General features: G+C 57.2%; 4 protein-coding genes across 13 annotated transcripts; 2 read left to right on the top strand and 2 right to left on the bottom strand.

Annotated features, from left to right (window-relative positions):
* Positions 1-11,228: 11,228 nt before the first annotated feature.
* Positions 11,229-75,044, bottom strand: OPHN1 (oligophrenin 1). 3 transcript variants are annotated; one of them, XM_086756179.1, is made up of 24 exons: positions 74,771-75,044; positions 54,299-54,394; positions 50,373-50,434; positions 48,041-48,112; positions 39,664-39,765; positions 38,534-38,644; positions 37,702-37,806; positions 36,588-36,717; positions 35,139-35,239; positions 32,904-32,995; positions 32,703-32,781; positions 31,381-31,414; positions 29,558-29,620; positions 28,728-28,802; positions 26,614-26,698; positions 26,215-26,273; positions 24,608-24,713; positions 23,380-23,539; positions 19,844-19,991; positions 18,276-18,572; positions 15,668-15,833; positions 14,213-14,263; positions 13,358-13,408; positions 11,229-12,977 (listed from the first exon to the last, which is right to left on the bottom strand). In XM_086756179.1, the coding sequence occupies exons 1-23, from the start codon at positions 74,922-74,924 to the stop codon at positions 13,366-13,368; spliced, it is 2,391 nt and encodes a 796-aa protein (XP_086612305.1). In that variant the 5' UTR covers positions 74,925-75,044; the 3' UTR covers positions 11,229-12,977; positions 13,358-13,365. The 3 variants fall into 3 exon arrangements, with proteins under 3 accessions (XP_086612305.1, XP_086612304.1, XP_086612306.1); XM_086756178.1 differs by having other exon boundaries at positions 18,276-18,575; positions 74,771-75,043; XM_086756180.1 differs by lacking the exons at positions 50,373-50,434; positions 54,299-54,394; positions 74,771-75,044 and adding an exon at positions 48,937-49,068 and having other exon boundaries at positions 18,276-18,575.
* A 386-nt stretch (positions 75,045-75,430) lies between these two features.
* Positions 75,431-80,897, top strand: YIPF6 (Yip1 domain family member 6). Of its 2 annotated transcripts, none has more exons than XM_086756719.1 (7): positions 75,431-75,499; positions 76,305-76,426; positions 76,849-76,927; positions 77,324-77,366; positions 77,928-78,053; positions 78,158-78,315; positions 78,901-80,897. In XM_086756719.1, the coding sequence occupies exons 3-7, from the start codon at positions 76,849-76,851 to the stop codon at positions 79,017-79,019; spliced, it is 525 nt and encodes a 174-aa protein (XP_086612845.1). In that variant the 5' UTR covers positions 75,431-75,499; positions 76,305-76,426; the 3' UTR covers positions 79,020-80,897. The 2 variants fall into 2 exon arrangements, with proteins under 2 accessions (XP_086612845.1, XP_086612844.1); XM_086756718.1 differs by having other exon boundaries at positions 75,451-75,499; positions 76,298-76,426.
* Positions 80,898-90,298: 9,401 nt separating this feature from the next.
* Positions 90,299-139,525, top strand: STARD8 (StAR related lipid transfer domain containing 8). Of its 7 annotated transcripts, XM_086756709.1 has the most exons (15): positions 90,299-90,548; positions 95,156-95,189; positions 126,740-126,811; positions 129,015-129,096; positions 131,018-131,081; positions 131,485-132,845; positions 133,863-134,036; positions 134,476-134,635; positions 134,968-135,166; positions 135,312-135,522; positions 135,768-135,882; positions 136,238-136,453; positions 136,923-137,140; positions 137,304-137,480; positions 137,792-139,525. In XM_086756709.1, the coding sequence occupies exons 1-15, from the start codon at positions 90,504-90,506 to the stop codon at positions 137,907-137,909; spliced, it is 3,246 nt and encodes a 1,081-aa protein (XP_086612835.1). In that variant the 5' UTR covers positions 90,299-90,503; the 3' UTR covers positions 137,910-139,525. The 7 variants fall into 7 exon arrangements, with proteins under 7 accessions (XP_086612835.1, XP_086612840.1, XP_086612841.1 ...); XM_086756714.1 differs by lacking the exons at positions 90,299-90,548; positions 95,156-95,189 and adding an exon at positions 102,221-102,288; XM_086756710.1 differs by lacking the exons at positions 90,299-90,548; positions 95,156-95,189 and adding an exon at positions 117,780-117,864.
* Positions 139,526-139,611: 86 nt separating this feature from the next.
* On the bottom strand, positions 139,612-153,572 carry LOC104484497 (relaxin receptor 1-like). Its single transcript, XM_086756716.1, has 18 exons — positions 153,524-153,572; positions 149,591-149,737; positions 149,129-149,218; positions 148,934-149,039; positions 148,387-148,458; positions 147,994-148,065; positions 147,746-147,817; positions 146,743-146,814; positions 145,404-145,478; positions 145,126-145,197; positions 143,456-143,527; positions 143,219-143,290; positions 142,849-142,920; positions 142,687-142,758; positions 141,411-141,640; positions 140,597-141,007; positions 140,067-140,282; positions 139,612-139,806 (listed from the first exon to the last, which is right to left on the bottom strand). The coding sequence occupies exons 1-18, from the start codon at positions 153,570-153,572 to the stop codon at positions 139,619-139,621; spliced, it is 2,160 nt and encodes a 719-aa protein (XP_086612842.1). The 3' UTR covers positions 139,612-139,618.
* Positions 153,573-252,189: the final 98,617 nt, after the last annotated feature.

Below are 252,189 nucleotides of genomic sequence, written 5' to 3'. Positions count from 1 at the left end.
CTCACGCGCTGCCCCCCTCCCGTGGGCACCCGGAGCCCCTGCCCAGCCCCTCGCCAGTTCTGCTCCCACGGGGTGATGCAGACCCCAGGTTTCCAGCTACACTACTTATTTTCCATTTGTCCCAGCTCTTCTTTCTGATGCCAGCAGACGAGCGTCCCGGGAGCAAAGCAGCCGGGCTGGGATCTGCGGGCCACGGGACTCACTGCTAATCCTGCCCTTCGGGAGGTGGCTGTGGTAACGGGCTGGCGCTGCCGCGGCGCTTCAGGGGGTTGTAAAGGACACGCCGAATAGCCAGCCCACGCGTGCTGTCCTGTCCCGCGCACGCTGCCCGTCCCCAGCAGCTCCACGTGGCACGGCGGTGGAGCAGCACGGGCTGCAGCTCTGCGGTGAGGGCCGATAAAGGCCACTGGCCACTGGGGACACTCGGTCCACAGCCAGCAAACAGCAGCGGCTGGTGGGTCTGCAGCTGCAGGTGACTCCCAGCCGTCAGGAAGACCTGAGCAAAGCAGGCTTGGCTAGTCAGGCACAGGCATTGGCTCGACTCCGTTCCATGCCTTGAGGTCAGACAGAAGCGCAGGCCCACCCCACGCCTGTATTCGGGTTTATTTGTTTGGAGGGCTCTGCTTCCCTCTCACGTCGCTGCAGTATTTCAGTTCTCCCCACCTCACACAGCCGCGAGCTGTGCCGGGGGCACGTGCAGTCTCTTGCTGGGGCAGTGCCCCTCATAGGGGCCGTGACACAGTCTGGCCTTACCAGCAGATGTCTACAGGGGGTCCGCGTGCCGGCACCAGCAAACAGCAAGTCCGGGCCTTGCCGCATGCGGTTCGTTGGTGAGCAGTGGTTTTGCCGCTGCGGTGCCCGCCCGGAGCGCTGGTGCGGTCCTGTCCTCCGGCACCGAGACGCCACCAGCACGAAGGAGATGCCGGAGCCTGGAGAGGTGAACCTGGTCAGACAGGTGCATCACGTCGCGCTGTGTTCCCCTGCGTCACACCAGCTACCTGTCTTTGTCAGGTGTCTTTAAAAGCAAAGGGAGTGAGGTTTAGGCCAACTGTTTGCCACGTACATGTTGTGCAGAGAACAGCGCGGATGCTTCTGCTGCTTGGACCGTTCACGAGCTGCACATCGCCGCCAGCTGCTTAGGCAAACGCCCTCGTGGTACATCTGGGTTCTCACAGAGTCGCAGCAAGAACAAACAATTTTCCCAGTATTTTTCAGTCATGCTATGGGATTTTCATTAAGGAAAGGGTAGGGAAAAAACCTGAAACTATCGACGGGAGGATCTCTCTTTATGGTTATTTGTAAAGCATTTTTCCTCCCCTGCTAGATATGGCTCTGATCGTGCTCTTCCTCCTGAAATCCCTTCGTGTGGGTGGCAGCAGAATCCCTAGATACCTTCCCGAGCGCCAGCCGACAGGACGGTGTTCCCTGATGCTTTTCCTATTTTAGAGCGCTGCAAGCGTTTAAAATGTCGATATGATCTACTGCTGTTTGCTAACGAACCAGTGAAAACTTCCTGCTGGTGCATTCCTCTCCTCTTGAACATTTTCTGGCTATTGGCGGAACGCAGAGAATAACTGAGCGGGTAATGCCCTGCTCGCTGTCAGCAGCAGGGGTGTTTATGAGCGATGTGAATAGCTCCTTTGGAGAGCGTTGTGTCTTGTGCAAGCTCGTGTCAGTAAAGTTTTCATTAGTTAATGAGAGCGGAGATTTCCTGCTGGGAGGCTGGCACGCGATCTGCCCTGACAGGGATCGGCGTACGCTGGTTTGCTGGTGGGGCACAGCGCGAGCGCAGAGCGGTTGAGAAGGGGACGCTGCCTCTGTCATCGGCCAGATGTGAGCAACAGCTGCCGGCAGCCTCGCCAGTTGTTTGTGCTTTGAGGGGCGCAGGGGCTCGCGGGGGGTGCCTGTGGCCGGTGGGGCCGGTGCAGTGGGGCTGCCCCTGCCTACCCGCACCCCGGAGCCCCCGCGTGCGCCACCTCCTCTCTCTTCAGCGTCACAGCAAACTTCTGCAACATTTATACTCAAAAGCTGACGTTTTGTGCTATTACTAGAGGGGTGACGGGGGGCTGCTGGAGCCAGCATCACTAGCGCCTGTGTGTGTATTTCCTGGGGGTTTGACACTATTCCCTTGTTTATTTTCACGGGCTGCTGCAGGAACTGGGGAAAAAAGCGGCTTAAGAAATACCAAAGTCCAGATCCTGCCATATATCTTTGTACTTTGTGTTTTCTTCTGCATTTTCTTGTCTACTTTTGCTTTAATAAAGCAAAGAGAATTTCACCGTCTTCACGGTTGTGTAGAAGCTGTCTCTGAGGCTGCCCTCGGGCCAGCCCAGCCCCGGCGGAGGGGACCCTTGGCGTCGCTGGCTCGGGGAGCAGGGCGCGTCCGTGTCCCCCTTCGGCTTCACTGGCTCTGCGCTGGATTATCTCGGATGTGGGGCCTTTTGTGCTGGGTTAATCCGGGTCACGGCTCAGAGCATCAGCTCCCGCCGAAGGCAGCGGACAGAAGACACAGAGCACACGCGTTGGTGTTGCCCAAGAGCGGCGTTTTTGCATGGAAGGGTGCCATTTCCTGAGGTAAAGGGTGCGAGAAGAGGTTGCCTTTAGTTAGCGCAGATCCTCTGTAACGCCGGGGAAGGGAGCCAGATGTGTGCCTGGGCAGGCAGCGTTCCTGGGCCGGCAACCGCAGACCTTCGCCCTCCTTAGTCCAGGAGGCTCCAGCCAGCACCCCGAGAGCCAGCAAGGGAGCTTCGCCTGGCGAGAGCCAGGGCCAGCGTGGCGGAGAGACGGTGCGACTGTTTCTGGAGAGCCCGGCAGCATCGGCACGCTGTTCCCAGAGCAGTCAAAAAGCCCTTTGTGCTTGGCTCGGGGGAAAAGGGAGCGAAGCCAGAGCCACGAGCATCGCTCCAGCACCATGAATACCAAGGGAGTCAGCCCGGCGGAGGGAGGGCAGGGTGCTCGCCGCCTTTGCTGCCGTGTGCTGGTTTCACGCTTTGCTCTGGCCGGCGCAGTGCCCACGGGGTCGTGGCCGTGGTCCACAGGGATGCTGAGGCGGTGCCCGAGGTGTCGCCGGCCTCGCCGGAGGAGCAGCCCCCGGCCAGCACGTGCCGTCTCCGCAGCGCCCTGCTCCGCGGGCTGGTCTGCCGCCCCGGGAGTTCAGTGACACAGCGCAGGTTCCGCACGCACACAGAGATGCCTGGTTTGGTATCGTTGAGGATATCTACTCTGTGCGCTGAGTTTCTTTTCTGCTTGCGCACCGATTGTTCTGCAGGAGCTGAGTCAGTCTGTGCCAATACTGAGGGGGATTTTGCATTCAGTCAGGTTTTCTGGTTCAGTACTGCCCAGTTTCAAAGGTCCGTCTTCTCACGGCGTGAATGGAGCGTACGCTGGCACAGACTGGCGTCGGTCTCTGCTTCTCCAGCTTTCTCGTAGCCGATGCTGGTTAGACAGGGACGGCATGTGCACTGGGGGGACAGCGGAGTGCCCTTTGTTTCTGCCCTCTGACTGCACAACCTGTCCTTGCACTTGGTAGCTGTTTTCTGACTCTTTTAAAGTAGGCTTCTAGAGGCGCGGGTGTCCTTTCTTGTAGCATGGCGACCGGCCGAGTCGTGCTCCGTGCTGTCCCGGCCTGGCGCCCGCTGTCAGATGCCCCGGGATGGGCGGCTGCGCGAGGGGGCAGGGGACAGGAGGGGTGACCCCGCACTGCGCGGGACCCCCAGAGCGGCGGGGATGGAAACGGCCCGGCCGGGCAGCCCGGCTTCTGCGGGGCTCCAGCCCGCTCGTGGGGCTGGGGAGGGACTGCCAGGCAGCACGGAGGGACTTGGGCTCATTCCCTTTGGGAATGGCAGGGGAGCCTGCACGTGTGAGTCAAAAAGTAAATCTCTGCACCATGTGTAAAACCACAGCAAATTTGTCATCAGCTGCGCGCTGTGCTGGGTGTTCTGTGTTCCATGGCAAGTTAATGCTGGTTTTATTTGTTAACGTGTCTCCGTAATAAAAAGAGTTCTCTATATTGATATATTTTATTTTCTTTGTAATAAGCCAAAAAGCTCATTGCTGTGCCTTTTTGCCTCGGGGGGACTCCCAGCCCACAGCAACATTCATGGAGGGGACAAAGCACAATGTCTCTGCGATTGCTTGGGTCGCTGTAGCTGCGTCTTGACGCAAACGCCGCAGGATTCCCGAAAGACAAAGAGCACGGCGCCTGCGGAACGGGCAGAAGGGCTTTCGGGTGCAGCCCCGTGGTTATTTCCCTGGGCTGGTTCCGAGGTGAGGACCGAGCCGCCCGCTGCCTGCTGTGCCGTGGGGTGAGCCTGCGCCCTGCTCGCAGGGACATCGCTGCTGCCCTGAGCCCGCGTCCTCCGCAGGCTGTGCGGCCGGGTCAGCCCGCACCCCGGTCTGTGCGGCTGTGCTTGTAGTGCGGTTGTGGCACTGCTGTCTTTTTCGGTCACCAGTCAGAAATGGCGGTGTTTTCCCCAAATTAATGGCCTCTGAGGCCAAATTCTGCTTCTAGAGAGAGATGTTAGCTGGATCATTGCCACTGCTCTCTTTTTTTTTCAACGGGAACTGAATACACTGGGTGACGAAGCCAGAGACCTTCGCTGGTACAACGTCGTGGAGATGGGGAGCGGTGACAGCACTGCCGTGGCCGGAGGGGTGCGGCGGGGGATGCGCAGCAGCCGACGGCGGCTGAGCAGGCACCGCGCGGACGGAGGGACGGCTGCTCTTGTACCAAAACGCGAGCCTGTCGGGCGGCCGGGATAAAGACAAAGCCCCCCGCCCTGCGCTGAGGGAGCGAAATGCTCACTTTCTGACTGTTCTGTCCATGCTTGGTCCCACGCACACCCCCCCGGCTGGTGCCTGCCGCCGGGCGGCCCGTCACGGTGGTCAGCTCTTTTTGTAATCCTCCAATCTGTCGTCGTTCTGGGTACAATAAAGGCAGACCCTTGTTTGCTGAACTCTGCTCCACGCGTGTGTCTGGCTTTTGTTTCAGTTCTGGCATAAAACTGTGCTCCGGTGTGATGGACGTCGGCTCTCGGAGAGCCAGGAATGAGTGGGCCATTTGTCAGGGGCCGAGGCTGTACGTGGGGTTGTTCATGGGCTAATTTCACAGGCAGATTTTGCTATTAATCACGTCTGAACGGTTAATTCATTTACATATCAATAGACGAATCCTTTCATATATGCCTCTTTGGGTCTTTTAAATCGAATTTCATTTGATTAATGTATTTTTTCAAAGCAAGGAGCTAATGAAGGCCAGTGTCCTCCTTTTGTTGTTGTTTTCAGTATCTTTATGAGCAGTTGTAAATCCGTTCTGCTGGAACTTCGTAATAAAATTGACCTACGCTCTCCAAGTAATAAAAACCTCTGCTTATTGGCCTGCTTTTTTAATTCAAAGTGCAGATGTGAATACTGCACAGGGTCAAGAGTTTGTTCACTGTGAGACAAAGCAAAGAGCTTGGGAAAAAATAATAATAATACCTCATCAGTCAGTGCAGAGGCAGCCGGCAGTGTCCAGTGAGTGACTGCGCAGCGGTACAGGTACCGCGCCCCGCAAGCCGAAAGCGGAAAGCAGGGTGTGAGCCGTGGAAAAGCCTGGCCGTGGGGAGCGGTGTCACGTTCAGCGCAGCATCGGGGCCTGTCCCTCTGAGTCACAGTTACACATGATGTGTGATTTTCAACATGACCCTTAATCAACATCGAAAAACCCACCACTGCTCACGCGCTGTGATGCCCTTGAGTGCCTGGTAATAGCTCTTAGATCCAGTGTCCCGTTTCCCACCCCCACATCAAACTTCTGCTTGGTCACCGCATCCCCAGGACGCTGAGGAGCCGTGGTCCAACACGTCCCGGGGTGACAGACCCAGTCCTTTACTGTGCACCCCGGCTCACACCAGCCTCTGGCCTCTGAATGGGCTCCAGCCTCCTGGGGCTTGCGCAGCGTCGCCCCGAACGGGACCTGCCCCGGCCCTCGGTCCCAGCCCTCGCCCCAGCCCTCGGTCCCGGCGGAGATGGGGCCCCGTGGGCTCAGTGCAGCCCAGCTCCCAGCGGGACAGGAGAGCCGCTGGCCCCACGCGCGCTCCTTGGCAATGGCCTTGCTCTGGCGCGGACACCCACTCCCTGTCCACACTGAACGCTCCGGTGAGGACCCGCAGCACTTTGCGGCTGGGCGGGGAGGTCTGCGGGCTGCCCAGCTCCCCGCTGCCGGGCGCTTTTTCGGTGGGGCTGTGCAGCCTCCCGGCCTGGCTGGCAAACAGCGCTGGCCCAGGCAGGCTGCCGTGCCCTTTCCAGCCCTTTCTGCTGACAAAAGCAGCAGGACCTTTGGAGAAAGGCTCCGTCAGCCGAGCGTGTGGGGCTACTCGGGGGCACAGCAGCTCTCCCAGTAAATCTATCTATCATCTTCCTTTTTATTTTATTTTATTTTATTTTATTTTATTTTATTTATTTATTTATTGTGAAAACATCCGTCAAGCAGCCCTAAAATGGCTCCATCCTTTAAAGCAGTTTTCTTGCCTTTGTCCCTAGAACAGCCAGTAGGAAATTTTTAAACCAGAAAAATTGTTTGATTTCTAAAACAGTAATGAGTCGCTTTTTAAAAAACACATTTTCATGGTGGTTTGCTGCCCCAGGGGCCCTGGGAGCACCGCGCACGCTGACACAGCCGTTCCCCTGTGCCTTCCAGCTGTGCCAGGGTTTGGGCTGCACGCACCGCTGGGGCCGCTCCAGAGCGAGCGGCTGAGCGCGGTGCCCTGCGCGCTGGATTATTCCAGGAGCTGCGGCTGGATCGCAGCCAGCAGCACAGCCCAAACCCATTCCGGCTGCGGGACCCCCAGCGTGCCCCAGGGGACACCCACCTGCTGCCAAAGCCCCATGTCAGTGGGGGCTGCCCCGCTCCCCTGGCCATGGTCACAGCCTCCCGTGCCGGTGGCCCAGGCGGCTCCTCCGTCCTCCGCACCAAACCAGGCTCAGCTCCGGGCTGGACGAGCGCACGGGACCAGGCGAGCGATGCGGTGCTGTGCTGGCAGGCAGGCTGGTGCTGGCACACGCAGCCGGGCCACGCGTGCCTCTGCATGGCACAAGGGGTCAGAATCCGGCCACCGGGCTGCCCTGTGACTGAGGAGATCTTACGGCACTTATTTCTCCCAGTCGATGAACAGAAACAGGACCGGGAGCCACCAGTACGGTGGCTTTCCGCGGGTCGAGAGCTGCCTACAGGCTACCTAAACACAGCAGTTGCAGGCATTGCCCCCGGACCGCTGTTTGTACAAACCCCAGTGGCAAAGGGCTCCCAGCTGGGAGAAGCTGAATGGGATGATGGGTGAGGCCACAGGGCCTGGTGACGTGCAAATTAATCATTTTTTTTTTTAAGAAAGGCTTTTAAATTTAGTTTAGTTTCTCCACTTTGCCTAACACAAGTTTTTACATCTCCCTCCGGGACAGACTGAAACTCCAGGCTGCTCCTGGAGCCTGCAAAGCGCGTGTGGCTGCTGCTGTCCGTGGCATTCGGCCCCGGCGCAGGCGTGGGAGCATAGCAACGCCGCCATGAGCGGCCAGTGAGCCCTTTGGGGTGGGTTGGATTTTTTTACCATCCGCACACACACCAGCTTCACTCAGAAATCATCCTCGCTGTCAGGACAAGCGTGGAGGCTGGCAGCTCGCGCCGGCAGCACGCCTTGCTGACCCAGCAAAGCCATGGGGTTTGCCCACGCAGCCGTCTCTCCGATGAGAGCTAAAGCCGCCAGAAAGGCGGTGCATTGATACCGGGGTCGCCTGTTTCACGCTCCTGTTGCAGTTTGTGTCTCGGCACTCTTGGCACCTGACCTGCGCACACAGCGCTGGGAGCGGCTCTGCCCTTCGCACGGGCCGGGCTCCGGCAGCTCCCGCAGCCACAGACCTCAGCGGGGTCACGCCAACTCCTGCGGCCCTGACATGGGGAAGGTCAGCCAGCTCTGCGGTTTGCTCCTTACCCAAAATTGCTGCCGCCTCGCACGGCCACCGGCGAGCAGACGCCAAGGAGAGGGTGAGCAGGGCCCTGTGTCCGCGCCGGAGCACAGTGACGGAGGGGCACGGCGTGGCAGTGCTGGGACGAGCCCGCGGGCCGGGGCACGGAGGAGGGAGCAGGGTGTGCAGGATGCAGAGCAAAAGATGCCGGACCCACGAGGGGATGGAGGTCCTGCGGGCAATGCGCTGCGGGGGTGAAGGGCTCTGTTTCCCTGAGCCTCCATGGGAATGGCAACGCTTCACATAGGATTTCAAGAACCTTCAGAATTTCTGCCTTTTAGGAGCTCTCACAGACTCTGATAGAGAGCATGCAAGAGCTTCTTCACTAAACTTCTGAAAATATAAGGAAAAGAAAAAACATCACAGCTTTCACTGGTTCAAAGCATCTCCTGATTTTTTTAAGCCAATTGCAGGATTTATTTTGGTGGCTCGACTCTTGATTTATGGATGTATAGGCCAAGTAATACTGCTGATGGCTGCCAAGAAAACGTCTGGTGCAGAGAGCTGCTCCTAAATCAGAGCGTTCAGCTGGTTAATTGTGCAGCAAGTTGAGCCAGAGATAATTATGGAGCTGAAAACTGAGACTCTGATCTTGCAAGAAGTCCTGTGTGGGTGGATTCCTGCACCTTTATGGGGCTCTGCATAGCACAAAAATTAAAGATGTCAGGGCTCCACTAAGTACATTTCAGTTCTAAATTTATCATAAAGATGTGTCTGCTGAAGGGTGCCTTTAACCTCTCCGAATTCCTCCTCTGGGAACTCCTTGCTAAGGCGCGGGCTCAGGCTTTGAAACGGCTTGTTTTGATATCTTTTCTCCTACAAAAACCCACAAGGTTTTCTTATGCTGGAAAATATTTTTCTTGCTCAGATGAAACCAAAACGCGTTCCTTAAGTAAGCAAACCACACACCTGCGGGTTGGACACCAGGATGGTTGGGACAGTGCCGGGAGCTCCTTCCAGCCTGTAATAATTTCCTACGAGCGCTAATAGAAAAAGAAAACAGCCTCCTTCCCTGAAACCCTGTTGTTTTGAAGGCCTCCGTCCCTGGAAAAATGACAGCCCCAAAAGGAAACTTCAGAGAAACAAGGTGGCAGGAAAAAAGGGGGAAAAACCAAAACCCCTCAAGCTCTGCTTCAGCTGACGCTACCCGGGGACCGAGCCCCCGCGTCCGTCCCGGGCAGGTGCCAGGAGCTGGGGGGACGGGCCGCGTCCAGGTGCCACGCGTGGGCCTGCGCCCGCTGCCAGCCCCCGAGGGGCGGCCGTCGCTCTGCAACGCTGCCCTTTGCTTTTCCAGCTTTTACAGAGATCGGTTGTTGAGAGTTTGAAGTGTTTTAGGCTTACAGCAAGCCTGGAGCCCGAGCAGGTCCGGAGGGATCACGCAGGGAGATTTTCCGCCAGCCCCGCGGGACGCGCAGCGGCAGCTGTGGCTGCGACCGACCCTTGGCGCAGGCTGGTTCCGCAGCCGCAGTGAGACCAGGACAAGCAGCTCATCCGCCTGCTTTCTCCAGCCTGTCCCCACATCCTGCCCCGCTCCCAGCCCCGGCCCCGCTCCGGGCTGCAGCTGTGCCCTGCGACTGCAGTCCTGGAAAGCTGTCCCCACCTCGCTGTCACCGCTTCCCCCCAGTTACTGCTGACAAACCTTCACCCTGCCCTTCAGTACCCCGAGCGTGCCTCGGCAACAGGAGCCCCCAGTGCTCCTGGGATGAAAATCGGGAACTTTCTGATCACGGAAGAAATGAGGTTTGCAGCCTGGGCTCTTGCTCAGGGGGTAATCCAAACCCAGCCGCGGTTCAGAGGGGATTAGGTTAATTTATAAAAGCACACATGCACGGTCAGGCCATCGCCTGTGCCAGCGGCAGGCGGGACCCACGGGGCCATGGAGCACCTCCGGGCGATGGCCCGGCACCAGCCGAGCCACGTGCCTGCTCCCGCCACGCCGGAGGGTGCAGCTGACAGCCCCTGGCCCGGGCACCTGCCTGCACGCCAAGCTCTCCTAATTCCGGATTTGGTCTGAGCCTGGAGCGCCTGCGCTGTGATGAGCTGCACACAAGGCCGGAGGAGCTGGGGAGGAGTTCTGCCAGGCTGCCTGGCCCGCCGCGCGCTGCAGTAACGTGATCGGGCTGTGGGCTCTTGCCAGCTTACGTGATCAGCATTCATCTTTCCAGCCCAAGGGCCGGGGCAAACGCAGGCAGCCCTGCGCCGCGATGCTGGGTGGGGAAGGGGAAGGCAGGAGCGCGCTCGGGGGGATGTGCCCAGCCAGGCGCTGGCTCAGGACCGGACTGCGAGGCCCAGAGCCGCTCCGAGGCTGCAAACCTGGAGCTCATGCTGCAGAGCTCAGCACCCTTGACACGAGCAGCGGGACTGCATGGCAGGGATTGCTGCAGCGTGGGCACCTCGGGACACTGCTTACGGGGGAAAGAAGCACGCTTGGACAGCTCGCTTTTTTACTTCATGGAAACTTTATAAACATGTGAAGTAACCTACGCTTTTACGTGACAAAACGGCTCCGGAGGCTGATGTCCAGGGGCCCGGTTGCACCGCACAGGGCAAATCCCGCGGTCCTGGCTGCGTCGCGCCCGGGCGCTGGCAGCAGGGATCGCGCCCCACGGCCCTCCATCAGCACAACCGAACGCCCAGCGCTGGTCCCCGGCGTTCAGCTCTGCGCACGGAGAGGAGAAACTGGCACAGACACACAAGTGACAAATGACTTTAAAAGGACACAATGAAACACATTTCTAATGAGCTGCTTCCCTCCATTGTTTATGGTGTCAGCCTTAAATCCAAACTCCCTCGGATTCCCTTCTTCCCACAGACCCCAGCGCTGTCCCGCAGGGCCCGAGCCAGGCGGCAAGCGCGAGGCTGTGACCATACGCGCGCAGCGCGGGGGTTGCGGCAGCCACCGCTTCCAGGGGGACGGGCACTGTGGGTGCCAGTGCTGTGCAGCATCCACGTCTGCGGAAGCCTGGGCGCTTCCCAAAGCACTTCCCAAACTGACAGCCTCGAGGGGCCCGCAACGTAGAGCCTTGAGAGGGGAAGACATTTTGGGACACGTTGGCCTTCTGTGGAGGACCCACCAGCCTGACACCTCTGGGACAGCCACCCCAGGGTGACAAAGCTACCACAGCGCAGGCTCGGGCGCAGCGCCTGCCCACAGCACGGTGGGGCTGACGGGGCTCCCCTCAATCACAGCCGTTCCGCGCTGGTGGGACCGTGCCTGTCCCAGCTCCCCCCTGCTCTCTTGGACACCTGATCAGGAAAACACAATGCAGTTTCGGTGCTGCTCACGCCCCGGGCCGCGCGCGAGGCCGCAGCGGGAAGGGCTCAGCGTAGCTCTGAAAAGCCCTGAGACGTGGTGCGTGTCACAGAGGCTAGGCACGGCTACCACTGGTGGTTTGGGTTTTTTAAAGCCACTTTGACGTGCCACTGTTGACAGCAGGAGGACAGGCGCGAGCAGCCAGGCGCCGCCGCAGCCTGCGGGAGCGGAAGCACCATCGCCACGACACACGTGCGTCCAGCGAACGCCAGGATTACATTCAGCAACAGGCGCTGTATGTGCACACATGGCAAGCGCTGGGAGACAGCCCGGGAAGGGCCGCAGCCGCATCCCACCGGCAAACCTGCGCCAGGCAGGGCGCAAAGCACCCGGGAAGCAGCTAGCGGGGATGTTTGGCCGCTGATTTGGGAATGCTCCCAGCACCCAAGGAAAATCACTCAAAACAGTGAAGCTGCCTCTGGGCTGTGGGTGAGCGGAAGCAGGAAAGCCGCTCACTAGTTACAGGCAAATGCTGCCACCCAGGAACTGAGCCCTGGTGCCAGCTGGAGCCACCAGTGAGCCTCTGCTGTCACAGGGGTGCCAGGGGTGGCCCTGGCGAGGTGGAGCCCTGCCAGAGCAAAGGGCGTCATCTACACAGCTGCTGCGGAGGGAGAGACTGTGCTTCTCCGGCACTGGAAACAAACCTAACAAGCAAACAAGGAAGTGGGTGCCTCTTAGAAAAATGGTGGGCTTTGACCCACGTTCAGCGAGTTTCGGCTCCTTGTCGCCTCAGTGCTGGCCCACCAGGACAATCCAGGGACAGGGACTTCTTGGTGTGCCCATGGGAAGCAGATCTGCGGGGAGAGCGGCTCACGCGGGAGCGGGAGGAGGAGGAGGACGGCCTGCTGCCTCCTTCTCCCAGTCGCGCTCTCAGAGGCTGCTGACCAGACCAGCGCTTCCCAAAAAGCCAACCTGCAGGCAGGGAACGTGGTCCTGCTCCAGCAAAGCCCTCGGCACAGCCGCATCTCCCAGTGCGGTTTCCCAGGACGGTGCAGCTGATGCCCAAGAGATGAAGAGACGTCCCACAGAGCTAAGCACAATGGTCCCCCGGTTCCCGTCCTGCCTGCCCCAGCACAGGCAGTGTTTCCAGGAACACACGCTGCGCTCCTACACATGGAAAAATCCACTATAGCTTAGTGAGTGACGAAAGTAACACAAAGGAAGGAGCTTCTCGTGGCAAGGGGGCCAACCCAAACTCCAGTTGCTCTGCCCTTGCATCCAAGCACGAGGAGTCAGCCCCTGGCATTTCAGCTCCAGCGTCTGCCCAAGGTCCCCCTTGCCAAGGTGCATGTCCCAAAAAGCGGGCAGGTAAACAATCCACTCCTGTCCTCTGCCGTCCCTTCCACAGCAGTCGGAGCTCACCCAGCCCTGCAAACGGTCACCTGTGAGGGCACACGGGAGCACCCTTCACAGCCTGCGCGGAGAGGAGTGGCGGGAGGACGGGGAACAGTTCAGCACAAATGTGTGGGGAGGGTCTTCTCTCCATCTTTATCTCCCTCTCTTCTAATTTCTTGAGCCACTTATGACAGCAGGCTCTGAAGTTATCGTCCAGTAAGATAGCTGCTCTCCAGGGGTACTGGAACTGGAAAAGTCTCAGCTGTGACACATCTGTTTCACAAGCACAGAAAGTCTCCTGGCTCTAGCTGGGCCAAGGCGCTTGCAAAGTCTGGAAGAAGAAAACAAGCGTGCTGTATGCAGCCGTGGAAATTCACCAGCAATGGCAAAACCACAACCAGAGCAAACCCAGATCTCGGCACCGCCGTTTGCACAGCACTTGTGTTTACCCTGAGCACCGCAGCGAGGAGGCTCACAAACGGCAGAACAGGCTGATTTACCCCAGCGTGCCGTATTACCCCCCAACAAAGAGCACGCACCACCTCCAGCCGTCATCTTTCCCTCTGCAAAGGTCTCCCACGGGAAGGACGCTTCTGATCTCTCTTTTGAAGTTCCTGTTGCCTCCACTGGCCTCCCACCACTCCATACACGCTGAATTTGTGCTACATGTACTTTTGGTTCATTATTTGATTTGTTGTCTTAAAAACGTACCTTTAGCCTCAGCTCTCATCACTCGGGATCCTGCCTTGTGGCGATGAAGAACTGTACACACAAGGAAGAAGAACACAGAAAAAAACGTTAATGCAATCAGCAAGCTCAAGCTCAGATCCCCAAACCTAAGCAGAGAGCTGGGTAACGGTCGGGTCAGGGATGCACTTCTCAAGATAAAAACTGACCTTGCTGCCAACACCAGCAGACAAGATTTACCAGACTAAGATGCAAACCTGCTTGCATTTTTGGCAGAGGGTGGTGATCTTTACAAGCGGGAAGCTGAAGCTTATTTGAGCAGGTATTGTTACAACTGAAGTCTGCTGCCACAAAGCACAACGCTGGCAGTTCGGAGCCCTGCCACCCCAGCCTAGCCCCAAGGCTTCGGCGCCCAAGCCACCACCCACCACAGCTCTCTGGCTGGAGCTAGGCCTGCACACACACGGTCTGCAGGACCATTTGCTCTCCAGCCCCGCGCCTCTGCTCAGCTGCTGCGATCTAAGCAGCCCTCGTCCCTCCCGTGATCTTATCTCTGCTCTTGGCAAGGGCTGAGAAGCCAGCACAACGCGCTCTACGCTGGCTTAGATCCACACACGCGATAAAGGAACCCGTAGATATGTTTATTACTTAGTGGATTTACATTTAACTTATCAAGTCTGTATCTGGATTCACATTTTACACTTTGTGCTCTTGGTTTGGTTCCAGCATTTTGGCTGAGACCCATCTTCTGCTTACGAGTAAGAGGCAAGAAAGGTCAGGGCTGGGGCGTCCCGAGCTGACTGGCTCTGCCTCAGAGGGAGCTCCCTATGCAGCACGGCTGCTTTTATTTACATGCCAGCTTCTCGGTGCCAGGCTTACTTGCTCGTTCTTCGGGAAGCTGTCTCAAAGAACTTTGTCCTAGAGGCCACCCTGCAAAGAGAAGAAGGGAGGTCACTCCAGTTACCCAATGGGCAATTTGCTAATTAGATCTCATCTGCACCAGGAAAAAGAGCAGTAGATTAGCAGACACTGAAGACAATCACCTTGGAATGATGTCCACCCTCCGCCTTCACACTGCCCTGGCCAGGCAGCCGTTGATCGCTTCTGGCTGCACTGCTTATTTCCATCCTCGCTTAGTCCCACACGCTGGTTTATAAACCTGCGTCCATCACTTTTTATGTCCTCTCCTTCAGTTTTTATCTACCTCGTATTTAGCCTCCAACTGTCCTCACAGAAAGAAGAGTTCTGACAAGTGGTTTAGGAGAGCCAGGGCAAGGCCGGTTCCTGCCCCGCAGGTGCACAGCCGAACCTCACGGCACCTTTGCTGCACTAAGTACTGAACGCGCAGGACCTGGACCAGCTGCCCAGCGCAGCTTTACTGGGGGCTCCCCCACAGCAGGCACGTCCCCCAGGACTGCTGCCACAGATGGTCACTTGCGGGACACACGACACTCCAGTTCACGACGAGTGTTTCTGCACCGCGTGTCACTGCGGGTAGGGTGAGGCCTGGGGGGTGGCCCCCGCACAACTCAGGGCTGCAGGGTGGTGGCAGAGGGTGAGGGGCGTTAGCGCAGACTTGGGGTGCTCCCCTGCTAGGATGGCAGAGGAACCAAACGCAGCTCTTGGCTGGATGTGCAGCAGCGGCGAGCTCCGTGGCAGCACCCAGGGTACAGCCTCCCCACCAGCCTGTCCTGGCTGCTGGGCTGAGGTCCCCGAGTATTTAGTCACCCTTTTTTCTTTTTTTAATTCCCATTGAAGCCAGCAGGGTTTCTGTCTCTTTAAAATCTGGAAGAGATCTCATGATGAAGCTGAACCCCATCCAATTTCCTTAAGAGAGATCCAAGCTGGATCCAGTCGTTCCCCAGGAAGCGTCTCGTTTGAGAGGCCTGCTCAGAGCCAGGCAGGGAGGGGCTCTCCGGCTCCATTGACACGCGAAACTGCAGAGCAGGTGAGGGACAAGGCTCAGCCCCAGGGCTGTACTTGAGAAGGCTCAGAGCTTTGTTTTCCCCGTGAATGTTCGCCTTTGCTATGGCCACGCTCCCCTCCCCGGCCGTGCCCTCTGCGCAGCCTTTCCAGTGGGACGGTCAAACCTGGCCTTGCACCGGTGTCGGGGGACGTCCCCAGGCTCCAGCCATTGTACGCCAATGGCACTGGAAACCAACATGGTATTTCTCCTCCTCCTTTTCCAAAATTCCCAGTAGGTGACACCAGCTCCTGCTGCCCAGGCTGACGTGGTCCCCTCACGGGCTCCCCAAGCCCCCCCGTGCCAGCAGCTCCCTTGGGCTGATCTGGCCACCCCGGGTGCTGCGTGCCCACCGACGGCTGGTGACTTACACAGAGGAAGGCATTTCTTCTGCTGTCCCTGCTATCAGATCCGGCCTCTGGTCCAGCCTCAGAGGGACAGGGGTCCTGCACGGTGGGTCTGGAGGTCTCACGGGGGGCCGTGTTATCACAGGCTTGTCGCCATGGGATCGTGGCTTAGGGACACCATCGCACTCGCCTGCAAGGTTGAAGGTACAAACCCTGAGTACGAAGCTTTGGCAGAGGGACAGGTGTTTATGAGGAGGCATGAAACAAGTTAGTGGGCTTGGTTCTGTCTGTCTGTCTGCCCCAACGTCCTCTCTTTGACAGCAGCCAACAGCCAGAATCGAGACAGAGTCCCAGGAAAAGGCAGTTCCCACGCTGCCTGCCCCAGCACAGCCTTCCTGGCACCAGAAACAGGGGCTGGTGCCGGACCCTGTGATGACAAACCTGATATAGCTGCTGGTTGCAAGGATGATATTGCCTGGGAACAAGTTTTCTTAAACAAAACCTGCACAGTGTCACTCTTCTAGCATGACAGGAATAGCACAAACTGGTAATCCCTGCAGGCTGGGGCCGCTGCTTCTTGAGATGTTATCTCAGGCAGCAGCACCACCTGCCCTCTCCTCCGCTCGCAGGAGCTCCTGCCTCACCTGCTCTACTTCCCCAAGATCCAGTTGACCAAGTTGACCTTGAAAGTCTTCAAGGGTTAAGTGAACATGGAATAAGTGTCAGAGTTCACCTGACACCCCTGGTGACCCCACACCTTCCCTGCAGCACCCAGACCGCCAGTGCGTGTTTCCGCAGGACAGCAATCCTTGCGACCTGCTCGTCTGGCCATTGACATGGCTCAAAACCATCTTAAGGGCTGGGTTCCTGCCCTTCCCATGTAGACATTTCCAGTGCTAGAGAGTCCCACTTCTCATCAGAAATAGGTCAAAGATGTTTTTCTACTTGCTAAGAAAATTAACTGCTGCAACTACTTAACCAAGGCTTTGTCAACGCCTTAGCTACTGAACCTTATTATACCCTGGTGTGCCTGCTCGAATGCCAGGCCCCAACCAAGCCTCTTCCATACTTGCATTCGTAAATTCTGATTCTAACTTTTCTCCTTGACAAGCTGTATAACTTGAATTTCTCAGTAAAAGGCCTGTTTTCTAACCCTTCAGCCTATACTTCCTCTTGGTTTCTCCAGTGTTTCAAAACCACCCAAAAACCGCGCACGTTAACAGCTCCATACAGCGTTCCGGCGCTGATTTGCAATCATCACCGCAGATATAACACAGCTTTACTACTGCTTCAGTGCTCTCGTACATACACTCAGGGACTGACACAGGCAGTTTCATCACGCTGTGGCACCACGACATGCTGTCAGCACGCTGCGTGGGGTAACGCACACCCATAACGCTTGGAAGCACTGAACACAGCTGATGTGAGCCAGCTCTAAAAGCTATCTTACCCTCCAAAAGGAGATTTCCCCCTACCATTTACGTGACAAATTTAAATGAAGCCAGTAGCGTCAGTCAGATGGATGTGATGTTTGTGCTACCCAGCCAGGCCTTTCCTCCTCCTCCCCACCGCACACGGGAGTCACTTGTCAAGAACGCAGCCCGGTTTTATTTCCTGAACACAGGACTGTGAAGCTGTCAGGGTACGACAGCATCTGCAAAGCACTGGAAAGTGCATGGGAAAAGCCTGCAGAAAGCAACACATCCTGTATTATGACCATTGTCCAGAGTGTTTTAAAACTCAGCACCAAATCCCCGCTGTCAGGGGAACGGTACTGTCCCACCAATGGCTCCCTGGCACTGCCGGGGCAAACGCCTACGGACACGCAGAGACACACACCTACCTGCCCGCCCCCCTGCAACGGCAACGCCAGCTCAGACCTGGCCCAAACTAATTACTTCTGCCTGCAGTAAGTTTCTGTATAAAGCTGATTAGAATAGAGATAATAATAATTATTTACATTTAACACCAAGGGATGAACTGCTGAAATAAACATTCCCAGTAGAGTCGTGATAAGCCAGAATCCATGTCACGGCGGGCCTGGCAGATAAAACCATCAGGAGCTGAAATGTGAACGTGACTTTTGCCGTTTTCTTTGTCTCTGCTGAGGAGAGTGCTGACAATCCAGAGTGCTTACGGCTGGTTAGACTGGGCACAAATCGCTTTGAGTTTAATGGTCTCTATATCGCTACTCAAGTCTGAATTTTATGAGTCCGCTGAGCAAGGCTGAGCTCAGCACAAGCAGCGGCCCAGGCACTGCGCAGGACACCTGCTTCATCTGATGCTGGTGGCATCCCTGCAGCAGCTGTGCCCCCAGTAAGCAGTAGACCAAAGGCATCCACTGTCTGAAACAAATCAGGAGAACTCAGGAGGCCAAGGCTGGAGCAAAGCCCTGGGCTGTGGCCCTGCGCCTGCATCTCAAGCTATGCTGCTCTCCCAACCCCTCTTGCTGAGCAACATGAAGAGGACTCAAGGTCAGAAGCCCACCACACGCTCTGGCCATCCCAGCGCACGATGCGCAGCGGGGAGGGATGGCTCAGTCCCCTTGAGCTCTCCCGGGAGGACTGCACTCCTCCTGCCTCGCTTCGGCTGGGACCCTGGCGCAAGCCACAGCCCCGGGCCATACACTCACCCTCTTTGCCGTAGATCCCCGGCCGTGGAGCCGGTCTCCTGGCCTGGAGCGTGGAGGTCCTCAGGACAGGGCTGGTCACCACCCCGTTGGCAGCCTTGCCAGCTGGCTTCGCTCCTCCGTCCTGCAGCCTGGCCACCAGCTTCCCCACCTCCGCCTCGGCACGCGGGTCGGGCCGGCCCTCGGTGGGGGGACGCCCCGGCTCATCCGCCCCGGGCCGCGGCGCGGGCTGGCGGCTGCGGTGCAGTGGCTTGGGGGCCTCCGTGCCGACACTGCCGTTGGGGGTCTGGCTGTGCTGGTCTGCTGTGGAGCCAAGGGGACAGACAGCCATGGGGGTTAGGAGCAGGGTGGAGGTGCGGTGGTCTCTGCCCCACGGCAGTGCAGAGCTGTCCCCCAGAGCTGCCCAGCTCCTGCGGTACACGGGACGAGCATGCTTGTGGTGTGTGGTGGGGGATCGACAGACCCTCACCCTGAGCAAACACAGACAGCGAGTGGCTCACGCAAATGCCGAGGAATGAAGAAAACCCAAACAATGCTGAATATCACACGAGTTTCTCTTAAGTTTCCAATGCCCTTGCTCATGAGAAGCTGTGTACCAAGCTTTTATGTCCCTCTCAAAAATCATTCACCTCGTCCCTCTGGCTGTGCTAGAGACCCCCACACAGGACGCAGAGGCACTGCTATGAAACCGACGGCACCCGCAGCCACGGCGCAGTCAATGCTAATGCTTCTGCCGCTGGTTCGGGAAGACGTTTACATGTGAGGCCATCCTAACGCCGTGAGCGGCCTTGTGAATTCTAAAGAGCAGTCTGAATCAATCCTGTTTTGCCGGTGCCAAAAAGTACACTTGTAGTATTAAACCTAAAACATTACCAAAGCTCTGAAAACTCTAAGAGTGAAAAAGACTTTGCATCACTTTGTTGATAACGTCACCTAGGGCAGAGCTTGCAACGACAATCAGCGCAAATCGAGCCTACAGAGAAGTACGACTTTATATTGATGTGCCCTTCGACACAATAATAAGGGCCTTACAATGAAATGAGTTTAACAACAGAGTTGTACTTGCTCTAAAAAATACTATCACTGCGCCCTGGAAAAGTGCTTCATTGTTCTCGCTCTGATGTAAAACGGCCATGGCTGAGCCAGCCCTGCAGACCCTCTCGGGACTGGGACGAGGCTGCAGCCGCCCCCAGCCTGGGCACACGCGCTCCCCTCCCACCAACTCCGGCTCCTCACTCGCATTTCCATCACTTCGGGTTTTTGCCTCTGAGGCTCAAAAACCTTTCCACTGGGCTTCTCACATGCAAGAACCAGTCTTACTGTAGCTAACAGAGAATGCTGCAAGTAACAGAAAAAATCCCCCCAGAGCCTGAGTAGTGAGGTGATGCAACCGATGTGTGAGTATTTTTTTTGCTTTCCTTTCTCACCAAACCACAGACCTCACTGCCTGCTGTGCTCACGGCCTGGGAAGCGCAGTGCTGCTATTGTTACCTCCATCGCTCCTGGAAAAGCGTTAAAAGAAACAGGAGGGGTGAAAGGCAGGTTATGCATCAGCAACCAGCCGGACTGACCTCCACTTTCTTCCACAGAAGCACCGAAGAAGACGGGTCTTTCCCTCAAAGGACGTTTGGAGATGGTGATGGGTTTGTGCCGCCGGGCAGCCACCCTGGGAGGAGGCACCGGGGGGGCGGTGGTGTCTTCTGGGGGGCCGGAGTAGATCTGTAAAGGCAGACACGTTTAGATGACCCTCCCCATCCCACCAGGTTGAACGACATCCTCAGAGGCTCGCCTCGTTAGCCTGGTGTCATTAGAAGGCGCCTCGCAGCAGAGTAGAGTCAGGAGGCTGAGCTCCAGGAGCGCAGACCCAGCTCCCGCACGGCAAGCGGCTCCCGCTGCCTTTGCCGAGGGCTGCCCTGCTCCTCTCCGCTCTCCTGCACGCATAGAAGCCGTCTGCGGCCCAAGTTTCCTCTGCCTGACCCAGGAGGGCTGAAAAACGTGGGCTGCACCAAGCACCCTGACCAGCCTTGGCCCAGGAGAGCCCGGCAGGGCCCTTGCAGCAGCTCGCTCCAGCGTGGGAGCCCAGCTCCTCCAGCCTCTCTGCAGAGGGACAGCACAGCGCACGCCAGCCGCTCTGGAAGGTCAGCAGCACCCGGGAAATGCCGGGGCCGGAGGGCGCTGGAGCAGGGCTGATGCTGCAGCTACGGCTCTACAGACCGTTCCGCAGGGGGGTTTCCTACAGACAGGCTGCTCGCTCCACACCTCACGCACCCACTGCGGCAACCGCAGGGCTAAACTAATGCACGCAGCAAAATCATAAACACAGACAAAATGTGTAGAAGCAAATTACGGTGGAGCAGATGAAGGAAGCTTTGAAGCTGACAGTTTCTGAGCAATGCCCAGTTTCCCACACCAGCGAGGCAATACAGTCCCCAGAGAGCACCCGAACAAGCCACCGCGCTGTTCCAGATTTAACCCTAAAAAGCCTGGGCTTACAATGCAGTGTGTGGCACTATGAAATTATCTTGATGAAATACTGGCATAAAAATAATGCTGCTAAGCAGTTTTACCTCCTTTTCTCACTGGTCATATGGCACCTCTCTGCTTGGGTTTAATTTAGAGGTTCTTATTTATGTCAGTGCTTTTTTTTAAGGGCTGAAAAAGAACTAAGCTTCCAGGCAGTCTCTTGAAGATCTGAAACACCACATTAAGGACCAAACCCAACTGCTCCTGTGTTTTTTCCCATGGATATTAACTGAATTTGTATCAGGCTTTAAAGAATGAGTTGCTACAGATGGGGTGGGATGAGCTGCTGAGACCCAAGGCTGCGCTGCCTGTCCTGGGAGAACGTGAGGCTCGTCCCTTCCCAGCCGTTGACAGAAGACAGCTCAAGTCCAGAGGATGAGAGCTGGTGCCAGACCCGCCGACAAGCAGGGTCACCGCTGCCTTGGTGCTTTGTTATGGAAGAGCAATTCTATTGTGTCACCCAGAAGCATTTTACCATGAAGAAATGTAACATTCTGATTTGATTAAGTAAATCATTTTTGTAATTCAAGCCAAATGCATATTCTTTCTTCTCCCAGCCAAAGAGCAGTTCCAGGAAATCAACGTAGGGGATGAGAGAGAAAAGCATACCTCCACTTTAACCCTCCTGACCCCGAAGGCCAGGCAGCGTGCACCAGGGCGAGGGCGGGCACCGGCGGCCAGGCTCCCCACACCTCCCTTACCTGGGCAGCGCAGGGGCAAGGCTGGGCCCAGGCCAGTCTGCCCAGGCTGGCACTCAGTCGGCTTGGTACAAATACTGTGTGCTGGTACCTGGGCTTTGCTCCTGGCTTAGCCTGCCCTACTCCGCATGAAGAGGGGAGGAATAGGACAACCAGGGCAAAGACCCAGAGGAGCTCCAAACCCCGATCTACTCATTGCAGCTGCTTTTCTTTCACTGTTTGGTGACACGCCGTGGCTGCTGGTGCTTAACGCTAACAGAGACTCTGCCTTCGCAGAGGCACTACATTTTCTCCACTCCAGAATACAAAGTCCGGTGCGTTCCCCCCCGCTTGGATTCAGGCGAATGTGCTGTGACATTAACAGCCTGTGATTTAAAAGCAGCAGCTCACATATTATTAAAATACCAAAGGATTACCTGCAGCAGGGCAATACCTCACTCCCATATATTAACAAGTGTACAATACTATTTTTTAAAGAAAAAGAAGTGTTAAGTTCACCGTGGATGCTTACACAGGTACCACAGAATGCTGTTCTCACGAGATGCTTTTCATCATCTGAAACCCACACTAAAACCCTCTGCAAATCACTCTTTTTAAGATGTGGGTGCAGCCTCTGCTTTGCTTCTGCCTCCTAAATGAAAATCCAAGTTAAACAACTTCAACTTGAAGGTACAAAGATATTGACAGACCCTCACATTCAGAAGGTGTTTCCAGAATGATCAACTTATTTAATTTAACCATGGCACTGAAATACAAGCTGTGGAAACAGTAATTATCCACAGAGACTTAATGAATAGTTGCTTTGTCCTTAGAGTCTTCATACTGCACCAGATAAACCACATCCCCCTCTTCCTCCAGACTCATTTAGAGTGTTTGCTCATGTGTGAGCTGAAGACACCTTCAGCTCTGACACTGAACTTACAAGCTCAATCTAATAAATGTTACCAACTTAACCTTATCGCTGAAGAAATTAAAAGCAAGCAAAGAGATGTCTGGCTTAATTAAAGATTTAATTCCAGCCCTTAGAGGTGGCAGTGTAAATTGTGCGTTGACTCAGCCTGCACTGTGGGCTGTACAGAGGGGAGGACAGGCTCAGTTCTGCAGCAAGCTGTGCGAGGACCCCAACACACAAATGATTCGTTGTTTTGCTGCAGGAACTTACTAAAAGGGGTCACAGAGACCTACAAAGAAACTGGCTGGTGATTTTCAGGAGTTTCTTGTGTGGATACTCAAAAGTCTCTGAGCTCTTTCATCCTGTTTCTCTGGTTTCAACCCTCAGCACCACAACTGACTCCTGCACCACCCACCTGGTCCCTGTTTGGTTGCTCTGACCCCACATCCACTTTTGCGAGAACCTCGCTCTTTCAGCTTTGGCCTTCTCTTCCTTTCCTGACAGGGAGCTCCACTCTGCACATACACTGCCCTGTCTCTTCGCAGTGCTTCTCCATCCTCCTTGCAGCAAACACCACCCTTTAGAGGATGGCTTCAAACTCTCCCTTCCTCTAAGACACAAGAGATTGTTTGGACACTGTAATGTGAAGTGTTATTTCCCAGCAAAGGAAAGCATAAAGTCCTGCAAAGTCCAGGCATAGAATAGTTTGTTTTTTTTTTTTTTTCACTAAAGATTCTGCTTATTTAAAAAGAAAAGCAAAAATCCCTAGACTCAGGGTTTCCTTTGGAACTAGCTAAAGGCAACATATCTGCTACAGTCTTGTTTCCTTCTGAAGCATTTCAGAACAGCATACTATATGAAAAAATCCCAGCCCCTAAGGAGACTCCAGAAAAAGGAGCCAGAGCTGGACACTGTTGCCACAGCAACGGTTTGCACGAACATAATGGACCAGCCAGGAGCTGTGTGGAGGTGCTCCTGGGGCTGCCACCCGTACCTTCCCAAAGTGCTCGATGAGGATTTCAACTACTATGTTTTGGAACTTGATGTTCATCATTGCTGCCACGGTGTCCTCCTGTGCTCGCATGAGGGTAGGTCCAAATATCACCCCCATGTTAGACGGTGACATCAAGTTCTCTCGGCTGTGCTCACATATGCTGCGGAGAGGAGGGAAGGAACGAATAGGTTTGGGTTTGATTTGTTTCTTTACACACAGATCTTATTCCAAGTAAGGAAAAAGGATACAGGAAGAATCAGGTTTCTAAAAAACACACAAATTTGTTCATGAAAGGCTGGAAGCAGATGGCAGGCAGGGTCCCCCAGCCAGCCCTCCTCTCCCTGAAGAGGGGACACAGCACTGATGAGCAAGAACTCGCCTTCGAGCATCAGGGTGTGACAATCTCAGATCAGCCCTGCTTATTTCTGAAACAGCCAGTTTTGAAAACAGTTTCTCCAAAGGTCCAAAGCCATCCCGGTCATACAAAAGCCATTGCTTCTGCAAGCCCTGGTCTCTCCTGACCCACACACAGATTGCTCCCTTCCTTCTGAGCTTCAGCATGGCTCATCGCAAGCCTCTGTCCCTGCTGCGCCCCTGCTCCTCCCTGGGGTGGGAGGGCGGAGGTCCCACACGGAGCCTTCGCATTCGGTGTGACAAGGAGGCAGGAAAACACCCATTTCCCAGGGCAGTGCTGGTACCATTATCATCAAGTAACAGATTTTTTCAGTGGCTCACTGGCAGAACCACGTGGAAGCAGCGGTCCACAGTGCCACCAAGCATCCAACATGCCTGTACGAGAGCAGAGACTGACATGCCCACGGCTTCGTGCTGCTCTAAGGGCTCAAGATATTGAATCCATAGAGCGGGAGACAAAACCAGAGAGCGCTTTATGGTAAGCCCAAGGGCACAGGTCCTACTGCCATTCCTAAAGCCCAGACCTAGAGTGAGAGGTGACAATTCATAGCTCTGCTGTCAGAGGCTATTTTCATTTTAAAAATATTTCCTGCTTGGTGCTTGTCAGAGAGGAGATAAAAGTGGCAATTAGAAAGAGAAATATCACTTAATGCAGTGGCTAGCAAAGATAATCATACCATTCGTGCAGTCCAAATATAAATTCCTAGGGGGACTGTGGTGGATAAGATTTTGCAAACCTGCCACAAAAAAAAGGCTTGTTCTGCTGATTCCATTATTGCCCTTACTTTGGCTTCAGAGAAAAACATTTGCTTACTTGACGAGGTGTTGTATGAGGAGCTCTAACATCTCTCTGTTCTTGTCAGGCAGTTTATAGACCAGTGCGTGAATGGCTCCCAGTCTGTAATCCAGGTTCTCAGATTCTGGAAAGAAGCACACAAAGAAAAGTTTGTGCCCACCACTTTCAAAGTAAATACATAAGAGAAAGATAAAGCCAAAGAAAATCTGTGGGAGCTGTTCCTTCTGCAATGTAGGGCTGGCTGGCCAAGCCCGGTGATGGGAAGCAGAAGGAAAGCGGGACTATAGCAACAGGGTAATCACTGTGAGAAACAAAACGAAGTGGAAAAGGGAGAATGAAGCTTGAAAGGGAGCTCGGAGTCGCACTCTGCCTCTGAGCATGGCCGGGGAAACAGGCTGGGCAAGGCCGCGCGCTGCCCTTCGCACCCCTGCCCCGCGCACCAGCACACCTGGGAACACGCCGCCTCTCTGGGGGTACCTCACCAGCCCAGACAGCTGTAACACCGAACAGCGCGGGAAAACCTCCTGAGGGAAAAAATGGGAGTCCCTGACCCACAGAGGTCACCCTTAGAAGCATAAATAATCAAGAAACAATAAAAGACTCAGTGTGAAAAGAATAATGTGGGATCCTGGTGGCTGGGAAGCTTAATGGCGCAAGTTTCTGAGGGAGCGTAGGTAAGGGATTGTGGTACTGCACATACCCAGCCATCGTTGCCTTAACCAGTTCTGAAACTAATAAATCTTGGGCTTGAGCACAATCAGTAGGCAGTGGAAAATTTTCCTTTCCAAGAAAGAACAAGTGTTATTAATTCTCCAGAGGTCCAAACTGAGGAGAGGCGGGCGTTCTCCTGCCCTCCCATTGACTTGAACTAGGGTGTGAAGGATGCTTTAATCCAAAGTGTTTCTGAGTGTGCCATAAGCTTCCAAATGCCAGTACTCTCATGGCAATGGAGACGACCAAGTTGCTGTAGCCCTCTAGTCCCCCTCTCAGCATGCTGGGTCTCCACACACTCTGAGGATGCAGCCAGTTCAGAATTATTACAGCTTCTCTGAAATAGCCATCACAGCGGGACAGTCGAGGATGGGTTCAGCACAGGTGACGCCCTGCCAGCATACCCGTGTTACCTGGCTGATCTCCGTTAATACTGGCTGTGGCTCGGTCCCAAGAGCTGCAGCAAAAACATGTCTTTTGTGTACTGATAGACACTTTGGATGCAACATCCCAGGACAAATTTCACGACCTAAAGGTAGCACCTACCTATCTGTGGGGCAACAGCACACCCCATTCCCTCACGGGTTTTAAAATAAATATATTAATACTACTGAGAAACAATTCTTCTGGGACACTCGTGTTGATTTCAGGTTAGTTGACATCCTGTGGCTCTACAAACCCTCTGAGAGCATGAAACCCTGTTAGAGGAATGAGCACTGCAATAGCAAAGGGAACAAGGGAAGAAACACCACCACCCTCCTTGGACTGTTAAGCACTCAGAAGAGAGGTTCACTCCTCTTTCTACAGGGGAAAGTGGCTGGACACTCCGGTGCCAGGCTGGCAGAGCTTTGTCAAGTGATTTTGATGCACACTGGTTGGGGAAGCCAGGGCTAGGGACCATTGGCGGTACTTACTGGCAGCCAGAACCAACTCTTTGTGGAGCTTGTAGGTCATGACAGGTTCAGACAGGTTCCTACAAAAGACAGAAACAAAACTGAGCTCTGGTAGGGCAGCGCAGCCCACACGTGACTCAGTTTGAAGGACCGACGCACAAGGACATCTCGCCTTCCAGCATCACTGGCTCCCAGTGGCATCTTCTCACCAGCCAGTATAATTTAAACAGCACACAGGCATATTTCTCAAAAAAAAAAAAAAAAAAAAATCCATTCTTCTTCCCAAAGCCTTTGTCACTTCTTTGCTCTTTGCCCTTTCCAACAGCCAGATGTTAATATCTGGCAGTTCACTCCACTTTTCACCCGGATGAGCCCCCAGCTCCTTTGCCTACTGGGGGCAGCTGCGACCTGCAGCGCTACCTGAGATAAAACTTCAGTGAGCTGGTAATCGTCTTGATGTCCCAGTCGCCGCTCTGGAGATCCACGTCCCCTGGACATTTGGGATCTGGAAGAACAAAACGGCTTTAAAATAGGGTCCATTTTGAGGTTGTTAATGAACCACAGGCTCTCAGGGAGGGTATGCTCTTGCGACAAACGTGAAGAAAGCTGCTGATCTTCACAGCTGGGAAAAGCAGAGCAATACTACCAGTGTCAGTATTTTGGAAACGCTGAGGAGCAGTGCTAACTAGGGATAAAGGAAGAAGCAAAAGGTAACATTTAAGCAGTGGTGGAAAGTTAGTGAGGGCACATTCTCTACAGTTTGTTTTTAAGCAGCACAGCCAAGACTGGCAGAAACGACACATTTCAACAGATCCAAGACAAGCTTTCTGATATCCAAAGTAACCTAAGTATCCAGCTCTAATCGCTCTTTCGCAGCTACTCCCCTGAAGGCTGTTCTGGAAACATTCCCCCTCGCTGCACGGAGAGCAGGGAGCTCAGAGGAGGAGGCACAGCAGCGTGGAAGTACACTTTGCTCCTGCCTGCCCGCACTGAACAACCACATCATTTCTGTGGTTTGATGAAGTAAGGGACGTAGTTGGAGGATGGGGGGCAGCTGGACTGAAGAAATAAACTGCATGATTTATTTAAGGAAAGAAATATGACTAGAGACAAAACAAACAAAAAAATCTCCTCACTGAAGTTCCGGATTAAATCCTTCTGCAGCACTTATTTCTGCGTTGTTGGACTTTCCATTGTGAGTTCGTACACAGTGGGGTGCCAAGTGGTCAACCAGACCAACGCATATAAATATAACAAGAAGCCACTCACTGGTGGGGTTCAGAGGAGAAAACCACAGAGTTACTTACAGGGAGGGTGAGAATCAAGAAGCAATAAAGACTCAGGCGAAGTAATTAGTCACCAGGCAAGTGTAACTGGTTAGCTGCCTGAAGTCGTAGTTCATGGGAACTGGGTACAGCTATATGTCAGCACAAGCTAGTTGTTTTAACAGACAATAACAATAGCAATAGTAAACAATAGTAAAAGGCTTTGAACGGTACATTAACATCAGATGTCTGTGCAGGGAGCTGGTGCGAGCCCGAGGCACGCAGCTATCAAAGCAAGTGTACCGTCTGCCTGGTGCTCCAGCCCCTCGTGTGGGGATGGCGAGAACAGCTCAGCCTTTGGGCGTGTGGGAGACCGACCCTCGGACTCACCCACGGGGCTCGCAGCCTGCCCTGGCCCACCAGTGCCACAGGGCAGGGCACGACAGCCTCAGCCGGGTCCCAGCCTGGGAACACCGGGCTCCAAACAGAGCAACGCCGCTGAGCCACACAACCTGCTGCACGGAGTTTAACTGTTTCTCGTAGGAAGACTACCCACCAATTTGCAGGCTTAAATGAAACACAAGGCTCAGCGTGCAGAAGGGCTTACAGCAGAAATGCATACATTAGCTCACTGACATACACACTGCATACGGTGGGGTACCAAAGTCCTGGGTAAGACCTTAAACCAGGGTAATGGCCTCCCTGTGGAGGCCGCCCTGCCAGCGTAGCTCTCCATGATACCCCACCACGGAAAAGGGTCCCCTGAGCCTGTCTGTGGGGGCTGGTTTAGGCGGCCGTGCAGGACCCACGGGACACAGCATCAGCGGGGCGAGTTCCCTGGCAGCAGCGCTGCAGGAGGGGCTGCAGGCAGCGGGCGAGAGGGCAAGAGCCTGTCTCTCCTTGGCTGATGTCCCGCACCCCAGGCCTGCCGCAGGAACGTGTCCCCAGCACGTGACTTCGAAATGCCTGACTATTTTTAGCATGCGATGGGAGAAGGCTTGCCCCCGCTGCCTTGGGGTCACTGTCTCCCTTTGCCTCGCTGCTGCTGTCAAGTTAAAAAGCAGGTTACAGCACACACAGATGAGTGCCGTTTACGGGGAGAGGCGCTGCAGCGGGCCGCAGAGAAAAGCCCAGAAAAGAAGGGGAAGAGGCGCCGCAGAGAGGACGCGGGGACCGGACCCGCGCCGGGCGTTTCTCCCCGCGAAGCCCCGTCAGCCCGACGCGCAGGGAGCCAGCGGGCCGCAGCCGCGCGGCACGGCGAGCGCTCACCGAAGAAGGCGTTCAGCAGCCGCTGCACCTGGATGTTGCTGCCCACCGTGCGGTACAGGCCCTCCGTGCCGATGCCTGCGGGGACACCGCGCGCCGTCAGCAGCGCCCCCTGGCGGGGCGCCGCTCCCCGCCGCGCCACCCCCCCCCCCACGCGTGGGCCGCGCCACGGCCAGCAGCGCGGAACGGGCGCGGGAGCCTGTTCTAAGCAAACAAGCCCGCCTGAACACCGCGCTTCTGAGAGCGCTGCTGTCACGCCTGCTTGCTCCCGCTGTCACAGGCGGCCAGCGCAGGTAAGCAGAGTCTCTGACCATACCACGTTAGGAACCTGCCCACCTCTGAGGAAGGTCTCCTCACCCTCCTACTCCCCACTTCAGCAGCCGTGCCTGCACACATCTCCCAAAGGCTCTGGAAATTAAACCAGCCACCTTCCCTACGGCAGCCGGGGGACCCAGCTGCGATTTATCCGTGTCCCGCAGCCCATGCCGCCGGCGTGCGCTGGTAGGGGCTGGGCGTTTCACAAGGGACCGGAGGGTGAGCGATCATCCACCAGCCTGCTGCCATCCCGCTGCCTTTAAAATGGATCTGAATAACCCAGCACCCCAGCTAACCCCTGCCTGCCCCCCAGGACAGAGACTACCATGGCCGTTCTCCTTCCGCCTAACAGTTTTCTCAGAGCCAAAGATGAGAAACTGATGGATGACAACAGCACAGAGGTGAAAATTCCGTCCTTGCCTAACAACACTACGCCGCGCAGAACACAACTCAATTCAAGGCCACGGGAAGCCACGCCAGGACAGTGGCACCTCCTGACGCCAGGGCAGGCACCTTACCTTTTGTTTCCACTGCGTTGATGCACTTCCGTACGAACTTGAAGCCGACCTCGTTCAGCTCCACTGTTTCAAACAAGAGAAGCAGGGTTAGCTGCCGCAGCACCAGCACGCGCCTCCCCGCGGAAACCTCCCAGGAAAGCCCATACCCGACCCTGCTCAGCACACAACGCTGCAGAGCCCCAGCACGCAGCCGGGCTCACACGTGCATCTGCATCGTGCACATCCCTCCAGGAAAACACACGCATTCTTTAAATCCTGACAACGAATTATTAGTTCCATATGTTATTTTTCCTTGAACTTAGTTGGAGTTACAGCATTGCTCCCTACCTTCTTTCTATCTTCAACAATAAAGCGTAAATCAGAGCCTCAGCACATGCGAATTTCTGTCCGATCAGGAGTCAATTAAACATTTCCAGAGCACTGCAACATCTGCAGTTAAAGCTCTTCCACATCATCGGATCGTTTAATTTCTACTTATCTACTTGACTAGATTAAAAAGCAAAACCGATGCAGCTTGATATGCTGAGTAAAGCAGGACACAGGTTTTTGTTCCAGCCAATTAACCAGACTATCTTTGTGCCTGTCTTGCAGGCATCAGGAAGCAGGTGGAAAATCAGGATGTTTTTCTACACACATATTTCAACTTCTGTAATCACACTACTGCTTCTGCTATTTTTTCCAAGGTATCTGCAAAAACTGTCCAAGTTACAATGTGAAATATCTTTCTGTTCAGTGCAAACAAATATTGCATTGCTTCCAAATGACACGTTGTTGGTTTGGAGCTTTTTGGGTTTGGGTTCTTTGCGGGGAGCAGGAGTGTTTGGGTTTTTTGTTTATCTTTTTAACGTAAAACAACATTTTAGTGGAAAAAACAGCCACAAGACACATCTGGACTGACTCCAGTCACAGGACAGGTGGTGTTGGCGACTCCTGTGAAATCACTGGATTCTCAGCAAGTTGTTTAGAACGATTCTCTCCTCTGAGCAACAGCGGTTAAAAGCTCAGATGTATCTTGGCTCTAACGCAAGGATGAGCGTTAGAGGAGTAAGTAAACACAGCCTCAAGCACAGATCCTCTCGGCACTTCATACGGAGTGGTATGATATGACTTGAAGCGCTTCCAGCTCTGATCTATTAAAAACAGAGTGTATTTACTTTTGTGAAACACTGACTCTTTCCAAGTGTGTAACGCACACACAGTCAAACGACAGGTTTCGCGCTTATGCCTCCGATGATGCTACCTCTGTGCTCACTGAAGTCAGCTAATTAAAGTGCTGATAAAAGTCAGCTCCAAGATAGACAATGGAGGTTTTCATCCAGCTAACGAACCCCGGAGTTTTCCAGGGCAGCAGGCGCAGCCACTGCCGTGACGGGCTGTAGAGAGGGAAAGGCAAAGGGGTGGCAGCCTGCCCGGGAGTGCAGGGGGAGACACGGGACAAGGCGGTGGGACAGGAGCGAGGAACTAAACGCCACCTCTATTTTTCTATCATAATCTTTGCTAAGGGAAACGTCCTCTAAATATCCCACTGATCTTTTCTCCCCTCTTATTTTGGGATTTAGTGGTGGAAATTGAACTCCACATCCCACTAGTTCTTGCTAAATAAAAACTGCACATTGCAGTCAATAACTTTTACTGTTCACAACCCGTTCTTATCTGGCCTCAGTATCAGACACTGGTGAAAAGGAAAGAAGTTACACTGCTGCCACGGAGGCAACACGCAGCCCAGTCAGCAGAAATTGAGGATGAGTGTATCTGCAAGGAAGCACACTGCGCGACCTCCAGACAGCTTCGAAAGCTCAGGAACAGCAACAGAAATGACTCACTCTCTTCCTGTTTCGTGATGGGACTGTGGTAGATCTGAAAAAGGGGAGGAAAAGGAGGAGGAAGAAACAAAAACATAATGCAATGTGATTCAGTATTTATTTTCAAAAGAAAACGTGGCACCCCATAAATCACCCAAAGCCAATCACAAACAGAAATACCATTTTATAATTAAGCAAGATACCAGTATCACACAATAAATGAGTTTTTCTGACTTCCTACATTTCACTGGAGCTCCTATTTCTAGGAAAGAGGTCTCCCAGAAACTGAAGAGGAAACTTTGTTTGTCCTTCAGGTGCCCTGTAAAAGCAGCAGCTGGACAGTCTGCCCACAACATGGGGTTGTGGTTTTTTTTATTTGTTTGCCTGCTTTTAAAAAGTCCTGTGTCAAGACATTCCTTCATCCCATACAAAAACACATTTTGAATTTTTTTTACTAATAATAAATGGTGGGTGCCATTTTTGATAGAAAATCAAAAATCCTTTATAGATAACAACACATCACACAAACCGAGTGTGCTCCGGACATCCCTCACTGACCGACTGCCCAGCGGGAGCACACCGATCCTCTGCACCATCCATCTCCTCTCCTGGTTAAACGAGTAGAAGAAGCATGCTGTGGAGGGTGCCCCTGTCCCACCTCCCTGGTCCCTCGTCCCAGCTCCGCATGGGGGGCCACACAGCCCTGAGCCGGTCAGCAAGTGCACTCACTGCCGACCCCCTTCACCGAGCCCACTGAGGGAAGGGCAGCTCTCCAAAGGCAAGGGAGCTGCCAGAAACGGGTTTTCCTGCACTGCGCACCATGCTGTCTGTTTAGAGGAAATTTGGTAAAAAGCTGAGCTTTGCTCAGACTGAAGGAAGGAAACACCAGCAGGCACAGAAATGTGAGCAAACACTGGTGCAGGATGGCTGCTGCCACAGGCCTGACTTGCCAGACGCTACTCAGAGCGGGGACAGACAAAAAAAATCACCTCCCGCGGGCTGGGGAGCAAGTTGTGAGCAACAGAAATCTCACGTGTTCCAGACCCAGCAAGGCCACAGTCCTCAGGCAGGCTGACACAACTAGGGAGTGTACCAGAGCTTTAAAGGAGGAAAACCAAAACCCCCGCTGCAAGCTGTGCCGCCAGCAGAAGAGCACGAAACCCCATTTCGGCTGGGCTGTGGCAGAACCGACGCCTGAATTACAGGCAAGCAACAGCAGAGCAGCGAGAGCAGTAAAGGCAGCCCGCCTGTGGCTGCACGCCTGCTCTTCCCCAGCACCCGTCGGCAGAGGACACTGCTCGGCAGCGCATTCCCGGCCGCGCAGCAGCTCCTGCAGCACTCACCGGCTCCTTCCCATCCATGGCCTCCATCCACAGCCTTCGGTTGGCTTCCGAGAGGGCTTGCAGCGTGATGGTCCCAGATCTGTGCAGGGTTTACCAGGGCAGACAGGAAAATGAAACAAAAGTTGTTTTTAATAAACAGCGAAGAGCGATTTCATCCAGGTTGCCAGGATCTGGAGGCCATTTGGACACTAAGCACCTCACCTTTCATTGGTTTCAATGTCAAAACAAAACCTTTTGTCTATAGAGTCAGTCTTTCTCCTTACACAGGATTTCAGTGTCAGGTCTAGGGTGCCCTAGGAAAGAAAATGAAAGCCAAGGTTAGAGGAAAGATAGGAGATTTGGGGTTCCTCGGCACCCTTAGGCTGCAGCCTAGCACGGCCCTGCCCGTAGAGCCCCAGGCTCCCAGCGAATGCCCTGCTACTCCAGCGGCACTGGTACCAGGAGCACAGACAGTCCTGCCCACCATCACCAAAGCCAGAGACCAAAGGCTTTGTGAGCCAGGCTTCCTCTCCTCAGCCACAAAATGTTCTAGACCTCATGGCACTACCCTGCAAACACGCTAAATATCTCAGCAGTAAGCAGCATACCTCTGCAGAGCAGAACACCGCTAGAAACAAACCTCAGGAGGCCGTTGCTTGGTCTTTGAGGCCAGGACCAGGCTTGTCTGTTATCTGACACAGCTGGGTCCTCATTTTTATCAGGGTTGATCAGTGCTACCAATTAGCCACAGCATTCACGGTCCAAACAGCTTTACACAAAATACCTTGTAGGAAAAGAATGTTAACTGACCAAATCCAGAGTAGATGCGCTCTGAGGAAAGGCTGGCGCTGCAGGGCTGAGCTCTGCCCCTTGGCATCCGTGCCCCTTACCAAAGGGGCATTAACTGACGCTGCAGCAGAGTCCATTTGTGACACGACCGTGAGATCTCCGTGACTTTGCGGAAACTTTGAAGAGACGCCCAGGAGACTTTTTAACCAAATTAGAACCTAGGGCTGAGCCTGCAAACCTGGAACGCGTTCATCACCTTGACTGTCACTGCCGCTGTGCCCACAAAACCACTGATAGAAGTGGATCAAGCAGATCTGGGACAGCTCGGCAGCAAGGACAGCCTCCTCTACGATTACGTCCAGTTTACACGCCACGATGATAACCTCCTGGCTGTGTTTTGTGCGTGTGCTGCTTGTTCGGGGTTTTTAAGAGCACTGTGCATGTGCATGTGCACTGTGGCATTTGAAGCTGTGACCCAAAGCTGCAGGTTACCAGACTGCAAGAGTTTGGGAAGGGAACTAATGTACATTTTCACAGGCCCCTACCCTGCATTAACTGGCCTTACTAGACATGTTTACTGCATAGATGACAATAGATCTCTCTAGGTAATGTTTTGGACGCTTCTTTGCCAAGGTCTTTGCCAAGGGCTTCCAAAAAATACGTTTTATTTTATTGCTGCAGCATGCAGAGGGCTTCCAAAGAACAGATCATGAGATCACAAACTGGAGAGCAGCATGCCTGACTGGGAAGTCCCCAGGGGAGGTCACTCCATGGCAGAGGAGAGCGGGTGGACTCAGTTGGACGCACTTGCTGTACTCTGAGCCACGGTCTGTCATCCAGGCCTGCATCCTACCCCTCCTCTGTCACGCCGAGGAACTGCAGGGAACTCCTAGACACATCACTCACTGGTAAAATCCAAAGCGTTTTGTGCAAGCAGCAGTTCCCCGAATCGTTGCCTTATTGCACAGTTTAGCGTTGTAATAGCAGCCCTCTCCTCCTCTCCTAACACTGGCCCCACTCAGACGTAACCAGTTCTGAGAACAGAAATCAAAATCCCAACCAGTGACTGTACAGACATGCAAAGGCAGAGAAACACTGCTTTTGGAACCACTCATCTAATAACTCGAGTAATTCCAGTACTTGCAATCACTGCCAGAGGGCTATGTGCAAACCGGGCTGCAGGTTCACTGACCATTTGCGTGGATAAATATAAAAATCAGCTTGTCTAGAGAGGCAGAACTGTCACACTAAACCAAACTTGCAAGTCACCACTGCCCAACTAGCGCTCACGTTCCATGAACCCTTGTCTCCGCTGCCAAACCCTGCAGGGCTCCGGGTCACCTGGGAGAGGGAGAGGTGAAGCTTCTCTGCACAGAGGTGCTTCCCGCAGGTCGCACCAAACCGCCTGCCGGACACAAAGCCCACCCCTCTGCTCTGCGGCCAGGAGCCCTTCCACAGCGGCAGCTGCAGCGCTGGGACCAGCCCACTGTCAGCACATCTTGAGGACTTGTGCTGCCAGACAACTGCTTCCCAGAGCAGGGCTGGCCTCCGCTGCCCCGGCCGTGGCACTTGTACGTCTATTTGCTTAGGGATGACGTGGGCGGACTGAAGGTGGGACCTGATGGCTGCGTCAATGTTTGCAGCCATCCCTCCAAGAAACCAACTCACTTGCTTAGCTCCAGGCTTCTGGTCCATGGGTGTCATCCGTAGGGTTTTTGCCTCTTTTTCATACTGACAGTAGTATTTCACCCACGAGATGCCCAGCGCCCCTGCAGAAACACACGGGAAGCTGGAGTCAGACACCACGCCTTAGCTGGCCACAGCTGGCGCGGCACGGCCAGCATTTCCTGCACGCCTGCGCTTCTCTGGGGACGGCACCACCGGCCCTGTGGGGACACGGACACGTCCCTCGCCAGTGTCTCCACTGGCAAGAGCCAGGAGGAGCAAGAGGAGGAAAGGAGTGCGGGGCAGCAGCCACCTCCAGCGCCTTCCCAAAACACTGCTGGTGAAAGGGCGCTTGTGGGACTCTGGTCATGAGCCAAGCTGGTTTGGCCAAGTTCAGCCCAGACCTACACTGGCAGGATCCTACGTGCCGTGAATGCTTGTTTCACACAGACACCACTGTGTTTTTTCCTGTTGATGAAAACTTGGCAGGAAAGACAACAGCATCTTTAAAACACTCTGAAGTTCCTATTTATATCACACTAGACTTATTGTCACTTTTCTTTGTTGTCTTACCTGAACCCTTTATCTGAAATACTTCAATGATGTTTTTAATGTAATTTTTTTTAAGTTGCAGTGTCAGGAGGAACAACTCTCTCCATACTTGATTTACAGGGGAGACATAAATAGAGGCAGCAAACAGTCACTGGCATGCAGGAACATGCAACATTTGTTTGTGGTCTACAATTACTGTCTATGTGTTTTCTTTTAAAAGTAGGATGAACATACATACAAACACATGTATAAATACATTTGTATATGTAATAAAAAATTAACTGTTCACAAAGCTGCCTGTAGAGTCAGAGGGCACAGCTCTGCATGCAGGCTTTTGTCCCCTGAGCGTTTATGCTCGCATGGCCCTGTAAAGCTGCAGTGACTTAGCTGTAAAAGACTGAATTTGGTTTGATTTGTCTCTGCACAGAATCACAATAAGTTTTGCTCTCAGCAGCTCAACTCGTGTTGCTGGTTAACACCTCAGCTGTGCTCAGATGCCCTCAGAGACGCTGCAAGAGGGAAGCTGGGCAGGACACCAGATTTGCTCTGATAAAACGCAGCCAGAGTGCAATCTGCCAGAGCTCCAGTCTCTCCAGCACTACAACAGAGTAATAAATCTCATCTAATTTGAGCGCAGGGCAATTAGCTCCTTGCTTACACGGCTCATGTAACCCAGAGAAAGCCCTGTGCCATCACTGAGAAATCTGGCAGCTAAAGCTGCTGGTGATTGCCCTGGCACCCTGTGCACTGCACCCTCGTGCAGCAGAGCCCACAGCGATGCCGTGGCTAAAGCCGGCCTGGGCATGGGAGCCGAGCACGGCCCACGCAGCGGGGCTGTGAGCAGTGCAGCCCAGGCTCATGCGGTCTTTAACGCATTCAGGTGCACATAAAAGCCGTTACATTTCTCCTGAGTGTACAGATAGCCCTCAATGGTCGGCTGCCCAGGTAGCTTGCAGGTTAGGGGGGCTTCCTTCATCCTCTTCTTCAAGTCCTCCAGCTCCTCCCGCGTGCTGGAAAAATGATTCCTTGTCTGTTAAGAGAAAACAAGAAGGAGCACACTTGAATATGAGCAAAGAGCAAGCTTTGAGTATCCCTGGTCAAGTTCTGGCAGAAATGAATCGGCCCCAGTACACAAAACGCGGAAGCCACTGCACAAGTTCACATGAAAACTCCAGCTTAAGAACACTGGGCCCTTAAAAGATGATTGAAGAGACAAGGTTTAACACAGCGTGCGTGGAAATGGCACTGAGTCACGACTGGGAAGTCACATTTGTTCTTTCAATAAAAGAAACTTAGCACATTTTAAGGCTAGGTGGAGCAGAAGGAAGCACCTGAACTCCTCTTCACACCATTGTTGAGGTAACGGGTGTATTCTCCTACAAACACGGGCGTTGATTCCTAAAAAGATCATGCTACACCGCTTGGCACGACATCATTTTTCAAGTGTCACATGAACACAGGGTACAAAATGAAGGCATTTTTTTGGAAAACCTCTTAGAACAATTAATGAGCCAGGAGCAAATCCAGCCTGGCACAGATTAATGGCTGCTGTTCCACGGGAGTCAGGGCCAGCCATGAAAGACTGAGGATAAAAGAAAGAGGATACAGAGATCTTACCCCATGAGCACACTTAGCCAGTGGAGGAGCTTACCAAACCACGTAGTAAGCCGACACCATTAAGATCAAGATTGGAGGCCTTTTTAGAAGACGTGTACAATTTTGATCTCATGAAATGGAAGAAATTCTCGGGCTTGTTTATGCACAAGGTTAAATGATACGATGGCAACAGCCCCTTCTAGGCAGAGAAAACCCCTGTAATAGTGCCTGCAGACTCTCTTGTGCAGGAGAGGAGAAAATACTTGTGAACCGAGAAGGAAATAACTTTATCTGCGCCTCCCACAATGCAAACATGGACAGTCTGTTTTGCATGGAAAAGCCTTGCCACCAGAGGCGTCTAAATACAAATGAGAACAGAAGTCACATGCAAAAATACTTCAGCTGGGCAGGAACTCACATTCTGCAGGCTGAGCTGGAGCTGCTGTTTATAAGGGAGGAAATCCTGCGTGAGTTCAACTGTCAGGTTGTTGTAAGTGAAGAGGCTGTGGAGAAAAGCCAGCACCTGCAAAGGAGGGAAAGGATTAAAATTCTTTTCTATGCTTCTGATCAGAGGAAAGATAGACAGGAAACAGAGTTTCAGAAATTACATATACAAATACAGATCTGCTTTTTCACAACTATGGAGTGATGCAAGTTTTGGTACGACTTATCCACCACAATGTCCCCAAGGCCCAAGTCTACCACCCACACATCTGTCTTAATAAAACAGACCCGAAATGAAAGACCCTGCGGGGAGACCAAGAGTAGATGTGCAGATTGCTTGTCCATGAGACCTGCACGATCCCACGCTCAGTTGCGCCCAGGGCCAGGGCAGAGCCATCCACCGGGCAGGGCCCTGTGCGCAGCCATGAGCCAGCAGCACTGCAGCCCATGCCGTGACAGGTAAGCAGACCAGGTAACAACTCTCTCTGAAGACAGCTAATGCTTACCAAACACAAGGAGCCCAAGGTAATTCATAACAAGACCTCTAGTCATCTACAGCGGCCATCCTGATCCTCAGGATCAACTTACAGACATGAGAAACAAGTCTGTGGCTTCACGGTACTCCAGCAAACACCACAAAGGCTGTTAAGCTGTAGCAATCCAAGTGTGCAAGGTTAACTCCTGCTCCATCACAAGACTCCCCAGGACCGAATCCAACCTCGTAACTCGGCCCTTCTTGTGACTGTCAGCAAGTTAGTGTATCTGAGTATCAAACAACAAGGCATGAAAGAAAAGGAAGGTCCTACCGGTTCGACAATACTGAATTTCTTGCTTTCTTGTACTTCCTGGATCTGGTAAACATACTCGAGGGAGGACTCAAAGAAATTGTGTCTCTCTTTGTCAACCTGAAGGTCAGCCTGGAAGAAAGAGGAAGAGGTGAAAAAAGAAAATACATCACATCTGGCTTGACAGGATTTGCCTAGCCGTTGTCTGTCAGCCTACAAACAGTTCTGTTCTCACATCAGAAAAAGCCTGCCAAAGGTGTCTGGCCCAGGTTTTGAACACTTTGCACAGAACCAGAAGACTGGAACACTGGCCATTCTTCTCAGGTCTGCCCTTTTCTGGCTCCCTTTCACTTACGGATCCAGAACCTCACCTCACTCTGCAAGGACAAGGCCTTCCCGAAGCGTATTTGTTATTTTAGCATAAGCTTCTTCTTCCCCTGCAGCCCTGCACCGGTGAGGACAAGGCCACTGTCACGATCCTCTCACCTGACTCCAGCTGCCACCCGAACCCAGCAACGTCAGAGCTGCAGCACCAGGTGGGACAGCGTGGCGTGCCGTGTTATCACAGCTTACACAGATTTTGCCTGGCAAAGATGCTTGTAGGGTGGTCTGACAGATTTGATTTGACCCAGCTACTCTGACGAGGGCCTGGAACAGCTGGGGCGTTCTTTTCTTGTTGCAATACATTTGGCAGCAGCAGCAGCTCGAAGGGGCATCTCCCCTCCTCCGTCCACTGCTCACTGCTGCCGTGGGCCGCTACCACACCTACCCCCGCCAACACCAGGAGCTAGGCAGGAAACTCTGCCGCCAAAAGCAATAACAAGTTATTTTTCAGCCAGATCAGTTCCCCCAGCCACATGAAAGGGCAACCAATCCCCAGCTGTGCCAATATAACTGGTCACTGCCCCATACTATAAGGGAGAGAACAAGCGATGACAATGTACAAAGCCACCACCACCATTCAACACACTAAGGAGAACGACGATCTTGATCTCCCTGGTTTCATCCAGATAATCTAGGCTTTAGGAGATTTAATTGCTTATCAATTTCAACTGGTTACTGAAAGGGATGATTTTCTCCCCTTTTTTAAGATCTAGAGCAGCTGGTGGTGTTGCCCCAGGACCCAACTCTGAAGAAAACTCTATACACACCTCCTGTAACTGGGATTCCTTCTTTTTGGAAGACAAATGCAAGTGGCGATCCAGCATAGAATAAAACTTCTCACCATCCTTCTCAAACTTTTTCTTTCTCTCCTGTAGATGTAAGAGTTGAAGCAGAACCCGTTATTGGCATTTTCCAGATAAGAACATGCAACAATGTGAAGATCTTTTGTGCAATTCAGTATTTCCATGGAAAATTTTTTGGCGACCCAACCAGAACAGGAGGCCACTTTCCATTTGCTCTGCTTTCACAGTCCGTCGCCCACACTGGATTTAGTTCCGCTGCAAGACCGAGATCTGGCAATACTCTGTGGCATAGGCACTTGAAGGATTTTGTCATGTTAGCATTGTGGCAGAAGCCCCCCCGACAAGGTATTGTTCCCCCCCTCAATCTCTGCAATGTCAGGTAAGCTCGAGACATACCAGCAAAGCAAAAACCCATTCACCATTTGCTAACGTGCAGCTCACATAGTTCAGAAACAACCGGGCAAATACTTTAACATCAAAGACATATCTGGGATAAGAAAATAGTTGTTAGGAGTGTGGCTATTCTCCGTTTTGAAGCTTTTATCATGTGTTTCTGAAAAGTATCAGAACAACAGCAGAGGACTGGAAGGGCGATATGTGGGAGCAAAGTCATCATCTCTTTGTTAGCAGTGGTGGAAAGAGAGATCACAAACCTCACAGCAAAACTGACACAAGTTTTGTGTGGCGCCCACCCTGAGCACAGCCCAGGAGAACGCTGCCCCAAACGCAGCTGTTTTACAATGCATAACTGAAGACTTCACCTCTTGGAGGTCCCCTGCAGATGGCCTGGTTCCTACTGACCTGCTACACATCTCAGACGTGCCTGCCATGGGCATGCAAACATGAAGTGTGGGCTGGTCTGTTAAGAAAGCCTTTGTGAAGGAATCACTATAACAAAAAGTTATTTGCACTGAAAGGGTAGATGTCTAGAACAAGAGCAAAGAGAGACATTTGAGAACGAAACCCAGAGAGAAGCTGAGCTGAGGACCTGGCTGTTTGCTTGTACCTTACAATGAGGTGAAACCAGAGAGGACTGTGGCAATCAAGAAACAGCCATGCGCAGACGCCAGGTTGACAAATATCCACATCAGATAGTAAGTGAGCCATCAGTGATTGCTAAACTGCTAAAAGAAGGGAATTCTAGCCAGGCAGCAGCCTCAATGGCAGGTCCAAGTAGCTCAGGACTAGCATATATGCACTATGGGGTATGTACAGGATGGCCAAATCCTCTGCCTAGCTTTTGAAAGCTCAGGAAAGTGGAAAGAAGGGTTAGCAAATCCCAGCCTGCTGTGGAATTCCTGGTATCTTTCAACAGTTATCTGCTAACAGCTCTGAAATGCTGTTCTCTTGCCTCCATTCAGAAATTAAAGAATAAGCAAACAAGCACCAATGCCACCACGAAACAGAGCAGGTGGACTGTGCTAGAATGCTTGATAAGAGTTATTTTCCTCATGAATTCAGCAGTGACCGCAAAGTTTGAAGCTGCGTTTCCTAAACAAAGTCCTTTCTCTTTCTTCAGCTGGTTCTCCTGCCGTGAAGTTTGGCTTCCCCATTCCACTTGCACGGCCTATCCAGTCTGTCTGACGGGCGGCCCTGCACAGCTGGCTGCCTGGGAGCTGCCAGAGCTGGTACTCCGGCTCAGCACGGCTAGCCCCCCCCTAACCATTGGCTGTCTTCTCAGCCCCCTGCTCACAGCAGCTCCTGCCCTACTGCCTCTGGAAGAAGAAAGGTTATTTTCTGCTGGGCCCACACAGGGAGACACTCATAGGTGCTGGGGACTTGCTGGGCACCAGCTCCCCAGAGGCACCTCCGACAAAAGGCAGACAAGTCACTGCCAGCTGCCTTGCTATGAGAAGGATTTCTCACCCCACAAGAGTACTGCCTCTCTAGCCCTTGCACACTGCTCTTCTGAAAGCACAATTACTACAGAACAATGCAGTAACGCTTGCACAGGCACTGACTCGAATGTCCCTGCTTATATTTAACTGTCTGGAGCAGGGCAGGCCCAGGCCAAACCTTTTCACCCCAGTAATTACAGCTACTGCCCCACAGAGACCCTGTAATCACAGCATCCCTGAAAAGGAGCCAAAATATCTGTGGTATCATCCTCTGCAATGTCACGGATACGGGAACTCCGCGTTAGCACGTTCATGCCTCAGAATAAAAACAGGTCTGTACCAAATCCAGAGGAGCAGAGTCCTCAGAGAGTGAAACCCGATTTCAGCGGCACTGCAGCTGCAGAGCCGATGCCAGGAAGGACTGTCAAAACAAAACACCACCCTCGTGACTAACACCCTGATAAGTAATCCAAGCTCGGAGAAGCAAAAGCGTTTGTGAAGCAGCAATGACCACGTCTGCAAGGTCACACCTCTGCATTGTCTGTCTATGCCGTTAGACGCCACGTTCAACGCAGCCAGGATCCTAGGCTTGCCTGCGTTTCTGTAACGAGGCGTCACCAAATCCCAAGGCCACAGAACTGCGGTGAAACACAGCTACAGCGAGAGCACCGGCGGCCGACATGGCACTGTGGGCCTGCAGCTCACACCTCTTCTGCTGCCGGCTTCTTGCGTCTCAGAGAGGACAGCTACACTGGCAGCAGGGCCCAGAATCCCCCAGTGATGGAGAACTGGCTCCAGACTCAACCAAGAGCCCAGCTGCCCTGTGGAGGTGGCGTGCAGAGGAGGTCTCTCGGCACAGCGAAGGACAGTGCCAGCACTGCTCCTTAGGGGACCCGCGGGCGAGCAGCTGAAGGCGCAGCAGGAGAGGGGCTGAAGCATGCTCTGGATGTGACAGCCTGGGAGTCCACGGCTCCCAGTGAGATGAGCATCTCATCCCCAGGAGAGGCGACATTGCTGTGCGTGGTCGTGGTGCCTGTGCAGACAGCTGCAGGACCACGAGACCGTGGCCACAGGGAGATCATGAGCTGAGACTCAGGCAGCAGCTCTGCCAGCAGCTCGCACGGGCCGCGCTGTGTGGGAATATACATCCCATCCTGCAGCAGAGGGTTACCTGCAACGGAAGAGCTGTTTCTGCAGCAGGAGCTTGGAGGCCGGAGAGCATCTCCTGCAGGGAGTGCCTCCTCCTCCGTCAGCGCCCAGGGCACGCAGGGGCACACGGCCACGCCGGGGGTGCGGAGCACCGAGCTCTCCCTGGGCATCAGGAACATCGGCCGAGGTGGAGCACAGCTCGCTCCTGCAGGACAACTGCTGCTGCGTGGAAAGGCGCACAGTGCAGAGCAGCATTTTTGGCTACTAAAAGGGGGCTTGCCAATCATTTCCCACCCTGGCTAATTAACATCTAACTGAAAAGCAGAAGGATGAACTACAAATCCCTCCTGATTGTCATGCCAAGGCTTCTAACAGCTTGTTGGCTGCTGAACAGAGCAAGCCAAGACAAAAAAAAACTCAAAAAAACCACCCAGACTGAAGCACAGTCTGGAAACATGAGCACAAATTAGTTCCTCATGAATATTCAGCGAAGGACAGCATTACCTCCCCAGTAAGATTTGCCAGCTCCAAGAAACCACCCAACTGTCATTTATTTGCTCACCAAGAGAAACTGAGGTGACTTCACCCAAAAGCAGGTGGAGCTGTGCAGCGGGGAAGGAGGGTGCTCTCTGAAAGCTTCGCTCTCCAACCTTCAGCAAATGCTGCTTTAACCAGAAATGAGCAGGAGCCCCAGGAACAGCACAGGCTGCCCAGTCCAGCAGTGATCCACCAGCAACTTTGGCTAGCTGTGCGTGCGTGGGGTCCTCCCAGGACACCAGCTGCTGCTGGGAGCGGGGCAAGCCAGTGCCCCTTGGCAGCTGCTCAGCTCCAGCTTCAGCAAGGGATGGAGCAGCCAAGGACTGGGTGGAGAGAGGGACAGATGGACTTGCCAAAAGCCTCACTTAACCAGTAGTTGCTAATTAGGATCCTCTGCAGTCCCCGTCCTAGAAGAGGCAGAATGAGCTGCGTACGAGGCTCGTGTGGCTATTTCTCTTCTTAAACAAAACAGAACAGCACATTGCCTGCTGACGGACGGGAGACGGGCGCGCAGCCTGCGCCAGCTCAGGCGGAGGATCGGCACCCACCGGGATGTGCAGCCACGGACGGGGGATGGGAGCGCAGCCTGCGCCAGGAGCTCCTGGCCTCTCCCCATCCCTGCTGCCCGCTCAGAGCACACTGCCATATAAAAATCAGCAGAGCCTGGGAACCACCGCAGGACGAAAGCCTGTTAATATTGAAAGAACCCACTTCTGCATTCCCCACCCCGGTACACCCTGTTTTCACGAAGGCAAGAATAATCCTGCTAAAACTGCAGCAGAGCTACTGCGCTCACGACATGGGCCCCCAGTAATGAACACAAACAGTGCTGTGTCCACCACCACTCGATAATTAAGACAGCAGTGAATAAATTCAAACCCCAAACCGGTCTGGGGAAGTCACAAGCTGCGGCTGGAGAGGAGCTGAAGGTGTGAAGCAGGTTCTGCTTTGGCTTGCAGCCGCATCTGGCAAACAGCCGAGGGAAGAAACAGCAGAGAAACATGTCCATATGGAAATAAATACTTCATGCCTGAGTTTAACTAATTTTTATGATGCTTCAGCAATTAATATAAAAAAAAAATTCTAAAAAGTAAAACGCTGCTGAGGGATGCAGAAAGAACATTTCCACAAAACCACACTCTATTTAACCTGGTCTTTTTCCCTCACCACTGCATTCTCTCAAGTGCTCCCACAGTGATGAAAACAAGTAGAAATTACTGTCCTCCCTTTCTTTTAAAATTATTATTAATGAAGTATTAATAACAGAATTAACTAAGTGCTTTAAGAAACACGTTATTGCCTATAGAAGAACCTTCCGAAAAACACTGCATTCATTCAGCATCCCAGAGCTCCAGGAGCTCACAAGGCCTCCAAACAAGTTGTTCCCCTCTGACTTTTTTGTTTTGCTTTGTGTTTTCCTTTTTGTTTTGCTTTTTTTTTTTTTTTTAAAAGCTGCCTCCTTCCAAGCAGAATTGGAATAAAACCTTTTCTATTCAAATCCTCCCAAACTGCAGCCAGCAGCAAGGCTCTTAATTGAAAGTAGCCCAGCCCCAGAACAGAGCTCGCCCACAGCGTGCGAGCTGGAAGCCAAGGGCTTTGCTGGAGGCTGCCAGCCAGGAGGGAGGGACACGCACCCTCCGCGTGCCGGGCCCCACGGCCTCAGCGCCCCGAGCTCAGCCCCAGCGCTGCCACGCCGAGGGGGTCCGTCCTGCGAGAGGGCGAGGAGGGACTTCCTTGGGCTGCTGCAGCACATGCACATCGCTCTGCCGTGCAGCTCTGCAGATCAAGAACGCGTGCTCAGTAACACCATGCTCACCTGGGGTTCCAGGCCACAGCCAGCCCTTCCGCCCTGCTTGGCACTCCCACTGCAGTGAGCACATCTAACTACCCCTCCTTCCCCTGCTCATCACGAACTCCACCACCCCACAAGCCGCTCTGTTCATTTTCAAACCTCACAATCAGGCACGGCTTCACCAGGCACGCCCGGGTCTCAAACAGCTTCTGCCGAACAGAAATGGCATGTGGCACAGAATCCACTGACCTGATCACCTCTGTGGACCGAGCACGCAGTCTGGCCTCTGCAAACATGAGCTAACGTGAAATGAAAACACAGACCACCCCACGTGCTCGCTCCCTCAAGTGATGCCGGCGCCTCCCTGATGCCATCCATGCCCTTCCCAGTGCTCGCAGCAGGCTCGTTTAGATGCTCACCAAATCAGTGCTGTACCCCAGCCATGAACTCCCACTGGCTCTTCAGCTTTCGAGCAGGATAAAGGTCCACGGCCAGGGCTGAGAGATGGGGCAGCCCAGCAGATCCCAGATCCTCCACTTGTATTCTTGATGACTACACACCAACAAGCCACGGGAAAAGCGACGACCCCATGGGTCTGCAGCTGGCAGGGGAAGGTGGCCGGAGGGGGGCGGCTGCAGCGAGTCCCAGTGACACCCTGGGGGCTCCCCTGCGTGGGAGCACCCCATCTGACTGAGGAGACGCCATTCATCCCCAGGAAAACGGGTTAATGCACACTCAGATGTCTTAGTCAGACTGGCTGGCTGCTCTCCAGCCAGAGTCATCACAAAGACCCAATTCAAGGCTCTTCCTATCTGGCTCCAGCATCTTGCAAAGAGAACAGAAAACATCTCACAGAAGGCGACTCTGCCAAAATATGGGAAACGAAGCAGAGGGCACAAATTCTCTGTGTCATGTCTCTGGTCTGCTCCACAGCCTGGCCCCTGGTGTAAATCAGGAAGGATCTACTCGGGTGATGCCAGCCAGCGGAGGCAGGGCAGAAACGGAGAGACACCCCTCACTGACAGAGCACCATTGTGAGGGCTCCTCATTTGTATTTCACGCCTTCTGCTGAGGGACGCGAGTGACCCGGAGCTCTGCAGGCTGGCAAGTGAAGGAAGGCTTTGTGCCCGAGGCAATACCCAGAGGATGCGGCCCCGTGGGATCCAGGCCAGTGGATCAGCGTGGGCTCCCGCCAAGAAGGCATCAGAGGTGAGGGCAAGAGTCCGGAGCGGGCTGGGGCTCGCCCCGAAGCTCACACCCACTCAAGGCTGCAGGGCAGCATCCAAAAAAGTGTTACCTCCCTGCGCATCCTCTGTCAGCGTGGGGGCACCCCCAAACGCAGCGGGGTGCACAGCGCTCCCCTGCCAGCTCCTGTGTGCAAGCACCTCTGCTGAGCTGCGGCACAGCCCTCTCTCAGGAGGTGCCTCCAACACCTTTGCAGTTCATGTTCCTCCTAAGAACCAAAACCCAAAACCAAACCACAAAGATCTCTAAGCCACCTGCAACAATTACCTACCCTCCACCACCTCTCAGATGCTTCTGAACAGTGTCCTGCCACGGGCACTCCCCCACGCCTCCACTCAGAGTGCCCTGCCCCGTCAGCAGGGACCAAGGAAGGGCTGTAAGCTGCCAGGCGAATCCCTGCCAGTGCCTGGAGCCCCGGGTGTCGGGGCTACGGCACCAAGCGTGCCAAGATGGGTGCCTGCCAGCCGGGCACCGGCCGGCTCCGGAGCAGAAGGCAGCGTACGCGACCCGCGGGCAGGAGGCGGCACAGCTCTCAGAGCAGAGCATGCTCCAGGCTGTAGACAACGCGATCCTTACACACCTGAAGTGCCACCCGAGAAGAAAACACCCTGAAGGACACTTTAATGCTGTCATCTTAACATTTGCAGACCGTTGCCCTCTTGACTTAAGTGTTCCATAAACACAGAGGGGAAAACAAGCTTGACCTTGTCCCCGTGACTCCTGCCCCAGGACTCTTGCTTAACTACGCGCTGGCCCTGTTGTCAATGCAGATGGATCAATCAGGAGGAGTTTTCTCTCAGCCCTGGGCACATCCACGTGCTTGTAACGCAGAGGCCTGCCGCAGAACTCACCGCTGAGGAGGCCTGCCCCTGCGCCCGGCAGGGAAGCGCAGGCAGCTTCGCCAGCTCCAGAGCTGCGGCCACCGCCTTCGCCGTGCTCACACTGGAGCGGCTTCAGAGAGGCGTTCTGCACACACGGCTGTACGGGGGGATTCTGAAGGGCAGGACGGTGATCAAATATCTTTTCTCAAATCCTGTATTTATTAAACGTCAAAGACGCCAGATGGGCTGGGCTGAATCCAAGCCCCAAGTGTTCTCCAAAACATCTCCATTTCTGAGCTGGTTCAGAGCCAGTCCCACTTAAAGCTGCCGCCGAGTAATGTGGAACCTGGACTTCTTGATAGCAGACGAGGGAAAAATAATCATTTCTGCTCAACACGTGCAGGATTTGCCTTTTATAGTTCGTTTCTTTAAAAGTTTGGTCCACCTGAAAGACTCATTAGATGCTTTATTTAAATATTTCATAACAAAAGCCCTATGATTACAATCAAGTTCTGCCGGCCTCTGCTGCTCTCTCCCTCCCACTCTAACACACGCTTATCCGAGAAAAGTATTTTACTCTCAACAGCACTAAATGAACAAAGTGGGGAAGAGGGAAAGAAGCAAGGAGTATCTCCTTATCACCGGTTGAAACAAGCACTCCTTGCTCAGGACAGAAAGAGTGCTGGAATTTGGTCAGAAGAGAACCCAAAGAATTCAGGAAAAGGTTTTGGAGCCTCTTATGATTGAAAAATCAGACTAAAAGTCACAGCATGGACTCTTTTGTGCCAGCAGCTGAAACCCAGCGTTAGATGGGGAAGTTTCTGAAAGCATGAAGTTGAAATGGAGTACAATTTTCTACTTTTTAAAAACAAAAAAAAGCCAGGAGAAAAATCTGAATTCAAACATAGAAAACAAATCTGTTTAAATTTAAAATAAATAAACAATAAATCAAACCTTACCTTGGTGAATCCTATTTGCTCCTTCCGAAAGTTTTCCAAAGGTTTGATCAGCAAATCACTAGCATTTTGTACCTACAGCACAGGGAAAGAAACAGTTTAATTACATGACATAAATTCATTTTCTCCTAAATAGAGGCTGAACAGGGCTAGAAGCCAAGAACTCTTAGATTTTAACGTCTCTGACTTGCAAACTTATTCTCTGTCCATAAGCAGTCATTTAACCCACCCATATCCACGTTTCCCCACCCGTAAAAGACAAAAAACCCCAAACACGGCACATGAGGACACGGCACGGGGTTTCCCCCAGGCTGCCACCAGCTGCACTCGGGCAGGACGATCCCAGCACCGGCCGCCCATCCTGTCTGGACAGAACCACTGTCCCTCTCGGACATGGGAGGGCTGAGAGAACTGATGTGTGCTCGCTGCTGGGTGAGCCCTCGCTGGGAGCAGCCCCAGGAGGCAAGGCTGTTTGTTTGTCTCACCAAGAAGCACAAACCAGAACTGAATATATTCCCAAAGCACACTGGAGCTGCTACTCACTTGCCATCTCAGCTGGGTCCCTGCCTGCAGCGAGCTGCCCCGCCTGTTCTAACGGGAGGGCAGGGAGCAGAGAAGATGTGCTGCTGCAGCTGCTTCCCCTCCACCGCTGCTGGCTCCTCCGCTCCGCACAACCCGGCTGTGCTCCCTCCTGCCGCCCAGGCACACCGCTGCGCCAGCCCTGCTTCCCCCCGCAGCACCCACCCTTATCTTTAACGCAAAGCCACGACAGGTGAAATCCCAGAGGCAGGGACGTGTCGAGTCACCGCATCTCACAGTGAACACAGCAGATGCTCATGCATCTGACAGAAAGCGGCTGCCGCAGCCCTGAAATGAGCTGTTTTCCAAAGCGAAGCAACCTGCAAGAGCTCAGCAAGTCTGCGAGGGCCAGGAGCTGCTTCTCAGAGCAGGCATGACGAAGGCTCCAAGCTCATGTGAGCAGAAGGCAGGGCTGGGGCCGGCTCCCTTCTGTGGCTTTCTCATGGTCTGGCACTTCTCACCACAGACAGCACCAGGCTTGATGGCTCTCACAACATGGGTCTCAAAAAAATGATGGACTTTTCCTCTCCTGAGATCCAGGCAGAAAGGAATGACAGCAGGTTATCTGTCACAGTGAGAAAATAACAAGAACAGCTAGGGCAAAAGGGAACTCTGCCTCTTCCAGTCCTGTCAGATGTCCTAAAGATGCTTTCTCCACCCTGGCACTGGGACATGACCTGCCATCTCTTCCCATCTCCACTCCTACCGCAACAAGCTGTGTCTTGAGCTCCAGGGAAGGAAGAGGGGAAGAGAAGGGGATACGACATTACACTGCCACTGCGCTTCCAGATAATTTAAAGCTGATGAACATGGTGAGAGTGTGAAACCTTCTGAGCTACTGCAAAGGATTGGTCCTAAAGCGGAGTGCAAAAAAAAGATTTAGAAAAGTTGGACAGCATCCCTAAAAGGATCCATGATCCCTGAAATGATCCCTTCCACTCACTCACCCACTGCGAAAGCAGCCATTGTACCTGGGATGTAATTAATAAAGAAATATCTTACTTCTCTCCTCCGGCCTGACTGGTTTCCTCCCGTTCCCTGCCTGCCTGTGGACCCGCAGAGCGGACGGTGGCGTCCCGCCGGCGCAGCCACCCCTGCAGCGCTGGCGCAGCCAGCAGCCTGGCACGAACCCTCACTGCTGCACGAGGCAGGGGAGAGCAGAGCCAAGCAGCACATTCCTGGCATGCTGTTAAAGCTCTCTACTGAGCCTAACCTTCGTGTTTTTCCTGGAATTAGGAGCAAAAGGGGAAGCCAACATTCGCTCTGGAAAAGCTCTGGAGAGGCAGAGGGCCCAAGGCAGTGGGAGACCAAAAGGCAGCGCATCACCCCGCGGGAGCTGTGCCAGCAAGGGCGCACAGGGGAGCCCGTGCACTCGCACTCGGCGAAACCGAAGCTAATAATACATCTTGCTTCTTATTGTTTAATGCTTTGTTTCACCACAAAAGCAGCTTACCAGCTCAGACACACTCTGCAGAGCAAATCAGGGCTCCACGACTGCCTGGCGCGCAGGAGAGGTTTTGGACACTGCATGGGACCACCTCTCCCCGTCCCCACCAGCACCTCCCCTTTGCTGCTGAGGGTATGCAGCGATGGCACCGTGGACCAGATGTGGTAAAAAGCACAATGTTCCAGTGCTCCCAGCTTCCCTCTGATGGGAAGCTCCACATCACAGCATGCGGTGCCATTTGGCCACGATTTAGTATTTAATCGTTGTGATGAGGCAGTAATTACCAGAGCACTGCTCAGATCACCTTACCATCATGGACCTCTCCAGCTCCACCTCCTGAAGCAGCTCTGCGAACTCCTTAAAGGACTCGGCTGTAAAGAAAGAAGAGACTGGTCAGCAGAGCTGGGATGTGGCACCGGAGCATGGGACACACTGGAGCACTCGATCTGGCTGCACCCCCAGCGTCACTCTCTAAAGGCTTGCCAAAAACCAGAGAGGCAGTGGCCCCTTTAGCAGAAACGGAGTTAGGCAAGGCCATCGGTAAAGGCTGGCCACAACAGGTATTTATTTATGCACTGGAGAGGGCCTGCTGCTGGAGCCGTGTTAGAGATAACGCCCTGGGAAGGCAGCACTAATTTGCTTTCGTTGGGAACGGCACTGCAAAGCTGGTCAGGCAGGCGGCAGGGAAGGGCCAAACGAGGGGAAGGGGCAGCCGCAGCACCAGGGACTGCAGCGGGCTGGAGGCTGCGGGCAGGATGGGGCTGCTGGTCCTGCCTGGACGGCTGCTGGCAGTGCCGGAACGGAACCGGCACCTCTGCCAGAGCTGGGAAGAGCTGCGGGTGCTTTGTAGGACCAAGACAAGTCTGTAAAATGAAAACAGCCCAGAACGACAAAGATTACGTTCAGCCTCAAGAAGCACAAAGTCCGTGTACCTACGCAGGAAAGGCAGCAGGTGTAGAAATGGTCACAGACACTGACACCACTCCCTAAAATGTTAAAAATTAAACAAAAAGATCTCATTGATCAGCACTTTTCTTGGAGTCCAACTACAACAAAAAAAATAAGAAACCTTTCCTTTAACAAGCTGAAACAACAAGGTTTATTTAGCCTAAGGAAAAAAAGAGACTAGGCAGAAGCAGTCGGCTCTCCCCAGACCAACAGCGTTATCACCAAGAGGGAGCACGCGGCCCTTCTCTCTGCCCACTGAAGGAGAACATGGGAAGGGGCTGAATTTGTAGCATGAGGGAACAAATCAGGTGCACAGTGAGGCACGTACAGCAACAGCTCATCCCACAGGTAAGGGCAGAGGATGCATTTGTGCCCTATCTGCAAGCTGGGGGCCCTCTCCCCTCATCCACAGCTGGCACCTTAGGAAAAGTACCTGTCCTTCTGCTAAAAACCAGCCATAAAGCTGCTGCACAGCCGGTGAGTACAAGCTTCCAGCGTTAGAGGATTCACTCTGCAGTTGCTGAGACAGACACAAAAGGGAAAAACCACAGCCTCGTGACACAGTCCCTCAGCTGGCATCATCAAAACATAACCTTCTTGATGAGTCAGTAACTTCTGAGTTCCCTTCCAGAGCGAGGGCTTCAGAGCCCAGCAGACGCAATCTCCTAATAGCGCATTACACCCGACCACAGCGCCGACACGCTGACTTTCACTGTGGTTACTCAGGACGATGCGAAACCTGAAGTGCACAGAGGCACCGGGAGCCCAAGCCAGGAAAGGAATTATCACGGGCAGAAAGAGAATCCAGCCCTGAACTTAGAGGGAAAACGTCAGTGACTAAAATTTTCACTAGGTGTTTTTTTTCCTTGCTCTGCAGGAAGAGTCCATGCACACGTTTCCTGGCTGCAGCTGCAGAGCAACCCACTGAACGTGTCCTTGCAGCACGAACATGTGGCTCAGGCTGCACCCTGCACCAGACCAGTGGTGCCCAGGAGCACCAGGGCAGACCTACACTGCTGGCTGGGGCTGACGCTTGCAAACCCTTGCAGAGCAGAGCAGAGCAGAGAAGGGAGGCTGCCTGCCGAGCCACACCTGGGAACTGCCTCGGAGTGATTCGGCTGGCCGCGGCCCGGAGCACGCCTCTTGAAAACAGAGGATTTCAGGTTCCCATGCCTGGGAGGGAGGAACACGCCCTCCGATTTCATTGCTCTGGTCACCTCTGACAGAGCTGCTGCTTCACGTCCCGCACGGGTGGCCGGCGGAGGGACCGCAGCCGCTGCGTAATGCGCGTGCATCTGTAACTATTAACATCCCCGGAGGAAAGCGCTGCTCACAGACATCGACCCAGTGTCTGTGTCCCGACTCACACTGCAGTGTTCAAAGCCACCACCCGACGCGCAGGGCTGGCAGCCTGCTGTCTGCCTACACAAAAAGAAAGAGGCACGCATTAGTTATATTTACAGATCAAACACGTTCCCTGAAGTATGATAAGAAGTGCTGGTGGATGTTTTGCTCCATTCCCATATCCTGCACATCAAATGAGCTCCTACGCTCCCACGCTGATCTCTGGCACCCTTGCAGGAGATGGAAGCTGCTACAGAGATGTCAACGCCCTGCTGCTGTTTCAGGAGAAAGGGAGCCTTGCAAAGCAGCTCAGCCCCAGCAGGCGCTGCAGGGTTTGGTGTAGGAGGAGGAACACAGCAGTCTTTTTCATACCGGGAAACCAGGGACCTCTTCTCGAAAAAGCAAAACAAATATTCCCCAACAAAAACAGAAGTAGGGAAACATGCTCGTTTCACCACAGTGTGTTTTACATTTGCCGTGATCTCTCCTTGCTCTCCTCCACCCGCGATGCCCCATTCAAACTCTGCCATTTACAGCAGTCTTCCTCGCCCGCCAAGTGCCGTGGTCCTGCCGCGCTGGCTCGCCGCTCCAGCTCACCGCATCCCCACCACGCCGGCTCCCCTCCCGCGACCAGTGCTCAGAGGCAGCACAGGGCACGGGATGTCAGAGCTTTGTCCGTTTCAGCCGATCCCCTCCTTGGGCGGCTGTTTGCTTCAGATCTCTGCTCCCAGGAGAGAGCATTTATAAGGCAATGTTTTCTCCACCCCTACTACCCACACCCCTAGATGTGTTTGGAAACTCTGCACCTCTATTGCCATTAGATTCGGAGGCTGACTCATTTCTTCCAGTGGGTTTCACCTAGAGACTTTCCATGAAGGAAATCAGATTGCAAGCTGCAATCTGCTTTAAATTGCTTTAAATAAAAGAACCCAAAGAATGGGCTTTACTTCCTTCCCCTTTCGGCAGCGGCTGAGACCTGACACTCGCAATATCACACTTGCAGCCGCTCTGCAACAACAGCCTGACAAAGTGCTTTTTTTTTTTTTTTTTTTGTTCTTTTTTTATACGTTCAGCCCCCATGAGCAGGCTGGCTAATGCCCTGTGCCCCCCGCCATGGGCAGCCCCCTCCCCTCAGCCCAGGTAGGTGCCCCCGGGGTTTTGTCCCCTGGGCCAGGGTCAGACCCTTGCCTGCCGTCCCCGCCACCACCGCAGCACCCACACCCCTGCCCTGGCTATTCAACAGCACTAGCTAAGCCAAGAGCGGGATTCATTTGAAAAGCGCTGGGTTTAGGGCATTTGGGCCCTTTGGTTTAGCTTTCTGTGTGCAGCTGGCAGCTGCGGAACCTGCACCAGGGATGCAAAATGGCTTCAGGACGGCTAATCCGGAAATAGATGTGCGAGGAGCAGTACACCACTCATACCACAGGCTCCCCTGCTGCGAAGGCACAGACTGGCAATTATTTTCCATACAATGACACATCCAGCAATTCATTTTTCCCAGCACTTTGCAGCCTGGTCCCTTTTTCAGGGCAGCGTGGGGCAGCTTTGTTTTTGTAAGGCATTTTCAGAGGAGCAAAGGCAGCTTTAAGAGCAACGCCTGCCTGGATCGGACGATGTGGCCGAAGCTCAGCGCCACGCCTGCTCCCAGTCCACCTGGAGCACTGGGAAGCGGGACTTGCTGGGAGGCCAGCGTCATGCCACCATCCTCCCCAGCGCCTGGCAGCACGGAGCAGGGCTGGAGCCATAGAAAACCTCCACAAATTATCTGCTGAACTGGGGATGTGAAACTCTACCCATGAAAGTTCAACTTCGTAAAATAGCCTCTGGTATCTGAGGAACCTGGCTCCTGATGCTGTTTAAAAACCATCCATGCAGGCAAATTCCCAGAGAAGGAGAGACTTTCTCAGTTATTGAAAGTTCGCATTTAAAAGAAGAAAACTTACCAATATTAATCTCGTCGTCCGTTAGCGTGTCACCAATAAAGTCAAACTGAAACGACTGCAAAGTCTGGGAGAATTTCTGTACTGCCGATGAGTAACCTGGAAAAGGACAGAGCGATAAGGCTGTGTATTTTTGCAATTGGTATACAGAAGTGGCAAGTCTTTGAAATTCAGCCTGAATGAAGGAAAATTTGAGCAAGCTGGTTAGAAAAATCCACATTAATGCACATTAGGAAATGTAGCAACATTAATAACCATTAGAGGCTGCACAGAGAATTTGTTGATTTTTTTCTTTCTCAGTGTTGTTGAAAGTGTTCCTGCAATCCTAATGGATGCATGGAATCGTACAAACAGGAAGAGACACCGACGCACTTCCCCGGCAGGAAAGCACCCAGATTGAAATGCAGCATTCACCTCCGCCGCAGGAATGTTTTCGGAGCAGCAGCTACTCCCGGTGCCATGCGTGCATTGGCACAGCTCCTCGGAGCAGAGGCTTTCAGACAGGCTTGTCGCTGTTCAAAGAAATTTTTTCATTTTATGTGAGAAAAATCTGTAGAGTCAGAAAATAAACGTGGGGGAAAAGATAAGACTCAAAATAACTGCCCCTCTTCAGGGGGCCACAGGCACAAACAGGCCCTAAGAGAAGTACGACAGCGCTGCAGTGGAGCGCAGTGAGCTGAGGGCTGAAGCTGTGCTCGTCACAGCGGCTGCAGATGGCCCTGGGACCCGCTCCCGGCCCGCCGCTGAGGAAACGTTCAGTCTTGAAGCAAAGACACTTGCTGATGGTCGTTGGTAGCTCAGCCTAAATTATTTTTGGACTTTCCAGAGAAGTTTCTAGCCAAAAGGATCCTTTGTGTCTTTGCATCCTGTGCGGCTGCTTCACAGCTTCGTCAGTGGCTCTGTTGTTGTGAAGGCATCTGCGGACGCTGGCAGAGGAACTGCAGACGAGATGTGGCAGTGACACTGCAGCAGACCCCGGCGCCAAAAGCACCCACCTAGTGACAGCTGTGACAGCCACAGGTACCACTTCACCGCAGGAGAAACCCAGTCCTCCTCCCGCCGGCAGAGCACCAGAGGGAGATGCGATGGATCAGACAGCCTCACGTCAGCCACACCTTCCTGCACAGTGACAGGCTTTTTGGGCTCAGTCTTTCTCCAGCAGCAAAGCCGAGATACAAACAGGAGCAGGCTGAACTTGCCTGACCTTAGGGAATAGGGATAGACAACAAAACAAAGCACAGGAATAATTCAACACTTTGATTGACGTTGCTCTTTTCCCTAATTGTGGACTCCAGCTCTAGGCACGGTCCCAGGCTGGATTCCTCGGTGGGGTGCACTGGAGACGGAGCTCTCTGAAATTCAGGAAGCTGCAAGCGTGGAAGACGTGTCAGCACGGACAACCAGCTCGCACACCCCTGCCTTGCCAAAGAGGGGAAAGACTGCTGTAACAGACCAATGCTGTGTACGTGGGGGAATTTTTTAATTTGCCTATTTGTTTAAAAGAAATAAGACAAGCACAACCACTTTTGGCATCAGCTGTTAAAGTCTGGAGGGAAATAACGGCCAAAAACGAGGTGTGAATCAGTGAGGAATCGTGTCTGCGCAGTGCAGGCTACCCGCTGCATCTCCAGCCTAGGCAGATGGTGATCTGGGGGTGATTCTGTTTGTTCTTTGCCATTGCAGACTCAGTGGCAAACACGGGGTTTCCTGAAACACTGCTACAAAGGGGACAGAAAAACCGGACAACGCTGAACTGGATGTCGGAAAAGAAATCAAGCGTGGCACCCCGGCAGGTCCCCAGGCTGCTCTGCTTCCCCTGTCCTTGGGCCAGGAGCACCCCGGGGCCCTGCTCAAGGCCCCCGACAACCACGGTACGCGGGGACAGCCAGGTCCCCGGCCCAGGGAGGAGCACGCAGTGCAGACAGTCCCCACTCTCCTCTGAAAAGCCTCCTTCAGCACTTTCCTCCGAGGGGTCAAACCTTTGCTCCTGAATGGGCAGATTCAGGCCTGAATGTCGCTATTTAAGTGCAGCTGCCGAGGAGCTGAGAGCGCGTAAATGGGTGAACTCCAGCACAGAATTATGTCATTGACTTGACGGAAAACCTCAGCAAATAATTCACTCTCAGTCCCCGCAGCGTTCGCTTTAGGCTGGGGCCACAGGCTCTTATTCAGTTGTTGCTCAGGGGAATCTTTGTTTGTCCCCCCTGCCAACCCTCATCGTCTTCCCCGGACACTGCTGATGGCCCCTGCCCAGCCTCTCCTCGCACCTCAACCACATTTATGAGTGGGTGAACTTCAATTACCTCGTTTAAATGCCGACACTGACCCAGCGCCAGGTCCCTGAGCAGCCCCTCCAAAAGCCAGCGGCACCCGAGGCAGCTCCTCGCATCCCACCCTCCCTCTAGATCCATCGCCGCCCCTGCCCCAGCTGCTGTCTGTCCCTGTGTCTGGCATCCATCCTTCCCCCTCCACGTGCGTGAGTGACGAGGCACCAGCCAGCTCCAGCTGCGTGCTCCCGTGAGCCAGGAGCACGGCTGCACACGCAAACCCCACTCTCAGTGCCTGTTTTCCATGGCAGTTTTTCCCATCGCGTGTGTCAGCAGGCATTCAGCCTCAGCATCGGAGAAACGGCCCTTGGCGAGCTGCTCACCTTTTGGTTATTATAGAAACCGGGGGTAGGGCAAGCGCAGAGAAGGGTTTGAAAAAGCCAGACTCAATATATTTTAACCAGAAGAAATGGTATAGCTGATTTGAGTTACATTTTCCTTTAAAAATGTGGTCTGACCTGAAAGTTTATCTGCCAATTGCCCAGCTGAAGGCAACCCAGGCGGATGTGCTATAAACCACATCTCCATTAGCTTAACAGTGAAAAAAAAAAAATAGAGAATAAAAAAGTGCCCCTTAATTAGTCCCGTGCTGTTTACTTTTGCTTGGGACAAGGAATTTTTTTCATTTTAGTGAGCCTTCCTCTTCCTCACCTTCAGCAAAGTCAGGTGTAGAAGCTCCCGCTGCGAGCAGTGACGGCGGGCATTCACCCCCCTGTGCCACGCTGCTGCCCAGAGCCAGTGGCGGCTGACGGCTGACAGCCACCCCTGCTGTCCCACACCGAGGTGACAGCGGCCGAGGACATCCCTAGGGCGGCCCGGGCAGCCGCCTGGCGCCGTGCACGGACCCCGCCACAGGAAAACGACTGCGGAAGACGTAGGGTTAGGAAAGGAGAGGACAAGCCGGAGGAGAGCCAGTGCTGCGAGCGCCTGGCGTGGCTCCTGAGGAGCGTTTAATGGAAACCAGATCCACGGACCAACGTGACTTGTCCTCATCCACGTCCTTGGCTGAACACCGGCCGCTGACAAGCCCTACACACGCACGCAGGACGGAGAGCGCTGGGCGGTGCTACGGCATTGCGGGTGGTGTTAGAGTGCTGAGGTGTTCACTGGGAGTTGCACAGGGATGACGGGCAGCCGACCCCGCTGCAGCAGTGCCTGCTGGCACCAGCCACCCAGGGAACAGAAGATGCTACGCCCAGGAGGCTGTGTCCCCGCAAGGGCCAGCGGCCAGGACAGCACCAGGGCCCAAGGCAGAGCATCCCCACCCAGAGACACTCGGAGAGGAGTCACACCTTCTCTTGGTGGCACCCAAATTGTGGTGTGGTGACACCAGGGGATGTGGCAGGGCAGGGGGATCAGGGAGAAAGGGATGAGCCGCGGCCACAGGAAAGCAGCTTGACAGCAGGAAGGGGCCAGCACGGTCAGCAGCTGGGGCTGGGCAGGAAGAGATCAGCTGTGTGGAAAAATGGGGCTCCATCCCCACGCAGGCAGAGATAAGCCCATATTCTGCCTTGTTTTAACAGACACTCAGAAATCTTTTCTCTCTTGATACAAACACGCGGCTGCCAAACGTCCCCCACTCTGCAGACCCAAAGCCTGGCAGGAGGGAGAGGGTGCGGGCTGGAGAAGGGTGGCTGCGGGGTCTGCCCTGCTCACACCACACCAGGAACACGTGCGGGGAGCTAGACCATCGCTGAAGGACCAGGCCAGGGATATCACTGCAAACAGCACACAGTCTCACCACCGCCCGACGGCCCCGAAGGAGCCTGCCTGCTGCGGTACAGCTCAGCCCGTTTCTGTGGAAACGCACCAAAATGAATCCGATCAGGAATCCTCTAGGACTCTGCTCCTTACAGCGCTCGGTAAGCGATGCCAACCTCTACAATTTGCGGTCACAATAATTTACTCTTCCAGTGAAGATAAAGTCCCATCTCTCTGCACAGAACAGCGCCAGCCAAGCTGCGCCGGGCAGGAGGGAGGGAAGGAGGGCCAGCGACAGCTGCCCTCGCCCGGGACGCACACAAAGAGCCCTGGCTGTTCTGCTGTACATATACACACCCCACACCTCCAGAGCCTGCAGCTATCGAAGGATGTGCCCTGCAGCCTGCTCAGCAGAGACCGAGCGGGGACTCGTCTCAACCTTTCACAGCAACCATAGGTAACAAACACACACAAACAAAAAAACTTTGCTATCTTTGCAAAAGCCACAGGCCTCTGAAAAAGCACGGGTTACAACCAGGAGCCCCAAACCAGGTTGTGGTTCTACTTTTTCCCCACAATGCTTAGAATTTAAAACAGAATTAAACCGTGGCTGCAGGACAGGCTCTGCGGGGGGACACAGCCCCACGCACCACCTCACGCTGCCACGGGCACGAGCAGACACGGCTGCGAACAGGGCACGGAGGTACCGGTCGAGGGTCTGCGATGCTCGAGGTGTCACAGATGCACATCTTTAATCAGCTTCGCACTCCTCAGAGGAGCGCACCTCCGAGTTTCTGTCTGTGTGATTGCAAGTCCTCTGCTGCCGTGAGAGGAAGCCACGTCCCTGAGCACAGGGAAACAGAAGTGCTGGTGACAACCCGCTGGTGACAGCTGTGGGGACCACCAGGACAGGAGGGCTGCGCTTGGACCACCTCACTTAACACCACAGGGACACAGCGTGACATCGGGTGTAACAGACGCAGAGAGAAAGCAGCATGATTTTTAGAAATAAACGCTTTAGGAAACAACAAAAGCCCTCCTGCTGTGTAGGAGAGCAGGCAGAGAAGGTAGACATCACATCTACCAGGCTGCCGGTACCCTCACACGGGTTACTGGTACCCTCACACGGGTTACTGGTACCCAAACGCTCCCTCGCTGACCCAGCTCCGTTACGTTTGCCAGCTGTGCAGCAGCTGGTACGGGCAGCACCACCTCTGCTCCCCAGGAACAGCCAGGCAGGAACGCCGCTGCTCCCGGGGCATGGGCCCCGACGGGAGGCAGGGTCAGCAGGCCTTTGGCTCATCCTCAGTCACACGCTGCTCCCTGCGCACCACACTGCGGACAAAATAAAATAAAACCCATAGCAACCATGTGCCAGTGACATTTCTACAGCAAATGCAGTCCTAATTTGACTCCAACTGAGGGCAGATACAGTGAAGCATGCATAGCTGAACCGAGATGTGGCAACAGCATCCCTGCTCTGTCCCGGGAAGGGGACACGACGCTCCTGCCCACGCTGGAAGGTGAGAAGCAAGGTTAACGGGTCTCCCTGCCTGCACCAACGCACGGGCAGTCACGGGAAGAGCAGCCAGAGACTGCCAGGTGGGAACAAGCCACTCCTAGGCCCCCGCATCCGCGCAAGCGACAGACCGCAGCGCGGAGGTGCCCTGCACAGAGCAACCCGGCAACGGCTTCGACAGTCCACAAGGAAAACCCAAACCATCCTGAGCCATGGCAATGCCAACGAACAGATCACATGTAAGGAGGAGCTCCCTTCTTGTATTTTGGTTTCTGTTTCTCCAGCTTGGAAACAGAAATATCAAAACCAGCCACATTTTTTTTTTCTTTCAAATAAACAAACAAAAGACAATAAAAGTTCATTCTGTACTTAAATAAGAGCATTTTAAGCCAAGGACAAATTTTAAGGTTAGGATCTGAACTCTGGAAATCCATTTTTTTCAGGGAAATGTTGCCAGACCCTAATGCACAGCAGCTGAGGATGCACCTAAATTTCCTCCCAAAGCCTGGTCACTATGGAACGTTTTCTGCTTCCTTGTGGAGTACTGTGCAACGGGACAAGGCAGAACATGAGAAATACCATTTTTCCCTCCAGCATGCAAAAGAGAGGGCTGTGATCCCTGAAGGGAAAAGAATGTGCCCATTGTTACGAGCTCCCCCTGAAGAATTTCCCAGGGAGTTGTATGACGAAGGAGACAGGCTTCATCCACGCTGCCACCCTGGAGACGAGGTTCTGGACACGGCACCCGGCCCACCACTTCCAGGGGATTCTCGGTACTTGCAGCAAAGCTTGACAAGCCGACACACAAAAGGTTTGGCCAAGGGGCCAGATTCTGCTCCAGGCTGTTGCATTTACACGTTTAGTAACTGCATGAAGCCCCCAACATTGTCCCACCAAAATACCTCAACTCTGAATCAACGAAGCCGCCCCGGCTGAGCCAGATGTGCCACTAGGAACGTGAGTAATGAGCCCTGACTCACAGAACACTCCTAAATAGTCTACAGCTGCTCAAACACAAAACCATGTGGGTTTGTTCAGATGAAGGAAAAAAAATAATTTTCCGGTCAGCCTTCTAGGTAGTCACAAACCTACACAAGCATCTTGTGAGGAAAGCAGCACTCCTGGTACTCCACAAACGAGACACACTTACCGTGAGGCCGTTAAAAAATGGCCCTGCACAGCACAGACAGTGCTCTACGCTAACCCACGGCAAGTGTTCGTGAGAGGCCCTGAAGGCTTTCTGGATGGCGTGGGGATCCAGAAACACTGACACGTTTTACAGAGGCCGTTTTTCACACACTGACACGGGTTTTCCCCTTGCCAGAAGTAAATGGCTAGCATGAACTTTTAAAAATAACTTGCTATATTTAGCCGTACTTTACAAACCTCTTGCAAAGGAATTTACTGAATGTCTAATACTTCTGACATATATTTATCTTTTTTAATTAGCCCTTTATTGACAGTCGTTTATAAATTGCCACTCACTATCGCAGTCCATCCAGCACAGGCTCCAGGGAGAAGAGCAGGGCTGTGGCTCAAGCACAAACACATTTCTCAGTAACTCTCCTACCCTGTGGCTCTCTGCTCTGCAAGCCGGTTACCTGCCCTCTGTACCATGACCTAAACTTACACATCATCCTCCCACTTTTCCCCACCTAGTTTCTGTTTCCTGTCCTAATCCCAATTTTTTATTCTCATAAACTCTCCTCCTGGCCCAGGCAGCCCTGTGATAAGTGCACAAACTTGCTCAACAGGCTTATTTCCTTTTCTTACTGTTTAATGGAAGAGAAGAGACCAACACAGCAACCCTTCATGTCTATCGTATGTCCCTTACGCTTGTCTCCTCTCCCTTACTGACTGGTGGAAGCCTGCTGTACCATACGTCTCCCACTCCAGAAAAGCTGGCGAGCCTTACTGCGCCGGATCGAAGAGCACGGAAGGTAAATGCACAGAGAGGCTTTTCTGGCTGCCACCACGGGTCTCCTCATCAACAGCTCAGAAGTTACACAACATATCAGACAAAAAAACAACCTAAACAAGAAGCAAGCAAGCATGGTTGGGAAGGACAACGAAGTTTTGAGGTATTGGTCTGTTCTGGAGAAAACTGGGAGTGATGCAGGTTACAGCTTCTGGGGAGAATGATGCACACTTCCCCCACTCGTGACTGAGTGAACACTAATTATCTAGTGCAACTTTTCGTCCCTAGACCTTCACAGCAATGGACATCGTTGATTGGGAAGGCAAGCACACAAAGCCGCATTTTAAAGCAAAGACAGTGAGCAGACCATTTTCCCAGTGACACTCACTGGCTTGTACTGGTTTCCTAGAGAGCAGCACTTGAGGCCATATTTCAAATGCTTTTATAAAGGACGGTGTACAGATTCACTTTTTATTATTCTTGCTTCTGAAATACCAGGACAGCTATGATCTTAAGCTCCCGCAAAGTGCAGGATGCTCCAGCGCAGCCTCCTCTACGGCCAGGCAGGGACGGTGCACATGAATACCCGTGCTCTGCCCGCAAATAGCAGCACGACAAAAGCACCGCTGGCACCAGCACTTCCCTCAACGCTACTCGTGATGAGCAAGAGCTAAAACTACACTTGGCATACCTGAACTCCTCAGAGGATATTATTTCACCTCTGGCATTTTTCTGGCGTTTCAAACTGATCTCACAGCCCCCCAGCTGGAGGAGCTCCTTCAGCAAAGCTGGAAAAAGATAGAAGGCAGCCAGCCCAGAACACGTGGCTCACTGAAATGGAAGTTAAAAAAAGATTAGCAGCCTTAGAAACCAGCAAAAGTGTTGAAACGCACATTAAGAAATAAACCAACTATAATTTGGCTCCATCACATATGTCATGACACCCATCCAGTATGTCAGATGGGAAATGACCAAGTCTCTCCATGAATTGTAACCCAGGTTTACAGACAAGTCGCGCTAAGAGCAGCTCCCACCGCCCCGGCAGACCAGAGGGACTGGCACACATCCCTCCGCCAGCGCTGCTGCAGTCAGCCCCTCTCATGTTATTTCACTCCACACTCTCACACCAGCAACTCCTTTGGTCGCGATTCAGCTCCCGGCAAAGCCCAACCATTTAGGAAATTACCTGGTTTTGTATTTCAGTGGAGTTGAGGTGATGCAGAGGAACATACGCTTCGTGAAGACCACCTGACCACAGCACCCAAGGGTGCCAGGAGGTGACGCCTGTGAGCGCCGTGCTCGGCACAGCTCTGGGACAGGGGTGACGCAGACCTTGGTCGAGCCGTGCACCTTGTCGACACAAATGGGCATCACGCTGCACGTTTCCAGTACCAGATGCAGTTCAGTCACTCAGACGAGCACTGACAGAAGTACTTTTTGAGGAAACGCTCAAAGAGTCACAGACCAGGAAACGCCGTCACAGCCCTTCGGTTCACCACAGACCAAAACCCAACCGTGAGGGCTGGCTGCTGCTACACCCGCATGAATTTCAGACCACCTGGTGCCCAAATCCAGCCGTCACTACAGCTGTGAACGGCTCAGCACTGCCTTGGGATGTACTGAACTCGAGGGAATGAAGGAGAGCCTGCCGAGAGCAGCAGCACAAGGGGAACGCTGCCCGGCTCCCCGGGCACCAGCGCCGCAGAAGGTGGTGCTGGCGCTCCTGTGCTGGGGAGCTCACAGCTCCCAAACCCGTTACGGGAGGGCTCCGAGGGCAGTGCCACGTGGCTGCCTTCCTTGCAAGCTTCAAACGCAGAGGCTGCCGGACACCTGCCCCCCACATCAGAGCACGCCAAGGCTGCCCACGGGCGCAGGGATGGCGGTGCCAGGTGAGCTGTGACCACGGCAGCTGAGCATCACTGCGGGGAGCGGGGCTGTAATTCAAGCAGGCAGGCAGATGGAAGCAGGGTGAGGCTGGCAGGTGGCTCCGTCTGCTGCGCCTATTTATGTACCTATTTTTATCGCCATTCCATGCAGGCCAGTCACCTTTTCTAACAGCCTTCCCCAATCCTGGGGACAGGGCTTAGGGATGCTGAATACAGGACAGACTCTGAAAAATAAAAAAAAAAGAAACACAAAAAGCTAGAACTTTCTCCTCCCTTGGGAGCAGCGAGCTGTGGAGGAGAGGCGGAGCAGCCCATCTCCTGGGGCATCAGGAGAACCTCGGGCAAAGCAGCTGGTCAGCAACAACAGGGCAGAGCTGCACAAATCCTTGTGGTGCTTCAGGCCGCCCCAAGCTTCCCGGCTCCGAGAGAAGCCGAGCAAGCTTTTGGCACGGCTGCTTTGGCGTAAGCAGCAGGAGAGGGTGTGCTCCAAGAGCCGCGACTCCCTGCTGTACAAGCAGTACGAACACAGGGAAAACAAACACGAAAACAACAGACTCTTATCCGGGGCAGAGCATTAGCGGTCCCCACAGAGATATCTTATGATCTGCAGAGCCATCAGATGCATCCCATTTCAGCCTTCCAGCAGCCACCCTTCCCAGGCAGGGCAAGGCGAGTGAAAACCAAGTGCTTTTGCAGGCGGCTTCAGCCAGCGAGCGGAGCCAGCGGCTCGCTCCCCCGGCACGCGATGATTTCAGAGTTTCCTTCGATAAGCGCGCAGAGAGGGCCAGGCAGGAGGCCAGATGAGTCACACGCGGGGCAAGGGGAAGACTCGCAGGCAGCTTACGAGCAACCTGAAGCGGTTCAGCGCGGGAGGAACGCACATCTGCTCCAGGGCCAGGAGCTGCTGCCAGCACGGACACGGCCCATCCTGCACCAGCTGGCACCACCTGGGAGTCCCCAGGCACCTTCATCTGACCAGCACCGGGACAGCCCGGACCCACTCGCCCTGCGGAGCACCGTTAGGTGGGCTTTGCCGAGAGCTGCCCCACCTCTGGGCACCTCTGCAAGCCTCACATCCCACGGGGATCCAGGGGTCCAGCTCTGTACCTCCGCCCTGCAGGTCCTCAGTTCATCATTTGACGGCACAGGAACAGGTCATGTCCCTTGTTCTTCATTTTCACAGCTATGAGGTTTAGTGAGATTAATAAAATTACTCGTTTTAAAAATATCTAGCCTCAGCACTTCATAACCAGCCTTGGCTGGACGAACGGGATTAAAAAAAAAAAAACAAGTGCAACCCGAATTCCGGGCTTTACTTATCTTTATAAACTTTATCTCAGGCTACCCAGCTGCTCTTATCATCATCTGAACAACTTGTGACTGCACATTCACCTGCATGGAGAATTCAGTGACAAAATAGGACACCAGGCAAAAAGGCAGCTTTTGAACCTGCCCCAGAAAGAAAAAGCCAGCATGACCCGGGGATCGCTGCTCCCAAAGGAGGAACTCAGCCGACAGCAGCAAGGAGTCTGCAAGGCAAAACAAAAGCCAGTGCGGAAAAGCACACCATCATCAAAATAAAAAGGAGAAGTTTTCAAAGGCTTTTTTCTTCATACGTATCAGAAACTCAAATAGAAGGTTTACAAAGTTTGAAACATTTGCTTAATGCTTAGTAAGAAAAATAATTGCTGCCTGTTGAATTTCACCAGCAGTTTCAAAGCAGCTTTCATTCTGGTGCATTCAACATCTGTAAAATAACACTGCTTGTTCACAGGAAAGAACTTTGTCCTTTTTTTTTTTTTTTTTTTTTTCTACAAATCTCAGTTCTTCACACTGCACAAAAACTCTGCACTTCTGGAAGCCGGTGCTGAGGGGCAGTGCTCCCGGCAGCACAGCTCTTCGGCCGCAGCCTGGCATCCACGGCACGCTCGCCCCTTTCCCTCTTGGGGAATGGGCCATCTTGGCACTCCAGCTCCTCCCTGCAGACTGGATCCACAGCCAGGCAGCTGCAGATCCGTGCTAGAGCCGTGTTCTCTGGGCAGGCACAAGGCAGCAGCGTGGCCAGGACGGTGCTGCAGGAAGGTTTCCAGCTGCGAAGTGAGCGGGGCTGCCGTTGCCACCCCACGATGCCGGGCTGGCGCACAGCAGGACAGAAGCCATCTGTGAAAAGCTTGTGGGTGAACGCAGGATGCCACATTTGTAGTCACCAGTGCGCTACCAACAGAATTAATAAACAAAATATTCCAAAAATTTCTCAAGAAAAAAGCTGAATCTTCGCACAGTGACTCAAGAGGATACTCTCTGGTCAGCAGCAGTGCTGCTGCGAGCCCGTGGGCTGTCAGACACACTACAAAACAGGGATAACACCCACATCCGCCCAGGGAGGGAGCCAGGAAAGGCAACAGAGAATGGGCGAGAAGCTCTCTGCATGTCTCACGTGTGGCAGAAGAAAAAACATACTTAAACACATGAAAACGACTGAACCCCTTGCCCTTTGTGCCAACACATGCAGGCGAGTTCCCGGGAAGCATATCAGGGTGGTCAGGCTGAACAAGCCATCACAAAATACTGCACACTGGTTTGTTTTAAGCTGGAGCAGCACTGGTCCACATCGTGTTCACATCCACACCCTGTGGCAGGGAGGGGGCCAGGCAGGAGCGCCAAGTGACCCCAGCCGATATTCCTGCCCTGGGCTTCCCATCAGCAAACCAAGCCGTGGGCACCCTTCGTGCGGGCGACAAGGACGAGGTCGGAGCAGCTGTAATCTGCAGAAGCCAGCAGTTCCCGGGGAGGAGGCTGGGACCCCCACCAAACCAGCTCGGTGTGCAGACCCGGCTCCGAGGGCCAGCAGAGCCAGGGAGCGGAGCGAGGCCACCTCGGGACTCCCCACACCCACATAGCCTGGCACGGCGCAGCTCCCATGCGAGCCACCGCCCCGCAGCCACACTGCCCTGCCACCAAGCCTGGCGCCTCAGCCACACAGCAAAGCAAACTCGATGGCACCAACACGCAGGGCGAGCAAATTGCTCTGGCTTGGAGCAAAATCCAACACACACACACACCAACGAGCCCCGAAACAAGGGGTAAGATACTGCGCACACTCCTCGGCTTTCCCGCACACCTCTGAAGATACGGCCTTGGTGGCTGGGGGGAAGGATGCCTTACGGAACGGTTATATTGGTTTTTGTTTGTGCGGGTTCTTTAGGGTTTTTTTTTTTTACTATTGTTCTTTACTTTCTCGTTAGAGCACATCTGTTTTAGATTTGCACCAACTTGGAGTCCTAGATTCTGTGCACAGTGCCTACAGCCCCAGAAAACGAGCTGCTTCACTGTCTGTCGGCTGCAGAGCCTCCCCCTTCCTACCTGTCCTGAGGACGACATGCAAGCACAGACACTCGCCAGGAGAGCGGTGCCAGTGGCGCGTGAGCTGAAGTCCCCTGTGCTGACATGCAGACACAAAAACCTTTTTTGCACGTTGAGCATCGCTTCGGAGCTGCTGCACACAACGGGGAATTTGAACTCCCACTCCACTCAAAGGCAGAGACACAGACCCATAGAGGAAAAAAGGTGATGTGACCTTCTTCAGTGGAAGGCATCGCGTTTGGTGGATACCGCTGTGCACATCCTATCAGGTCGATAACGCCAGAACACTTCCAGTATCACTTCTGTAAGCGGTATTGCGTGTTACCAGCACCGCAGGATGCGGTGGTCTCTCCCACATACAGATACACACGCACATGCACACAGCTTTTCTCCTCAAGGTCTCTGTGGGAACAGCTTCCTCTGCCATAGATGGTGCAAACCGCGTGGCTGCAGCACAACGGCACACAGGAGCACACAGGTCTTCAAACTCTCAAGACGACATTTCCATTCTATTACTGCATGCTTCTCTTTTGCAGGGGATCCTGGTTCCTGGCTAAATTGGCACATCCTCGACGCCTTTAACTCACCCAGTGTAATTGTTTCAGGTCTAGGAGGTGTCTGGGTCCACACAACACCACCCTAAAGCAACTGATAGTTTTCAAGCTGGATATAGGTCTGACGTCTTTTCAGACAACTAGAGCGGAGAAGTTAGGAGAAAATTTTAAAAGTTATCAGCAGTTACTGGAGCCCTTACTGGATGAAGCACCCAGTGAGGACAGAGAAGATCAGCAAGGAGAGGACAAATACAAGGAAAATACATTATTGCTAGAGGGAAGTGATGTATTTTCCAGCAAGTCATTTTTCCCCTGCTAACGTCCAGAAACAGCTTAACACTAACTGCTGCAGTGTAACGTGCTCCAGGAGAAAGGGGGAAGGTGTCCCTGCAGCAGGAAGCCATCCCCTTCTGGAGAGTCAGCCAAGGCAGCACGGGTGGAAAACCAGGTCCACTATGAAAAGAAAGACTTCAGTGGTGCTTCAGTGAAAAAACACCAGGGGACAACCAGCAGATTTGTGCCCACAGTTCTTATCTGCAATGCTTTGCTCAGGCTCCTCCACTCAGAAGATGACTGAGGAGGCAGCGGGGCTGACACTCGCTGAACTCAGCCACGCTCCGAACAGCAGCGTTCAGTCGCTTGCTCCATCTGCAGCTCCGGGATCAGGTTCCCCCTAAGCTGCTGTAACGACCAATGCTGTCTCCAAACGCACGGATGGCAGATTGGCCAAGCTAACGAGGCCACCGAGACCTTATTCAGCTGATTACACCCAGCCAGGGCAAGTTGTTTTGAGAGCCGTGCCTACAGGGTCTGATCCTGCACCCATTCAGGTCAAGGCTCAGGTACTGACTGTTCCTGGGGCACAGCATCAGGAGAGCGCAAAGATACGACTGGAGGAAAGACGAGGACAGACCAATTCTTAAGAAGTCAAATCCACTCAACAGTAGCTGCATTAATGACCCGAGGCTCATGAGTAGCCTCTTCACACTCGCCTAGCCAGCGGCGTCAGAGAAACCGCTTATATGAGTCTTGTTTGCACTCCGGATTCCCCCGGGTACACCGGGCAGTCTCCAGGAGACAGAAGGCCTCTGTGCACTCACATGGGCGATTTCTCTGCGTATCTTCATTAGTGTGCCATATGCCGGCTCACAACTAAGCTGTCTTTGTGGAACGGGATATTTTGAACGCAGGCACTTTGACGCCAAGCCCTGCCAGCAGCGCAGAGCTAACGTGTGCCTGGAGCGCTGCAGAGAAGGGCACACGCGGGACAGACTTGTTCCTCCTCCCTCTTTTCCAGAGGAGCTTCAGGTTTGTTCAGACACAGGTAAAAAAATATCTGGCTCTAACACGCCGTAGTAACAGACTCAAGCCTTTGTCTCCACAGACTTTACATGAACCAACACACGGGGTTTCTGCAGAAACTGGGCAGGCAGGCTGCTCCAGGGCTGCTTTAATCTCATTACAATACTGTGTTCTGTTGACACTCCGCTTCCCACATGCCAAAGCATTAAACCCTCAAGCACCACCTCTGACAACAGCACAGAAACTTGTTGAGAACAGGTCTGCCATGCTGAGGACTGCAGATTTCCCAGAGCCGACAAGCGAGTTCCCACGCACAGCTCCCCGGTGCCGGACCTGCGGGGAAGACGGATGACGGTAGGACCTTCCCCTTCTCCCCCGTTCTAGGGGCGAAGCCCACCCAGTCCCTTTTGTTACCGATTCCTGTGAGCTTTGAAGGCATAGACGCCTCCATGCGTTCCTTGACAACGTCAGCCCTCCAGGATAAAACACTTCACTGCCTGGGGTGGCTGGTTAACTGACATGCAAAGTGAGAAGCAATCTACAAAGCTTTACGCAGCCCAGAAATCAAGTTCAAAACCATGTACGCAACATTTTCATGAGAAATCAAAGCTCTTCCTGCTTCAAAGGACAGTTTACACCATTGCAGCACTCACACATTAATAAGAGCCTCAACTTGATATTTCTCAAACTCCATTTGATATATAATTGCGAGAGAAGATCAAAGACTGGGGGAAATGGATGGTTTTGCATTACCACACACAAAGCAGAGCACAGTGAGCAGGAGAGATTCCAAAAAACCAACACAGCCACAGAAAGAAAACGCTGTTAAGAAGCCATTCTTACAGCGACGATGCTACACAGTCACCTACCTGTGACGTCCTTGCCTGTGGCCTCAGACACGCAGCCTGCAGCGAGCCTCACCTGCGACACCAGCGCTGGCCACCGCGGCACAGGGCTGCGAGCTGCAGGACACGAATAAGCTGCTGTTGGGGCTGAACCTCTGCGCCCAGCCCAGGCGGGCCCTGGCCAGCCTGAAGGGAGGGGTGCCAGCCCGGCACACTGAGCAAGGCAGACCTGCTGGGGGCCAGCGAAGAGACCCGAGCTTGGCTCCTGGGGGCACGCGAAGCAGCGCCAGCCGACGGAACACTGAGGAGCCACGCCACAGACGAAGGCAGGGCTGGCCGCCCCAGCAGCGGGGAGGAAGGCTAGGCTCCCAGCCCCTCTGCCTCCCCAGCCAGGGCAGGCCATGACAGGCTTCAGCGCTGCCAGTGCAACGTATGGCACCAGCATCGTCACTTGGCACTGCCAGCGACTCTGCGTACTCCTGGCACGAAAAAGAAGGGATGTAGCCAGCTTTACAACAAAAATAACTCACATTTCTGTCTCAAAGGAACTTATTGGCTATCATTGACTTTCACACCCACGATTATTACAAATGAACAATATTTTTCTCTGCTTTAGTCAGTTTAATTTCTCATTTGGCACAACCTTATACTTAGTCATCCCACCGTGTCCCACGTACAGTCAACTGTCAGGAGTTTGTCAGTCAGCAAGAGAAAAAATCCCACACTTAAAGGCAGCAACTGTGTGACTGGAATTGCAGGACCCACGTCGGGACACGGGGAGCTGCACAGCACTCGGGAGGGCTTTACCCATGGTATTTTAATTATTTCAGCTGGTAATGTGTCAGAGTCGGGTGGATGGGGTGGAACCAGTTTCTCTCAAGCCCATGAAAGGCAAGAGGAGTTTAAAGCACCCCTCATTTGTGTAACAGCCCCTGGCTTCAGACAGAGCCCTGAAGCACTATCTGCTGCGCAGATGGGGAAACTGAGGCACGTAGCAGACCAAGGGGAGCCGAAGTGCCCTTGCTGCCTTCCTCCTCCGCAGAGCAGGACAGCACGACGACCACGGCGAGCACATGCCTTCCGTTCATGCGGGCTGGGTCAGCTGGTGAGGGGCTTTCTGCAGCCCCCAGACAAGGCTCCTCCGATGCACGTGCTCTGGAGCAGCACAAGCCCTGGCTGCTGCTGGAAGCCCTCCTTCAGCCTGCTCCCCACCCCGCGCAGGAGCTGCTCCTGGCTCTGCCCTGCTGCAAACCCAGCAGAGGCAGGGCTTTCCAGGGACGGCTTCCAGAGCTGGCCCCTGGACAACCGCGCCGGGCAGAGCACTCCCTCCTGCCTCTCCCTGCAGAGGAGCCAGAGGCAGGGAAGCCCTTTTGCCTGGGAAAGCACTCGCCCCGCGGCCCAGTCGTGGTTCCAGCCTCTCCCCAAGATGGGGAAAGGAAGTTCAGCTTTTCTTTAGAAATGTGAAGGGAAGCTGAAGTCAGCAGACTCCTGCAGAGGAGCACCACGTCAGAAGCAGACGAATTTCCTTACCAAGGCCCAAGTCCCCCTGCTGCTGGTCCCCGCTGCCCTTGTCTCCCCATCTGGGAACTCAGGAGTGGCACTTTTGGCTCAGTGGCTGGCAGGAGCAATGCTCCTGAGCCCTGTCAACAGATGGACTCGCCGGCAGATCTCCAAGCCACGGCATCTCCCATGGGAAGGGGGGACTCATCTCTCCTCCTCTCTGGATAGCGGGTGGGCACCCATGAGCCTTCACGCGTCTCCTAGAGAAAGCACCGGGCATCTGCACCGCATGCGCACGCCACACGTGGGAATCACGTAGGGAAGGAGATTAAACGACGCTTCATCCAGATCAACAGGAATTCTCCTCCGAGGAAGGGCCCAGGTCTCAGCGAGCCTCGAGACCGCTGGGTACAAACACCATAAACAAGTCTGGAGTGAAGACGTGGCTGCCCTAAAATTGCTCCTGCAGGACATCACAGCCAGGTTACAGTGGCAGCGATTCACCGCTCGCCATCACTGACCATGGCACGGCTGGGCCGGAGCGGACAGGTGTAAACCGGGAAATGGAAGGGAGCACGCGCATTTGTGAAACAAGCGATCCATTTAATTAAAACAGTGCACCCACCAGCTAGACGTGTACCACTGGGAGCATTTAATGCTACGCGTTTACAACTCCATGGTACTTGAATTACTTATTTACAAAATTCGCACTCAAGTTCACGTATTAATTTGCTACAAATATGACCACGGTGAATTGATCCACCAGTAAAAAGGCTACAAAAAAATCAGAAGACATCAAAAAAATCTCCAAGTAGAAGTCACTAAAGTAGCACTTATTAGACATTGGATGCCTAACTCGTGCTGCTGACATAATAAAGCAATACCAAGTGGGTTTTTTTTTTCTTTTTTTAGCTTCTAGAGACTCTGCTGGAACACTCCTCTTTTTACTACCCAGCAGGTAGGCTGAGGCAACCTTAGTGGGCCGGACACTTTCACCAGGAACACTACCGGCAATGAAGAAGAGAACAAAACACGTGCTCCCTGTATCACAGACAACTCAAAACCACTCGGCTCACCCAGCACATGAAGGTTCTGCAGAACGCCACGTAAAGCCACGCTCACTTTTTCCCCTATTGGCAAATGGAAAATAAAAGACAACTTTGGGCAGCCTCGGGTTTTTGAGTCTAACTGTGGAGTGTGTTTACGGCAGATCATGGAAAGCCCAGCAGACCCTGTTTTCCCGCAGTGAGGACCTGTGTTTCTTTTCTTGGTAGCCTGCACGAGCGTTTCTGCGCTTGCATAATTCACGCGGATGCATGCGTTTGCATCCAGACCGTGCTGCACCCCAGCCCTTTGTTCAGCAGCTTCCATCACCCTGTCAGGCTGAAGAGCCCGCCAGCTGGAGACAGCAGGTGTTTGACGCTTCTACAAGTCTGAGCAAAACGGGGGATTGGTTTGCTTTAAGTCTTATGCTGGAGTTTATTCCTTAATTAACGAGCAAGCACACAGACAATACATCCATCTGCAAGGCCACCAGAGGTCTGTACCCAGCGCAGTGAGTCGATACCTCGGAACAGTTTGGCCAAGGGTTTAACCAAGAGGGGAAGGCAGAGGACAGGACCTCTGGACAGGTAACAGGCCCAATCAGAACAATCATCGTAATTAACCCTTTACCCTTGACGAAGAGATCTCACTCTCTCTTCCAGTGAGACTCATCACCTTTGCTTCCCAGCTGCTGAGGGACAGACCCATCCCACAGCACTGCCAAGGGGCAGAAACGAGATGTCAGCCATCACTCACCGCGTGCGAAGCGGGATGGACCAGCCACCAGCCCAACGTGTCCAGGCAACGGAGAGCGAGGAGCCCCAAATTCCTACCCGCTGTCCCACACGGACAGGATTCAGAGAGGAAGGCCTAGAATCTTTATTTTTTTTTAACGTACCTGTTAACTGAACAGGAGGGGGTGAATCCCTGGGAGCAGATGGAAGCGCAGGCGGGTATCGGCCCCAGCGCGCTCCCCAGCCGTGCCCAGCAGCCTGCTCTGCCAGGCCACCCCCTGCCTGCTGGTTCAGCTGCACTCTTAAAAAAGAAAACAGCACAAAAATGCCCCCACAGCATTTCAGACAAAAAAAATTTAGGGTTTCCTCAGTTCTGGGGGTTATCTGTGCTGTCTGGCTGTACTCAGTTTCCTCTACTTCTCTCCTTCCTCTTTCGCCAGCCTCACTGGGACAAGTCTGCTGACCCAGCAAAATCCCCTCACATCCCCACTCCGAGTGCAGCATTAGGGCTTACAAACACTAAAAAGGGAAAAACGGTTTTGACCAAAGCAAAGAAGAAAAAGCAAAATATTTACCTTAACAAGCAGGCTCGTTAAAATCCCTTTGGCTTTAATTTTGTTTGTTTTTTTCCCCTGGACCAAGCAGAGATTTTTTTTTTTTTTTGTAGTGCGTTTGAGCGTCTCACAGCCCTGTGATGTCTGCTGTTTCAGTCATACTAGCTTTTGTCTTCACTGTTTTCCAGATGGGCAAACACAGGCTATTCCAGTCATGGCCTTGATAACAAGGAAGCTCTGAATTATTCTTAACAAAAGGCCAGCAGCTAAACCTATTAATATCAACTAAAAACCAACCAGCTGGCAAAAGAAACGGCGTATGATCAGAGTCTGCCCCATTGATTTTTTTAATTTGCCTTCACTTGGCCTGACGCAAGCGCAGCACTCAGCTGCTGTGCTGTCCCATGCATCTGGCCAGGTTTGTGCGCACATTCACGTGTGGAGAAGATGCGAGAGACAACACAGGAAAAGTGCATCCACAGCTCTTCGAGAAAAAATAAATTCTAAGCAGAAGGTCAGGTCGGTACAGCGCTAAACATGCAGGACGGGTGGTTTCAGATGACACCACCAGGTACCTCCCATGGTCTCGGCCAGTACTTCTGAACAAGCGACTCCCTTCAAGTCAACACTGAAACCGACATTTAACTGCAAAAAAATTTCATCATTGCTAAAAAATAAATAAATAAAACAGCAAAAGGACCAAAGACCCTTTCTGGACGCAGCCCGCATCCTCGCAGCCGGCCAGCCCCGGGGAGCAGGGCTGGGTGACGAGGTGGCCGGCGCTGCCCCGGCCACGCTCCGCTCGCTCTTCGGCGAAGCGGAACAGTCGGGCATCGTCCCCAAACACGGACCATCCTCCAAGGTCCGCGGGCTCGCAGCCGCTGCCAGCCCTGCTCGCCGGGACGCCGGAGCCCGACCGGTCCCCGCGCAGGACCGGCTGCGGCCCGCGATGCCAGCGACCGAGGCAGCCGCCGAGCGCCGGGGTGCGGGGCCACGGGGCTCTGCGGGAGCCAAGGCGAAGGTGGGCTTTCGGGAGGCGGTCGAGGAGAAACCCCGTTCGGCCCGGGGCAAGGAGGCACCGGCCGCTCCCGGGGCGGCCCCGGAGGAGCCGCTGCAAACGGCGACGTCGCCCGCGCCGCCGGTGCGGGGAGGTACGCGGCCCCCGGCCCCCTCCCGCCCCTCCCGGGCTGGAGGCCGCCGTGCCCCCGGCCCGCCCCGCCCCGCTCACCCCGTATGGCGGCGATGAGCGCGTTGCCGTCCTTGATCACCTCCTTGATGAACTTGTTGGTCCGCTCCAGCTCCTGCTCGTAGCACTTCAGCCGCTCTCGGAAGTCGGGGCTGTCCAGGTAGCAGTCGCTGAACTCCAGCGGCGGGTGCCCCATGGCTCCGCGGCGGCCGCTCCTCCCGCCGCCGGCACCGCCGCGCTGCGGGGCGGTCACAGCTACGGCTGCGGCTGCGGCCCCCTCCCTCCGCCCCGCGCCGCGGCCATGCCACCGCCCCGGCCCGCCCCGCCGGGCACCGCCCCCGGCCCTGCCCCGGGAGGCTCGGGCGGGCGGGGCCTACACCGGCCTGCGCGGGGCCGGCCTGAGCGCCGTGCTGCTGCGGGCCGGGCCGCTCGGTTGAGGCGACCCCTGCCCCGCACGACCCCCGCTTCCGGCCGCCCCGCCGCCGCCGGGACTTGTAGTTCTGCGGGGCCGGCCGCGGGCAGCCCCTGGGCCCGGGCGGGGGGGGCTGCGGGGGTGTCACCGCGCCGGCCGCGCGCGGCCAGGGCGCCCCCTGCCGGCGGGGCGGGGCGCGGAGGGCGGCGCGAGGCGCCGGCCCGCGTTGCCATGGACGCCCCAGCGGCGCGTGACCCGGCAGCGGTCGCGGCGCGCTGTGATGACGCAGGCGCGGCCTCCACGTCGCCGGGGCAGCCAAGATGGCGGCGGCGGAGGGGAGCGGCGCCGGGGGGCCTTTGGTGAGCGGGGCGGCGGGGGCCGCGGGCGGGGCGGTCGAGCTCGGCTGCGGCCCATCCAGCGCCTGCCTTTGCCGAGCAGGGGAGGGCCCCAGGGGAGCTCGGACGCCGTGGGCGCCGGGGGCCGCGGTACGCGGTACGCGCTGTGGCCGGGCTGGCGGCGCTCGGCCCCCGCTCGGGTGCGGGGGGGAGCAGGGCCTGGCGGCTGCTAGCCAAACGGAAAGCCAGGCAGCGGGCCGCCGGCCTCCTGCCGCTCCCTGCCTGCGGCTCCCCTGCCCCGGGGCTGGCCGTGGAACTGCTCGGGTCGCGCTCTGTTCGCGTACGTTGCCCTTCCGCTTGTGCGGGGAGACCAGCCGCGTTAGCGGTCGGCACTCGGCAGCCCCGTGGTGCGCGGGCCGGGGGTGCTGTGCGGTTTCTGGTGAGGGGTTCCCGTGAAGGACGGCGTACTCGGGTGCGCTGGTGCGGCCGTACAGCTGTCAGGCATTACGTTGCTTTAAAAACCCAGACAAGCTTCTTATTTTTACTTTCATTAGTTATTGTTGGCTAAACAGAGAACAAAAGCCAGGCTATCGGCAGTTACTGAAGCAAACAGAAATGCTTTGCTTATGCCCACCTCTTCAGACTGTGAGCTGTTTAATCAGGCAGACAGCGGCTGGGCTCCAGTGTCGACCGTGTTATCAAGTGTTGTACCTTTGAATTCTGAGCAGTTGTTTTCATCCTAAACCCAGCTGAAAAACACGTGAAGTGATAATGAGCTGGTTTGCATTTCTTTCTTTCTAAAAGTTTTTTAAAAACTTCTAGTTTGCAGGTCTCGCAGATGTGTCCATATCACAAGATATTCCAGTGGAAGGGGAGATTACTGTTCCTGTTGGATCTCGCTCTCCCGACGAAGACTTCTCCACACTGGACGAGCCTGTTAAGGATACTATTGTGAGTCTGTGCCTGCATCTGTGGTAAAACACGTGTTTTGCTGATATCTTGAGTTCTTGTGTGTCAAAAAAATAGCTGAATTACAGCCCCAGAGTTTCTCCGTGGTCTCAAAATCTTGCAAGGGCAAAGGCCTCAGATGGAGCTTGGGAGAAAACTCGCCTAATAGGATTTTTCATTAGTTTTCTTTTCCTAGAGGAGCAAACAAGTTACCCTTCTTAATTGGGTATTATTAGAGCATATAACATTGTGGTTGTTGAGGAGTGTAGAAGAAGTAGGCATTCTTTGTTGCAGAGATGCTACAGAAATTTTTGGGTTAGATCCTGTCTTGACTTGTCATCAGTACTCCTTCTGTCTTTCTGCTTTTCGTTGTTAACTGTAATTTGTATGAAAGGATAAATTGAAGCATTTCTTCTTTGTTTCAGATGAGAGATCTGAAGGCCGTTGGGAAGAAATTTGTCCATGTCATGTATCCGAAGAAGAGTAGTGCGCTCCTCAGAGACTGTACGTAAAAGGTTTTCAAGCTCTTCAAACGATGTTTTGCCTGCAGGGGAGAAGGAAGGGTTCAGTGAAACAGGGATCCAGAAGTGTCTGTTCTGTGTTCTTTCTGTTGTTGTAGAATGCTGAACAGCAAACATGAGAAGTCAGAGTGTTACCAAAGCTCTTTAAAAGTGGAACGTGTGCCAGACTACGTAGAACAGATGGGTTTAGCAGTTGGCAGGTTTTGAATAAATTATATTATAGAATGTGGTGTAAGATGCTAAATTAGAAAATTGTAAGGAAGTATCATGTGGAAAATCATACATCGAGAGCTGGAAAAGGTACTTTGTTACTCGCAGGTAAATGAAACTGAGCATCATTCTATGATATTTATGATTTTATTTTTTCCATTACCTGCAGGGGACCTTTGGGGCCCTTTGGTGCTCTGTGTCTCACTTGCACTGTAAGTACTTACAGCGGGTGGATTTGGGTTGTTATGGTCTTTTACACTGGAGAAATGAGAAAATTAAAATTTCTGATTACGTATGTTAATCGAGTTCATCTGATGCTCTCTGGTCTTCTGCAAACACTGCCTGTTTAGATTTTGTTACGTTAGGATTTAAGGGTGAACTCGTCCTAGTCCCCTGTCTTAAGAATGATTTTACTGAAAGGAATCACGTTCATGTTACCCTTGATTCTGATTACTTTGAACCCTAGCCTGCAGGCCAAAACCTTTGGTTTTCATCTTTTAGCCTGTTGTCTCTGGTTTTATTCTCCTCTGTATGCTTACACAGGTCTCAAAACAGGTAAACAAACAGACTGAAATGCCCTCAGTTGAGTCAGAACTGTTTTCCTTTCCTACACAAAATTGAGGATGCTACTAAAAAATGAGAAAACAGATGAAAAATGCTTGGTCTGCAGCCTAACTGGAGATCAATGTTTTGGGCTCCTGTTCTGTCATCTACTCCAAGTCTAGGAAAACTCGGCCGTCGAGTGACTCCCTTTTATCTCCTCCCTACAACAGGATGCTTCAGGGCGGATCAGCAGACAGCAAAGACGACGGAGGGCCCCAGTTTGCTGAGGTCTTTGTCATCATCTGGTTTGGTGCGGTTGTCATCACCCTAAACTCGAAGCTGCTTGGAGGAACTATGTGAGTGCTGGTTTGTTTGGTAGCAGTTAAAATGCCCCCGCGCATGGAGTTTCTGCAGTGCTTTTGTTTGATGACTCTTTCCCGTTTCCGTCTCTCCTTCCCAGATCTTTTTTTCAGAGCCTGTGCGTGCTGGGTTACTGCGTCCTGCCCCTGACAGTGGGAATGGTGGTGTGCAGGCTGGTGCTGCTGGCAGGTTCTGGGACTGTCAGCTTCATCATACGTCTTATTGTAGTAGTAGCTATGTTTGCTTGGTCAACGTTCGGTGAGTACCTTTGTGCGTTGTAACGCTGTCGTGCGCGCTGAGCAGCGCGGTGCTTGAGGAGATAGATCTGCACGCGTTCTGTTGGGTAAAGCCAGTGGATACTGTGGTTCTAAGGTGTTTCCTAGGCTGCTGAAGTATTGTAGGAGTAGTTCTTCCAGTCCTTGTGTTGGCAGAGATTCAGCCTCTGCTTACGCTCCTGGTGATTGTCGTAGTCGGATGCAAATTGCCTCTGGCAGAAGGAAGATAATTTAATATTAAATCCCATGTGAGGCTACTGGGCATTTTATTTTGTGATCTATTGTAGAAATACTATTAGAAAATGCTAATTTGATACAGATGTATTTGCATTATTTCTTCTGTTCTTAATCTGTAAGTCTGACTCTTGCTACAGAATGTTAATCGGCATTTATCTCCCTACGATGAGGTTTTAATCGGTGACTCTAGACCATTGGTATTGAGCAATGGATTACTGTTTTCTGTGCATTTGCAATGCAGATCCTAATTCAAAATTGTTAACATCTGCGGTGGATCATAGATGTTTTGTTTTATGCTGCTCACATTTCAAGTATTTTTCTTTTTCGCCAGCATCTACAGCTTTCCTGGCAGACAGTCAGCCTCCGAACCGCAAAGCTCTTGTTGTGTACCCCATCTTCCTCTTCTACTTCGTTATCAGTTGGATGATTCTCACCTTTACACCTCAGTGATCTCAGATCGGAAGAGACTGTGTAACATGGACTGGAGTTTTTTCATGAACACTGCAGTTAATCGTCGGCTTTATCTCTTTCTAATTTATATATATATATAGATATTGTAAAAAGGCAGGTCATGGGATAAAGCCAGAGAACTGCAAAAAATTGATCATTTGTGTGTCCCTCTCTTTGAAAGATACAGAGGTCCAACTGCTGAGGGTTTTTTTTATTTAGCCCTGCTCTTCAGTTGTGTTAAAAATGCCCACTGTGACAGGGATTATTCCACCTGAGGAGCAGAGCGGGAGATCCTGGAATTTCAAGACGCTGGGTAGATGAACATGAAGTTATAGGATCACACGACTTGCAGAATTCTTGCTTGTGCTTGGATTCGCACTGAAGATGAATATGCCTTATGAAATCATAGAACTTCATTGCTGTTCTTTGTTGAGTAGGGGAGAAATGTGTTTGACTTCATTCACTTGCAGAGTGGTGAAACGTACATGAAGTGCGTCATAGGACCGTGAGCTTTCACTTGGAAACTCAATTTCAGCAAAAAATAAGTCAGGTCCATTTTGCAGTGGATTGGAGCTGGTGGGAGGGCACAGCCTTTGCTCGTGTTCGTGGATTGTACATTTGTTTCATCCCTTCTTATGTCATGAAAGAGCGTTTCAGCCAAATGCCTTCAACGCTGTAGTTACACCGACTACTCCAGGTACCTCGTGAGAGGGATTGTGTTTACACTTGATATTATGAGTCTCTTCATGTGACCGTAGATGAGAGTTACAAGTCCTGGAGAGACAGTCAGAACCGGTTTGCAACAGGGACTTGGCTATCACTCTGCATATTGAGAATGGAAAATTGTCTGGAGAGTACCAAGTCAAGTGTATGTATATGTTTAAAAAAAAAAATTGTGTGAAGTGAGTTGAGGTTTTGATACATAAGATGTTTGGGTGCTAACCTACCACACCAGGACTTATGCCCCAAACTTTTAAAGTGGGTTGGAGGAAGGAAACTAAATGATGGAGGTGGTGGTGGCTGCTGTGAAGTAGGATATGGATTCCAGTCCTAACTGCCGGCATGGGACTTGTCACTTGGCTGTTTACACGGGCAGCGTTTCAACGTAAATGTGTGTAAATTTGCATATTGTTGCTTTGTACTCACAATGAGGAACTTTTGTAGAGGTGGATTTTGGGTTGTTTTTTTTGTGCTTACTACTTTTTATAAAAGGGGAGGAGGCCATTTTCTGCAGTTTCCTGTAGGTGCACCTATGTACCTTGTGTGGAGAACTGTCTACGGGTGTACAAGTGTGTCGTTTGTATTTCAGCATAGAGACTGAGACCTGGAGAACTGCTTTTTGAAAACTGGACAGAAACTCATTATGTTGGCCACTATTTTCAGTAAGCAACACAAGGGGAGAACTCTGAAACACCTGGGGGTGAAACAGCTGCTGTTAAAATGTCGCTTTTGCTGAAAATGAGCATCATATTTCCTTTTTCCTACGGTAGTACAAATAGAGCTGAAATCAATGTACGTGGATCGTGCTGAGGTGTAAATTGCCCAATTTATATCGATACGTAGAAGTGCAGTTTCTGCTATGAACACTGTCAGCGTTTGGTAGTTGGGATGGAAATTTTAAATGTGCGGATTAAAAGTGCATTTTTGTGTTTCTGGGAGCGTGGAGAAGAGGGAAGGAAAAACTGGTTGCTGTCAGCAGAGACACAGCTTTGCTGCAGCGCAGTCGTTACCCACGAGTACGCGTGCCGCTGACGGCTGCTCTCACTGCCTCCCGTACGCCTTCCTCCCTGGCTGTTCTGAGGAGCTGTAGCGTTTTGTCTATGTGGGTTTACAATGGAATCGGGGAATTTTTAAACCTTCATTAAATTATTACTGGTATGGAATGTGAGTTTTCTTTTACGTACGCAGTTTTCCGTTCATTTAAACAGTAGTTTAGCTTTATGAAGCTGAGAAGAAATATTCAAGGGAAGTAGGTAGTAAAGCTGTTGATGGCTACAGGGGGACTCTGAGGCAAATCTATTTCCTGCTGCAGCAGAATTTAACCATGCTTTCAGATAAATCTTTGGAATTCTGTCTCTGTAGTGTCTTGGGACTTAAGCTGATTTTATATCTGAAAGATAATTGGAGTAGTGTTTATTTGCTCCAGTATCTTTTTTAAAAGAAGGAAAATTATTTTTAAGAGGAATTAACATCCCAGGTTTTTCCCTGATTATTTTTGACTTAGCTGTAAGTCTCATGATGGTCTGTTCTGTATCATTGCTGTTGGCTTATACAGGAGAGAAGAAAATTGTTTTTGTGTTAACTAGATTTACTTTTCAATTAGTCACTGAAGATTTTAGTCAAGAGGTGTTTTTAATCTGAACGCGTAGGAGCACTGTACTGGTTATCTGGTGAACGTGTGACTTTTTTGTTTGTTTTTTTGATGCGTGGCAATCCTCCTTTAATATGGAAGCCATCATTTTCTAAAGCTGTGAAATTAAGTGGATTTGTATCTCTGAAGATGTAACTGGCCCTAAAGTTTTAGCTGGCAGGATGCAGGTAGGAAACTAGATTTCCGGAGTTTTCATGCCTCCATCTGAACAGTTACGTGTCTTACGTACGGTGGGTTTTTAATGGCTTCCTCTAGCAGAGAGTAGAGGTCACCAATGTCCTTGGCCAGGGGATCTGGTTGCTGGAGCTCATTGCCTCCTTCCCCTTTCTGCTCTCAGCTTCCTGTGAGTGATACGTGCTTGATGCCAGTTCCCTTACAAATGTGCAGTATGTCTTCTCAAAGGTAACTGCCCACCACACTGTTATAATCGGCTCTGGAAGAGCTCCACTAAGAGTGGCTTGGCCTTTCAACCTGAAGATGATCTATTGGAAAACATGGCCCTTCTTGTAAGTAGTGTGTAATTGCTTGGAAAGGCAGAGAGAGCAAGTGGTGAGCACCAGATTGATTGATTGAAGATTGACTGTTTTATGTGACTGCAAAAAATGAAGAAGCCAAAATGAATTTGTTCCTCAGCCAAACTGTGATGTTCTGTGGAGCCACCGCTTTTATCAAATCGGTTTGCCCCTCAGCGAACAGGTGGCTCCCAAAGCAAACTAGATATGGGCACGTTAAAGCACCATTGAAAAATTTCAGCTTTAGGCAAGGAAAATACCTTGAGCTTATTTGATATTTGCAGGCTGCCTAGAATTCATATTGATGCTACTCCTTTAAAATAATGGTGTTGCGTGAGAGCGTTGAGCGCGCCTGTGCGTCGGATGGTACTTCGTCTTGTTTGGCCGGTTACAGAGTGCATAGCTCCAGAAGTGCGTGCAGGTGAGTCATCCTTGTAACCGCAACACACGTTTGTAATCTGTTACGAAAACGTATGCGATAACTCCATTGTCATGCTTTCCACAGGGGGGAAAAAAGTATCTTCTGTCTTGTTTAAAGCTGGCTAGGGGAAGGGCAGGAAGGAGAAAAGCAGATGTCCTGCCTTGAATGAAGTGTTTTAACTTTTCTGTCTAGAAAGCAGATGATTTTCTGATGCATGAACCAGGCTTTCTTTCCTACTAAGATTTTCTTAATGTTCTTCATCAACTGCAGTTGTACGTGTTTGAATTTAATTTGGATCTATTTAATACCAATGAAAAGAATTTATTTGCTTTAACTTTAGGATTTATAAATTAAAACTCACTGAAAGGCATGTGGGCAGTCGTATGTGTGGATCAAAAGCACTGTGCGTGCTGTCCTTCCGCAGTGCTGAGGAACGGCCTGTCCCACGGGCGCTCTGCTGGCTGCGTGGGTGCGAGGCAGCCCCTTCGGTTGGCCGAGCCTCTCCTGGAGCACGCGCTCCATAGGGATCCTGCCGGTGCTGGGACAAAGAGAGGCATCGATCTGGCCTGGGAGTTTGCAGTGATTTAGAAGAAGATGGGGCAGACAAATGGAAGGGCTCAGTGACAACCTTGGTGACACAAGTCTGCCCAAGCCACGCTTACCGGGACTCGGTGTGCCCTGCTTAAAATTGGAGGGGACTAAATAAGGCATGGGTACAGAGGGAGCAGGAACGGGGTAGGAAGATGGCCTAATAAATTAATGGCCATTAGCAGCCGTCCCTGACTGGACGTGAGGCCATCACCTGATGTCCGTCCGTGCGCCAGGGCCCTCGGTGTTGGGCTGGAGAAGGCCAAAATGTCCCGCTGGTCACCAGAGGGCGGCACGACCTTGCGGTCCCTTTGGGCTTGGCTGCTTATCTTCCTCCCCGTGCCTTTCTGTTCCACCCGAGCAAACCTGGCATGCAGCAGTCTGGTTTTTGTGTCCCCTCTTAAGCGAGGACAACTGCTTGCAGGCAGCCTCGGAGAGGTGAGCTCTGACCTTCCAGCCTCAGCCATCACCGGCGTGGGAAGACACCCGAACCGTCGAGCCCAACCTGCTTGCGCTGCGGGGTCTGTACCTGCTCTGCTCTTCTGAAAGATCCATCCAGTTTTGAACAAGATTACTTTCATTCAGCAAGGGGCATTTTTTTTTTAAGAGCCTATTTGCAGGGAAAGGAGGACCCTCCACCAGCAAAAGGTGCTTGATGTGACCAGGCTGAGCAGGGCTGGAAACGTCCCACCTCCCTCAGCTCAGCACCCGTGACCGGGTGGCAGGACCTGGGCTGCTAGGTGAAGTCCCTTGGCAGCAGCTCTGGGGCACCTTCTGCACCCCCAGAAGCTGGAAGCTGCAATTTCACCAACACACTCCTTAGGATTTTATTTTTTTGTTTTGTTGTGTTTTACCCCCTACAGCTAGTGTGTCCGAATGTTCTGAAATGCACGTTCACGGCTGGAAATGAAGGGTGGTGGGTTTTGTCTGGTTTTCCTCCCCACAGAGACGAGCCCTTGCTCTCAGGCAGAGCTCACAGTCTGGGAAAAGCTGAAAGGCGGTTCTCTGGACCCTCCCCAGGAAGGGCTGGATGCCTGGGCTCTCCGGGCTGGCGGGAATGGGCACAGCTGCAGTCCTCTCGGAGAAGCAGCGGCTGGTGCTGGGGGTCCATGCTCCCGTGTGCCCCCAGGCAGGTTCCCGGCGGTGATGGGGAGCTGCTGCCCCCGGCAGCTGCTGGTGCGGAGAGCTCTGAGCCGCGGCGGGGCTGCTCTCCAGGTGAGCGGGTCTGGCCTTTGGTCCTCCTGCACACTGTGGGAACCGTTGCTGAAAGTGCAGCTCTTCCGCTCAAAACGTGTTCCTGGATGCAACTCAGCGGGTAGGAATTACACTTTATTTGGATAAATCTGGAGTTCAGCATTTTTTTCCCCAAAGCTAATAGTTTAAGGCTACTATTCTGTGTGCTGGGTTGTACGTTAGGGCCCTCCGTGGGCCCGTGCCCCGTGTCCAATATCCCAGCCGGTGCTGCTCCTGCTCGGAGGTGGCCGTGCCCGCGGCGCTTGGCTCGGCGCAGGGGAAGGAGAGGAGCCGCGGCCGGGCTGCTCTGTGCCGCTCCCGCCGTTGCTGCCCGGGGCAGGGCAGGAGCCTGTGCTGAGCGCTCGGTTTCTATGAGAAACAGGCAGAAGGGAAATTTCAGAGCTCAGCAAGAACTGCTCGATTGCACTTGGATTGTGTTTTCTGGTTCTTTTCGAGTCTTATTCTGGCATTGTGTGTTGCTGTCTCGGGTTCACAAACAAACGCTGCAATTATTTATACCATGCGCTTATTTAAACCTGCCTCTCCCCATAACTCAGTCCCCCCTCAGCAAGAATCCACGCGGTTGAGAGCTGGGATGGGGCTGCTGCCTCTCTCTTTCTCAGGGCTTCTGCATTCCTTGCAGCGGCAGCGACAGAAGCCCGAGACAGCACAGCCCGGCACTGGGCACGGGGACAGCCCGCGCTGGCACCCAGGCTGTGTCCCGGGGGAACGAGCGCCGGGGCGAGTGCGTGGAGCGGGCAGGGGTGCTGGCGGCTAGGAGCTGGCTGAGGCTCATCAGCCTCAAGGCGCCTTTGTGTTTGGAGAGGAGTGGTGCCTGTGTTCTGACGCTGTGCTCTGCTCAGGGACGTGTAACCTGGCTGTGACAGTTTGGGCTTGGACGTTTCCAAGCCGGAGGGTTTGAACCCTCTTGCCGTGCCCCCAGAGCCAGCTCCCTGGCTGGCAGGAGGGCGGGTGGTCGTGCCCCTCCGAGCCCTCAGGACAGAAAACCTGCTTCTTTAATCCTCACTCTTCCTCCTCCTGATCCACTTCGGAGAGAGGGCCCCCAGCCCGTCGCTCAGCGGGGCAGGGCGCTCTGGCCGGGGCAAGCCTGGCAGTCCCTGTGGCCGCGGGGGGCCGGGGCAAGCAAAGAATTTGCTGCTAAATAATAACGCTTTTGTGTGCGTGAGGGTTTGCATGAAGTGTTTTCTGAAGCTGCCTCCAAGTTTCCCCAGCGTCCCCAAAGAAGGACGGCTGCAGCGCGTGGCTCCCCTCCAGCCCTGGAAGCGCTTTGGGGCTGCGGAGCCTGCGGGCACAGGACGGGCGCTTGCTGTCCCCAGCAAGAAGCATCTCTCCTCATTCGTGCGGCCAACCACCTAAAGAGAGGGCAGCGCTGTGGCAGAGATTTTGGCTGAAAAGGTGCCAAGAGCAGCTGTGCCTGATGCTGGCTTGTTTTAAATGTCCGTTGCGTCCTGCCCTCCTCGTGCTCCCACCCGCTCCGGGGATGCACACACGGGTGCTCGGATCTGTCAGGGAATTCCGCTCCTGGCTCCGTGCTGGGGGCGAGCGAGAGTGCTGTGTCCCGGGACCAGCATCCCACGAGCAGAGCTGCCCTGTCCCAGCGCTGCAGTCTGCACGAGAAGCTGTGCGGCACGGGGGTTGCCTCTGAATTTGGGGTGTGGTAAACTTAGTGCGTGGGTGGTTGAGCCCTGCGCAAGCGAGAGAAGGCTGTGTGTGGGTTCGTCACGCGGGGTTAAAACTGTTTGCAGGGAGCAGGGCACTGCACCTGACAGATTCCTCTCTCTCGGGAGTTAATCCCGACCCTCGGCCAGAATTAGGGCTGGGACCTTCCCCAGACAGCAGCTGTTGCCAGAGCTGCGTGCAAAAACACATGAGCAGGTCACATCTAGTTTAATAAACGGCATTTAATGGTGCGTGCGTGTGCCGGTGCCCCTTGCGTGGTGGCAGCCCTCCCAGTGCCGCGCTGGGGCAGGAGGGCTGGCTGCGAAGGGGGGCTCTCCCCAACCCCCCGCTGTCCCAGCTGTGTTTCTGGGCCGGGGCTGGCGTGGGGAGCACGGGCGCGGGGGTCTGTCCCTCTGCGTTCACCCCTGGGACAGAGCCGGGCCATCCTCTGGCTGTTGATAGCACGGGCCCTTGCTTTTCCTAGGCATTTGCCATAGGAGCAACTGCTAATAATAAGAGCTGCTCGCAATTCCTTCTGCTGGCCTGGCGCCTGCCTTAGGGACAGGGTTACCGTCCCGGCCAGGCTCCAGCAGCTCCGTTATATTCCCATGGGAAGGGAAAGCTGCCCCGTGAGCGCTCTGCTTATGCCACTCTTCTTGTGTAAAAACGCAGCCTGCGTTATATTTCATCTTATCTTCAGGATGCCAATGTGAAAACGATGGTGTCGCAGCGGGGTTTGCTGGAGCTCTGTCTAGCACGGGAAGCTTTGCAGGCTCTTCCCAGACACGCTGTCTTTAAATAGAGTTAGTTCCTCTCTTTTCCTAATACGCTTGTTAAATAGGGCTAAAATCAGGTAGGTGTACGGGTTGCAGGAAAAGCCATTTTCCTTCTGCATCACTCAGGTCTATTGTCATTTGTGTAACTTGTCTGTAGGACCTCAAAAACAGTACCTATCAGTCATGCTTTTTAAATGTATTAACTGGCGCGCTTCCCCCACGCCGATTGACAGCCCCAGGCACTGCAGCGTCCTGGACTTAAACCGCTCGGCCTCAAACGCAGGCGAAGCAAGGGGTTGTGCGTTAGAAATTCCACGAAAACGTCCTTGACTGCGTATTTCAGTGATGTCAGCTCTTGTTTAGTGAAATTGAAAGGTTTTTTCATCTGAGGAGTTTGTTTGGCTGCTGTGTGTATACTAAACGCGCGCGCAGGGGTGTTTACAAACCAGCCCGTCCCTCGCGGGAAACGCGCAGACTGAGCCTCTGCCGAGCTTTGAGGGGCTGCGGGGTGCAGGGCCCTCCTGATCCGTGGCGCAGGGCCAGCCGCGCTGGAGGGGTCTGGCCGTCGGGGTGCCCCTGTACTGGCGGGCACCGAGCCCAGCAGAGACCCTCGGGCTCTCGGTCCGCGCTGGGATGGCGTCGCAGCCCGAGCGCCGGTCGGGGGCTGCCATGTGCCGGACCCTCCCGGGCAGAGCCCCCGCAGCCCCTCGCCGCGGGCACGCGACGGCTGGTGCAGCGCAGGTCGAGCCCTGGCCTCGGAAGGGCACGGTGCCCGCGGCCTGCCGGGTGACGCTCCCCGTGGGCAGCAGGTTTTTCGCCTTCTCCACCCCTCCCTCACCGCCCGCGCTGCCAGCCCTGCCCCGTCAGCACCCGCCCAGCAATTCGGCGTTATTAAAAGAAAAGGGTTACTGTTCCCGCTGCGCTAACAGGGCGAGCGCCGGCTCTGCCAGCAGCTGCTCCCTTCCTGACCTCGGGGAAATGCCTGCGCGCGGCAGCAAGTGGAAAATCACTGCCCGCTGCGGGCTGGCTGCGGCCGCTTGCGCAGCTCGGCCCCGTTCGCGCCTCCTCAGCACCCCGTGTTTTCCTGCAGCGGCGGGGCCGGCCCGTGGGAGCCGTACGGGCGGCGGCGGTGGCTGCCCTTCCCGGCGAGGACATCTCCTGTAGCCGTTATTAACACCGTGCCTGGGTGCCGCTGAGCAGCAGCTGCCACAGCAATAGCTCATGGATGGCCAGGAATAGCCGCTGGCCGCAGGCCTGCCCGGAGGCGGCATGGGATCCTCGGGGGGATGATCCGTTGTGAGAAGAGCCTGTACCCGTCCTCCAAAACACTGGCCCTGTCCCATGACTTTATGGAGACAGCGAGGCGTTTGCCGCAGTGCTGGGGCTGGCTGGTGAGCGTCCTGGCGTCCGCCCCGGCACTGGGCACTGCGGGCAGCGGGATGGGGCAGAGCTGGCGTTCACCATGGGGTGAACTTAGCACGTGCGGCGTTTTCCTTGGAATCAGCCCTGTAAGATTAACTCGAGTTTAAAATGGGCTCTCACGTGCGTCTGAAGGTGATAGTGCTACGTACATCCGTATAGAGAGCGAATGAATAGCCGCTGCGTTTGCTTTCCCTGTCTGTGTCCGTGGAGCAGGTACACTGGAAACGTTGGGAAGCGCCTAAGGCAGCGTCCTGGCGTCAGGAGCTTTGGTGTGCACAGCCCTCGGCTGCCTGGCAGCGACCCCGTCCCCAGGAGGTGTCCTTGCCCGGGACGGTATCCCGGTATGCCGAAGGAGGATCCCAGACTTAAAATTACTTGAATGCTTTTGGGATGACTGGGTAGGAAGAAGCTACACAAGCACGCAGAACCTCTGTGGTCTGTCTCCTGGGCCCCGGGAAGGAGACAGCTTGCTTCTGTTTGCACTAACTTTTTTTTTTTTTTTTCTTTTGGAGGAAGTGGGAGAAAGACTTCCCAGCGCCTGCGAGGTGCTGGGGGGGCATTTCTCTGGCAGCGCCGTTCTGCCAGGCTGGTGCGGTGCCCGTGCCGCTGCCTGGCTGCCCCCCTTTGGCAGGGACGCCCCTGGTCTTGGCAGGATGGAGCCATCTCCATCGCTCTATCGTGACCGCCTTGGGATGTTCGTTTGGCGCCTGGTGTGCGGGCTGTGCCCATGCTGCCCCCAAAGCAGAGCGCGGTGCCGAGGGCGAGCCCCTGACGGGACGGGGAGCGCAGCGGGGCAGAGCCCGGCCACGCCGTGGTCCCTCCTGTTGAAGTGGCCTGTCAAAGCTGCCTTTAACTCCTACGTGCACCCTCCTGCGGCTAAAACGCTTGCAGGGAAGGTGGCCCCGGGCAAGCGGTCCCGTAGAGGTGAGACTGCCTTCCCAGACCCAGGCCATTAAAGGAGGGGGAAAGGGGCCAGTGCACAGAGCTTAGGCTGTGCCTCCGTGTCCCCAGCCCCGCTGTGCTGGCCCAGTAACGCCGGGGACACGGCGGAGGAGCCGTGGCTGGTGCCAGGCCCGGGAGCGGTGCCAAACCCTGCTGAGGAATGAGCGAGGGAGAGATGGAAGGAGGCAGCTGGAGCTGGGCTGACGCCACCACCGTGCCCCACTGAGGCCGTGCTGATGCCGCTGGGGCAGCGCTGCGGATCGGGGGCCTGGGTGCGGGTCAGGTCTGCGGGATGCTGCGGGGGTGGCGGTGCCCAACGCCATCTTGTCCGGGTGGGTGCAGCTTCTCCAGCTCTGCTGCGTCACGGTCTTCCGCCCTCCTGCTCAGGAGCGCTGGGGCTCAGCTGCTGCACGCCGATGGCTGGGGTATCGCGCTGCAAATGGCGCCGTGTCCTGGGGCACAGCCACTGCGCTCCTGCACGCCAGCGCATGCCACCCGCCTGCCGTCCACACGCACGGCCCCGGGCTGTGCACGGGCAGGAGCGTGGGGGCTGGACACCAGCCTGGGTGGGCAGTGGACGTGCACCATGGGTGTCCAGCACGGTTCTTGCGGGAGCGTGGCACAGCCTGGGCATCACCCCGCTCAACTTGCCATTGCTTATTGTGAGATAATCGCGTGAATCACCCACCAGCTGGTGGGACTGTGCGTGCAAGAGCCCCTCCAGGCCGTGCAGGGCATGGCTTGCACAAAGCGCGTGGTGCTGCCTTTTGTTAGGGTCCTTCTGGAGAACAAACGCTGGGCTTGCATGCATGTTTGCGAAGGAAGATAAGGAGCTGTGAACAGAGTCAGAGCGCACGGCTGGGCCACCCCCGGTGACCGGGCTGCGGTTTTCCCTGTTTTCCCCCCAGCTGGGGTCACACCTGACAGCCGGCCACGCTGCGCGGTGCCCGCTGCTCTACGGTGAGGCTACCTGTCTGCCGTGCCCGCGTGAGCTGGGCCGCCCCGGTGCGTGCAGAGGGCATTGCGGCGAGGACGGCGGTGTGACCGCGCGGGTACGGCTTGTCCCTCGGAGGGGACAGCACCGGGAGCCCTCTGCGAGCGCATTGGTGAGGGCTGCTGGAGTGAAAATCTAAACCACCTGGGGTTTGGGTTTCCAACGTCCTGCATGTGCCTTTGACAGCCAAGCTGCGCTCTCCCTGCGCCGGGGGTGTTGCTTTTCCCTCGCCCCTTCCCGCTGCCTGGGAACGCAGCGCTGCGCGGCGCATTCGAGGCAGGAAGGAAAGCTTGGAGCTGTTTAAAACTCGCAGTCTTTGGGGAATTTCAATCGCCGTCCAAGCCTGTTCGCAACCAACGGAATAACGGTGCAGGGTTTGAATAGCCGCCCGCCTCCGCCTCCGCCGGCAGCAGCCTCCTCCCTCCCGCTGCTTGCAGCCCTGCGCGCCGCAGGCAGAGCCATGGGGCTGCTGCGCGGGGCTCTGCCGGGGGCTGCGGGCAGCCCCGCCGTCTAGGGGGCTGCGCCTGCCCCCCGCCCGGCCCACCATGCCCCTGCTCGATTTCTTCTGGGCTTGCTTCAAGAGAGCCAAGGTAAGGAACCCTCCGTTTCTATGCTGTCCCGCTTTCCACACCCTCCTAATTTCAGGAGAAGCCGCCGGAAGGGACGGTGGGGGAGGCTGGGGCTTGCGCGCGGTGCCCGACGTCCGCTCCGGAGGGATGCCGTGCCTGCACCCCATGCACACGTGGAAGGTTAATTTTGGGTGGGCTGCGTGCTTGCCCGCTCCCGTCAGCAACGGTACCTGTGTCCTGCAGCCGGCAGCCCCGAGGCCGGGCAGGGCTCTGCGCCCGGCTGAGCGCGGGCCGCCTGGGTGCCGCACTGGTTATTAGACCCCGGTCATCGGTGGGCTCTGTGCGCGTGCACGGGCGCTGCCGTCCCCCAGACACGGTCTGCGCGCACCAAGCTGGGTCCCGCCGCTCATGGCCGAGCTGGGCTGGGGGCACCCCGCAATCCTGGGCTCGCCTCGCTCCCGGCAGCGGGCCCGCGTCTGGCATCGCCGACCTGAAGGGATGGGGCAGCTGTGAGCAGGATGACAAAGGAGCAGTGAGACCGGAGGCCCAGGGTTTTTAATTTCCTGCAGCAGCAGCTCTCCTGGCATCTGGTGTTTTTCATTGGGGTTTAATTCCTCCTCTGCTGCCTTAATAACGCACGCCTCTCTCTGTTTGTTGTGTCAGATTTATCCTACCGCAGGCTGTGCCGTGCGGTGGTGGCTGTGCCGGGTAGATTTTGGAGGTATTCTTAGTATGGATTTTAGGAGTTTCAGCTTGGAAAAAGCAGTAAAACCCCTCTCCAGCCAGTGCAGCACACGGGCTGTGTCAGGCGAGCGGATCCGCCGCGGGGACACGGATGTGGAATGCACGCTCGTCCCCCGGGGTTTCAACGCAAAGCTTAAAATAGTTGAGTCTAAAAATGACATTTGTGAAATTCATTAATAATATTAGCTGCTGTCTTGTCCCTGCTGTCTCCAGAGAGCTTAGCACGTCCCTGTTAACCCCCCGTGAGCCGCACATTGTCATTGCCGTCATGCTCGGGGTGACAGGGAGACGGGGACCACGTCCTGCACCCCCCCCCCCGCAGAGCTGCAGCCCCCGGAGGGTCCAGCCTGGCCCGCGCTGGCTCCCCGCTGCCCACGGACAGCCAAAAGCACCCGCGGAGCGTTGGTGTCCTCGTGCCTGAGGAAGGCTCTGGCTGCCCAGCTGGGTGGTGGGGAGGAGGTGGGGAGCTGCTGGGAGCTTTGGGATGGCTCCTGCCCTCGCTGTTCCCCAGAGCCCCCGGCTCCGGGCAGCGCCTGGGTCTTCTCCCCACCCTGGACATGTGCCCCCCAACTGAGGATAATTCCCCGTCTGGTCCCTCCGGTTTGACTAATTAAGCTGATATTTGTATCTGCTTCTTGCTGAAAAAACGCCTTTGCAGTACGGCTGGAGCAGTGTGGGGATGGAGCGCGGGCAAAAGTCATTCCGGGGTCTGGAGTAAATGTGTCCCTCGGTTCTGGGGCTCTTTGTCCCCGCCACTGCCCCTGGGGACTGAGGTGTAGTGGCCAGGGACCAATGTGCAAGGGAAACACCAGGCGACTACAGGCTCCGAAAGGAATTCGGGGTGAGATAGCTGGGCTTTCCGCTGGGACAGGACGGGCTCTGCCTGAGAAGGAGCCCGGGAGAGTGAGGGTGCGAGCCCCTTGGCTCACCGGTGACCTGCCGGGGGAAAAGGAAACCTGTGTCAGCAGGGGTAAGGTGTACGGGACGCGGTGCATCCCTCGGAGCAGGGCCCGCAGTGAGGGGCAGGGGACCCTGCCTGGACGGGAGCTTGCCCGATGCTTGGAGGACGATGTTGCCGCATCTTGTGCTTCCTTGGAAGCTCAGCCCACGAGGCTCTTGCTGAGTGTGCATCACAAAGGCCCAGAACGGTGATAAGGGTCTCCTGCTGCATACCGCAGGTGCCTTCTTCCTGAGCTCAGGAGCGGCTGTGCTCTCTGCACGGCTTCCTTTGCTGGTTTTAAGCTTCCCGTTGCTCTGCTTGCAGCAACACAAGGTGTTCTGGTGGACACTTCGTGTCTCTCCTCCTCTTCCGTCGGCACGCTGCTGTAACCGTATTTCCACTTCGGTTCCTCAGCAGCCCCCCACACCAGCAAACAGGACCTGGCTGCTCCCCACCCGGGTCCCACAGGCGCCAGCTGTGGGGTGAACAGCGGAGGAATTTCTTGAAGGGGGAGCAACGTGTGGGGCTCTGTCCGTGGCATTAACGCCCTCCGGGTTAAATGAGACGGAGCTGTGGCTGGCGGAAGGTTTTGTGGGAGAAAGAAGGTGCTAGGGCCAGGAGTAGGTGCTAGGGCTGATGTTTGCAGAGCCTGTGGTAACAGCCATGACAGAGCGATCACCTCCCTCTCCAAACATCGGCTCTGATGCTCTCCAGTTGCCCGCGCGCGGCCTGAGTGGGGTTGGGGCGTCGGGGGAGCACAGAGCCCAGCAGGCAGGTCTGGGGCTGGCGCTGCCGCGAGGAGCCCGGCAGCGGGGAGGCGGTTAAGCCCCTCTCCCTCTGGGTCATCCCCAGCCCCGCTGCCCCGGCAGGAAGAGGGGTCCCGGGGGGCCCGTGGGAAAGGTCGGCTCAGCAGCCGCTGCATTCCTGCAGCGATCCCTGCCGGCACCTCTGGCCCCGCTTGACGGGGCTGCGGCTGCGCTGAGGGGCTCGCCTGCGCCCGGACAGGGGCCTGGGGAGAGTCCTGGGCCCTGCGCTCGCCTCGGGACCTGGGCAGCGCCGGGACCCCCCAGGTCCTCCATCTCCATGCAAATCTCCACCGCCTCCCGTGTGCCGGTGAGGCTCCGCTCTCCGTAAATCCCATTTCCCTCGGCTTTGTCCCCGCAGGATGATGTGATGTGATGCTGGTGGCCTGGTCCCCAGCCCGGGTGCTGTGTGCATGGAGAGGCTCGGGGAGCGAGAGCCCAGCCTGCTTTCAGCTTGGCTTTTCATTTTTTCCCCTTTCTTTACTGTTGGCTTCCCATGCCTGCAGACACCACTGTACGCTCTGCTCCCCGAGCGCCAATGCGATGACAGCCTGGCCACGTCCGCTGCCATCTGTGCAGCCCCGCGGGTACCCGGGGACGTGTTTGGGGACCCCAGCCCGGAGCCTCCCAAGGCTTCCCCAGCACATGGTCCGGGCCGGAGGGCAGGAGCTGTGCCGGGCTGGGGTCCGCCCTATGCCTTGTCCATCCAGGTGACCTGTCAGTGGACAACCGCTTTTTCCTTCCTTGTGGGAATTGCGGGGCATGCGGAGAAAGGGTGCAGGGCCCACGAGCGTGCGCGCGGGGGGCAGGAGGAACTCCAGGAGCTCTCGGTTAGGGCTTTGCTGGGCTGCGAGTCCCTGGGGCAAAATTCCCGGGTGGAGGCTCAAGGGGAAAAGGGCTCTTTCGGCAATCCACCCTGAGGCGGGGCCGGGTGTCCTGGGATCTCTCTTCCTTTGCTCCAGCTCTTTCTCACGCCGTAAGTTCAGAGGAGCCGCTGCAGCCTCCCCACGCGTGCCGGTCCCTGCCCGCTCCGTCCTGCTGCCACGGGCAGCACCCAGAGCCGCCTTCCTAAAGCAGGTGCTCCCCGTGTGAGGCTGGATTCTTCTGGAATTTGTCCCAGAAAAGCAGTTGTGCTGCACGCACCGCGAGGATGCTGCTCATCCTTGGGATACTGTGGACATGGGTGCTGGAGCGGGGGGCCTGCCCGGGAGGAGAGGGCAGCGGTGGGGCCCGGCTGCAAGGGCTGGGAGCGGTTTCTCCAGCTGCTGTCCCATGGCGGGCGCTCTCCCCAGGGATTTCTCTGGAGGGAAGGCACTGGAGCCGCTGGCTGCGGAGCAGCAGCTGCGAGGAGCCGAGGGATGCGCGCGTGAGGGACCTGAGCTGGAGACGGGACGGTGGGACGCAGCTGGGGACAGCCAAGGGCACTGGCCTGCCGGCAGGTGACCCACGGGTTTCCTGCGGCAAAGCCCTGTTTCCAGAGGGCTGTGCGGGGGCTGCAGGAGCGGGCCCGGTGCGATGCGCGATGGCGGGGCGTGGGGTGTGGGTGGCTCACGGGTGTCACCTGCAGCACCGTGGAACAGACCGCATCCTCCTGACCTCTGTTTTGATCCCTTGCTGTGGATCTTATGGCCCTTGCCTCCCCGCCTGTCCTCTCTCTGGCAGTTTTGCAGTGTCCTTTTCAAGCTGTTGGCAGAATCATGGAATCACAGACTGGTTTGGGTGGAAAGGGATTGTTAAAGCCCACCCAGTCCAACCCCCTGCCAGGAGCAGGGACATCTCCAACCAGATCAGCTTGCTCAGAGCCCCGGCCAACCTGGCCTGGAATGTTTCTGGGGATGGGGAGAAAGCCCAGTCTCTCCAGCCCTCCCTCTCTCCCCGGCTCCCTCGCCTGCCCCGGGGATGCAGAGCCCCTGGTCCCAGCTGCCGCTCCTCCTCCGATGGCTTCCAGTGGGCAGGGAGCCGGGGTGCTGGGCACGTGCTGGGCACATCCTTTGCCAGAGCTCTGCTGTCCTCAGAGCCAGAGCGCGTCCCAGGGAGGGGGCTGCAGCGGGGACCCAGCCCAAATGGAGTAGTAGGAGACCATGAATGTGCAAATCAAAGATAACAAAATGATTTCTGGTCTTTTTTCTTTCTTTTTGCAGTGTTTCACTTTGCTAGAAGACAAAAAAGATGCAGGTAAGCTGCGGCAATTTTTTGGGGCAGAAATGCCCTCGCGGCAGGGTGGGCAGGGGTTGCGAGAAGAGAACCATCCTCCGCTGGGCTTCTGGTTTCTTCTGCCAGCAGTAGGATTTTCCCCACAAACCGTTGTTTTTCAAAGGGGCAGCAAGGGCAAGCGGCGCGAGGCAGTGCCAGGCAGGGCACCCATGCCCAGCGGCACCTCCAGCAGCAACCCTGGCTGGGTGCTATGGTCAGCTTGCGGCCGCCGGCTCTCAGCAGGGACCCTGGAGCGCTCCTCTGCCCTGAGCCGGCTCCCCTGCTTTCGGCGCACAGCTCAGAACAGGTCCCTCGGACGATGGCTCTCAAACAGCAGCGAGGGTGGGAAGGAGCGGTGCCGCCCGCGCTGCCAGCCGCAGCCCCCGGCGCTGTGAATTGGGAAATGCCGCCTCGCAGGGAGCCCGCAGGATGTGCCCGGCCATCTCCGAGCAGATCCCCTAACTGGAGTGCGATAGCCTTGTTAGGATCCGTGTTTTTCATCCATGTCAGGATTAGGTAAGCTCCAAGGCCAGCCGCCTGAGAGCCCGGGAGCACAGGAAAGCTCTGGGCACAAAAGGTGCTTTGTGAGCGGAGCTCCCGAGGTGATCCTGGGTGGTCTCCCCTCCCTTTCACCAAGAGATTAGCAATGTGAATATCCAGAGTTTGTCAGAAAGGGTTAAAGAGCCCTGTGCAAGGGAAGGGGCAGGGAAGGCTCCTACGGATCACATCCATGGTTAGGATTTTGGGAGGAAGTATGTTTATAGGATTTTTCTTCGCCTTGGTTAAAACTTCCTGTAAAATCCAAGTCTCTCTTGGTAAAGGCTCAGCTACGTTCACAGCAATCCCAGCCCTCACCTTCCTGGCAGCACGTCCAGATCCCAGCCTGAGGAGCTCCGCGCTGCCGGCGGGATGCTTGGCTGCCGGCGGGATGCTCAGCCACCACAGCGCCGTGCTTGCGTAGGGGGCAGAGGGCAGGAGGAGCAGGAGCCCTCGCACATGTGAGCAGCTGTGCGGTTTTCCACCGAAGGATTTGTGACCCGTGATTCGACACACCTACTGGAGCTGTAGCGTGCTGCTCGACGTCGCAGCCGCGCGGTGCCCGATGGAGCCTGGCTGAAGCTCTCCCTTTCGTGTGAATGCCACTGGGCTCGGAGCAAGCCCGCTGCCTGCTCAGACCCTGCTCTGGGGTTTGTAAAGCCCAGAGGAGAGCCTGGTGCAGCTGCTTGCTGTCCCCTCAGCTGGCCGTCCCCAGAAAGCGCTCTGAGATATGGAAGTCACTAAAGGAAACGTTCAGATGGTGGGCTCGGGAGACGCCGTTCCTTTCCCTGATGATTTTTTCATCCCTTTGGAGTGGGGGCCAAGAGCTCTGCCCCGCGGCAGGACCCCACCCCACATGGCCCCGTGGGTCCCCTCCCGCGGGCGGCCCCAGGCTGCGTGGGGGACAGTGCCGGGCCCCCAGCCGTCCCGCTGGAGCAGTCCCGGCCGGGGCCGGGTTTCCATGGATTTCCTAACGCTCCGCTTCCTCTCTGACAATCCCTTCCCATGTATTGTTCTGGACAAAGCAGAAAGGAAAGGCTCGCACACCAGCCGTGCGCACGAGAACTGCGTCCTCCGAGCGAATTCCTGCCGACAGCAGCACTGGGCCTCTCCGAAAGCAGGCTGGGGAGCGTGCTCTGCAAATGTCATTACACAGTGGCCTCCGTCTCGCTGCCGAGGGACGGGGACTGAGCCGGCGGCTTCCCTCAGCGCAGCCAGGTGATGACGATGTCTCAAAAGTGGGCTTCTGCGGCTGGACGTGGTGAAATAATAGAGAAGCACGAGGGACTCTGCTGAACTTTTGCCCCTGCATGAAATAATAAGGTTGTATTTACCCAGCATCTGGAGCTCCGAAAATAGCCCACTAAATTTAGCTGTTGTTGATATGTTGTCACAGCTGAGTTCTTCTTCTCTCTTTACATGAAGATCTCCTGCGCTGCTTCTGCTGGTTTGCAGCCCTTCATTCCTGGCCTGGCGCGTGCCCGCACGTCTGGCACCCTGTTTTTTGGAGGAGAGGAGGTGGGAAGCAGAAAAGATGAGCCGAATGTGATTATTAGTGGGTTTGGTGCGACACGTGATGGGAGGGAGTCTGCCTCGCGCCTTCCCCTTCCCCGCCGGCCCACGGGGTCTGTCTCGGGCTCAGCTGGTGGGTCGCTGAGCTGGGTCCCACAGGCACCTCCGGTCCCTCCCGGAGCCGCACAGCCCCCGGGCAGGCAGCATCCCCGACCCAGAGCCTGACCTGGGAGCAGCAGCACCCGACCCACGCTCGGACGGGCTCTGCTGCCCTTTCGGTTGTGTTTCGTGAAGGAAGAGAGGTGTTTCTCAAACACTTTCATTTTCCTTCTGTTACAGCCTCTGTGGCCTGACTCCGTGGCTCTCTCCTGTCCCTGGGCACTGATCCCCTGCCTGGCTACCGTAAAACTCTTCTTGATCAGCTCTAAGTAGTAAAAGAGTTTAAAAAACTTCCTGAACAAGAATTTACACCCTGAAAGTCACTCTGCCAGGGCAGCTTGAGAGCAAACGAACAGTTCATGCTTCTTTCAATCAGATGTTTTCTCGGGAGCAGGGGACGGCGTCTCCTGAGGCTCGAGGCACAGGCTCCAGCGTTTCCTTTTCAGCCTCCGCAGGGAACGCTTGAGGCCATCTCTGAACGGCTGGGCTCTCTGACACGTGTTCATCCACACTGGGTTCGTCTCCCCGAGAAGGTGGGCTGGTGCCAGAGCCTCTGGGCAGAGCTCTGCGAGCTCTGCGGCTCCCTGCCCGGGGACATCGGCGCTCCTGCCGCCCTGACCCGCCCCTGAGAAACGAGCCGGCGACGTGACATGAGGAAAAAGTCTTGAAAAGAAAATCAAAACCAGCTTGGCCACACTTCAGTTTTCCCAGGCAATTATTGTGGGGAAGCTCTTTGTCAGAGGCAAGAGCCCCCTCCACCCGCAAAGTGAAGCCGCTTCTTGTCCTTGCTCCCCTTCTGCCTATAAAAATTTCTGTAACTCTGAAGCCCCGCGCCTGCCGGGTTCCCATCCCCCAGCTCAGCCCCTCCGTCCTTCTGGGGCTTTGATTTCAGGGTCTGGACGATTTTCTGTTTCCTGTAGCTAACAAAACGCAGATTCCCCCTCGGAACAGCAGGCTCCTCTTGCGAATTGGGTGATTCTCTTTGAAGGCCAGAAAGGAAGAGCCTTGGTGAGAGAGAGGGTTTTCCTCGGGCCGGCTGGGCTGCAGGGTGCTTGGGAAGCATGGGGAATGAGCGGGGAATGAGCGGGGAACGAGCGGGGAAACAGCCCCTTTGGCCACCACGCGCCCAGTGTGCCGCTGCATTTCCCCGTGGCAGCACGGGGCGATTGGGACAGAGTGGAAAGAAATTGTGGGTGAGAAAGCACGCGTGTCTGCGTCCTGTGAGGAGCCTGCATGAGGGCAAAGGGAGCGAGGGGGAAGTTCTGAGCGTGGTTACTTCCCTGAAACCAAAATGAGAAAATGCACTGAAAACTGAGAGCAAGGTTTCGCTGTGCAATGGTTGTTCGTCGGTAAGAGCTTTGACGTGTAAGCTGCACTAAAAACGCAGAGAAAGGCAACGTTTCCTGCCCCTGACATTACCCGTCTGCGCCTCTGGAGAGAGAGGGGCCGCTGTGCTGGAGCGGGGTTGGTGCTTCTCATTCCTGGAGCTGGTTGCTGCTCCTCATTGCTCGCCAACGCATTTACCTTCCAGGAGCTGGAGGCTTTATGCTCTGGTTCAGCACTGGCCACATAATCCGGATTCCTCAGATAAATTCCTGCTGTTTCTCTGAGATCCGTGGCTGCTGTTTTAACTGCCCAGAGCTCCGGGCCAGACACAGGACCCTTGTTGCACGAAATCAGCTCCCATGAATGATGCTGTTGTGCGTGTGTCTCTGAGTCTCTCTTTTCCTCCCTCTTGCCCTCCTCCCTTGGAAGCTGGGGAATTCAGTATTGGCGAAATCCTGCCTGCTGTACTCGTGCAGCTGGTGACACTGGCTCCATCTGCCATTTTGTTGGTGCCAGCTAACTTCTTTCCCCCGATTCTCCTCTCGTAAAGGACATTGAAGCCATTGCCCTCATCTCGGCTGGAGCCAGCCTGTGCACTTTGCGCTGGTGCTGACCCTGTGCCGAGATGGGCGCTGGAGCATCCCTGCGGCCCCAGACGCAGCGGGGCAGAGGCGGATGGGGCAGAGGGGGTCTCTGGGTTCTCTGCGCTGCAGAGGGGTCCTGGGGCAGGCGGAGGGGAGGAGCAGGCACCTCCTTGAGCGGGATGCCCAATGCCAAATCGGGTTTTAGATCTGGGGATTGAGAAAAGTGAAGCAGCGTTCTGCGCTGGGTGCGGGACAGAAAAATAAGTCGGGCACCCCAAGGTGGGAGAGGGCGGCAAGGGCAGGCCGGGCCCGGCTCTGACGTGGGGTTGAACCAGGATGAAGCGGGTTCACGTGAAAATTTGGCGGGCACCTCCTGTTCTCCGTCCGCGGCAGTGGAAAACTGTGAAACACGAGTAATGCTTGCATTCGCAGAGCAGGAGTCCCCTGAGCGCAGGCTGGTGAGTAAATCCACCCCAGGACACCCACTTCTGGTTTGCTCGCCTATGTGGTCAGTTTTTATTTATACACCTGAAAGAAAATTTTAACTTTATTTTTTTCCTTGTTTGTTTTGGTTGTCGGAAGAAGAGGAGCCGCTGATGGCCTCTCAGGGCGGCCCCGGATGTGTTTGCCATGGGTGCGTGGGTTTTCCCTTCGCGGTGGGTGGGCAGCTGGAGCAGAGGCGCTTTTCCCATGGATCCATGTTTTTTTTTTTTTTTTTTTTCCTTCTTTAGGTCCTTTGCTTGTTTTGAGGTTTCCAGGGTGTTTTCTTGTGGCGTGGGGTGTTGCGTGCCGTGGCCAGCAGAGGGCGCCCTTTCCGCCGCGCTGCCGTGGCGGGGGTTCACGCGTGGGGACGCGCCGGCGGTGGGACCGGCCGCTTTGGTCCTGCCCTCCTTGTCGCCTGTTTATAGCTCAGCGTCTCCGGGAGATTTCCTGCCTCTCTGCCCCCACACCCTCCCCGTTCCCGCTGTGCATGAGGAAATGAGTGGAAAATGCTCGAAATCCTCCTCCGCGGCGAGTGATTTTTCCGCTGGCTGACATCGCGCCGCTGGGCCCGCCCGGGCGCTGCTGACCGGCCGCAATGCGGGGCGAGTGGCGTGAGCTCTGCCCTGTGCCGGGAGCGGTGCTGAGTCCGTCTGCCTCTGGCCCGTCCCCAAATGCACAGCCAGAGTGAAACGTCCACCCCGGCCGACCCCTGGGGCGCTGGCTCCGTGGTCAGCACCCGGGGCTTCGCACCCATCCTCTTTTTCCAGAGGTTTTGCTCCCCTTCCATCCCTTTCTGTCACCCTGCTCTGTGGGTGTTGGTACTTTGGGGCTCGGCTGGGCTTCTGACACCCTGACCCCCTTCTGACCCCTCGCCTGCCTGCAGCTCTGTAGTGGGGTGCTCGCTGCCTCCGTCACTCCTTGTTTTAGCGACTTTCCCCACGGGATCGCCCACCCTGCCCACCCCCCGGTCCCTGCCTGGCGAGAGGCTCCCTCCCACAAAGCTGTAGGAAGAGTTCGAGTCAACAACGGCCCCATTGAGGCCGGTGCTGAGCCCCGTGGCTCCGGAGGCCAGGGCCGCGGCGTGCGGATGACGTGCTGGGCTGGGGGGGCAGAGGCAGTCGGGGGGGTTGGTGGGAGGAGGGTCAGGAGCTTGGGGCTGGGGAAGGAAGGAAGGCGATGTGTATCAAAAGCCTCTCAGACTATGAAAGAAATGGAAAAAATGTTTTTTTTTTTTAATTTTTCCCCTGATCCTTCTTGGGCAACCGTCCAACCCCCACCAGTGATTTTGAGAGAAAAGCGGGTTTGGGGCAGCCCTACGACGTACCCGTCAAGCCTCCTGCCCAGTGTTTCACTGTCTGCACCTCCCCTCTGCTTCTCCTACGCCCAGGCTGGTGCTCCCCAGCCTCTAGCCCTTTCAGCTCCCCTTTCGCACGAATTCCTCCTTCGAGCCCACCTTAAACACTGTTTTTTCCTCATAGCCCCTCTATTCCGGATCCTATCCCCCATTTTCTTCGTTACCTTCTCGCCCATCGTCCACGGCTGCTCCCACCACACACGACATGGGTCTGGGATGCAGAACCCACTCGTGAGCCGTGGGGAGGATCTGCCGCACCCTGCGCTGTCGGAGCAGCAGCTACCGAGCAAAAAAAATCCCCTGCAGCGCGAGGGGGATTTTTGGAACACCGGTCCTGCGGGAGCAGCTTCTCGGTGCATTGCTGCTGCCCGCACCCCTGCTGGGTTTGGGGGGAACTGTCCTGGGGCTTGTCTTTTGGGGAGTAGCCTGCGGGCTCCTTGCGAGAGGCTGCTGGGTGTCCACGTCCCTGTCCCCGTCCCTGTCCCCGTCCCCGTCCCTGTCCCGCCAGCCCCCAGCCTGATGCTCAGGGGAAGCCGGACCGGTGCGGGCTCTGCGGCCGCCGCTGCGGCTCTGGAAGCGGAGAGAGCGGGGGGGGGACGGGACCGGAGCCGGGCCGGGCTGGGTTCCGGGGGTGCGGCGGCAGCCCCCTCCCCGGCCCGCAGGGGTCCCCGATTTGCCTCGCCCGGGCGCGGCGTCGGGGCCGTCAGCCCGCGGCTTGGACTCCTCCCGGCTCCGGAGCGGGGGGGCAGCGCGGGCGGGGCCGGGCCCGGTTGGGCGGGCGGCGGGCGGGGCCCGGGGGCGGTGCTGGGCGGGCGGGGCCCCGCGCCTCAGCCCCGCACCTGCCGGGGCCGCGCCCGCACCCACAGCGGCCGGAGCCGCGGCGGGCACCGGCCCAGCCCCAACCCCAACCCCAACCCCAACCCCAACCCTAACCCTAACCGCGGCGGGGTGGGGGCCGAGGGGTCCTCCACCCTCCCTACCCCTCCTCCTCCTCCTCCTCCTCCTCCTCCTCCTCCTCCTCCTCCTCCTTCTCCTCCTCCTCCTCCTCCTCCCCTCCCCGCTGGCCGGGATTTGGCAGCTCCCCGCGGGAAGCGCGGTTTTGACGGAGTCGCAGCGGAGCCCGAAGGTAAATGAGAGACCTGCGGGCCCCGGGGTGCGTGGGTGCGGGTATCTGTGTGCACTGGGGGTGAGGGGAGCAGAGGGGCCGCATTTTGGAAGGCAGCGTGCGGGTACCACTCAGGGGACGGTTTGCTGCCAGCGGTGGGGTGATGCTGCCGGGTGAGCTGTGCTGCCCGGTGTGCCCACGGACACGGTGCCTGCGCTGCACAGCCGGGCAGGGGGAGAAGCTCGGAGCTTTCCTGGCGTGACAGAGCTCCGTCGGTGCCGGCCGAGACCCAGCAGCGGCAGCTGCCACCATCGCAGTTGCGGGGTTCTGCGCGCCAGGCTGCCGGGCTCCTTCTGCGGGCTACCCGGCCGCTGCCCACAGAGCCCTCGCTCGGCTAACGGAGGGTGCGAACGGGCCGGCCGCGGGCTTTGGGCTGCCCGGACGCTTCGCCTCTCCTCTGGCTGGGATTGCTGACGATTGAAGCGGTGGCTGGAAAAGCAGAGATTTGCCAGCTGATCCAGAGAGCTAGTGAGTTCATGGAAAACCGGCGTTGACGTCAGGAGGCTTCAGATCAGGTCCTTGCGCTGTAGCGGTGGAGCTGGGCTCCGCGTTCTGGCTCTCGGAGCCGTGGGCATGTGCTCCCAGTGGATTGTCTCTTTTGGAGACCTTTGTCTTCAGTGGAAACGGATGGGTTTGCCCTGCGCACGTAGTTTGTCACATTGTGAACAAGCAGCCATCGATCAGAGCGTGCTGCCAAGGTGAGCGCCTGTTTTTTCAGGGGCTGTTTGGTCGTGGCCACCTTAAACACCAGCCCTTGGCGGGTTTGGTTTTGTGGTTTGTGTTTTGGCACGGCTCCCTGGTGCAGAGGGCAGAGGAGCCCCTTTTAGAGACCCCCGTGCAGTCGCAGGGTGTCAGAGCAGGGATCGTGCTGTTATTGGCAGAAGTGTGCATTCTTTTCCATGTGCATACTTGAATTCTTATCAATGAATGTGCTTTTTTTTCTGTTTACATTTTAACTGAAACAGTTGAGAGAGGAAGCAGCGCTGCTGGAGCAGGCGGAGCAGCCCCTCGCTGCTCTCCCCACGCGTCCGCTCCTCGCTGTCAGCGGGGCAGGGGCACAGCTCAGCTCAAACCCTGTCAGCCTCTCTCCCTTCTCGTAGGGAAAAAATTAGCTCCCACCTTCATGCCAAAAGCTCGTCAGTAATTTCCTTATGTGCAGAGCAGGTATCGAACCCGGCTTCCAGGGAAGTGATCACGTTCACTTCGAGTACGTGCGCTTCCTCTGAGAAATACTGTTCTAATAAAAGACCAACTGAATAAATCCAGTCGTGCTTCTGTTGAGCATTCCTTGTCTGCGTTGCCTCAGATGTCCAAACCTGGGCCTGTGCACGGGACGGGCTGCCAGCAATTTATAGTTTTGTGAGAGAACACAGTATGGTTACGCCTAAGGGCGCTTCAGTACTTCCCCTTGGTGTTCGTGCTAATTTCAAAAAGATTTGAAGGTTCTCTGAGTCAGTTGGAGTCGAGTAGGGGAAAGAAAGGTTGCCCTTTCCCTGAGGGTGCAGCAGGGCTTGCTGCGTGACTCTGCAGCCGAGGAACACGCCGGCCGGCACCCAGCCCCGCGGGCTCTGCGGCGGCGCTGGGGCGGGATGCCTGGCCCCTCTGTGCCGCAGCAGAGCCCGGGGAACGGGGTAAATCCTCGCCCGGTAGCGGGGAGAACCCGGTCTGCTTCCTGAAACCGCTCGTTCCTTGAGGAGCCCGAGGTGGTTTGCCTGTTGCGAGGGTTTGCAGACTTGCACTTGCACTTGGCATGCTTCGGGAAGGGCTTTTGCGATCAGAGTACGTGGGAGTTTAATCCTCCGCATACAGGCAGCGTGCCGGCAGCACGGCTGCGGAGGCAGGAAATGCTTCCTGGCGTGGTCACCGCGCCCCGGCGGCGTGGGGAGCTGGGGAGGGTCCTGTGGGACCCCTGCCCGCGCCAGGGCTCATCTCCCCGGCCTGGTGGCACCGTTATCTCCTTCCACCGGCGCCAGCCTGGTAACAGAGACGTTGCTCCATCCCTCTGCCTGCCACATCTGTCTTGCCAGGCCTCCCATCCCACGCTGTGCCCGTGCCGGTCCCGCGGCAGCAGTGGCGCTGCGAGGCGAGGGCACCCACCGGAGTGGCAGCGCCGAACGCCGTGGGTGCTGTTGGCTCTGCCCCGGGGTGAGCTGAGGTGGGAGCTGAGGCACGGCTGGCGGCGGGGCCGTCTCCGAGGGAGCTCTGTCTTCTCGTTTCTCAACTTCCCTTCATCCAGACGCTCTTCCAGCCCTGCTGCGAAGTGCGAGGGAGGCGCTCGGTTGGATGTAGCACTGGAAGAAAGGCCGTGCTGCAAGGGTCCGTTAACCTTTGTGCCGAGCTCCCGCGCGCTCCGGAGAGGACCAGCAGCGGCGGCCGCAGTGCGCGGCCGCATTCCAGCAAGGCCGGGGGTCTCCCGCCTGGTTAATGATTGAGCCACAATAACCCTTCTTGTGCGAGCCTTTCGGAAAGTCACCTCCGGATAATCATATTAACTTTTCCAGGCTGCCGGGGTTGGGCGCGGAAATTTAAAGAGACAGGGTCATTTCCTACATTTCCAGCATGAAATTCGTTTTTAGGTGCAGGAGGTGACGGCTTGCGGGTTTTCATTGTCTGTTTGCTTTCTGATTAATTGGACGTGTTATTTGCACGGCTCTGCACAAAGGGCTATCGAGGTGCCGAGCCGTGCTGGCCTCGCGTGCCCCGCTCCCTGCTCGTCTCTCCCCTGCCCCATGCCCCCCCGGGGGTCACCATGGATGCCAGTCCCGAGCCCGTGGGATGCAGCTCCTGTGGGGTCCTGGGGTGTGCAGCCCCCGTCCACAGTTCCTCGACTGTCTCGCCAGCCTGCGGCTCTGCCCTCCGCCGCTCAGTTAATGATCGACAGGGTCCCCGCGCCACGTGAGCACGCTCGCCCAGCGCACGGCGGCCAGCTGTTTGTCGAGCGCGTCGAGGGATGCCTTATCGGAAAAGGGCACTTCTCACCCGGTGCCAGTCACAGGCTGAGCAGACGTTAACGGCTGGCCCTGGGAACGGGCATTCACAGCCGCAGCAGCCTGGGGGACCGTCCCAGGGGGGCTCGGCTGTTTCGTGCCCCGCAGCGGGAGCTCGGGGCTGTCTCCGGGATGGACATCACTTCGGCTTCAGGGCCGCTGACCCGCGTGTGGGGCGAGCGTGGGGGCGGCTCGTGCTTGCGCGGGGCACAGGCGATCGGTGCTGCCGTTGAAGGGAAGCGGCTGCGCTGTGGGGAGCTGTGTGCGCAGGCGTGTGTGCGTGGCAGCGGGAGAGACTGCGCTGCCCTAGCACAATTTATTTGCAGAGATCCATGGTGGGGTTCTGTTCTCCCTCTCTTTCCCCCCACCCCCCGCGAATTTTACAGGAACATTCTCGCTGCTGCCAAGGGCACAAGTTCAGCTGCTGAATGCCCTTTTGTCTGGCGCAGCGCAGAGGAGTCGCGCTCTCTCCCCATTTCTTCTAGGAACGGCAACAAAACCCTTCCGCCGCACCCCTGGGCAAAAGGCTGGGCTGGGGGGCAGCGGGCCAGGCTGGGCAGGGAGGGGAGCGGTTCTGGGGCTGGCTGGGGCTGGGGGTTGATTCCCTCTGCTGCTGTCAGTGAACCTGGAAGCGGCGAGGGGCAGCGGCAGCAGCAGTGTCACGAGGCTGCGGGACAGTGACGCTCAGCAGTGACTCAGAGCGCACTTGACCTCCTGTCGTCAGCGTCGTTGGGCAAGAGCTGGGGCTGGCGTTTCGGCTTCGTTTTCCCAGGCAGAGGATTGCCCCGTGGCTGCTGTACGCCCTCCTGAGCAAACCTCTCCAGTGAGAGCCACCAGCATGGGACTCCCGGGCGTGGGTGTGCACTGGCCTTATGGCTGGGGCTGGGCACGAGCGCTGTCGGTGTGACTTCTCCTGGGATGGAGTCCTGGGAGCTGTGGTGGTGTCCCGGGAGCAGCAAGAATTTAGGAAGCAGTGGTTCTCCTTCAGCTACAAGTAATGGACTTCCAAAAAAAGGAAAAAAAAAAAAAGTTTGGAGGACTCGGGTGCACCTGGGATTACGTCTATGAGAGGAGAGGTTGTCGGTCCCTGTTGTGCGCCGAATTCCCTGTTCCCCTGCCCGGGTCCCCTCGGCTCCTGCCCGTTCCCCTCCGACCCAGGGACGCCTTCCCCGCGGATGGAGGCTGAGCGTTGCCGATGGGCCACCGCAAACCAGCGCCTCCTCTGCTGCGGTTTGTCCCCTCCCTTCTGTTTCCTTCAGCACCCTTCCGCCTGTCTCCAAATCTTTTCATCTTCCGTTACAAGTGTTTCTGATCCTGATCTTTTGTTGCTTGTTTGGAGCAGGAAATGTTTCTGGCCGGACAGTTACACGGCCTCATTACCTTGCGGTGCCTAAATCTTCTCTGGGGGTCGCAGAGGAAGGTACCTGCGCCTCTGCTCTTCGTCTTCCCGGGGCCTCGTCCCGTCCAGAGGATGGATGGACGCGTGCTGTGTTGTGGCCGTCCTGTTACACGGCTGGTAGCGTGGCAAGCGGGCTGCAGAAACCCAGCTGAAGTCCAAATAAATGATTTACAAGTGCTGCTGTAGGATGCTGCAGCGTTTCTTCCGTGGGTACTCGCACCGCCTGACGGGAGTTGCTGTCCCACGGCACCTAAGCGCGGCACAGTCATGGCCGGCGGGGCTGCCTGCCGTCGAGATGCCGGAGCTGCGCAGCTGAGGTGCCGGGGGACACGAGGCCATGGGGGTAGGGATGGGGCAGCAGCGCCAGCATCCCAAATCCCCTGGGCCACCTGCTCAGGCGGGGCAGCGAGGGCTGTTGGCCGACACCGCGGATCCCCATTCCCGAAGGCTGACTCCCTGGCTGCCCTGTTGCCGCCGGCAGCAGTGACAAGCGCACGCCGCGGTTTTGCTGTGAAGACTGTTTCGTTTCAGAGACGCTTCCGTTGTCCCAGTGAAAAGTACACCAGCGCAGCGGCAGCGCTCCGGGCTCCCCCGGCTCGGCCGGCCGGGGCTGTGCTCCCGGCACATTCCTCTCTGCGCTTCGTGCTGCTGCAGGCTTCAGCTGCCGGGGATGCCCATCCCGAAAATGGGACGTCAGCTGCGCCTGCTGCTGGATTTGCTGTTCCTGAGCACCTTCCGCCCGGGTGTCTCCAGGGACTTTATGTGCCCAAGTGCTTGTTTGATCAGTGGACAACGCTTGCACAGCCCGTCTCAGCAGAGCCGGAGGAACAGCCCTGCTCTGCTCTCTTGGACCTTGCTTGGCTGTTGCGGAAGCATGGAAGCATCCTTCTGCTGTGGATGTCTCCGAGGCGCTTGCCGCTGCTCTCCAGGAGAACTGCCAGGGTCTCCTGCGGGGATCAGGGCTGCTCACGCTGGGTGCCTCAGTACGTGAGGCAAAAAATCACAGACTGAGCAGAAACCGCCTCTCTTCTCGGGAGGCAGGCGCGATCTCCTGCTGAACTTGTGCTCCGGACGGACGCTTGCTTCCCAGCCAAGGGGAAGCTGGGCCCGCTGCTTTCCTTTCCCACGCCCAGGGCCTGCACACACCTCTGCGGCATGGCTTTTCCAGCACTGCTGCTGTTTGGAAAAAAAAAAAAAAAAAAAGAAAAGAGCAAGCAACAAGTATTTTAGGCATTTTGCAGGAGCAGCTGAATTGTATCAAACTACTTCGTGCATTGGAGACTTAAAGCCCTGAGTATACATTTTTTAAGGGGCACGTTTAGGGAGGCATCACGGTCCGGGGACAAGGGAAGCGCTTTGCGAATGCGGGGAGCGGGGCTGTGCTCTTGGCTTTGCTCCTGACCCTGCTTCAGCAGAGGCTTTGCCCCAGCTTTCTCCTCTGTAGAAGGGGGATAACGGAGAGCTGCCTTCTCTGCGAACGCTTTGTGACCTGAGAACGCAGGGGGATGCTAGCGAACCCTGATTGCTGCTGCCCCATCGCTGTTCCTCTCCAGCGGCCGCGGCAGTACCCGTGCCCTGCAGTCGGAATGCTTGCCCGCGGTGCCCGGTGCTCCGTCCACTGCGGTGCAGCCGTGGGTCCCCGGGAGGGACCGGGGAGGGCGAGATCCCTTCTCCCTGAGGGGGCTGCTTCCATTGGAGCCTCCCTGACCAGCTGTTCTGGGACAGCTGCAGCTCTGTGTCCTGCGTCTCCTGGCCTTCTCCTCTTTTTTCTTTCTTGTGCTCCGTGCAGGGACGTTGGTATGAAAGCAGCGTTTGTGGTTCCTAAGCCTCCACCCGTCGCTTTGCCCCCCAGCCCGGCTGGGGCAGCTGCAGCGCAGTGCCTGCAGAAGGCAGGGGCTGCTGGGTGGGGGGCTGGCGTTGCGGGGGTCTGGGGGCTGGCGCAGGACACGCCGCCTTCCTCTTCCCGTTGCTGCTTCCATTTGTGGTCAGGTGATGGTGCAGGGACACAGGGACCTCTGGCAGGAGGCTCCTCTTGCACGGGCACCCCGAAACACCCTGGAGGTCTGAGGTGCGTGGGTGAGTGAGTGTCAGCAGGGAACGAAAGGGTTAAAGCTGCTTTGTAGTGTGATTTTAGAAAAAAAAAAAAAAAAAAAAAAAAAGCCATTTCCTTCATGTCCAGAGACAGTTTATTTTCTGGGCATTCTTCGGGGCTCAGGGAGGTGCCTTTTCTTTAAGGCATTTCCTGTAAGCAAGTTTATATTTGGACTGGGGAGGGTGGGGAGAGGAGGTGGGTGCTGGGGAGGGGTCCGGCGGCCAAGGCAGTGACCTCAGCTTTTGGCTCCGTGTCCCGGATTGTTCCAGGTGGCAGCTGCAGGAGCAGTGGTGGCGGGACCCATCAGCTGTCGGAGCGGCGTCCCGGGGGGCCCGTGTGTCCCGGTCCCTGTGGGGCTCAGCTGGTGTGCACGGGGCATCAGGGAACCAAAGCGCCCGCGTGCACTGGTGGGTCGGAGCGAACAGGAGCAGCCAGCCCTGGTTTACGTTAAAGCCTCAGTATTTAAAACCAGGAACAAAGTCCCATTACCAAGCCCTGCCTTTGCGCTCCCCGCCTTGCTCTTGAGGCTGGTTTGCCCCCTCGGCGCGTTTTGGAGCCGGGGGCCAGTGTCCAGAGCAGGTGGCTGGGCGGGTGCACAGTATTCCTCTGCAAAATGGAGTTACCGTGCCGGGGGTTATCTGCTCTGGGCCTCCCTCATGGATGCTGTGCTGTGCCGTGCCATGCCGGCCACTCTGCCGCGGCTGAACCATGGGTGATCTACCCAGCGCGGGCTGGCTGCTCGGGCAGGAGCGCCGGTGGGAATTCCCATTGTGCTGGGTCCCAGAGCAGCTGCCTGGGGCTGGGAGCTGAGGGGCTGCTGTGGTTGTCTTCTTCTTGTCGCTTCTCCCTGCTAAGGCACCGCTAAGTCCTCCTCTAATATCCGTAGGGTTTCTAGGGTGGCGCCAGGGATTTATGGAGCGGGCAAGTTTATCTTCGCCAGATCACCAGAAAACAGCTGGCTGTCTGTGCCCAAGTGGTCAGTGCTAAGAAAAGGTGAGCTGTCATCCCCTTCAAGACCGTCTCCTCCATCACCGTTAAGATGATGAAGATCAGTCCGCTGGACCCCAAATTCTGAGGCTCCCGGTTGACCACCTCTAATTCTGTTCCCTCCCCCTTGATGGCTTTGATTTCCACTAAAAACAAAACAAACACACAAGCAGGCACAGTAATATAGAAGATCATCAAAATTTATTGTGCTCCTGATGTCTGTCGCGCAGAGTTAACTCTTTTCCCATTGATATCCGATCAGACCTTTATTCTTGTGCGGGTCCTCGGAGCCCCCTGTCCCGGGGCGCAGTGGGCTGGGCTCACCTCCCTGGCAGCGCCGGGTTCAAGCAATTCTCCCATTGTTCCCCATGCCAAGTTTCTTCTCCCCCATTTTGTTTTCTTTTTATTACTGTGATTTCCTAACATCGGAAGAGGCGAGTTATGAAACTGGAGTTATCCAAACACGTCTTGTTTGAAGATAGCGTTTCATCCAGCAGATGCAGCTTCCTGCGCTGTAAATGGTTTGCATTGTTTCGTGCTGGCTCCTGGCCCCGTCTCGGCCGGGGCCACGGTAGCATCACTCAGCTCTGGCAACCCGAGGAGTGGTGGTCCCAGCTCTGAAATGCTGCTGGCTACGAGGCGGCGTGAAAAGGCTGAACTGGGAACACTGGTATTCTGTTGATATCCTCCCAAAACACTGGGGGGCTGCTGGGAGGCTGCCCCTTCGCAGGGGTTAAGAAGGCAGCGTGGCTGCTGTGGGGTGCTGCCTCGCTGGGCTGTGCTCCGGCAAGGGGTGCTCAGCTTTTCCAGGACATGCCCACTTTTCCAACAAGACCCTGCCCGGCCGGGCCAGCTGGTGCCACTTCTGCATGAGCACAGCCCAAGCCAAGACGCTCCACGTGTCCACCTCGCTGATACTTGCTCGTGGGACCCTGGGTGTTTGACCCATGAGGCCCGTGACCAGGTGCCCGCTGTTGAACTGGAGACGAGACGTAGCGCAGAGAGCCGTTACGAGGTATGGCACTGCCATCAGCACCCTCTTCTGAATTTGGGTGGCAAAGCAGGATGGTCCTGTGCTGGGCCACGGACAACAATAGCCGCTGGTCTAACGGTTGACATCCAGGTTGCTGAAGAGGAAGGAAGGGAAGAGAGGGTAAACAAAATCCATTGGTGCTGGTTGGAGTGGTGAGGATTATTCCCAGCACAAAAGGAGCTGCCTGGTTTTTAAATCTGTTGTAGGTACCTCAGAGAGAGAGGGTTTGGAGAAGTGCCAGTTGGTTTTGTTTAAAGAGGTTTTGTTGTTACCGGGAATCGGAGACCTGAGGCTGTGTTTGCTGGAAAGGCACCGAGCCTGCAATCGAGTTACCTGCCGTAGCGAGCGGCAGGAGGAAAAGCCCTCAGAAGTGCCCGCCGCGTCGTGTTTGCTCAGCGTGTCCTGGTCGTCCGGCAGAACTGCTTCGAACGGGCAGTGTGGGTGATGCCAAACCCTTCCCAGCTTCTGAGTGAAGAGGATTTGGCTTGGGCCGTGTTTGTGCCCTGGCCTCTTCTCCCCTTGGGTTTTGCATCTGTTAAGTTTCTCCAGCTAAAATCCCTGCGGAGCGCTCCGGGTCAGATTTGTAGCCATGCAGGCGCTCGCACCAACACCGACTCTGTTTGGTGACCAGGAAAATGTCAGTGGGCCGTTAGCTCTGGGTTTAAATGTTTGATCCAGAAAGCAAAAAGCATGACCTAATTTTCTCACAGGATGGTTAAATAGGAAATGTGACTGAAGAAAACAGTGATCTGCCTCTTGAGCGGCTGTTACAGATGTGCCAGATGTATTTACTGGTAGAACTGGAGGCTGGTCTGTCTTCTCATGGCTGCCCGCTGGCAGTGGTGGTGGAATCTGTTGGGTTTATTCTCTGAAGTACGCTTTTCGTTCCTCTTTTTAGCCAAGATGCGGGCTGTGGTCCCCGGAGCGAGGACACGTTCCTTGCCATCCTTCCCAGTTTAGACTCCCTGGCTGTGGCTGGCGCGGTGGCACGTGCTGGGCGGCTGAGGTGTCTCAGGGGGGCACCGCGCCGCAGAGGTGAAGCTGGGCAGTCCCTGGGGGTCCCCTTGCAGCCAGAGGGCTTGGGTGAGGATGCGTTCCTGTCTGGTGCAGGTTCACAGAGATGGGTGAGGTGCCCACGGCATTCCTAGCCCTGTCCTCCCGGATCGGTCCCCAGACGCTGGGGGAGATCCCGATGCCGGTGGCAGGACGTGCGGTGTGGGGTTGAAGGAGTGCTCAAGGAAGAGGAAAGCCGGGGCTTGCTGGTGAGCCGAAGCTTTTGTGCCTCACGCCGCGTTCCCTGCACACGCGTGCGGTTGGCCGTGAGCACGGACTGGCAGGGAAGCGGTACGGAGCCGGCAACGGACCGAGCGGCCAGCGGCTGCAGGGAGGTGGAGGCAGGCTGGGGCTCAGCTGGAGGCGAGTTTTTGGTGATTGCCTTTCTCTGGCGGTAGGTCCTGCTCCAAGAGGAGCTGCGTGCGCCCCAGACCTCTTCCTCCAACGCAGGAAGCTGTGGCGGGGGTCACGCCGTCCCCCGAGCTCGGGCACAGCCGTCCTGCTGCTGCGGCAGCCTGCGCCGGCGCTGCCTGCCTCTCCCACTCTTGCTCTCTGCAGCTTTCCCACCTGCTGAAGAAGCAGTGATTTTTTTTTTTTAATTTTTTTTTTTTTCCATGAATGGAGCATATTTTTGTGAATGTTTTTTACGGGATGTGAGGCCACAGATGTTTGCTCATTAATTAAAGTTCTGCAAAACTGCTGCCGGAAGCAGCGCCAAGCACTTGGCAGGGCTCTGCGGTTTGACGTTTTTCCTTCCTGCCCGCTTCTCAGCTCAAACCCTGAGCGAGCCCTGCGTGCGGCACGGGCAGCCCCTGCCCCTTCGCCCCTCCTCGGTCAGAGCTGGCTTTAGGCTGGCACCGCTGGCTCCGAGGCACTGGGCTGAGGTCCCCCCCCCGGGAGGGTCCTGCGAGAGGAGCCCATGTCTCACACCTCTATTTCTTGCCCACAGCCGCCAGAGAAGGCAGAGGATGATGAGGTCAGACGTCTTAATGATGAGCGTTTGATAAGGTTCACTGACATTTTATCTGTCGTCTGCACAGAGAGAAGGAAAACGTGGTGAATCAAGCACATCTGCCTCGGTGGGGCCAGCCCTCCCCAGCTGCCTGGCTCTGGGTCGGGATGGGGTCCCTCCTCACGCGACCTGGAGCCTCGGTGGTCCCAGTCCTCGTGTTGCACATGGACACGGGGATCTCGGGTCTCCCTGGGCTTCTCTCTGGCTGCGCCGGCAGAGCTGGTCGCCGGCCAGTGCATCACCCAGGAAGGTACCTGCTCTCCAGCAGTACGTGCCGCTCCTTCAACGGGAGCTGTGCTTGTGCACAGAGGATGGCATGGATAAATACAACTCGCCGTTGTGCCAGGCTGTGTTCTGTGGATGGTGGAGACACTCCTGTTTCTTGGCCAGGCTCCTAAGCCCGTCGGGGTATCAGATGATGCGCTAGCGGTTCTGACAGTGCTTTCCCCGTTTTCCAACGCAGCTCCCCTTTTGCCTGTCTCCAGGGCTGTGCCGGCCGTGGTGATGGGTCGGTGCCATGGACCTGCCGCGGTGCCGAGCTGGCGGGCAGCTGGCGGGCATGCCCCTGCCTGCTGCGGTAACCTGCCGGTTGCTGCCTTGTTATCTCTCTGGCCCAGCCGGTTGGCACGTGTAATTTATCCAGTAACAACTCTGTGTCTGGAGGGGAAAACAGTAACGCAGGCAGGGCTTGGAAAAGAGAGCAAATAAGGGAAACTGAGTGCAGGTAGCTTCAGCCTGACCTGTCTGCTGGTGCTGGTGGAGTAAATTGGCGGTCGAGGTTGTGTCAGAGGCAGGAGATGGTGCACTGGTCCTCCCTTCTTGCCTTGGGATGGCCTCCGCTGGCGGCGTGGGCCGGTGGCTGCGCTGGGACCTGGAGCAGCCCGGCACTCGATTTTCTAACCACTTGTGAAAGCCGAGTGTTAATGATGGGCTTTGAGCCCCTCCAGAAAACCTGCACGCTGAGTCGAAAGTTAGCGACTCATAAAAACAGACACGGATGAGTTTTGAGTTTTGGAGGGATATCAGCTGACTGATTTACCACAAATGACATTAGCCTGCAGCTCTAAGGTCGAAGTTTTCTGAGGCAAAGGTTTCCTCAGAAATATCAACAGGAGACTTGCCACACGCTAGTGAGAATGAAAAGTAGCGCTTGCTTGAGAAGGTATAAACATTTTGGAGCGTTGTTCTGAAAGATGCAAGATGACTGCCGAGGACGTTTACACATGTGAAATACTGCCGTGCAAAGGACCTGTGTGTGGGACCCAGGCGGCCCTGGGGGCTGCGGGGCTGGGTGTTCCAGTATGGATGTCTTCAGGGCAAAGTCTTCCTAGCATCACCCCTAGAAAGCATCAGGCGTGGGCTGGAGCCTTCGTCAGTGCGGTGCCCCTGTGTGAGCCCATCCCTGGGATGGGGCTGACTCCTCCTCGCCGTGTCCGGCTGCGAGACTCGGCCGGGCAAGAACACCCCGAGCAGGTCTTGCTGTGACAAATTGTCCTTTACTGACACCGGGGCTTTCGCTTGGAAGGGAAGCTGGAAAAAAACATTCCCGTTCCTGCCAAAAGGCGCCACTTTGCCGGTAACTGGCCCCTGTTGCCTCATCCTGCCGCTGCAAAGGGTTGGTGTGTTGGATTGGGGCTTCCTGCTGTCTTCTAACCCGTGGGCTTCTCCTCGGCCCGACCCCGGGGAGGCCTTCCTCCGCTGCTGACCTTGCTGTCTGCAGCCCCAGTGCCGGCTCCCATGCGTTCGGCGTCACAACTTCCCCTGCGCCAGAAGAGCCGTGCAGGGGCTGCGAGCTCACGTGCCTGCACCTCCCGTGGAAGGCCGGGCAGCAGCTTGGTTACTGAACAGAACTGGAGAAGAGGGTCATTTCAGCCGTCTCTGAGAAGCGTTTCCTGTCGCTCACAGCAGCGGTCTGGGATTCAGGACTGTCCTTCGGCCACGGACCGGTCCGGTTCCCTCCGTGCATCCTCGGGTCCTCCCTCTGCCGCAGTGTGACCAGGCTCCTCGGCCGTGCTCACGGGGCTGTCCTTGCTTCAGCTCCTCAGAAAATGCCGTGTTATACATAACGGGCCGTGACTTAGAGTGCGTCTGGGTTGTGGGCAGGCACGTCTGTGGAAAGGGGCTGACTGGCAGAGTCAGTGCTGGCTTCGCTGGTGGGAGGTGGGACTGAGCCAGGTAAGGCGAGTCTGCCATTCCCATGGTTCATCTTCCGTTGGGATTCAGCGTCTTGACTGTCAGGCCAGCATATGATTCTATAACATCGCTTGAGGCCAGCTTTTGCATCCTGTTTTGTAATATTCCCTGACATTCCCCACATTCCTGGCAAGGTGACTTCTGTATTTTTTGAAATGTTCCTTTGTCTCTTTGCAAAACTGTGACATCCTTTAAAACTACTTCTCGAAATGTCCGTTGGCCTGCTCTCTCCAGCGGCTCCTGTTAGCTTCATAACGAAAAGGAAACTTTTGGCTTTGACTCCAATCCCAACGCTGTCTCTTTCCAGTGGGGAAAAATGGAGAAAAAAGAGAGAGAGAGTCGTGGACTCCTGTTTGGCTCAGGTGCCCTCCATGAACCTCAGCTCCATGCGATTTGGTTCCACCCTTGTCCTCAGGTTTCACGGTTTTGTGGGCTCGTTAGCTGTCCTTTCATCACCGCTGCAGCCGGTCTGCACAGAGTGGTCTGGAGGGTCCAGGGTGTAGGGAAGCAAGCTGGGGTGGGTGGGATGTTAGCGCTGGGACCCGCATCTCTCGTTTCTCTGGGCAGCAGCTCCCCAGGACACGCAGGGAGCCCCTGGGATGGGCTGTGCTACCTCCCCTGCTCTCCCACAAGTGATGGGGACAGTGGCACTGGGACCTTCTCGGTGCCCCAGAAGCGGCTGTAGGTTCAGGGACCCTCCCAGCCTCCTCTCCGGGGCAGCACTTCAGTTTGCTCCGGATGGGGGGGTGCCTGGCTGCCTCTCCCATCCTTGGAGCCAGCAAAGGCTTTCTCCTCCCGTCACTCCCCCTACAGATGTTGGCTGACTGCGGACCCAGGAGGCAGCTGCTGCTCCTTTGCTGCAGCTGGAAATTGTGGTCTGGTTTCCTTCTCTGGCGCCATGGTAGTGTTAATGACAGGAAGGTCCGGCTGGGGACAGGGGTGGAAAAGGCTTTTCCTGAGGAGAATTGGACCAAAATCCCCCTGACGAGGGGGAGGGCGTTGCAGCGGGCGGGACGTGTGCGTGGCACCCGCCTGTGCCTCCCTGCACACCTCGCCCTGGCTGGGACCCGCTGCCGGCGCCAGCGTGGGTGTGCGTGTCCCTGCCGAGAGCCAGCCTTGGCCACCGCTGCCCCACGGTGCCTGCAGCATCCGCGGGGTTTGGGGTCTGCTGTCGTGTGTGCTCAGAAAGGTCTTTTTCACTGTAAAATACGGTTATTATCTGTTATCAGTCAGCTAAATCCGCTGCTGGCGTTTAGCACTAAGGGAGCGCTTGCTTTCGGTCCCAAGGGGATCAGGACTTCTCGGTTCAGGGATTTCATTAACCTACTCGTTAAAATAGCTTGGGCAGCTTCAGCGGCGCGCGCGTTGTGAGTGGGACCGGGCAGCGGCCCAGGCGCTCTCCGTTAAAGCACACTGAAGGGTGGCAGCAGGGCCGTCCCTGAGGCTCGGCGCTTCCCTGCATCGCTGGGACGTGAGATCAACATCTGGAAGCGGCTTTTGACTCCTCCTGCGTTGGTGGAAATTTTACGCATGGTCGCTGGTGACTTGGATGGCCGCTGAGACACCTCCCCATCTGCGAGGCGGTCGCCGCTGCCGGCTGGATGCCCTTGCTGTCACGCCGGCGGGTGTTTCCATCCCGCTCCTTTCCGGGATTTGCTCCCAGATGTCTTTACCGGCCTGCCCCTCTCAACTGTCCCCTTCTGTGCTTTGGACCTGGGATGTCTCCTGCCAGGTCCCACTCAGGCAAGGGGATCTCACAGCTCGGTCTGTAAACTATTGATGCCAAAAGCGCCGGCCCGGGGAAGTGCAGTTGTGAAGAGTGTGCTTTTCATTACGGAGACTAATCCCACTCAGCCAGAGCTTCCCACTCGGACCGTGCTCCCTCAGCTTCATCCTGCCTGGAGGGAAGGAGGGCAAGGCAAAGTGCCGATGGGTCCAGCGCAGGCTGTGAATTTGTAGAAAATTAGGCAATTGAGTCTAGGTATCTTGGGATAGCAGGTGCTCCTGTTCTTGTCCCTAAACTGTCTTTTTCCAAAGCTCTTCATCATCTTTGGTATCTTGAGGGAAATCTGTGACAGATCTTTGCTTCCGGTGCTCCCAGCGCTCCCATCTCCTGCTGCTGGTGGCTGGCAGCCCCCACGGTTTGCAAACAGCCGTGCGAGGGAAGCCCCCAGCTGCGGTTTACGGTGGGTGGTTTGAGCAGTCACTGTCAGATGGGATGGGACGGAACAGGACGGGGGGGTCTTGGTGGTCTCCATCGCCCTCCTCCCCCCCGGCTTACTGCCGGCAAGACGCAGCCCCGCGGGAAGCTTCCCGCCTGAGCATCGTCTCCGTACCGAGTTTTTCCGGCTGCAGTCGAAAGCTGCATCCCGGCTGGCTGGACCGGGCGTCCGGCTGCGCTGGGGACGCGAGCCTGTCTCGAGAGCTGCAAACGGTTAAGCAGCGAGCCTGCGCGCTCCCGCTCCCGCTTCCTCGTGCGCCCTGCGAGCAGCCCAGCCCTTTGCGCGGCCGGGAATGTCCCGCTTGCCGCTGACGAGAAGCGAGGCAGCTGGGTGGATGAGGACGGGTTTTACTCGCTCGGGACGGCCGGCCCGCGTGGGAAGACCGGAGCTCTGCGGCTGAGCGCCGGCGGGGAGCTGTGCGGGCAGGCGTCCTCGCGCCGGGGGACGCGCTGGGGCGACGGGGCGGGGGTCAGCGAGCCGGCGGTCATGCTGATATGGTTTTCTGCCTTTAATCCACGGTTTCCAATGAGCAGAGCCGGGATTAACAGCTTCTGCCATGGTGAGTCCGCTCGTGTCCCGCGCTGTGTTTGTCTTTGGAGGATTCGGCAGCAAACGCACGTTGAGTGGAGATGGGGAAGGCTGTAAAATCAGCTTTTTTCTTGTCAGAGCTTCCTTGAAAACAGCGTTTCCTTTGTGGCAGATCAGTTTGCTTTGGCTTTTAGTGCAGCAGGGTGAGGGAAGGGTTAGGAGGTGTAATTTGTTTTGTTGTTAAGCTTTTTTTTTGTTTTTTCCTTTTCTTGGAAAACAGACCAGATTTTCCTTTACCTTTTTTTTTTTTTTTTTCCCTTCCTTGAAACAATCTGTGGCTTCTGTCCTGGCGTGCCCGCTCGGAGAGGGGCTGGGTTTGGTGCGTGGCAAGCCCCCAGTCCCCCGTGAAGCAGGGCTCGGGCAGGGGGGGCGCGGCTGTGCGTGGTGGGAAGGAGAGGGGAAATGGACGCGACAACGTACGGGCTGCTTCCAGCCGCCTTGCCTGCGGCTTTGCTCCCGAGCCCTCTGCTCCCCGCTTGAGGTGCGGCGATCACAATGGATCTGCAGCCTTTTTAATATTTGGGCTTATTTCTCAGCAAGTCAGCGGAGCCGGTGAAAGCGCGGTGGCTGCGCGGTGTGCCAGCTCCTGCTGACCCTCCATGGGTTCTGGAGCCCCAGCCAAAATGCCTTTCCCCCGCCTCCTGGGGTCATCCGCACACGCAGGACTGTGTGTGTTAAAACCCTGAGTTCTGCTGAGGTCATTCTGACGTGGGACGGGGTTTTTCACCAGTTTAATGGTTAGCGTGTGCAGAAGCGCGCCTTCACTCGCCCGGCTTCCTCAGCTGGGAGCGGAGTGGGTTTGTAATCCCGAACAACGTGGAAAAAGCTGCAGGCAGACCACGAGGGAATGATGCTCCATGGGGTTCCTCTGGTAACACATGCTAGTGTTTATCCTAAATAAATGCAAAAAGCAGGAGGAAATTCCCTCGCGTATTAGGCAAGTAACTATTTTTTAATGCCTGGATTTAGAAGCAGAAGGAGCGGCGGATAGCTCCTAGGCAGGTAGCGTGGGAGAGAAGCCGCAGCAGGTTGCGTTGACTGGAGATGCGAATGTGCAGCGGCCAGTGCCTGTGGCATCCGACGGGCGCCATGCCCCGGCGCTGCCAAGGCGGTCAGGTGGGGAGCGCCGGCTGCGCGCGGAGGGACGGCGTCCCGTAGTCCAAACAAAGTGCGTGTGCGAGCCGGGGGATGATCAACAGGAAAACAACCGCGCAATTTTAGAAAGGGTGGGAGACAGGATGGGCAAGACGGATTAATTTTGTCCAGCATCTGAGCAGCCGTTCTCCTCTTGCTTCTCTGCCGAGGTTGCGGTAGCAGGAACGGGAGCAGCAGGCCGCCGCAGCCGCCCGAGCGGCGCAGCGCACGCCCGCGTGCCAGCGCACATTCGGTGCTCTCTGTGTCCACGGTGGCTGCGTTTGGAAGGGGCAGGCTGCCCTTTTCACGGGGCGGTTGCACGACGCTGGCTGCAGGTGCAGGGCCGCTGTAGCACGGGTGCGTGGCGGGGGGAGCGCGGGTGGCCCTGCACCGCTCTGCCTTTTCCTGCCACTGCTGGGTGCCATGTTTTTCCTTCGGCTGTTCGGGGTTGTGCTGGGCTGTCTCGCTGCCCTTCGCATCGCTTCTTCCTTCAGCCATGCAAGCGCCTTCTTTCTGCCTCCTCTCTTCACCGAGGAGCTTCTCCGTGCCCCACGCACAGACGTGTGTTTGTGTAGGTGTAGGTGGCTCAGCAGAGTAGGTCCCAGCCGGAAACCCGGGATGGGAATAACGCAGCTGGTGCCAAAGAGGAGGCACTAACCTCACCCCAAGCCTGGATCAGGGCAGAGGCAAGCCACTGGCCGTGCCAGCGCTGACCGATCCTCTCAGGGTGGTGCACGGGGCGGGCTGGACCCGGGACCCTATCTCCCATGAATTTCATCTGCCTTGCCCTTGCCTTCTTCCGACCTGGAAACAGAGATTCCTGCTGGGCTCCCTCCTGCTGCGCTCCAGGGGTGCCAGAGGGGACAGGTTCCTGCCGCTGGGCTCGGAGCGGCTGCAAAAGTGCAGGTGGGGCCGGCAAGGAGGATGGATCAGGGTCTTCACCTTCCTGGCCCTTTGTTTCTGTTCCTATTTGTGCCCTTTCCATCCCCTTGCTCCCACCAGACATCTGCTCTGCAGCTGCAGGGCTCAGAAGCAGGACATTTAACCCCTCAGCTCCCATAGCACTCGTGCTCCCAGGGCAGGCGGAAGGGCCAGGAGATGTCCTGAGGTGGCCAAAGGTGGCCAAAGGCTCCGAGGAGCGGAGATGCTGGTGGGGAGCAGGCATCTATAGCGTCCTGTGGGACACCCCCGTAGGGAATGCCTCAGCTGGCCTGCAGATCTGCCTCTGTCCAGTCCCCCACGCTGTGTGTGACCTGAAACCGCGGAGGGGAGCAGCCACCAGCTCCAGGGGACTGGGTGCATCCTCCTTCCTCCAGCTTGCCCAGGGAGGGGCAGGGAGCAGTGCTGCCGTCCGAAGGAAAGCCGTTGCGGCAGTGCCGATGGGACCCCCGCTCGGTCCGTGTCCAGCAGCACCGCTGGTTTGTCCCTGCCAGCAGCCGGTGCACCCCGTGGCTCTTGAGCACGGATGTCGATTGGTCAACCGCTGTGTCTAAACCAGCACCCCAAGCAGGAGATGCTTTGCTGCTGCAGGAGATGAGCACTGGCTTCTCTGGAGCTGACTTAGGCTCTGTGCTCCCGCAGTGAATCCTGAGAGGAGAGGAGGAGTTTTCTCCCCTTTCTGAAGTGAAGAAGGTGACAAACGTGTTGCCTTTCACAAAGGAATGATGAAGCATCCTTCGTTTGGGGCTGATGTGGCTACTTGGGTGCAACCTTGCAGTTGTTGTTAAAGACAGCAAAGGCTGCAAACGTGAATTTCAGCTGCTCCAAGCGACGTTTGTGGAAGGGGTGGTGTTCCCCGTGTATGCAGCTCCCGCCTCGGTGCCAGCCTGCCCGGGGAGAAGCTGCTTTTGGGCTGAGTGTGGCGCCGAGCCCAGCTCTGGCATTGCCCTGGACCGGCATCCTCACGTCCATGGTCTTACAGTCGCCTTTCTGCGCTGCGAAGCACAAGGTTATACCCGCTTTGCGTGCAAAGGGCTGTGTTTTAGCTTTCTTCAGAACAGAATAAAGCAGACACGAGGCTGCTGTTAGGCTCGTTTGCAGGAGAGGAAACCACAGCTGCGGTGAGGGGTTGATAACCGCGGTTACCTGCCGCCCTGGAGCTGAGCCGAGCTGCCAGCGGGGCAGAGATAAGGCGGGGGGAGCGCTCCCTGGGGCGGCTGCTGTGCCCGGGCCAGGCTCCGTGCACCCCTGCGCCCGGCCGGGGGGCACCGCGGACCCAGCCTCTTCGGTGGACCTGGGGACTGTGCTGTGACAGTAGAGGAGTGTTTGGCCGGCATCCAGGGCCCTTCCTTCCTCTCCGCCGTCCTGACCCAGGAGCTGCTGCCCAGCTGGGGCTTCCAGTGCTGCAGCCATCCTGGCACCACGGCTGCCGGCATTGGGGTGATGGGGAAGGAAGGGGGGGCACCGGGCTGGTGGCTGGAGGGTGGCTGGGCGCGGAGAAGCTTGGGGTGACGTTTGAGGGTGGTGCACGAGGTGATTCAGACGCCCGACGGCTTTGATGTCCCTGCCCAGGGGTGGCTAGAGGGCTCCTTGCCCCTTGTTGTTACCCCCAGGTTTCCCTCGTGTTGATCCCACCAGGCAGTGGCTGTCCGTGATGTGAGCGGGGCGGCGGTGGGCTCTGGTACCCGCTGGCACTGGCGGTGCTGCCGCGGTGCCGTCAGCCCCCTGCCTGGTGCCGTCCCCGGGGAGCGATGCCCTTGGGAGCACAGGGCATTTCGGGGCTGGAGGTGGTGGAGGCATTTGAACAATTCCTTGTTGGCAGCGTAGCAAGGAGCGGTTCCCAAAACTTGTGGGACCTATTTACTGCCCGAAGGTTAATTATGGAAACCCGCCGCATCTGGGAGAGCGTCCAACTGCGCTTCTCATTCCTATCTGTGTGCCCTCTCCGTGCTGGTGGCTGGAAATCTCCGCGGTTTGCAGGACGGTGCTGGGAGCTGGAGACAGATAACTGGTATTTATTGGCGCTGAGTGCCAAACCGCGCGTGGACGGGGGATGCCCGTGGCTGCGTGAAGCTCGCCGTGCCTCTCCTGCTCCGAAAGCCCGGCTCCGCGTGGGCAGCAAGCCCGGCGCCGCGAGTGAAGCCGGCAGAGCGTGGGAGGCAGCATGGGGGCTTCCTCCGGGCACCTCTGCCGAGTGTGCTGGGAGGGGAGAGGAGCCCTCAGTCAGGACGGAGGGGTCCGGACTCGGCCCTCGGGTTTTGGTGTTTGAGTGATGCCCGGTTCAGAGGGGCGGCGCTGATTTCTGTGGGCGCAGTGCTGGGCGTCGCAGCCGGAGTTCATTCCTCTTTAGCTCCACGTACGCTGGCAGTGCCCCAGTCCTTCAGCAGCGGGAGGACGTGCGTGTCCCATAGGAATCTGTTGTTTCAACTCCGTCCTTTTCCGAGCGGGGAAGGCACACGCCTCTGGTCTGGGAGATGTGTCAGGATTTTCTGCCATTGCTGTAAAAAGCAGGCGAGTACTTCTCCTTACAGGCTGGGAAGGGAAGCTGAGCCTCCGCTTCTGCATAGTCACTGTTGTAGGCAAGAGTTTATTCTGAGGTGGGATGGAAAGAAAACACTGAAAGGAAAAGCAAAAGGAGCTCCGGAGCAAGGCTGGGCGCTCCTGCCCGTGGCTGTGGGCAGCTGCTGCCACGGCTTCCCGTTAGGTAACGTGTTCTGTGGTGCGGTTCGCTTTCCACACGCTAGCTGCCTGTGTGGGACTTTCTGTGGGGAATTTGGAAACTTGCTGTGAGAAGCTGAGATCCCAGGCTGTGACTTCTTGTTTTTTATTTTTAACGTGAAAGCGCAGCGCCAGGGTTCTGGGAAGTGGCTTTCCTGCCTGTGATTGCGTTTGCCTCCGGTGTTCCAGCTCGCTCGTGTTACGGCTTTTATTGCATCTCCCGGGTTTTCCCCAGCCACACCTGTGCCAGGTCAGGAGTAGGGGAGCTCTACCCCCAAAAGCGCCTGGGGGATGTCAGGCTCCAAGCAGCCCATGGCCGGGAGCTGTTCCCGTCAGAGCCACCGTGGACCCAGTGTGGATCTTGGTGCTCCCCTACCCGTGAGTTACGTCCAGGGAAATGCCACAGTGCAGTGACGGTGCAGGAAGATGGCTGGGGGAATTTTGTCCTTTTTTTCCACTTCCCTGTTGATTTTCATCCTTTTCTTGCACTGTCACTACCAAAATGAGAGCCTCTTCTCTTCGTTTTCTCTTTCTGCCCCTCACCCCAGTGTGCTGGGAGGTGCTGGGGGCCCGGGTTCCTGGTTCGTTGGAGGGCACCCTGCAGCGCCCTCCGTCCCGGGTCGCTTTGCAGCGGCCGAGCTGGTGGAGCTGCCCCCGCCGGACCCGCTCGGGGTGTTTCTGAGGGACGGCGGTGGCACCTGGGCCACGGCGTGTGCCCCTGGTTGGGTACAGGAGGATCCGCGCAGGGAGAGTGGCTGTGGATGGCTTTTCCTCGGCAAACACCATCAGCCTCAGCAGCTGCTGGAGAAGGGCAGAGGCTTTGCCTGGGCGGGGGTGCGGGGTGTGGATTCTCCGATGGCTCATGAGGGCTGTGCACCCTGCCTGTGGTAACGTAACGGGTTAGCAGGTTTGTGTGTGTGTCTGCACTCCTGTGTCAGATGAGGGTGAAGGTGGTGGGCTGGTGGTGCTGGCGGCTGGGGTAGGGTGGAGATGTGGACGGAGAAGGCTTGCGCAAATCTTCTTAGGAAACCCAGCTGAAAATACTGGGAACCCACTGTCCCCTCTTCCCCTGCCACAGACCCCTGTGAAGCCGGGGTGGAAGCGCTGCCATCTTTTCATGTCCCACCTTCCTCGGTGTCTTGTTCCTGGGTGAGGACCCGTTACATGCCAGAGGAGCCATGCACCTTGCACCATTGCAGACCGGCTCTGCAGCTGCGGGTGCTCGTGTGCGGGGCGCGTTTGGGCTCCTCTGAGGTTGGGTTCGGTGTGTGGTGGGAAGGTGGCTTCGTGGGATTTATCCTTTTGTTTCTTAGGGAAGCGCGGGCTCCATGTGTGTTCATGTGCCTGTCTGCCTGCGTCTGCGTGCCTGCTCCTCCCCCAGTACAACTTGAATGGGATAATTTCCATCACGTTTAAACTACAGATCTCAAAGGTATGAAGCTGCTACAAGCTCGTGAAAATCATCTGCTGGCCAGAGGCGGCAATGAGACCCTCTTCCCGGCCCTGCTGAGGGGTGGGTGTAGTGTGCGGCGAGCCTTTATTAGACATCAGAGAATCTGCACATCTGGAGAGGCAGCCCCATTGGAAACCCATCTCCATCGCTGCTGCTCACGGCTTCTCTGCCCAGGGTTCTGCCCGGCTGGAGGGAGCACGGGTCTCCAGGCAGAGTCCCCCGGGCCCAGGCTGGGTTTCCAGCAGACAGGCGCCCATGCTGCCCGCTGTCCGGCGCGGTTCTGGGGCCCCCGTCCCCTTGCCCTGGCAGTGAAGCTCCCGGGGAGGTGGTGGGGAGGCCTGCGGGCACAGCTTGCGATGGGTGACGCCATCCACAGCGTCCAGCCGTGGCAGTTCACCGCCCGCCTGCGTGTTGGGCAGGAGTGTTTGCCTGCCCGTCCTTTCCTGCGCTTCCTTGGGAAAGCACGTCTGTGGGAAGGGCGGCGGGAGGAGGAAGCTGGCCACCGCCTCCGGCCGGGACAGGGACGCTTGGAAACCTTCTCCGTGCCAGCGCTTGGATGTGGGGAGGGCTCCCGCCCGGGCTGGGCAGAGCCCCCTGCCCTTGGTGGGCTTGCTCCCGCCGCATGGGGCTCCGGGAAGGGACGCAGGACTCGCTGCAGCGGGCAAAGCCCAGGACCCGGCTTCAAAATGGGGCTCCCCTCGCCCTCTTCGCCAGCCCCTGCGCTGGGAGGAGGCGGTGGAGGGGAAGGAAGTGTCGTACTCTGCCTCCTGGTTTCCAGCGGGGCGATGGGCGGCGCGGCTCAGTCCTGCGCGGGAGCGTCCTGCCGCAGGCTGCACCCCGGGCCCCAGCCGCTCCCCTGCCCGGTGGGGCGACCGCGGCCACACTGGGCGTCACACAGCTCCCGCGCGTCCCCGACCGCTGAGCGATGCCCGTCGGCACCCTGACCATGCTCTTCTACCCATTCAGCCCCTCCGCCGTCAGGGGTAAGCTCTGCTCCGTTTCTGGCTGCCCTCCCCTCTGCTGTCCCCTCCGGGGGGGAACGCCAGACCCAGCCGCCCTGGGGCGGGGGGCACTGGGGGGTCAGGGTGTCGCGGGGCGGTAGCAGGTTGGGAGGTCAGTGTTCCTGTTCTTGGCGGTGGCACCTGAGCCGCAGGCTCTGGCCGCGATGGCCCCGTGGCCAGCGAGCGTGGGAGGAGAGGGGAGGGTCTGAGGGGTCCCCTGGCCGGCGGGCTGGGGGGATTGCCTGTCCTTGGACCCCACCCGCCCTGTGGATGCGGGAGGGATCTGCTCTCCGTGTCACCACCAAAATCCGTTCATGCCGACCACGAGCCTTGGTGACTTCCCGGCTGGCGCCTTCCCCTGAGGAGGTGCCGGGGTGCGCGGCTGGGATGCGGTGCTCCGTGGGGACTGACTGGGCTCCAAGGTTGAAGTCTCCACTGGGATTACTGGATTTGAGCCCTGTGAAGGGCAGAGGGGTTGCCCCCAGGCTTTCGGCTGGGCTCGTGGTGTGGTTAAGGACAGCTGCACAGTTTGGACCCAGATGCAGATGCTTGTTCCAAAACTTTTTCCCAAAACTTCTGAGGTATTTGGGTCCAGGGTTTTGGCTTGGGCCCATCCTTAGCTGAACTGCTTGTTTTGAGCTTTTTTTCCCCCTGCTGTAGCTGTGTGATTGGAAATGCAGCCAGAGCTCTGGGCTGAGGCTGTGGGTGGATGGTGATGAAATCAGGGTGTTTCACTACGATCTGCTCCGGGTGGATCAGCCTCAGTCCCGTGAAGGGTGGTGCCTCTGAGAGGGACGGTCGAGACCCTGAAACTGCCGTCGCATTTTCTGTGCCTGAGGTCAAATGTTTGTCACCCTCAGAAGTACGAATCTCAGCCGACCGCCGGCACCAGGCAGCAGCTTGCTTTGGCTGCCTGAGCTTTGGGCTGTTTTGCCTCAAGTTCTGTAATTTGGAGAAATTTCCCAGAAAATAGTGCTGGCTGTTGGATGGGCTCATCCAGGCGATAGCTGGACCATGTGGGAGGGACGGGAAGCGGCCAGGCAGGGGACGGAGGAACTGTCGGGGTTTTGGTGCCGGGATGAGCGCCAGCTTGAAGGAGGAGGTGAGGTGTCCCGGGGTGGGGGGAGGGAGGAGGGAGAAGGAAAGGTTTCTTTGGCAGGCTCTTCTGGAGGATGTTTGCAAAAGTGGCTGGCCCTGAGCTTTGATGAGCTCTGAACTAATTATTAAAAAAAAAAGATCTTCCTCTCTTGCCTGGCAAAGTGCTGTGTTTGGTTTGGCGGGTTCGGAAACCAAGTGTTTCATCGGGAGGTCAAAATTGTGCCGTGTGGCCCCACCGCTCCTGCATTGCCTCCTCCTCTTCCCCTTGAGCTGGCGGTCAGGCTGAAGCTGAGCAGTTTCTGCTGCCTCGGGCAGAGACCCCGCTCCGCGTGCAGGCATCGCTGCCCACCAGCACTCCCCCGCGCTCCCCAGCGCCCGGTTCTGTGGCGGGTCGTTTCCCCTGCTTTGTGCCCATAAACCGCGGGCCCGCGCGCTGCGGGAGCCGGGGGGAGCATCGCTGGTGCCGGGTGGGATGCTCAGGCTGGTTCTCTGCTTTCTTTCAGAAATCGAAGCCAAGAAAGCGTGCGACTGGCTGCGGGCGGCGGGGTTCCCCCAGTATGCCCAGCTTTACGAAGGTGAGAGCCGCCTCCTCCTGTGGATCCCGCTCCCTGCCCGCTCCCTGGTCTCCTGTCCTGCATCCCAACCACATCCCGAGCGCGGCGGCAGGGAGAGCTCCCGAAGCGCCGGGAGGAGGAGCAGACATAGAGGGTTGTTTACTGATTATGTGATCATGTGTTAAAAGTTGAAGCCCTAGGACTTGGCGGTGGCCTGGAGAGCCGGCCGTGCTGTTAACTTCTCTGCATTTCTGAACTTTTCCCCTTCGGGCAGGGCTGCGAGGAGCCCTGGGAGGCTGCTCGGGCCGAGGGCAGGCAGGCTGTGGGGAGTCCCGGGCTCCGAGGAGCTCAGCGCGTGTTTGCTGTGGTGGGAGTGCAGAGGCAGCCAGCGCCCGTAACGCGGAGAGCGAGCGTTCCTCCCTCGCGCCCCGCTGACCGTCCTGCGGGCCCCTGCCCTGCCCCATAGGCTCTTTGGCAGCTGGGTCTGCGCTTCTGGAGCACGCCACAAGCCATGCCCGGAGCGAACCGGGTCCCCGCATCACACGGCACCCCGGGCGCAGGGGATGGACAGACTCCCGGTGATGGACCCGCTGCCACGCACCCACGAGTGGCTTACGGGGTGGCTCGGGTGGTGGTCTCGCCCCGGCTCAGCTGTGTTTACTTCAAAGCCGTGGTGGGACCGCTGGTCCCTGCCGGGGGGGCCAGTGCTGAGGAGCAGTGGCTGCAGCCGGCCCCGGCTAGCCGGGACAATAGCGGGAAGCCCGGTCTCCGGTGGGCTGCAACGATGGCTATTGTTCGGCCGGGCACTTCCACCGCCCCCCGCAACACGTGCGCCGGAGCCACGCTCTTGCCCCCCATGCGATGCCTTTACAGGCTGCCTGTGGGGGTCTGGTTTCTATTTTTGGGGGCAGGCCACGTGCAAGGACCGGCCGGATCCCCGCAGGTGAGACCCAGCCCCAGCTGCCGGCCCCCAACTGGGCTTACAGCCCAGAGCGGGTGCTGGGTGCTGGGGTCTATGAATAAACCGACCCTTTTTCCAGCCTTGCTGAGCAAAACATCCCGCATCCTCTGAGTGTTTCACTCTGTTTTTTTCCCCAGCTGGCAGGGCTCAATTACACTCGACAGCTTTGTTAGCAGCTGGGCTTAGACAGTGGTGGCTGATGGTCCAGGTCCTGCATGGATGCTCCCGGCAGAGCTGTCTCCGAGTGCGCGGAGATGAGCAGGGAGCTGGGTAGAGGCCCTTGGGCACCTTGTCACCCTAACTTACCTGGGAGGAGCCGTGCCCAAACACCCTGGGCATAGCCCCTCACTCTCTCCAGGGAGCTCAGAGGCTTGACCCCAGGCGATCAGTGAGAGAAGGGAGCCATTGACAAGGGATCAATGTGTGATGTGCTGCCTTGCGAGGCACCAAGATGTCCCCTGGGCAGCGTTAGGGAGGTGGCTGCTTGCCAAAACCCACTGTGAGGTCCCGAGGGGAGAAGCTGGGGGTTCCCTATCCCCCGTGCAGCCGGCAGCCCCGAGGAGGGGCAGCCCGGGCTCCAGATGTGCTCAGCTGGGAGCGGAGCTGTGCAGTGGTACCTGCGTGGGCGTGTGAAAGCGCTGCGAAGGGCCCGTGGTTATTTCTGAATCAGCTCGTCTTGCCAAGTGCTAAAGCTGGCCCGGCACCCCAGCCCGGCGCCCCAGCCCGGACCAGCCTCTCCCATGGGCTCTAGTTGTCCCGGGTGTGCCGAGGTCGCCGGCACAGGAACGGGGCTGTTTGTCCTGCGAGGGCTGAGCGGTCTGAGGAGAAGGCAAAGCGAGGAGTACCTGCTGCGTGACAGCGGTCCCCTCCAGCACCCAGGCTGCCGCAAGCCCCACTGCTGCCGGCCTGGTGGGGCTTGGTGCCCCAAATCTTCTGCCCAACCAGTTCCTCCCACCCCTGCGCTGCCGGGACCCCGCGCCGAGTCCCCCTCCCACAGCCACTGCTGTCACGGGTGGCAGCTCCCGGAGGCAATGCAATGCCCGAGCCTTCCTGGCTTCTCCCGACTGGTACTCATGGCCCAGGAGACTCCCACGCCTTCCCCTCTGCTGCGCTCCCCCTTCCCCAGCTCTCCATCCTCGGCGTCTCTCCTCCTCTTGCTCCTCGCAGCATCTCCCTCCTCCCACGCTTGTCACCATCCCTCGTGCCCGGCGGAGCTCCTGGCGCGGAATCGGCCGCTGATTTTCCTCTCGCTTTCCTCCCCAGACTCGTTGTTCCCTCTTGACATCAGCGCTGTGAAGAAGGACCACAGCTTCCTGGACCAGGACTCCCTCAAATCCCTGTGCAGGTAACGCTCCCTCGCGCGCCTTCCCGGCTGCGGAGCCAGCGCGAGGACGTGCCCCGGGCGAGGGCTGAGGGCAGCTCACGCAAAGCTCCTGGAGAATGGAATAATTTCCCGGGAATAATTCTTCTCTTTGAGTTGCGTTTTAATTTCACGCTTGGGTAGCTCTGCCCTGTAGAGCTGGGTTAGGAGTGGATCGGTCAGAGCTGAGCTGTAAAGCAGCAGAGGTGCAGAGAGAGGCCAGTTTCGCTGTCCCCGCTGCCCTGGGTGGCTCCTCGCGGGCTGCGGTCCCCGGGGGAGGGAGCTCTGTCTCCCCGGTGCGTTTGATGGTGCTTTATCTTGCAAGGATGCTTCACAACATTTCCTGAGAATGAAACGGAGTTTGGAAACCATGTCTCTGCATCAGAGCAAAGGGATCTTGCTCGGTTGTTGGCGTAAGGTGGATTCGGGTCAAAGTACCTGTGGATGGAGTCGTGTCCACGAAAGGGAGAAAACACGCAGCGAGGGATTTGCTGAGCACCGGCGCAGGGCGAGGGGTTCCATGGAAGCTGCATGCCGATAATTCGTGCTTCGTGCAGGTTGTTGGGAGCTGCAGGTGCTCGCGGCAGGGGTTCAGGAGCTGCCAGTCCGCACTGCGATGCGCTCCGCGCCGGTGGGGTCTGTGCCGTGGGTCCCTCCGCTGCCCCGGCCCAGCCGCTCTGCCGGCTGCTCTCACCAAGGGTTTCCGCGTCCTCAAGTGCTCTCTGGCTCCGTGTGACGTTAGTCATTGGTGCCTGGCAACCCGGCCCTGCCGTGCATTTTCCACCAGGACATGCTCCTTCTCGAGCGGCAGGGCTGAAAATAGCTCCGGGAGACGCGGCTGCGGCGTGTGTTCCAGAGGATCCTCTCCCAACACTGCCAGCGGGAGCAAGAGCAAACACACAGAAGGAGGGACCCCTCGCCCCCGTCCCGGCGGCCGTCTGTCCAGATGGGCCATGTGTCATGCTGGCATGCGGTGACTCAGCCCCGCTTTGGCTTTCGGGCCACATCATCCTGCCCGTGCCCCCGCGTTGACTCCCCGCTGAGACACAACCGCGGCCCCTGGCTCTCCCTCCCACGCACCCTGCTGCCGAACAGAACGGGAAAGGGATGGGAAAAAGGACTCTTAGTATTTATTTTCCCAACAGAGAGGCTGCTGTGCTGGGCAGGAGGGGATCCCCTGCGCTGCTTCCCGGCTGCCTGGCCGGTTTTCCCTCCCAGTGGTCCCAGCAGGGTGAGAGGCGATGAGAAGTCTTTGCCCGACCCTCCCTGTCTGAGCTTTTGGTTCCTTTTGTCCTCGTCCGGCTGGCCGCAGGAGTTTCTCCGATGGTTTTGCTCTCGTAACCTGGTGCAGCTCATCCCCGCCTGCTTGCAGGCCTGCGCCGGACTGCGGTGGACCGCTGCGGCTGGGTGGGCCGCGGTCTCAGCCCTCCCTGCAGGGTGCTGCGTGTGGTGGGAGACGGGCCCTGTGGCTGCGGTGGTGGGTGAGCAAACGTGGGGTGCCGGCGTGGTTGCAGGCGTTTGGGCATGGCCAGGCTGTCCCGGTGCCCGCGGGTGGGAGCAAGGTGCCACTCCGATGTCCACGCTTGCAAAATCCCCGCTGGCACATGGCCAAGGGCTGGTGCCACTGGCGCGCTGGAGCGGTCTCACCCCGCGGCTGCGATGCCTGAGGCACATGACCGGGTGCCCAGGCGGGCGGCGCAGGCGCGGGGCAGGGGTGCGGCTCGGGGCACCACGCTCCCCTGGGAGCGGGCTTGGAGCTGCGCCAGGCTCCGCATGGCCCTGCAGCCGCAGCTGCTGGGTGACAGCTGGCAGCACAACGGGGGATCCGAGAGAAGCAGGGAAAAAAAAGAAAAAGCAAGCGCTGTGGCCCCAGCGCCGGGGTAACGCCTCTCTCGGTTGTTTGCAGGAGGCTGATGACCCTGAACACATGTGCCTCCATGAAGCTGGAAGTCCGCTTTCAGCGTAAACAGGTACGTGCTGGGCGCGGAAGGGTGGGCGAGGGGCGCGGGGACGTGTGCGCTGGTGGGGCAGGAGTCCCGCGTTCAGTGATAACGCTGCCTGCAGCATCGCCCTCGCGGTCCCTGCCGAGCCGGGCTGTCAGGCCGCCGGCAGCTCATCTCCAGGAGGGAGCCTGGCCCTGGGGGGACCGGTGAAACCAGCCCGTGTGTCACCGCTGGCGTGTTAATAACAAACCCCTCTGTATCTCCCTTAGTGAAGAACGCATTTGGAATGCACGCCAGCTCGGTGTCTAGTGTAAGGACGCTGTCACGTGGGGGTATCCCTGCTTGTTCTGGCTGCCCTTCTTTTGGCGTGGGAGGGGATGCTGGCCTCTGTGACTCTGATTGACAGTCCCCTGTTGTCGACCACCTGCAGAATGAAGACTCCGAGGAGGAAGACCTGTGTGCCATCAGCGACCGGTGGGCTTTTCAGAGGGACAGCAAGAGGTGGTCGCGGGTGGGCTCTGTCGATGTCCTCTCCCAGGGCTCCGAGGTCCTGAGCTCTGCCATGCGCCTGGCGTCCAGCCGCGAGAGCGTCCTCACGGACCTCAGCACCAACCCCGAGGCCGTGTCCCTGCACAGCAGCGGCAGTACCGGCAGCACGCTGGGTGTCGGGGCCGCGTCACCCAACCCGCCGTCCCCCATCCACACCGCCGCCGCTGTCGCCGCGTCCGGCCGCAGCTTCAGTGAGTGCTCCTTGCCAGAGCAGCCCTTGAGCTGCAGTGAGGGCTCCAAGGAGAAGCCAAAGAAGCGTCGGTCTCGCAGCTTCCTGAAGAGGATCGAGTCCCTCCGAAGGAAGGACAAGGAGAAAGCCAGCCCGGACGAGAAGGTGGCCCCGCACGGCAGCACCGCAGCCACACTGGGATGGGGCTCCCTGAAGGCTAACGGGGACCTTGCAGCCGCCAAGGCCAGCTCCCCTAAAAGAGGGATCTCTGCCTCTTTCCATGGCAAAAAACACTTCTTCTCGGTATCGTACAGGACTAACCGCTTGCTGGGCTCAGGTGAGAGCAAGGTGAGCTCTGACTCGAAGCGTGGTGGGGTCTACCTGGAGGACTACGAAACGGCCGTGAAAGCCAGCGGCGACTGGGCTGCTGGAGAGTGCCAGCACCGGCCGGCACGCCGGGGGGATTGCCTGGTCTACATCCCCCGGGACCACAAGCCAGGCACCTTCCCCAAATCCCTCTCTATCGAGAGCTTGTGTCCCCTGGGCGACGGCTCCCTGACCCACTGGAAATCGGGGAAGGCGCCTGTCGGGCTGGCGGGAGGCGGCGGGGGCGGCAGCAGCAGCAGCGTGGAGGGCTCGGCCTCCCCGCGGGGCTTCGCCTGCCGCCGGCGGCGAGGCTCCTGCAGCTCCCTGGGCAGCCGGGTCAGCGTGTACGACAACGTGCCGGAGTTCGGCAGCAGCGAGGATTTCTGCAAGGAGGACGGGGAGGTCACCTACGAGAACCTGGACGACATACTGCAGCACATGTGGGGGCTGCAGCAGAAGGTGGAGCTCTGGTACAAAGCCATCTCCCCCGACCTGGCTGGGGAGGAAGGGGGCGAGGAAGAGGAGGAGGAGTCGGACTCGGGAGGAGAACCCTCCAACCTGCACTTCGAGGAGCGGTCCATGTCGGATGTCGGCACCTCAGCCAGCGACTTCGACAGCACGGGCAACTCCCTCAACGAGGCCGAGGAGATCGAGATGCGGGAGCGGCGGGACTCGGGGGTGGGAGCGTCGCTCACCAGGCCCTGCAGGTGAGTGTGGGCTGGGGCGGGGGCTGCGACCCCCTCCCCTCCGCCGTGCTGGGGAACGGCTTGGTCCTGGCGCCCTGGCGTGCTGCGGGCCAGGAGGGAGGCGCGGGAGCGCGGTGCGGGGCGGGAGCGCGGTGCGGGGCGGGTGCGCGGGGCGGGGCGGGAGCGTGGAGCGCAGCGCGGGTGGCTACTGCGCTCTGGCGGCTGCTCGCCAGCGCTGCTCGCCCTGCTGCTGCTGCTGCGCGCAGGCTGCCACCTCTCTGCCTGCGCAGACCCCTGATTCACCGGGTTTTCGTCTGCTGAGAACAGCCCTGATTGCAGGCGGCGCTGCTCCCAGCCTGCTGGTGCTCCCGGGGGCTTCCCTCCGAAAACTCCCACCCTGGCTGGGATCTGTGATTTCCTAGCCCGGCTGAGGCTGAGGGCGACGTGCCTGCGGGCAGGCGTGCAGGGGTATGGGGGAGCGGGGTTTTCGTTAGCTGAGAACGGCCCTTGTGCCCTTCGGGGCTTGGGGCTGCACCGGCGCAGCACGGGCTCGGGGAGGGCGTTAGCAGGGTCCCAAGAGAGCGCTGTTTTGTTGGGGTGTCTTTTCTTCTTGAGAAGGCGGGTGTTGGAGATGTCCCCTCTGCTGTGGCGTTGCTCTGCGCGGTGGTCCTGTGTCACCCCGAGCTCTCCCTGGGTCTCACGGTGGGGCCGTAGCCCTTGGGTGCTGGGGCAGGCGCAGGGAGCCTGCGGTGCCGGTGGAGAGGATGCTGGTTGTTTCGGGGGAGCGGCGGGAGGGAGCAGTCCTCTGAGGCAGGGGAAACATCTCTTGTGCTCTCGCTGGCGTCTCTTGCAGTGGGATTGTGAGCATCTGTCGGGGGGGGAAGCAGCACTGGCAGCGCTGGGGCTGGCGTTGGTGTCTCTGGGCTCAGCCCGGCTGCCGCTGTGCCCGCGCCTTCCCCCAGCCCAGCGGGTGCTGCAGGGAGGGGAATGCCCTTCCCCAGGGTCTCCAGCTCTGCCACCGCTGGCCTGTCCCCGCAGAAAGCTGCGCTGGCACAGTTTCCAGAACTCGCACCGGCCCAGCCTGAACTCGGCCTCCCTGGAGATCAACCGGCAGTCCTCTGCCCAGCTCAACCTGCTCCAGAAGTGCTCCCTGCTCCGTCTCACGGCCATCATGGAGAAGTACTCCGTGCCCCACAAGCAAGCCTGGACGTGGTGAGCCGGTGGGGAGGGGGACTGGGACAGTGCCCACGTGGCGGGCGCGGGCTGCAGCTCTTCGGTGTACGAAGGCGGTGGAGAGGGAGGGGAAAGCTGAAACAAAAGCTGGCTTTGCGCTGCATGGCTGTGGGCATCCCTGCAAGCGGGGGCTGGGGCTGACGCCTGGGCTTCTGGCATCTGGGCCGGAGGGCTGCAGGCGTTAAAAATGCTGCGGCAGCGTAGAAGCGCGGGACAGTGGTTTCCTGTTGCAGCCAAGTATTAAAGCATTTTGGGTTAATAAAAGGTGCTGCAATTCCTGCTCCAAAGGGGCCTTGCTGGTATCCAAAACACGGCAAAAGTGTGCATATGTCTGTGTCAGCCGGGGTCCCGCTCCCCTCTGTGAGGCGGTGCCGAGGGAGCCGTTCATTGCACTGATGTCCGTCTGTCCTCCCCGTAGGACTGTCCCCAAGTTCATGAAGCGCAGCAAAGTCCCCGACTACAGGGACAAGATGGTCTTCGGGGTGCCGCCCATTGTCAACGTGCAGCGGACTGGGCAGCCACTGCCCCAGAGCATCCAGCAGGCGATGCGCTACCTCCGCAGCCAGTGCCTGGACCAGGTGATGCCGCGACCGCCGGCCATGGCTGCGGGGTGGCGCCGAGCCTGCCGCTGCGCAGCAGCGTGGGGATTTGGGGAAAAAATCCAGCTTGTGGGGGTCTTTTTTGCTCACCTCTTGTGGAGCTTGGCTGTAGTGAAGTGGGAGGGCTGCGGGAACCCCACACCTGCTGGTGTCTCCCTGGCCATCCCTCACTCGGGCTTCTCCTCTGGCTTGCAGGGGGGTGAGGCCTTTGGGGAAGGGGCTTCCTTCCCTGTCCCACGGGAGCACCCCCAGGCGCCTGCCGGGCCAGCGCCCGCTCTGCGCTCCAGCACCGACCCCCTCTTCCCTGGCAGGTTGGCATTTTCCGAAAGTCGGGGGTGAAGTCCCGGATTCAGGTGCTCCGGCACATGAATGAAACCAGCCCCGACAACGTCAACTACGACGGGCAGTCGGCGTACGACGTGGCTGACCTGCTGAAGCAGTATTTCCGCGACCTGCCCGAGCCCATCTTCACCAGCAAGCTGACGGACACTTTCCTGCAGATCTACCAGTGTGAGTGCTGGGCTGGGGCTGGGATGAAAGTCGGGGTCTCCCGGGAAGGAGACGTCTCTCCGTTCGTTTGGGCAGAGGAGATGGAGATGGGTGGTGGCCCGTGGGGACGGACCCACTGACCACCAGCTTCGCCCTGTGCCCGCAGTCGTGTCGAAGGAGCAGCGGCTACAGGCCGTGCAGGCGGCCGTTATCCTCATGCCGGACGAGAACCGGGAGGTGCTGCAGACCCTGCTCTACTTCCTGAGCGACATCGCCTCTGCGGAGGAGAACCAGATGACTGCTGGGAACCTGGCCGTGTGCCTGGCCCCCTCCATCTTCCACCTCAATGTCTCCAGGAAGGAAAGCACCTCGCCGAGGTGAGGGTCGGACTAGGTCTGGCCTTCCTGCAGCTCCCGTCTCCCCATCGCCCCTTCCCTGTCCATCGTGGGAGGAGCCCACTGGACCAGGGCAAGGCGTGGTGGGAACACGCGTGCTCTCACACAGCCCCATCGCTCTGCTTGGCAATGTGAGAGTCCCCCATTCCACGGCGCAGAGCAGAGCGATGGGGGCTGGAGGGGCGCAGGATGCGCGCCCGGTCCCAGCAATGCCTTCTCCCCCACAGGGCCATGCATAAGAGGGGCACCACGGGGAAGCCTGACCAGAAAGACCTCAACGAGAACATGGCTGCGACGCAGGGGCTCTCCCACATGATCACCGACTGCAAGAAGCTCTTCCAGGTGGGTGGCTGCGGCGTGTCCAGCTCAGCGTTGGCCTCCCCAGGAGCTGCCAGCAGGAGATGCGACCTCGCCGGTGGGGTGCTGGTCTTGCAGAGTCAGTGTGGGGTGAGATAAGGGCACCCATCCTTCAGCGGGGCAGCTGCCGCCGGTGGGTCAGCCCCAGGAGCGAAGCCCAGCTGCATCTCATGGTGGTGCAGGTCCAAGCTGTGGGATGCATGTCCATGAAGGCTGTGTCCATCCTCCACGCTCCTTGGTGGGATGGGGAGTTGTGGTTTTCTTGCTGCCCAGGACCACTCACAAAGCCCTCGTAGTGTCCCTCTGGCTTTCTGAAGCTCTGTGTGCTCTTGGCTCGTAGGTCTCCCATGACATCTTGCTCCAGCTGAGCAGCTCCTATATGGCAGCAGGAGCTTATCCCCATCCCCTGGCTGACCTGGTGTGTCAGGGGGAGAGCAAGGATTTACATGCCTACTTCGAGCAAAGCGCCCAGAAACTGCTGAAAGAGTCGTCGGAGAAATTCAAGGGGTGGCTGAGCACCCCAGGGCCCCTGAACACAGAGCTCTCCTGCAAGAAGGTAAAGGCCACTGTGTGTGGTGGAGGGGCCTGGGGTCACACGGGGAAATGTGTAGGGGGTGACCGCCGGGAGCCACGGGTCCTGTGGGCACCTGCCAACCCCTTGGTGCTTGTTCCCTTTGGCGAGGAGGGATCAGCAACCCCTTCCCTGGCCACAGAAGGGGCTGAGATGGACAGCTCTGGGAGGGAGGGTGCTCTGTGCCCAGGCATCCCAGCAGAGAGCCCACTCCCTGTTGTTAGCAGAGGAGCTGGCTGCCTGCACCGCGCCCATCCCGTCCTGTCCTGTCCCGTCCCGTCCCATCCCATCCCATCCCGTCCCATCCCGTCCCATCCCATCCCATCCCATCCCCAGCCAGCAGGTGTGCCGGTACTGCTCCGTGGCAGTGGGAGCCATCGGTAGAGCCGCTCGGGGGGTTAGAGCTGTGGGGGTCCCACGGACAGCCTGCCTGACCCTTCCCTCGGCTTGTCAGGTTGGGGACGGCCACCCTCTGCGCTTGTGGAAGGTCTCCACGGAGGTTGAGGCCCCTCCCACCACGGTACTGCACCGGGTGCTCCGGGAACGTCACCTCTGGGACGAGGACCTGCTGCAGAGCAAAGTGGTGGAGGCCCTGGACAAGAACATGGAGGTCTACCACTACGTCACGGACAGCATGGCACCCCACCCACGCAGGGACTGCGTGGTGCTCCGGTGAGGGCAGGGACGGACCCCAGCGGGGGGGTTTGGTCTCGGTTTGGTGGACCCCTGGCTGCTGCTCCCTGGGCTAGGCAGGCTCCCCCGCCTCCCACGCCCGATGCACAGCCTGAGGCGTGGGCAGGCGGGGCCGGGAGCTGAGGGGTGCTCTATGCCGCAGGCGCTGGCGCACGGACCTGCCACGGGGAGCCTGCCTGCTCAGCTCCATCTCGGTGGAGCACGACAAGCTGCCGGCGGAGGGGGCCGTCAAAGCCGTCGTGCTGACGTCGCAGTACCTGGTGGAGCCCAGCGCCATGGGACGCTCCAAAGTGACCCACGTCTGCAGAGCTGACCTCAGGTAACGGGGCCTCGGCGCTGCCGGGGTGTGGGGGTGTCAGGGCGGGCCGACGCGGGGGCAATCGGGTCGTCGCACTGGGCCAGTCCACGCCCAGATGGGTCACAGATATTTTTTGGTGTCTGTATCACAAAATACTCACATTTTGCCACGTATCTCTGGTGGGGAGTGGGGAAGCGGGTTCCCTTTTCTGCCAGCATCTCCGAGTGCATCGCAGCTGGCGCTACGCTGCGTGCCTGTCCCCGCCACCCGCCTGTCCCCCGTGCCCGGACCCTCTCCTGCCCGCTCACCCCCCTGCCTGTTCCCTTCACCAGGGGCCGGTCTCCCGAGTGGTACAACAAGGTCTTTGGGCACCTCTGTGCCATGGAGCTGGTGAGGATGCGAGACTCCTTCCCAGCCCTGAGTCCCAGCGGCCCCGAGACGAAGATCTGAGGCGCAGGGAAGATGCTCTGTCCGGTCTGACGTGGACTTGCCGGTGGATCCAAGCTGGGGCTCTCGGAGGCGAGCAGGGTGCAGGCAGCGGGCCGCAGACGGGCGGCGGAGGCTGGCACGCGCAGGCACATATTTATGAGCATCCTTTTGCCCGGGCTGGGCGTTCCCCATCCCGCATCCCTGCTGCTGCCTCAGCCGCCCCTTGCTCCAGCGTGCAGCGCAGCAGGTTGGCCGCAGAGGCGAAGCCGAGCAGCCCCTGGTCCCCGCAGGAGGGGCTGGCGAGCAGAGGGGGCTGCGGGGATGACCCCCCAGAAGGCAGCCTATGGGCAGGGCTGGGTGCCCCGGTGCCAGCCGGGAGTAGGGCCGAAGGTGCGCAGACTGAAGTGGGAGGGCACGGGAGAAGCGAGCGGGGAGGACGGTGCTGCGTCCGCAGGTCGCAGCGCTGTGTCGGGAAGTGACGGGTGGGCAGCGAGGGGTGGACGGCGTGAGCAGTGTCACCCGGTGGGGGCAGCCAGAGAGACACTGTGAGACCCTGTTTGGTGGTGGAAGAGGCTGCTGTGCTGGGAGGAGGGGTCTACATCTGGATATGGAGGTACGCCTCGAGCGCCAGCCCTGGGCGAGGGGCGGAAGGAACCTATTGCCCTTACCTTTGGTGCTAGGTGTCACAGGAGAGGAAAAAGCCCTCTCGTGCTGTGCTGTGCTCTTGGCTAAAAGCCCCTCCTATGCACTGGACTTCAGTGGGGGTCTGGGTGGACGATGTTCCAAGGCAAGCCCGTCCCTCACAACCAGCCAGCTTCTCATTTGAGGGGGCAAGACGTGTCTGGAGCCCCGGCGCAGCTGCCCTCGCATTTCACTGCCCCGGAGAGGGGAGGAGGGCAGAGCAGCCGTGCCAGCGCCGGCTGCACCACGGCCACGCTCCAGGCTGAAAGCCTTGGCCGAGGCAGAGTTGTGCTCGCCCCAACTCCCTGCGCAGCATCTCCTGCCTTTAAGCAAGCAAACCATGGTACCATGGTCCCCAAGCTGGGCCAAGGACGTGCCAGCTGCTGGGCGCAGAGCTGCCTCCCTGACACTATGTCCATTCCCCTTCCCACCCCTCCCTTTTCCTCCGCGGAGGAGCCATCTGCCGTAGCCAGCAGCGCCCAGGACCCGACCTGATTCCTCTGTTCAGGCAGGGACCGAAGCTACCAGACATTGTTCCAACTGGAAGGCAACGCGACCCACGCACGGGAGCAACTCCCAGCGTTAGTTTTGCCATAACACAGCCTTCTGTCTCCTTTGGTGAGAAAAAAAAGCAACCCAGCCTCTATTCTGTGTTTTTCTATATATATTTTATATATATATATAAAAGTATAACTAACATTTGGGGGAGTGACTTTTCTCCTAATATTTTTTTAAAATGTTTCTTTTATCTATCTATAAATACTTGTACAGTTGGAGTATTAATATATAATTGAGGCGGTAGAGCTCAGCGCCAGGTGATGCTCACTTGAAGACGTGTATTTTGTATTTAAGGGACTTTGGTTTTGTATCATACACAACCGCAACAGATTGTTTGACGTGGATGGGGGCTGCTCTTCCCATCCGTGTAATTAATAAAGTACTAACGATGTCTGCTGGCTGATGAGGAAACCTCCGTTGTTCGCGATTCTCCAAGGCGGGAGCATCTCCCGGCGTGGGGGTGGAGGCGGTGCCGGCTGGGGAGCCACGGCTCAGGCGCTGCTGCCCTGCAGTGCCAGTGGGGTACAGCTCCTGTGGGGCTCGTACGGCCCCGGCTGCTTGGGCTGCAAGCGGCCCTTCACCTTCTCCTGGAAGGAGGCGGTGGTGATGGTGTAGAGGATGGGATTCAGGGCGCTGTTGATGGGCAGGATGAAGATGACCACCCAGGAGGTGATGGTGCCTGTGCCAACGAGGACCTGACTTGAGGCAGACGAGGGGGGGCTGCCCACTGCCCAGGGGTAACCCACACCCCCAGCCCGCACAGCAAAGGGGGGCCATGCCATTCACGGGCTCACGGCTGGAAGGGCAGCTTCCCCCTTGCAGCCCAAGCATGGGTGAGAAGAGCTCCAGACTCAGCAGCGCCTACAGGGAGGGGTCCCCAAGCCGAGGCCGGGCGGTGGGCTCTGCTTCAGGGCCATGTGGGGAACAGGGGAGCCTCACCTGGTATCTCCACCTGCAGCAGGGAGAGCAGCTTGAGCAGGAAGATGGGGATCCAGCAAAGCGCGTCGGTGAAGACGATGAAGAAGAACCGCTTTGCGACGGTGACTTCCCGGGAGCAGACGCCTCTCTCCGCTGTTTTGGCTGCAGTGATGTGGATGGAGTAGAACATGCCGGAGTAGGCGAAGACGATGGTGATGAAGGCTGCGAGATTCAAGCCTGGAGAGGAAGATATGTTGCTCTGAGCACAGCCAAAGCTCAAACCTTGCAAGCTGGGATGGGCTGCAGCAGCAGGACAACTCTTGCTTTTGTCACTAGAGGGGGCAGGGACATCTCCGCAGCCCCAGATCCAGCCCCAGCCCAGCGCTGCCCGTGGGGTGAGGCTGGGCACAGCACCAGACTGGAGCAGGGACCAGGGTCTTACAGGGTCCCAGCGGGATGGCAGCGCCCCATAAAGTCAGACATCCCGCTAACAGAGGCGGTGCGAGGTCCCACAGCACCCAGAGCGTCCCCAGGTCCCGAGGTGGCCTCACCCAGGTAGATGGTGGCAGAGTAGCCCCGGGCACTGGGCCGCTCGCCCAGGTCGGACTGCAGCGGGAAGCACACCCCGTTCCTCCCGTAGTAATTCCCAAAGGTCTCCTTGCACCACAGGGGGATGATGCTGAGGGAGAAACCCAGAAGCCAGATGGCTGCTAGCACCGAGATGGTCTGCTTCTTGCCAGCTCGGTGGTGGCTGAAGGGGAAAACGATGGAGAAGTATTTCTCCAGGGTCATGTAGGTCAGCAGCAGGACCGACACCTCGGAGGACAGCATGGCCAGGCTGCCCACCAGCTGGCACTGCAGGCTGCCCATCCAGCCCTGGGCATGCTTGTTGTATTCGCCCGAGTACTTGAGGTCGAAGGCTCCGATGACGAAGAGGTAGATGCCCATCAGGCCATCTGCACCTGGGGCGAGACAAGGTTCAGCCAGAGAAAAGCACCAGCGGGCAAATGCAGCCTTTCGCATTAACGCCACGGCCATCAAGCTGTCACAGAGCTGCTGTGAGGTGCTGGGCAGCCTTTGGCTTGATGCATATGTATACACATATATATATATATATAAATAAAATATATATAAATATTGAAAAGAGGTGCCTGTGAGCACAGGCCTGAGGGCACAGAGGGTGTCCAGAAACCCATCTGCCATCACGCAAAGGAAACGATGGCAGCAAAGGGGCCACGGCTGCGCTGGGGAGGGCCGGCATCATCTGGACAGACCCTCCCTGGGGAGATGCTGGTGGGCAGCTCACCCACCCCGGTTCCCTCCACGCCCCCTTGCTGGTCCCGGCCCCTCCGCCGCCCGGCTCACAGCACAGGGACTTGATGGCCATGGTGTGCCGACTGTTCTCTGCGACGATGCAGGACCGCAGGCAGATGACGAAGAGGTTGCCGAAGCAGGTGAGGCAGGCTATGACCCAGACGAAGACGCGCAGGATGATGCTGGCCAGGAGGTTTTCGAAGGAGGAGATGCCGTCGGTGTTGGGCTTGCAGCTGCGCACGTGGGGTGCATGGCTGCAGTACTGGAACTTCTTGAAGTAGCTGTTGGGGTGGGAAGGGGGAGGAAGGTTTCCCGGCTGCCACCAGGACCAGGAGCAAACACTACTCCCTCCAGCTCCTTGGCTGTGTCTGGGCGGAGAAAAGTCCCCCTCGCCTCACCAGCCAGGAGCCTGGGGGCTCACGCAGAGCAGGGGAGGGGAGACGGGAGGTTTAGGGGGGAAGGAGGCAGCGGCAACGCGGTGGGAGGGGGACAGGGTGATGGCAGCACACGGCACCAGGGCTGGGGGCTGCGGGGACAGAGTGTGATGGAGCCCAGCGAGGGGGGTCCCCGCAGGACCCCAGCTGGCTGCGGACGCTCGGTAAGCAGCACCCCAAAGCCTTTGCAAAACCAGCTGGAGGCACCCCCGGGCTTTTCGGATGGTGTAGCGCACAGCTGCGCGCCCAAACCTGCCGCTCCCCAGGGCTGATAAACACAGTCAGCTCATAAATACAGGAGTGTCTTCCTCCGGCCCATGGGTCTCACAAACCAACGTTTAAACATCAGTCCCTTATTCAAACCCTCCAAGTTCCAGGGACAGGGATCCGCGTTTTCTCCCCTGCATGTTTTTTTGGACTGATCTTTTCAAGCCTTACAAAAGCTAAACCTCATCAGCTTAGCAAAACTGCATTAGAAAACAACTACAGAACTGCAATGCGAGGCTCATTTCTGCTTAATTATAGATAAAAGGGGAGAAAATGATTGCTTATTAGCAAGTCAAGTAGAAAATGCACCGTATTTATAGTGCAAACAGACCAATTACAGAAAGGAAGATGTACGGTCTTCTTTCATTACAGGTACTCTAAAATGTGCATCTAGAGAAAACTAATGACTTTTTTTTTTTCTTTTCTCCTTCTGAAGGCAGTCCGAAGCCCCCACAGCTGTGAGCCCTGCCCATCTGCACGTCTCGGGAGTTCTTGGGCCGTTATTTCAGACCCAGGGAAGAGAACTTCCCATGGCATTGCCTAAGCACGGCTCTCAGCACGCAGCCCCGCAGCGTGCACCTCCCGAAACGCACACGGCACAGCGGCCGCCCGCTCCCCCCGCTCACATGTGGGAGAGGTTGGTCAGCTTCTGGAAGGTCACGTTGTGGATGTTGGGGATCTCCAGCCCCTCCAGGCTCCTGCCAAAGGAGACCAGCGCAGGGGAGGCTGCGAGGGGGCTGCCGCGGGCTGGGGCAGGGCTGTGGGGCCGGGGACGCTGCCGGACTCACAGGGACCGGAGCTGGGGCAGGCTCTCAAACTGGCTGGGGAGGATCTCTTTCAAGGGGTTGTAGGAAATATTCCTGAAAAAAAAGAGATGAGCCTTTGGCGTTTTTCCCACCCAGAAGCAAGGGCAGAGGGGTGTCTTTCCACAGCTTTTCCCAGCGCTCCCCATTCCCCTGGGACAGGGACGCAGCCCCGCAGCGGAGGGTCTGCGATGGCCCCGTGCTGCAGGCAGACCCCTGGGAGGGACCCCGGCCGGCTGGGACCACTGCGGCTCCGGAGAGCGACAGACACGCAGCAAGGACACCTGCCCAGCACGGCGCGGGGACAGGGGTCCCGCAGGGCCTGGCAGGGGGCAGGGGCAGCCCCCGTACTCACAGCTGCTGGAGCTGAGCCAGGCCACGGAACAGGGATGTGGGGAGCCGGTCCAGGCTGTTGGATGACAGGTCGCTGTGCGGAGGAGAGTGGCCGTTGAGGGCACCAAGCGGTGCACCCAAGGGTGCTGAGCAGCAAGGTGCCCTGGGCAGGGGGGCAGAGTGGGGTCCCGAGCAAGGCCCCCCCTCACCCCTGCCAGTGGGAGAGGGGGGTCAGGGCAGGTGATGGCTGGAAACTTACAGCTCCACCAGCCTGTTCAGCCTGGAGAACGTCCCGTCCTGGATCCACCTGAGCTCGTTTCTGCGCAGGATGCTGGAGCAGGAGGAAGAGCACAGAGCCTATGGGTACGGCACAGCCCCACATGCCCTTTGGGAGCATTGTCCTATTCCCAGGCCGGCTGTGAGCACCCAGGGGTGCCGGTGCTGCAGGGGCTCACCCGTGGGGTGCACCCAGCCCTGCCCTGTCCCTCCCAAAAGCACTGAGCCGCAACCGCCACCTCCAGCAGCCAAACGCTAAGCTGTGGTGGGGAGGGTCTAAGCCAGAGCCCAGCTCTCAGGCACAAGGCTCCATCTCACACAGGTCCACAGCTCAGGGAAGAGCCCACCAGCAGCACGGAGGAGGAGCGGAGCTGGTTAAAGTGCTCAGATGTAAAAACACGGGATGGTGCACCAAGAAACGCGACTACGTTCAGAGAAGCAGGGGCAGAGCCCTGCGGGGTGGCACCTGCTTGAAGGCACCAGGACACCCCGTGAGTGCCACCACCCTGGGACGCTGCTCCTTGCTGGAGGCTCACGGCAGGCAGCCGGGCTCAGACACCGGCCAGGGCAGCCGGCTGAGGTAGGATGGGGGGAGATGGGGGAGTCCGGCCAGAACGGCTCGCCCCACCGAGCTGCTGCCTCTCCTTGTAAAGCTGTCTCCTGCGCTGGTATCACCATCAGAGCGTGTTTACGCTGTCTGTCTTGCCGGTACGGACGTTTCCATGGCACTGCCATAACAGCCCCGAAAAACACGCGGCTGATCAAAGCCAACTGGCCCGGCTGCAGGAGGACGGACGGATGGAGGGACGGCTGCTCGCCCACCTGGCGCAGGGGGCTGTGGGCAGCTCTTGCTGGAGGAAAAAGTGTAGGGGTGCATATGTGGGGGATTAAATGCCCGTCGGGGCTCCTCCAGCAAAGAAAGGACAGGGGACCAGGGTCTTTGCGCAGCAATCTTCAGCTGGAAAATCACCGCAGAGCTTTCCGAAGCGCTCATCCTCAGAGACGCTGTGTGGGGCAGCGGTCACAGGAGGACCACGCTCGGTCCCCAGGGACTGCCAGGGAGCCAAGGGGATCTGCACCCCCTCCGCATCTCCACGGCAGGCTTCCAGGGAATCGTAATTCCTGATGCCCCAGGAGGATGGCTGGGCAGGAGCAGAGACACAGGGAGAGCCGGCTTGCAAGCTTTATGGCCTTCCTCAGAGATATTTTTAGGGGGTTTGGACGCCAACGGAAGCGTCTGGGCTGGCTGTGAGCTCTGGTATTCGCACACCACAGGATGCTTTTTCCACGCTGTGCCTCGCCTCTACTCCCTGGCTGGAGAAGGTCCCCATTCGATTCGGGCAGAGCCCATGCACTGGTGACAGGGCACTGGGACAAGCCCGCCAGCTGCCCCGCCGGGGGTTAGCCCCCCTCCAGCACAGAGCCCCGGAAAAGGCTCAGGTCCCCGCAAAACCCACGAAGCCAACTGCACTGCTGGTGCCGAGTACCAACGCGGGCTGAAACCGTCGAACGCGAGACAGCGGCCCCTTATCCAGCCCAGAGCAGCGGGAAGCAGGGGGCCCAGAGTGCCGGCTGTTCCCCCTCCTCCCTCCCCATGCCCGCAATGGGACGGGGTCCGCAAGGGGTCCGTGGCTGGGCCCCCCAGGTACTCACAGCACGGTGAAGTCGCGGCACTCCTGGAAGACAGCCCTGTGCACCTCCCGGATCCTGTTCCCCTCCAGCTCCCTGCAGAAAAGCAATGGTGGCTGCCACCTCGCCAGCTCTCCCCTCCACCCCTGCCGTGCTGGGGGCTGCCCAGCGTGATCCCCCGCTCTGCCCCCCTACCCGAACCCTGTGGGATGGATGCTCCCGGCCCTTCCCTGCCCCAGTCGCCCAGCCCCTGTCCGCCGCGCAGGCAGCCCGGCCTCGCTGCCGGCCACTGCGGTACTCACAGCCAGCTGAGCTTCGGCATCGCCGCGCAGAGGGAGGCGTTGGGCAGCTGGGCCAGAGAGTTGTTCAGCAGGTACCTGCTCGGGAGGCAACGAGGACACAGGCGGTCACGGCACCACATCTGCCCGGGGTACGGCTGCGGCTCCCGGACCACACGGTGTTTCACAAGGACCTGCTGCTGGTCCTCACCCGGGGACAGCCACACCACACGGGCTTCTGCGGGTACCCTGGGTGAGCGCAGCCCCGAGCAGCGCTACTGCGGCCGCACCGGCTCCCGTGCATCCCAGCAGAGCAGCCACAGCCATGGGAAACCGCGGAGCAAGTTCGGCTGCCGCTGCCCCAGGCAAAGGCCTGGCACACGTGGGTGTTAATGGCAGCGCCCAGCTCCGTTCACCCGCTTTGGGAAAGAAGTGAAGGCAACAACAGGGGCACGGTGAGTGGCGGCGGGAGATGCTCTCCAGTGAGCTGTGACAGGCGCGTCACTGGGAGAATGGTGCATGAAAGCGGCGGCAAGTGACCCTGGAGTGACAGCCAGTAACGGCAGATTTACAGCCCCAGCTCCCGCTGGTGTTTTTCCCAGCACTTTTGCGGATGCCTGTGTGCACAGTGTTCCTCGCTGCACGTTTTGTGACGGCAGTTTTAGTTTATTTGATTTGCTGACAAAAAATGCAGAAGGATAAACAGAGCACGTCACCGAGCAGAGCAGGGCTGCTGCCTGCGATGCAGGGACGCATGGCAGAGGGGAGCTCGCTCCCCCCAGGGCTGCCCCCCCCACGGCTCCTCCTCCAGGGACGGAGTGGGGACAGGTCCCGGGACACCCAGTGCTACCAGGGTTTGGGAGAGGAGGCCACAGCCCTTCTTCCCCAGGCCCGCTGTCAGCCCAGCTGCCGATGGCTCCCCGTCCCCAGGCACGGGGTCACCCGAGCCCTGCACACCCCAAAATCAGCTTTCAGGCTTTTACACCGACGCCAGCAGCTGCATCTCCGGCAGAGACGGTGCGAGCCCGGAGCAGCGGCCGCGGCTGAAGCTCCCTCCTGGCAGGCGCACACCCAGGGAACACAACTCAAAACGTGGCTGGATGTACGTGAGTACACACGTGTGTCTGTGCGCTCACTCACGTGTTTTTCCCACTGTAACAGCCAAAACTTCTCCCCAACACCAACTCTAGGCTGTCGCCTGGGAGACACGGACACCTCCCTTGCACTGTCACCCCCTGACGCCCCAGCATCCCCGACTTCCCCCCAAAATGCTGGGAGCTGCCCGGGGAAGGGGTGCGGGAGGTACCAGGCAGACACCCGGGGTCTCCCCAGTCCCACAGCAGAGCTGCTCCCCCATACTTACAGGAAATACAGTGACTTCAGCCCCGCAAACGTGGCAGGGACGATCTGGGCAATCCTGTTGTTGTCCAGCATCCTGGAAGGAGAAGGGAGAAGTGGGATGAGGGGTCAGCAGGACTGCCGTCAGGGGAAGCCCCTGCGTTCAGCGCTGCGTGCTGCCCCGGCGGGAGGGGGCTGCATCCCTTCTGCCCTGCGAGCTTCCCCAGACACCCATCCCCGGTCAGGGGGCTGCCCCGCTGAAGCCCACTGCCCCCCTTTGAATCCCGCCCAGGCAGCCCCAGCTGCAGCGCTGGATCCAGCTGCAGAGTCTGGATTCCTTCACAGCCGGGCTCTGTTGGCTTTTTCCTCTCTTCTGCTGCGAAATAAAGATAAATCAGAAACCATTCAGGAATTCAGGGCCGTGCTTAGCCTCTCAGAAGTCCTCTGGCTTGTTTGCGCCACAGACCACCCTCTGGGAGGGGCTCATCCTCCGTTTTCTCTCTTTGATTTAAGGAATAACGGACCTGGGCTCCGGGCGAGGAAGAGGAGGGAAGCCTGGGGCGGCAGAGCTGCCCGAGCCACTCCTGTGAGCGCAGAAGGGGAGCAAACCACCTCGTTAGGGAGCCCTTACGGCTTCTTCGGTGTAGCCCTGTGTGTGAAACCAGGCACCGCACGGGCCCAGACCAAACAGCCTCTGGGGATAAGCAGAGGGGAAGGGTACGAGCTGTACTTTCAGTTTCAGCCTGCACTTCTCGAGGTGATGGAGCTGCGAATCTCTCTGTTTAACGGCGCACTTAAAACCTTCCGTACACAAACCCCCGGTGCTCCAGCCCGGGAGCTGAGGCTGGCTCTGCACAGAGCCCCTCGCCGTGTCCCGGCACCACTGCCGCTGCTCCACACCGGCCAGGGGGGCGCGGCGCGGCGAGCCCTGCGGGGACCGGCCAGCCGTTTGGGATAAGAGCGCATCAGTAAACACAAGGAGCAGTCGGGGTCAGTTGCATCTCCCGGGGAGGGGTGGAGGCACTCACAGCCACTCGAGGCGATGCAGGTCCTCGAACACCCGGGGCCGCAGCCGCACGATCCTGTTGTGGCTGAGGAACCTGGAAGCAGTGCAGAGGGGAGAGCAGGCTTAGCGCCCGCGTGATGCGGGCTCTTGCGGGAGCAAGAAAAAGGGCTCAGAGCCCGGCCCCGGGCCGGCTGCGCCGCGGGGAGCAGAGGGCTGCGTCCATCGCGGGGTCCCCTCCCCAGCCCCCCTGACACCGACACCCTCACTCACAGCATTTTGAGCTGAGAAAGTCCAGCAAAGGCTTTGGGCGAGATCAGCCGGATCTTGTTGTTCTGCAAAAACCTATTAAAAAACCCAAAACCAGAATAGAGCCCGACGAAGAAGGTTTTTTAAGGGATTCCCGTGGGCCTGTGGGATACTGGCGCTGCAGCTGGCGGCTGCCTGCCCAGCATCACGGCCAGGTCTCCACGGGGACCAGGCTGCAGCCCCTGCTCCCCCCTGGGCTCCCGGGAGCCTCTTCACGTGGCTGCGGCCGTACAGAGCGGCGTCCCACCCGTGGGAGAAAACACCCCGCACGGGCGCATGCGCTGGCTCCTCACGTACGGCCCCGCGCCGCTCTCCCCTTCACCGGCCAGCCAGGAGGAGGACGAAGGCGATACTCACAGCTTCCTCAGGCTCCTGTACCTGGCAAACTGATGGTCCAGCAGAGAATGGATTTGATTTTTCTTCAGGTCCCTAGAAGGAAAAAAAGGGGAAAAAAAATCAAACCCAGAACCAGCAGGTAGGACACAGCAGGGGGCTTTACCAAGGGGGAGCAGCGAAGATGAGACCCTCCCCTTCTCCTGCAATAGAGACACAAAGCGAGGCAGCTGCTGCTCATTAGCACCGCGTTGCTAATTGCCCCCCGAGTCTGCAAGCACGCTTTGCTGCAGAGTTTTTCCACGCTCTCCTCCTTCCCCAGCCCTCGCTCTGTGCGTGCGAAGGCACCCCCGGCCTCAGCCCCGCCGGCGGTCAGTGAAGGCAGGGTGCCCCCTCCCCACCCCGGGCAGGGGTCTGTCTGCAGGGAAATGCCGCTTTGGGTCCGGGGATGACAAGTGAAAGCCAGGGATTTTATTTCCCATCCTCTAAACTTGTTTTCCCGCCGGGTGCAGCATGTGCCCTGCTGGCGGCTGCCCCGGGAAGAGGGGTGCGGGCACCCACTGCCGCTCACATCCTGGTGACGTTGGAGGAGACCCTGGGGACGGTGGCGAGGTCCTGCTGGGTGCAGTCCAGGGCCCTTCCCCAGCACCGGCACCGCTCCGGGAAGAGCTCCAGCCCTGTAGGCAAGGAGATGGGATGCACTGAGGGGTGTGGGGCAGCCCCGTGGGCCGGGGAGGGGGGCTCGGCCCTGGGGAGGAAGGCTTACGGCAGGCATCGCCCTCCTCTTCCACTGCCATCCTGCTGCTCCTCGCCGCCAGCATGTCCCCCAGGATCTGCAGCCAGCCGCTGTCGTCCACTGCAGGGCAGAGAGCGGGGCACCCTCAGGGGCACAGGCATCGGCACGGAGCAAAACCCCGGCACCTCGGATCGCACGACCCCCGAGATCCGGCTCCAGCCCCATGGCTGCAGCGGGGCAGAGCAGGGATGCATCCAGCCCCCAAGCACGGCCGCCACACAGTTTCCTTTCCTCTGTTTCTAGCATCCCACACAGCCTGCTTTACGGACACCCTGAGCCAGCCACTCGGTTAACCAGCTCCCAGAGGGCATGAGTTTGTCCGGTCTCAACTCATTTACACTCCTGTGCTCAGCATCCCTGAGCAAAGAGCTCAGGATCCCGGCGTTCCCAGGCTCTGGGCACGTCCCTCTTTGCCGGGGGCTGGCCGCTTACCGCAGTTCTCCTCGTCGGCGCCGTTGCCGCAGTCATCCTCCCCGTTGCAGTGCAGGGCCTGGGGCAGGCAGGCGGAGAGGTTGCCGCAGGGGAACTGCCCCAAGGGACACGCGTGCCCGTCCCGCCGGGAGCGGATCAGAGGAGGCTCTGCCCGAGGAAGAGGAGATGCTTGGCACTGGAGGCTCGCCCCCCGTCGCTGTCGGGGCGCTGAGCTCCCAGGGACACATCCCGGTTTGTGCCCAGCACGTGGAAATGGAGAGCCCCAACGAACTGGCCATGCTGTCCCTGCTCCCAGCCCTGTCCCAGGGCAAAGTCATCCCGGCAGCTCCAGCTCCCCTTTTGCTGAGCCCTTTCCACCAGAGCCGTCGAAGACAGCCAGCTGCAGGGCCCCGTTCATTCATATCCCGCTATTCTCCACGGCGCAGGCTCCAGTATCCAGCTCAACGTCTCCACAGCCTGCTTTGATCGGGGCTCTGGGCAGGGGCAGCCGCCGGGCAGCAGGGGAACAGGGCTGGGGGGGGGCCTGGCGTGGCACTCAGGACTTTCTCCAACTGCCAGGCCATTAATGGCTAATGGTGCGTGCTGTAATTAAAAGTGCTTTGCCTCCCTCGCGCACGTCAACCATCCCATCAGCAAGCACTGCGGCATTATGTGGGATTTACGATGGGGACCACAACACCCCGGCGGGCAGCGGCGCGCGGCGCAGCTGGACCGTGGGTGCCCCGTCCTCCCCAGCGTCCTGCGGACAGGTTTTTCCTGGACCTGAGGAACGTTTCCATTAAACCAGAAACATCCCAAATCCCCCCGCTTTCTGCAGTAGCCGGCTGAGGCAGACACCAACAGCGGGGCTCCCTGAACCCCTGCCCAGGGGTCTTGCCAGCCTGTCCCGGGGTTTCCTGACCCCTCCGAGGTGTTTCTTCCAGAGAAAACAAGGACTCCAAATCCACACAAAACCTGGCAGACTGAATCAACACGATTCAAAACGGTTTAAGATTTGGAGCGGGGTATATTGCAGTTCCACAATCTTTCCTGAAAACTGGAGCCGCCCCAAGCCCCCCTGGAAGGGATCTCTAACCACTCCTAGTCACAAAGCTGGTCCAAATGACATTTTTAACAGACCCCTGCTCCTCTTCGTCTCCTGCCTTTGTTCAGCTGAGACCCCACGTCCCAGCCGCGGGGCAGCCTGGGCACAAAGGAAAAGCCCATTTCTGGGAGGTTTTGAGGGCTGAGCTGCTGCCCCGCTCTCCCTCCCAGGCTGGGGACCCCTCAATAGTTTGAGATTTTCGTAAAGGCTTGCAGCAAAACCTCTGTACGAGACGTGCCTAAACCCAGGGGGTGTCACTCATGCCACTGCAGAACACCGAGACACCTAAGAGCTGTCAAACAAACTCCTGTCTGCCTGGGACACTGAAAAGCCTATCTGCTGTGAAGCGTTGCAAAAATTTATCACCGAAAATTTGTTTATGCATGATCTTGTGCTCCTTTAGCTGGGAGCAAGAACACCTGTTTTCTTCCAATAACAACAAGCAGGGGCTGGGCAGTGATGGACGAGTCACCGGAGATGCGAGGGAGGGCCGCTGCGCGTGGCGGGGGTCTCCCCATGCCAGCCTGCGAACGCCACGAGGTTGGCACATCTATCTGAAGGAAGGACGACGGGAGCTGGCGCGTGGCCATTTCTCTCCGGTAAGCGGCTCCGGCAGCTCCTGCTCCCGCTCCAGGGGCATTTCCCAGGTAGTTTGCCCAGGAGCAGCTCAGGAGGTCGGACTGAACGGGGCTGCCGAAAACCAGGCGGTGCGGGCAACAGGGACAATCCCCCCGTTAGTGCTACCTGTTATGCCTAACTGAGCTGGAAGGGAGTTGGTTTTGCAAGGCTTGGTTCCACAGGCTAAAGGCAGCACCGCGGCAGCGTACGGACAGGGCTTCCCAAGGAGCCTTGCTGGTTCCAGGGAGCTGCTCCCTGCCAGCGAGCAGGGACCGGTCCCCGGAGCTCAGCGGCCGGGCGAGGACACTGGTCCGAGGAGGACCAACGGCCGGCGGAAAGCGCTGGTACGCGGGCGTCTCGCAGAGGGCACGCATGAGCGATCGCTCTAACAAACTGCAGCGAGACGGAGAAACGCAAACGCCTCACGTGCGACTGCGCCTTCGGATTCTCTGAGCACCTGTTCCTCCGAGGCAGCGAATGCAATAAAAAACTGAGCCAAGTTTAAGTGTAAGGTGGTTTCTAATAGAGCTGTTGAGTGCTAATGCTTCAGTAAAAGAGTTTTATCATGTTTATTAAAAATATCATGCTGGCAGATCGCACCCAATAATAAAAGCATGTGTGAAAAACTAAATAAAAGGAGGTTGGTGTCCAAGCAGCTCAAGCCCGTGCTGTGTATCAGCGAGAAGCACCCACGAGAGGCTGGGAGCTGCTCCCCAGCCCTGAGGCCTGAGCTCAGTTCCCACCAGAGGGGATTTTTTCCTCTCTCAGTTCTGTTTCTAGCTCTGCAGGGAAGCTCTCTGATGCACACTGTCCTGTCACGCAGGTTTCCTGCTGTTTTCTTAGCCTGAATTTGTGCAGGACCCACAGAAGGGAACGGGAACCTTTCCAGGGCCTCCAGGTCCCTATGGCAGAGCGCGTAGCCGGATACGGAGCTACGTAAATACCAAGAGAGAGGAATTTATATGGCTATATATTTACACATATAAACACAGATAGCTTCTATTTTTTTTCAGGAATGCTGCTCAAGCCACAGCTTCCCAGCCAAATGGATGCTTTCCAGCCACCCGCGCAGCACCTCGCTCTGCATTAACCCCGCTCAGGGCCGGAGAAGCCGGGGACCATGCAGGACGGGGATCGGGGGAACAACCCGGGACAGCAGTGGAGGAGGTGAAATAAAATAAAATAAATAAATAAATAAAAATCAGGAGAATAGTGGTGTTTCAGGCAAGGTAAAATGCTGGGGAAACCGGGGATTTTTGGAAGACGCAGCCTGTGAGGCACGCTGACGGTCCCTGGCACAGGCGGGACCGGGTGGGCACAGCACCATGCCGCAGTGAAGACCCTCCAGCCCCAGCTCTGGGGGCCGCAGAAGGACACCCGAACAGTGCCGGCCAAATGCAGCTGGGATGAACCGCCCCGTCCGCCTCGGCTTTTCAGCAGGGCCACCCAGGATTGTAAACGGAGCCCACGCACCGCCGAGAAAACAGCCGTGACCAAATCATCTGGAAAGTAACAGGCCGAATGAGACATGCCTTTGCCCCGCGAAGGAGCCCTGCAAGTCCTGCCAACAACGTCCCGGAGCCACGGGACAACGTCCCAGTGACGGCTGGGGGACGCATCGCCCGTCCCGTTTGTCCCTCGCGCCCGGGTTCTCTGCACCGCGGAGCATCCCCACTGCTCCCCATCCCGGGCTGCACCCCCTTCTCACGGCCCCGCACACAGACCCCCCGCATTTCCCGCACCGCGCGGGGCTGAGCGGCGTGGAAAGCAAACGGCTCTCGAGGGGACACGCACACAGCGACCTGTCAGACCGCAGGGAGGGAGCGGTTGCGCTGCCATCCGCAGAAGGAAACCACAACAAATCAGACCAAAACGGGAACAGCACAGGGCTCCCACCTTTCCACCACCCCCCCTCCTCACTCCCAGCAGAAAGCGCTGCTCTTCAGTCTGGTTTTGGGCCACCGCTCCCTTCCCTTTCAGCCCACAACAGCGGTGCGGCGGCTGCAGCTGCATCCCCTCCGCTCCAGTGCTCACTCTCCCGAAAAAAAGGTGGAATCCCCATCTGCAGCTGTCTCTGCTGTTCTCAGACAGCCAGCATCCCCGCCGCACGCACCAGGATCCCAACCAAAATCCCACTGTAACTCTCTCCGCATCCCCCCCCAACATCCCAGCCCAACGGCCTGATTTCCTCCCCGCTTCGCATGACGTGAGCTGCACAGACAGCCACTTACTCGTAGCAGCGTAGAAAAGCGACAGCAGAAGGATGGGGAGCAGCCTCATGTCAGCAGCCGCTGGCGGGGCAGCCCTGGCCCCAAAGGCTCCGAAACCTCCTGGGCTGCTGCGGCAGAGGGAGGAGGGGAGGTGGGGATGCCGCGGGTCCTCTCCTGCTAATGGACACGAACGCACCGGCCTCTCCCGGGAGCACACATGCCAGCACCAGGGATGCTACAGGTGATCACTGGGCCCTGGGAAGCCCTGTGCTCTGCAGCCATCGTCGTCCCGAGGAAGGTGCCGGTGCAGCGGCCGGGAGCATGTGTGCGTAAAACCCAGCGAGGGGATGCGTGCGTGTGGCGAGGAAAGAGGAGAAGGAAACGCATCCAGCCCTTCGCTTGCGCACCCCTGTCCCACCTGCCCACAGGGTACCCAGGGGTGCGCAGCCCAGGGCCAGCCTGGGAGCAGGAGGAGGAGAAGAAGGAGGAGAAGAAGGAGGAGGAGGAGGAGGAAGGAGGAGAAGAAGGAGGAGGAGATGGAAGGAGAAGAAGGAGGAGGAGGAGGAGGAAGGATGCTTCCTCCCCGAGAGGGCCCTCTGCTGGATTTGCAGTCGGCACCTGCACCCACCCGTGTCCGGACGGACACGACCCGGCGGTGGTATCCGCCAGGATCCCTGCCCCGCCCCTGCGGTACCTGCCCCGGGAGCCATCCCGTGCGGGGACGGGCCCCCGAGCCCCCCTCTGAGCACAGCCCGGCTGCTCAGGGGTGGAGGGCGGGGGCCGGGTGGGCTGCAGGAAGCGGCGGGGCCCCTCTGTCCCCACTGATGCTCTGGTCCCGCGTCCCCATTGCCCAGTGGCCAGCCGTGGGACAAGCCCTCCCTCAGCTCCTCGTGCTGCCTGGAGACCCCACGGAGCGGGAAGGTGGGAATTGCGTGACGGGGAGTCCCGTGGGTGAAACGGCTTCTGGGGCTCAAACCCACCCCAGCCCTGAGGCGGAGGGCGAGGATTGGGTGTTCCACAGCGGGGGGGGGGGGGCGGGGGGAAGCAGAGGTGGTCCCACCGCGGCTCTGCCCTCCATGCCCCGAGTGTGCCGAGTGCGGGGCTCCCTGGAGTCTCCTTTCCCAGTATTTCCCAAGGCTTCTCACGCGTCCAGAAAATCTGTAAAAACTTAACCCCTCCCCTGCTGCTGGAAAGGAAATCTTTCCTCAGGGGACAGGACCTCCTGTGCCACCTCTCCCCCAGCCGAGGACGCAGTGTGTGGGACTAAGTGACACACGTATCCCCCTTTATCTGCACGTCCTACCGATGCATTTAAAGCTTGTTGATAAACGTTTCAAACTTCTTGTTGGTGCTTCTAAAACAACCCTGTTCCTGGCTGTCATGGATACTGACCCCCCCGCTTTCCTCCATGTTGAAAGCAATGGGGTCCTGGGAACGCAGCCTCCCCTCCCACCGTGAGCTGGCCCACCTTCAGGACTCCCCTCATGGCACGGGGGTACGGGCTGGGGTTTGGGGCAGCTGGTGGGCAAACCGGGGAGATCTGCGTAGCGAACGGGTGCGGAGGTGGGTGGAAGCAGGGTCAGGACTTTGCTCTGAAGCTCCGTCAGGCACAGGAGCGAGGAGGGGTGCTGTGGGGTTGCACCGGGCGCAGACGGGCATCCTGCTTCCCATCCCGTGCTGCTTCCAGCCCGGCAGCGGAGCCTGCTCCCCTCGGGAAGGCTGGCAGGAGCTGAGGGGTGCTCCCCTTCTCTTCCGTGCCCCCCCCCCCCATTCCATCACTCCTCCTCCAGTGTGCACCCCTCTGCGATGCCTCCGCAGCCCTTTCTGTGCTCTGGCCCCTGACCAACCTTCTGCGCTCTCAGAGCCTTTCAAGCTTTCTTCCCCCGTGCTCCTGCAGACTGTCAGCATCTTTACACCAAGTCTGCATTTCTTAACGTGAGCTTTGTTAACGGGCCAAAAAATTCCGCTGACACCCTTTGGCAGCGCTCTTGGTCCAGCTCTGGGGGACACGCCCCCCACTTGACGTATGGGCATTGGACGCTTCCCCACACGCATTAAATCTCGGGGCCGCCAAGCCCAGCGATTCTTCATGATACAGAGCCCTGGGGGGCTCAGGGCGGACTTGTGCAATTGCACAGCAGAGATTTACATCCCAGGACCGTAAGAGCGCAACCTCTTTGCAGAGCCCTGCAGTCATCTGCTGGGCAGCCCTCGCTCCGCACCCCGCCGGAGCCGTCCTTGCCATCTCCCTCGGCAATGTCACTTCTGAGCAAAGCCAGCCAGCTTTTTGGGCCGGCTCCGCTCTCCCGTGGGCACGGGGTGGGTGGGTGCCAGCTGCATCCACAAGGCCCAGCTCCGCTCTCGGCCAGGCACGGGCAGCCTCTGCCTTCGCCACGGCAGCTGAGGCGGCTGCGGTGCAACCGGGTTACTTGGATGGAGTTTTTCATCTGGGGCCATCGCTGGGTTCGTTCATCTGTCAAACAACAGCCGCTGCCTTGCTCCCAGCCTGGGAAGCAGGATGCTGAGCTCAGCAGAACAGCTGTGGCTCAGTGTTGTAACGCAGAAATATGCTCATCAGCTGGAGAAACCGCCTCTGGAGGCCAGGGCTGGGCAGAAGAGGCAGATGTGAAGCAAATCTGTCTGTCCCCAAGCCAGCAGCCTCTTCCCACCCATCTGCCCACCCTCACCCTCCTGCCGAACTGGGGGGAGGGAGGGAGCAGGTTTCTCTCCCATCCGAACCCTCTCTGCAGTTCAGGTGAAGCCTGTGCTGCCTGCCTGGCACAGCGGTCACACCAGCAGGCACGATGGTTTTGGCATGCCTGCTGAACAAGCATCCTCTGGTCCAAGGACATGGGTTAGTGGACATGGTGGTGTTGGGTTGATGGTTGGACTTGATGATCTTGGAGATTTCTTCCAGCCTTAAGATTCTGTGATTCCATAAGCACAAGAAGGAAATTTAGGCATCTCTACTGCCTGACCTTGGTGTGGCAGAATGTTTTTTGGTAAATATGTTCGTTTACAAATAAGAGAAGATGCTGTGAACTTGTGCGGTGCTCCATGCCCTGCCAGCGCTGCATCAACGCCCTTGATTGGGCCGGCTCATCTTGGGCTGGGGTCCCAGCACCCGGCCTGGAGCAGGGCTTGGCATGCGTGCCGTAGGATAGCGAGTGGTCCTGGTGGGCAGCAGGGCTCCTGAGGGATCAGCTCACCCCGAACCACCCATCGTCCATCTGCAGCTCCCGGCGGGTCTCTGCGCTCCTCTTCTGCCCTCGGGTCTAAGCCTCCTGGCAAGAAGGAGATGGAGAAGAGGGCAAATCAGAGAAAATACAACTGTAACTGGTGCTTTGACAGGTGAAAAAGGAACCTGGGCAAAGTTCAGTCCCATTATCAGCCATGTTAATGGCAACAAGGAGCTGGGGGCAGTGAACTTGAAAACACCTTCCTCTGAAAAATTCATTCATTAGCTGGCAGAAGGGGACAGGGAGGAAGAAGGTCACAGGTTTGAGAGCCTGCCAAGCAACAGGCACACGGGCAGGAGAAGCCTTTCCCTGCTGAGCGGTAGGAAACACAGCAATAATTACCAACACACGTTCGTACAGCATCTTCCCCCGGGCAGCCCCTCGCGCACAGCGCCCTGTCCGCTTCTCCGACACAGACCGGTGAACAGCTCCCACAACCAACTTAGTGTCAGAAACCAGGAAACTCATGATTTCACACGAAACTGCAAAGGGAGACCTGGGGCAGCATCCCACGCCCCCCGGAAACGCTGCGACCTGCAGCTGCTCCAATTCACCTGCAGACAGCCCCTGCTGCCTCCTGCCCTGGGCTGCCCTTCCTGCAGGGAGGGGAAAACCCAAAAAACACCACAGAGCCCACGTCTGGTTTTGCCTGGCTTGGCTGCCATCAGCGAGTGGCTGCTGCTGCAGCGCCTGTTCCCCAGAGTTGCAGGCTGCCCTGCTTTGAAAAACCTGTCACAGAAAAAAATTACAGAGAGGAGTTGAAAGTGAATTTTGTGATGATATTTAGGTTTGGTTTTTTTTGTTTTTTTTTTTTTTTTTTGTCTTCCTTGTGACCTTTGAAGGCACAGATGAGGAATGAGAGCGCAGCAGCGACGCTGCCCCCGTTACCGCTCCGCATGGCTGCAAGGGAAGCTGGCTACTGCTGCCTCTGTGCTGGTGAGGTCCCTGCACATCTGGGCAGATGTCCCACGGGCATGGGACCATGTCCCAGCACCGCTGGGGAGGCAGCAGGGCTGGCAAGGAGCTGTTGCACTCCACCTGCGAATCCCCATGCTGTTCTACGCTGCTCCCATGCATTATCGCTTTTTATGATGCTGGAAAAAGGGATTGTCTACATCTGCCCAAAACCTGGGGGTAATGAAGTCAGGCAGGTGCCTGCTGGAAGGGGAAGGACCCGGGATCTGGAAGAATGGGGAGGCAAAGCCTTAGGCACGAGGGCAGGTCAGTGCTCCACCGCTGAGCGAGATTCATGCTGGCGGTTCGGCTGACTCGTGCTCCGTACCAAACCCCAGCCTCGGCGGGGTGCGGCGGTTAGCGGGGTGTCCGCTCCGGCCGGGGAGGAAAGCGCTGCCGGCTTGCTGTCCTGCGCCGTCTCGGCTGAGCGCCCCTTCCCTCCCTGCTTCGCCTGCTCTGCTCCGGATGTGGCCGTGTTTCGCTGCTGCTAATCTCGTTCCATGGGCTGTGAAGCCATTTGAGGTTGCAAAGCCCCAACGTTGATGGAAATTTTAGCTCGTACCGACACAAAACGGGACCCAGGAACATTTCCTTGCTGCAGAAAGGCTTCTGCCTACGCAGGCTCTGTGAAACAGGGCAGATGCCAGCCCATGGTAGTCTCATACCATGGAGCTCCCATTTTAAACACCTGCTGCCACGCCATCCCAGCACCGGGCAGCATGGGCGCACGCATGGTCCCGCGCCCCTGCGGGGATGCTGCTGCGGGACCAGTCCACGCTGCCACCGAGGCTGCCTCCGCCACGGAGCCCCTGTGAGAGCACGGCGTTACCGCAGCAGGACTGCCACCGAGGGAACGGATAAGCAGAAAACAGAGCCATCATAAAAGTTGGTCTCCCCGAAGAAATAATAATTTATAAAGGGCAACGCACGGCTGAAGCTAAAGAGAACCATTAGCCTGACCGGAGCTGGCATTTGCATTGTAAAGCAGCTCTGACCCCTGCCCTCCGGCGAGCTTTGGCCAGCATCACCACCGCCGTCAGAGAGCGCTGACCCCACCACCACCGGACCAGCGCTCGCGGCTCCCAGGGACGGGCAGAAACCTGGCTGCAGGCAGCAAAGCTGTAAATATTGGAGTGAAGTAATTACCCCACTCCTTTATGGTTTAAACTCGGAGAGGAGCAGAACCAGTTTCACCAGAGACCACAGGGCAGAGGGGAGCAGCCCGTAACCGCGCCGGGCTGCGCGGCCCTAGGGAGGAAGCGGAACAAATCGCTGAAGCTGTTTAAGCTGGCACGCTCGACGGTTCCTTCCATGTTCTGCAAGCTTACACTCTTCTTGCTTCTGCAGATCACTGCAGAATAAGTTACAGGAAAATGCTTGCGCCTTTGCTTCCCAGCAGTGGTGCTGAAATTGTGTGAAATTGCCAAGTTTAAAGCAGAAAAGAAGTTTGGTCATGACACCCTGTTCTGATGTTGGGTTTCAGACCTAAATACCGAGCATGCTGCTTTTCAGGGCTCACGTTCTGTTGGTTTGAGCATCCGGAGCGACACAGCCTGCTAAGCTCCTCGCAGGAGAATGGTGGGGAGCCTCTGCCATGGGGAAATCCAGATTTTCGGGCCCAGGAGAGGAATTGGCTCCGTGTGGGCTGCATATCGTGTGCTGTCGTTGCAGAGGGATAAAAGGACGACATCCTCCCAGGTCCCCCGGCCAGTCCACGCTCGGTGTGCGGGATCCCTGCGGTCAGAGCTGGGACACGTTCCGAGGGAGCGCCCAGGCACGTCCGTAGCCGTGGCACATGTCACCCTGCTCGCAAGCGCAATACATTTTTGTGACATCCTGCTTTTGCTGGGGCCCATGATAAACGCAATCCAGTCCTTTTTTTTTTAAGATGGGAACATCACCACATCGCCTCACAGAGGTAACGTGTGCTGCTGTGACAAGCGTCAGACCATGGGCACGACGCAGGGGTGGGCTCTGTCGCCCAGCAAAAAAACGATCCGATGCCACTTGGTAGTGACCACTTCCCCGGAGCTCACCTGCGTCACTCTCAGCAAATGCCTGGGCTTTCACACCCTAACCCGCCCCGCGATTTCTCCAGGGCTCTTCTAGAGCCAAGGCAAGTGAGAGGGAGCAAGGTGAGAAAAGCTTGTGTGCCTTTAGGCAGCTGAGCGCTATGGGCAAATCCCCCGTGGGAAAGCCAGGGATGATCCCCATCCTCCGATGCCCTGGGCCCCGATTACAGAAAATCACCCGAAAAGGCCTTTAACGGCATTTCTCAGGTGGCACATAATGGTCTCCAGGGCTTGTGAAGGGATGGCTGTGGTGGGAGGTGAATCTAAGAAACATCCAAAGCTGCCAGCTTAAGCTGGGGACTGGAAGGAGCTCGGCTGGGTTTGTAGCCCAGTTTAAGCTTATCACCTTAATTATTTTATCTACATAACCAGAAAAACCCAACAGCATCACAAATTCTAGCTCCGACTGCAGTATCTCTGTAAAACAAAGCACCTGCCTGCAAAACCCGCTGCTCCCAGAAACTGTGTCCAGCAATCACAGCCCTGACTCCGCACACAAATGCGGCGTTCGCAATAATAATCAAGTATTGAGCAAACATCATTAGAACTAACTTGCCAATGAGCAGAAATAATTATCAGATAATTGCTTTATGGACAGCCAAGCAGGGAAATGAGGGAGAGCATTTTCTCCATGTTAAACAGGGAGACATGAGCAGCGAGGGACAAAGGGAGCTGGTTAAGGGGGGGATGAGAGAAGAGGTGCGGGGTCTGCCCTTACACCCACCTGTCACTGGAGTGTCCCTGTGCTGGGGACTGAAATCCCAGCTCCGGGCGTCTCGGTGCCCTGCTTCTGTTCCTGGTACCTCACCCGCAGCGTGGACCAACACTGCGTTGTGTCGTGTCGTGTCGTGTCGTGTTGTGTTGTGTCGTGTCGTGTCGCGCCTCTGGGCCAGGCTGCTCCCAGCACCGCTCCTCAGCAAGCCCCAGGCCAGCCGCTGCCCCACCCTTGGTCTTTTCCCCGCTCAGCCCAGGTGCCGGTACTTTGACCACTGCACCTGCATCCCCTCATCTTGCAGAAAGCCCTTGCAGGGGGAAAACCAGTGGAAATAAACCGGTGGAAGTTTTGGGGCACTGCAGGCAGCAGATTATGCAAATGAGGACATCTGCTTTAATGGCATTCCAAGATTTTCAGTCAAATTTAATTACCTTCCTTCTTCCCCCTCTCCTTGCCCATCCCTGATCAAATTAAAACAAACAACTCCCAGCAGAGTGTTTGTGACAGGGATTGTGTTTGAGACTAATTAAAACCTGACGGTCGTCACCAAGATGGGCCTGGCAGACGCCTGTGTCAGGTGGTGTGGAGGATGCGCGGCGCGCTCCGCGTTGGATGCTCCCGATGGCGGCTAATTAGCCGCACGCTCCCAAGCCTCTGTGATGCTGCGTCTTGCTGCTGGCCAGTGAGGAGGGAGCTGGAGGGAGGATGTGTGGGTCTCAATTAGCTTCAGCAATAATTTAACGGACTAATTAATAAACCTTCTTGGCATCTTCTCTGGGCTGCCTTCTCCCGTGGCGATGCTCGACACAGCCTGGCTGCAGCATCTCCTGCACTGCCCCGGCCCCGGCACAGCCTCCTGCGAGGGACAGCTCGGCAGCGCCCGCGTCGCTGCGGGTCTGCACACAGCCGCTCGGAGCAGGGTTTGCAGCCCTGGATGGTGATGTCTCAGCAACCTGCCTGGCGAGGAGCGGCACCGGGGAGCTCTTAACATCTGCCTGCCATCGCGTCTGCTAATGGAGAATTAGACCCAGCGGTGGGTTTCGGAAAGGCGGCCCGTGAGCCTTCGCAGGTCAGGCATCGTCCAGTGAGAACGCGCAGGGACAGGACCCCTCCCTGCACCCATCCTCTCACCCTGCCCGGGGTGTCATTGGCACGCACGGCTCCGCAGCTCCGTCCTGGCACACTCCGCTTTGCGCCGTCCTGAGGGTGACTCCGCGCTGAAGTCTTTCCCCCATGCCTTATCCCACGGGCGGACTGCGAGCCCTCCTCTACACATCTGCCCCAGCCTCCAGCAACGTCCCTGCACTTCACAGCATCCCTGCCCGTTCCCTGAACCGCGATTTATTGACCTGAGCGAAGGAGTAAGCACCTTCTGAACCGCGGCAGATGATTTTCCCTTGGAGGACAACAGCAGTTTCCCCGCTGATGCCCATCGGAGCAAGGCGGCAGCGCTGGCTCCCCAGCACCCGGCCCCTCCAGCCGGCACGGGGAGGACAGGCGGCTGCCATCACCAGAAATAAAGGCGTTCGCAGGCGTCGTGTGGCGAGCGGTGGCAGGTACAAGCCACGTGCGAGCCGCCCGTGACCCGGCCCCTCGGCAGCTGGTCCCCTCCTCAGGGACGTCCTGGCTGCGGCATCAATGAGGTTACTAAATCACCCCGCTTCCGTATCGCTGCAGATCAATGGGGCCCGGCGGGGTCATAGACAAAAGGTTGGTTTCGGTATTTTAGTTGGGACAGTCCTCAAGGGGAGCTGGGCTCATTAATTAAATACATTTAATCAATCTGGCCTACAAGGGCACTGGTTATTTATTCATCAGAGGCTGCACAGGGCGAAGCGGGTGATCCGAAAAGCAGTAAATAAACATGTAAATGAAGAGCTGAGGCAGCAGAGCTTACTGGTGCCCGGGAGACTTCAGAGCTCGGTCAGGTAATATGGGATCATACGTTTAATTTAACAAAACCCAGTAAAAAGCCTACCTGCACCGCACAACGCCCCAGAGACGGGGCAGCAGCGGCAGCCGGTGCAGCCGAGGAGCACGAATGCGCCAGGCGCTGGGGTGCGGGCAGGCGCCGGGGGGGCTGCGTGCGCCCGGCCCCCTGCCCTGTCCCCGCCAGCCCATCTGCGGCCCAGCTCCGCGCGAGCCAGCGGGGAGAGGGGAGCAGTGGCAGTGCTCTGTGCCCAGCTCCGGCCGGGCAGGTGCGGGCCCCGAGGACGGGTATCGCTCACATGCCGCACGGATTCGTGCGGATTTATCCGCCCGGCTGAGGAACTCACAGCATCGCGCGGTGCTGCTCGCATGTTCCTGCGAAGTTAATTACAGTGTGAGCCTTTCAGGAGTTAGACAAGAGGAAGACTTCAGCTGATGGCAGTGAAAACAAAGGAGGGTGAATATGTCACTGTTCAGCTCATGCTTTGCAGGATTGTTCTCCACTCTTCCGAGAAATGCCATGGGAGCCGAGCTGGCGGGGAGGCGGGTGAGCTTCCTCCAGCTCTGCGTAAGCCCTGGTTTTACCACTGTTGGAAACCAGCGTCGTTTCCATACCGTCCTCAACGCACAGTCGCAAATTAGCACCGAATAAAACACGGATGGTCAGAAGGCCAGCACGGGAAGACGAGCCAAGGGAGAGCGTGGCAGGAGCACGACGGTGCGGAGACAGGAAAGCAAAGAGGAGCTGAGGCTGGGTTGTGTGGGTTTGAGGGTGAGCTCCCCCAAAGCGCAGGAGTGTGTGGAGCTGAATTGGGCACCCATCACCCAGGGTGATGCTCCCCGGGAGGCAGCAAGGGCAGGGGCATCGGGGGGGTGGGGGCAGTGCTGTGGGTGGTCTGAGGAGCAGAATTGCAGGGAGAGAGGCAATTCAAAGTGCAGATGGGCACGGAGGCTGTCAGAGCGCAGGGAGAGGTGCTGTTTAACAGGATTAGCCTGCTAATCATGATAAATGAATATGCAAAGCTGGGGAGAAGGGTTTTTCCCACCGCAGCTCCCTTTCTCTGTGAGAACTTGTCTGACTCATGTCACCCTGCCACTGAGCTGTTCTCCCAAAGTCTGCAGGCACCTGTAGCCTGGAAAAACTTTGGTGAATGGATGCTTTTCCCACATTTTGTGAGCACCCTGCCCACTGAGTGCCCCTCGAGGAACAGAAAGCCTTTGGGAGCTGCTGCCGCAGTGATGTGCGGCTCCAGCACCGCAGCGTCCCCAACAGCCCTGTCCATGGGTGATCTGGGGACAGGTCCCTGCAGAGCTGGGGCAGGGCACCGCCACCTCCCCACTTTGGGGGGCTTTGCCTGGGGGGGCCCAAGCCCCAGCCACTGCCAGCTCCTGCATCCCCCTGGGCTGGGATGGCTCCTGCCATACCTGGGGTTTCCCCTCCCATTTTCTTGGAAGTGTGAAATGGAAAACTAATGCGAAGAATTGCAAACTGTTAAATGGTTTCAATCATAGAGGGGGAAAGAAAAAAAAAAAAAAGGTGCAGTTCCAGGTTTTGGCCTAATCTGGTATTTCTCCAAGCTGGTTTCTACCCCCACATCCCAGACTCCCAATGATTCACAACGACCTCATCACTTTTGAGTTAACACAACAAACTTGGCTGCTAGTTGATGGTTTGTTAACACCAGACTCGTTCCCATGAAGATGTGTCCTATCTGGAGAGAAAGTGCCTTTATCCTATGTCCCAGGTTTACAGCCAACCCATTCGGTCTCCTGCTTTGCTGGTGGAAGTGCAAAAGCAAGAGGAGCAATCAGTGCCACCTTCTGCACGTTTTCCCCCCCGAGGATCTCCAAGCACAAACACACGAGGAGGGCTCGGTCCAGCCGCCCGTGACACGCAGTGAAGCATGGGCACAGCGCAACACCTGACGCAACAGCAAAGTGCAGCAGCTACGTCCCATTATGGAGCCGAACAAATGCATTCCCCTAATGCAGTGCGTTCCCGAAATACCTGCACAGAAAATCCATACTCTTGGAAATGCAGGCATTTGTCCTTCTGCTGTCTCAGCTGTTAGCTGGAGGAGCATGCGCCTTCTCCAGGAGTTTTGGGCAGATGGATGGTGAGAGCAGTAACTCCAGCTGCCAGTCCCTGGGGATGCACGGAGGAATCGTACCTGGCATCTGATTCAGCTCTGCTGCTTCCTTGAGTCACCACTGTCCCAGAGATGTCTGGGTGGCCAAGATCATCAAATCAAACTTCCCAAAACAGAGGGCTATGCTGTCACCCCCTCCAAAATGTCAGCTGGCAGCTCCTAATGGAGATCCAGTGGATCTGTGCTCATTACCTTGGATCTGGATGCCTTCCTCCTTTCCCTCAGCAAGTCGGAATGGGACTGGCCTGGGAGAGGCAGACGGCTCTGAGACTGCGGGAGAACCCACGCAGGCAGAGCTGGGGCCGGGAACCGGCACGGATGGGCCTCTGGCTTCTGAAAAAGGGGGGAGCCCCTGAGGACCCTCCCCTTTCCAGAGGGCTGGGCCGCTTTGTCAGAGCAGAAATGACTGCGGTGGGTGCTGGCTGCAGGGAGGGCCGGCGTGGGTGCTTCCCTCCAGGTGGGACCACAGGTGGTCCCTCCCCTCTGACGGGCCTGAGCATCCCCTGGGGGCAAAAATTCCCTCTCCTCCCAAGCATAGGATACCTGAGACTCGTCATGTCCCAGGCTGCTGGCTGCCTCTCGCTCAGGCCGGGATGCTTTCGCTCCCCACCCAGCTCCGTTCACGGGACGGACGCCCGCTTGCAGGCGCAGCCGCCACCCCTCTCCTGGCAGGAGCAGCGCCCCACGCCCGGGGTCAATGTCACGGGTGCCAGCGGGTGAACGGGGCCGGCGCCCCCTGCCCCCTCCTCGCCGTGCCGGCGTGGGAATCGGGGGTTACGCCCCCGCGCTGCGCGGGGGCTGCAGCGGCAGAGGTCACCGGGCCGACGGGTGGGCGTGGGTCCGCTCGTGGGTCCCGGTGTGGGTCCGTGTCCCAGCGCGGGTCTATGCGGGGGTTCCCGCATGGGTCCCCGCGTGGGTCCGGGCGCGGGTCCCGCTGCCGCCGCGGGGGGGCAGGCGGAGACCGCGGGAGCCGGGCGGGCGCCGTGCGTGGGCTCTCCGCCTGGCGATGCGGGAGAGCTGCGGGCTGCGCGGCTGGGCTCGGCCGGGGGCTCCCGGGGGGGTGATGACCTCCTTCGTGAAGTGAAATCACATCGACACGGCGTTAAAGGGAAAAAACCCCACGGGAGATGGGCTCCTGAGCGGGTTTGGGGGTGAGCTCAGCCCTCGACGGGCACAGGGAGAGGGCGGGGGAGCAGGAGCTGAGCCCGCACCAGGACCAGGTCACCAAACTGCACCCAAACCCCCTCCCCTGCCCACCGGGCTTTTCATCTGGCTCCCTCTGCAGCGGAGCTAGTCCGTGGAATGTCCGTGTCCGTGGGAGCCCCAGGGCAGGCACCTCCACAGCTCCAGCTCGCGGGTGCGGCCTGGAGTCGACGCCTGCCGTGCCGAGCATGGCCTCCTCAGCAGCCGCTCTGCTCCCATCTCGTGCTCGGTTCCCAGCGTCCCTCCTGTCCGTGCCACTGAAGAGCCTCGCCTGCAAGTGGGAGCTTTGCTTCGGGCGCGGGGCAGGCGCTCACCCCACCTGCAGCCGGCATCCCTGCCTGGGATGCGCTGCGGTTGCCGGGGCAATGGTTATGATGTGATGAACAGAGGGAAATGGTGATGTCCCAGCTGGGAAAGGGCAGAATGAACTTTATTTCCCGTTCATTGAAACACAAATTACCATAAGAAACAGCTTCCTTGCGTGCAAACAGGGGAAACTGCCACCCTTTGGGCCGCACAGCCCTCCCGGGCTCAGACACCAGGCTCCCAGCAAACAGCCCCGGCCTGCCGCTTGAGCCGAGCTGTGGGTTTTCCATGGAAATGTCTGTTTACATTGGGAGACAGATACCAGGGTGTTTGGGAAGGCTGTTTTGGCAAGAGCGGGGCGGAGATGGCCTCAGCGGGATGCTCTGGCTTTGCAGAGAGCTGGCTCCTCTCTCTGGGACACTCGCACTGGGGCAGCACGGGACGTGGAGAAGGAGCCAGTGACCCCGCGGTGGGACGGGAAAGGGCTGCGTCCTCTGGCCCAACTGGGAGAGTGTGCCAGCACAGGCTGTGATCGATCTTACAGCAGCAGATGAGGAAAGGCAAATCCTAGATTTTGCAAAGTGTCCAAAACTGGCATCTGTCGAACATCTGCCTTCACCCTGAGCATCAGCCCTTCCTGGTGCAGAGGGTCTCAGGCAGGAGCTGTGGTCTAGGAGCAGGGAAGATCCGACAGCGGTAATATTAGACTCGCTCATGGATGGAATTGCACTCACTGATTTTCAAAACCAGGAGGGACCACGCGTTATTATCTCGTCTGATCTACAAGGAGGGGAGGGCTGCTCGGGGTGGAAAGGCCAGTGGAAAAATTAGCCAAGAAACGCTGATTAGTGCAGAGCCTTCCCGCGTACCCCGTTCTGCACGACTCCTCCTGTCCTGCTTTCAGACGATCCCGCTGAGGATGAAATGAAGAAATCCTCAAGGAAATTTAACGTGGCTGCAGGAAATACCTGAACCTTTCCGCAGGAGGAAACGGAAGCAGAGAAGGTTGAGAGGCAGCGAGGGGCTGGGATGCTCACTCAGGGAGCATCCTCAGGCTGCAGGGGCTGAGGAGATGAAGAGAAGGTGATCATCCACGGCCGGGGAAAGAAGGGACAGAGATTTCCTTCTAAGAGAAAGGGAAAGATCCTCTACACCCACTCAGAAAATCCCTGTTCAGATAATTCCCTAGTGAGAAGAGAAATCTGCTGCTGGACACGGCATTGCCGTCTGGAACCTGTTCCGAGCCTCTCTTGTTACCCCTCTGGTCTCCTCATCAGTGGTGAACACACGCACAAACGGCCACCGCAACGAAATATATATTTATAACAATCATAATTATTATTCTTTCACCAATTTTCTCTTCCGTGGATGGAGCCTGGCAGAGACTACAGAGCAGGCAAAACTGCTAAAGCAGAAAGTAATGGTGCCCTCAGGACGAATAAAAAGCCTACTTCAAACCAGCAGATGCTGCTGAAAGCCCCAGCGCAGGAAATATCTGCAGAATGAATCGGGAGGTTTATGGAGCTTGGTTTGCAGGTTTTACAAGAAAGTTTCACCGGCCCGGGAAGGGAAGGAAAACGAGGACCAGGGGCTGGCACCTCAGGGCGTGGGTGCCGGCACGGGACGGCATTCCCCGGTGATTTATGGGTCTGGCGTGAGCCCCGGTAAGGAACACAGATGGTTCCCTGCTCGCCCATTCCCCAAAGCGGCCGCGCAGGAGCCAGCCCCTCAGTGAAACCCTGGGCTGTGTCGCACTGAGTGGCTCTGCACCACCAGCTCTTGGGGGGCACCGGGGGGCTCAGCCCCGGGGAAGGAGGGAGGGACACAATCCAAGGGGCAATAAACAGGAGAGCACCCTCGGTGAGGAACGAGAGGTCCCTGCCCCACGCCGCTCCTCGCGCTGTCGGGCTCAGTCTACAGCCACAGCACGAGCTCTGTGTGCGCCTCGGGTTTGGGAAGCCCGGGGAGCGGTTCAGGAGACGGGGTGCAGGCGGGCTGCACGCAAAGGGCAGGCGGTACCCCCCAGCCGTGGCTGCTGCCCGACGCCAGGAAGAAACAAACAGATCAAGCAAACAAGGTTCCTGTCCTGAAAAGCCTTCAAACTGCACTGGGAAGGGCTCAGGCAACCCAGCAACAGCTGGAACAAAGGCATTCCTGCGTGTGCTGCTGAGGTTTGGCACGTGTCTTGCAGTTCCAGGATTTTTTGGTTTTTATAGTACGTCATAAAATAATGTTCTATATTCTATATATTTTTATGGCTGGCAGGAGAGCAGCAGAGGGCAGGGAAGGGCGGCAGGCTGGCCGGCAGGAGGAAGGCTGTGGGAGAGGGGTCTCCAGAGGAGCAGCCCGAGGCAGGCAGGTACTCCGGGCCGGGGTCTGGGCCGGGGCAGGAGCGGGCGAGTGCTGGGGCAACGCGCCCAGACGTCAGTGAGAGAGATGAGTCAGGGCTGAGGGGGGAAGGTACCGCCCCGGCTGGCTTCGCCCGGGGAAGAATGCCAGGGAAATCCCCACGTGCGCGCTGGGAAGAGGCTGTCCCCTCCCGTGCCAGACCAGGGACAGCCGAGGTCTTCGCCCACGCGCGGGATGCTGCGTAGCTCACAGCATGAGGAGCGCAGAGGTAGGAAGCCAAGCAGAACTGTTGTGGGAAGGGCACGGTACGGAGCCCCTGCCAAACTGGAACCAAGCCCTTGGCTTCGGGGTGGGGCTCATTAGGTGCTTAATTTTTAAGATGTTCGCTAACTTTACGGATTCTTTTCTGACCAAGCGCGGAGACTTGCCTGTGGTCTCCGATGGCGTCTGAGGGCCCAGGCTGCTGGGGCGGGCGAGGAGCGCGGCGCGTCGGGACCTGCGGCGCTGTGGGTGGCTGGGCGGGAAGGCGGGCGGTAGCTGCGGGCCGCATGGACCCGAGCCCGCCCGCCCGCGCCAGGCGTGTTCCTGCAGCCCTTCCCGGGCGATCCCGGTGGGAGCCCAGGTGATGGGTTCTCTTTGGTCCCTGTCCCTGGGACGGCTCCAAGCCTTTGATTCCAGAGGCTTGTCGGGACACCGTAGCACAGGCAGAAGGTGCGTGTAAACAGCGGGATTAAAAAAATCAGTCCTGGGGCTGTGTTGAGGCTAAAAATGGCACTGAGGTAGCCCAGAAACAGCCACATCAGCAAATACAGACATTTGTTTAATCCCTTAGGAGCTAACAGCAATGGGGAGGGGGTCGGAGCTTGGGAAGTGGGAGGGGGTGAAGGCCAGGGGAGGTCTCACTTGAGAAGAAGGCTGGAAGGAGGATGCATCGCTGCAGGCTCAGCAGAAGATGCTTTGGCTGTCCAGTGGGGAAGGAAGGAGCAAGTTTTAGATAAAATGACAGGACTGCCTAGACACCCACGTTGTTTATTGGTGGGAAAGCTGGAGCGTTTCGGAGGGAAGGTTCTAGGAAGGCTGTTTGTTGTGGCTAGCCCTGCAGAGCAGCACCCACGGGTCTCCGTGGCGCAGAGCTGCGGCCGGAGCAGGACCGGGGCTCGCTCCCTCCCGTTCCTGGCAGGTCCTGTAACGGCTCTCGCGTTTTCTCCCAGTAAAATACAGCTGTGGGTCCCAGTTTGCCCGGCACACAGCAGCAGCACAAAGCGAGCAGAAGCCCTGTCAAAGCCGGCTGGCGAAGAAAGAGCTCTTCCTCTGAGCGCTCGGGGTGTTCCTCTCCGTTCCCTGAACAGACAGGCCGCGGCCAGGAGTTAATATTCCTCTGGCGTGGTGCCGTGCCCGGGGAGGGTGGCGGGCTCTTGCATTTAATAACTTATTTATCTTTCCTTATTGCAGGAATGATGACAGTTTTCATTATTAAGCTGCTAGGTAATAGTCTAGCCTTTGGTGGGAGCTGAATCATCATCCCCTCTTTGCTGACAATTTGATTCAATTACCCAGGAGAGGTGTGACGGGGAGGAGGGCGCGCGGTGCCCCGCGGCTGCCGCAGCGGCCGCCCTCCACCCAGTCAGCCGCCGTGCTTGGTGCCGAGGGTGCGGGGACGGCGGGGCGGGCACAGATGGCTGCCGTGCACGACGCAAGGCGGTGGCTGGGATGGCAGCCGTCCCCCAGCGATGCTCCCTTCTGCCCACCCATGCTGCCCCTTGTTCCTGCCCACCCCAAGGAGCCCACCCATCCCTTACCATGGGGCTTTGCAGGGCACCAGGCACAGGGCGATGGGGAGCGGCTGGCCAGGGAGCAACGAGCCTCACCCACCCCAGCACCCCACCCAGCATGGGGCAAGGTGCGGTGGGACACCGGAGAGGGCTCTCCAGCTTCTCCCTTGCTTTGGAAGTGGCTTTCTCCTTCTCAGCCCCACGGGATTTGGAAACCACCAGCCCGGAGCGGTATGTGGTGCGTGTGCTGTCGCGCTGGAGGGAAGCTGCAGAGCGAAGATGCTCCCCAGGCAGCGGCTGCAGCTGGGCAGCGGGAGCTCCCAGAAGGAGCCAGCACCGGACAGTTTGTGGACACGGCTAAGAAAATGAGGACAAAACAGAGAGAAACTGGCCGGGACCCAGCACCTTCTCTGTGCCTACACCGCAGTGCAGGGATGCAGCTCTGGATGCTGCTAGACCGCGCTCGCGGATGCAATGATATATGCAATCAATTAAACATGACCAATTCTTAATTAGATGTATAAACACGCCTCAAGTTAAATGAGGTCTCTTTATAAAGAAGGAATGCGGCGTGGTACCATACTAAATGAGAAGCTCATGCCGTTCCCAAATGGGAGCTTCCCAGATTCACGTGTGGAGCCGCCTCTGGAAACTGACCCCTCGCCTTCCACCGCGCAGAAGCCACTGCCAGCGGTCGGGGGGTCTGAGTGCAGAGATGGGGGCTCGCAGCCACTGGCAGGGCTGAGGGCAGGGAGAGGGGCTGCATCCTGCTCCTTCGGGACCCTCAGAGCAGCTGAGATGAGCCCAGCTCCCACTCCAAATCGTGCTTTGTGGCACCGCTGCGCACTCCCCGTGCCAGCCCCCAGCCAGCCCCCGGCTGCGGTGCGTGCCCCCCCCTCCCGGACACACACCTTACAGTGCTGCCGTCACACGGGAAAGAAACGGAAGAAAAAAACACCAACCGGTTTCTAATTATGCCTCGTTTGCTTTCATTTAGAGCTAATTCAGCCCACACAAAAGTTATTCTCCCTATTAGAAGAAATATATATTTAAAAAAAAACCCCACAGATGCTTCATTAAAAAAAATTAAAATGTAGAAACTAAGTAGTGTCTGTTTTCACCTTTCCCCTTCTGGTTAAAAACTATTTGCATTTCAAAACAAACCATCATTAACGTGGACCAAATGGTACTAGGGCTCTTCTTTCTGGTTGGGGTAATTAAGCACGTGGCACGGCGGCAAATGGCTCCTTCCCCGTTCAAATCAGCTTCTTCCTCTGGGCTGAGGGGGTGGCTCAGAGGGGCGCAGAGGCCGGGTTGTGCAGCAGCTCGTTGCACTGGTACCTCACGGACCAGAGACTGCAGTGCCTGCGGGGGCAGCTGGCTCCAAGCATCCCACATCCTGCAGCCCTGCATCCCGCAGCCCTGCATCCCACAGCCCTGCATCCCGCAGCACCCCAGCCCTGGGCCAGGGTGCCCGGGGGACATATCCGAGGATGAACGGCCCACCAAGGGCCAAACCCTGTGAGACAGCAGGTGCCACCAAAGGGATGCAGCACCCCGGTATTTCACAGACGGGACACCGCCGCTGCCCCCACACCCTGCTGCAGGAGGGGCCGGGTGGGAGCCAGGTGGATGCTCTGCCATGCAACGGCCCCCTCCTCTCACCTGTGCTCTGGCTCCTGAGATGTTCTGTGGGCATGTCAGCGTAGTAATTGTGAATGAAAATGGTTTGCCAAGACTTTTCCTTCGTTGCAGGCCAGGCCCTGCGGGCACCCATCGCCCCGAGGCGCACAGGACTGCCCTGCTCCTGTCGGGGTTCCCCGCTGCGGCCCCAGCATCTGTTTTCCGGGGGATATTGGCCAACATTCCTCTCAAATAACATTCCAGAGATGTTTACAAGATATGTACCGAAAATAAATACATGAGAAGAGAATTTATTAAAAATAATAAAACCGAGGAGCTGAGGAGCGCCTCGCCTGCCCCGCTGACACTGCGCAGCCGCCCGCGGTGCTGCCTGTGGACCGCTGGGATGGAGCTGGAGCAGCCCAGCAGACGTTTGGGGGCAAAATGGAGCCGTTAGCTGTTACCACTCATGCAGCAGCATGGTTTCGGCATCGTCTGTGTGGAGCGGGGCATGGAGCTTGGAGGAGTCACCCTCCCTGGGGTCATATGGATGCAGGTCACTCCCTCGCTGCAGCTCTCGCCTGCCCGAATCGCCCATCCCCAGCACCCGCTGCCGCTGTGCCTGTCAAGGATGCTGTGCTCACAGCGGAGCGTGAAACTGCGCGGAAGTGCTGTGCCGAAGCGGAGAAAAAAACCAGACTATTAATTAACAGCAACTGTACAGTTAATGGGGCTTTTTTTCCCTTCCTAAACAATTCATCAAAGTGATTTCATTGAAATTTAGCTGATGGGGCACTAAATGCAGCTGGTCTGTCCTGCTCTGTTTTTTTTCTGTTCTGACTGGAACAGAAAGCTGATATTGCAGCCTGGGATTTGGGATTAACGGCACACTTTGGGGATGGAGGCAGTGGGAGTGAGCAAGTCAGTGCTTCTGCCCCTGCCAGGCTTTGGAAGATATAGGGGCTGTAAGTAAAGGGGTTACAACACACAAACCTGACATAACACTCACCCTTTTCGTTATTCGCCGCCTTTACTGCCTGCGAGTTCGTTTAAATACAGAGCAGAAATTCCTGCTGGGCCAGTTAGGGACTGTAATAATGGCAGGGCGGGGAGGAAGGCCAGGCTGGCTATTGGTGATGCTGTGACTGGATATGTCACGCCGTTACCGCGTATGCTTGACAGACCCCTGAAATGGCCCTGCTCCACAAAAAAAATTCAAAAAATAATAAGGTCGTTAAAATTTTTAGTGTTTTTTAAGATTGCTCTTATATAGAAAGAGGGAAAACAGCTGTTTACTGCTTTAAAGGCTTGGTTTTTTTCCTTAGAAGTCAGATTGCTCTTGGAATTTAAAGGTACAGAGAAAGGCTAAATGCAACCTAGAAAACTGCCCGGTATTTCAAAGCGCTCAGCTGAGCGGTGCCTCGGAGCGCGGGCTCGGCTCTGAGCGTGCGCCTGCTGTCCCCGTCAAAGCTGCGCGCTGACGTGTTTTGTGGAGATGCTCCCATACCTCTGCCTCCTGTACGCTGCCAACACCCCGAGCTCAGGGGCAGCTATGCTTTTTAGAGAGGACGGCGGGGCTTGTCCCGAGGTCCAGCCCTCTCCATCATTTGTAACTGCGATGCTCACTGAGCTGCCCTCCCTGGAAGCGGGCAGGGGTAGGGGACTCACTGGGTCACCTGGGTGCTCTGAGAGGTGATGCTCCACGAGCCGCAGCCTCTCTGCAGCCCAAGAAGCCCAGTTCTCCCTGGAAACCCTCTCAGCCGTCCAACCTGCCTGTGTTTCCAAAGAGCCAGAAAGCTGCTGATCAGCAGAAGCATCCATCTCTCAGACCAAACTATTATTTTCAAAAGGAATATTCAAGAATATTTACAACGATCATCTAGTCCGACTGCCTGACCACTTGAGGGCTGACCAAAAGTTCAAACATGTAATTAAGGGCATTGTCCAAACGCCTTTTAAGCACTGCCAGGCTTGGCGCACGGAGCAGCTCTCCGGGAAGCCTGCTCCAGCGAAGAGGGGTGGGAGCTGCGGTCCAGGGAGACGGCGATGGACAAACAGGATCCAGCTGCCAGAGGAGCAAATCCTGGAGCCTCACAACTTTCCCATCCAGCCATGAAACAATCTGCTGATTTTATTGAAACCAGATCGCTGGCTTCATCCCGCAGCCGCTGCTTCAGCCGGTTCGTCACGTCCAGCGGCCCCCGGGAGCTGCCCGGCTCTGCGAGGGGAGCAGGCGAAGATGACAGAAGAGACGCAGGCTGGCCGAGTTCCCCCGCCACAGCCTTGCTCACCCTCACAACATGCGCACATATGTTTCTGAAAAAGGTGGGTCAAGGCGTTGCCAAGATCTGGAGGGGCTGGCTCCAAGCCCACACGGCCCCCGTGAAGTCCTGCCCGCCAGACTTTTACCCTTTCGCTTGTCCTTCTCCCTGTAGCATCCCAGCTGGTCCTTTCCTCTGGTACCTCTCCAGCTGCTGTGTTTGCGGAGAACAGGGCTGGCGTCTCCTTTCCCTGGCAGCGCAGTGTGCGGGGAAGTGCTGACGTGCCCCGGGCTCAGCCCCAGCCCCATGCCCTCGCGCTGGTAGGTGCTGGTCCAGCTCTCCTGACCCAGCCGAGAGGGCTTTGCTGGGGTCGGGGTCCCTGAGCCGGCTGTTCTGCCCCCAGGGACCGAGGGAGGTGACAACGGGGTAGAACTGTCCAGCTCCCCATCGCTTTAAAAGTGGGTGCATTTTTGCAGAGATTTGGCTGACCTTAGTAGGGGGGAGAAATGGGCAGTAAAAATAATAAAAGATGGAACGTGAAACCAGTTGGTTGGGAGCCACTGTCCTAAAGGGGAGACGAGCGAAACCCCAGCCGCCTGAGATGTCAGAGCATCTATGATTTTATTTCAAAATAGTCCTTCAAGGGTGGGGCTTCTGTTTCACAATATTACTGACAGGGTGTTAAATCATACAAAGGCAACGTGTGACCTTGTACAAACCCTCTGAAGGTCAGGGGTTCCTCGCCATCCCGGGGGTCCCACCTGTGCACCCCGTGGCCCCACTGGCCTGCCCAGGCGCGCCGAGGCCGGCAGACGGAAGCGCTGGGGATCAGTGTGCCGCGCGCGGTGGCGGGGAAGGGGAAGGTCAGCCGGCGGGGTTGCTAAGGAACTCGGCGAGCACCCGACCTACCGAGCAAAACAAGCCTGCCAACCGCACTTGGAAATCAGCCGTGCCTCAAACACGGCTCTGCTTCCCCTGCCCCCGGGTTGCACATTGAAACGTTTGGGAGAGGCCGTGGGGGGCACCCGTGGGGCTGGGGGCTGCCCGTCGTTTCTCCGCAGCAGCTTTGGGACAGGGCGAGGGACCCCTCTCCTGCGGGACACGCGGACCCTCTGTCTGTGCAAAGAACGCGTGCAGGCCTGTTGTAATAACGCTCCTCCCGGGATAAGGGCTTCACCCAGGCTGCCTCCTGCCATCCAGGAAAATATCCCGAAGATTTTAACAAGGCAGCGTGTTATCCGCCCCCCACCTCCCCTCTCGGCTCAGAGAAACCTTTCCCAAATTACCACGGGGACGTAAGTGAAGCAATAGCCGGGACGAGTGACTACACTCACAGGCCATTTGGCGGCAGCCAGTTAAATGTCTATTTTTGGCACTTTTTTTCCCCAAAGTCTGATTTTTTTGAAACAGAGAAAATTAACAAAACCCGGAGCTAGCTGATTTCAACAAAGTGTTTTGATGAATAATATGCCATAATGGGCCAGAACAAGATAGGGAGTGTGTCTCATCCCGCTGCACATCACATTTCACACGCGCATCCGCTTGTTTCCAGCCTTCCTGCCGGCGCTGTGATTGGAGAGTCTGTTTTCTTTCACAGTCTGCTTCCACTGCTCCAAAATGGAACATTTCAAGGGTTCTAGAGAAAAAAAAGTTCTTTTTTTTCTTCCATCAGTGCCATTCTTTCAAGAGACTTCTGCAGGAAGTTGAGGACAATCAACTTGTGAAGCGGGGAAATTTTCTGAGAATGCAAATCTCGTCCCTCCGTCGCTCGCAGATTAAATCCCGCTGCAGGGCAGGTCACCGTGGTGAAGGGGCAGACACGGCCCCACCTATCTGCACCTGAGCTGTTCTGGGGACAGACCAATTCTTTGTTACATATTTATTACTATCGTCTCGCCTTGGCGTCTTGGGTAGAAAAACAAGTGTGAATGGAATGAATGGCTGCTCATGAAAACCGTGTGCCTGCTTACCTTTCATTTCGTGTGAAAAAATCCACAAGCCCTTAAAACATCTTCTCTCTGATGTCTAAAAAGAAGAATTTTTAAAAAAGTAAGGGAAATGTGCAGGTCTGTTTGTGGGATCGGTCTCTGCTGCCCAGTCCTGGTCCCGAGCCGGGATGCTGGGACCTCCCGAGGAAACCCCAGGTGGGAGCGGCGGCCTGGGATGCCTGGATGGGCTGCGGACCTCTGCTCCCTTGGGTGGCAGTGCCACGTGTTCCCATTTATAAATTAATTACGTTTCATATCGGATCCACCAAGGAGGAGGGCGATGCTCTGCCCTGTGCGGAATACGTGGATGATGCAGGGGTGTGGAGGACCTTCTGCCCTGCCTTTTCTCTGGGGACAAAACGTGCTGCCAGATGGGCTTCGCATGCACACCTCTTCCTGGGAGCTCGAGGGTGACAAGGGCGGTGGAAGTGGGAAGGTGAAGTGGGATGCTTTGATAGAGAAATCCGTAAGGCACACGGCGCGGGTGCTGGACGCTCAGCACCTAGCTCTGCCTCTCTAAAACGGGGCGGGGGGGAATCCCGAGTCAGTTAAGCAGCCAGCCACGTTTGCTCCAGGAGCATTTGTTCAAAAGCCGTAAGTAATGTACTTCCCCTGACTTTAGTGATCAATGCTACTTGCCCGCATGCACTCTAATTAATAAAACCTTTGTTCGCTTGGCCCCGGTCCACGCCGGCTTTTTAGCGCTGTACATCCTCTGGAGCAGCCCAGACCCCCCCGCAGCCTCCGCCAGAGCCGTCTGCACGCTTTGCTGGTCCTCGCTGGGATCAGAGGGGATGGAGAGAGGCGTTCTCCTGCCCTGCCCCGGCCCCAGGGGAGCCCACGTGTCCGGACACGGGGTGCCCAGGAGGTGGCCCCGTGGAAGAGCCCCCAAGAAGGTGCCTGGCCAGGTCCAGAGGCCAGGTCCACAACCAGAGCCAGGCCAGTCCTGCAGCAAGCTCCCAGCATCCAAACTGGGATGGGCTTTCCCTGCCTCTGTGCAGCATCCCACCTGCGTGTCTCAGAACAGATGTTTTGCTGGAAATGCTTTAATTCGTGGAAATGCCTGCACTTGTGCACACACGGGCACATTCCCGTGTGGAGAAGCGCTGTGTGGAAATGACTCCCAGAGAGAGAACGTCCCCAGTCACTCTGCATGCGCAGGGAATTACCGAGTGAGAGAGCAAACGGGATGCACCGTTCAGTAGGCAACGAACAGGACTGATCCCCTCTCTCCTCCGGGAAGTGAACCAGATGCTTTTAAGTCTGGGGCTCTGAGTGCCTAATGCCATTTCAACTTGTTTTGCTTTGTGCAGCCTCTGGACCTCGGAGGCTTATTTCATCTGGGTGCCGGGATGGCTCTCCCACTGATGGACAGCCCGAGCCCCTTCTCCTCCGCGTCAGCATCTTCCCAGCATCTTCCCAGCAGCAGCTGGGAGCCGTGCTGTTGCCCGTTTCTCTCTGGTCAGAGAACCAGCAGCAGCAGCATTGCCTAGGGAATAAGGCGATTTATTTCGAGCTCACATGAACGCTGTTTTGCAGCACTGGGATGTTTAACCCCGGCTGGGAGGAATAACCTTTCTATTACGCAGCAGGTAATTAGTTGTTGCAGAGCCCCCAGGAGATCTGACAAACAGAGGGTGGCTCGGAGGCGAATCCCCAGATCCGCACAGTGCCGTGCCCCGCTGCCACCGCCACGGCCGAGGGAGCAGGGCCGGCTCTCGGCGCCCAGGCAGGGCGGTGTGGGGTGCAGAGCGGGCAGTTTACAGCAAACGGCGGGGTCTGAGGGCCAGCTCCAAACCGCCACACCAGCAGTGCCAGAGCGGGTTACTGGGCGATGCGCCCTGCAGTGGAGTTTAGAGTCTCCAGTAACAGCATCAGGTCCCAATATCTCGTCTGCTGTGGCTTTCCGTGGGGCAGAGACCCGCACCCTCTCCCCCGGACGCCCGACAGGATGGCGGTGGGTCCCCAGGCTGGCGAAGGCGCAGCTGGTCCCGGTCCACAGGGGCAGGGTGGGCACGGGCAGTGGGATGCAGCACCCGCCATGCTGCGGCTCGCTCCCCTTGCCCGCCTCATTTACCACTTTCCTGGCTGTTGCGGAACAAACCAGCTTTTTGTGCAAATCTGTCTGTAGCAAGAAGTCGGCGAGTTTCCCTAAGTGTGGTTTTCGTGTATTTTTAATAAAGGTCACTCTGTGTTTCCTGGCAAAGGCAATCAATACCGGTTCATTATTTATAAGGGATCCCACTGGTCTGTAACTACCTGCGGTTGGAGCGCACAGCAAGTTATGTTGCAGCATCTTCCCTCTGTTGGAGAGTCCAGCTGCCCTCTGCCGCTGCCCAGCCCGAGGGGCGCTCCAGCTTAAAGCATTTCCCCCTCCCTCGCTCCCTGAGACGGGGCTGGCAGGAGCCCACAGCTCTGCTGAGGGGCCAGGCTTCCCAACGGAGCCCACCTGCCGCCGTCCGTCCCCTCGCCCACAGGTAGGTCCTGGCAACCCAGTGGCCATCTCCGTGCCGCGGGCACTGCGGGGCTAACAGCCAGCAGATTTGCTGCAGCCAGTGGTCCTGCCGCGAGGGCTTCAGCCGTCCGCCCTTCACCATCCCCGTTCCTGCTCCCTCCTGCCCTCGAACCTCTTGTGCTGGCTTTTCCTGGCTGCTCGACGCCTGCAATGCTTTATCCAAGCTGTGCCTACACACAGAGCATCCTCTCGGCAAATTCCCAGTGTTTGCCCTCAGCCTGGTTGCAGGAAGACGTGTGGCTCTTCCTGAGAGCCGAGCTGCCCCCGCAAGCGATCCCACGGGGCAGGGCTGGGGTAGTTACTCAGGATTAGGCTGGGGTAGTTACTCGGGGTGTGGATCTCCCTGTTCCCGGGCGGACCAGCAGCACGGGCTGTGCCGATCGGGTACCACGCGCGTGCCAGTAACGAGGCTGGGATTTCCTGCAGCCAAGGGCACCCATGGTGGGATGGTGCCGAGCCCCCAGCAGCGGCTGCCCCTTGCTGCAGCCGCAGCCCCCTCACCCCGACACCCCTCCCCTGCTCTCCGCTCAGAGCCAAGCGGCAGCCACGGCCGTGTGAAAAGCTGTGCTTGCTGCGATGAGGAGAGAGAGAGAGTCTAATGCCTTAATAAATTTGATTTCAGAGCAAACGAGATGGCTGCTCCTCCACGGTGCGGCTATGTTAACCTGGTTTTACATTACCGGCTGGGATGGGAAGCGCGGCTATTTTTAGGCTCTTATACCAGTGGAAGAAAAGAAAAAGAAAGAAAAAATAAAGAAGAAGAATGTATAAACCCTGCAGTAAATAACTGGGCCAGGGTGGGACCGGGGTGAGCTGTGGGAGCACATCTGGACCTGCTGTCCCGGTGAACCCCCACCTGAGGCCCAGCCACGGGGGTCTGGGCTCCCCAGGTCTCAGGCTGGTGCTTCTCACCAGGGAGGGCTTGGGACATGTCCCGGGGCTGGATGGGGACACTGGAGGTCTCCAGCCGGACACAGAGGATGGTGGGTACCCCATCCTGCCTGTCCCATTGCGCTGGTCCCGTCCCATGTCCTGCGGGTGGGCTGTCCCGCTCCTTCATCCCTCCTGGTCCTGCCTTCCATGGCAAACTAATCTCAGCCAGGGAGATGAAGCCCCAGGGGCAGGTCCCTGGCAGGAGGGACAAGGGACATCCAGGGAGGCAGAGTCTTGCAGCAAGCTCCCCACGCAGAACCGTTCACCAGAGAAACCTCCCTGCCTTTACCCTGGCGCTAATGAGCTGGAGATAATTAGAGCAGATTCACATCTGGCCGCAGTGTGTGGTTACCTCCTGCTCCATCAGCCCCGCGACGGTGGGTGCCAGCCAGGTGCTCCCCTCCGCAGCAGATGAAGGGTCTGACGGGGAGAGTTTTCACTCATGGAAGACCAGGGAGAGCTTGTCCCCATTTCGGGCAGGGCAGGCGCGTCCCCGGTGCCACTGAACCGCAGGGACCTGCCAGCAGCTCTCTGAAGGAACACTTCAGAAGGAGTTCCTTCTGATTTTTATGATTATTGTTGTAATCTGAAGGATAAAATAAAAGAAAGGAGAGAGCGAAACAAATGACCATCTCAAGTGGAAAAAAAAAGAATAATTTCTCTTAAAAACCCAGGGAAGGAGTGTTTCACCTCCCTCTCTTTCCCGTGAAGAGTAGGGAAAAGCCAAGGCAAATCCCACAGACGTGTCAAGGTTCCTGAACGTACGTTTTCCTTGGGATAAACTTGTGCGAGAAGAGAGAGCGAGCCACAGTGGAGCAGAGCCGGCACAGGGGCTGCGCTCACCGGCGCTGCAGGTTGGGGGCTGCCGGGCCCCTGTGGCCAGTTTACTTCCAGTTCATTGACCTGAAATTGGGAATCAAAAAGGAAGAGAAATTGTAAATAAATGTTCCAGTGAGCCTCATTTATACCGCTGGGGGCTGCACAAGATCGCGGAGGGTCGGGACAAAGCATCTGGGTGATGCTGAAGCTCTAAGCGCGACCCGTCCTGCCGCCGGGGGCTGAGATCACGGCGCGAGCAGGAGCTGGCGGGAGGTACCGTCTGCGGGAGGGAGCTCGGCCGCTGACCCTGAACGTCCGCTTGGAGTAATCAGCTCGCTTCCCCTTCAGAAAGCAAAGCCCTGGGACGTTTGCAGCGGGGAGAGGGATTAATAGCCCAGAACTGCGTGTCGGCCGAGCACACAGCTGTGTCTGAGCGGAGGGCCAAGCTCACAAGGAGCGATTGAGGCTGGCTTTCCCAAAGAGCCCTGAGCTCTGCTGGAGATGCTTGGGGATGGATTTCGGGTCCCCGTGGGTACAGCATCCCCCGCTGTACCCACGGGACCGCTGTCAGCCCTCAGGACCCCGCAGGTCACTTCCGTCGCTCTGGGTTTTTTGTTCCAGTTGGATTTTGGTGGAATGAACACCAGTATGAGCCTGGGAATTGCTTCTGGTGCATGGCATTGGGGTGTGCGGGACTGCCCACGAGTGCAGGGCTGGAAGGGAAAAGCGACAACGTAAGTCAGGCAGGTGTTACAGAAACAGGCAATTTCTGATAAAATATTCAACCCCAGCTGCCTTTGAACCTGCTGTTAATTCCTCCCTGGCCAAGCCTGCGATTGCATTTCCCAAATACCGGTGTAGGAATGTATTTGCACAGCATAAACCTGATCCGTAGCAGCATTTTCCCCTTTGCACTTTGGTCCCACTTCCCCAGGACTCGAGGTTTGAAAAGTTCACGCCTGTGGAGGGTTTGTCACCACGCCAGGCGAAATCTGCCTCTCTCTGTCTGCCAGTCCTCGCTTTCAGCAAGGGGGGCCTCAGCCTGCCCGCTCCTCCCCGAGACCCGCTCCTCTCCGGCCTCTTCCTCCAGGTGAGAGATTTTACAAAGGCATGAATAACATTTTTACAGCGCTATTACACGCTGAGTTTTTCTGCTGCAAAGCACTCCTCTCAGCCCGGGTCTGTCGGATATCGCTCCTGCTCGTCCGCCCCAAGCCTGCTTCCATTAATTAGAGGTGAAAAATAGCAATGATTAAAAACCATTCTTCATTAAAACGTGCTCTCTTTCTCCTGCCCTTCTCATCCGCTGGCATGCCAGCCAATCCCTCGGATCTGTGTGAAGAGCCCCTGCGGGTCCCTGCTCCTGCGAACCCCCTGACCATGTCCTCTCCCCGCAGCAGGGGACACTGGGGACCTGCCCAGCTCCAAACAGCGTCACCAAAATGGGGTGAAAGGAGGGGCCGGGCAGCCTGGGACCATGGGGATGTGCTCAGGGACATCCCAGAGCCGGCACGGCTGAGACCCTTCCCGGCTGCCGACGGCACCGTGCCGCCTTCCGACAGCTCTTCATTCGAGATGAATGAGCACAGCTCTTGCTAGCGACGCTTGCCCATGAAATGTGTTACAAACCAATAATAATAATAATATTATAATAATAATAGGAGTAATACAATAGGGCTCCCTAATTTGCCCTAAATGACTGGGAGATCCGTTGTGAGTTAATGAAACCTACAGCTTAGCAACCAACAGAGCAAACACCGTTTTGCACAGCCAGGGTAACTCATCACCAGACGCCCTTTGTTTGCCCATTTTGACAAATGTAGTTTATTTTTAATTACTGCTATCTCGCAATGTCCCAGTAGATACAGGGAAGGGAGTTTTGGAGAAGCAATGAGGTCTCTGTGGTACGACGCTGGAGGGATGCTGCAAAGCAGGGCACTGTCCCAGCAGGGCCTGGGGGATGCGCAGAGCAATGGAGCCCAGGACACCGCTGCCCACCAGCCGCCGTGGGAGGGCGGGCAGCACCTGAGCCCCTCAGAGCCCGGTGCTTGCATTGGGCACCCCGACACCAGAGAGCCCGCTGATGGGGCCAGGATGCCCCAAGCTGAAGCTGCCTGCTGCCCTTCTTACCTCTGCAATGTGGAGCAGGTCTTTTGTGCACAAACCATCTCCCACCAGGCCCAGGCCGCCTTTGTGCCCCCTCCAGCCTCCTCTCCCACACCGCACCCGGGTCCCCTGACCCACGAGTCCCTCCCTCCCCTGCTCCTGCCAGAGGTATTTTGCAAACACAAATGCATTAACAAGTTGGCAAGAGCCCCCATGAATATTTCATGTTTAACATGCCCTCGTTTCCTTCTGTTTAATGGATGCTCTCCCATTATGTCTCTGCTTGTTTGAGCAGGATACCTTTTCAGCGGAACATAAAAGCCGCTCCCCGGCGAGGTGGAGAGGAAACCACTCAGCTCGAGATTCAATAGCCCCAGACGCAGACGGGCCCAGCCGCCCGCCCTGGCGTGGTCGGCAGATTGGGTTTCCCTTAACAGCTTCTCTTTCCTTCTCTCAGCCTCTTTTTTTTTTTTTCCCCACTGAATTTCGCTGGTGTGTGTTCCGGAAAGCCCCGCGCCTCCCCCGGCTGCTTTCAGGGGGTGGTTTGCTGGGGGACAGCAGATGGGACCACAAACCCATCTGCTGGGCACCTCAGTGCCGCGGCGATGCGGGGAGCAGGGTGGTGGTACCCGACCTCCGCTTCCCTCCAGCCGAGGTCTGGGACGAGGGAGCCTGGCAGCGGGTACCCAGAGAGCGGGTGGCTTTCCCTCGGCTGTCGCGGAGCAGCCTGCGCTGCCGGCATGGATCCCACGCAGCGGGATCTCCTACATGGAGACGTGATGGGCAAGGCCGGTGCCCTACTCAAGGATGCTGCCCTGCAGTTTCTGGGGACTTTGCTCCCTTGGCCCCCTTTCCCCAGGGAACAGCTCCTCAGCTCTCACCGCTGACCAGCTCGGACGCGGCACCGGTGCGGCAGCCAGCAGGCATCGCCGGCGCAATCCCGGGCTCGGCTAAATTGACGAGAGAGGATGCGTTAGCTGCAATAAAGGCCCAGAAGCGGGGCAAAAGAAATGAATTAATGTGACAAGAGGTTTAAAATTTAAACATAGGCCACCTGTGCAGTGAGCGGGAGGCAGGCCAGCGGGCCCCAGCTCCTCCCAAATCCGCAACCCGAGCTGGGGTCCCACTTCAGTCACGTGAGCACGGCTCTGCGATTTCGGTGTGCGACTTCATCTTTCAAACCTAGACGCTGGAGGTTTGCCTTCCTGGCGTGCGCCCAGGCTCTCACGTAGGAAGCCAGGCTCCCCAAGATGCCAAACCCTTTTGTTCCCTGGAGCTTCCCCACGCCGGGATGTTTCGGGGGGGGGCGGGCGGAGGGGCCGCCGCATGAGCTGCCACTGGGAAAGGCTCGGTCTTAGGGAATCAAAAAGCGAAAGAGGAATTGATCCGGGTTTAATGAAATGTTACGTTTCACTCGCAGGGAAATATTTGTTTCGTTCTGGAGCATTAGTTTTTTAAAAGTAGGATTGAAGGGCGTTTTAAAAGCCAAGGATTTTGGAAAGAAAAATCGACATATTTCATTGTTGAAATGTCAAAGGAAGGTTCTTAATCCGGAGAAAAGAAAATCTCATTTCAAGATCTTAGTGTGACCAAAATGAATGCAGGAAGCGCAGAACTGGTGTGGTTGGCTGAGGAAAACTTGTACTCAGAGTAATTTCCCATCTCAGAGGCTTCATTAGCAGCTCGAGTGCTGCGTGACCCCCGGATCCCGGCGTATATCTGACTGCGGTGGGCAGGAGAGCCCGGAGAACCTCTGCCCCACCCCGGCCGTGATGCTCGGTCCCACACCCCAGCACGGGATGAGCCCTCCCGCATCCCAGCACAGCCGGGGACCGGGACGGGCGACGGGCAGGCATGGAGCAGGACGGCGACTGCAATTAGTTCTTCGGTTTTGATACAATTACAAATTACACGGAGCAGTAATGAAAACAAAGTCCTGGCCAGCAGCGCGCTCCTGCCAAGCCGCCATCGAGGGACTCCGGCTCGAGTTAGGTTTCCTCTGGTGACGGGGTGTTGATAGACCCCATTTGTGTGTGTACACGATGGGCGGGCTGCGGACAGCCCACGCGTGCCGGGATGCTGTGGGATTGCTCCGGGGTCTCCCCAGCTCAGCCGCAACGTCCTGGGCGCGAGGATGCAGTAGCACTGGAGGATCCAGAATTTCACTGCTGAGGACCAGGGCTTGTCATCCGTGGGAAAGCTGTGACGAAAGCACGTGTTTCTCCTGATGGCAGTGGAGACACCCTGCTGTCACCCGTCCCCATCCCGAAATGAGACACTTCTCCGCAAGAGGCGTGGGGCCGTGAGGGCAGCAGGGTCCTTACACCCGGGGTCCCGATCCAGAGCAGCTCTCAGACGGGGGATGGTGCAGTGGGGGGGTCCCAGCCTGGCTCTGGTCTGTGGGTATTGGGGAGGGAAGGGGGTCCCCTGTCTCACTCCACAGCCGGTCACCTCTCGGCTCAGCCCGCTGACAGCTGGACTTTGGGCCCCTCCTCGCCCCCTCTCCTCCTCCCCCGGTGCCCCCCTCCCCGACCCTTTCCTTTTCCATGCTGGATTTTAATCTAATTTTCTCAATGCAAATCTTAACAGGGAAAAACCTTGAAATCGACTCTACAGAAGCCTCCTTTCACAGTTCAGAGGTTTGATTAAATTGCAAGCTTTGTTAATATTTGGTGCGGCGGGGGGGAGAGAGAGGAGGTGGGGAGGAAAGCGGGGAGAGGAGCGAGTGGATCTGGCAGAGGGGCGGCCGGGGCCTTTTCAAATCATGTTTACCCCCGCAGCTAAGGAGCCCATTAGCCGGCGTTCTCCTTTCTAATTTCCCATCGTGCTGTGTCCCGCAGACCTCGCTGTGTTTATTTGGAGAAGCAGAACAAAATTGTTTGTATAATTAGATCTGCTACAAGGGCTGCCCTTGGAGGGTCCCCAGCAGGAAGCTTTTGATTGCAAAGGGTCCCCGCCGCCGCGGACCCCCAGCCCCAGCCCGCAGCACAGCCAGAGCTGCGCGGGGCGGCCGACATCCCCACAGTCCCACCAATCCCACCGGGATGGGGTGCAGGCACTCCGAGGAGCCCTTGTGCCCTCCCCGCCCGCCCTGGGCTGCCCTCGGTGAGCGACGTGAGCTGCAGGTCGGGCTTTTCCTGAGAGATGAAGCAAAGGGCTGGGCCGGCCGCCCGCTCCCATCCCCTGCCTGCCAGGAGGGTGGCCGAGCCGTGGCGCCGAGGGCAGGAGGGGGCTCCTGCAAAGTGGCCACCAGTTGCCCATCTCCAGTAGCCCAGTGGCCAGCTCCTTGTGCATCCCACCTGGCTGAGAGGAAGCTTCCTGCCAGCCTGGCCATGGCCCCAAAATGGGACATTTTCCCATTTTCCAGCTGCGTCGGTGTGGGGAACCTCCCTCCTTCCCCAGCTGCTGGATTCGGGCAGAGCTGCCCTGCTCCCACGGAACCGTCCTGGAGCCACGGATGCGCTTGCTGCTTCCCAGGCCCGGCTCCGGCAGCACCGCGATGGCGGGAGTGGCTGCGGCATGCTCCCAGCAGCGCAGGGGTGCCAGACAGGTTCCTCAGGTCCTCCCCTGGTCCATCACCCGCTGGAAAAGGTGGTTATGGCTGTAGGAGACAGGAGAGTGGGTCAGTCAGGTCTGAAAAAGGCAGGCTCAGGCCAGGCATCCCAAGCAGAGACCTAAGATCCACTTACATTTCTTTATTCAAAAAGGATTTTTTTTTGTTGTTGCCAAAAATTTCAGTGTATTTTGAAAGCTTGAAAACTGACGATTGCAGAAAAGGTTAGGCATCAAAAGAAAACTGGTTAGAAAAAACCCTACTCATTAAGAACATCTTCACTAAAAATCAGAAATTGTTTCCCAAGAAACAATGACCTAAATGATAAAAATAAACCATAGTTATTCACCGGGGGGTAGGAAAAGCCCCAGCCTCCCCCCTTCGCTCACGCCTGGCATAACAGCTGTCCTGGGGTGCCGTGAGCCTTCCCGTGCCGCCGGGACGCAGCCGGCCAGGCCGGGGAGCACCAGTGCCGGCCCCCAGCTCCTGCAAAGCTGGGATGGGGATGTTGCAAACACGGGAGAGGAGAAACGTGGGCAGGATTCCTCCCGCAGGTAATTTGGTGTCTTTCCCTCTGGAAATGTCGCCAACCGCCCCGCTGTAGGCTTAACGAATGAAAACAGAGGATTTTACAAATATTGCTGCAGGAACGGCAAATATTGCTCCTGCGGCGCAAGGTTTGACCGTCGGTCGCTGTGTGTTTCTAGCGGGGTTTCTTGGCGAGGTGATGAACCCCAATGCAGAGCCCCAGCGGACGCACGCGTCTGAGAACGCGGTCGAGGTGCTCAGGAGACGCTCAGCCTGCGTTTGGCACGTTTCACCGCGTCACTTCAGATCACCTGGCTTCAAACTCTTCCTGGCTAACCCAGATCAACAAAAATGATCCCCCAGCTCGGTGCGGGTGGTTAATCGTGGCGTTATCACCGCTCAGACGCTCAAAGCGCCGTTTCCAACGTGAGCTTCCCTGCTGCCGGGGCAGGGAGCGGCTGCCGCATCCTGGTGCAGACACGTGGGCGCACGCTCGCAGAGCCAATCCCACCGAAGAGCGTCGTGCGTGGGAACACCGTCCCCACTCACAGGGGTGTCCCCAGGGGTGCTGGTGGGGACCCCCGCACACCTCGAGGGCAGGAGACGTGGCTGGAGGGAGCAGGAGCCCTTGGTGAGCAAACCCCCTCTGCCGTTCTCTCTCTTCCTCCCTTGAGGTGGGTGGAAAGCAGGGGCCACGTGAGCGATTTAATGGAGCAGAACTCGGCTTTAATCTGTTCCCATAAATGTTTACGATCTCCTAATTATTAACATTTAATGCCGTATTAATTCATTGATGGGCTTTCAGTTTTGTTTTTAATGGCTCGGCAATTTCTGCTCTCCCCCTTTGCTCTTTTGTTCTTGAAAGGAGGAAGAGGAGGCGGCAGCAAGCAGCAGCGTGTGACGGGATGGGACGGCTCTGCCTCCTCCGCTCCTCTTCCAGGGACGAAGGCTGCAGGCACCCACAGCCGCTCTTCCCCGCACTGGGAGAGGAGAGGGACCCGCAGCCGTGGCGAGGGTCCCCAGCCCAGGATCTCCCTTGCTGGGGGGCAAAACGGGATTGGAAATAATGTGTGCAAGCTTTGGCTGGAGCTGGAGACAAGGTGGGAATGGCCGAGGGGGAATCTCGGAGGAGAACGCCTGGGATGGAGACCATGCATGTTTTTTAAGATGCTGTTTATTTGAGGTGTCCTGCTCAAACGCCTCAGCGCTGCCCAGCTCGCACACATCCCTCCCGCCATCCCCTGCCCATTGCTCCGCTGGCTGAGATGTTTATTTAAGTGTCCTGGAAACTTTATCTGGAAATCAGTTCCCTTCTCTTCCCCTTGTCCGCCTCTCCACTTTCTTTTCCTCCCATTCATCACTTTGAAAAATGACCCGCTTTCTCTCCCTCGCTGGATGCCTCCTCCTCCTCCCTGCACTGCCCGCGGCGCGCAGCTCCTGACAGCCAGGGCTGCCCCACAATTGATGGTGCTTCTCTGGGGGTCACAGCCACGTCCTGGGGGAGATGGGTGACAGACGGCCCTTCCCACGCCAGGACACGCCGCCGTCCCGGGGCATCGCTGCAGTGCCGGCGGAGCGGGCCCTGCCCGTCCTGCCCGTGGCGTGGGGACCACGGTGAGGGAGGAGAAATGAGAGACGGGCTGGCAGGAGAGCCTGGCGTGGGGTTTCCCCCGTCCTGGGCTGGGCGCTGGTCTTGGCTGAGCATCCTCTCACCTGGCCGCTGCTCCAGCTTCCCATGTTGTTGGAATTTGCCAGGAAAAAAACAAAAAAAATCAATTAACTAAACCCAAACCCTGAAACAATTATTTGTCCACTTCCCAACATCATTTGGGAAGCATAAAAACACACGCTGATTCCAGGCTGACGTGCAAATGCACATGCTGTCCGCGTTTCCGTGACTAATTCCATCCGCGCACAGAAGCCCCCTCCCCTTTACCCTGTCCCACCTCCATCTGTTCGCCATACTCCAGCAAAAGCAGAAAAAAAAGGAGAGAAAGATGGGAAAATGCACAAAAGCTGTGGAAAAAATGAGTGTGGTATGAGTCGGAAATTTCATTTTCTATCTAGGTCTCTGTCACCTTGCTACGTAAACTCCGCTCTGCAAAGTCGGGATTAGCAGCTCGGGTGTGCTGGGGCCGCCCGGAGCCGTGCTGGAGCGTGCCTGGCCGCCCTCTGCCCGCCTGCCCGCCACCCCGCACCTTCCTCCCCACCGACCTCACCCGCAGATTCCGGCCTTTGCTGCGATCCTGGGCGCTGTCGCAGCGCACGGGACGTCCCCTTGCTGCTCCGGTGCCCTGCGGAATCTGCCTGGAAAAAAAGGGACATCAAACCGGACTAAGCCTGCGCCCAGGAAAGGAAAACCTTCCAACTGGGTTGTGTTTGTGCCTTGGTCTGGGGATGATGGAGGACAGCGAAGCGCGGCAGCCCTCTTCGCCCGCTTTCCTTCACAGCCATCCCAAGAAGGAGGATGGGGGTGCGGGTGCACGGCCCTGGCAGGGTGCGGAGCTCTTACGGGCACCCCTGCTGAGCTCGGCTGCCTGCTCGCATCCCAGGTATTGGTTTTCACAGCAAAGAGTGAGCATCCTTCCCCCAGCCCCCGCAGTGCTATCCTCCCCGCCTTCCCCGGGCTAACCCTGAGAGCCACCCATGCTTCACTGCTAAAATGCTCTTCCGGGCACCCACTGATTGCGGCGTTAGCTGGCACGGTGAGCAGAGCTGTGCACGGCGTCTCAGACAAGTGCTCTGCTCCAGCGACCAGGGGTTGGGGCTGGGGACCAGGACTGGGGACCACAGCGAGGTGGGGGCACCCCTACTTACCGGGATGGGCGCAGGCACGCTCAAATGTGGTCATGCCCTGGGCGGGGGCTTGGTGGCAGGGTGAGCTTTTCTCTCCCTCCGGCAGCTCCCCATCCACCAGCGGCCACTTCTGGAAAGGGGCTGCCCTGAGACCGCCGCCCCTGGGACTTCCAGTAAACAGAGGCCAGGGCGCAGCCTTCGAGATGAGGGGCCGTGCAGATCCCTGCCAAAGATACCCTGTGTTTGGAAATGGCTTCCTCTGCCTTGATCGTACTTTGATTATTTAACGGCGCTTCGCCTGCAGTTTTTCTTTATGTCAGCAATTAGTCTATTGCTCCTAATAAGGAAGCATTAATTTCCTCGGGAAGAAAGTCAATCCATGGTGTCAAACATGAGCCGGGCAGGAGCACACGTGGGATGCGAGGGGCTGGTGGCCCCCAGGCTTTGCTGGGCACGCAGGGAGCATCTCCATGGATGCCCACAGGGCAGGGGCAGGGGCAGGGGCAGGGGACCCTCTGTTTTCTGTGATTCGCCCCTCTGCTCCCACCCTGGCAATCAGCGAGGGGCTGCCCAGCCCCTCCATCCCAGAGATGCTCGGCCGTTCCCCACCCAGCCCTTCATCGCCCAGCAGCTATAGCTCTACCTGTGCCGTCCACACCTCTTGGCTCTTCTTCTCTGGTCTCGGTTGCCATTATCTCCAGCTGGTTGTGTCTCCCTTGGGATACTATGGTTTTCCGGCCCTGACTCGCCTACGGGCTCTGTGTCCACCCCAGCGAGGAGGGAGAGCCGTGGCTGGTCTGCGGAGCTCGGATCCGAGACTCTGCCGGAAAGGACTGCTCCCGCCTCCCTCCTGGCAGGTCCTGGAGAGGCAGACGTGTCCGGTGCAGCCCCGAGAGCCGAACCCGGGATGAACTCTGTCTGCTGCGTTGCCCCTGCCAAAGGCTGCAAGAGGAATGAACAGCTCGGTCTGTGGCAGGACGCGAGGGACGGCTCGGGCTGGCGGGGAGCGGGGTGCTTAGGGACTCGGTGCCTGGAGAAAATAAGCTCAGTTACAGAGAACCGCCAGAAATCGGAGCTCAGCGTCTCCTTAGGGAGTAAACAGAAAAATGCCCATCGCTGGCATCCTCCCAAAGGAGCCCCGGGACAAGTCACAATGCGCGCGGTGGGCACTCGGCGGGGACGCCAGCCTCCCCCGTCCTCCCTCCCCGCAGAGGGAACAGGTCGCATTCCCGAGGTCTGGGGAAGCAGCGGGAGAGCAGAGCAGGGAACGCAGGGCCGGCATGGGGCTCGCCTGCCAGCTCCCCGCCGTGCCCGCAGCGCCCACAATGCCGCTCTGTGAGGCGCAGATGCAGCCACTCGACTCCCGACGCCCCGCTCCTTCAGCCCCCGCGCAAGCCCTCGCCGAAAAATGCTGATACCAAGTTTGATACCAAGTCAGCTTCAATGGGAAGATTATTTGCAAGCCTTTTCCTGGCAGCAACAACAGCGGCAGCAGTAGCAACAACAACAGTCTCTCTGCGAAGAGCTGACAAGCTGCCAGGCAGATTTTCGAGTGAAAAGATGGCAATAAAAGGAAATTCGCCATCGCGCAGCCCCCTCCGCATCCCACCAAGCAGCTGCAGCAAATCCTGGTGCTTTTGTTCTCATCTTTGCAGAGCTCTGTGCCCGTCTCTTCTATCCTGCGTCCACCACCTCTTAATTATCTTTCAAAGCAGCAGCAGCGGGGAGGGACGGCAGCTGGGATCCTTCCTCCGCGTCGCGCTCCGGCACGTGGCCGGGGAGCGGGATGGGACGTGTGCGAGAGCCGTGGGGAACGGGGCGGCTTGGAACAAACCCACCCACCACCGTGTTCAGACCCCTCTTCCCGGCTGCCTGAAAAGCTCTGCCTTTGCTTTATCGTCAGAGAAAACCTGTTCCTGCAGGTTACTACCGTAGCAGGACGGTGGATAATAAATTAGAGGTGCTTAAGGACAGCGGATGGGACGCCTCAAAAACCTGACCCCGCTCCCTGCTCGTGGTGTCGCTGGCAGGTCCCCAAAGCCGACATCCCTCGGTGATTCCCTGGGAAAAGGCACCCGCTGCTCTGCTGTAACATCCCAGCCCTGCTACGGCAGCCAGAGGCCCGAGCAGCCCCTTCCCGGGAGCCAGGGCAGTTTTCCGGCAGATCCTCCAGGACGCCGGGAAGGATCCCCAGGCTGAGGTCGGGGCGATCCGGTGAAGGAGGGGGGAGAGCGGACCCGGTTCAAACGAGAGCACTTACGGCTCTGAACCTGGCAAACAGCATTTGGGGCTCCGTAGCAAAAACAAAACAGACCCAGACGGCACATATTTTCTTTCCTTTGAAAGGGAAAACACAAAGTTAGAGGATTTAAACCTTTTTTTTTTTCTAGAGGAATTAAAACAAAAATTCACATCTGGAATGACAACTCCTAACCCTGCCCCGTACCCCCCAAATTAATCAGGCCCCATAATGGAAATGCTGACAGCCTCATAACTCCAACCTTTCAAACACAGCTCTGGCGTTAAACTGCCCCTCAGCCTCCCAGGAGCTGCGCCCTGGCCACAGCGCTTCGCGAGCTGCCGCGCGGCGCGGGGCGTCCCGCACCCCCACGCCCCACTGTCCCAGGCACGGCCGTGAGCTTGTGGGCCGGGCTTTCGGGAACCCCCCCAGCAGGGCTGGGCTGCGCTAAGCCTGATACGCTCTTCCCTCCAAAGCCGCTGCTCCCCTGCAATTGTTCAAACTTCAGTTGCATTAACGTACAAGCTGTGAAAATACAGCCCAGCGCCAAGAGACCCGTCTCACGCCTCTTTGAACTCTGCTCTCCCTCCATCCTCAATCCCCAGGTGACCCACTTGGCGGTAACGTCCTCGCCCGCGGCGGCACCGGGGACCCCCGCACGCGCGGACCGGCCAGCAGCCCGCCGGGCCAGCATCCCGCCAGCCCGAGCGGCTGGAAATAGAGAGCTCTATTGTTTTCCCACCTGTCCGAGTTACAAAGGGCCAAATGGATTTTTGTGAAACGTTATTAAAAAATGAAAAGGCTTTGGCTTCCGGGCCGAGGCCCCGTTTGCCAAGGCAGCCCCAGGCAAAGTTTTATGACTAAGTATGCAATAAAACCCTTTAGAAGAGGGGCTTATAACCGCGGTCTCCACAGGCCCCCCCCCACAGAAGGGCAGCACGTGGTGGATTGCAATGTGCTCATATCCTGCTCTGTCCTCTTCTGAAGGCATTTTTCCATGACAGGGACAAAATTACCCTCCAGGCAGGCGCCAGGAGTGGAGTTCGTGCATCCTGTGGCTGGCCGGACTGGTACCCAGGAGCATCAGCCCCGCGTGTGAGCCGAACGGGTGTCTCCGGAGGCTTTGGCCAAGAGTTGGAAGGGTGTGAGCACCGACTGGTTTGGGAAGGTCCGCAGGGAGTGAGCTTGACCGGGGCTGGCTGAGTCGTGCATCCATGCCGGCGGCATCCGTATTGCGCATGGTGCACACGTGGTCCCCACCAGCGCGCTCCATGCGCGCAGAGTTCTGTGTGCAAATCTGAGCTTTGAATAACTTGTAAATAATATTCTCGTTATTTCGCTAGCTGTAATTAGGACAAAAGGGGAAGAAATTAAGTATTTAGGCTGACTCCCAGGGAAACTTCATAGAGCAGAGCAACTCCATAGAGTCCAGAACGGTATCCTGAGGGGAGTGATGGAAACCCTGAGCTGTTTAAATTTAGACTGGAGGAAGCCCTGGGGGCTAACGCTGGGCCCCGTGCTGGCCCGCGGAGGGTAGGTGAGAAGATAAAAGGCCTTTTTCGTTTCTCCCCACGGCATTGCCGTGAAGGACGAGCGGGCAGGCTGCAGATTTCTCTTCCCCGCAACACCCCGCTCCTCAGGCTGGGATCCTGTGCTGCACTCCTTTGTGATCGGGGTTTAAATTGCCGTTTAACGAGACCGCTACAGCACAGTAATGAGACATCACTTCAGCGCTGCAAATACCAATCTGCGGTTGAGAACCGCGCGTGCCGATTGATGGCTTTGTTTCCACCGTTGTCTTGTTAGACGTCAATCAGGCGGGTAAGCAGCCTTGCGAGCAGAGAGATGCGCGCGTGAGGGATGTAAGGGTAAGCGAGTGGGTTATGGGCGTTATTGGAAGTTAATTACAGTGGGAGGATGGCGGGGCTGGTGTTGGACAAGGCGCTTCGAAGCGACGCCTGCGGGAGACGCTGGCAGCTGAAAGGACAGGTTTGGGCAAAGCTCCTGGGCGAAGGCGGGACGGGGCCGGGGGCTGTGGAGTGGGGACTCAGCCCCCAAGCCCTGAAATTGGGCGAGTTTTTAATTCAGACAGAAAAATTGTGTGTGCGACGAAAGGCAGCAGACCCTGCAAGGGAGAGTGGGTGGGGGGTGCAAGAAGAGCCGAAAATGGCCCTGCACTGGGGGAGCACGGGGGGCTTGTGGGTGCCCAGCACCAGCCTTCCCCCGGAAAAGGACGCAGGTAAGGCTGACCCCAAATGGAAATCCTTTCCCATGAAAAACACTCTGCTTTTCTTATAGCAGAACACATTCCTGAAACTGGGTGAAACGTCACCGGTTTCCTGGACGCTCCCCATCTTTCAGTGACTTCGAGGTACCAGGTCATCCGTAGCGTCACGTCCAGGCTGCGCGGAGCTGCCGGCATGTGGCATTTATTTAGTCATTGTAAGGGGAGGCAGAGAATTTAAGGTTTGCTGCTAAGGATTCACCACGCGGGAATGCCTGGAAAAAAAAATCCAGCCCAACTTCCCGTTCAGAAGCCTGGAACACGCAGTCCGAGCACCCTGTCCTGAGCCCGGCGGGAAGAGCCCCTCGGAGCAGCGCATCTCAGGGGTTTTGAGCTGCCCTTCTTCGGGCTGGTCTGTGAAACACAAGCTCCTGAACGCCCCAGCATTTGAAAAAATTGTATCTCCCATAAATGCCCCTACTTACACACTTTGTCCCCTGCACCAGCTGTCACAACCTGGCTGCTGCTGCAGATCTTGGTGGCCTTTTGGGTAGATGCGTGTGGGAAAAGAGAGGGTCAAAGAGGTGGGCTCTCCTTTTCCTTTTTTTCCTTTTTTTTCTTTTTTTTTCCCTTTTTTCCTTTTTGTCCTTTCCCCCCCTTTTTTTCCCTTTCCCTTTTCCCATTTCCTTTTTATCTTCTCCTTCTCCTTCTTTTTCCCTAACCCATTGGAAAAAGCAGCGGTGCATGGTTGGGAAATTCTATGGACGAGCTGAAGGTGGATGCTATGGATGAGCTGAAGGTGGATCCCGTGGATGAGCTGAAGGTGGATGCTATGGATGAGCTGAAGGTGGATCCCATGGATGAGCTGAAGGTGGATCCCATGGATGAGCTGAAGGTGGATGCTATGGATGAGCTGAAGGTGGATCCCGTGGATGAGCTGAAGGTGGATCCCGTGGATGAGCTGAAGGTGGATGCTATAGATGAGCTGAAGGTGGATGCTATGGATGAGCTGAAGGTGGATGCTATAGACAAGCTGAAGGTGGATCCCGTGGACGAGCTCTGGTACGGCTCCAGGCTGGCACAGCCCTTTGTCAGTGCTGGAGCAGATTTATTGCTCATTTTGCAGAGACATCACTGCACAGTCCCAGCAACGAGAGGAGTGGAATTTCAGCAAACCTGTTTGCAAGAAAAACATAAAAACTCCCAAACCCTCTTGCTAAACAATAAGTGCACATTTTTAACACCAGCTGATTGCTTTGGTAGGATTCCTGGAGGACTTTGGGACCTGCCTGAGAAATCCATTGTCCGGCTTCAGGGAGATATTCCCCTCGCCGGGGACCTCAGGCGCCTCGAGCAGCCACTCAGCGCTCCCCACCCCTGAGGCGGCCCTGTGGAAATGTTTGGAGAAGCAGCAGCAGCAGAGACTTCAGCTCTCTAACCCAAAAAATACGTGGAAAGAAATTATTGTGTTATGATCAAACTGGCAGGGGATGGCAATTCTGCTTCTCAACAATTTCAAGAGCTTGAAATTGATTGTTTTCTCTGCTGGCAACAAAACCTGACCTCCTGTGAGGCCTCGCAGAACGGGACGGTGTTGGAACATCCATTTCCAAATCAGAACTGGGGTTTTGATTTGTGAGCATCTGCCTCTCTCCCTCCGTTTGGCGGTGACCGTGGAGTCCTTGACCTCACTTGTTGAAAACAGCATCGAAATCAATGCGCCTCTGCGAGACAGCTCACTGCTGATGAAATCTTGTGTTTAGATAAAAATAGACTTGGTCAAGAAACGCTCGCCCAGCTTCATCCTGACTTCTCCAGCGCTGCTGAGGTGGCTGACAGGCTGCGGCGGAGCGAGGGTGGGATGTCCCAATCTGAAAAGTCTCCTTGCTGGTTTGGGCGGGTGGGTGGGAAGGGCGGGTGGGAAGGGCAGGTCTCTGCCCCACGGCACTCGCTATCACCAGCCCAGCTGCCGGCGGGGCGGGCGCGGGCTCCCTGTCTCCCCGGCAACTGCCATCTGGCAGTTTAAATTTGCTTAAAATTTAAAATTTAAACACATTTAAAATGTGTTTACCGTTAAGCAACTGGCAACCCTGCAGTCCCGGCACGGTGCTGCAGCCCATGCAGGGGCAAGTCCGAAGGAGGGACGGGTAATTCCCCGTTCTCGTGGCCCTGCGGAGGGGTGCAGGCGGGGCACGGGGGTCTGGCCGTGCCGGGGCGCGCAGCCCCGCTCCCTGAGCTGTGGCAGAGGGGAAGCGAGTGTTTGGAATTGTTTGGCGCAGAAGGGAATGAGCCGAAGACAATGTCAAGCTCTGTAAATATTTATCAGATGAATGGGAGCAGGGGTTTGAAACGTTAGACAGCTGAGAAATGGCTGTTTTAATAATTCTCCTGATAGATTAAAACTTAGGGCGGGGGGCCGGGGAGCAGGTCAGGGGAGGAGGGGGTTGTTTAGAGATTCGGGGCTTGAGAAGCCGTCCCGGGCTGAGATGGGGCTGCACCCAGCGAGCCCAGGCCTTCGTCCTCGGGGATGAGGATGAGGAGCCAAGTGCCGCAGGACCCAGGCTCCGGGGAGCCGCAGCTCCCGGCTGGGCTGCGTGCAGGGCTGGTTTTAGGGAGGACACGGGAGGGTCCGGTCCCTTGGCAGGGCAGGGCTGCTCAGCGGAAGCCAGCAGGACGAAAGCAGAGCCGTGGACCAGCCTGCTCATCCCTTCTGTCTTGGCCACTTCTCCTCAGACATAGGGATGCGCGAGGGAAGCAGACCCCATTCCCATTGTTCAGACGGAAAATCCATCCTGCAGTCCACCACAGCAGGACTGTGCAAGCAGGGGTCTGGTTATGTCGCTCCTGACACTCAGCTCTCCCTGTTTTCTCAATGAAGCATCTAAAGCTCCGCTCCGCAGGAACACGGGACCAGACCAGCCCCCGCCTTGCAATCCTCCCGCTGTACCTCCTTGGAGCCTTGCCTGGGCCAGGACGCGGGTCTGGCTCAGGGCTTCAGCGAGGCACCGCTGGCTCCTGGCAGGGCATACCCCAAATCCTCACGCCGGGGCTTGGCAGGTGAGCATGGGGGGAGCTGGACTGCAAGCCCTTCGCTTTCCAATGCGTTCGCAAGTTCGGAGCCTGCACGTAGCATTGATTAATTGCTGGGGATCTTGGAAGGGTTGTTTTTTTAAAAAATAGTGCTATTTTAAACAAAACTGTGCCGTTCCCCTCCTTTAAAGGAGACATCTGGGCTCAATGTGGCGGGCAGGGAAGCGGCAGCGAGAGCAGAAATGGTCGCAGGGAGAAGCACGCACAGGAAAAATGCCATCGCCATGGGGAATCGGCCAGGCACCCCTCCTCTCTGCCAGGCCCCCGCCGGTTTGCCAGGCTCCGACCCAGGCGCGGGGATACCCACTCTCCCGGCCGCATCGCCCGGGGGGCTCGGCAGGACGGGGCTCCCCTGGCTGGGGACCTGCTGGGCTCTTGGCCCCCATTTGGCTGCAGGGAGGTGAGACGAGGTGGGGTCCTGCTGCTCTGCGGCTTTCAGGAGAGAACGCTTCAGAGGCAAAAAACTGCAATGGTGCTTGTGAACAGTTCTGCTAGGGATTCACCAGGAACACTTCTATTACTGCCAGGCAGACAAATGGGGGATAAATATGGGGGGAACAAACCTTCCCATCCCAGCTCCTAAAACATCCTCTGTCTCCCTGGAGCAGGGTAGAACCAGCCCATCTGTACAGGGTGCCCCATTGATGCTCTTTACGGGACGTCCCGGGCCTTTCCTGCGACATCTGGTAGCAGCATCAGGAGGGATCGGCGTTCAGACTCCAAGGAGCTCTGGTCGGGCTCTTCTGGCAGTTCTCAGACTCCTATATCATCTGGGCTTTGGGGCAAGTTGAAGCAGAGCTGATAGAGAGGAATAAAGCAAAGATTTTTTATTTATTTGTCTTTTAATGCTCTGCCATATTCACCTTTCAGGAAATTCCCGTCTGCCTCCAAGTGGCAGGCTGCTTTCCTGGGCTCTGCGCACCGGCTCCACATGGTTTCGTTTTCCTCACCAGCAATAATAAATCTGCTAGTGAAAGCGTCTGCTGGAGGTGTCTGCTCCGCGATAGCAAAGCCTCCATCGCCTACGCAGGATGTCCGTGTCAACAGCTTACAAATCCTGCTCCTGCGTCGGCCTGGGAGGCGAGGGGCTGGGCTCGGGGGGCCCGGGACAGGGCTGCGTCCCCGTCTCTGCTGGGGTGCCTGTTGGGATGCATCGGCAGAGGGTTCCTTGCAGGGGAAAACTCCCCCAATTAACATCGTTAACAGCCTGATCCACTCTGCCCAGGCTGCCGGGAGCAACTCCTGCGGGCACCGAAGGCTGGCGCTGCCCGAGGCGGGGGACAGGGCGATGCCCTCCTTTGGGTACCGCGGGGATGAGCGCGGACCCCCACCCAGAACAGCGGCCGAAAGCTTTCTTGGGAGCCTCACTTTGTGCCGTGGGCTGCAAGGCTCCGAAGCCAGCCTCCCCAAATGGGGACCCGGGAAGCAGGGAGCACTGCTGGCTTCTCCTCGCTTCGGCTCACTCCTCCGCTCCGGCAGTGAGAAACGCGCGTTGTTAACTGGAAGCTGAGGTTAACTCATGACCCCGTGACTCTGGGAGATGGCACTTTAATAAAACTGATAAATGAATTAAGCTTTCTGATAAAAATCACTGTTTTAAAATTGTTTTCCCTCCCTCCCTGTGCCCCCCGGCTCAGGTGTACCCTGGGAGCGCCTGGGGGCAGACAGGGATGGAAAGGAGCAGGGCTGGTGGTTTTTTCCCCAGCAGAAGTGGCCTGTGGTTTGCTCCGAGGCTGGCAGGTGCTCTGAACTGAGGCTGCGGCGTTCCAAAGGGCTCCCTGGATTTGAATAAAACCTGGTTATACTTCGTTCACGCAGATCTTGGTGATAGCTCATGAAAATGCTGTTGGCTGTACTCACAGGTAAGCCTGGGAGTGCTGGGATACGAGGGTAAATGCTTGCCTCATGCCAAGCAAAGGCTGGAAACCTCGGGACTGCCGAGCCCCGCTCTTTGCTCTCCCTCCGGCAAAGGCAGTGCCGAGGTTTGCCGGGCTGGAATTGCATCTTCTGCACCAGCACCCCCAGCCCTGTGTCCTCTCCTCCTCCTCCTTCTCCTCCTCCTCCTTTCTTCCCAGTCGATTCCCTTTTCTCCGGGCTCTCCCACCTGTCCGCTTTCCCAGATCCACAGTCGTGTCACAGCTGAACTGCTGGGATGCTCACGGAGGGCTGGCTTCACAACCCAGCCCATGGCGTTGTCCTTCCCGCTGCTCCGGGTTCTCATCCAAGTTGTATAAGCAGAGAGCTCTTCTGGGGGGCAGAGCTATTTTTATTTCCCTTCTTATACCAACCTGAGTGCGTCGCTGCTGGCACAAAACAGATTCCACGTGGAAGATAATTAATGTGGCTGCGCTGGGAACTCTACAGACACGCCAAAGGAACCGGGCCGTTGCCCCGAAGACAGCTCGGTGTAGGAAGATGTTCACCGCAAGAACCCTCATCAGCAGTTTACAAAGGCGTTCGCTGCAGGAGAGCGAGGGGAAGCAGCAGTACTTTGGGAACTGTTCTAACCACCCCTCCAGACACAGAAGATGACAGCCCTGCTTCAGCAGCCCAGCTCCACGCAGACGAACCCAACGCAGGACTGACGGCCTCCCCAGACCCCGGGGATGCGACCGAGCGGGCGCTCCAGGGACGATGAATCCTGCCCGCGCCCCCACCGCCACGCCTGCGGACGGACGAGCAGCAGATAGGTGAAGTCATTTTTTTAACAGCACAAATCAATGCTTATTATAATGAAAAGCAGAGATTGATATCAGGAAGGGTGATAACAATAAAAAACCCCAAGTATAAAGTTATTATTTGTTTGTGTGGTCCAGGATGAAAACAAAAATCCCCAAACACAGCCTTTGTTGATTCCTTTTCCTTTGTAGAAACAAACTCCTCTGATATTCTCGCTTAGATTTTCCCGGGCACCCTGCTGAGGTTTTGATGTTCGCCTCGCATCCAAAATATTGAGCATGAAATCTGAACGTTGCTTCAGGTGACAGCCGATGGAGCCACAGAGCTTTGGTTCATGTGGATCTGCTCGCGGGGTGAATCAGCTTTGGTACACATGGGTCTTCGGGGTGAATCGGAGGGAGCGCGTGCGGAGCCCTGCTCAGTGAGCTCCTGGAGGGCTCCTGGACGTGACGGTGAGGGCAAGCCCTGATGTGAGACCGGGTGATGCTCACGGTCCGTCCCTCTGCAGTGGGTGGCCGTTTTCTGGGCAATCTGTTGGGGAGCACGGGGGCCCTCAGAGGCAGAAGGACCAAGGCAGCCCTTGGGACAGCGCCGTGGGAACGGGACTGAGAGGCCGCGCAGGCAATCACCGTCACTGTGCCGCTTCCCTGAGCTCCTGCTCCCCAAATTCCTGCTCTTTGCACCAGCTGGCCGTGAGGCAGAGCGGGGACCAGCCAGGAGGGAGATGCTGCTTAATAAGGTGAGTGTTAGCACGAGTGGAAAGCCTTCTGATGGATCAATAAGTTAAATTACTGTTCATTAAATCTCCACAACCCCTGTCTGCCTGCACTGGCAGCCATTAAGTAGCTGGTTATTCTGGGTCCTGTACCTGCTGCTGTTTCCAGTGACACGCTGTCTCCTGTTTCCAGTGACATGCTGTCTCCTGTTTCCAGTCTTGTACGTACTCATTCGGGCATGCCCAGCCTCTCCAGCAGCGCTTCTCAGAATAAACAGCATTTCGGCATCAGGGACCTCGCAGCTCAGCAAGGCTGGGTCTCAGGTCCGGCTGCTGGAACGCGCTGCTGAGCGGCACCTTCGGATGATCCAGTTAGTGTCCATCACCCCGCCTTCCCACCGCCATGCTCACCGCTCCAGGGCACTGGGAGGGGTTTCCCCGCTGTCCCCTCTCCAGATTTCCCAGACCTACACCTCCAGCTGCCCTTTGCGGTGATGTTCCTCCCTTGCATACCTCATCCCTGGGCAATTTACCTTTCTGAAGTGCTTCAAAGCTCCAAAGTTTGCTCCTTCAAAGAACCTGAAGCTTTCCTTTCTTTCCCAAAGATTAATTCTAGCTTCCGTCACCTGCAGCACCTCTCTTCAGTTGCCGTATTCCTGCTCAGCACCTTCTCGAGGATGAAAGGTTCTCCTGCCTCTCGCCTGGCAATATCTCGCACTGAGCCGGGCCCTCCCTGCACCGGCCGCTGCGGCTGAAAGCTTCATAAAGCCAGGTTAATCTGACCCAAAACCTGCCGCGTGAAGAGAAGGGTATTTTGTTGTCGCACAAGGATCCTACCCATGTGCAGCTCACAAGTGGAAGGGTTATTTTCCCGCAATCTTGAAGCGGATCTGAAAGCCAAATGCTTTATTCCTGCTCGCACATCATCGCTTCAGTGCCAATTTTTGCTCAGCATCTCGTAAGTCACAGCCTTCCTGGGCCAGGCGGGATTGCGGCAGGCAGCGAACGGTTCCAGAACGGGAGAGCTGAGCCGGGGGCTTCTGCCCCAGAAGCTGGCAGGGGAAGATGTGCAGCACCACGTCACAGCACCGTCTCCTCCAGGTGCTCCTCAGGGAAGAGTTGGTGTTTATGTTTACGACAAAAGGCGATGCTACTGATCTGTGTGAGCACAGCTCTATTGCGTTAAAAGTCTCCGGTGTCACCTGGCCCTTTTTTGGTATCTCTGCATGTGTCACTCAGAGCTGTCCCTCCAGGCTGACTGCAAGTCGCATGGCATCCAGCTCCGCAGCCAGCAGAAAATCCAGCATTTCCAACACCAGCTGTTCGTTTCCCCAGTAACAGAAGCAGCTGCCAAGCCCTGCCCCAGGGAGGGGAACCGGAGATGAAATGAACCCTCGCGGCTGCCCATCCCCTCTCTGTGGGGACAGACCCTCCCTGGCATTGGGGGGCTTCCCAGCAGCATGCGAGGCATGGCTGAAGGATGCAGTTTAGCGTGGCCTGAGGAAGGACTTGCTTTGGGGCAAGTGGGTCTGGAAAGAGATGGAGAAGGGGATGAAGAAGAGAAGGAGAAGGGGATGAAGAAGAGATGGAGAAGGGGATGAAGAAGAGATGGAGAAGGGGATGAAGAAGAGAAGGAGAAGGGGATGAAGAAGAGAAGGAGAAGGGGATGAAGAAGAGAAGGAGAAGGGGATGAAGAAGAGATGGAGAAGGGGATGAAGAAGAGAAGGAGAAGGGGATGAAGGCGAGTGGCCGTGGTAATGAAATCCAAAGGACCAGAGCAGATAGACTTGGAGTGCCTGGAGCAAGACAGGACTGATGCCTGTCCCCCTGTTTCATCCGGACCTCGGCTGTGCACAAACCTGGAGGGTCACCCGCGTGGGTCAAAGTCTCCTCCCCACGACAAGGCCAGGCCGGGGTCTCGGTACCTGCTCTGCCCACTCCCCGCTGCCTGCGGGAGGACGGGCGGCAGCCCAAGGCTCATCCTCGCCCAGAGCCTGCTCCCGCTTCCGTGACTTTCCCGGGGCAGAACCTGAAGTGCTCAGCATTTTTCTTCCCCATCCAGGCACTGAAAGAGGCCTGGGATTAATTGATTGATATTTGCAGAGACAGCAAGATGATAACATTGACTGACGAATTGCTTGCTTCTCTCTCTCTCTTTTTTTATTTCTGCCAAGTTGACAGAGCATCCAGTGACCCTGCCCAGAGGATGAACCGCTGCGTCGGCCGGGCTGGCTGGTCTGGGCTGCATGGCCCCGCACACCGTTCGCGCCCTGCAGACGGACCCCCGAGCTGTTTCTGGTGACGGGAGGATGAAATTGATATCGTCCCAATGAACTGATATTCTTATCTGCGTTGTCTGCTCAGCATCTAATGAACTAATGAAATATGCAACAATTCAGCTTTAGAACAGGCCTCACTTTTAAATTAGCACTAATTAGAGATAATTATCTTGGCTGGTTTGATGTTTCTATGTAATGAGCCCGGATTTTCTTTTGTTAAGAATTGGTGTGGTCAAATACATGAAGCGGCACATTGCGTTTCCACAAGTGCCTTTTGTTCCTGATGTATTCCAGCATCTCCAAGAGGTCTGCCCTCCCTCCCGGTGCTGTTTCATTTGGCTCTCTCGTTGACGCCCCTTCTCCATGGCAGGGAGGGATGCAGTGGGACGCCCAGGTAAAAGCATTGCAGTCCCTGCGGCTCTGGCCCTCCCGCCCCATGTTCTTGCTTTCCCCAAAACGCGGCACTGGGGTAGGACTGATGCTTGGCTCCTGCCGGCAGCTGGGGCTTGAACATTGGTGAGCGGTGGCACAGGCGGCCAAAGCCTCCTGTCCCTGTCCCCGTCCCCTTCCCAGGCAGAAGGACCGAGAGCAACCTGAGCAGCTCGGCAGAGCGGGATGCGGTGACCAGCAAGCATCATTCATGCTCCAAACAGGAACGTGCCGAGGAATCCCGGCGCTCCCTCAAAAACTCTCTGCTCCCGTCTGTCCTCTCTCCTCGCAGGTGACGCAGCCTCTCGACGCAGCCTCTGCCGTGGCGCAGATGTGCTGTACACTGTCTCTGTCCTGCTGCTGTCTCTGAACACTCCCATCACCACGTGCTGCCGGCTGCGCAGTTAATACGGCACGGCGCTATCGCTGCATCTCTCGCCGGGGTTTTCTGGAGCACCGAACGCTGCAGTATCAAAGCGATCAATCACAGGCAGCCAGATTACCTTTCCTATCCGATAATCAGTAATTTGCCATGGATCTCTCATTTTTCAAGGGAATTTTAACAGCCTGGCTGGTGACAAGCCGCCAGGGCAAAACGCTGTAACGTGTGATAAAATTACACATCCCTGTGCCGCAGAGCAAGGCATCCCTCCTTCCTGCTCCGTGCTCCCGTAGCCGGGGGAAGCTGCGGGGCCATGGGAGCCACACGGGACGTGGGGCAGGACAGCCCGGCATCGCAGGGCCACCCAGCCTGCCCCAGGCTGCTGCCTGCACCCTGCCAAATAATTCTGTCAGTGCCTGGTTTACGGGCCTGAAATCGGAAAAAGTGAAAGGCGCTCTTGGCATTTTGTTAGTGGGAAATGGGTGGGAGCCGTAAAAGGACCTTCCAGGTCCCCCTCTCCCCACGGCATGGCCAAGGTGGGGCCACACTGCCCTCCCCATCTCTGCACAGGGAGAGCAGCGAACTCCGCGCGTTTTCCCATCGCTTAATTGGAGCGATGCCGTGCGGTCCCCTGGCACTCAGCAGTGGGCCGGCGGTGGCAGGCAGCCAAGGTAATTGCAGCTGAACGGTCCTCTGCGAGTCCCCAAAGAGTCTTTACGAATCACGGGGTAACGGCCACGGTTCAAGAGAGCATGGTCTTCGGGGAACTGGTGTAATTACTGAGATGCTTCAGCCTTTGCCAGCAGCGCTTGGTCCTTCTTCTCCTCGCCGCCGCGTCGATATGGAGGGCTGGTGGGCAGCAATGAGACCCCTGCTCCTGCACAGGGACAGCACAAGCCACCCGTGGCCGGTGCTCCAGCCCTCCCTGGAACAACGGGAGGCTGCAGTGGGTCTGAACGCAGGCTGGGGGCTGCCGTCCCCCCACTGAAAGCAGCAGTGGGGCAGCCCCTGAGGGCTTGGGGCTGGGGAGGGAGTGGAGAGCAGGGGGCTGGCTCACACCCCTCCGGCACAGCAGCACCTCCCCCTTTTATTAATACAAATTATTTCCTTTTCCCGCTTATTATGATTAACACTTGGAGGTTGTGCTGGATCAAGTGTTGGCTTCTGCTGAATATTTTTATAAAATCACACACACATGTATCTATATATAGATCACAGATACATGTGTAAAGATTTCCCCACCTCCCACACACATCTCCCAGACTTTCGTTCCAGCCCAGTATGGCCCCAAAGCGGAACCAGTGCTGGGGGAACCCACACGCTGCTCGCTGGCGGCCAGGGGAAGAGCGCCAAGGCTGCTTTCTCTGCCCATCAAGGGGAGCCAGGGGGGCTAAGGGCAATTTATATCAAACCCTGCTCTCACTCAGGAGAGCATGGACAGTGAGAGCATCCCAGCCCCAAGGCATCCCGAGAAGCACATGCGCTTGCGAGAGGAGCAGGACCTGCAGGGAGAAGCCAAGCCAAGCCAAGCAGAAAGTTGGCGGCTGCGCACAAAGCCCGTGACGCCCCTGCCCCTTTGCTCCTCTCAGCAAAACAGCAGAGATGCGAGGCTGGAGCAGGCTGACCCGCTTCCCTGGGCACGGCGGGGAGCACGGGCAACGGCCTGGCAGACAAACAGGGTGCAGCATCCCACCCGGGCAGCCAGGGACCCCGGAGCCCCCAGGGGAGGGCAGGCAGCAAAGCCGCGCTCCTTCTCGTTCTCTCAGGTGAGACGGGTAAGGGTAATGAGAACCCACACCAATCTCCTGGGAACAGCCGAGGCTGTCCATCATCATCGCTTTTGAAGCTGTTTGGAGAAGAGCTCGTTCCCGTCGGGAGTACAGAGGCAACACTCCTGCTGTCTTTGGGATGGCTGCTGCAGAGACAGGAATTTTCCTTTTCAAAGAGAAAAACAAAGCGGCATTCATGGGCACGGTAACTGCTCTGATGTTATCTGAGTGGATAACACGAGAGGCGACTGCAGGCATCTCCCGGAGCTCTGCCTTCACAGGAGGTTTCTTTTGCCCCCTCCCCACTGCCTAGCCCCCCCCCTCCCCAGCATCTCCCCGCCGCAGCCCCTTCCCACTGAAAGCTCAGGGGCAAACTCCACCAGACCCCCAGCCCGTGTCAGACACCGGTGGTCGATCCTCTCCGTGCCCACCGCTGTCCCTGGCACTGGGAACGCCTCCGGGGTGCTCCCCGTCCCCAGACCCCCATTGCCCGGTGGAGAGGGGAGGTGCCTCTGCTCACCTCGGAGGTGGGGAGCGGTCCTCCATCGCCGGGACACCCGGTGAAGGTTAAATGCCACCGGCACGGACACGGCCCAGACACCCACCTTCAGAAAGGGGCCCAAAGAGCGACTGACCTCCACGGGCGTGTTCTCCCCAGCTCTTTGGGACTCTGACACCCCACAGCCCCTCACACCAGGGCGGCTGGCTGGGCAGAGCCGGGCTCCAGGGGCCGCCTGCCTGCTTCCCTCCTCACATCAAAGACACGCGTGTCGCCCGCAGCCCTAACCGGGAGCAAATCTGTGCCGGTTGTGTACAGAACGGCTGTCTTGTACCGCAGACACTGCTGCTGTCAGCCCCTTGTCGGGATTTGCACTTCAGAAGCAGCCCACAGCCCCTGCCATGTCGCACGTCTCCTCCGCTGTCAGATCTGCACGGCTCGCAGCGAGGAGCATCAGCATCAGTACCATCCTCATCCCCATCCCTCCCTGCCTGCCAGGCTGAGCTGTGCTGGGCTTGTTTGTCCCTTCGCCTGCTGCGCCTGTGCCTTGCTGTTCCCTCGCCCCCCTTCCCGGCTCTGCCCGAGCCATCCAGCAGCAAGGGGAGCAAAGAGACCCCTCCATGGCTTTACAGAAACTTGCAGAAATTTAACTCGCTGGGTCTGCCTTTGATAGCAGGCGACAGGAACTAAATGTGACACAGCACCTTCATCGCAGCGCCTGCGGGTCCCAGCGCACAGCTGGCGCAGCAATAACTGATGCTGAGCAACGCAAATCCATCCCAGAGGTTTAGGGAAATAAAATAATCAAAGAGCAAACTTAGGGATGTGTCTTTCCTTGTCTTCTTGCTTTTTTCACTCCTTGTCCAAGCGGGAGCATCGTGCCTGGCACCAGGTACTCGCCCCACGCAGCCTCGATGGTGCCGGGGCAGCAGCTGCACAGCGCGGGTTCAAGGACCCCTCTCCCTGTGTAAGGGTTCTATAAACAAACCTGCCCCCAGAGCAGAAGAACTGGCAGGTCTCCGGCTGTCAGTAAACAAGCCGTCAGCTCACCGCATCCCCCCCATCACATGTGCTCCGCGCTGCATCCATCTCTCCGGATCGCTCGGCACATTTTCTCCTAACCGCGGGGCGATTTGATTTTGTGGAAGGAGAGGGAGCCGTTTCCTTAGGCGGTTGTACCTCAGCCTTCCCTTTGAGCTGGGCCATCCAGGAGGATAACGCCGGCCCCAGCCCTGCCTCCAGCAGCACAGCCACGTTATCCAGCCGCTTCCCTTGGCACCAGGGCTGGCAGCGGCCACGTCACCCAGACTTAACACCACCACGCAGCACGGATGCTCACCTCTTGCTGAGCGATAGGAAGAGGGATTGATTGCAAGGGATGAGACACCGAGACCCATTAACTGCTGTAACACCTGCGTGCCTGACAGACTCTTGCCTTTTTGGATTGTCCTCTGCGTGTTTCCAGCCAGTGACGCTGGGTCCGCTCCAGCCTGTTCCCTCAGCGTTCCCAGTGCCGCGGCCCAGACCCCAGTCCGAGCGGCCGGCCCCCCCAGCATGCCCAAGTGGCCTCGCAGCCCCGCTGTGTTCCACGTCCCTCCCGCTCCCCTCTCCTCGTGACACGGGGCAGGGGATGCTCTCTCCCTGCTCGGGGAAGGTTTTCCCCCAAGCGGCTGGGAAAGCAGAGGCAGAGCAGCCCGAGCCCGGCTGTCCTGGTGATGTCAGGCTGAACATGCACGCAGCTGGTGGGGGAACTCTAGGGCATGACCTTGCTGGACATGCCAGAGCATCTGATATGATGGCAGAAGGAGTGAAATACCCGTGGACATCGATGCGTGTGGGAAGCCGTGCCTTCTGCACGAAGCCCGTACCGCAGAGCAAGCCTGCTGAGGTGCAATAGACACCCGAGAGGAGGGGTGTCGAGGAGGGAGGCAAAGGCACCGCCGGGTTTGGAGGGACGGGCACAGGCAGAGCATCCCTGCTTCCGCCCCGCGCCTGGCCGGCGAGCCAGGCTGTTTCCAGCCCCGCCACACAGCTGCCTCCTGCCTCGCCTCCGCACGGTGACACAGCCTTCGGGGAAGGTGGCAGGTGCTCTTTAATCTCGCCCGCTGACAGCTTCGCTGACAAGGAGCTTTCTTCCTCCAAACCTTTTGTCTTGTCCTTTGTTCGGGCAGGGTTTGATACCCCTCGCCCCGCTGTCACGGCTGCTCCAGGCTCCTCTCCACCCGCCCCGTCCCGTCCCAGCCTCCCCGAAGAGGAGCAGCGGCAGGTTGACCTCCTTAAGAGCCTCACTCCTCCCTCTTCTCTCCAGCTCTGTACTCTTCTGAAGCCAGGGTACGGTTACAGGCACCCTGAAAAGGCAGAAAACTGATACAACCTGCAAAGGGGAAGATGCTCGGTGCAGCCAGCGCATCCCTGCGGGTGTGAATCTCCCAAAGCTGCTGCTGCAGGAGACAGAGCATCCGCACCCCTGATGGGGACCCTCCTCCCATCCTCCCTCTGACAGCACCTGGGACATCAGCTCGGAAACAGGAGAATTGCCCCACTTTTCATTGCTTTTTTCCCCTTTCATCCCCCCCACATGCTGCTGTTACCTGCTCAGCTCCAGCACAGCGGAGGAGCCAAGGCTGCGGGAGCCAGTGCTGTGCCCACCCATGCCGGTGGCCCCGTCTGGAGTGGGGCCCACTGGAAAAGGAAGAAAGCAAAAAAAGAAGAAGGTGTTGGAATAACATAAGAGAGCAATGGGCTTTCATTATCCTTACCTAGAGACGCCTGCTTTTAAGGAAAAAAACCATCGCGTTAGTATTTTTTAAACAACAGTGGAGAGGAGATGCAGCAAGTGAGCTCCCCTTCCCTCCTTCACGACATCTGGCTGGGATCGTCCCGCTAATTTCAAGTTACTACAAACTCCTTTAATTCCCTGCCAGAGCTTTTTAATTTTTTTTTTTTTTTAAATCAGAGACTAACCAGCTCCACAGCCGTGAATTAAACACACAAATGAACAATGAGAACAAAAATTACAAAGGAAAGAAAAAGAAAGGTCAGGCTGTGTTTCACAACGCACACAAGCCCCTGCCCTGCAGGAAGATGGGGAGTCACACCCTGCTGAGGCACCCCCAGCCAGCCCTGGGGAAAAAGGACACGGGAGCGCAGGGGGAATAGGTGGGGAAAAGCCCACCGCCTCCGCCCTCCCCTGCACAGCACCTGCCAGGCACGGCCCAGAACGTGGCAGGGCACGGGGACACAGCCAGGGTGCCCTGCAGCCCCCCACAGAGCCTGGGGCCAGGGATGCACTGACCAGTCCCAGCTTCCCTCCTCTCCAGGAACTGCAGCACCTGCCTGTGTCTCCCTTTTCCCAGAGACCTGCTCTGCACCCACTCACACATAAGCAGCCCCAGCTGGCCCCAGGCGTGTCTCAGCAGGAGGTTTGCATCCCCTAATTGGCTCATCCCGGTGGAAAAGCCTTTAGAAAGATCCTGGTCTCCAACCCTGTCAGGGAGGCTGGTCCAGGGGAGAAGCAGGACCTGTATCCCTGCGGAGGGGAGGATGCGAGGGGCTGGCACGAGGGCTTTGCGGGGCAGAGCTGCGGTGGGCAGGGACTCTGATTTTGTCTGCAGGCAGCACAGAGCTGCAGCGGGGCCACGGGCAGTGCTGAGGGACAGGCAAAGAGATGAGGTGGAGCCTGGTGGAATTTGGGTCCAGGTGTTCTCCGCATCTCGTGCTCCACCCGGGCGCCTGGGCAGCAGGACACGGAACAGGGAAATGAGCAAACTTTGGCAGCAAATGTGCCTGTGGAGACATGCCCCTGGTCCCTACGCTTCCTTGTCTATCAGGGAGCAGGAACAAAGGCTGAGACACAGCGGGGCTCAAAACTCCTGTAAATCAGCATCGTCAACTGGAGTAAATTCACACCGATCTGTGCCGGTGACAGACCTGCCTGGAGAGGAAATGCCGTGCTCTCTGTTTCTAAACAGGAGCAAACTGGAGAAAAGCACACCAGAAAAGCTGGGGTGGAACAGCCAGCTCTGCGAAGATCCCCATCCCATCTCGTCATCGCCCTCAGAGCCCCTCAGGGGGGCTGCCCCTCGCTGTCCCCACGGTAGCAGCAGCTCGGAGCCCCGCAAACAGACTGCCCCCTCCCCTCTGCAGACCCCGCGTCCCTTCCTGGATCGAGGATCCGAGGCTTAAATAAATATGTGACTGTGTAAATAAATCTGAAGTGTGTAGCGTGAGAGGCAGGTTAATGGCTGGGGAAGCCAGGCTTGACCTCGGTGACATTTCAAATTAGTTCTGGGCCGGTGCGTTGGAGGGATTTGTGCCCGGGCTGGATGTGGAAAGAAACCTTAAAATTCATCATGTGAAGAGGCTCTCCAGAGCTTCCTTCCTCCTGGGGACAGACTTCCACCTCCTCCGGCATCCCAGGGCGAACACCCCAGCCGAGGGGATGCTGGGGAAGGTGGGCAGCTCAGGGTGGGTACACGGCTGGAAATGCTGGGGAAGGTGGGCAGCTCAGGGTGGGTACACGGCTGGAGATGCTGGGGAAGGTGGGCAGCTCAGGGTGGGCACCGGCAGAGTCTGTTTCTCTGGCCCCGTCCCGACGCAGAGCCGTCCCTCCGGCCTGCGGGCAGCAGGGCTGTGCGGGACCTCAGGGTGTGCGGATCGAGCTCTCGAGGTGCCCACCCTCTGCGGAGGACCGGGAAGACGCGTTTGGACCGTTTTGGCCGGTGGAGTGACTCAGCGTCCTGACAGCCCTCCCAGACCTTTGCCACTCCACCCAAACGGGGATTATTTCATCCTCTCAGAACGGCTTAAGCACTAATAAAAGGCATTAAAAATTAATTTTCCACGCTGTCTGTTGGCGTTTCTTCCATCTCTGGAACGCGCTCAACAAGCAGAACTGATAAGCAAAACTCAGACGACATCCTCCATGCTAATGCCCCCCCACGCAGGCGCGTTCCCCCAGCCCGGCGTTCATCGTTAGGGGACGGCTGCGCAATCATTAACATTCCGTCTTTCTCCCTTTCTTAAAAAAAAAGAAAAAAGGAAAGATTTTGTTGGCAGCTTGGTGATGTGCTACGGGTGTCAGGCCCGCTTCTCTCCCTCCTCGTGTCAAATAACATCTGCAAAGGAAATTCATACACACGCACACGGGCATCGCCCCAGCGAAACGCCCCGAGCGGGGCGCGGGGCAGAGCCTGGCCGTGGGGCCGCCGTCCCTGCAGGGACCGGGGCACCAGTCCGGGAAAAGCACCGGTGCCCCATTCCCAGCCGGCACTGCTGCTGCGCCGGCCTCAGATCCACCCAATTACAGCTAATTAGCTTTTCTGCCATAAAACCCTAAGGAGACAATGGAGAAAAGCCTCCCGCCTTTGACAGTAATGAAGTTAAATAGATATTTATTTATCCTTTTATTAGACAAACCAATTATAATTTTACGCTTGAAATAGCTAATTTTTAAATGTGATGTCGCCGCGTACGTATATAGCAATGTAATATATAGCCGGACCCGGCCGGGAACAGTCCCGCCTCATTAACAGCACGGCCAAGTTAGTATTGAAATATCCTCTAATGCACCCATTCATAAAATGATAATTAAAAATACGCCGACATGCAGCTATTGAGACAGAGAGCCTGGTTATTTATAGGCTCTGGATTCACTTTCAAATGATAAAATCCTGAGTAATTGCTCAGACCGGTGAAGTTTTGCTTCCCCCTGTGCTCTGACTGGCTGTGGCTGGGAAAGCAGAGCCTGGAATTTCCCAGTGACCCTGCATCCATCCGGGCAACCGGTCACCGCCAATGGACCCGCGCCCGGCACACGCGCGCCTTCCCTCGGCCTGCAAGGTGAGTGGTGGCCGCCTGGCCTCTCTGGAAAGGTTACGGCGAGCGGCAGGGAGGGGAGCGAAGCCGCTGCGGATGGTAAAGCAAACACCCGGGAGCGCGGCTCCCAGAGCAAACACCCGAGAGGAGCCTGTGATGCGCGATGTGCCGTCCGGGAGCCGTGCCTCGGAAAGGAGAGAAATAATCATTACGCCACCCTGGTCCCAAGTATTTGCAAATGCCTAATTGGATGCTGGAGGCGACTGGTAATGAGGGCTCTGGATTTCTTTTAAGAGCAGGGTGCTAGCGTTTCCAGGCGGCGGGTGCCCGCTGATGGCGGCTCTCCGGGCCCTGCGGGGTCCCTGCGCGCTGCAGCACCCCTCGTCCGGCAGCACCTGCCTCCCCGCCGGGTCAGTGAGCAGCACATCAGATTCCAAATTTCCTGCTCCGAGCAGGACTGCTGCCCACTCGCACCGTGGAGGGTGGTGGGACGGGGATGGGGGCTCACTAGGAGGCCCAGCGCGCTCCGGTCGGGCACTGCGGGAGCCAGGTGAAACCCGCAGGGCGTTGCGGGCAGACTGGAACGTGTGGGGCAGGAGCCCGGACAAATCCTTCCCCCTTTTCCTGGCAGGCAGGGGGCAATGCCCTGCCTGCTCTCACACCCTGGCACAAGGAGCACTGCGGTGTCAACCAGCCCCTTCCTATCGAGCACCTCCGCTCGCACCCAGCCTTCCTGCAGTGGTTTGTATGAAACGAATTTGCCAGGTCTCAGCCCGGTCTAGAGCTCCCTGGGTTCCCTACTTTTATTTGCCCCGTGGGAACTCAGAGGTAATGGGTTTCACTGTCCAGCTGCCCACCTGGGCTCCTTACTGAGCCTGTCCTGTGTGCGCTACCCCTGCTTCAGTGCTCTTCCTCCTCCTCCTCACTGCTACCTGCCCCAGCAAGGTGCTGCTCTCCCACGCCAACGCTGTCCCAGATGCACGCAGAGGCTCTCCAGGGCAAGACTGGAGAGAGGAGGGTATTTATCCCTCTCCAGACAGCTGAAAAGCAAAGGAGCCAAGCGGCACATCTGGCGCTGGGCTCGCCAAGCCGCCTGCCCTCAAAGCGGTTCAGGTCCGTACTCACTGGTGCTGCTCCGCTCGTGCTCCTGCACAAGTTCCTAGCACACACTGGTAGTCGCGGCCCCGTCAGCCCCGTCCTTCCTGGCCGGAGCGGGCTCTGGTTTCCCCGGCCGTTCCCTGCCATCTGGGTGCGGGGACGGGTGCCTAGAGACCATCTGACTTATCAGCCAAATGCCGATACCGGAGATCATAGAGGGACTGTTAAAAAATTCATTTCGCCAGCTATTAAAGCTCCGGAGAGTGCAGTTCAGTGCTCGGCTCAGCTGGCCACGGCGGCTCGGGGCAGGATCCACCGCAGCGCGGTGCGACCAGTGCCGTTTGCAGCCACCTGGCCCCGCAGCCCCGGCCCCGCAGCCCCAGCCCCGGCCCCGCAACCCCGGCCCCAGCCCCGCACACGGGTCCAGCGCTGCTGCTCCCACCCCGTCCTCTGGCTCTTCATCACCTCCCCTCTTCCCACAGGACGGGGGCCTCCTGCACGCGTTTCTAGAGGCAGGCATGAGTGATGTGGGAAATGAAAAATTTGCTTTAAAATGTGATTTCAGCCGTCTCACACCTAGTCAGGATTTTCAGCTAATTTTGCGGAATATTTCTAGTTGGAGACATCTGTGCTGCAGGGCGAGAGGCACAGAACGACCCACGAGAAGCTGGCAGCCTTGTATCCCGCAGCCTGCGGGTAGGGGTGTAGGGTGTCACTCCCAGGGATATGGGAGAGCCTTTTCCAGACCATCCCCATCCTCTGTGCCCTGTGGGAGTGGGGCTCTCCCAGGGGACGGCTGAGTTTTGGTGGGGCAAGGCCAAATCTCTGCAAGTCCCGGCAGTTAAATGCTTTATACCACCTTACTGGGCGCTGCCGCTGTTCCTCACTGGCCCTGTGGTCCTGGCACCCTTGTGCCCCCGACTCTTGGGGCTTCTGTGCACCCCTCCGCGCAGCCGGAGGACCTGGGGCTCGGCGTGCTCGGATGTTTTACATCTCCCATCTGTTTCCCCGCCATCTGGCTCTTTCCCAGCCTGGACACTTTCTTCCTAACCCCTCACTTCGACACCAGGCGCAGCGGCTTCAGCACACGCGGAGCTCTGGCTCCCGCTGCCATTTCCGAATTGCCAGTGGTCCAAGTCTGTTCTGGGTCACTCCCCATGGAGCAGAAGTGAAGATGGCCTTTAGGACCCAAAAAAAGAGCAAGATCTCCAAAGGAGCTGGCTGGCTTGGGCGGTGATGGGTATCACATCTTGACCTCCCTGTGCCACCGCTCGTCTCCTTCGGCCGCGCCCGGCCCAGTGGGGCCGCAGCGCTAGGGACGGGCAGGTTTGTGCCTGAGGGACCTGAGCCCGAGCCCACCTTGCAGCGCTAAGGGGGCTCGCAGGCTGGCGGGTCCAGGCGTGGGAGAGGGTAAGGGCTTCCAGGGCTGGGTGGTGCCGAGATGCGGATTAGAGCAGCTCTGCAGCCGATGCGCAGTCTCTCGCTGGAAGCCTGTGCCACGAAGAGCTGGCGAGGAACAGAGCAGAACCCATTAAATCCTCTGGTAAATGTTTTCAGCTAAATATGTGCCCTTGCCAGAGCAAAGCCTCCCGCAGCAGGGTCTGGAAAAATCCCGGCCTCGGTTCCTCCCAGGACGCAGCCTGGGAGAGCGGGGTCTCAGCCACGTGCCCCCCATCCCTTCCCTCCTGTCCCAGCTAGCGGCAGAGGGAGGGGGACACCTTCCCCGCACCTCCCCGGGTGCGAGCATCCTTCGTCCTGCGTTGATGGGGAGGTTCTGCCCGCAGCCCCCCACAGCCCCGACACCTTAGTGACAGCCGTCCTGGGGAACGTCACAGTCCGGGGGCTCTGCTTGCTGGCCCCCTGGCTCTGTGGGGACACTGCGGGAGCCCATCCTCTGCAGGCCACCGCAGAGACGGGGGGGTGCCACGCACCCCGCACCTGCCCTGCCCAGACCCCACTCAGGACTCCGTGCGCACGCCTCACGCAAGGGAAGCCCAGGGCCGGGACCCTGCCTTTCCCCAGCCCCCGGCCCCCCCGGGCTGTGCCCCTGCCCGCCGGCAGACACTGGATGGCACTCGCACTCCTTGGCACCCGGTTTTGTTTTTTTTTTTTTCCCCGAGGAAAGCACGGAGGAGGGGGGCGGGATTTACCACCCACCCCCGTGGGCCGCGGGTCCATGGGGTCCGTGGAGGACACGCTCCGAGCGGGCAGCAGCGGGGCCGGCTCTGCGGCTCTGGGGTCTCCTCTGCCACTGCCCCGCGCTCCTAAAGCTCTGCCCAGGGCTGCACAGGGGGGCTTCGGCCAGGCCACCCCTGCCAAACCCCAGTCTACAGCAGTGACCCCATCCCCAGACCCCTTGCAGTTTTGGGGAGCGCTGGGAGAGCTTCGCTGCAAACCAGCCGGCCCCACTCGGCATCGTCCCCCCTCGGCATCATCCCCACGCCCACAGTTCGCTCGCGCGTTGTGCCAGGGTCTCCAGCCAGCTGGACCCCCCTGCACCGAGCCGTGGTCCCCACACCTATGGAACCCGGTGGGAATTACGAGACATCATTTATTAAAGGGCTGCTGTCAAGGTTGACAAGCCCCCAAATTAAGTAGCTTAAAAATTCCATTAGCCGAGGTCTTTCTGGTGCCATGTCCTATCTCACTTTTGTTTATCAACCTTCACGGCTCGGAATATCTAGTAGCTGCTCAGCTGTGTCCGTATGGCGGAGAGATGTGGCAGGGAGGGTGGGAGGGTCGGGGGGGGAAGGGTTCACCGACACGCAGCACGTACGAGGATCTTTCTATAAACACGCGCTGGAAGCCGGCCGTGGCAGCCTGTAAACAAGGGGGGCCCGGGTTCGAGTGGAGTGAGCACTCCAGTGCAGGGACGGGCAAATCAGCGCACCAAAGCCTGCCCTTGCCCTGCTGTCTCCACGAGCAATTCCCAGGCGTGAGGGGAACGAGAAATCTGCGTGATAAATCTAGAAAAAGCAAACTGCTCCATTCCACCAGGAAGGAATCCAGCTATTTTAAAGTTCAGGGACGATGCACGCAGCCAGATAAAATATTCAGCCTTGTGCAAAAGAAAACATCCCAGCTCTATCTGTCCCTTGAGCCCTCTCCTCTCCCCCTCCCTGGGTGTGCGAGGACTCCCCAGGACCCCGCTGCCACCACGTGATGCCCGCCTGGAGCTGGGAGGACGCCGAACGCTGGGCATGAGGCCGGGCAGACGGTCCGCGCTGACTGCTGAATGCTGGATATGCGCCGGGCCGTCTCTAGGAAATGCTTGCGCAACCCACTGACCCAAATACCCCCACCCAGAACACGGCCCGGCTGAGAGGGAGCGATAATGAGATGGAGCGGTGGACGAATGGTTGGCAGCCGCCCCGCTGGAGGAGCGATGCCGCCGGCCAAGGAGATGAGCAAAGCGCTCGGTTTGCCCCCGCGAGCAGTGTGTTTGGTAACGCAGCCCCCGTGCCGGCGAGGAGACAGCACCCTGCACCTGCCCAGCCCATCACCCCGCTCCCCGGGGTGCCTGGCACCCCCGAGGGTGTGGGGTGACGTGGAGCTTGTGGCCCCTGGCTCGGAAGTGATGGCTCCTGACAAGCGTGTGGCAGGAGCAGGGCAGTGCGAAAGCGACCTCATTGCCGCTGAGCATGTCAGCGGGGGGACTGGGACCCCCGCCACTGACCTACTTACTGCTGAAAGGAGCAGCCAGGCGCCACGCAGCGAGGGGCTTCGGGGTCCGGGGGGCTTGGCTGGGCTGCCCAGGACGCGTGGACGGCACCGCCACAGCTGTGATGGTGAAACCCAGTGGGTGCTAGCTCTTGCTTTAAATGAAGTGGTTTTTCTCGCCCCTCTGTCTCCAGGCCGCTGTAGATAACGATGCCGAACACAGCAGAACAAACACCTGCTCCGCGCGTGTCGTTGCCCTTCCAACGGTAACACCAACCGTTGTCACTCGCATTGACCCCGGCGCTGCTGCAGCCCCGCCGGAAGCAGCTGAAGGCCGCGGAAGGCCGTGGAGGGCGTCTGTCCCGTCCACGGGGGATCCCTCTGTGCTCTTGGCCACTTCATGTGAGCGCGAGAGGTGACCGACAGTGCACAATTCTTTCCTGCGGCGAGCGTGGGACGGGGTCGGGACACCCCTGACGCTGGGAACCTGCGTGGACATTTTCCAGCCGCACAGCTCCAGCGCTGCCTCTCTGCGTGCCTACCAGGCGAACCCTCTCCGGTTTAACTCCACTCACACGGAATGGATTCGGAGCATTTGTTTCATGCGAGGCTGCGTACAGTTATTACTCTTTGTCTGTGTTTTTTTTCGTCTAATAAAAAAACCCCAGCAAATCAGGAAACCAATATACCTGTTTCTGCCTAAAAATTTGATTGTATTAGGATTGAAATGAAGGATTTTGCTACAAATCTCCCCATACAAAAATTAAAATGCCTCAAAGAAATGTTTTCAGATACTCAAACAAATGTTTGCCAAGGACCTGCGTTGCCTTGTCACCGGGGGTCCTGCGCCTGCAGCTCCCTGGGGAGGCCACGGCCGCGGTGCCCTTGCAAAGAGAAACTGCTAGAAAATCTCCTTCTGTGAACAGTTTTTCATTTGAAATACTTTCATTTCGCATAAAGGCAGCGCAAGCTCATGGCTCGCTGCGTGTCAGGGCACGCTGCTGCCTCAGCACTCTCCCGATGGGCTGGGGTGCGGGCGTCCCCCGCTCCGCCCGGGAGCTGCTGCCTGCCCTGGGGTGGGAAAGGGTCACCTTGCTCTGTGGAAAAACTTGCAATATTTTTTCTTGTTTATAACTATTTACTCCTCACCACTTTTGCTGTTTTGCACTGACAGTTTTAAAACAACAACAAAAAAATTAAATAAAACCAGGGAGCGAACAGTGCTGAGGGTTTCCGAAGAACGTGTCTGTCTCCTGTTTTCCTGCGAGAGCACTGGCAAAACGAAAGCATTTGAACTGTCTGGGGTGCGAAACGGATAGGAGAAATAGAGACAGCAGTGCAAGAGCACTACCAAAAATGCGCGAGATCAAAAGTGGGCTTTAATCTTCCTGTTTGGCTTGTTCGGAGCCCGAAAAGCTCTGAGGGAGCATGCACAGCGGCGAGATCGAGCAGTTCGAATTATCCAGAAAGCGCCTGGTGTTAAAGGTGATTAAAGGAGAGAGGAAAGCGTGGAAGAAAATCACGGTGTCCATCATGAAAACAGAGGGACATCCTGGGCTGTAACATCTGGCATTCCAGGCCCACTCACCTTCAGCGGCTCCCATGCTTATTTCAGCAAAACGTTTTGGTTTGCCGGGCCAAAGTTTGGCCGAGTTGGTTAAATATTTGCAGAGTTTGTTTGTAAACATCCGCGGCAACATACCAGCATCCTCCGACCGTGGGAGGCACGTTACTGTGCACGCTGGTGTTTGTAAATACATTCAATTTTACATGAGTACAACAAATAACATGCCTGCAGCAAATATTATGATGATTTGTCATAAACTGTGGTGTCTTGACACAAATATCAGCAAGTGATGTGGGTAAACTCTCCCCAGGTGCTGGCAGCGGTACCTGAACAGCCGCTGCGCTGACTCCAGCTGCGGGACGGGAGCGTTCGTCCCGGTGCCGGCGCAGCTCCGGTCCTGTCAGTCCTGGCCTTTCTGTGGGGTACAACAGGCTTTCTCCTCCACGTCCCTCCTCTTCAGAGATGAAGCGATGCTATTATTTAGCTCAGCTAAAAAAGAGGCACCAAGGTCAGCTAGCGGTTAATTTAACAGGACTGCCGTGCGCTGCCAACTCCATTTCATCTTTCCTTAAAACCAGTCTGACTTGGGTAGCAATTGTTCTTCCCGTTCCACGTGTCTGGTGGTCAGTGCTACCGCGCTCAGCCCCTGTGTCTGTGTTCCCGTCCTGCCCATGCCATTAGCCTGCCCATGCCCGTGCAGATTAAACATCTTTCTGGGACACTGCCCATCACCCTGGCCTCTGACTGTCACTGCACAGAAAGATTTCCAAAAGCCAGTGCATCATGGCGGCATCCTGTGTGCGTGCCGGACGCGGGCACGAGCGCATGCGGAAATACCAGCGAGGGAGAAGCAGCATTGGGACGTCTCCCCGTGCTTTGGCAGAGCACCCACCTGCGCCGCACAGCAAAGGGGTTTTTCTTGAATCTTTTTTTTTGGGGCAACGTGGAGCCCCTGGGTCGAGGCCAGGAGAGGCTCGGCGGGCCGCGGGTGGGAGCAGCTGCCCGCCCCGCTTCCCTTTGTCTGCCGTTGCCTTGACTCAGGGCGTTTCACATCCCTATTGACAACGTGTTTGGGACATTCAGACATTGAAGTGACAGTGGCATTTCCATGACCTGAAACCAGAGACTCTGCCGGCGCGGGCTTTGAAGACATTAGCTGTCCATAATCATGAGTTAGACTTTATCGGGCTTTTAAAGAGCGCGTGACGAGAACAGCTAGTGACAAAGTGTTTCTGCAGAGCGCGATCTGGGCTGGCAGGATTCATCTCCTCAAGCCCTTGGAATTTGCAATATTCGTTGGGAGTTGAGGAAAAAGAAAAAAAAATGTGCTTCCTTCAGAACAATGCAAATCACGAAAGGAAACCTTTCTCACTCGTGTGCCCCGAAGCGCCGGGGGTGGCGGGGAAGCAATTAAAACCCTTCCAGCCCATTAGTGGGTGCGTTCGTTAGGGCTGCTGGTGGTGGGGAAGGGCGGAACGGTTCTCTGGGAAACCCAGTGTCAGGGCCTGGCGTCGGGGGCTCTTGGCACCTTTCTTCTCTTTTACTTCAGGGAAAGGTCCTGGGCCACTGAGGTGGGCACGGAGGAGCCTTCTGCAGAGGGCTTTTCGGGGGCACGGGCACCAGCGGGGCATGACAGCAGCGTCTGCGGCGAGGAATTAGTGCCATGGGGATGAGGCGGAGCTGTTTAGATGGCGGGCTGATAATTGTCTACTGGACTTACTGCAAGATTTTGACGTTTCTGTCTCAATGTGAAAAAACCGAGCCTGTTCACAAAGCGGGGCAGGGGGTTCGTGCGGGGCACAAGCACAGAAGCACAGGCACCCGCCGTCGCGGGGCCCGCAGCCGGGCGCAGGCAGCTCCCCTGCCTCTGCCCGCTGCCTCTCGGGGGGTGGCGGCCAGGGAAAGGGTTAATTTATCCGGTTCCCCTGGGGTTTTGGAAAGTTCCCTTTTTTTCCAGGAGGCTGCCTGACGCAGGCTGACAGGGCCCTTTCAGCCGCGCACAAAGGCACCGCTCTCCCCTGCCCTCTCCATCTCTCCCGTCCTGGCCGGCGAGCGGCTATAATCTCACTAGCGGAGGCTTTTGCCGCTGTCACTTCGAGCCTCCTTTGCCGTGTGAGGGGCTCAGATCTCCAGCAACGTAAAAAACCTAATGAACGAGTAATAAACAAGTGTAACCAAGCAGAAAGCCTGCGCGCCGTAACATCCGAGCCAAGGCGGCTCTCAGGCGAAGCTTGGAGACACCGCTCACAGGCAGATCTGTAATTAAAGAAAGTCTAATCTGCCTCGGTATCCAGAGATAAGAAATGGGGGGGGGATGCGTAGAGGTGACAAGGAGGGGAAGGCATGGTGGAAGCAGAAGGAGAGAAAGAGCAAAGAGCGGAAGGGAGAAGGGAGGGCGGCTGGGGGCTGCACTGCGGGACCAGAGGGAAGGGGCCGGGGGCACGCGGCGCTGCAGGGCTCGCTCAGCACCCTCGGGGTGGGAGGAGGAGGAGGAGGGCTGGGGGAGCATCCTCCCAGCGAGCCGAGGTGTTCCGGGAGGTGTGGGAAGCCCTCCCGCTCGCTGCCAGCACCCGGCGCCCCTGGGCCCATCCCAGCTCCGTGCGGGGGGATGCTGGGTGCCACAGTGGGGGCACAGCCCGCGTGGCATGGGGACCTGCTTCTCCGGGCTCTGGCTCCTCGCCTGGTGGGACCTGGGGACCAGCTGCCAGGTGACGCTGAGATCAGTCAGACTTTTCCCTGGCTCATTAAAAAAAAAAAAGAAAGAAATGTTGCTCTTTTTTTGGTAAAGGGAACTAAGGAACAGGAAAAGCCGAAGTCCGTTAAAGCCATCTTCCCCCTGGGTGCTAACTGCGGGCTGTCTGTGTTAACCTGCCTTAGGGCCCTGAGCCGGCTGCCATCCATCCGCTGTCCCTAAAATGCCCGAATGTTTGTGGGACGGAGGAGGGACGGCCAGGGACCCGGGACAGGCAGGCAGCGCTGCCCACCCCGAGCCCTCGGCAGCCTCCCGCCGGACCCACCAGCCCTGCTGCACCCAAAACAGTGCGAGGGAACCCCAAATCCTCCGGGAATGCTTTAGTGATGCGGGATTAATGTTACTGAAAACAGCAGTTCCAACCGCTGGTAGTTATCCCGGCGTTTTCCTTAGCACTGGCATTAAAGCCCCTGCCCAGGATGGTGTGACAGAAGGAGTGGAACTGCAGGAGACGTGATGTGAAATGACAGCCTCGTACCTTTTGATGAAGTCACAGGTCACCGTTTTTTTCCTCCTAATTTCCACAGTTAAAAAAAAAAAAAGTAAAAATCGCAGCGCTCTTGTTCCCTCTGGTTGAAAGTCATAAGAGAAGAAAATTAACAGCATCAAAGATTAAAAAAAAAAGCGATTGGTCAATCTGAGGACCAGCTGAAAGCCTTGGGATGAGCGCCAAGGTCCGGTTCAGCAGGGCCTGCCACCCCACATATCTGGCTGTTCCTTTGAAGAAACCCATTGAAGTCAACGGCCTGACTTAAGTGTTTGAAATTAGACGCTCGCTGAATGGAGGCCCCAGAAGTTAAATTACCTTATAACCGCCGCAGTGAACCTGTCTCCAGGACCGGCAGCGCTTTCCTGTCCTCGCTGCGGAACGCGCGGCTCTGCCGCCCAGGAACGCGCTGCGGGGGTTCGCACCCCGGCCCCGCTGCCCGCGCCGGCAACACTCCATCCCTTCTCGCCTCTTTGGCCACTTGCTCCCCAGTTGACTGTCTTTAGACCCAATTTTATTATCAGCTTCCTTGAGTCCCACGTTATCTTCAACAGGGCCAACTTTAAGAGGAATTATCTCACCTAGCAGCACAGGCGCTCCCGCTCCGTGGCGCGGACATCTGTGTAACAGCTGCCAGAGCCGTGTCGGGGGAAATTGGAAAGATGCATCGCAATGATTGTTTACTGAGTGGTTTAATAAAATCAGCTTAATGCGTAAGTGGGAGAGCAGGAGCAGAAGTATGTTCCTGCGAGCTCCATTATTTGAACCGGGAAACATCTATCAGAGTCTCAAACAAAAGGAGACAAAGAATATATTGCATTTGTTATTTCTGCTCCGGATTGATTTATCATTGTCACGTCTGTTCCTTCCTTCCCTCTGCATTCCTGTCTCTTGGCGATACCGTAATATCTTTTATTATGGTACATTGTATAATGCGGTCTGTCGCTGCGCATACCGTTATTCTGAGACCAGCCTTCTTTATTCGCCCCCGATTCTGGCAGCGCTCCTTTTGCGATCAAGGTCTCCTGCGTGCCTTAGCTTAGAGTCAGAGCTGTGCGGAGACACCTGCACTTTGTCCACTGCAGCGAGCTGCAGGAAAAGAAAACCCCTCCTCATTCAGACAGTCCTAATCTGGGGGTTAAGACCCAGCCCAGCAGCCGTAGGTGCTCTGCAGCTAGCTTCAAAAAGAAGGAGGAAATAGCAATATTTCTGCCGAAAACAAATTTTCAGGTGCTGCGTGGGGCTGTTTCCTGGAGAGTGATCTGTAATTTTGGTTGAGTTTTTTTTCTGCTTTCCGTGGCCGGGCACCAGTTCCTGGAGCAGCTGGCGGGGCTGCAGGGCTGGAGGGGCGGCCGGCCCTGTGGGATGCCGTGCTCGGTGGGAGCAGAGCCGGGCGCTCCGACTGTGGCTGGGCGGCGTCACAGGCGGCACCCACCTGCCCCTTCGTCCCTGGGCTCTGCTTGGGGGGGTTAGCACAAAATTAGGCACTCCGGCTCTATTTGCTGAGTAAAAACAGGCTGGCAAGGATGTCCTTGAGGCACTCGTGCAGTGAGTGATGTCTGCCCACAGCGATCTCGCAGCCGGGCCCCTGGGCTCTGCGGGGACACCGGGGAACGCTCTCTGGGCCGTGTTCAAGCGAAAGCGCTGCCGTCCATCTAACGCTGTGATTGAGGGCTGGAGCCCTGCGAAGCCGGGGGTCAATCGGTTTGGGCTCTCAGCGATCGTCGCATGCCGGCGTCAGTGAGCTACGTTGTGCATGCTGACGAAAGCACTGTGGCAAAAAAACCCTCCTACGGAGAAAAACAAGGGAAAAAGGCACAACCAATAGACACGGGAAGGGTCCCTTTGTCTAATTCCTTGTGTCTGGGCATTTGAAATCACAGTCTGCTCAGTCGGCTCCCAAGCTTGCGTTGATCATCTGTTGCTTTGAAATATCGACTTGTACTTCTTTTCGCTTGAAAAGCCTGAGCTGATATTTTGGAATATGTTGTGGAACAACCTCCTGGGAAAGTGGTGCTTCCCTTGTCTACCAGGACAACGAAAAATCGTTTCTACGCCGGAGCCTGCACGCAGAGTCCTTCTTCTCGGTTGCCGCCTTTGTTCCCAAACATCGCCCATAGCTTGCCAGTGCCACAGCCACCAAACACGGTTACAGCGGCTGGCGACTGGGGCGGCGTGTACGCGGGATAACAGTTTCGGGGGTTGTATTTAAAGTCCGGATACCCTTCTTAAGTCACCACGGTCGGTAAGCGGCCAGGCAGCCTGATGACGAGCAAGGCCGGCCAGTCACACAGTAATTCATTGCCACGAAGTAGTGCGGTAGCCAAAGGTATTAAAAGGTTTCCAGGAGGGATTAGATGCCTTCTTTGAAGGCAGTTCCAACAGCGGTTATTAAGCAACGCCAGAAGTATAAACCATGGCCTGGCAGAGTGTGGAAGGATACACAAGGGATAAAATCGCTCTGTAGATGACTTATTTCTTCTGCTCTTCCTTGAGAAACCACACCTGGCCGTGGCTGGGAGCACCGCGCTGCTCTCCGCGCGCTCTGGCCGGGCCCTGTGTTTCTGTCCGCCAGCCGTCATCTCCACGGAAGGTCTTCGGCAGGGAGGGTGGGCAGGGGAGTGGGAGAGCACCGCACGAGCTGGGCGGTGGGCTGGGGGCGAGCGGCGCTGGGGCTGGGGCATCGCTGCGGAGAGGATGGGATGCTGCAGGCGGGCGAGGGCGGTCGGGACCTGTGCCCAGCTGGGGACGTGGCAGCAGGTTGCCGGACCCAGACTCGAAAGGCAGTGTGGCCATGTCTGCAGCGGCTCCTGGGTGCTGCCTGTCCGGGTCTCACCACCTCTCCTGCTCCGACACGCGGAGGGCTGTGGTGCGCTGCTGTGAGACCAGGGGTTAACGTTTGATAGCAACATCGGGGAAGGGGGAACAGAGGAAAGAGGTTCTCGAATGTCAACAAAAAAAATTATCTTGTGCAAATAAACAGAAGAGATGGATTATCCTGTGTTGTTTGTGCAGGGAATTGCTGGAATGCCTGCCCGCTGCCGGCGCCCCCCGAAGCTGCGGGGGCCCGGGCTCGTTTTCCACGGGGGGCTGGCTCCAGCGCGCCCACTGTTTGCCTTGGGCTCGCAGAGCCATCTGCCTCTGGAGTGTTTGCCCAGGCTGTGCTCTGTTTGTGTGCGCGGCGGCTATGCCCTAAAGCAGCCAGGGCCATTTCAGTCCTTCATGTCACGCAGGTACCCCCACGCGTCTTTTCCCACCTGCTCCGTGGGTGAACAGCACGGCACCGACCGCCTGTCTCCCTGCTTCCCAGCCTCCCGTCTTCAGCCTTTGCTGAACCCCTTCTCTGCCGATAAAGCTTGGATCAGAGCAAGGTCTAGCCAGGATGCACAAAGACATGCGAAAAATGAAGAGCTAAATACAAATGCAGTCTGTATACTGTCCCACCAGAGGATCTCCAAGCACTTTCCAGGGAGCCGTTAACCGCTGCGGTCAGCAAGCTAGGCTTGGTGTGACACCTCTGGCTTTGCCGGAGGGCGCATCAGACCCCCAGGGCACCAGCCTTGGGGTCTGAGGAGCGTTTTGCGACAGCGAGATGCGCAGGGTAGTATAGGAGAGCTGAAGCTTTATGGTTGGACTTGATGATCTTGGACATCTCTTCCAACCTGAACAATTCCATGATCTGGGGAGATCCTGCACGGTGACTCCGCTGCCGTAGCCAGAGACGCCTGCGTACGCACACAGGCTAACAGCTACCCAGCACACGTGTGCCGTAGGGGAGCCTGCATATGGCAGGGAAGAGCCCATCTCCCAGAGCCCTCGGCTTTGATGTCCTCTGGATTGAATTCCTCAAAACGACCTGTCTACGGGCACCCAAACATGCGCACGCCTGCACGTGTGGCAAGAGAAGGGCAAGCAAACATGGGCTCATGGCCTGGCCAGCGAGCACCGGGCAGAGCTGTGGCACCGTCGGACTGGAGAGGAGCAGGAAAGCAGCCCCAGCTCGTTTGTTTTTCGTGACATCACGGCCTCCTCTGGCTTTTTTCACAGTTTCCCTCTGTTGTATTTAACAGACTTAATGGATCGCACTGCACCGTAACAACAACAGCCCTTCAATGTTTTTATTAAAGCCATCTACAAAAATCCCTCTGTGCTCTCGCTTTCCTGCGGGGTGACTTCTGCTGAGACGCTGTTTCCATTAAGGACAGTTGCAGAGAATGAAGAAGGAATGAACAAACAAACGGAAAAAAAGAAAAGTTGCGGGGGAGCAGCGGCAAAGGGTGAGCTGCCGGTGGGAAGGGGGTGAAGCGGGGCTGCCCGCACCTTGCGCCATGTCCCAGCCTGCGTCTGTGTGTTGCAGGAGGTTGTTACCTCCCTTCATCCACGGGCTGGGGTGCAGCGTGAGCTCCGGGAAAAGCATTGCTCCAGCCTCCAGCAATGCAGCATCAGCATGGGACCTGCTGCCATGGCAACGCCATGTGAAGATGAGAGCGGGGCATTTGCCTCTGCGGCTGCAGGGTGGTTCCTGAGCGCAGGCAGCATGGTCGTGCCCGGAGCAGCCGTGGAGGTGGTCTGGGAAGCCCAGCAGCCCATCAGACGCTGCAGCCATTAGATCGGCGACCTGGCAGAGCCAGATGGAAGAGGTGCAGTGCCACAGTGGCTCCTGCTCCGAGGGCTGCTGGTGGGGCTGGGATGGAGGGACCCCTGTGACAAACCTTCCCAATGTGGCTGCGGATGGGGATGGGGTCAGACCAGGATGAAAGATAAGGAAAGTTGGATTGGTTTGGTTTTGGAGGCAAGATTCACCCATCTATAATCTGTCTTTCAGGTGAGAGGACCATTGGGTCACGTCTCTCCGCTCTCCCAGGGGTGCTGTGCCATCCTTAGGGCTACCACTGGCCTTGGAGTATAGGAATGTCTCAGCCACTGAGACGCCATCAAAGATCCCTCCTTTCTGCACCGCAACGTGGAGCATCACCAGGGAGATCCAACAGGCTAGGGAACGGGGAGCCATGTCCAGCCCTCCCTCCAGTTCCCCCAACGCGCAGCTGGGTTCTGGGGCCGTTGGCAGGGGCTTTGAGCCCGTGTGTGCTGGCTGCTTTCAGACCAGCTTCCTCCTCACTCAGGTAGGAAAGAGCCGGGGTTTGTCCAGCGCACCGCAGCCCGGATCCGGCCGATACCTGGCGCTGGCCCTTCTGCCCGGCTTGGAGGATGCTCTGTGGCCGAGCTGCGCGGGAGCTGCAGACTGCAGAGAGAGGCGTGCGAGGCTGCTTTCTGTGCTTGCCCTTCGTTGAAAGGCTCTCAACTTTCCTTCTGCTTCTCTGATCCTGTTTTTCCCTCCCAAAACTGATACCTGGGCACTTTATTTGCTGGATGCTGGGAGTCTGAAAAGGTCTGGAAAAGCACCTCTGTTTCTGCAGGACCTTGGGGCTTCTCATCTAGCTGCAGCTGTCAGCAGGCTCCTGCCCACTGTCCCAGGACTGACAAAAGGGTCTCCTGCAGCCTTGGGGTGCAGAACTTAAGGGACAGATAGGAATTTCTTTGAAGGGGAGATTGCAGTTTTTAGCTGCAGCTTTGAACCTTCCTCCCAAATCCCAGAGAACCTGACCCAACCGATCCCATCAGTCAGCACCCACAGCTCCGGCTCTGAAGCTGACTCTTCCGCCCGTACCACCATCCCAAGCAGCACGATGATGGATCGAGTCTTTCAGTCTTGCAGGTATTTTGGTTTTGAGAGCAGCCCGGTCAATTGAGGTCCACCATGGGACATCAAGTGTCGTGGCCCCTGTTGTGGCAGGAAGGGAACTACGCAAACACCCTCAGTGAATTAACGCCTGAAGAGCTGGTCCCTCGTTTCCTCTGGAGCTGTTGTAGGCACCTACTGTGCTTGCACGCGAGACCGTGAAGGACACGGCAGCGCCGAGCAGGAGCGGCCCATCTCTGTGCCATCCCAGCTGGCTGCAGGACGCTTTTCAGGGCCCAGGCTGGAAGCACGTGCTGCAGGTTGGTGTCTGGGCTTGTGTTTTCCCAAGGACTCTCTTTCCGTCTCGTTACCCTGTGTCTGTGCTCCTCTTTGTGTATGAGCTCTCGGACACCGAGGAGTTCTTCTCAAAGGGTTGACAGACTTGGGGAAAACTCTCTGATTTATGCCACTCTGACGCTTGCTTGGCTGAAATGCCTAGAGAAGACCATCCTACCTGCCCCGCCAGAGCTGCTCGCTAAACCCTAAATCAGAAGAGACTGCTCCTTGCCTCCCCTTTTCCTATAACAAATCGCAAACCGTTTCCATTTGTCCGCAGCCAGCACGCTGTTCCCCCTAATGCGCTAAGCTTCCCAACATGATGTTTAGCACATGTTCCCTCGCACTGCCCTCCTCTGCTCAAAGGCAGCCTTATAGTTTGCAAATGGGATGAAACCGCCGTGCGGCCCTGTGTCTTGGCTCCGCTCCCGCCGTACCCCGCGGATGCCAGAACCTTTGCTGCACCTTCCAAGTCATTATGTATGTTCAAAGCCTGCCAGAAGGGCTAGGAGGATAAAAGCAAGGGGAAAAAAGAAAAAGAAAAAGAAAAAGAAAAAAACCTCCCACCCAACCCCAAAAAGCCCCTCATGCAGTGAAGGAGAAGCAGAGGAACCGAGGCATGTCCGGCACGGAGCACTGCTCGCATGAGGTGGGTCTCCTCCTACGTTTGCCTTCTGGGGAACAAAAAGCATGCTTGCCCAGGGAGGAGAGATCCATCACCCCGTGGGTTTGTCTGGGACGGCTGCCACCATCAACATACCCAAATCACCGGCGAGATGCTCAGAGGGATCTGTCGGGGCAGGATCGGAAGCGCGGGGATGCGGGCTGGGCCCCTGCTCAGACGCTGGGAACCTTATCTTGGCCATCAGAAAATGCTTCAGAAGAGTTAATGAGTGCAGATACAAAGAGCTGTGGTCGTCTGTGTAAACAGGGAACCGCAGCGAGGAAGGATCAAAGCTGGGGTATGCCCCAAAAGCCACAGAGCCTTACCGCTCCGGCTGAAGGAAAACCCCGAGGCTTGCATCCAACAGCGCGCTGTGGGCAAGCGCCCAGGGCGGCTCCCGAGGGGCTGGAAGGCATGGACGGGTCCCACCACCCTCCCGTCCTGGGTCTCACCACCCTCCCATCTCCTCGCAGTGGTTCTTGAGATGGCAGCGGTGCCACCGAGCAGAAGGCCGAGGAGGCAGCGAGGGGTCCGCACGCGCCTGCAGCGTGGTTCAGCTCGCGGGATATGAAGGGGTGAGAGGAGAGGGCAGCGAGGGAGGAGGAAGGTGCGACAAGCAAGGAAGGGGACAAGCAGAGACAGGAGATAATCAGCAGACAAAGAGCATCCACGCTTCCACCGGTGTAACCAGCCCTCGGAAAAGAACTGGCTGCTGTTTTCCCGACTCCCACTGTCAGGAGAGGCTGTGTTCTCATCAGGAGCTCCCCTCCTGCTCTCAGCCAGGGAACAGTGGATATCTCCGCCCGTGCTGGTACCTCCCTCTCCTGTTGGTTCTTCTCTCCGTCTTTTCCAGGATACTGTGCTGGATGCGGTATTTCGGGAAGCAGTCCTTTGCACCCTGTAGGGAAACTGGTTTCCAGCCTGGGCTCTTCTGCTGAGATCCGGAGCGGTGGCTGCACGGCATTGCCCGGCCATGGGGTTGGATGCTCCAGGTGTGGCTGCCGGACGTCGGCGAGCCCCAGCCACCCCTTGCCTGAGGGCTTGGACTTATCCCAGTGACCTGGAGCTGTTTGCCGTGCTCCTGCAGAAGACCTAGATTTTAATGCCAGCTGAGCAGCTGTATAAATGTTTCGTGACATTTTGGAGCCAGAATAGATCACGCTGTTCAACCCTCTTCTTTCAGAGAGCATTCAAATAATACCTTTTCAGTTTAAAGGGAACTTTATTTGCTTTGAAGATTTTATGATAATTTCCAACAGAGGCCATCAGACAGCCAATCTGCCTCAGTCTTCCCCATCCCAGGATATCCTGCAGGCCAGCGCTCCCTTTTTCTCCGCAGGGTGTCCTCCATCATACCCGTCCTCCTCTGCATTCACAGCTTCCCTGGGTCTTCAAAATCTTTCCCGTGCCGAAGCAGCTATTCTAGTTACTAACCAGCCCTTGCTCAATGCGTACCAGCCTCCACCGTGTATGCCTGTCCCACTGTCTCTGGACCACCAAAAAAGAAAAGCTAAAAGCGTCATCAAATTTGTTAATTGGCATGCACTGCAAAACTTCTCTGCTGAGATTATGCCATCTTATTTAACGCTTGGCCTCAGAGTTTAAGGGAGAGACCCCAGACATCTAATGAGCTTCACAAAAGGCCTGAAAGTTAACAGAACTGGGCTCGGCTGTGTTGGCTGGAAAAATGAACTTTAGAATCAAGTTTTCTGCAGTAAATAACAAATGGTTTGAGGTCTAGAGATGGTCCCAGTGCCAGCCGAGATTTGACCCGGGTGAGAGGGGATGGACCTCAAGAGCAGAGGTCTCCTGATGGAGATGACCTGCTGGCTCGCACTGTTCCCCAGGACAGCAGGAGCTGTCAGGCTTCTGAGCAAGCCCTAGAAGTGTGACGCCAAGAGAGGGCTTGAGTATTTCTGCCTTTGGATCAGGTCATGCTGCTGCTGCAGGAGTATCCTGAAGGCAACCAGGTCACCTCACCCAGCTCAAGCCCTGTCCAGGTCCCTCCCGTTCCAGACACCACGGTGGCAAATCGTCCTTGGGGGCTGCAAGGCTTCTCATGCCTGCGACTTGTCCTCACGTCGAGGACTCTGCAGTCCATGCCCTGGGAACGTCATCACGTGGCTGCGATGGACTCAGCCTTGATAATCTCCGAGAAGGAGGTGCAGGAGTGGGTCCTCCCCGGCACGCTCCCTCAGGCCTGCGCGGCACGCCCGCCCCGCGCCTCTCCCAGAGCCTACTTCTCTGTTTTTCCCCCAAATACATTCCAGTGTGTCGTTACAAAGTGCAGTTATGAAAATGTATCCTCTCCCCAAACCTCTGAGGCAGGGAAGAGAGGCCGTTAAAAGCCGAAATATTTACTCTGCTTTTTCAAATTAGGAGCATTCAGCTTTACTGAAGTGAGAGCACTCTTACACGTGGGCTTGGCTAAAAGGCAAACTCCTCTCCCGCTCTGCCCCACACGGTTAGTTCCAGTTAAGAAATATCACTCAAACACTAGCCTTGCTTTGTTTAAAAACAAGCAATGTATCACTGCTGATAAGAATTTAAACACAAATAAACAGTGGTTGCTATTTGCGTAAGACCTACAAATTAAGTGCACTGTAGTAGTTGTAAAAGGGGCACAAACAGATCAAAATTTCCTTCCAGAGCTGCGCAGACACTAAGGCTAATGGTGCTTTCTAAAAACCAGTGTGGGTTTTGCCTCCTTTCCGGCAGACGCCTGCTTGTTCGTTACCCTGGATGCTCATGGTTCATTTTTAAACCTCCTGAGCAACCTATCTTTCAGCATCACTCCTACATCACAGCTAATTCTAGGTTGCCACCGCCTAGAGAGGACTTTGCCACCCAAGCCCGGTGTCACGGTCTGGTGAATGGCGTGAAGAGAATGGCCTTCTCCTTTCTTGGGGCAATGGCGGTTCTGCCCGAGGCTTCAGTTTTCCACGTGCGGGCGAGCGGTGCCGAGCTGCTCCAGGTGCTGGTGAGCCCGTGGAGCAGACACCGAAGCGATGAGGACAAAACCTGTTGCCTGCCAGCCAGAGTTGCATCCGCAGGCTGTGATGGATGTAGAACGTTTAAGTCGGAACACAGCAGCCGCAGAACAGCAAGCCAGCCGAGCACTCTTCAATCCACTTTATTGATTTATTCCCTTCGCTCCCGTCCCTAATGCTCCTCTCGGCTCTGCGTGGCTCAATGCAGCACAAATTAACAGAGCCCACAAAAGCCCTCCGAAGCCATTCCCCTGATTAACAGGTCTGTAGTGCTGAAAGATATCTTCATTTTAATAACCTGGCACTAAATGGATTACAGCCACGGAACTGAACTCGCGTCATTCCCAACGGGAGAAATGGCACATATTTTTAAGTGCTGTAGGAATTGCCAAAGATCGGGACAAATGGCCCAAATGAGAATCAAAAGGGGGAAAGAGGAAAGTTAGGGAAGGGCAAAGCCGCAGGGACCCTGCTGCGGCTGGGCGGCGCTGGCAGTGGCCAGCGATGGACCTGCCCTGGCCGCTGGGCCAGTGCAAGTGGCCCACGGCACTGCTGGCCCCTCCGTGCTGCGCGGCTCCGGGCTCGGCTGTGGGGCTGGCTCGGGGACACCGGCGGCCACGGCCCGGGTACCGTCTCCTGGTGTCCCTTGTCCTGGAACGGACGCATCCGTCGGCAGACGGCAGGGCAGTGACACGTGCGTCTCTCGGCACAGCCCCAGGACTTAGCTTCTTTTTGCAATGTCACTGGAGTTTGCTGCTTCTTTCTGGCCGTGGCAAAGCTGCCGCTGCTGGAGGGAGCCCCGGGGCACCTGCACTGAACCTGAAGAACCTCCAGGCATGGAGCACAAGTCCTGCCCAGCTCCCACCCATGGATCTGTCCATCCTCACCTCGAACGCAAGCCAGGCTGTGAGCAGGGCGAAACGGGGGAGCAGCAGAATGGGACAGTGAGCAAGCGCCTGGGTCCCAGGTCACCACAAAGCTCCATTTTCTGTCTTTCATCAGGACTAAAAACCAAAAAATAAGCCAGGATTCTTCCAGGATGAAAACCCTCTGGGCGTTATTCAGAGGCTGGAAGCTGGGCTTAGACCACTGACTGGTCTGCCAAGCACCTGACCCTTGGATGTAATGCCTTAGCGGGCCTGGCAGAACCTCCCACATCTCCCCAGGAATACGCACAGGCTGTGTTGTGCCTCAGAGCAACTATGAGGATGGTGAGTGGCTCTTCCTAAACACAGTTTAGTAGGCACGGTGATGCTGGGATGATGGCTGGAGTTGATGATCCTGGAGGTCTCTTCCAGCGTTAAGATTCTCTGATTTTATGGTTCTGTGATTCCTCCCAGCTGGCTCATGCACTGAGACCAGGGCAGCCCCCGGCTTTTGCTGTTCTCTCCTCCGCGGCCGCGTCGTCACCCCAGATAACCTATGGCCAGCAGCCGGGGAGTGAAAGCTCCGGAGCCAGCTAGCAAGATACAGACAGACAGATTATAAGGTGTTTACGCTTTTGTGAAATTAAAGTCTTGAAGACGAGACAGGTTTACATTGGCAAAGAATTAATGGTTTGATGTAGCACAAGGGGACAGCGAGAGCGGAGAGAGGGGCCATCTATCAGCATGCACTGATGGCATAAAGGAAGGAGATGCAGGCATAAATCAGGTTGTGCACAGGAAATAAGCAGGATGGATGACAGGCAGTAGCTGGTGATCTGTTATTCCCACAGAACGCCAGAAGATGCGGAAAATGTGGCTGGGTGCTTCTAGGTCTCCTTTCAGCAAGTGCATAGCGGGTTGGAGGGAACCTTCCCTGCGCTTGGAAACAGAGGGACCGGGATGCTGCGCTCCCCTTCTCCGGATGCCTCTGTGCCTGGGTACCCTCTCTGCGTCTTTGAAGGAAAAGAGCCCAGACTGGTGCATCCCCAAGCAGAGCAGGCTCCTCTTCCCTCGGACAGCGGCTGAAGCAGATGAGGGGATGCTCAGGCTAAAGCTGCCGTGAACGGACCCTTCTGCAGAGGACCCTGCCAGCGTGGCCGTGGCCCAGCTCACGCTGGTGCCAGCACATCTGGTTCTGGCGCCTTTGCATTGCTTCCCTTCCTCGCTGTGCTCTTCCTCGCTCAGGCACTGCTTTGGAAACTCGGGCGCTCCGCTAAAGGAGAGGAGACAGAACCCAGGCTGCTCCGTGGGCTGAGGCTAGTCTCTAGCTCTCAGCTCTCCAGTTTTAAGATTCTGGGCCCGGTTTTACCTGGTTATTCTCCAGACCTCCCCAGAGCAGCCTCTTGTGCTGCTCCGCACTTCAAAGGGAAATGAGACCGTACACGTTTAATTGAAGCCAATTTCCTCCCTGTTGTTGGGCGAGCGCAGTGGGATTAATGGGGGCCAAGGCTCAGTCCTCTGGGGACACCCAAACATTTCAACACGCGGGGCGACCTTGGAAGGGTGGAAAAGCAGGCGATGGGGAGCCGGAGGTGACTGGGGCTGATCAGGAGCAGCTGAGATGTATAAATCTCCCAGACCATCAAGAGCCGCTGCTCCCCCCTCGCTGTCTTTAAGCTATATTTTTTTGAATGAAACCTGAAGCAATTAAACTCTCTTTCATCAGATGCCCTGCCTCCGATTTACCTCCCGCTCAGCAATATTGCTGGGAAAGGAAGGACGCGGAGGCTCCTGCAGCCTTGCTGAGGGCTGGCTGGGACGTGGTGCGGCTCAGGGACAAGCCAGCTGATCCCACCGCAGTCTCCGTCGCCTTCGGCAGCAGCCCTCATCAGTGGTCGCTGCACTGCTCCGGAGGGAATCCGGCTGTTGGCGAGAGAGCTGGAGAGGTGTCTTGTGGATGGGGCGGTCTTCACGTGACGCGAGCCTGGTGCGGAGGATGAGGAAGGGCTTCTGCAGGGAAGGACGAGGGTGACAGTGTGATGCCGTGACGCGGGGGGAGCGCGAGCCCCCTCCCCACCCACGGTGCCCTGGCTCCCACTGCTCCCGAGGATGGGGAACGTCTCGGACGTGCAAAGCTCCTGCGATGTCCAACCCGTCCCTGCCTGCGACAAAGCAGACCTGGTGATGGATTGTACACGGGCCAGAAAAGCTGTGAGATCGGGGTTTGTTTGGACAGTTTTAGGGTCGCTTCCGGGCTCCCTGAGAACCAGCTGCTGTCAACCAGCGGCGAGTGCAGCCCCTGCAGGGACCTGGCCGCTCCTCCCGGAGACCCTGCCCCCGGGGGCCGTGGCGCTGAAGCCTCCCTCCTGGCCAGGAAGGAGTTCCTGCTGGATTTTCCCACCCCCGCCATGATGCTCTACTGCTGACAAGCACCAGGATGCAGCTGGTCCAAGCTGCCATAAGTCCTCGCTCTGGCCTTGTACAGACGAGGGATGAGAAATCATCCCAAGCGTGGCAGATTTGGGATTGCTCTAAAGGATTTAGGATCCCACAGGATCTCCTGCTTGCTATCGTGCAGGCAGCAAGCCTGCCCCGCAGCAGTCACCCCGGGCCCCGGCGCAGACGCAGTGCCGTTGCCGTACCAGCCCGGGGGTGCAGGGGGCTGAGCATCACGCCCCAGGCAGAGCAGCCCCCATCCTTTTATTTCGCGGTGCAGCCTGAGCCTAAACCCATCCCCTGCTGCCAGGCTGGAGCCCACAAGCCTTAACCCTCCAGCTATAAACGTGGGGTGGCCTTTAACAACGCAAACCGCAGCCGTCCCAAAGACAGCGCTGAAATTCCCAAGCCAAGGACAGCAAATGGTACTAATTAGTCCTTCCTCTGACAACTTTTTTGTGGTGCCACCAGGTGGTAACAGCGTGCATCTCAGCGATGTCCCCAGGAGCTAGCTGTCCCCTCATGCCACCCAGTCTTGGCCACCTGCTCCTAAGCCACTGGCGAGCGGAAAAGAAATCGCCGTGTGTTGGGGCATCCATCCGCAGGGAGCGGCGGTGGAGCAGGAATCCTCCCTGGAGTACTGCATGGCGACGACGGGGACTTGTTTTGAAGGATGAGGGGATCTCATCCTGCCACCAAATGTCAGTTTTCTCCATCGGCCCTTGGAGAAAAGGGTTTTGCAAGAGCACTGTGCAATGGCGGTGTGGAGCAGACGGCCTCGACAGCGCCCGCCTTGACTGGCTGCTCCACGGAGGGAGCAGTGTCCTCAGCGCAGCTGTCCCAAAAACAGGGACCAGAGGACACCTGGGCTCAGGGGACACCGGGACGACCTGGGACATGGCAGGCTCGCTCCTCAGAAGCCCCGCGCCTGGTCCCCAGGCAGGGGAGGGAGGAGGAGGCTGGAAGCGGGGCAGGGCAGAAATGACCTCAGCGATAAACACTCCGTGATAAAGCTCCTTTCTGGGCTTTCCAGCAGCCCTTATTGCCCACGGGAGAGTTAGGCTGCATAGAGCGCTTTTCATACGCTGCGTCCTGCCCGTCCTCCCACCCGCCCCGGCTCCGCCGCTGCCCCTCCATCTCTCATCGGGCAGACGGTCCTGGCTTTATTTTTTCAAGGTGGGAGAAAGTGAGAAACCTTTGATGCCAGGAAGCGATGGAGAATATTTTCTCCTCCCGAAATAAAAGATAAAATTTTCCAAGCACCTCCTCCTCTCCTGCAGCCCCACCACCTTTCCCGTCCCTCGTCTCTCCGGCCCCCCCGCTCCCCGCCTCCCGGACCAGGTGGACCCCTCGCCAGAGCCAGTTGTCATCTTTTCAACACCTCATTTTTTCCCTTGCTCCTGTGTACACACCTCCGGCTGTGGGGCGCGGTGGGAACAAAACCGGCTTTCATTCGGCAGAGGGGACCGCAGGAGATGGAGCAGCCTCGGCTGTGGTCCCTGCCGCATCGCCTCTCCCGTCCACGTGCCCGTCACTTGCCGCCCTGGCAGGACCAAGGCGCACGAAGCCGTTTTGAGGAGCAGGGGCTGCTGGCAGCTGCCGGCCTGACCTCTGTGCGCTGTTTTCTCTGTGATTTATTAACGGCTGGGCCCGTCCCAGCCCTGCCTGTGCACACCAGGGAAGGGGAAACAGCCCCGCTGCTCCGCAGCTGCAGCGTATCAGGGCCGCCGAGCTTTTAATTGGAAGGGAAAGCTCTCCCAGCCCTCTCCTCGTGCAACAGGATTGCCTCTGCCCAAAGGTTTTGCCTTGGGAATGTGCTCCGGGGAGTTTCACAACTGCTTCGTCTTGGCAAAGACGCCCGGACGGAGCCTTCCCAGCGCGGGCAGACACGGCACGTCTGTGTGCTCACACAGAGATGCAGCCCATGCCGGAGTCTGTGTCTTCTGCTGGTCCTGTGCCCAGGAATGAGTCCTTCTCCAGGTTCTCGGTGCCTCCCGAGCCCCACCTGAGCACTGCACAGGCTCACACCAGGGTGAAGCCCGGGCGGTTGAACAGACCGGTTTGCTCCACCACACAAAAATCCAGGACCTGGATCCAGCTGGGTGCCTCACCGCAGGGCCCAGGGTTAGTGCGGAGGACCAACAGCCCCCAGATCCACCTTCCCACCCGTGAGCATTGCAGATGGACGCAAGAGCATGGAGCCACCCAGGGCAGTGGGTGCCATCAGGATGTGCCGCGGTGGAGGAGGAGACCGAGCAGACTCATGATGCCAACCGGCTGCCGGAGCCGACCGGCGTCAGGAATGGCCTGGCACCGGCCCTGGCTCCGCTGCCTGGTGACGAGCATCGCTCCTCCACCCAGCTCCCGGGAGCGGGCTGGTTTCGTTGCGGCTGCTGGCTGATGCTCCTTTATTCATATATCATCAAAGTCACATCTCCTCAGATGTGACAGAAAACATACAGATGAGGGAAAGAAGTAAAGTTTGCTGAGCCGGGCGGGATTTTTCTGCTACTTGGGGGACTGCGTCCTACTTTCTGATGTTTCCTTTCCCTCCCTGACAATACTCCAAGGGCAAAGCCTCCGCGGACGCCCAGCCCTTGACCTTCTTAGGCAGGCAGAGCTTGCTCAGACGCAGGCTCCCCGACGGACCCCGGGCTGGCATCTGAATTAGGGATGTTGATTGCACTCAGATTCTAATTTACTCGGCTTGCTGCTAGGAAGTCATCAGAAAAGACGTTTTAAAATGATGCAGGGAAAACTCAGAGCATAAAATTTTAATTGCCACCTTGTGAAATGAGGTTCTCCCGGGCTCACCAAGTCTGACTGCTTTGCCAGGGGTGGGTGGGGATGCGCTCGTCACCAGCTCTGCTGCCGTGGGCAGCGATGGGCGGACGGGGGGACAGAAGTGTGGGTGATCGGCTGCCGTAGGTGCCGGAGGGCTTTGATCCCTACAAGCGGTTCAGGGAAAACATTTCACCTCCGACACCAGCAGCGGCCCCGGGTCGGGCACTCATCTCCCATCGCAGCTTAAACTTTTGCCCCTGTAGCAAAACCCTTCTGCTGTTTGCAATTGGTGACACCTTCACCTCTGGAGCGTGACTGAATTATTCATGGTGACCTGCTTAATAGAATAATTCTGCTTGATTTCTGGCTGAAAATCACCTATGAACAGCTTTCAATTTTGATGATGTAATTCAAAACATAGAATAAAATATCTGGGCCGGTGGCTCTCCTGCAAGGGCAGACCATGCTTTGAAAGCCTTTTCCCATCACTTTTCCCCCTTTTTTATAATGAAATCAAATTCTGCTTTCTGCAAGTACGCTCTTCTGTTTGTGGCTAAAGCCTGACATTTGTTTCGGATTACGGAAGGTAGGGCTTCGGGCACCCAGTAAGGTCTCAGCGAGGAGAATCAGCCCAGCCCCTGCCGACGTGGGTTCAGGCCCCGCTGATGGATGCTTCCGACCGGAGCGCTGCCGGCGCCGTCCTGGGCCAGGGTGCCTGCGCTGCGTGAAGGGGTTCCCCTCGCTCCTTTGGCGGGGGTAGCATTGTGGTTTGGGTGAGCAAAATCTCCATCCTCTGCCCCCACAGCCTCCTCCATTTGGAACTAATTCCTCCAGCAGCTGTTACGAGCTACCGACTTCAGAAGCCAGGCTGAACAGGGGATAATTATTTCTGCTGCAGCCAAAAATACGTTGGACCTCTGGTTTGGGTTCGGGTACTCTTACTGAGCATCACAAAACTGAGGATGTTGGAGAGGCCGACCCAAGCTGACTCGATCAGGGCAGCCCGTGCCCGCGCAGCCTGGCAGTGTCCCACAGCTGTGCGCCCACCCGTGCAGCCACGCGCCCGCCGGCACAGCCCGGTGCCCCAGCCCCGGCAGCCTCGGAGTCACCTGCTGCCGGCTGCCAGTGTTTGGTACCTGCCAAGCTGATCTGCAGCGAAGGTGGATCTGTGCTTTTCTCTCTGCCTAACCTCGCTGAGATCTCACATGCCTTCTGTAGAAGGGATGAGAGAGGGGTCCTCGCCCTGACCCCCTCGCCTTTCCTCTGGGCAGAGACACTGAGTATGGTGCCGCCGCCTGGCATATATCCTCTTGAAAACACAATTCCATAAACTCTTCAGCTCTTCCCGCTGGCTCCCTGAACACGCACAATAGGATGGTAAAAACCCTTACAAATGTGCGTTCTCTCCAGAGCCGCTTGTCTTTCTCTGCAGACAAAAGGGCACCGTGGGGTGGGAAGGCGGGGAGCAGAGCTGAGGGGCACCCCGTCAGAAATCCCCAGCAGTGCACAGAGCACTGCCAGTCCATGGGCAACGAACGCACTAGCTCCTCTGCACCAGCAAGGCACTGCCGAGGGCTCAGAGGGTTATTCCGGTGCTCTGCCTTTGCGTTTGTACCACGCTCCTCCGAGCACCGGCACGGCGCTGCGGATGTGATGCCACTTATGTCTGAAATGCTGCCAGCCTCCGAAATCCTGGGGTGGGGGGTTACCTGCCTTTCCGAGCCCTTAATACCTCTTTCAGGCACAGCAATCCCTTTCTCAGGTTGGGCTGTCGATCTCCGTCTGAAACAAAGCCCCTTGCAGTTGGCATGCCGGCACAGAGGGACAGAGGAACACCTGAGGTGTACCTTCTGGGTGAGCCTTGCCTGGTGTGTCCCAAAGCCCTGGCCAGGAGCACGTGCCTGCTGATGGCAGGAAGGGACAGAGCGCAAGCCATTGCTTTTTTCCACTGGAAATCCAGAGTTGTTCACGGGAAATGTCCATAAAAGTCTCAGAGAGTGCTGAACACCTGAGGATGGGCAGGGAAGAGGGAAGAGCTGCTCATCTGTGCAAGAGTGGCCCAGGACTTGGAGAGGAGCCCTGTGCCATCTCTCGACGAATTATTCTGCATGCGCCAAATAATTTCTGCATGAAGACGGAGACCTGATGCTGACCAGGTGGAGGCAAAGCCAGAAGCATTCATGAGAGGGGAGAGCGTGTGGCTGGGGGTGGGAGATGGCCGGATCTTGCCATCCTGCCATCCTGCCAGGATCCCTGGAGATATGACTGGGAAATGGCTCTGCTTTCCCCTTCAGACTTCCTCAGAGCAAGCTCCTGGCCTTAGACAATTATTTATCCACTGGTAAGAGGGAAATCAAATACCGTTAAGGCCGGTCTAGCAGCTGAGAGCCGGACGCTGGCTGACAGCACGGCACTTTGCGGAGCGATCCAAAGCAGGGACACGCGCTCTCCTCTCCCTCAGATGCACCGGTGGCCCTGCGAGCATCCCTGAGCATCTCCTAACCAACATATCAATTAAGTTATACTTCGGTAGCGTGGGATGCGCCAGGGCCTGGATCGATCCCAAAGCACTGCAGTGTGCAGTCTGTAATGGCCGCAGATGAGACATCCCAGCCGGGGAAGCAGGGTCTTCGAGCATCTGATGGATCAATAGCTTTCATAAACTAGACTGAAAAATAGGGGAGAGTAATAACGGTAACAGAAATGCTGGGCTACACTTATAGAAGAAAAACAATTTGAGGAGGAGCAAATAGCAGCATTGATCATGCCACTGTTTTCCCATTTTTTTCTTTCTTTGCAAAAAGTATTTGGCTAGCTCCAGACAAAATAAACCTTAATTTAGGCTGTTGTGCAATTAGAGGCTGCACATTGTATTGCTGGTCTTTACATTTTGAGTGTTCTTACGCTATTTAGAGAAAACTCTTATTTTAATGAGGGCAATCGCATGGACAGTGCCCCTCTCCACCCGCCCTGCACGGACAAGCCCTTCTCTTGGGAGGGAGAAGTGTGCATCTCATATGCATGCAGAGTCCCTGGGAAGAGGGACAGAGGTGCTCTCCGCTTCCGTTACAACGTCGGTGACAAAGGGAGCGGATGCTGCATGCTGAGCAAGACCAGGACCCAGACCCAAAACCATCCCCTGCATCACTTCAGAGCGGTTTTAACACCATGGAATCTTTTCCCTGGAGAAGGAGTCTGGGCACCAATGTGTGCTGTGATGTCCCAAGGACACGTGGCACCGCCGATGCTCCAGAGACCCTCAGCTGCAAAACCAAAAATAACCTGGAGGCAGGGAGGGCAGGTGGAGCTGGGGGGATGCTGCTGGTGGGGCTCTGCTGCTGCGCACCGTGCTTAAGAACAGGCTCAAATCTGGGCTGCCCTGCCCTCCTGGGGTGAGCTGGTTGGCAGAGCTGCTTTTCTGACTCAACACCACAGCCATCCGTACGGAGGCACGCTCCGGCGCGCCGAGGTGTTCTCAGCCGCTGGGCTGGGAGGCCGGCGGGCAGCCAGAGCTGCTGCGATGGTATCTGCATCCCATGGCGACGCGGCCCCACCGCCGCGGCCGGGCGGGAAGAACCATGTGCAGTGCTTAGGCTGGCATGCGTGCTGTTCTTGGCGGTACCTGAACAGATGATATCTCTTGGAACCTACCTGACTCATGGGTTTTTTTTAGCGATCTGATGTGCAGTTGTTGACAAGTCTTGCCAAACGACGTCAGGACCGGGGTTTTCTGCGGGATGCACCAAGCAGCGCCTGGAACCTGGGGCTATAACGGAGTCTTGCAGGGAGTGCGTTAGGCCTGTCAGGGAGTTAATAAAGTTTATGGAGTCTTTGAGCTGTCAGCGTCTGTCTGATCCTCCGTCAAAGCCGACAACAGCACTACCAGGGAAAATGCATTTGCTTGTCAGAGGCAGGTGATGAAATGACGCAGGATGCCAAACGCCGGGGCAAAGCTGGCAGCGCGGACGGGTGACGAGGAGGTGACCTTTTCGAGAGCTGGGTTAAATCCAGGAAATTTTAGATTTAAAAGGAATAATTTGCAGAAACTGTCATGAAAGCTGTTATAAGGGTGAAAACACTCCAACCAGCACACAGGTCTGCAGCTGGGGAGAGATTTATCTGCCAGCTGATGGAAAATCATGTCTTGTCACTGCAGCCGGTGGGTTTGCTCAGTGGAGAGATGTCCTGGGACTGGTGAGTGGGTGTAGAGCTCGGGGAGACTCCAGCTGGGAACCAGATCTCCTGGGGGTGCCAGGCCCCTTCATGTCCCAGGTGGGAATGGGCTGTCTCTACTTATTGACAAATTTCTACTCATTTTTCCCCCAGTCCTGTGGTAGCTGAGCACAATAAAGGGAGATAAAGCTGACGATGGACAAAGCCAATCCCCCGTCCCACCTGAAGCCTCATGTGGTGCTTACTCGGACCTGGGGCTCTGCTCCGGTTTTGTCCCGTTGGACAGGTGCGGATGCGCGTCTGCCCCGGGGCACCGCTCCGAGCATCCTTACAGCAGGGCCGCACCGGCAGAGGTCTCCTGACAAACCCCTGCCTCGGCCTCCTCATGACAGGTCTGTCATGCTGGGACGATCCTGGGAGAAGTTCAATCCTTGGAGCTGCAGCCAGGCAAAGAAACTGGTGAGACCTCTCCCCTTCCCTCTGTTACCTCAATCCCATCCACTCTGCAGAGCTGTCTGGAAAAAAGTGGCTATCTGTTTGAAGTTTGCTTGGAAAAGGAAAAGAAACCAATCTTCTCGGACAGCATCTCCCAGCGCCTGTTACTCATCCACCGACCCTTCTGCAGCCTTGGCACAGGGAGCAAGGCAGTAACGATTTTTCAGAGAACCCGAGTCCAGGAGAGAGCCTGGTTTACAATTATTCTTCAGTTACATAGGTAATTTTAACTGGGATTAGCTGATCCTGTAAAGTAATTGAAGCCAGGAGGTCCGGGGCTGCTGCACTGTTATTATCCCCATATGCCACTGGAAAAACAATGGGTGACGGCTGTCTTTTAGAGTGGTTTTCAAAACCCTCTAATTCAGCCTTTCCAGGTATGAAGGGAGAGCGAAATTTGACAGGCGGGGAGGGGGGGAGAAGAATGCAGAGAGGAATGAACAGGAAAACAAAACAGATCCAGACGGACAAAAGGGACAAGGAACAGCTCCGCTGCTTGGGCTGAGCTCCCACGCGGAAACCAGAGGGACCGTTGTTCGCAGCTGATGCCCGCGCCCGGTTAACGGCTGTTCCTTCCAGAAGGACACCGCTCATTATTTCTGCCTTCACGTGAAGACAGCCGTCCTGCCTCTGAAACAGCGGAAGCCCCTGCCCTCGCTGTCCCGCGGCGCTTTGGGATGTTCGCAGGTGCTACGGCTGCAGGAGGCATTGCCAGTCCAGCCGGCAGCCCCAGCCCTCGCCACGGGCTCTCTGCCAGCTCCCCCAGTAAAGGAGCCCTCGGCAGCTCGCCGAGCGTCGGTACCCGCCGTCCCGCAGCGCAGCAGACGGCCGAGCCTGCGCCGCGCGGTGCCACTTCACCGGCGCCCGCTCCCAAGGTGCGGAGAGCACCAGCTTGGCCGGGAGGTGCCTTAATTGCTCGGAGGGTTTTTGGATCCTCTGAGAAATCACCAGATTCCCCGAGCAATGGGTAGCGTTTCCTCAGACGAGCCCGGGAGCGCGAGCGCAGGCAGCTGTGCAGAAGGCAGCGCAGAGGAGAAGCCAGCAGCACAGGACCGAGGGCTGGGAACCATCTGCAGCCTCTTCGCACAGTGTTTGCCACTCGAGCGTGCCACGGCCGTGCAGAACCGTCCCCGGACACAGCTCCCAAATCCGACTGGTGCAACCATGGCTCGGGTGCCGTCCTGCTGGTTTTATTGCCCAAAGTGCCCCTCTCTGGGTACCGCCTGGGAGAAATCACTGCCGCCCTGCGCGTGGGTTACCTCAGCTACGAGATGCTCCCGGTGCACCAGCGGGACCAAGGCCCTAATCCCACGAATAACCATCCCAGATACATTACACTGAAGTATTTCCCTTTCTTTAATAAAAATAAATGAATGAAGTTTTAGGACAAGCCAAGGGCAATTAAAGCAGTTGCTTGCTTCAGATCCGGGGGGCATTCCCGTGTAATCAGATTACGGCAATTCCCGCTCAGGTCCAGGTTTGATCCTAAACTGCACGTCAAGGTCCCTTTAACTCCACAATGGAGGAAGTAAAAACCCAAAACACAATCAAGGAGAAAATAAAAAAAAAAAAGCATTGCTTCTGCTGGAATTGCAAACAGCAGCGAGGGCTGTGATTGTGCGGTAATTAGGGCCAGGTCGGCCTGTCTGCTGCTATCTTGCCCCAGTCCCAATGTGTTTCCCATTTGTGTTGGTCTGGTTTTCTGTGCAGAGCAGCCAGGGCGAGCCCGCCACAGGACCCACAACACCCAGCCTCCTTCCCTTCTCGGGATGGCCCGCTGGCTTTGGGGTCGGGCGAGGGCGACGGAGGGGCTGTCATCTCTGCGGGCACGAGAGGGGTGGGGGATGTGCCCGCGTGGGGTGTCCCGTGCCCCCCCATCCCGAGCGCAGGACCTGGGTGCCCAGCAGCGGCACCACGTCCCAAACCCGGAGCTGGGGAAAAAACAGGCCGGGGGGGAAACACTGTCCCTGCAAGTCTCGCCAACATTTTGGGTGGTTCAGCACCCCATGGCTCCCAGGGCTCCCTCTTCGTTTTTTAGGGCCAGGGGCTGGTAACGCTGGACCGCCCGGTCCCTGCGAGGGCAGGGGGATGGCTGAGGAGCTGTAGGGCAATTCCCCACCAGCACAGATGGAAGGAGCAGGACCATCCCAGGGTGTCCTCTTCTCATCCTTGTATTTTAAAAGGGCTAGAGGGAATGAGGGACTCTATAGGAAAATCTTTCTAGCTTGTTTCCAACTCAAAACCATTTCTCATGAAAAAAAGGAAAAAAAAAAAGCATTCCATCCCATGGAGCAGAGCCGGCTCTTGCTCTGCCGGTGCGGCTGCACAGGTGCCCCGTGCTTGTCGCTGGGAAGATCCACGGCTCCCGCCCGTTCCGTTCATCCTTACGCCAATGTTTATCTGGCCAAAACATGGGCTGGCAGTTTTAATTTTCGTTATTCCCTGTTTGTTATTCTTTCCCCTGCAGAGCTCCAGCTCACCCCCTCGGGGAGCGGGAACAACGCAGTGGGCCTCGGGGGAGCTGGCACACTCCATGCCGCTGCGCCCGCATGGGACCCCCTTCCCCGGGGAGGGGCACGGGGGGAGGCATGCATCCCCGCACAGCACCAGGAGAGCTGCCGAGGCTGAAGTCAGCAGCTGCGGCTGACTTGTGTTTACACAGAAAAATGTGCAGATCCTCAGGATGCCTGGGAGCCAGGAGGGATCGCCCAGGCGCGGCGGGCAGGCTGGGACCTGGGAGGAGGGGGAGAAGGGGAAGGGATGGGTCAGGACCGTGGCACGGGACAAAGCAGCCCCTCAGCACAGCCGACGCAGCGGCTGGCAGCATCCCAACCCGGAGCCGGCGGCAGGGCTTGGTGGGGAGGCAGTGGGGGACCTGCCGGGGGGTATTGTCTGGAGCAACCGGTCCAGGAGGTCTCTGGACATCTTACTGGGACTCCAGATGGATCCTGCCTGGTGTTTGTTTGATAAGGGGGCTTTGGCTGCCTGCTGCCCAGCAGTGCCAGATAACCAGCCCATTTCCCAGTTCTTAAGTCATCCAGAGAGCTGTCACCCTGCCAAGGGACTGAACATCCCCACTCAGACCAGGAGCTGCTGACACAAGGCGTGCTGGGGCCGGGACCAGCCCACCTCCAAGAGACAAACCTGCCCTCCGCACCCCTGCGTCCCGGGGCGGCCGCTGCAGGGGCACAGGACGGGGGACTTTTCCTTCTTCTGAGGACACCGACGCTTCCACTGCTGGCAGCTTTGCTGAACATCCCCCAGTTTTCCCAAGAGCGGGCTGACCTTGCGGGTTGAGTTCGGCGGGCGCCGGGGCAGCGTCCCGCTCACTGTCACGCTGCAGTAAATCCCGGTGACCTACACTCGCCTCGGACGCGGCACTCCAGATTTACAGCTGCGCCCGGGAGAGTAGATCACGACCTGTCCTCTCCAGAGCAGCACCTTTCCACAGCTCAGCAACTTGCGGTTTCCTCCGAAACGGTCTGGTGGAAAGCCCTAGACAGGCATTTCTCCCGGATGGTTTAGTGCCTAGCTCAAAGCTGTTCTGCTGGAGTTCAGAGCTCTGCCTCCCCCTGCCCCCTGCCTTTCTCTTTCTGTGAGGAAGAGATGGAGCAGAAGAGCAGAGCGGGATGGAGGGAAAGGTGCAGGGGGGAGGGAGCTGGGGTCAGCCGTGGGTACCAGTCTGGAGAGGTGGGGGCTCTCCTGCCCACCAGCCAGGCTGCCTGGCCCCCAGCCTGCCCAGCTTAGCCCCAAGGATGCTGGGGTCGGTGCTCAGGGGGTCCTGAAGCACAAAGGGGCTGCACTCCCAGCACTTGCAGCTCGCCCCAGGCGGTCAGTCTGCAGGGTAAAACCGCTCGCCAAAAAAAAAAATAAAAGAATTTGATAACCTGAAGCATCAGATGAGCTGAAGGGAAGTGTGATCCATTCACCGGCAAACTGCAAGCAATGTCAGTGGCAAAGTTCTTTGAGTAAGCTATCCGTCATGGATTATTCATTCATCTCGGCTAGTTACGAGGAAAGGTAGCGTAAAGCTGAAAACATTCCAGCGCCAATTATTTATTTAAGGAATGTTCTCTTCCGCAGGCTCAAAGTGCTTGAGCAACAGTGTTCACCCCACTTTCCTTGGGGAAGTTCACGGCACTGCACGTCGGCAGAAATAGAGAAAATCTGTGCGGGTGTTGGGGCTGACATTCCCTTCGCGGAGTTTCATCACCTTTACCCTTAGCTCCACTGTGTTTGGTCCATTCCAAACAGTATTTCTTCCTCTTCAGTGGTTCCACCCATTGGATATTCCTAGACAGCTGTTACGTTCCCCATTACTCTTCCCTTAGCCTGGCTGTAAGTATTCACTTATTTTAATCCTTCCCCATCAGCCGGTCCCTCCTGCCCCTTAATCATCCGTGCCGTTCCTCCCTGAATTCCCTCGATTTGTCTGCATCACTCTTGTTTATGATTCAGAGATCTCGTTTAGCATTTGATTTCTGCCAAAAATAAAATTGAGCTTGATTGTTTTCACTGATGACTGAAGGAGACATGAATGGTTGCTAGGAAAACAGTCCTTGAGACAGCAATATATGAAAGAGGAAAAATAACGGCAGCCCCATCAGGCAGACAAACACCCAGATAATATCGCACAGGCCAGCTTTGGCTAGATTGAATCTCAGAAGTGTGGCTGGTCCGTGATGACGGTAATAGCCACCGCTATTAGGGTGCTTAGCTGTTAAACAGCAATGTGAGTTACAACTCAGGTCCCGGCATAAATCACAGGGCCGTGAAAACCTCCCGAACGCACGCCTGCACAGTAAACCAGCGTGAAATTCCTTGTCCTTGGGGAAAGTAGCAAAATTGCCACTTCCTTTGTATAGGAAAATGTGCGGGTTCGAGTCAGACACAGTGATTTAGTTTCAGGCATGTCGCTGAGACCGTCAGCGTGGAAAGCCGAGATCTTTTTCGGAAAGGAACATTTGAATTGGCACGTGGCCGGAAAAGAAAGCGGCAAGGGCAAAGTCAGACCCCAGAATGATCTTAATCTCGTGCAAGCGTCCAGCTGGGCCTTCCCCAAGACAAGCGTCCCGACCCGCAGTCACTGCACTTCCCAGGGCCGCGTACGGGAGGGCGTCTGCCTGAACCTGCGTTTGGGCTTAGGGGCGGCAGGAGGGTGCTGCAGGGTCCTCGTCGCTTCTGACCATCGGGCTCCTGTTTTGTGTCTCCAAACGCTGATTTAGGGACTCGTTTTTGATAAGCTGGACCATCACATGCTGGCGCATGGCTTCAGCCTGTAAATCTTCGGGAAATCTTCTCGTGGCTGCCCTGCGGAATTGCACAGGCACACTGACCCCCAAGCTAGCCCTCAGCCCCCTGCCTTGCCCTGTCCCCTGGGCTCCCTCCGAGCAGGACCTCTCCTTCCACCGTGGCTGGTTCCCCACATTACAGGCAAATCAGAGAGAGCCGGTGACAAACGTGTCCACCCACCCAGCGCCCGGAGTGAGCGCTGCTCCTCTCCTGGTGCCTGGGTCATGGGGGGCTGATTCCCACCCGCTGCGGGAGATGCTGAGCCTGGGATGGCAATGCTCTCAGAACTCTCAAACACGATGGCTTGTGGGGCACTGGGGCACCGCAGCCCCGATGAACCCCTGACGATGTCTGAGGGACATCAGCTGGTGACAACACCATCAGTTTAGAGAGAAAAACCTGCAACACCAGTGTTTTCCTCCACTGGAAGGTCCATGCCCATGCAGGGGACCCGCTCTAGGGGTGACGGCGTGCGGATCCAGGCGGACGGCACCAAGCAGCAGCAACCCACCCTGGATCCCGCAGGAGCAGGGCACGGGGCTGCAGAGCAGGAGCCACGGGAGACCAGCTGGTGGCCGGGAATGCCGGACCCACACCAGAGCACAGGATAATCCCCCAGAGCCAGGACCCAAATAAACCCACAAATTAAACAAGGAGGCAGGGGCTGGTTTCCCCTGGGAAGAATCTACCTTCCAGTGCGACCCTGCAAAGAATGTACTGTATCCCAGGGGGATTTCCATCTAAATGCTCCTTGGCAAAATGCCCTTAAAAAGCTGCTGAGGCCTCGTGGAAAGCTTTGAAAAACATGCTAATTAATGAGAAACAATGCAGCATCTCTATGGGCCAGAGGAGCCCTGTGTTTCCCATTCCATCCCTACCAGAGACATTTGCATGAGCAGCGCAGCTTGCTCTCTCTGGGTTCTCCTTGCTGCTCGTCCTGTTATTGCTCCACCCGGAGCCAGGCTCCACGTGTGGGACCCCACCACGGCAAATCCACAGCAGCCCCCCCACCCTGGCCGGGGTTCACGGGGAAGAGCCAGTCCGACAGCGCAGAGCAGGGCTGGGACGGTGGGACGGTGGGTACGCGTAGCCCCCTGGGACTGCGACCAGTTAGGGAAGGGCCAATTCAGCAGCGTGATCACCATGCGCCGCGCGTGCTGCGGTAGCATCCCAAAGCTCCCGTCAGGATGAGGTAGCCTCCACGCGGGGAATGTGTAAAACTGCTGTACAACACGGCCCTTGCTGCTGCAAGTTCAAATTTACAGCAGGGTCCCCTAAAGGACAGGGTATTTCATCAAAAGGTGAGAGCCCCCTCACTTCCGACAGCCACCGCCCACCCCTGCTCTGCCCCCCACCACGGGCTGTTCTGAATCGTTGGTGCCAGCTCTGACAATGACCATGACCACCTGCTCTGGGAGAAAACCCATGGCACTTATTGTGGCTTTATTTTATTTTATTTTATTTTATTTTATTTTTTTTATTTTTTTTTTTTTTTTCCCGTCTGTAACATGAGGGCGGGAGGAGATGGTGGGATTTCATCACTTGCGGCAGGCAACAGCGACCTTTTGGTCCATGATGAAATATCACTGAACTTCCCCAGCAGGCAGTAAAAGTAATGCTGAAAGTGTCAGAGAGCAACTTTCTGCTCCTCGGGTGATCTTGCCAGGACTAATTATCCCTCCTAGTGAGGGGAGCAGGGAGGAGAAGGGGGAGACGGCACGGGCATTGAACACAGCAGGGATACCTGAAAAGCAAACCCCAATTCAGGGCGGCTGTGCCCCAGCCGCCCCTCTGCTCCCCGCACGCTGGCATCTGGGCATGTCTGCTGCCCATGGGCCACCGTTCTGAACCGAAATAACTCTGGGATGTGTGGAGACGTTCTGGGTTTGCTCAGATACTTTCCTGTTGCTCAGGGGGATGTGTGTCTGTGGATGGGGAGCGGGGATGTGGCCGAGATGTTCGGTGGCCAGGTCAGGAGAGGCTCTGGGAGGAAACAGCCGCAGGAACGCTTACTTCCCCGAGCCCTGAATTCCTCCTTTTTCCTGGAAAGGCAAGACCAGCATAGCTCTTGGCATTGCTTTGCATCTGAACAAGGGATTAACCGTCCACGCGGACCCAAAGCATGCTGGAGCACTTCCAGAAAGTCAGCACATTCCCGCTCCCTCTCCCTTTAAATGCTCGGGCTTCCTGCAGGAAAATGGAATCCATTGACAAGTTCCACCCCTGCTCCCATCCAAGGCTGGAGCTGTCAGTGCTTCAGGAAGGAGCTAAATAGGGGGATTTCCATAACAATCCGCAGCTACGGCATTAATCTACAGTCGTATTAGCTGGGATGACAAGGACACGTCTGTCCCCTCTCTAACGTGATCTGCCATTGTGCCGGGCTCCACCGGCGCCCGCTTTGTACCCGCGCTGGGCTGCGAGCAGCTAATCTCTCGGCTCTAAGCACGGCTTAGAAAGGAGCGAGGGGGATGCAGACAGAGACAAGTGATTAGTATGCGTGCGTGCGTGTATGCTTAGCATGTGTCTGCTGCTAATGCGTGTGTGAGCGTGTGCACGCGCTCTGGTCCCGGGGGGTTGCACCTTCGCGCACGCCGAGCGCGCTGCGCGGGTGTCGCGGTGCTCACGCTGTGCCTTCGCCAGGTGTCCAAACGCGCACAGCCCATTGGGAGGGATGGACAGAAATTCAGGGCTCTACGAACGAACGCACGGGTGTGAACGTGAGGCGTGCGCGTTGGCGTGTTTGGCATGCGCCAGCGTGGTTTGCATGTGTCCTCGCCTGCCCGTCTCACGGCGGCGTGCGCTCCCATGCTGATGGGGAAGGCGCGGTTGCTTTCTGTCCCTGCAGATGCACAGTGTGAGGATGCTCCTGTGCCAGGTCCTTGCGGGCAGCGCTGGCAACGATGGTGCCAGGGCAGCTCGCCACACGTCCTTCACAGGAATGGGCAGCCCTGACTGCCCAGTCTCCTTCTCTCACTTCGTTTTATTGATCTTCCTTAAAGGGGCACCTTCTCTGAGCGTGCGAGATGCCCTCAGCCTGCTTTTGGATTAGGAGATGATTAGGGAGCTGCAGTGACGCACGGCAGGACGCCTCCCACCAAATGAGCTTATGGGGTCAATTGCGTTCCCGGCAGTGGCTCCAGAAGATGCCGTGATATCAACTCCCACCTTCTGCCGGCAGCCCGTTCCCAGGCAGGGATTAAAGCCTCTCCAGCCGCTGCGTGGCTGCTTCGCTCCGTGGCAAGCCCATCTCACATGCTCACCCCAGGGCCAGCTACAGCGGCCCCATCCCAACCCTGGGAGATAAATCCCGCACGGCTTTGGGTTCGCCAGGCAGGGAGGAAAAGTGGCTGCGAGCTCGCGGGACCCTGCCTTCGCCCGGCCAGCCCTGGGCAGGCATGCAGAGAAGTCGCGAATCCTCTGTCCGGGAGACGCTGGCAGGAGCCCTGCAAAGGCTGCAAGTGCTGCAGGGGCTGGCGTTACACCCAGCGGGGCCCAGGGCGCTGATAAATTCTCTGTTACCACCATCCTGCGCTCGCCACTCGGGTTTCAGAGCTGAGAAATGCTGCTTCAGCCGTCCTGGGTATGGCTGCGATTGGGAATCAGGGGATGGGAGTGCAAACCAAAGCGTGGTAATGATTCGAAGATGAGCGCTGGAAAATGTGCTCTTCCACTCCTGGCACAGGCAAAACCCCCACAGACCCGTGCTGCTGCTCCCACCATCCCCAGTTCCCTCGCACCCCGACTCCCTGCACTCGGACTGTGTGGTACCCTCATTTCTGACGCTCTCGTTGAAAATAAAATTTCCAATCCAGTCCACGATTTCTGTGTTACTGCTCAGTCGTATTGTAAAGGGGGTGGGAATCGGAAACTCTGATTCACCAGGATCTTTGCACAGGAACTTTACACGCTGGAACAATTAATTATCCATTAAAAACTTTGTCTGTGTGCATCCTATTGTTCCAGGCTCTTAGTGAAGCCGCTTGGGGAAACCATCGGCCTGCCAGTGCTGGAGCACGGTTAATCGACTAACGAGCTTGTAAAGACCATAGACGCAGCAACGCGCTGCACTCCGAGTGCGCTGCTGCCGAGGGGTCTCGAGCCCCTTCAGAAAGCGTCGAATTAGCCATGGCTCCCGCCGCGCCGCGGTCGCTGAACGGCAGCTCCCGCCCTACGGCGGGGAACCTGGGCGAGGCCGTGGCGTTTGGAGACGCGCCGTTGAAACGCCTCCTCCTCCGAACACCCCGGCCGCAAAGGGGGATGGAGGAGGCGTGGGTCCCTGGGTCACGTGGGCAGAGCTGTGATGCTGCGGGGCAACGCAGCGGTGCCAGGCGGGTTTAACGGGGCAAAGCTCTGCTGAGGAACTGGGAAAAATTCAACTTTCTTGAGTGACTCTTGTGCCTTGGAAAGGTGTTTCTGCACCGGCTGTGTGGGCCAAGTCTGGGAAAGCGGTGTTTGAAGGGAAGCAAGTGGAGGCATGAGATCTTTCTGGATAAGTTCAATGACAGACATTTTCTCTGGTTGTATTTAGGCCATAATTACAGAGGCCAGAAAGGTGGTTATTTCCTGACGAATTATGGCAGGCCAAGGAGAAAGCTCTCTCATCAACGCTGTTCTAAGTTTCAATTATTTTTGTCAATTGTGTTTACGTCTCCTTGCGGCTCTCAGGCTCCAGGCGCCGGCGCAGGCACGCAGCCGCTCGAGCAGCCTTTGCTCTTTGCGTGAGGATGGTGAAGGGCAGAGACAAAGCCACAGACGCTGGAGAGCTTGGGCTGAGATCAGAGCGGGCGAAGAACAAAATATTTAATTGTAAGAGTGGATGAAGAGGCCTTTAAGTGCCCATCAGCCAAGCTCGGAGCTTTCATTGCCATTTTTTAGTCATGTTTCTAATTGCCCTTGCCATGCCCATCACCTTGGAGCCCTCATGAGCCCCTGGACCACTTCTCTGCCCTGGCTGGGAGGTGGGTCAGCGCGTCCCATGATGGGAAAGGCCTCTGGAAAAAGAGCTCTGCTCCCATGCCCGTGTAACACAGAAACAGCCAGGAGTTCCTGGACGGCGCTGGGTGGACAAGGAAAGTCTGAGCAATGAGGAATGAGAGGTGAGGACCCAGAAAGCGGCCCCAGGCTTAGGCTCCCAAACCCAAAACTTTTTCCTTGCATTTTTGCGGCAAACTCCCCAGCCTCTGCAGCAGAGATAAGAGCATCCGTCAGCTTGAAGGGGCTCAGGCAGATAAGCATCTCGCTTTCAGCCGGCAGATAATGGGACCAGCCGGAAAGAGCGCATCACCAGAGCATGGGAGCACGCCTGGCCGCCCGCCCGGGCGCGTGGACATACATCTCTTTGGAGAAGCGTGCCTGGGCAGTCCCGCACGGGCGACTGGTGTGAGCTCTTCCCTCCTCCTGCGCCGCCCTTCCCACCCTGTCCCCTTGATGGGGCGGGAGCACTGCTCGGAGCACAAGGGTGGCAGGGCTCT

The sequence above is a fragment of the Chlamydotis macqueenii genome, chromosome 11, assembly GCF_036417535.1.
Source record: "Chlamydotis macqueenii isolate bChlMac1 chromosome 11, bChlMac1.mat, whole genome shotgun sequence".
Lineage (NCBI taxonomy): Eukaryota > Metazoa > Chordata > Aves > Otidiformes > Otididae > Chlamydotis > Chlamydotis macqueenii.
The sequence above is the reverse complement of the archived record's forward strand: the minus strand, read 5'-3'. Positions and strand labels throughout refer to the sequence as shown.

Bases quoted from the DNA above. Each gene is read 5' to 3' on its own strand.
- OPHN1 (XM_086756178.1), bottom strand. From the start codon at position 74,924: ATGGGGCACCCGCCGCTGGAGTTCAGCGACTGCTACCTGGACAGCCCC. The intron at 38,645-39,663 runs GTGTGTATAGAG...TCTTTCTTCCAG, and splicing joins AGGAATCCCAGTTACAGGAG to GCTGACCTTCAGGTTGACAA. The intron at 31,415-32,702 runs GTGAGTGCTGCA...CCCCTTTTTCAG, and splicing joins CCATGGATGGGAAGGAGCCG to ATCTACCACAGTCCCATCAC.
- YIPF6 (XM_086756718.1), top strand. From the start codon at position 75,461: ATGGCGGCGGCGGAGGGGAGCGGCGCCGGGGGGCCTTTG. The intron at 77,367-77,927 runs GTAAGTACTTAC...TCCCTACAACAG, and splicing joins CTCTGTGTCTCACTTGCACT to GATGCTTCAGGGCGGATCAG. The intron at 78,316-78,900 runs GTGAGTACCTTT...CTTTTTCGCCAG, and splicing joins GTTTGCTTGGTCAACGTTCG to CATCTACAGCTTTCCTGGCA.
- STARD8 (XM_086756709.1), top strand. From the start codon at position 90,504: ATGCCCCTGCTCGATTTCTTCTGGGCTTGCTTCAAGAGAGCCAAG. The intron at 90,549-95,155 runs GTAAGGAACCCT...TTCTTTTTGCAG, and splicing joins CTTGCTTCAAGAGAGCCAAG to TGTTTCACTTTGCTAGAAGA. The intron at 131,082-131,484 runs GTACGTGCTGGG...GACCACCTGCAG, and splicing joins TCCGCTTTCAGCGTAAACAG to AATGAAGACTCCGAGGAGGA.
- LOC104484497 (XM_086756716.1), bottom strand. From the start codon at position 153,572: ATGAGGCTGCTCCCCATCCTTCTGCTGTCGCTTTTCTACGCTGCTACG. The intron at 143,528-145,125 runs GTGAGTACCTGG...CTCCTGCTCCAG, and splicing joins TGCCGCGACTTCACCGTGCT to CATCCTGCGCAGAAACGAGC. The intron at 139,807-140,066 runs GTGAGGCTCCCC...TCGTTGGCACAG, and splicing joins GCTGCAGGTGGAGATACCAG to GCACCATCACCTCCTGGGTG.